This window comes from Rattus norvegicus, chromosome 1, assembly GCF_036323735.1.
Source record: "Rattus norvegicus strain BN/NHsdMcwi chromosome 1, GRCr8, whole genome shotgun sequence".
Classification (NCBI taxonomy): domain Eukaryota; kingdom Metazoa; phylum Chordata; class Mammalia; order Rodentia; family Muridae; genus Rattus; species Rattus norvegicus.
In genome coordinates this window covers 100,168,515-100,456,872 of record NC_086019.1, presented here as the reverse complement: position 1 = coordinate 100,456,872, position 288,358 = coordinate 100,168,515, and the positions used below count along the sequence as shown (strand labels likewise).

The following is a 288,358-nucleotide window of genomic DNA, read 5'->3' as shown; positions in this document are numbered from 1 at the left end:
TCTGCATCCTTGTTTATCTGCATATCACATCCCTACCTCTCTGTTCAACAGTGTAAAATAAAAACAATTTCTGGTATGCTGTGGTTTTTGTTTTTGTTTTTGTTTTTGTTTTTGTTTTCTGCTTGAGTCCAGATGCCCTGATCCCAGCTTTCTGTCTGTCTGGTTTGTCTTGTCTACATTCCCTCACTGTCCCAGTCAGGTCTGTTCCTGGAGCTGAGTTGGACACTGGCGCTTGTGCATCTTTGGCAGGTCCTCTGCCGTTGACCTATATCTTCAGCCCTTGGTATTTTGGGATAAGACCTCGCTAGATAGTCCAAGCTGATCTCGAAGATGCTCTCCTTGTGCCGCAGCCTCTTGACTGGTGGAATCACAAGCATTCACCACCACGCCTAGCTCAACAAAAGCACTTGAGTCCATAGCATTGAAATACAAAAAACAAACAAACAAAAAACTAAGGCTGATAAAGAAACAGGCTGGGAGAATCCTGGGGGTGATGTAGTGACTTCCAGATAGAAGGTATTTCCCTAGAGGAAGTAGTGTGAAAGGAAAGAAAGATTTAGTTATTGGATTAAGGAAGGACGCAGACTATATGCGGTGGTTTGAATGAAAATGTTCCCCATAGGCTCATGTGTTTGGACACTCAGTCCTCTGTTGGAGGTGCTGTTTAGGGAGATTTTGGAGATGATGGCCTCATTGCAGGAAGGGTGTCTCTGAAAATGGATTTTAAAGAGCTTAAGGATACATTTCATTTTCAATTTGTCCTTTGTGCTTTGTACTTGATGTAAGCTCTCAGCTTCCTGCTCCCACCACCACCTACCACTTACTGCCACACCTCTATACCACGATGGACTCTGACCCCTCTGGAACCATAAGACGAAATCAATTCTCCCTTTAAGTTGCTTTTTGTCACAGTGTTTTATCACAGCAACAGAGAAGTAACTAATACATAGCTACAAAGATGAGCGTCTGCTGTGTGTAGTTCTTCTTACTAACCTGCTTTAATCTCCAGGCAGACCTCCCTACCAGCCCCATCCAGATTCCCTCAGATTCGCAGACGAAAGACACACACACACACACACACACACACACACACACACACACACACACACACACGGGCTTATTTTTATATTGCTTTAGCTCAATGACCGGACTCTTCTAAGCCTTCCTCGGCTATCATGCCCTTTTTTTCACTTCCAGCTTTAGCACCCTAAATCTGCCCTCAGCTTCAGTTGCTCAGTTACCTTTAGTCCCAGCTCAACGCCCTAAATTTTCCCTCAGCTTAGATGTGTTTCTAACCTCCCTCCTGCTAACCCAGGCCCAGTGGGAAAGTGGCCAATGGCCACTCCACCTAAGATCTCACTTGGCTGGTGGCTCTCTCTCACTCCCTCCAAAGGATGGCAAATCTCTTTCTCTTCCCTCTCATCTGCTAACCTGCCTTCAGGAAAACTGGAAGTCCTGCCTATTCCACCCAGCTCATTGGCCATTATCATCTTTATTTTTTTGATCAAGAACCAATTGGGGAATAGGACCTTCAGTGTTTACATGCAGATTCCTGATCAAGGCACCGAAGCACCCTGCAAAAGTACACACAAGGCACCAGGTGGGAAAGCACACATTCTGGGCAAGGACAGGAGGTGGTATTGAGCACAGCTACTTCTGTGCATCCAGCCCCTTCTACAGGGTCTGTGGAACAATGGAACAGTCTATTTGCCTTGATTGACTCCTGTGGGTTCTCACACTATCTACAGACAGCAACCTGACAGAATGCAATTAGGATACTGAAAGACCCAGGTAACTTTAATCTTCCTGAGGTGACAGCAGAACCTCCCTGGAGCCAACAGCTCATTTTTATTCTTCACCCACTCAGCTCCCGGGATAGACTGCTGATGCTAGTGGTTTGGCAGAGGGCAATTGCACATGCCCTCTCACAGCTGGCTGCCTCCTATCTGTTTATGAATACATAAGCTCACCTGGTCTACTTCCTCTCTTACTTCATAGAGAAGACTTTTCCTCTGTCTTGGCCATAGAAGGTATTGCTTGTAAGCTTGAGCCAATACTGCATCTGAAGAAGGGCTTGGGGTTTAGGGCAAACTCCTTTCTTTTACAGCATGCTGACCTTTGGAGATATAGGTGGTGAGCTCAGTTTAGGGCTCCAGGTTCTCAAAGCAGTCAGAGCCTAAGGACCATTTGCCAAATATACACAGACATTGAAAGGGTGTAACCTTGTCAAACATGACTTCAGGGCCTTACAACTCCACAAACACAAAAATCAGAAGTGAGTATGGGAATAGGAGCTGGACAGATAGGAAAAGGGGCCAGTGAGAGATAAATAACGATGATGTGCGTCTCCCTGCTTCTTCTTCCTCCTGATCTCAAAGGCCTGGCAGGCCTGTTCTCCCACTAGCAGGGATGAACCTAGACGTCTTTACCCAAAACTGTGGGTCTGTCAGCTTCCTTTTCTATGTCTAAACTGATAAATCCTAAATTAGGGAGAAGAGATCCATCCTGCAAAACCATTTAAAACCCTCAGCCTGCCCTCCATGGGAAAATGGGCTTGTCCCTTCTCTCCCCCATAGACAATCTTTCCCTCTGTCTTTCTGACTGTCTGTGTTTCTTCATCTTTGATAAAACTTATCTGTGACTGCCTGCCAAGATTTTTTTCCCTGCCTTTTTATTCTTTTAATTGCCAGAGAAAATAAATCCATTCAAGAGCCCTAGATGGTAATGCAGGGGGATATTGGAGTAGAAAGGCTGTTAGGCATTGGGGATAGGGAACCTGAAGAGGCCACCTCCTGTAGTGATGGGGACACAAACCCACCCACAAAACTATAAGACCTGCAGGGACAGAGGATGAATCAGAGACTGAGGGAACAGCTAACCAATAACCCATCGAAATGGGCAAGCACCAATATCTGACACTATTAATGACACTGTGTTATGCTTACAGACAGGAGTCTAGCATGGCTGTCCTCTAAGAGGCTCCACCCAACAGCTAACTTAGACAGAAGCAGAGAGCCACAGCCAAACACTAGATGGAACTTGGAGACTCTTATGGAAGAATAGGAGAGAGGGTTACCAGCCCCTCAGGCACTCCAACAGAGTTGAAAGACCAACAGAATCAACTAACCTGGACACTTGTGACTCTCAGAGACTGAACCACAAACTAAAGGACATACACCTGCTGGACCTACGCCTCCCCAGACATACATAGCAGATGTACAGCTTGGTCTTCATGTGGGTCCAAAACAACTGGAGTGGAGGCTATTCCAAAAGCTGCTGCCTGTCTGTGGGATATGCGCTTCTATCTGGGCTGATGAGTATGGTATCAGTGGGAGAGTATGCACCTAGCATCACAGAGATTTATTGTGCCATGGTGAGAGGATACCCAGGGGCCCCTCACCTGCTCAGAGAAGGGGAGGGGGAGGAAGAAGGATTGTGGGAGGTGTCAGTGAGTGGGATATAAAGTGAATATGTATAACAATAATTATTATTAATTAATAATAATAATACTATTAGGTTTGGGTTCTGGGCTACTCATTCTACACTCACCAGCAGCAGCCTCCCCTAGTCTCCATCCTCACCGATGCTGTAAAACAAATGCCAGATACCCTCCTTGTTGCAATTCTCACGCTCCTAAAGGAAGCTTACCAGGCACCCCCATCTATCAATAGCTGCAAGCAGAACACCTCATATGAGGAACAGATATCAACTAAAGGCTTTTCCCTTTGCCTGCCACCCAGGAGTCAGAGTTGCTGGCTACAACAATGTACTATGGGCTACTCATCAGCCTCATGGCGTGGGATCCCTCTGAAACCTATAGGACAGGCACCCACTCTGCCTCATGGAACTCTCTTGAGAGCCTGCTTTGTGCTGTCTATGGTATTTTCAACTCTCCTAACAATTCTCTTACCCAATAGGACAATCTACCTCTGAGACCTTATAGGAAAGTAGCTGGAATGTGCAGGAGAGGAACCCAGAAGAACCAACCCAAAGAAAGTACGCATCAGAAAGCCATGATGAAACCTGTTATGTTAGATGCTGGTTTAAAGCAAACAAGATATGTGTTTTTACCAGGAAGAAAAAAGGTCTGGGGAACCTAAAAGAATTTTGGTCTGAACTCTCAGCTCTTTCTTGCTGGGGCTTCTAACATAAAGCAAATCTTTACGAGTCTCTATTTAGTGACCTTGAAAATGAAAAGTCACAAAGTCATATCCCCTGTGACATGTACTGTCAGCTCTACTTAACATGTACTGGGTTTGAAGCCCGTGGGTATGCCTGTGAGGGTGAGCCCAGAGATTAAATGGGAGGAAAAACTCGTCCTGAACGTGGATGACATAACACCGTCCCATACACTGGGGCCCCAGATGGAATAAAAGGGGAAAAGGAAAATGCCAGCTAAGTGCCAGCTCCCCACTTCTCCCTGCTCTCTGTCAACTACCACACAAGTGCTCTGTAATGCCCTGGCCACCATGATGAACTGAATTCTCTTTGAGGCATTCTGTTACAACTTTCCAGAAAGCATTAATGTCCCACCACCACCGACACTTACAGTAAGGTTTTTCATGACATCTTGGAGCAGGTAGCTGTTTGTCATGGCGTCCTAGGCATAAGATATATAATAGCATTTCTAGCCAGTAGCACTCCCTCAGTTGTAGCCCCAAGACTTGGCTTCCTCAGGTGAAACGGCAATCAGTTGGACAGCTTGTGAGTTATGTGAGGTCAAAAAATGCCAGCTCTTTGCCTTCTTGCCCTTACCCTGCTGGCCCATCTATTCCTTCATTGACATTGGAGCCAACTTCTTCAGGATTCCAGCAGATACAGAAGACCAGCCTTGTTGGGACCGAGCCACTACTAGATTCTTGGACTTCCCATTCACAGCTAGCCATTGTTGGATTAGCTGGAGTGCAGCCTATAATTCATTCCAGTAAATTCCATACACACACACACACACACACACACACACATCTATCTGGGGGATAAGGAGGAATAATCTAAAGTACTGACATGGGTCCCCCAAATGCCCACTCAAAAGATTTTTTTATTTTATTTTTTAATTGAAAATAGATTTTTTCATAAAATATATTCTGACTGTGGTTTCCCCTCCCTCTATCCTCTTGATCCTTCTCACATCTCAGACCACTAAAATCCAAACCCTTTCTTCCTCTTATTAGAATACAAACGGGCATATAAATAATAATAGAAATAGTAGTAATAGTAATAATAATAATAATAATAATAATAATAATAATAATAATGGAATAGGATACAACAAATGGGGGAAAAGTCAAAGACAGCGCAGATGAAACATATACAGACACTGATACACGTACATTAGTACACACAGAAAACACACAATGACAAAATTGAGAACCATAATATATAAGCAAAAGACCTGTAAGAAAAAAATAAAATGATGCCCAGACAGAGCATATGACACAGAGGGGAAAAAAGGACTCAAAAAAAAAAAAAAAAACCCAAACCACTGTGTGTTAGTTTTGTGTTGGCTACATACTGTTATAGTAGGTCCAGTGAGATTCTTTTGGTGAAAACTACTTTTTCCCTTGTGGGCAGTTATCCTTTCTACTAAAAGGAAATATAAGGGGAAATGTGGATGTGGAACACATGCATTTGACACTCAAAGTTCTCTTTAGCAAGGAGGATTAACTTGCTTCACTACTATGTGTTGAATTAATGTTTATTTAATAAATCCTGGTCGCAGGGTTACTACCCACCTCAATAAATCATGTTCCGAAATGAAAAGCACGCACACATACACAGTTTTTATATTTTAATATGCCTTGTGCAGCACAATGGCTGGGTGACTGAGTTACTAATTTCTATGTTCCATCTTGGATACTCCAGACCACTTTGGGTGGCCCTCTGCACCAAGCCCAGAGTCCAGGGCACTCTCCTTGCTTCTCTACCCCATGTTGACCTCTGTCTGTCATCTCACCGCACTCTCCTAAAGCACAGTGGGTCTCCTTCCTCTTCCTCAAGATCCCAAGCCCAGGAAATCCTAAATTTCTGCCACTCTCTCCTTCCCAGCTATTGGCTGCTGGCGTCTTTATTTACCAATCAGAACCAACTGGGGGCAGGGTCTTGTGCCTCTTGTGCAAACAGTTTTGTGGGGGAACATAATTAACATTTGTAATACAATCAGCTACAGCTACGAATGCCTCTGCCTCCTAAGACTTGTTCAGAGTCTCAGCAGACAAAAAAGAAATTCCTCTTATCAACCAGATCTCTGTTCAACTTCATGCAAGCTAATAGCTGTGGCGCCATTTTACCTAGAATAGTCTTGCACTGCCTGTCCCGCACTGCTGGGGACTGGGCAACTCTATGAATGCCTTGACATGTCATGCCAGTATAATTACCAAAATAACAGGCTGGACTCACAGGCTAGAATAAACAAGACGTGGGAGGAAGGACTGTAGAAACTGGAGGAACCTAAGACACCAGGAGAACACGGCCCACAAATCAAATAAGCGTGGTTCATAGAGACTCACAGAGACTGAAGTGATAAACCATGGAGCCTACACGGCTCTATGCTAGGCCCTCTACATATATATTGTGTTTTTTTAGCTTTTTTTTTTTTAGGACTCCTAATAGTGGGAGTGGGGATGTCTCTGATGATTGCCTGCTTGAGGGACCCTTTCCCTACTTCTGGGTTGTCAAATCCAACCTTGATATGAGGGTTTGTGCCTAATCCTATTGCATCTTGTTATTCTGTGTTCTGTTGATATCCCTGGGAGACGTGTTCTTTACTAAAGGGAAATGGAGAAACAGTGGATTTGAAGGAGAGAGGTGGGAGAAGCTGGAAAGAGTAGAGGAAAAGGAGGCTGCAGTTGAGATGAGAGAAGGATAAATTTTAAAAAGAATTAGACAAGACACATGTCAAGTGTTAATCAACTCCTTAGGCACTAGAACATCAAACTCAGTTAAATGGAAATTTGGGGAGAAAGAGTATCTCAGACACTAAGGGAATGTTGGGTCATGATCACTATGCTAGATTTAAAAAAGAAAAAAAAAACTAGTTAATGTTTGGATGTCCAAAATCCAAATCAGTTTGCTTCCACAGCAGCAGACAGCAGTCAACTCCCAGAGGATGCTGACCAACTCAGCACTAAGCTGCTGCCAGGCCATCCATCACCTGCCATTTCCTAATGTGTCCTGTCCTTGTCACTGATGACTCCAAGAGGCTCTTCCACTGGCTAGCAGCTGCATCGCCACTGCCTGTCCTCAAAAGAATAAAGTCCAGGAGGGCAGCAGACCACTAAGTGTAACCTCAGTAGTGTTGCAGGGACAAAAAGACTGCATGGAGCTCCTGAGAAAGGAGACAAGGCCGTCTGCTTGCGGGGCTTCCCGGAGGCTCTAGTGAGTGCACTGTATTTAGATAGGGCTCATTAGCTAAAGGAAGGTTACAATTTTGTTCATTGGAAAATTAGAGAAAAGCATTTGAGACTGAAAAACAGTCTGTTCATCAGCCCAGAGTCAGGGAAGAGCAGGATCATCAATTCTGGATAAAGGGCTAGCTAGATAGGCATAGAGACCTTTTGGGGAAGGTGACTTACCCTGCAGGTGCAGAACAAACTACACACTCAGTTAGTGCTGTTAATTATTGAAACTTGAAAATGGACATGGTCTCAGCATGAAATGTCCTTTCTTTCTTTTTCCTTTTTTTAGATAGGGTCTCTCCCTCTCCCCCTCTCCCCCTCTCCCTCTCCTCCCTCTCCCCCCTCCCTCCGTCCCCCTCACCTCTCTCTCCCCAGCACCCTCCCTCTCCCTCCCTGTTTGTGGATCAAGATGTAGGCTCTCAGGGATTTGCTCCCATGTCGTGGCCCCAAATTAAATGCTTTTTATAAGTTGCCTTGGTCATGGTGCTTTACCACAACAGTAAAAAAGCAACAGACAAAATGTCTGCCTCTTCAAGTTCCTGATTTGGCTTCCCTCCATGACCTGTAAGAGCTAACAAACTCCTTCCTCTTCAACTTGCTATTGGCATTGATGTTATCAAAGCAGCAGAAAAAAAAAAAAAACTAGAAAACATATCCTCTTTTCATATGGAGAAAACCAAGGAAGGACACGTAAAGAAAACACCCATAGGAATTTAAAATGTGGTTCCTGTTGAGATTGGGGTCTTCCTAGACCCCAGGACCTTTGTTCTGCTCACCTCTCACTTTGGATAACTGGAGACATCAATCATAGTGAGGTTAAAACAAACAAACAAACAAACAAACAAACAAACAGGACTCCGTGGTGAGAGTTCAGTAGAAGCGTAGAATTTCTGTAGGACTGAAAAATATACCTGCTGACATAGTCAATAGTTAATATTAGTAATAATAGGAATTATTCCAGAGAACAGTAGTGGCTAGTGGCAGACAAAACAACTGTGGTGTTGAAAGAGAAGTATTCTTTCTGAGTATTAGAAGTCTTAATGAGTATTAGAAGTTAGACATACGGTACCTGATTGAATAAAATGGCAATCATTTGCAAGAGATCCAAATATGGCAATGGTGCCATATGCCACAAGATCATATAGAAAGCCCTTCTCCCAAGACTGAGGCTCTGGGAAAGTACCTGGATTTGAAAACACAGCAAGTTTGTATTGATGAAAACTCTCAGTGGGGAAGGTGTTTTCAAGCTAGGGTTTAACTCCTGCTCAGTCAATCACTGAGAAGAGGTGTAACCTTTTACCATCATTCAATCCCACTGTGACTTTACTTCCCCATCCGTTAAAATAAGAATAGAGCCTCCTTTGGGAAACTGTAAAGAACTCAATAAACACATATAAAAATTGGGGTTTTTTTTTTCCCTGTGAGTTCTATGTAGGCACCATTTTCTTTCAAGCCTTCTGTGATGTTGCACAAATTCCTTCTCAGGAAAGGAACATAAATGATGTATTCCCCTTCTACTGAGTTCTCAGTGACAAACCAGACACCATTCTACCTAAGTTCACTCTGGAAACTAATGAGTTTGTTGGGCTTCCTTACAGGGCATAGGTCACCTGTAGAGGTGTGTGTGTGCTCCTCCCCCAACAGGCTACACCTGAAATGCCTTACCCAGCAGGGATGAGATCTTTTCAACAGCATAGATAGAAACCCTTGCTTCAGCCTTCCCAGATTATATGCTGTAGTCCCTCCCCAGACCATATGCAATAAGGTAAAGTCACATACAATAAGCGGTATGGAGCACGTCGATATCCTGGTGAGAGTCTTATGCCCTTTCCCCCCACCTCTAAACAGAGTGTATGTGGTGGCTGTTCTTGGTTGCCAATTGGCCATACCTGGAATTAGTTAAAAACCCAAACTGCTGGGTAGATCTGTGAAGGACTTTTTTCATGATTGGATCATTTTCGGTGGAAAGACCCACCTTATATTTGGGCCACACCTTCTCATGACAGCCTATATAAAAAGGACATGGACAAAGGAAGTTTTCTCTCTACCTGTGTGCCCTAACTCTCACTGACAAGTTCATTCTCTCACTGGGATTGGAGCATACTTTGGGGGAATTCAAGTATATACTGAAGACCGTCCACATCCAGCCTTACAGGATAAAGAGCTATTGGATTCTTGGGTTTCCCTCCAGAGCCAGCCTTTGTTGAACTCTTGAAATAGTTTGACTACAGCCTGTAAGCCACTGTAATAAATCCTGTTCTTTTATGCATAGAGATTTATTCTATCAGTTCTGTTCTCTAGAGAACCCCGACTAATACGGGGCACAATCATCCATCAACAAATCCACCTGGGATGACCTTCTGTAAGGGGCACAGCTGAATACCCCAGGACGGTGATGACTTTGCTCAGAGGACAGTCATTCACAGCAGATGGCTACTAGGCCTTATTAAGTTGCTAGTTTTCTGGACTGCATAGTAAAGCCAGCCTACCACTGTAACTAGACAATGAAGGCCCCCTGTCTTATTTGATCTTCACATAGAGAAGCAAGTTCTTATCAAAGATTAACGTTATTTGCTTCCTGTTAAACCTGATGGAGGATAAGAAGGCTATCTGGAAGGGATTAAGGCTATCTGGAAGGAATTGAGTCACTGCTAGCTCCTCAACCCAATTATTCTTATCTGATTGACTCATTGATTAATACTGGTTTTTAATTCCTAGTAATCTCTGTTCACTCAAGACTTTCTTTTAAAAGAGGCTTTCTAGGCACATGCTGCCTGTGCCCTGAGCTACTCACTGCCCGACCCTACCTGCCTTTGGGGGTTGGAGGTGAGGTGGCTCAGAATCAAGGACACCAACTCCGGGAGTAGGTGAGGCTCATCTGAACACTGCTGCAAACTCCTTTAATGCCCTCCACTTGTACCCTATTGGTCCTAAAAAAGCATCTCTTCCAAGCAGAAGTTCCCTATTGGCTGGCTTTGTCTGTGTCAACAATCCTTGGTCTCTCAGGCAGTCTTCAATTAGGTCCTCTTGAAGGAGGTGCCTAAGTTGCTGCACACATACACACACATCCCATCCCCCGGCATTGACGTAGATGTGGCCACCACTGGTCCACCTAAATATACAATCTCGATAGACTTTAAAGTTAAAATCCTCCTTCTTCCTCCTCCTCAATGCTACATCACAGGCCTCCTTAAGGGTTTTCAGTGGCCTCACAGGAATTGGCTATGTGGTCACACATTGTACCAGTGAGTTTTGTGTCACGTTGATACAAGCTGGGGTCATCTGAGAAAAGGGAATTCAACTAAGAAAACACCCCATCCTATTGGCATATAGGCAACACTGTGGGACATTTTCTTATTTGTTGATTGATGTAGATAGACCTACCCCCACTCTAAGTAGGGCTGTCCCTCATAGGTAGCCCTGGAATGCATAAAAAGATCAAACTGAGAAAGCCACGAGGAACAAGCAAGTAAACAATGTCTTTTCATGGCTTATGCTTCAGGTTTTCTCTCCAGGTTCTTACCCTCCTTGAATACCTGCCTTGGCATCATTCAGTTTATATAAGCCAAGATATGTGAGCTAAATAAACCCTTTCCTCCTCAGGTTGCCTTTGGTCATAGTGTAAAGGTAAACTAAGACACATGTCAATACTCCTGGGTTTGGCAGAATGTGCACTTGTAGAACCCTGTACTTTCTGCTGGATCTAAGTTTAAGGGGTTTTTAGCATTAACTGAGTTTAGCATTGGGCTTTATGCCAGCAGTCAGCCTTGGAAACACAGCACTGAGTGGGCTTCGTTGTTACTTCTCAGGCCAATTATAATGTGAGAATCACATGCGTCCAAATCTACACCCTCACACACGCCTGCACATGCAAATACCTGTGAGTACTACATACAACACGTACCTCCATTGGCACATGCCTCACTCCCTGTTGTCATCAGTGAGCACAAGTCCTCACAATTAAGAATTAAGGAATCCCAGCACATTGGGAAAGGTGGAAAGCATGCATAAGTTAAATGTTGCAGTAACATATAATCTAGAATGATCTTAGGATTCATTAAGCCTCAAGACTTACAGAGACATTCATTTTAAGCCTCATCTAAAATATAAGCAGTTAACACACCCTCCAGGGACTCTTATTTGTGGGACGGATGATTCAGCAGTTCATCAGCACACTTAGCGTCCCCTCTGGGGCAAATCAAATTTATCTGCAGTCATTAAAAGCTTAAGCTTTATGGCATCACTCTTGTTCTTAAAACAAGGGCCATGCCTTGCAACAGAGGACCACTGTGTGTGTTGGGAGTTGCCCCAGGAAGGCTTTTGAAGGTAAAGCATGAAAGGGACCTCAGGGGCAGTCATCAATCCCTTATGTGGTTTTAACTTACAGGGGACACCACTGGTACTTCAAATATGAAAATATACAAAATATAAAAATATTACATATGCAAATTGGATCTAGGATCCATATCCTATCAGGGCTTTGGGGGTGACAAAGGGCTTCTGCTATGGTACCTCCAAGCTGTTCACCAATTCTACTCACCCATCTATGTCTCTGATTCCCAGCTTTCTTGACCCCACCTCCTCCTTCTGCTCTTTAGCCTGTTGGTCCATTGGTGCTTTACCTCGTGTTTTTAACATGACCCAGTCATCTTCTCCTCTATTCTTTTAGTCATCCATTGGTCTTTTTAGAAGAATTGACTATAGAATTTATCTCATACTCAGGTTTAAAGGTTCTCCCTAACTGGTTACTTTCCAGACCTTTGGGAGGAGATCAGAATGTTGAATGGTTCTGTAACTGACTAAGCTCTGACTAAGGTCCTGAATGAGGCTCCTTCTTAGTAAATGCCTAACCCTGACTGCCTGAATGTGTTGGTAGCCGCCCGTACCAGCTGTTGTCAGTTAGTAGCCGCCCGTACCGCGCCCAACGTGGGGCCGATTTCCTGTGAGTGAGTCAACAGGGCACAGCTGTTGTCCACCCCGAAGGACACAGTGCGCATGAGCCAAGCATGTCACAGCCTGCTCTCGGGGCATGCAAATTGGGCATTGGGGTTTGCACCGATCGGGTATCGACATGAGTCTCCTAAGTATATATAAGCAGTGCCTTTTCCTCCCTCTGGGTCCCCTGTCCCTGTTCAAGAGAGCTGTACAATAAAGGCTTGTTCGCAGAAGAATCCTGTTGCCGCACGTGGTTCTTGCTGGCGAGACGTTGGCTGAGCGACATGAATGGGTATATGGAAGAATGATATCCTTGTCTTCTTGGATAGGGAGCATACTGTGGAGGGTCCCCCAGACATCTCTTGGGTAGCCTGTACTTCCTACGATACCCTACTAAGAGATGCAATCACTCAGGGTGTGCTGTGGAACAATGTACTTTCCTGTTGTTAGAATTTTCTCAAGCAACAGACTTGAGGAATTAAATTCTCAAACTGCAAACTCTATCTGTCCTAGGTGCTCAGAGAATAATAGAAAATATGCCAGAGGCCAGCCCCAACTGAGGTCTTCTTTCTCATGTTGGTTCTTCTTGAGGCAGTGGAGGGGGAAGAGCATCGGTGGAGTGTAAGACTTTGTCTTACGAGATATTTAGGGTTGTTGTATAATAATAAGCTTACTTATCTAAGTCTAAGTTACTATGTTACTGTAGCTGATTTACTTATCTATGTCTAAGTCACTATGCTTTGCTACTGTAACTGACCCACCTTCTGTGTTCCTCTGAGGCCAGAAACCGCAGTCTCTGGCATTTAGCACTTCATTCTAAAACAGCAGGAGATAAAGTAGAGTGTTAATTGCTAGAGCCTTTTCCCTTTTGTCCCTATGCCTCTTGCTTGTCAGGCTAGGGGGAAGTTTGGAGCAATAAACTGCTATTGAACCAAGAGAAGTGAATAGTGCTTGCAGAAAGAAAAACTTTTACATAGCCAAATATGCATAAACATATATAATTTCACACATAGATTCATAAATGTACATTTATACATTTCCACTCAAATCAGTTGGACCCAACTTACATACATTATCACAATTACATTCTTACACACACACACACACACACACACATATGCATACATTCTCACAATTACATACTTACACACACATCCATACTTACATATGCATATGGAGCAAAAGACCAAGCACCGGTGCAGAAGAACTCACTCAGTCTGGATGAAAGATGAGCTCCAATCTTTATTACATAGAGGAAGAAATTGCTTCTACCCTCTTAATGCTAAGTGAATTAAACCCAAGTTTGTAAGAGAAAAGGCTTGTTCCTTTTAATAAGACTATTAAGAAATGACCTTTCGGTCCCCAGCTCCGAAAAAAAAAGAAAAGAAAAGAAAAGAAAAAAGGAAATTCCCTGTTCTGTCCCATGGTAAGGAAAAACCTGCCTGCTCCTTCTGCTCTCTCCAGCTTCTTCTTTTTTCCTCTTTTCCTCTGCATTCTGCACATTACTCTCTTATATTACTTATAATCTCTAAGTTATTCCTCTCTGCATTTCTTCTTGACCTAGATCTTTTTAGCTCAGTTCTACTTAGTTCAGTTCTCCTTAGCTCAAACCTGACTCCAGCTCAGTTCCTCTCTAGCTCAGTCCTTCTGTGTCTCTCCTCTTTGTCCTCAGTACTTTAACATCTTTCAGAATACATAATCACATGTTACAAAGTTCATCACAAGTTCATATGAAAGATCAAAGCATAAATTGAAATAGAAGTTTACACCAGAGAATGTTTACATGACTATCCATCAGGAGTAATTATCTGGCTAACCATTCATCACAGTGTCAGCTATACAGATTCGCTGAAGGTCTAAAACCATACCTAAGTTGTTAGTGAAGTTTTGTATAAATAAACCCAGTCAATATTTTATCCTTTGTCCTTGCACCTGTAATAAATAATTTGTTCTCTTTTTATGACCCTTGATAATTGTTTTACAACCTCTTGGAATGTGTTCTGAGTAAGAGAAAGTCTGGTTACTATCTAAGAGCAATTAACTGATGACACCTGGAAGATTGGCAGAGTTCTCACTGCAGTTTTGACTATCAGAAAAAGAATTAATAGCAGTTCCACTATAAAAGAGCTTAATAATCATTGATATAATTTTAGGAATTCTTATAGGATCATAATAAGACCTAAGAAGTCCTCTATTTGTCTTTATAAGACAGTACATCTTCATAGGTCTGCAGAGATCTGCTCCAAAGGGGTGTGCTATTACTCAATGATTGTTACATATGTCTAATAATAACAACAGGAAAAGCATTTTAATATCAGGGATCTTTCCTAAAATGAATCTCTCACAGTCTTGCTTAATAAAGGTGAACCAGTCACAGGTTATATAATAATCCGAGGCTGGCCATCTCAGGATGATCACCTGCTATTTATTAGCTTGTCCTGTTATGACGCCCAACAAAAATAGAATGTAATTTAAGCTCCACCCATAAAAAGGTGATTTTTGTCTCAGGTCCCATCACCACATAGCACAGAAAGTATAAGGGGAGAATGGCCAGATACAGACTGAAATAAGAGATGAATTACTTAGTCAATTAGTACTATTAGATTTAAAAAAACAGGAAAGACAGAGACAGACAGACATACAGATAGATAAACAGAGTCAGAGGGAGGTAGTGAGAAAAGGCATCTAGGTAAGGATGTGCTGATTAAGATATATTATTCAGAATTATATTATTAGAGATATTATTATATCTAGAGTCACAGAGCTTATATAATATCTATATATTAGGGGAATTTATTGGAATGACTTACTGTCTGCAGTCCAACTAACCCAACAATGGGCAGCTATAAATGGGAAGTCCAAGAGTCTAGTAGCTGCTCAGTCCTATGAGGCTAGGGTTTTCAGATGGTCTTCTGCATAAACTGGAATCCTGAAGAAGTGGGTTCCAACAGATGTGCTGGCAAGTAAATGCAAGCACTCAAAGAAGATTAAACCCTTTCTTTTTCTATTGTCCTTATGCAGGCCTCTAGCAGAGGGTATGGCCCAGCCTAAAGGTGTGCACTGCCACACCTGGATTTGGAACTTGCTCTATCCCAGGCTGGCATTGAACTCGGAGATATGCTTACCTCAGCCTTCTGGGATTAAAGGTGTATACTACCTTGCCTAAACCTAAGCTTTTCATGGCCACTATGCCTCAAGATCTGAATCAAAAATATGTGCCATCCCATGACAAGATCCAGGTCAGAAGCCTGTGTCTTACAGCATCAAGACCTGGATCACAGGTGTACCCTACATCTCTGGGTTGTAATTCATTCCAAATGTAGTCAAGTTGACAGCACAGGAATAGCCATCACAGATATAGAGATGTATTGATACTTATTTCAGATTTAGAATAAAAGAATAGGTCCTTTTATTGCACTGACCATTACCCCATCAGTCCACATCAGAGTCAGAAACCAGGAAGAAGTCAGTCATTTGAGGTACCAGGAACAAAACAACATCAGTTGCCCTATCATTTTCTTAAGTGACTTAAAACTCTAGACACCACTGATTAAATAGTTTCATTCTTGGAGCCTCTTCTGATCAACAGGAATTTCTTTTTATATTGCTATAAAATTTTGTGGTTGAGCACTCTTTGTTTTAAATCTGCAAGCTTCATTATTCATAGACACTGAGACAGAATCCCAGGTGCAAGAAATTTAGTAATGTGTCAGTGTTGGAACACTGATCGCTGATTGCTTCATAGTTCACTTTCAATGAGTTTTCTCCAGTCACTACCACTATTACTCAAGTAAAAGATAGGATCCCCTATCTCTTCCCATCTTTCAGAGTCACAGGGTACATCTGATACTGCTTGAAAAAGAAACATCTTTATCTCAGCTGTGGAGGAAATCATCTTTTATGGATCTCCCATTGACATCTCCTACAACTAACCCAGAAGTTGTTTCAAAATGGGCTGGCATAAACTACATCTCATGCACCAAATATATTAATATGTTAATATTCTGCTATTATCACAATAATTCTGAGGCTACATCACTTTGGTAAACAGTTTTGGAAGTTAGAAAGCCCAACCATCATGGTGTAAGTTCCCCCACTCTCTGAATGACATCATGATTGATAACACCACAATAGCAAGACCAGAGGGAGATATCCCAGGAAACTGAAAGACAAGAGAGCAGCCAATAATGACTTCTGTGAGGCTCTACCTTTTGAAGGTATTATCATCCTATTAGCAACACATGTGCTTGGGATGTACAATCAAACAACATCCAAACCATAACCCCAACCCTCTATGTTATCATAAATACAGTTCACTTGGAATGAAACCACACTCCTTCCTTTAAGTATTGCCTGTGACTGCTTCTGTGAGGAAGAAACATGGGTGGGTGAGTACTTAAAACAGAGAACACATGGTTCTTAGAAGCTAAAATGTTTATCCTCAGATTCTTTGTGGATAAGACATGCCAACTCTTATTTTAAAGCAATAAGCCAAAATAACAGAAATAACACTGTAAAAACACAGGTCTAAATGGGGCTATTATCCTTTCATCTACCTGCATGACATAAAAAAAAAAACCACTCAAAGCACTTTTACATATCAGCCTTGAAAATGTTCATCGTGCCCTGGGATGTCCCCTGATCTCTCATCAGTAGATGCTAAAGCTACTTCTGGCAAACTCACTATCTAGAATTTTTGCCAAAAAAAGCCAGATCTCTGTCTTACAGTTCCTATTCCTGTGCAAAACATCATGACCAAGAAGCAAGTTGGGGAGGAAAGGTTTTATTCAATTTCCACTCCCACACTGGTGTTCTGCACCAAAGGAAGTCAGGAATGGGACTCACACGGGGCAGGAACTCTAGAGTCAGAGGTCATGGTGGGGTACTGACTGCTAGATTGCTTCCCCTGGCTTGCTCAGCTTGCTCTCTTTTAGAATTCAGAACCACCAGCACCATCCACAATGAGCCCTCCTGCCTTGATCACTAATTGAGAAAATGCCTTAGAACTGGATCTCATGAAGAAGTTTTCTCAAGGGAGGTTCCTTTCTCAATGAGAACTCCAGCTTGTGTCAAGTTGACACATAAAACCAGTCAGTACAATCTTCCTGGGGCATATATATCTTAACACATCAAGGAAGGAAGATGGGGAGAGACGATACTGTTATTCACTCTCTGGTTCCTTTCAGGACAGCAAAGACTCTCAACAAATCCCCTTCCCAATTACCCTTGTCAGTTTAAACTATACCTTATGATGACACGGCTGCAAAGTGAATAACTCCCTCCTCAACCTCATTTCAGAGAAGCAGATTCCAGACAGGAGCAGGAAACAGCTGTTCTGTTTCACCAAACTTTAGCATTGGCCACTGTGGTGGTTTGAATGAGAAATCTCCCCAGAGCCTCATATATTTGAGCATCTCACGACTGTTGGTATCACTGTTTGGAGAGGCTGTGGGGAGGTGCAAGCTCACTGGAGGAAGTATCACTGGGAGCAGGCTTTGAGAACTGACAGGCTCCTCCTCTTGCCAGCTAACTCTCTCTTGTTTCTATGTATGTGCAGGCTCCCTGTGCCTGCCACCATGCCTGTCACTCACGGCCATGTCTCATCACGATGAATTCTTATCCTTCTGGAACCATAAGCCAAAATAAACTCTTTCTTCCAGAAGTTGCTTTAGGTCGTGGTGTTTAACGGAATCAGGGACTCCTAATGCAAAGAGAGTTCACTTAATGTAATTTGTAAAAAAAAAAAAAAAAAAAAAAACAACAACAACAAACAAACAAAAACAAAAGGCAACACTTCCCAGCAGTCATAAAAACACAATCTCATTTTAACAATTTAAGATCCTTGCAATCGAGACCCGGTGAGAGAGAGACCCAACCGCCTGGTCAGGTGGGCACTCCTGAGGCTGCAGAGCGGAAGAGACCACCAACACTGCTCACCCCTGCCCACATCCCTGGCCCAAGAGGAAACTGTATAAGGCCTCTGGGCTCCCGTGGGGAAGGGCCCAGGAGCGGCAGGGCCCCTGTGCCAGAGACACCGCCGGACACTGAAGGAAACAGACCGGATAAACAGTTCTCTGCACCCAAATCCCGTGGGAGGGAGAGCTAAACCTTCAGAGAGGCAGACAGGCCTGGGAAACCAGAAGAGACTGCTCCCTGCACACACATCTCGGACGCCAGAGGAAAAAGCCAAAGACCATCTGGAACCCTGGTGCACTGAAGCTCCCGGAAGGGGCGGCACAGGTCTTCCTGGTTGCTGCCGCTGCAGAGAGCCCCTGGGCAGCACCCCACGAGCGAACTTGAGCCTCGGGACCACAGGTAAGACCAAATTTTCTGCTGCAAGAAAGCTGCCTGGTGAACTCAAGACACAGGCCCACAGGAACAGCTGAAGACCTGTAGAGAGGAAAAACTACACGCCCGAAAGCAGAACACTCTGTCCCCATAACTGACTGAAAGAGAGGAAAACAGGTCTACAGCACTTCTGACACACAGGCTTATACGACAGTCTAGCCACTGTCAGAAATAGCAGAACAAAGTAACACTAGAGATAATCTGATGGCGAGAGGCAAGCGCAGGAACCCAAGCAACAGAAACCAAGACTACATGCCATCATCGGAGCCCAATTCTCCCACCAAAACAAACATGGAATATCCAAACACACCAGAAAAGCAAGATCTAGTTTCAAAATCATATTTGATCATGATGCTGGAGGACTTCAGGAAAGACCTGAACACACTTAGGGAAGCACAGGAAAACATTAATAAACAAGTAAAAGCCTACAGAGAGGAATCGCAAAAATCCCTGAAAGAATTCCAGGAAAACACAATCAAACAGTTGAAGGAATTAAAAATGGAAATAGAAGCAATCAAGAAAGAACACATGGAAACAACCCTGGATATAGAAAACCAAAAGAAGAGACAAGAGCTGTAGATACAAGCTTCACCAACAGAATACAAGAGATGGAAGAGAGAATCTCAGGAGCAGAAGATTCCATAGAAATCATTGACTCAACTGTCAAAGATAATGTAAAGCGGAAAAAGCTACTGGTCCAAAACATACAGGAAATCCAGGACTCAATGAGAAGATCAAACCTAAGGATAATAGGTATAGAAGAGAGTGAAGACTCCCAGCTCAAAGGACCAGTAAATATCTTCAACAAAATCATAGAAGAAAACTTCCCTAACCTAAAAAAAGAGATACCCATAGACATACAGGAAGCCTACAGAACTCCAAATAGATTGGACCAGAAAAGAAACACCTCCCGTCACATAATTGTCAAAACACCAAACGCACAAAATAAAGAAAGAATATTAAAAGCAGTAAGGGAAAAAGGTCAAGTAACATATAAAGGGAGACCTATCAGAATCACACCAGACTTCTCGCCAGAAACTATGAAGGCCAGAAGATCCTGGACTGATGTTATACAGACCCTAAGAGAACACAAATGCCAGCCCAGATTACTGTATCCAGCAAAACTCTCAATTAACATTGATGGAGAAACCAAGATATTCCATGACAAAACCAAATTTACACAATATCTTTCTACAAATCCAGCACTACAAAGGATAATAAATGGTAAAGCCCAACATAAGGAGGCAAGCTATACCCTAGAAGAAGCAAGAAACTAATCGTCTTGGCAACAAAACAAAGAGAATGAAAGCACACAAACATAACCTCACATCAAATATGAATATAACGGGAAGCAATAATCACTATTCCTTAATATCTCTCAATATCAATGGCCTCAACTCCCCAATAAAAAGACATAGATTAACAAACTGGATACGCAACGAGGACCCTGCATTCTGCTGCCTACAGGAAACACACCTCAGAGACAAAGACAGACACTATCTCAGAGTGAAAGGCTGGAAAACAACTTTCCAAGCAAATGGTCAGAAGAAGCAAGCTGGAGTAGCCATTCTAATATCAAATAAAATCAATTTCCAACTAAAAGTCATAAAAAAAAAAAAAGATAAGGAAGGACACTTCATATTCATCAAAGGAAAAATCAACCAAGATGAACTCTCAATCCTAAACATCTATGCCCCAAATACAAGGGCACCTACATATGTAAAAGAAACCTTACTAAAGCTCAAAACACACATTGCACCTCACACAATAATAGTGGGAGATTTCAACACCCCACTCTCATCAATGGACAGATCATGGAAACAGAAATTAAACAGTGATGTAGACAGACTAAGAGAAGTCATGAGCCAAATGGACTTAACGGATATTTATAGAACATTCTATCCTAAAGCAAAAGGATATACCTTCTTCTCAGCTCCTCATGGTACTTTCTCCAAAATTGACTATATAATTGGTCAAAAAACGGGCCTCAACAGGTACAGAAAGATAGAAATAATCCCATGCGTGCTATCGGACCACCACGGCCTAAAACTGGTCTTCAATAACAATAAGGGAAGAATGCCCACATATACGTGGAAATTGAACAATGCTCTACTCAATGATAACCTGGTCAAGGAAGAAATAAAGAAAGAAATTAAAAACTTTTTAGAATTTAATGAAAATGAAGGTACAACATACCCAAACTTATGGGACACAATGAAAGCTGTGCTAAGAGGAAAACTCATAGCGCTGAGTGCCTGCAGAAAGAAACAGGAAAGAGCATATGTCAGCAGCTTGACAGCACACCTAAAAGCTCTAGAACAAAAAGAAGCAAATACACCCAGGAGGAGTAGAAGGCAGGAAATAATCAAACTCAGAGCTGAAATCAACCAAGTAGAAACAAAAAGGACCATAGAAAGAATCAACAGAACCAAAAGTTGGTTCTTTGAGAAAATCAACAAGATAGATAAACACTTAGCCAGACTAACGAGAGGACACAGAGAGTGTGTCCAAATTAACAAAATCAGAAATGAAAAGGGAGACATAACTACAGATTCGGAGGAAATTCAAAAAATCATCAGATCTTACTATAAAAACCTATATTCAACAAAATTTGAAAATCTTCAGGAAATGGACAATTTCCTAGACAGATACCAGGTATCGAAGTTAAATCAGGAACAGATAAACCAGTTAAACAACCCCATAACTCCTAAGGAAATAGAAGCAGTCATTAAAGGTCTCCCAACCAAAAAGAGCCCAGGTCCAGATGGGTTTAGTGCAGAATTCTATCAAACCTTCATAGAAGACCTCATACCAATATTATCCAAACTATTCCACAAAATTGAAACAGATGGAGCCCTACCGAATTCCTTCTATGAAGCCACAATTACTCTTATACCTAAACCACACAAAGACACAACAAAGAAAGAGAACTTCAGACCAATTTCCCTTATGAATATCGACGCAAAAATACTCAATAAAATTCTGGCAAACCGAATTCAAGAGCACATCAAAACAATCATCCACCATGATCAAGTAGGCTTCATCCCAGGCATGCAGGGATGGTTTAATATACGGAAAACCATCAACGTGATCCATTATATAAACAAAATGAAAGAACAGAACCACATGATCATTTCATTAGATGCTGAGAAAGCATTTGACAAAATTCAACACCCCTTCATGATAAAAGTCCTGGAAAGAATAGGAATTCAAGGCCCATACCTAAACATAGTAAAAGCCATATACAGCAAACCAGTTGCTAACATTAAAGTAAATGGAGAGAAACTTGAAGCAATCCCACTAAAATCAGGGACTAGACAAGGCTGCCCACTCTCTCCCTACTTATTCAATATAGTTCTTGAAGTTCTAGCCAGAGCAATCAGACAACAAAAGGAGATCAAAGGGATACAGATCGGAAAAGAAGAGGTCAAAATATCACTATTTGCAGATGACATGATAGTATATTTAAGTGATCCCAAAAGTTCCACCAGAGAACTACTAAAGCTGATAAACAACTTCAGCAAAGTGGCTGGGTATAAAATTAACTCAAATAAATCAGTTGCCTTCCTCTATACAAAAGAGAAACAAGCCGAGAAAGAAATTAGGGAAACGACACCCTTCATAATAGACCCAAATAATATAAAGTACCTCGGTGTGACTTTAACCAAGCAAGTAAAAGATCTGTACAATAAGAACTTCAAGACACTGAGGAAAGAAATTGAAGAAGACCTCAGAAGATGGAAAGATCTCCCATGCTCATGGATTGGCAGGATTAATATGGTAAAAATGGCCATTTTACCAAAAGCAATCTACAGATTCAATGCAATCCCCATCAAAATACCAATCCAATTCTTCAAAGAGTTAGACAGAACAATTTGCAAATTCATCTGGAATAACAAAAAACCCAGGATAGCTAAAACTATCCTCAACAATAAAAGGACATCAGGGAGAATCACTATCCCTGAACTCAAGCAGTATTACAGAGCAATAGTGATAAAAACTGCATGGTATTGGTACAGAGACAGACAGATAGACCAATGGAATAGAATTGAAGACCCAGAAATGAACCCACACACCTATGGTCACTTGATTTTTGACAAAGGAGCCAAAACCATTCAATGGAAAAAGACAGCATTTTCAGCAAATGGTGCTGGTTCAACTGGAGGTCAACATGTAGAAGAATGCAGATCGATCCATGCTTATCACCCTGTACAAAGCTTAAGTCCAAGTGGATCAAGGACCTCCACATCAAACCAGACACACTCAAACTAATAGAAGAAAAACTAGGGAAGCATCTGGAACACATGGGCACTGGAAAAAATTTCCTGAACAAAACACCAATGGCTTATGCTCTAAGATCAAGAATCGACAAATGGGATCTCATAAAACTGCAAAGCTTCTGTAAGGCAAAGGACACTGTGGTTAGGACAAAACGGCAACCAACAGATTGGGAAAAGATCTTTACCAATCCTACAACAGATAGAGGCCTTATTTCCAAAATATACAAAGAACTCAAGAAGTTAGACCGCAGGGAAACAAATAACCCTATTAAAAAATGGGGTTCAGAGCTAAACAAAGAATTCACAGCTGAGGAATGCCGAATGGCTGAGAAACACCTAAAGAAATGTTCAACATCTTTAGTCATAAGGGAAATGCAAATCAAAACAACCCTGAGATTTCACCTCACACCAGTGCGATTGGCTAAGATCAAAAACTCAGGTGACAGCAGATGCTGGCGAGGATGTGGAGAAAGAGGAACACTCCTCCATTGTTGGTGGGATTGCAGACTGGTAAAACCATTCTGGAAATCAGTCTGGAGGTTCCTCAGAAAATTGGACATTGAACTGCCTGAGGATCCAGCTATACCTCCCTTGGGCATATACCCAAAAGATGCCTCAACATATAAAAGAGACACGTGCTCCACTATGTTCATCGCAGCCTTATTTATAATAGCCAGAAAATGGAAAGAACCCAGATGCCCTTCAACAGAGGAATGGATACAGAAAATGTGGTACATCTACACAATGGAATATTACTCAGCTATCAAAAACAATGCCTTTATGAAATTCGTAGGCAAATGGTTGGAACTGGAAAATATCATCCTGAGTGAGCTAACCCAATCACAGAAAGACATACATGGTATGCACTCATTGATAAGTGGCTATTAGCCCAAATGCTTGAATTACCCTAGATCCCTAGAACAAACGAAACTCAAGACGGATGATCAAAATGTGAATGCTTCACTCCTTCTTTAAATGAGGAAAAAGAATACCCTTGGCAGGGAAGGGAGAGGCAAAGATTAAAACAGAGACTGAAGGAACACCCATTCAGAGCCTGCCCCACATGTGGCCCATACATATACAGCCACCCAATTAGACAAGATGGATGAAGCAAAGAAGTGCAGACCGACAGGAGCCGGATGTAGATCGCTCCTGAGAGACACAGCCAGAATACAGCAAATATAGAGGCGAATGCCAGCAGCAAACCACTGAACTGAGAATAGGTCCCCTATTGAAGGAATCAGAGAAAGAACTGGAAGAGCTTGAAGGGGCTCGAGACCCCAAAAGTACAACAATGCCAAGCAACCAGAGCTTCCAGGGACTAAGCCACTACCTAAAGACTATACATGGACTGACCCTGGACTCTGACCCCATAGGTAGCAATGAATATCCTAGTAAGAGCACCAGTGGAAGGGGAAGCCCTGGGTCCTGCTAAGACTGAACCCCCAGTGAACTAGTCTATGGGGGGAGGGCGGCAATGGGGGGAGGGTTGGGAGGGGAACACCCATAAGGAAGGGGAGGGGGGAGGGGGATGTTTGCCCGGAAACCGGGAAAGGGAATAACACTCGAAATGTATATAAGAAATACTCAAGTTAATAAAAAAAAAAAAAAAAAAAAAAAAGATCCTTGCAATCAAATTAAACGATATAGAATAAGAGGAGTGAGAAAATATGGCACCTTTTCTTTTTCTTCTTCTTCTTCCTTTTTTTTAAATTTTTGCTTTTTTTCCTTTTTAGATTAAAGGCCGAATAATTCACTACATGCAGTCAAGACGTTGTTACAAGCTGTTTAATTATTTTCAGACCAGGTATAAAAAAAAGTGCCCAGGAGATTTATCTGGTGTGTTAACACATTATTATTTACACCAAGGTGACATTTTAATAGCAAGGGGGAGCATGAGCCCCCTCCCAACCCCTACACATGTTTTGCCACATCCTGCTCTGAGTGCACATGACTTAGCTCTGTCAATGATGATGAAATGTAGAAAGCAGGCACCTGCTGGGGTCCTTAAACTTTTCCAGAGAAAAATATACATAATTAAGGAATTGTGGGCACTCACCTCTGATTTATTATTAAAGGGGCATACCTTGCGCACCATTTGCTCTCTGGCTTGGCATTAAGCAGACAAGTGATTAAGCACTAACATGCTGGGGGGGGGTCTCCCAACATGTTCCTCTTGCTTGCCACAATCGGGCCACCTGTTCTCAAGGAGCAAAAGAGGAACAGCACAGCACGCCAGAATAGGAAGTGGGAGCCAGGCATCTGCGAGCCTTCTGGCCGTCCACTGGCTCAGGTTTGCTTTGTTATTGGTTTTTAAGAGAGTAGAGGTCATGGTTGATCGCCTTCCGGGGCTGGCTGGATCTGGATTCAAGTTCTTTCTATACTACTTTCTGAGTTGAGGTGCCTTTGCCAAATGGGATAATGCCTTCTGTCTTCTAAGAGTATTGAGACCCTCGGGAAGTCTCCAGGGCATCTAAGCGCTTATGTTCACACTTCAGCTCAAGTATCAAATCCACATTCAAGACAGCAAGAGCTGAGAGGTGGTGATTCCAGTCTTACCTCATTAAAAAAAAAAAAAAAAAACAATCCCTCCAACAGCAATGGGACAGTATCGGCAGGGAGCTTTTCTCTCCTCGGTGACATTTAGGTTACTTCTCTTATTGCTGTGACAAAATATTCTGACCAAAGCAACTTAAAGGAAGAAGGCATTATTTTGGCTCAGAGTTCCAGGGTACAGTCCATCATGGAGAGACGTCATGGTGGCAGAGGCTGAAGGAAGCTGATCCTACTATATGCACAGGATTCAGCAACAGACAAAAACTGGCAATCAGCTGACTTTTTTTGTTAGTTTTCTATTTGTTTATCTTTGAAACCTGGTCTCATTATGTAGCTCTGGATGGCCTGCAACTTGCCATGTAGATCAGGCTACGCTTTAACCCCTACATATGAGGATAGGGGTTAAAAGCTGAACATATTAGGAAGACTCTAGACTAGACTAGACTAGACTAGACTAGACTAGACTAGACGACTAGACTAAACCAGACCAGAAAGAAACAGCTCCTGACTAGAGAATGACTAAGATCTTTCAAGTAATGGCTTCCTGGAAAACTATCAGAAATCCTCAGTGCTGGTAAGCTGGAGAAGGACTGAAAAAGGCATTGAGCTGTCACTTACTTGCAGAGGGGAACATATAGGCCAAAGGGGAGTGCCTTAGGGTTTTACTGCTGTGAACAGACACCACAACCAAGGCAACTCTTATAAGAGCAACATTTAATTGGGGCTGGCTTAAACGTTCAGAGGTTCAGTCCATTATCATCAAGGTGGGAGCATGGCAGTGTCCAGGCAGCCATGGTGCAGGAAGAGCTGAGAGTTCTACATCTTTATCTGAAGTCTTCTAGGAGAAGACTGGCTTCCAGGCAGCTAGGACTAAGGTCTTAAAGCTCATGCCCAGGTGACGCACTTCCTCCAACAAAGCCACACCTACTCTAAGAAGGCCACACCTCCAAATAGTACCACGCCCTGGGCCAAGGATATTCAAACCACCACGGGGAGCATGTTACAAGCTAGACAAGCACAAAGAGAGAATGAGGAAGAGGGGAAGAAGAAGGTGGGGGGAGTGAAGATGTAGTGCCCAAACACCCCTCCAGTGACTGTTGGTTAAGCACATGGACCTGTGGAAGGACATTCTACATCCAAACCCTGTGAGTATAGATTTGAACAGGGCTCTCATTGGTCATTCTCATGTCCACCACTGGTACAGAGTTACGTATCCTCACTGAATCTTAGAGCAAAGCCTTGGCTGGTTCTATTTTATAGAACCAAAATTCAGGAGATGAGAGGTTTGGTGGCCTACTTGAAGTCTTCTCCAGCCTTCTCTGACTGAAGTTCCTGACAAAGCTCATGCGTAGGAAGAGTCATAGGCTAAGGAAAGAAGGAAAGAGTTGCCCTGGCCAAGCCACCTTGATCACATTATTAGCTGACCACCCTCATAGCACCACGTGCCACTTGTGTTAAACTCATGTGACTGACAAGCCCTTGGTGGCCTGTGTCACCCCTCTCACTTCCATTTCACTTCCCTTGTCCGCAACTGTAGTGCCTTGACCCTCTTCCTTGGTGTCCTCCTTGTTTTTTCTTGCCTGGAGGACTGATCACTCCCACCTCTGCCTGCAAAGGCTCTTCTATCCCAGGGGTGAAGAAGGTGACTGCACCTCATTTTGCTTTGCTTTTCTTGCCAACCAGTCACAGAACTGTGGTTCTCGTTTCTTCCTTTAGGACACCCTGAGGTTACCCTTGCATGCTGTAAAGCAGGCTCCCCTTGGAAGCAGGCCTGACTTATTTACCCCATAGTTTCACTGTGTGCATTTTACGTAAATGACTAAATCTTCTCTGACACCATAAGTGGCATGCCTGACTTTAAACAAGCCAATCACCACGTCCCTCCATGAGTTAAGTTTTACATGTGCTCTCCCATTGAGCTACAGGCCTGGCATTCCTGTTTTGCTACCATTTGCTGGCTTCTCTGCAGATGCCTCATTTTCCCAGTCCCAATCCTCATTTGCTGTTTCATTACTCTTTTGCATATCCCATTGGCTTTACTATAGTTAGTGTGTACAATGGATCTACCTATCAGATTGATACAATCATGTCCTTCAGAGTTTGCCTATTAAGAAGTGTCTTTTTGTACTCCAGCCCAGCCTCTAAAGCTGTATCATTAGCTACAGAGTGTCTTCTGACTTAATCAGATAACGTGTTTAACCCACTTGGATGTTTTATTAATTCCTTAAGCTCTGGTGCCTCCAGTGCTTCGATCCCACCTACTGCATTAACAGGCTCATTGGCATTCTTCGAGCAGGACCTGTGCAATGTGAAATGGGAAGATAAGGCTCCCAACGATCTGTTCACCCGGGCACCGTGCATGTGCCCACCTCATGCACACGTCAGGAAGAGGGAAATGAGGAGTAAGAACTGCATATGCCTTCCAGTGGGAACTGTCACAGCCCGGCCCAGCAACCGGCCTAAGCAGGTATGGAGCAAAGGCCTTTCATTGGAAAGAGTCAGGAAAGCAAGGACTTTTTTTTTCCTTCTTCAGTCTGCTTCCTCTCGTCCCTGACAACAAGCACACTCTTTGTGAAGGCAAATTGGATTTTTTTTTTTAAGTTTCAAAGACATGTGCTACAAGGGGGCCCAAAGCAGAATGGAGACAGAAAGTTCAAATTCTTTAGCCAGGCATTCCCTCATGCCCTGGCCTCCACTCTGAGGTCTTTGCTGCCCGGAACCCAACTGTCACAATTAGAGAAAGAAAAGTGTGGTTTTAAAATGGGAGGCGTAAACAAGAAAACCAATATTCAAATGTAGTTTCTTGAAAATTCAGAATTACTGTTAAAAATGTTCATGTTAAATAAAATAGCACCTCCCCAGATGGGACTGGAAATAAAGATGCTGATATCTTTGAGCTCATTGGTAATTCGACCAATTCCGATAGTGTGGCAAGACGCACATGTGTTCAGATGTTTCTGAAGTATGAGCTCCCTTCTTGATATTTGACACTTTTGGCTATCAGATTCCTTAGCGTCCATGGCATGGCATGCACTCCTGAAGCTCAGGGAGCAGCCTGGGCGTCTCACTTCTTGTAGGACTTTCCAGAACCTGCCTGGACTTGGTGCAAATGCCACATCCACAACTCTAAGAACAGTGGCAATGGCCAACAGATGGAACCCACAGCCTGGTGAGGAGGCAATGAGACAGTCATAACTGGACACAGTCATTGTGAGTACCATGTCAGATGTCACTGGAAAGTAGACACAGGATCCACCCTGCCTGGCATGACCCTTTGTCATGGGCTGAAGCACAAGCCCAGCCCAGTGGATGCCTTCTAGCTTTCCAAGTATAGCGTCATGTTCTACATCCCCTACCTAACCTTTGCCTGTGCTGCTGTCTCCATGTAGTCCAGTTCTAGCTGTTCCGGGCCTGGGTGCCAGGTCACCCAAGCATGGCTTCTCTGATGCCCACATGAACTACTTTGTTAATCTCATGCCACTGGAGTTCCAGTGATGTCTGTCATAATACTCACAACGACAGGGAACCTGCACCTATGAGACATCAACAGCACAGCTGCCTAAACATGGCCTGAACAATTCCCACACCAGCTGGCATCCCAACATAGAAAGCTGATGCTCTCGAGCGTTAACAACTGCTGAGAAAGAATTAGTTTTCACCATGGATGAGTCACCCATTGGTCACCCAGTGCTGAGTGATCTATCTTAAAATTTTATAAATACAAGCAGCACTAAACAGACTCAGCCTGTTGTGTTTATATATTTATCATTTATAGTCAAATGTAATAACAATGAGTGAAGAAGTGGGGGCCGTGAATTTGGGAAGTAGGAGAGACAGGAAGGAGAAGAAGTTGTGGGAGCAGGGGTGATGTAACTATCTTCTGTTTCAACTTAAAGAGTGAATATAAGGGCTGGAGAGATGGCTCTGAGGTTAATGATTGTTCTTTCATTTTCATAGCCATCTGTCCATCTGTCCTGTTTCTCCCCACACCAGATCCTGAAAACCCCCCACTCACCTCCTCATCCTCTCTCCCACCCCGTTCCTTCCATCTATCTGCCTCCTACTACTATTTTGTTCCCCCTTCTAAGTGAGATTCAAGCATCTTTGCTTGGGGCTTTCTTCTTGTTTATTTCTTATTTTTTGATTCTGTTGATTATAGCTGGGTATCCTGGTACTTAAGTGGTTAATATCCACTTAGAAGTGTGTATATGCCTTGCATGTCCTTTTGGTCTGGGTTACCTCATTCAGGATAGTATTTTCTAGTTCCATCCATTTGCCCACAAAATTCATGATGTCCTTGGTTTTTTTTTTTTAAGAAAACATTTATTGAATCAAAATCAATACTTTCTTTTTTAATATCTACAAGCCAACAGTGAGCTCACTTTATTCAAGAATGAACACAATGTACAAAAAAAGTATGCTTAGATTATAAAAATACGTCCATCTTGTCTTCTGGGGCTGAGCACGAGTCACCGAGCAGATCAAGCAGCTGCTCTCACCAACAGCTCCGTTTCATGACCAAAGGGAAGCTAATGGACAAACACTTTCCAGGCCCACTGGAGAAGCTGCGCCCAGCACACCGCTGCGATCTGCTGTTTCTCCTGCTTACTAGTTGTTACCATGTATTTCAGAGAAATATTAGCAATATAATAAATTCTGGGTACAAAATCCTATTAGCTCCAATTTAAAAATGAGATGTGTGACTAGGGGAACAGAGGAGTTCCCAAGGTTTACGATCCCATTGGAGGAGGTGGGACGTGTCCCTGCACCTTTGCCGGCATCCTCAGGCCTCCATAACCAGCATGTACCAGGTCACGCTGTACACTCTCTCGACCTTACTGGAACCCTCCAGGGCACCAGGCGCTGCGCTGGGGACAGTGTCTCACTGTGCCGAGAGGTCAGAGGCTGCCAGGACCATCACGGGCTTCAGGAGCCTTTGGCTTATTAATGACTGGCCTTGGAGCAGCAAACAGTGATGGGGGAGGGGACAATGGCTCCCTGTGCTGTCCCATCCATCAGTGCCGATGATGCCAAGAAAACCCTGTCTGTTATACAGAAAGTCTGCACACAGCAGTGCCCTGGCAGGAACCTCACCCTGGCTAAGCAAAATGGCAGACTCTAGAGTGCAGTGTCCATCCGGTGAATGAAAGACAACGATGAAGAAAACGTTTCTCCTAGACAGAGAAATCCTCTGTGCTCAGGACTGACACCTAAGAATGGTAAGAATCACAAAATCAAAGAATCAGGTCATCCAGTGTTCCACCCTATGTAAGTTACGCTCGGAAGAAACAGAGGGAAATGCTTTTGGCTTTGCCTGCCTCAGCCTAGTGGCTCTTCAGTCAGCATTCTCAGGACGGGGACAGGTGAAGGCAGAGAAGAAAAGATCACAGCTTCTCTAGCCGAGGACCTATGTGCCTTCAGTGCTCTAATCTGAGTTAAGACCCATCTTCTGCACAAATGCTAATCGATCAATCAAAGGCAGATAGAAAGTACTGTGGACCACAGGGCCCAGCTACTTACACTCAGCAGGGAAGAGGACAGAACAGGACCTGAGCAAAGGCCTCTTACTACCCTCAGAATGTTACTGAGGGCTGGTCACTGAGGCAGCCAGGCAGCAGGCTGCTGTTGGAAGCTGCCACAGCGTCCATGGTAAGTGAACACTGGAAGGCCAAGGACCCTGCAAGTCACAGCTGGTGGCAGAGGCTGGAATCTGAACTCACAGACAGTGGGAGCAATCTGACCCCAAAAGTCGAAGTAGAAAACAGACAGGAACACAAAGAGCTAACAGGACGAAGATGCTGAGAGACTGAATGGGCTTCACACACTCAGATCCAGACTGCATCTGCTCACAATCACAGGTCCTTACTCTCAAATAAATACACTGAACATTTACAGCCAAGCCACTGCCTCTGCAACGCAGGCTTTCCTGTCACGGCTCTGTCAGACCAGAACCCACTCGGAATATGTGTAAAGAGCCTCCTCTGAGAGGGGGGCCGCCTCAGGCTGCAGCAGCTCAGGATGGAGGTCTGGTGTCCCATGGGGTCCCCTCTGAGCAGCACCATGGAGTGTGCAGACGCACTCCACGCACGTTTCCAACAGCTGCAAAGGACTATTGTGCTGTGGGTCTCATACCTTCCAAATATACATAAACGATGGCAGTAATTACAGGTCTTTGTTTACCAATAAATCATACGGCAGAGGGGCTGGAGGTGCAACGAAAAGGTTTAAAATGGAAAATTATAATACAGTGCTAGCAGTCACAAAGAAGACCATGCTAAGATCCGATCCATGTCAATTAAACATTGAAAATTCAGCTACGATCCAAAGAACTCTGTCAGAGTCCCAGGCATGCATGCCGCTGACGGCAAGGCAGGTCGGCCTGACACTGCCTTCCCTGGAGCAGGAACATCTTTGCTGGAGATCACAGGGTGAACAGATTGCCGCCACACTTCTTTTTTATAATTAAAATAAAAGAAATCCAATCACAAGACAAAAATATTATAGAACTGTGGACAGAGAAAATACGGGAGTTCACAATGACGGATGAAGGGACCAGGGCTATCCTGCCTTTGTGTCCACAAGCTGCATCTGCACATTGGCAGGCATTCCTCCTCCATAACCTCCCTTGGACTGCATCTGGTTCTGAATGGAGCTGACCGAGTTCATCCCACTAAATAGGTCTCCGGATCCTACGTGAGCTGTGTGCACAAAGTTGGTTGGTTCCCCAATCATACTTCGGTCAATCCGTCGTCGCCTCTTAGGCTGAGGCTGCTCTGCAATACAGCAGTTGAAGCACAGCCAGAATTCACTCATGCTCAGTCCAAGGCCTGAGCAAGCACCACGAAGGCTCCAAATCTTCACACAGGAAGCTCCACTATGTGCGCCCTCAAAGTGAGGATGGTCGTCAGATAACTATTTCACTGTGCCTCTGTCTCTGGAGTCAAATGTCACGAGTTGATTGAAAGGGAAGTCTGATTGCTTCTTTTCTCTGCTTCCGGTTCTACAGACTGGTTCCAAGTCAGTGGGAAGGACAGAACAGCTTTGGTCCAGAGCCGGCAGCAGGTCACTCATCAATGGGGCCACTCACTCAGCTCTGAGTGGAGACTACGCTGAAAGACACACAGTCGACTCTGCAGACTCATTAGCAGTTGTTCCTTGAAGACATCTTCTCATTTGGTTTCTGTGTTTCACTCAACACTGGCGCTATCGTCGCCTTTGTCTCCGTCGCCTGCTCCAGTCGCCCGGAGCGCAGGCTCCGAAGCTCCTAGGATCTCCACATGCCCGCAGCTGCGCTCCAGGCTTCGGGCTCCACATGCCCGCAGCTGCGCTCCAGGCTTCGGGCTCAGGAGACTACGCTGAAAGACACACAGTCGACTCTGCAGACTCATTAGCAGTTGTTCCTTGAAGACATCTTCTCATTTGGTTTCTGTGTTTCACTCAACACTGGCGCTATCGTCGCCTTTGTCTCCGCCGCCTGCTCCAGTCGCCCGGAGCGCAGGCTCCGAAGCTCCTAGGATCTCCACATGCCCGCAGCTGCGCTCCAGGCTTCGGGCTCCGCCCTCCCGCCTAGTCTCTGGCGCGCAGAGGCGGAGCCACCGATGTCCTTGGTTTTTAATAGTGCTATAATATTCCATTGTGTAGATGTACCACATTTTCTTTATCCATTCTTCAGTTGAGGGACATCTAGGTTGTTTCCAGTTTCTGACTATTAAGAATAAAGCTACTATGAACACAGTAAAGTGACCTTGTGGGGTGGTGGAGCATCTTTTGGGTACAGCTGGTTCTTGAGGTAGATCTAGTCCCAGTTTTCTGAGAAACAATTAAATTGATTTCTGAAGTGTCTGTACAAGTTTGTACTCCCACCAACAACTGATGAGTGTTTCCCTTGCTCTGCATAAGAGTATGCTTTTAATCAGTGAGCCATTTTCCTAGCTCCTCACTAGCATATTGAAATGGAAGCAAAATAAAACAGCCCTAGCCATACATAATAAAGAAGGTTTTGCCACACAAAGATCACCTGTGAAACACAACATCAATTTTCAATTTGTAAATGGGGCAGACAACAGGACAGTATTAATTGGAAGCACAGGTGACACATGGGGACACCTAAAAACAAAACCAATGTCACTGATTTTTTTTTTCTCCTTTAGCACAGGCTTCAGTATGGCTAACATAGCACTGTGTCGATCTCACCTATAAATAGCTAAGGGTCTGTTAACTGTAGATTTAAAGATAATTTTTATATATTGCTATACTATATTACTTATCTATCAATGGGTCTGTAATATATTACTTATCTATCAATGGGTCTGTAATATATTACTTATCTATCAATGGGTCTGTATTACTTATCTATCAATGGGGCTGTAATATATTACTTATCTATCAGTGGGCCTATAATATATTACTTATCTATCAATGGGTCTGTAATATATTACTTATCTATCAATGGGTCTGTATTACTTATCTATCAATGGGGCTGTAATATATTATTATCTTTCAATGGGGCTGACCCCATATTTAAGCCTCAGTTTCCCTAGCATGGAGATTATAGCTGCAAGTCATCATACCTCAATTTTTCTTTTTAAAACTTCTTAAATATTTTTGCCTTAACAGACATATTACTTTACTTACCCACCTCACCTGAGTCCCAGGCTCAGTGCTTCAGACCCTCCCAGCACCTAGAAACAGGGATATTTACATAACTGCCCAGATACCATCCAGAGTTTTGAAGTCTATTACACCATGAAAATCCAACACAGGGTTACTTACTGGTCCCTTCATGACCCATCTCACGTGTCTTATGTAACAAACAGAATGTGGGCCCACATCCTCACTCCTCTGAACATTGACACTCATCTTAAGACTGTTGTTATATATGGCTCTTTCTATGTGAAGAGAGTCTGATAAGTGACAGTAAGATAGTGATCTTATTGACAGCGCACTAAGCATATCATAGAAATCCAAATTGTCCCATCTCCCAGCAGAAAGGTAGGTAGCAGGCAGTGAAGCATGATCTTGAGAATGTAATTATTACAAAAGAAGATAGATTTAATTAAGCCATCCTAATTGTCTGTGCGATATTCATTTGTGTGTGCATGTGAGTGTGTATGAGCATGATGGTATGTGTGTGAGTATGTGTGCATGAGTACACATGTATGCACATGCATGCATGCATGCAAGTTGCTCCATAAGGATTCAAAACTCCATTTATGGTAATAAAATAAGCACCCACAGTTGTTGTCCTGTCTGGACAGGAGATATACCTCAGAGCTCTGACTCAAAGAGGTTATAGGCTCAGGGCCTGCAGAACACCAGCTTTTGCTGTTAAATAATTTAGCACATGTTTGCCCTGATCATTAGAACTGTAGCCTGACTATGAATCCATTAAGGCTCTCAAACTTCAAACAAGGAAAATGAACTCCGACACACCCAATTTCCACCATATTCCTCTCCTGATTGAGTTAGCCAAAGACTCTGGTGTACAGAAGAACACCAGAGTTAAAAAGGGAACCATGCAGGATGGGCAAGGTGATGAACTGGTGACACTCCTGTCAGAGTTCACCTATAACAAAGGGCTCTGGCTTGCATTTAATATCTAGTGCAAAGCCACCTACATGCAATCCCAAGGAAATGAGCCCAACTTTCCATGGCTAGGGATGTGTTCAATAACACTGTTCTAAAGAAATGGAGAAAGGAGACTCAGTGGGCAAGAACCAGAGAGAAGTCAAGACTTCTCAGAAGCCAAACCTACAGTCCACGATGTCTATTCACACTACCGTTCCATTGTTCAAATGCTTTCTACTTAATACTTTTCTGCTTCATGTTTTTGTGGTCTGTCTTCATGGTGTCATCTATAAGAGTTCAGTGGAAATTTCCCTTCTGTTTTCTTCCAGCAGTTATGGCTTCAGCTGCTATTTCTCAGTCTTTCACACTCTTTTGTTGACTGTTGTACATGGCATGAGATGAGAGTTCACACTCACACTTCTACATCTGAATATTGAGTTCCCCAACAACATATTTTGAAAACACTATTTTCCCCATGGTAGGTTTTCAGCCCCTTTGGAGAAAGTCAGTTGACTTGGAGTACTCACTCATGTGTGCTCTATACTTCTGTTCTGATTACTATGTCCTTTTATAATGCTAGTTCCATAAGTATTTTGGTTGAAATTATTTGATTCTGAGTCAGAGAACATGCTGCCTTTGACTTTTGATATTTAAAATTAGTTATGGAATATTAGTACCACACCATTAAGATGCTGAAACCAGACGTCATCTCCCAGCCACCTTAGTCCTGATGTGCTTAAATCGCTATGGTTCTGTTCTTGCAATCTGCTCTGAAAGTGGGGCCACAAGATAAACAACTCACAACCCAAAGCAGTGTGTATTAATAAAGGAATGTTTTCAATCCATGCTGTGGTAGAGAAGCGTCCTTTGTAGAGGTAATCTTTTATTTCTCCCTATTAAAGAAAAAATGCACTATCCAGAAACATATCTTTAATAACATGTAATTTTGAGGAATTGGGGAAATGGCTCAGTGATTAAGTAATTTGGGCTGTTCTTCCAAAAGACCCAGGTTTGACTCCCAGCATGGTTGGTGACTTGCAACCATCTGTAACTCCAGTTCTAGGGATCTGACCTTCATCTGACATCCATAAGTACCAGGCATGAAGCAGTGTGCAGACATATGTGCAGGCAAAACACACACGCACACACACACACACACACACAGAACACACACACACACACAGAACACACACACACAGAACAAACACATACACACAAACCACACACACAAACACACACACACAGAGAACACACACACAAACACACACACACAGAACACACACACACACACACAAACACACACACACACACCAAAATAAAATAACATGTAATTTCTAAACATCCAGAAATACAAGGAAAGTGATTCTTCCAAATGTGCAACGGTATCAAGAGGTGTCCTTAATCATGCCACAAACAGTACTGTAAGTCACCTTACACACGAATGCAAAGTCCCTGTGGATGAAAATTAATAAAGCAGTTTTCAATGTGTACATATGCTGTTTCACCTGGTCCAGGATGAGAAGGTCCTTGTCTTAGTTAGGGTTTTACTGTTGTGAACAGACACTAGGACCAGGGCAAGTCTTAGAAAGGACAACATTTAATTGGGATGGCTTTTAGGCTCAGAGGTTCAATCCATCATCATCAAGGCAGGAACATGGCAGTGTCCAGGCAGGCATGATTCAGGAGATGCTGAGAGTTCTACATCTTCATCTGAAGGCTGCTAGTGGAAGGCTGACTTCCAGGCAGCTAGGGTGAGGGTCTTAAGCCCATGCCCACAATGACACACCTACTCCAAAAAGGCCACACCTCCTAATAGTACCACTCCCTGAGTCAAGCATATATAAACCATCAGAGTCCTTATGTATGGACATTGAACATCTGCCTTACTGGCACTCTATTGGTAGGCTTTCTTCCTGTCAGCAGTCCAACTTTCCAAGCAGTGAGGAAGCCATGGATCCCATGGCTGAGCTTTCGTCTTGATTGGCAAGGACTGGACTCTTCAGGTTAACACTTTAATTCTTCCAACCCCTCTGCTTCTCAGTTAGATGTAGCTGCAGCTATCCTGGCACAATGCCCAGGAACCCTGGCAACAATGGGAGACTACACACAACAGAAACAGTATCACCACTACAATTACACACTCTGCAGACACAACAAACACAGACACAACAAACACAGACAGCAGGCAGTATTGCATTCAGGGTTTCTTTTTACAAGTTAAACAAAATGTTTGAAATAGTGTGCCAGTGCACAGAAAGTTGATGTGTGTACTACAGCCTGTTTGCCCAAGATGTCCTTCCATCCACTCTAGGCGACAAAGGGAGCACATTCTCAGTTAAGAGTTAGTAGGAAAGAGGCTGAGAGATGAATCAGCACCTTCTAAAAGTGCTTTCTGCTTTTGCCATGGACCTAGGCTCCCACCCCAGCACTCACGGGGCAATTCATTTGTGTCTGGTGCCTGCTGAAGCCAGAAGAGGGTGTCAGATCCCCTGGGACTGGAGTTGTAGGTGGTTAGGAGTCACCATATGGTGCTAGGAATTCAGCCAAGGTCCTCTGAAAGAGCAGCCCAGGCCCTTAGCTGCTGAGCTAATTCCCAGCCCTTAGGATTATTTCTTGAATCAGAGCTTTCATAAACTTTCAGGAAGAGGTGAGATGTTTACATGAGAACCTACTTTTCTAACATATCTTGAGCTTCTTGATGGATGGAACAAATTCTAGTTGAAATACAGCACCACTCCAAGGATAATGCCAATGATGAGCCCCCTGGGAAATCTAGGAATGTTCTGAAGAAAATGGACAGGCATAGGTGTTTCTGGGTCCAGGGAAAGAGCACCAGAAGTAGCCAACCTGTTGTTTCCTCTTTTGCTAGACATTCCTTCTGGGACAAACTTCACAATCTATAACTTCTCAGTCTTAACAGAGCTGTGTCTCTTGATAGCATACCAGAAAGGAAATGAATCAGATGAGAGTGTGCTTCATGATGAAGCGATGCCTCCAGAATAGCTTGCTTCTGGAAGAATCCTCCGTGACCACCTGGACAAAATCTTTATTGTCCACTCAGTGAGCACTGTTGGCTGACCCTGCATGGGGCTACAGAAGGTGCATAGCCAACGATGGCTTTGGTGGACTTGAGCCTCGACCATAGAAAATCACGCCTGCCTTTTGCAGCACAGACCCACACCTCTGCTATATGTGAAGAACCACACAGGCCTATCTATGGTGACTTAGTCATAACTGCATACATTAGTTTGGGGGAGGGGCATATGTTACTAATTATCTCCTTGTTTCTATGCTTTCTTAGATGAACCAATGTCTTCAAGCAGGGCTATGTTCCTGAACTCATTTTCCACCTGGGTGGCCAAATAATGTCTTACTTCTTATGATAAACAAGGCAACAGAGCATGATTAAAGGGTTCTCTCTTTGGAGGACAGAGTGGACAACTCTCAGATACTTGGTTTGCTGGGTAATTATTTATCATTAAAACTCCAGTTTTTTATTTGTTTGCTTATTTTTGTTTGTTGTTATAGGTAGTGCTTTGGTATTTGATTTTTTTTTTTTTTTGGCTCTTTTTTTCGGAGCTGAGGACCAAACCCAGGGCCTTGCGCTTCCTAGGTAAGTGCTCTACCACTGAGCTAAATCCCCAGCCCCTTTGGTATTTGTTTTTGTTTTGTTGTTGTTCTGGGGTTGTTTTTTGCATGTGGTCGATATGCAATATGTCTTTCTGTTGAAGATGACATAAGTTTCTTGAATCTGTTGAAAGGGAAGAAAACATGTCTAAGCATGGTGGGACAGCCTGTTCCCTATTCTTCCTTCCATTCTCCACTCCTTTATTCCCTCAGATTCTGCCAGCCCCTCCGGAGCACTTAGCTCTTTGCCTTCCAAGTTTGACTGTGATGAGCTTCACTATGTTGCTTTTCATCTCAGCTCTCATTGACCCCTTGTGGTAGTTCCTCTCCTGGAGAAAAGGGGCATGATTGCTCTCACAGCATGTGTGGAAAGTGCAGTCTTGCAGTTCTACACACCCCATCGTCTTCCCAAAGCCCAATTTGTAGCTCTGCTTCTTCAACTCCTGATGAAGCCAGCCTGGGTTTTCCAAGATGAAGGGGCTAATGGAACAGTATATAAGCACAAAGCAACACAGGCAGTCAAACCAACTTTTGTGTAGCAATATCCTCCTAATAGAAACATCATCTCCTGGAGGGAGCTCAAAGCCTCAGAAGACTCAAGAATTAGAGAAAATTTGGGAAGCTCCTAGAACGTTCAGGGCCCTCAAGACCTCCTCTCAAGACACAAGCAGTAAGCGATCACAAAAGAGAAAAGGAGTCCCTGGCTGTCAAGCTGTTTACAGGTGAAGACACCACCAGGAGTACAGCTTTCCTGAGTACCACCCTGCTGGAGGTGAGTCTAGGGCCTCAGGTCACCCTCCCACATGCAAGCATCGTGAAGCTAGGGCAAGGTGGTGTGCCAGGGGTGTTCAGGGCTCAGACACTCAACATAGACAGTGAAAGGGGCTTGAGAGATGACTCAGTGGTGAGTTGTACTTATTGCTCCTGCACAGAACCCAAATTCAGTTTCCAGTACTCGCATGACATCCACAGTCATCTGTAATTCCAATTCCAAGAGATGTGGTGATGCAGGCAAAACATTCAAACACACAAAATAAAATGAAATAAATCAGATAGATAGATAGATAGATAGATAGATAGATAGATAGATAGATAGATAGATAGATAGATGAATAGGTAGATAGATGATAGATAGATAGATAGATAGATAGATAGATAGATAGATAGATAGATAGATAGAAAGCAAGATTAGATATGGGATATCAAGCATGGGGTACAGATAAAAATACTGAAGACTTACTTATGAGGAACATAAGTTGGGAAGTTGGGGTAAGGGATAAATATAGTACTTTGAGTAACTATGCATTTACTGATGGCAGTTAGTAACACAGAAATTTAAGCTTTAACCACAGAGCCAGCTTCAATCTATGTGTTTAAGCACAGTGCAGGTGCTTGTCTCAATGCTGAGCCCAAAATGGATAGGGCCATTTTTCTTGGACGCCATAGTGTGCTCATCTGGATGACTTGTCATTCAGAAAAATCTATTTCCTCTGTAGTTCTACTTCACTTATAAGATGAACAAAATAATTTGATGATTTTCTTATTTAGTTTTTGTTTTATTTAATACTCTTTATTTTTGTTCATGTGTCCACGCCTGCTTGTCTGTATGTGCAGTAGTGTGTGTGCGGGTGCCTAGGGAGGCCACCAGGGAGTGCTAGGTTTCCTAGAACTGAAGTTATAGGTGACTGAATGTTTCAGTTGAATGCCAGAAGGGCAGGAAGTGTTCTTAACAATTCAGCCATCTCTCCAGCTCAACATTTTGATTTTTTTTAAGACTGAAGAGATCAGATGATCTTGTCTGTCCTTAAACGTATACGTCAAGCTAGTGATTTCAACTGTTTTACGTCTTACAGGCACCACAGAGTTGTGTATGTATGTGTGTGATGGGGAAGAAACAGAAGAAAACAAAAACAAGCAAACCAAAACACCAAAACCCCCAAAACCTAATGGACGTTTGGGGCAAGATAACCTGGTTGGGTGTGGTCTGTAGTCTCCACGAGGTGTGAGGCAGAGGAAAAGGAAGCGGGTAGAGAGCGCAAAGGGAAAAGTGACATTTATAAGGCTGATTGTTCTGATTGGAAGTACAATAGAAGCAGTCAGAAAGGCTAGTCTTGTAAAATTTTGCTTCTCCTTTGTGGGGCCATGTCTCAGAATTCACATTCAGGAGAACTGGTGCAGTGTAAAATGTAGTGAGGAGGGACGCTCACTGTAATGACAGGGAGTGGTTCAAAGCAGGCCCCCTGTATGTGTGACTCTCCCTTACTCCTTCATGGCCTAGTGGAAAGTCCACTGTGATTAGCTGACGCTCCTGATCCATGGATTGAACGTGAGTTCCTGAGTCAATGTGAGTGGAAATGGGCTTTGGTGTAAGCAGAGATAGGCAAAACTAGTAGTAATTTCTCTGTGAATCTGATCAGGAGTAGGACCGTGTTACTGTTTGACTGCACTCTAAGAGACCTCTGTGTTCCTTCTTTAGGACTCTCCTATGGACCAGAGCATAAACCACTATACACGTGACATTGGACTTGTAATATAGAGCAACAAGTTGGGTAAGAAACATATGAGATACCCACTGGGTGCTGGGGAATCCATTCACTGTCTTGTGGAGATATGCACCTCAAAGACAGGGTTATTCTGTGACAGTTTGAATAAATATGGGCCCATAGACTCATGTATTTGAAGACTTAGCCCAAAGGGAATGGCACTACTAGGAGCTGTGGCCTTGTTGGAGAAGGTGTGGACTTGTTAAAGGAAGTGTGTCACTGTGAAAGTGAGCTTTGACATCTCCCATGATCATGCTCTGCCCAGAGTGAAACACAGTCCCTTTCTGCTGCCTGCAGATCAAGATGTAGAACTCTCAGCTGCTCCAGCACCATGACTGCTCATGCTTCCCGCCATGACAGTAATGAACTAAGCCTCTGAAACTGTAAGCCAGCCCCAATTAAATGTTGTCCTTTGTAAGAGTTGTTTTGGTCATGGTGTCTCTTCACAGCAATAAAACCTTAAGACAGTCCCTCTCTGTATTTCTCTTTCATCTCCAACTGTTCCAGAAATTCTAGTCTTACCCATGAAGGATATTTTCTCACCTGAAATCATCAAGAATCCATTAAGACCCCCCCCCCCCGTGCTGCCTCCATGTTAATAGTGATAAATGGTCTCATTCTTTTTTTATTAACTTGAGTATTTCTTATATACATTTCGAGTGTTATTCCCTTTCCCGGTTTCCGGGCAAACATCCCCCTCCCTTTCCTTATGGGTGTTCCCCTCCCCATCCTCCCCCCATTGCCGCCCTCCCCCCATAGTCTAGTTCACTGGGGGTTCAGTCTTAGCAGGACCCAGGGCTTCCCCTTCCACTGGTGCTCTTACTAGGATATTCATTGCTACCTATGGGGTCAGAGTCCAGGGTCAGTCCATGTATAGTCTTTAGGTAGTGGCTTAGTCCCTGGAAGCTCTGGTTGCTTGGCATTGTTGTACTTTTGGGGTCTCGAGCCCCTTCAAGCTCTTCCAGTTCTTTCTCTGATTCCTTCAACGGGGGTCCTATTCTCAGTCCAGTGGTTTGCTGCTGGCATTCGCCTCTGTATTTGCTGTATTCTGGCTGTGTCTCTCAGGAGCGATCTACATCCAGCTCCTGTCGGTCTGCACTTCTTTGCTTCATCCATCTTGTCTAATTGGATGGCTGTATATGTATGGGCCACATGTGGGGCAGGCTCTGAATGGGTGTTCCTTCTGTGTCTGTTTTAATCTTTGCCTCTCTATTCCCTGCCAAGGGTATTCTTGTTCCCCTTTTAAAGAAGGAGTGAAGCATTCACATTTTGATCATCTGTCTTGAGTTTCATTTGTTCTAGGCATCTAGGGTAATTCAAGCATTTGGGCTAATAGCCACTTATCAATGAGTGCATACCATGTATGTCTTTCTGTGATTGGGTTAGCTCACTCAGGATGATATTTTCCAGTTCCGACCATTTGCCTACGTATTTCATAAAGTCATTGTTTTTGATAGCTGAGTAATATTCCATTGTGTAGATGTACCACATTTTCTGTATCCATTCCTCTGTTGAAGGGCATCTGGGTTCTTTCCAGCTTCTGGCTATTATAAATAAGGCTGTGGCTGGGGATTTAGCTCAGTGGTAGAGCGCTTACCTAGGAAGCGCAAAGCCCTGGGTTCGGTCCCCAGCTCAAAAATAAATAAATAAATAAATAAATAAATAAATAAATAAATAAATAAATAAATAAGGCTGCGATGAACATAGTGGAGCACATGTCTTTGTTATATGTTGGGGCATCTTTTGGGTATATGCCCAAGAGAGGTATAGCTGGATCCTCAGGCAGTTCAATGTCCAATTTTCTGAGGAACCTCCAGACTGATTTCCAGAATGGTTGTACCAGTCTGCAATCCCACCAACAATGGAGGAGTGTTCCTCTTTCTCCGCATCCACGCCAGCATCTGCTGTCACCTGAGTTTTTGAAATGGTCTCATTCTTATTCCTGCTCTTATAAAACAAAACCCCAAACCCTAAAGTGATCCTCCTTACCCACATGTGATGTCCAAACTGGGCTTAAACGCGTCTTATCTTTGCTTTTACTTAATGAAATCTCACAGGTCCCAATTTCTTCCCTTGCTGGAATCTCAGCCTCCCCTTAAGGTTGTGTGGACTTAAAACATCTTCAGAAGATGCATGTAGGAATGTGCACCTGTAGTTCTGAAACAGGATGGACAGATGGAACATTATCAAAACAGAGAAAGGAAAATGAGGCTCTCGAGTCAAGTCAGGTTAGAGCTTCCCACCAGTCAAGAGTTGGGAATTCCAGCACAATTAACAGTAACTGCAAAGATTGCCTACAGAGAGACAATATTCCTTCCACTGAGTGGGAACTGAATTCCAAACTAACAAACAAACATAACAGATTCTATAAGGCAGGTTGACTGATTAGAACTTCTGTAAATATGAAGAGCTGAGATGTTGCGATGTTAAAGACACACTACTTTGGCCAAAATTCTGGCCTCTACCTCCTGCTGCCCAGTTCCACCTGGTGAAGAGGCGGGCAGAAGGATCAAATGATCCAAGAGTCCGAGTATTACTTGTGGCTAACCTGAACAACATAGCAAGACCATGCCTTAAAATAAAACCAGCAACCAGAAACAAACAATGCACAAACAAAAAACAAACAAACAACAAAAGCAACCACTCTTCCCTGGAGACATGTGGTGTCAACATGGCTCGAAGAGCCAAAACAAAGTCAAGGAGTTACATACTCTCAAATAACAGTTTCCAAAATGTTTATATTTAAGGACATATTATGCAAAGTTTTCTAAATAGGATAAAATGGATTTTTAGCTATCAAAATCCCCCAGAAGAAGAAGAAAGCCAAAGGTGAAAATAACCTGTCCACGATAATCAGAAATAATGAGAAATCAGAAAACCCTTCAACACCGCTGGTGGGAATTTAAAATGCAATTAACACTTTGGAAAATAGGGTGGCCAACACTCAAAAGGTTAAACATAGAATTCTATGTGACCACAGGAACTATGTTCCCAGACACTAGAGCAGTGAAACATACACAAATGAACACTATATCCCTAGATGTAGAGAAAAATGCCTACTCTGTAATGCCCTGAGCCACACTATAAAAACAGTTTCTCTTGGTCTTTAATGTAGGATCCATGGTCAAAGCTTAAAGCTGTTCTCCAGAAATTTTGCTTATATGGTATTCTAATACAATGGTTCTCACCTGAAGGGAACATTTAGCCATATCACATTTGGTTGTCATAGTTACTACTCTCATCTAGTAAATAGGGCCTGGGGTTTTTTGTATACATTCTACCACACACAGGATATCTACTTACACCAAGGTACTAACCATCTCAAAGCATCCATAGTGACAAAAATTAAGAAAATCGCCCTGAGGAAATAATCAGACAAATATGGGTTTAAAAAAAAGCCTTTTGTTATACACAAAATAGTGAAATTTGCCTGAATGCTCACCAAACAGATCAGGTTTTCAAGTATTATTAGTAAATGTAGTTGCTAGGCCACATCAAAGTAACACTGTATTTTTATCATCAATGGACAAGGCCAACATTCAGTTGCTTTCTGTCCCAGACTTGTTTATAAAGCTTTGTTCACACGCCTGCAGCTCCCAGGACAGCCTTGCACATAAAGACACCTCAGAAAATCTTTGCTGGAGGAGCGCCTATGGATTATCAAAAACATTAAGGTTTGTTTTGTTTTGTTTTGTTTAATGTGTATGGGTGTTTTGTCTACATGTGTGTCTGTGTACCGTGTGCGTATGGTGCCCATGGAGACCAGGAAAGGGAGGCAGATCTTCAGGAACTGGAGCACAGAGCTTCTGAGCTGCTTAAAATCCAGTTCCGAAGACTGACACATTAGCTACTTTCACCAAACTGCTTTAGCTGGTCTGAAGGTCTGAACCCATTTATGCCTCTGACATCAAAGACTCTTCCAAAGAAATCTAAATCTTCCTGGTATTGCCCAGTCACAAGCACAGGAGTCAGTAGGTGGCCGCGAACCCAGTTACCAACGCTCTGCCCGGGCTCAGGTATAAGATGTGACAGGCTTTAGTACCAGTGGTTCTCCTGCTGTTAAATGACCCTGCTGTGTGATGTTTGTGTCACTCACTCGTAATCCAAAGGTTAAGGACGGCAGTACCCTGTACTGGGCTAGTCCCCAAACCCAACAAGGCTGTTAATGCCTTAAAGCAATGGTTCTCTGTTCTGGTAAATATTTAAAAACTGGTGGAACCCTTTATCGACGTGGACAGCCATGGGGCCGCATGGCACTGAGGGGTGTCTTTAACTCAGAGGTTCCATGCTGTCCCCAAGTACTCTCTGACCCAGGCAGTTCGTGGGCCGTTCCAGTGTGGCACTTTGTCATGCTGGTCTCTAGTGTTAGTGAGGCCCAATGGGACTAACCATAAGTTGTCTCTGAGTAGTATCTCTTCCAGCAGCTCTCTGCTAGCCTCGAATTCTCTTGTTCCAGCTACCCAGTAAAAGCAAGACTCCACAAACTGCAATCCAACAATCAGACTTATATGTTAAATTCTCAGTCTACAATACGTCCACACAATAAACTCACAACCAATTGATAAGGCTATAAACCGCCCACCTAGATAAGATAAATTTGCCTACAGAAATCCATCCCTTAAGAAATAAACATAATTACCTTGGTAATTCAAGACGAGCCGGATCTGGTTCCTTCTTCTCCATCTCTATCTTGATTCTTTTTCTCCTTCCCCTTCTCTCCCGCCTTACAAAAGCTTTGTCCCCACCTTATTTTTTTACTGTCCAGTCATGGCCTTGACCTAACTTGTGCCAGCCCTCACCTGCATATAAACACCAACCTACAGCTCTCAACCTTCCTAATACTGCAACTCTTTAATACAGTTCCTCATTTGTGGTGACCCCAATTATCCCATTGTTACTTCATGATTGTACTTTTGCAACTGCCATGAATCATAATGCAAATGTCTGATATGCAGGATATCTGATATATGACTCCCTAAAGGGGTTGCCACCCACAGGTTGACACCCACTGTCTTTTTTTTTCTTTTATTTTTTTTCCATCTTTATTAACTTGGGTATTTCTTACTTACATTTCAATTGCTATTCCCTTTCCCGGTTTCTGGGCCAACATCCCCTTAACCCCTCCATCTCCTCTTCTATATGGGTGTTCCCCTCCTCATTCTCCCCCCATTACCGCCCTCCCCCCAACAAACCCGTTCACTGGGGGTTCAGTCTTAGCAGGACCCAGGGCTTCTCCTTACACTGGTGCTCTTACTAGGCTATTCATTGCTACCTATGAGGTTGGAGCCCAGGGTCAGTCCATGTTTAGTCTTTGGGTAGTGACTTAGTCCCTGGAAGCTCTGGTTGGTTGGCATTGTTGTTCATATGGGGTCTCAAGCCCCTTCAAGCTCTTTCAGTCCTTTCTCTGATTCCTTCAACGGGGTCCCATTCTCAGTTCAGTGGTTTGCTGCTGGCATTTGCCTATGTATTTGCTGTATTCTGGCTGTGTCTCTCAGGAGAGATCTACATCCGGTTCCTGTCAGCCTGCACTTCTTTGCTTCATCCATCTTATCTAGTTTGGTGGCTGTATATGTATGGGCCACATGTGGGGCAGGCTCTGAATGGGTGTTCCTTCTGCCTCTGTTCTAAACTTTGTCTCCCTATTCCCTGCCAAGGGTATTCTTGTTCCCCTTTTAAAGAAGGAGTGAAGCATTCGCATTTTGGTCATCCCTCTTGAGTTTCATGTGTTCTGTGCATCTAGGGTAATTCAAGCATTTGGGCTAGTAGCCACTTATCAATGAGTACATACCATGTGTGTTTTTCTGTGATTGGGTTACCTCATTCAGGATGATATTTTCCAGTTCCATCCATTTGCCTATGAATTTCATAAAGTCGTTGATTTTGATAGCTGAGTAATATTCCATTGTGTAGAGGTACCACATTTTCTGTATCCATTCCTCTGTTGAAGGGCATCTGGGTTCTTTCCAGCTTCTGGCTATTATAAATAAGGCTGCTGTGAACATAGTGGAGCACGTGTCTTTTTTATATGTTGGGGCATCTTTTGGGTATATGCCCAAGAGAGGTATAGCTGGGACCTCAGGTAGTTCAATGTCCAATTTTCTGAGGAACCTCCAGACTGATTTCCACCAACAATGGAGGAGTGTTCCTCTTTCTCCACATCCTCGCCAGCATCTGCTGTCACCTGAGTTTTTGATCTTAGCCATTCTCACTGGACACCCACTGTCTTGATGGTCCGTGGTCCTTTAAAATGACACTAACATTTTCTTGTTCTGTCTTTTGGAGAGCAAAGAAGAAATGTATTGACATACATTATTTTTCTTTTGGTCTGAGAGCAGTTTCTTTGGTATTATTTCATTCCCTGTGTCATTTTTTTCTTCCACATCCACTACTTTAGGAGTGAGCATTGACTTGCTTCCAAAGCTTAGCTTTGGGTTGCTTCTATGTCACATCTACCTGACAAAACTTGATGGGCAGCGATAGCTTAAAGTAAGGTAAGTCTGTTGCGATTCCTACGGGACAATCCCAACTTGGGCATCTCATTTCTGCTTGATGTATGAGTCATTAAGGGCCTGCCTTTCAGTTTTTTAGAAGACAATGCAAATTTTATGTAAATTTCTATGGGCTTAATTTCTTTTGGTCACACACACACACACACACACACACACACACACACACACACACACACACAAATTACATATGCCAAACCAAGTATATCTGTCGGGTCACCAGTTTCCACTGTTTGAACACCCAACCTTAAGTTTCATACTGACTCCAAACCTCTGTGCCCCTGGAGAACACAGAGTCTAGGTAAACAGAAGGACAAACCACTGCATTCAAATGTGCTCACCTTGATCTCAGGCCTTTCCTCATGCACTCCAGAAGCAAAGATTGCTCTAAAACTAAATTGCCATTTTCTCTATATCATGTCTGCTTAGAAGTCACATTAATTACACTCTCAAATTCATTTTCTCCTCTAGTCAACTGGATAATAGGAGTGCAGGCCCTATTCCTAGGAAGGATGCTTTAAAATTTCAAAGTTTGCCAGGACCTAGATTCCCTAACTCTTCATTGCCCTAGACTCTAACAAAGATGTGCAGCCAAGGTCACTCTGACCATAGTACTGCCACAGAAGACTGCCTTCCAGGAACAGTGGAATGAAGCACTGGCCTTAAAGTCATTGCAGATGCCATGGTTGCCCTACCAGGCACCCTAGAGCCCCTGCCCAAAATTCCTACCCTCAGCCTGCAACTTTCTGCCCCATGCATCTATTTCTCTCACCCTAAAACTTTCCGTATCAGATTTCTAGCACATCTCTCCAGACTGCCAGGGCCAACACCTGCTCTACCAACAAGAAAAGGCAAAGCACTCTTCAAGGTGGAAGGATCTGACATGGTGGAGACACATGCCACTGTACAGTGTTTCATAGAAATAAAGTCTTCAGGTCAAGGCCATTGTTCAGCCCTAAAAGAAATTTTACACAAAAACTCTACAAGTCTTATCTCTTTTGTGCAGAGGGGGAAGCAGAAGTATAGAAAGGTCACTGTCGGGGCTGGGGATTTAGCTCAGTGGTAGAGCGCTTACCTAGGAAGCGCAAGGCCCGGGGTTCGGTCCCCAGCTCCGAAAAAAAGAACCAAAAAAAAAAAAAAAAAAAGAAAGGTCACTGTCCTCATTTGCTCTGTGTTTGCTGTGATAAAACACTATGACCAAAAGTAACTGTCTTAGAGTTTCCACTGCTGTGGAGAGACACCAGGTCCATGGCAACTCTTACAAAGGACAACGTTTAGTTGGGGCTGGCTTACAGGTTAAGAGGTTCAGTCCATCCTTGTAATGGCGGGAAGTGTGGTGGGAAGCATAGCGGTGTGCAGGCAGATGTGGTGCTAGAGAAGGAGCTGAGAGTTCTGCATCTGAATCTGCAGCCACTGGGAAGAGTGTGAGATACTGGTTTGAGCATTTGAAACCTCAAAGTCCACCCCAAGTAGCGCACTTCCTTCAATAAGGCCAAAACTACTCCAACAAGGCCACGCCTACTCCAACAAGGCCACACCTCCTAATAGTGCCACCCCCTGGAGACCAGGCATTCAAGTCTATGAGTTTTGGGGGTTCATTCCCATTCAAACCACCACAACAACTCAGGGAAGAAAGGATTTATCCGAATTACAGGTTTATCAGCAGAAGTCAAGGCAGGAAATCAAAGCAGGAGCCTAGAGGCAGGAACTAAAGCAGAGACCATGGAGGAACACAGCTTATTGACTTGCTCTTCACCACTGGGTCAATATGATTTTTTTATACAGTATAAGGCCTATTTAGGGGTGGCCTTTATCCTCCAACATCAGTCATCAATCTGGAAAACACCCCTCAGGCAATCTCTTGAAGGCATTTTCTCAGTTGCAGTTCCCTCTTCCCAAATGACCCTGGCCTGTATCGAGTTGACAAAAACCCAGATAATTACTAAGCAGAAAACAAAGAAACAAACATTTCTATTTTTGAACTTCTGTCTTGGTAGAACAATCTAGGCACTGGACCTAATCCTACCTTCCCAAACTCTCCCATCAAATGCTGCTAGGCCCAGCACTAGAAGACTCTGGCAAGCATCATCCCAGAGAATGAGCGTCTCACGTGGCAAGATTTAGAGCAAAATGAAATGTGTGCGGAGAACACTGGGCAGCCGTGAAACAGTGGATAGGAGGTAGCAGTCCACAGACAAACAAGCCTGCCTACAGAGAATTCACCAGCTACAGTTTCTCAAAGCCTGTCCCTGCTTACTGCAGGTTACCGTACAGATATGGCCGGCCTGTCCCTTAGGGAGGATGCACTAGGAGGGTTGAATGCCCTGGAGGTGCGATGGCACGTACCTGTTCTCCCATCTACTCAGAAGGCTGAGGCAGGACCATCAAGCATTCCAGCTCTGCCTTTGTTACAGAATGAGTTCAAGGCCAGGCTTGGCAACTTAGAGAGGCGCAGTCTCAAAAAGGATCCTGAAATCTCACTGGTAAACAGCACTTGCCAAGCATATGCAAAGTCTTGGGTTTTATCCTCAGTGCTGAAAAGAAAACCAATGAACCACCTGATAAAAGAAGCCTGAAGTGAAATAAAGGATGTGCGTTTTCAAAAAGAATACAGGGATTTAGCAATCCATAGGTCAAGGATGAAGACAGGGTGGCTTGGGAATAATACACTAAACTTGCTCGGGAAATAGATTTCCCGGAGTAGAATTTCACTAATAGAGCACTCAAGGACGAAAAGTGTAACGAACTGACTTGTAGCTGTAGAAAGAAAAATGTGTACTTTCAGCATAATTAAAGTTTAGGTTTGCTAAGCCTATGTTTCTGCTAAGTTCTGTTCACTGAGATTGCTGCCAATTAGACCTTATCCCCATAAGAAAGGGAGATGCCCTTGGCTCCCAATTGGCCATGATGCCTACTCTCATATCAAAGAACATGCCTAGTGGGCAGTTCAGTGGAGGGGCACTGAGTCAGGGCTGCTATTACTGAGTTCTTATTCTCTTATCAGAAATGGTGTAATTCTACCAGTCATCAGGATAGTCTTGGTTAAACATCTACCTGAAAAAAACAGCCGTCCATATTGGAATAACTATAACAGTGTTTTTCCTTGGTGAAACTCCCATTTGTCCAAAACAGCCCAAACATGGGGATTTTGTCTCTGTGATTCGTGTTTAATTGCTTGTAGTATAACTTGGGGCTGTGAAAGCTGATGAGAATCCCTGATCAGGGTTGATTTCCTTTTGGACATTAGCTAGAACCAGTGATGTACTATTTTTAAAGGGTTTCTTCTTTTTGTTAAGTGCTGGAGTGATTTCTCCCCTGGAAGGTATATTAATTCTATAAGAGAATTCACAAGTGAAGTCACAAGTGGCCACTCATATGAAGATGTGTTTTCAGGAGATGAGAGCAGATGAGACTATTTTTTTTTTGCCCCCTCTTCTCAAATCTATGTAGACAGTGGAGATATGAAATGTAGAACAGACACTTAGGGGGAAATCTAGGGATGTGCTCAGATTTCGTGCAATCCCCAGACAGCACATTATGATTGCCAAGCAGATACTCAAGCAAGAAACTAAAAAGTTCCCTTAAAGTATCCTTCTTTAGAAGTAATTAATAAAAACCAAATGATAAACATGAGGTTCAAGAACCCTACCACCACAGCACAACAGCTTGGGTCATATTGGTGGATGGTGATCTTCACTGTGGTGGCGTGAATGGGAATGGCCACCAGAGGATTGCATGCTTCAATCAAGAGTCGCCAGGGAGTGGAACTTCTTGGGAAGGATAAAGGATGTGGTCTTGTAGGAGGAGATGTGTCACTGGGAGTCAACTGTGGAGTTTCAAAAGCCCATACCAGGCCCAGCCCCTGTCTTTCTGTCTGTCTGTCTGTCTGTCTGTCTCTCTCTCTCTCTCTCTCTCTCTCTCTCTCTCCTCTCTCTCTCCTCTCTCTCTCTCCTCTCTCTCTTCTCTCTCTCTTCTCTCTCTCTTCTCTCTCTCTTCTCTCTTCTCTCTCTTCTCTCTCTTCTCTCTCTCTCCTCTCTCTTCTCTCTCTCTCTGCCTTTCTCTCTTCTCTCTCTCTGCCTTTCTCTCTTCTCTCTCTCTTCTCTCTCTCTTCTCTCTCTCTTCTCTCTCTCTTCTCTCTCCTCTCTCTCTTCTCTCTCTCTCTGCCTTTCTCTCTTCTCTCTCTCTTCTCTCTCTCCTCTCTCTCTCTCTCTCTCTCTCTCTCTCTCTCTCTCTCTGCCTTTCTCTCTCTCTGCCTGTTACCTGCAGATCAAGATGTAAAGCACTCAGCTGTGGCCCCAGCGCCATGCCTGTCTGCTTCCCACCATGATGATCATGAACTAACCTCTGAAAGGTAAGCAAGCATCTAATTAAATACTTTCTTTTGTAAGAGTTGTATTGGACATGGTGTTTACTCATAGCAATAGAACAGTAAGGCACCAATGTTGCATATCAAGCCTAGAAGGTCCTTGGGGAGAAGTTGCCCCTTAACAAGAGCACAGAGGCTTAAGGAGTTAACATTTTTGAAGTCCCCTGAGTATTTTGATGGGAACTGCTACACCACTATGAAGTAATTATTTGCGCCTATGTGGAAGTAGGCCTTTTTCTCTCTGATAACTCCCATCTATCCAGCTGGTGCTAAGAAACCCACCAAGAAGGTCTCTTCGAGAGGTCAGGAGAGAAGGCAGCTCGTGCAGTCTATGCACTGTGAGATCCTTTCCTTCTTTGCCTAATGCCCCTTGGCTAATTTTGCCCACACAACATCACTGGTGACACAGGTAATTCTGCTGTGATGATGGATGCCATCTGAAGCTAAAACCCTTCTCCCAGGAAATGAATGCAAATAGATTCCCCATCCACAGAAAGAGGTCAATTAGTGTTGAGTGCAGCTTGCTTCCGCTTCCATAGTCCTCCAGGCTTATTCCATTCAGCTGCTGTGGAAGGAACTCTGGCTTTGGAGTGAAACTGGTAACAAGAGCTGGCAACCCTGGAGGCCAGCAAGCCTCCTACTTGTTCTGTACACTTCAAACCCAACGAGGGGAAGTATCCTTGTTATTAAAGATGCTACCAAAGTCTCTTATCCTACAGACTCAACTCCATCAAGACTCTGAGGCACCACTATACAGACCTTTCCACAGCCCTTAATCCTGTGGCCAATTGAAAAACAGGAGTGTGGGTCTCCCTTTCCCCGGGGTCATTGACCACAAGTCCATGAGGACAAGGGGAGCTGAGTGGTTTCAGATGGTTTGTGAGTATGAATGGAAATGGCGACATTCTGGGATCAGTTACAGGACGACAGATCAACTTTATTTGGGGTGAATCAAGGGTTATATAGTTTTGGGGTTGGGGATAGGAATACGCAGGGTAGGCAAAGGTCATTGGTTGAAGACTAACATACGAGATGCCTCAGTGCATAGGAAGGCATTCTAGGAGCCTCAAGGGTTTGCTGAATGGGTTTCTTATTGGAAGAAAAGAAGCTGAACCTGTAATCTCACCAAGGATGTGTGACATTCTGAAGGTTGAGGGTGTGGGGGTTTCAAGCTCCCCAGACAAAGTCAGAGAAGGAGTAGTCCCACTGACAAAGGGAGTCCGCCATTTTGCACTGAACCCAGGGCTTTTCATTAATGTCCGACTTCTACCTTAGCAGGGCTCAATACGGTAGCTGCTCTTTCAAGCTATAAGAACCCAGCCCTGAACCAAGTGACCCCAAGCAATGAAGAATTAACAAAATGGTAGCTGAGAGAAAAGATGGACAGGAAAGATATGGTCAGCCTTGATGTGGGCACTTGTACTGTCTTGTTTTCTGTGTCAACCTCAGTTGAGAAATGCCTTCATGATATCCAGCTGTCGGGCATTTTCTAAAACCTAGTGATCAACAGAGGAGGGCCCAGCTCATTCTAGGTGATGCCATTCCTTGACTGGCTGTTCTAAGTTCTGTAAGAAAGTAGGCTAACTGGGCAGCAGAAGCCACCTAAGAAGTATCACCCCTCCTTGGCCTCCAGGAACCTGCCCTGTGTGAGTTCCTGTACTGACTTCTTTTGGTGATGAACAGCAATGTGAAAGTATAAGCTGAATATAAACTTTTTCCTCCCCAACTTGCTTTTTGCTCATTTTATTTTGTTGCAATAGAAGCCCTAACTAACAGCATTCTTGCAAGGCTGAGAGGTAGGAAGAACTTGTGGGCTGTACACAGATCACTTAACAGTCCTACAGGAAAATGTTACTGTCTCCAGTTTGGAAAGGAAATAACCCTTCGCTGATATCTCAAAAGTGGAAGAAGAAGAAGAAGAAGAAGAAGAAGAAGAAGAAGAAGAAGAAGGAGGAGGAGGAGGAGGAGGAGGAGGAGGAGGAGGAGGAGGAGGAGGAGGAGGAGGAAGAGGAGGAGGAGGAGGAGGAAGAGGAGGAGGAGGAGGAGGAGGAGGAAGAGGAGGAGGAGGAGGAGGAGGAAGAGGTGGAGGAGGAAGAGGAGGAGGAGGAGGAGGAGGAGAGGGGGGGGAGCCATACATGATAATTTCCTTTAAAACATGTAATTAAATTACTTTAGGAGAAAGAAAATCGAATTACTTTAGGGGAAAGAAGCCACCATTTGCTAAACAGCAACAATAAATTATATAATGTTTTACATTTAAAAAAAAGATTTGGGACTGCTGATTCTACTCATTATATTGAGGAATATCTATGTAATATGGAAATTTTACAGTGACTTGGCTTAACAAAGTGGTTATTTAAAAAATAAATAAATGGACTTACAGGAGTGCTCTGTCACCAAGATAATATGAGTTTCCAAAAATAAGAAGTAGAAAATCATGTTAGCCTTTCTAAATCCCTAAAATGGGAAAACCCCAGGGCTCTGTAAAGTCTAACCTAATATCAGTACTACGTAGAAGGGCCAAAATGTTAATTTGCTCCACCAGTAGAAAGGATTTGTCTCACTATCAAATTCTAGATATAAATACCAAGCTATAAAAATAACTCTCTAATGACTCTAAACATTTTACCAATGACAATGGATTTGAAATGCATTTTAGAATGGCAGGGAAATAAATGGATTTCAAGTGCTGAAGGCTTAATATTACTTTAAAAACAGCTTAACTGCTGTCTATGGCTGCATTGCCTTGAATGTACCTGATCTCCTCAGAGAGTGTCAAACTGTCAGCCTGTCTTCTCTGCAGTGTATGCGGCACCGTGCAAGCACTTAAAAGGTGAGGAGAGGGATGCTTTCTTACCAGAGACCACGTCAGTGCTGATATGCATAACACCACAAGAAAATGTTTAAGGTCTCCAAACTAGGTCAGTTTGCAAAAGCCTTGATGGAAAATAACACGAATCCCAGGGCCCCAGTGTTAGTGGGACCTAAACTGATCCATTACCCACTGTGTTGGTGGGAATTTTGGGAACCTGCTATGGCAGTTTGACCCAATTAAAAGCAGAAGCCTTGGCCCTCTCGGTCTGGAATCGGGTTGCATGGCAGAAAATATATCTCAAGTAATGCCGGTGATCAGAGCACTGGGGTCCCCTGTGTAGGTGGATGAGAATACAGGAAGATGAAAAGGAGAAAAGACAAGGCACACTAAGGAGGCTGGGATGGGCACATGAGTGCTTGTGGCACCGAGAAAGCCTGTGGGTCTCTAGTAGCTTTGTGGATCCCATGCAAACATGAATGGTGCCATTTTGCCTCTTCTCTGTTCCCCTGCCTGTAGGACTCCTGGACAGCAATTGTACCCATCTTGCTCTCTGTTATCAGAGTTTCTGCCAAATTGTGCCTGTATCTGAGTCAGTGGGTTCAGTGTGAACAACCCAGAATACATGTGTCACCCTAGGCAGCTGCTTCCTAGATTTTCTTTTTAGTTTTCTCTCTCTCTCTCTCTCTCTCTCTCCCTTCCTCCCTCCCTCCCTTCCTTTCTTTTCTTTTTCTTCCTTTTCTTTTCTTTCCTTTTCTTTCTATAGATGTTTCTTCTTTTTTAAGCATTCATTTATTTATTTTATGTATATGAGTACACTGTAATTACCTTCAGACACACCAGAAGAGGGCATCGGATCCCATTACAGATGGCTGTGAGACACCATGTGATTCCGGGAATTGTACTCAGGACCTCTGGAAGAGCAGTCAGTGCTCTTAACTGCTGAGCCATCTCTCCAGCCCCCAATTTTTCTTTTTTTCAATTTTTCTTTTATTGCATGTGTATGGGTGTTTTGCCTTTGTCTGCGTATCACATCTGTTCCTGGTGCACACATGAAGAGATCAGAAGCAGATGTGGAATCCTGTGGAAATGGAGTTATAGCCAACTCCTAACCACCCCACTCCCTACCTCCCCACCATGATAGGTTTCAAATTGGCACTCTAGGAGACTAGGCCTAAGAACTGGGCAAGTCGGTTAAAAAACCCCACGCTTTAGGCAACTAATCAGAAACTAGAAGGTTCCCAGCCACCTAGCCTAAAGCAAGAACAATGGGTCGGCAAGTCTCCAGACCTCCCAGGTAACAAGATTCAGCCCCCATGCTCTCGTAATGGAATGCTCTTAGACATGAAGTAAGATGGAGGTCACGGAGCCGAGGATCCCCTGAACGTGCTCTAACTCTTGTTTGCCAGTTCATTCGGTTGTCTCTCTCTATCTTGGTAATGGGGAGACCCCAGCATGCTGGACTCCTCCAGAATAAAACCCTCTTTGAGGTTACATACTGTCTGAGTCTGCGGTGTTACTCTTCCGTGAATCATGGACCCTTACAATAGGATAGATTTGTGGCAGTCCTCTGTCTCAAGTTTGTACACTGCTAGTGTTCTCACTCACCTTCTATCCATTGAGCTTCCTTTCTTTTTCAGCAAATTGGCTTGGGCATGTTCCATGTGCTACACAACGCTGGGGTTGGGGGTGGGGGACTAGCGGTCCTCTTGATGCCAACTGGCTCTTTTTGTGTTCATCCTGCATCTTTTTGTCAGCCCCTTAGCTCCTCTCACAAGTGCTCTCACAGGTCCTCTCACAGATGCTCTCACAGGTCCTCTCACAAGTCCTCTCACAGGTCCTCTCACAGATGCTCTCACAGGTCCTCTCACAGGTCCTCTCACAAGTCCTCTCACAGGTCCTCTCACAGGTCCTCTCACAGGTGCTCCCACAGGTCCTCTCACAGGTCCTCTCACAGATGCTCTCACAGGTGCTCCCACAGGTCCTCTCACAGCTCCTCTCACAGCTCCTCTCACAGCTCCTCTCACAGCTCCTCTCACAGCTCCTCTCACAAGTGCTCTCACAGGTCCTCTCACAGCTCCTCTCACAGCTCCTCTCACAGGTCCTCTCACAAGTGCTCTCACAGATGCTCTCACAAGTCCTCTCACAAGTCCTCTCACAGGTCCTCTCACAAGTCCTCTCACAGGTCCTCTCACAAGTCCTCTCACAGGTCCTCTCACAGGTCCTCGCACAGGTCCTCTCACAGGTCCTCTCACAAGTCCTTTCACAAGTCCTCTCACAGGTCCTCTCACAAGTCCTCTCACAGGTCCTCTCACAGGTCCTCTCACAGGTCCTTTTGGGTGTTATTCTAGAAAAGCCCAACGACCATGGCAGGAAGCAGATCAGTGGTTGCCGTTTCCTACTTAGAAGCACAAGACTAAATGTAAACACAGAGAAGGAAACTTCTGGAAGCAGGGACATCCTATTGTAATGGCACTCGGGCAAATGGATGTGTTGTCAAGGCTCAAAGAAATGTACACTTTAGCATTTAAGTCTTACTTCAAGGCCATTAAGGTGACCGATATAATTTTTTTTACATTTATATAATTACATTATAATTTTCCATACATGTTCCTTATATGTTTGGTGAGATATTCTATAGATGTATTAAAAACAGTGGATTTGTGGTATAATTTGCCTCTGGAGTTTGTTGGTGGTTTTTAGTTTGAATAACCTCCTTAGATGTAGTAAGGAGCTGCAGAGAGAGTCATTCAGTCAAGTGCTAGCTGAGCAAACGTAAGGACCTACATTTGGTTCCCCAGACCCCTCTAAAAATCTGGGTGCCAGGGAGCATGCAAGAGATGAACCCCGTCCCCCTACACTTTTATAGCAAACGGGCAGCTTGACCTTCATGTGGGTCTCCTAGGAGGGGAGCAGGGGCTGTCCTGGTCTGTGTTTTCTACCATTGGATCTCCTTCCCCCTCTCTGGACAGTGGGAGAGGATGTGCCTATTCCTACTGGGACTGGATGCCCCAGGGTTGGGTAGCACCCAAAGGGGGCTCCCTTTCTAGTGAATCAGAAAGAAAGAAAGAAAGAAAGAAAGAAAGAAAGAAAGAAAGAAAGAAAGAAAGAAAGAAGGGAGGGAGGGAGGGAGGGAGGGAGGGAGGGAAGGGAAGGGAAGGGAAGGGAAGGGAAGGGAAGGGAAGGGAAGGGAAGGGAAGGGAAGGGAAGGGAAGGGAAGGGAAGGGAAGGGAAGAGAAGAGAAGAGAAGAGAAGAGAAGAGAAGAGAAGAGAAGAGAAGAGAAGAGAAGAGAAGAGAAGAGAAGAGAAGAGAAGAGAAGAAGAATAAAGAAAGGAAATCTGTTTGCCCTGGTGCTCACCTGGAATCCCAAGACTGAGGAAGTGGAGACAGAAAAATCCATGGAGTTTGCTGGAGACCCAGCATTACTAGTCAGTGAGCTCCAGGGTCAGCAAAACCCTGTCTCAAAAACATAAGACAGAGAATAATTGAAGATACACAACGCTATACCCAAACCTGCACACACATGTGTGCATGCATGAATATCTGCGCGCGTGCGCGCACGCGCGCACACACACACACACACACACACACACACACACACACACACACACAGGCTAATCTAGACATAAGGTAGAGTGTTGAAGTTTCCCACTGTTACAGAGTCAGAAAATATGTAGCCACCTATTTCTTTTTACGTTTATTTTACAAAACTAAAGAGTCAGTGTATAAATATAACTGTAATAACTTCCTAATAGTGTTCCCCTGTTAATGTGAGTCATTGTGCTGGTTTGTTTGTGGCTTTCATTTTGTTTGCTAAATAGATTGATTTTCATCCTTTGACTCCCTCCCCCTCCCCTATTTTTTTGGTGCTTTTTTTTACTTACTTGAGTTTCTTTGAGACAACATGCATTTGTGTCTTGTTTTGTAATCCCATTAGTCTGCATCTTTAAACCTGTGAGTTAGGGCCATTTGTATTCTAAGTTATCATTGAGAAGGTTTGCTATTAATGATGGTGTCTAGCTGGTTTGTTTGGGATGCTCTTTTCTTCTGTTTTCATATTGGATGCTCAATGGTTCACTGCATTGGTTACAATTGACTCCCTCTCAATTCTCCTGTGTTCATCTGTGGCTTTCATGAAAATGCCTCTTTACTGTGGATGGACATGACTGCATGTGCAATCTTCCTTTAAGAATTTTCTGCAGTGCTGGCTTAGCTGTCATGAATTACCTCAGCTTGGGCCTGTACAGAAACATTCTTATTTTTCTGTAAATTTTAACTTCGCTGGGCACAGCAGTAAGAATGAACTGTATCATGTGGTGCTTCCCTGCCTCTTAATGTTACTGGTAACAGGGGTGATGCCGTTCTGGTGTTAAAGGGGAAGGATAACAGTGAAGAAGAGAGCTCGTATGTTAGAGGAAGGCATGACAGTGCAGAAAACACTGTGTATTGTGTCTAGAGGAAAGAAGAACAGGCCTAGAGTCCTTTCCAATGAGATACTACTTATAACATACTAACTGGACACATACAGTATGAAGACATACACGCTAGGTTTTTAATTTAAAAAAAAAACAAAACTTCAAATAAAGTAGAATGCAGTGGAAGCAGAGGCGTGGTGCTGAAGGCCGGCACTTCCTCCTGACTGAAGGAAGGCCCGCTCCTGTTTACTCTAGCTCTGTTTCCCCCATCACAAAAGGTCTGTGATCGATACAGCTCCTCTGAGTTGTGGCTAGAGTACGGTATGTTGAGGGTCATTCAGCTTCTGACCCCCTTCCCAAACTTCTGCAGCCGCTGCCACTGCCTTGCAGCTTGGGTCCGTGGCCTCCATCTCTGTGGCACCGCTCACTGAGCTCCACCTCACGCTTCCAGGCTCCAGGCTAACCTTCTCCTGGCAGCTGGCATACTTGGTGAGGGGAGGTGATAAGTGCAATTCTCAGTCTTAGCTCCCTAACCTTACCCTGTCTCTGAGGCTGTGTGGCTGGGAGTTGCTGATCTCATTTTCTTCTCCTGGGTTCAGGCTGGAGATCCAGCCTCTCTCTGCTGAGCTATCCCACCTGACCAATAACTGAAGCACATCGGTTTATTTACTGTTTACACAAATTAAAAACTAAATTTGTTAAGATATAAAATAAAGAAGTGCTGACAAAATCAGCAGAATGACCATGCTAAAAAGAAACAAAGCATTAACATTTGTTAGCATTTTTCTAGGCTCCGCCCCCTAGTTACCTGGCAACAGCCAGGTGCACCTGACTCCCTTTGAAAGGGGCTGCTTGTCCCCTCCTCTCTCTCTCTCTCTTGCTCTCTTGCTCTTCTTTCTCTCTTCCTCTCTTGCTCTTCTTTCTCTCTTCCTCTCTTCCCCCTCTGTCCCTTTTCTCCTTTTCTCCTCCTCTGTCTCTCTCCATGTGCTCATAGCTGGCCTCTTCTCTCCCTCCCTCCCTCCCTCCGTCCCTCCCTCCCTCCCTCTGTCTCTACTACCCCCTCAACTCCCTTCCCTATGCCCTGAATAAACTCTATTCTATACTATATACCACCTGTGGCTGGTACCTCAGGAGAAGGAATAGCATGGGCCTGCAGAAACAACCCTTCCCCTGCACCATACCGCGCCTCCACCAAATATATCCCCGGCTTCTTTTTCTTTTTCATAAAACCCGAACAGTCGCTACACAGTCTCTTGATCCTCTAGCAAGTTGTAAAAGAATACACATATTCCAAAATAAAGTAGAAATTCAGATGGAAAATAAAGTTAGGTAAAATAAGTTGTGTAAAAAGGCAGTCTTTGTCTGAAGTTTTGCAGATTCAATCATTGTTTTGGGATAAATATCTTTTAAGGATAAAATATTTAAGAAAAACAATTATGTGTATGTTACTAGGGATTGAACCTAGGGTCTTGGCCATACCAGAGCAGCAATTTAGCACTGAGCTCCTTTTTTCCCATCCCTTTTACACTTTGTGTTTTGAAACAAGGTCTTAGGAAACTACCTACACTGGCATTGAATTTAATCATTAATCTGCAGCCCAAGCTGGTCTTGAACTTGTGATCCCCCAGCCTTTGCCTCCTAAGTAGCTGGAATAACAGGCCTGTGCTATCACACTTGGCAGAAAAAATGTCTTCTAATGGTCAAACAGTAAATCTAATACTTCCTTATTTAGTAGTATCTGAAAAAACAATACTTAATATTTATCCACATTTAAGAAAGAAACGTATTCTGATAACACACGAGGTGAAAAATGTATTCTTTCCAAGGCAGTACCAAGTTTCTGAAATCCTGTGTGCTACATGCACCTCTTCTGAAGTGCACTCATAATGTATCTGGGGAAATGTGATAATATTCTGTGTGGTGGTTTGGATGAAATGTCTCCCACAGTCTCGGGTATCATCATTTGGTGGCACTGTTTGGGGAAGCTTATCAGGTATGTCCTTATTGGAGAAAGGATGTCATGGGGAGTAGGCTTTGGAAGTTTAAGGATGTGCCATTTTGAGGATTCTTTCCTTGTTTTGTGCTTCCGGTTCAGGATGTGAGGCCTCTGCTTCCTTCTGCTGCTTTACCTTCTTCACCCCATAATCCTGGACTCTAACCATCTGTTATTGTAAGCTCAAATATTCCCTTCTATAAGTTTCCCTGGCCATAGAGTTCTATCCCAGCAATAAAAAAATTCCTAATAAATTCCTTTTTTATTATTTCATTACTGTATTTTAATCAGTAGACATATTAAAGGCACGTTTTTTTTTTCAGTGTGAACATGTTTAAAAGATGTAGTTCGCCATGAATGCACAAGTGGTATTCGTACCGTAAGCTAATCATTTCAGCGGTGCAAGAAATATGATCAGAACACGGTGAAAGAAAAGCCCGTTCTTTTCAGTGATTCACAGTAGTAATCATTAAAATATTCTGTGTACACATTGACTCCAAACAAAACATTCCCTATCTGCTTCAAACCAGCACTGTTATCTACTGCTCTTACAGTGATTGCAGAATTTAACATAAAAATCCAGCCCACTCCGGTTCTTGAAAAATGAGTCTGATTAAACAGATAACTTTCCAATCATAAAACCTTTTCTTTTAAGACAGGTAATATGCAAATACAGCGGGGAAATCAGAATCACTATAATTGAGATATGATGACAGCCCTAAAAGAGCACTGCATATGTAACATGTATTGAAATTTTTGTGTGCCTCTTGCCCTCCAGACTCTCTTCATCCTCTTTGAAGTACTTACGTGTATTTGTTGGCATATTTTAGAGAAAAAAAAAAGAAACAAAAACCTGTGTAAAAAAGTAAAAATGTGTCCAATTACTCCCTACTGTTGAAGCTTTTGTGGCTCAACTTACAAAGGACTGCTTGAAGCATACAAATAGAAACAAAGTGATATTTCACTCAAGCTCAGTTAAATATACAAAATGCAAAATAGGCACGCAGTTGTTGACTTAAAAAACAACAGCTCTTTCCTCAAAGGGCATAAGAGACGATGTATTTTGTGCCAAAAATTAATAACAACATCTCAGGAACAGAGATCTCAGTTACCCCAAATTTCCTGTTCTAATGTAGAAATAGCTTTGTGAAGCTTTTATAGAAACAGGGAAAAAAGAGGAAAGTTATAAACCAAGAGCCTTTTTAAAATAGGTGAGAGACAGGCACCACTTTCTTGGCCATCCATACCCTTCAATGATGCTACCTGTCTTAGCTTTTGATTGGTAGAGTTAGTGGGTCGATAAGAGTACATTTTAAAGTTGTTCTGGCTTTTTTTATTTCAAGATGTTAAGTCAGAAATAGGGATGAACCACCCTCTCCTTCTTCTCTTCTCTACGACCATGTGCCCTTTCTCCCTTCCTCTCCCCTTCCCACCACAGTCATCTCCCCTGACCTCAATCCTTGGTGGCCAATGAACTCACCCTAGAGCAGCTTCCCAATAAACCTGCCTGTAATGTAATCTAATCTGGCTCAAATTGATTCATTTCATTGATATGAAAAATAACCTTACAGATGGTGCTGAAACCCTGCAGAAATTGAGTTCCCACCCTGGTGGGCCAGGCCAGCTATGCCAAAACCATAAGGAGATCAACTTTGAGCCCAGGCAGTGACACCCCTAATATCTCCAAGAAGATAGGGACACACCAAGAAAGGACTCCTCCTGGATTGTGATATAACCACTGAGGAAGACTGCTCCATTGCCAAGCCTGAACTGTGGACAAACCAGACACCAGACATGCCTACTATTGCCTAAGTCGAACCAGGGGGGTAGTTGCAAGTTGTTAATGGTCTTGATTAGAAAAGAAAATGGAGCTAGCTTAGACTAGGGGACTTCTCTTTTTCCCTTCCTTCTATCTATCCTTTCTTTCTTGGATAAAAGGAAGGGACTTGAGAAGAAAAAGACGTAGACATGGAAATGCCATATAGGAATAATAGGACAAAAGGCTAAATTATTGAATCTACTCATCAATTTAAAGCTATTGCTAGTATCAAATAAGGCTATTTTTGTTTACACTGATATGGGTTATTGTGTAGTGATACAGGTTTAAGGTTTTTGTTGGTACAAATCTTTGTATATCGATACAAAATTTAAGTTTAATTTTGTTAGAACATAATGTATGTTTCAACTCATATAAGGTACTGTACCTATGTAAGTCATTTAAAAATACAAGGTTTAGTCCCAGTCCTTTTAATAGCTGCTATTGCAAACTGTTTAGGATAATTGAGTAATAGTCAATCAATCAAACTCATTGTCATGTCAGATATTAAATTATATTATCATACAAATATACATCCTAGGTTAAACAGATAGTAAATATTTAGAAACAAGTAATGTTTGCCTACTCAGGTGTGCAAAAAATTGAGAGATAGGTGATAGATAGAAGATAGATAGATAGATAGATAGATAGATAGATAGATAGATAGATAGTCAGACAGATAAGTAATACCTCAGAGACCTACAAAAATGGCATTTAAAGTTATTTTTATTAATCTAAAGCTTTTTCAACATGAGATATGTCAGCTCCTGACAGCACCCCATTCAACTTGGGAAAAGAATAGCATTGAAGAATTTCCATTAGGAGATAGCTTCTAATGTGACAAAGGAAATGCCCTATTTCTTCCACAGACGAAATACTGACCTAAATGGGAAAATGTGAATGCAGGCAAGGTCATCTTCTGAACTCTGCCAAGACAGGGTAAGCAGAGCCTTCCTATTTCCTGCTTTACAAATATGTCTGTCAGGTAATCTGGGCCAGAGGCTGACTATGATGCCCCAGGGTTATAGAAATGTTGGATTCTGTTTAGGAAATCAGATCTCTGTCATTTCTATAGTTTTAGAAGCTGCTTGCTCTGCACTTCCTGTATACTCAGGTAATAATTTTCCTTTTCAAGTTTCTGGTGGGATTGAAGATGGGATTAGTTTTTAAATTAAGCTTAAGTTGTAAAGGATCTAGGAAGATATTTTAGGATCTAGAAGATGTTTTAAGGATATTAAATGGAAGGTATGAAGGTTAGAGGAAGTTGTAAATGGGTGTTTTAAGTTGGTGATACAAATTAGGATAAAAATTGAGTTAGATAAAACATTCTGAACTCACCAAGATAGGATACATAGCAGAGTTCCTTCTCTGAATAGTGCCAAATACAAATGGATAGAACACTGTGAATGTAATTCATATCCGGTAGTTCTTGTAATTATTCGTTTTGTATATAGTCTTTTATTGTAAGAGAAAGAGACTTGGGGTTGGGGCTTTAGCTCAGTGGTAGAGCGCTTGCCTAGCAAGCACAAGGCCCTGGGTTTGGTCCCCAGCTCCGAAAAAAAAAAGGAAAGAAAAAAAAAGAAAGAAAAAGAGAAAGAGACTTTATTGAACTAAAAGGAGGAGGCGTCGGAATATAATGTGTGTCTCTGTCCTTCCATACCTACTACCTAAGGCATTCTCTGATTGCCTTTAAATAAAAATCTGATGGCCATTTAGCTGGGCTGGATTAAAATCTGGAAGGGAGAAAGGAACACAGGTAGAAGAAATACAAATGTCCTTTTGCTAGGAGACATAAGGGGAGGCAGACATGACTATGGGCCTGGAAGATATAGTTAGCCTCGTGGACAGATGGGGTAGGTGGATAGGTTAGCTTAGACGAGCTAGTTGAGGGTCTTCTCAGCTAAAGCCTAAGCTTTCAAATATTATGAGGTCTGTGTGTGGTTATTTGGGGAACAACTAGTTAAGGAATAACTGCCACCATACTAATTTCCAACATTAATTAATATATATAGAATATTAATAACCATTTTACAATTTCACCTAAGTGAATAGGCTTTTTAAGTAAGAAAAAAATCACAATATAAAATACTATCAATATTTTTGTACATAGTAGATATTCAATGTGTATCATTTTTTTATATATGTTAGTTATGGGTCACTACCTGGTAAGCTTTTGTCTTACTTTTGAGCAAGACCCCATATATTCACACTAAAGACATCATAAAATTCCAAAATCATAGAAATGTTTCCACCTAGTAGATTTATGGCCAATTTTAACACTTAGCTTCCAGAATTCGGCATGGTTATTTATGACATCTGGCAATTGCAATATACTTTATCACCAGTGTAGAATGAACCCATTCCACTACACTCTCTAATGGCGGTTCTGTTTTCAGCCCCAAATTGATTTTTTTTTGCAGTGATTTACCCGTAGTTGTTATTTAAACACAAATAGCCATTATACATCATGCGTTAGAGAGGAAGATGAATGAAAATCATATAGGTAAAACTAAAAAAAGGAATGAGGCAATGTATGAGTGAACCACAGGAAATTAAACTTCCATATTTGCCTCTATTAAGAAGTTTCAAGAAGATAAAAATCACAACACGAGTTGTTTATGAACAGAAGCACAGGTCCAAGCATGATATGTCATTTTTTTTTTTTTATGCATCATACAGTTTACTACTAAGAAGCTATTCCGGTAGGTAGTTGCACTTAAGTTTTAAACATAAATATACATGACTAAAATGAACATTTGCAAACTAAAGTGAATTTGTAAATCACTCCAAATGAGAAACAAGACTGTTAAAAGCAATTTTTCATCTGGGTATAGTGGTGCACACCTTTCATTCTAGCACTCTAGAAACAGAGGTAGGTGCTCTGTCTCGGTTGCTTTTCTAGTTTGTTGTGCTAAGTCACCACGGGCAAAGCAACTTTCAGAAGGAAGGGTTGGCTTGGAGCTTATGATTCCAGACGGTTAGAATCTGTGATCGTCATGGAGGGGAGCACGGCAGCACATCTACGGCCATGCTGCTGCAGCATGAGCTGAGAGCTTCCGTCTGATCCACAAACAGAAAGAGAGCACACTGTGGATTTCAAGGGTCTTTTAAAACCTCCAAGGCTGCCCCTGGTAGCCACCACCAACAAGGTCACACTTCCTAATCCTTCTTAAACAACTGGGAATCAAATCTTCAAATACGTGAGTCTCTAGGGGTGTCATTCTCCCCTGCACCACCACAAAGTTCTCTGTGAGTTCAAAGCAGCCTGGTCTACATAAGTTACAAGTCAGCAATGTGGATGTAATAAGACCATGTCTCAAAAAAAAAATAGCAACTTATTTATTTATTCATTAGAGAGGGACTGCTTTGTAACCCAGGATGCCCAAACGTTCTACCTTCCAGTCTCCATCTCCTGAGTTCCAGAATATCAGGTGTGTACCAGGATGCCTAAATTCAATGTAATCTCAAATATAATCTTCTAATATTAATACACTCTGATCAGTACTTAAAAATTTAGCATTTGCAACCTTAAATAAGTTTTCCAAGAATGAAGGTGACTTTTGTGCTAATTCAAAGGTAATTTTACTACACAAAAAATAAGTTTGACAAAATAGGTTAAGTTTAAAACAAAAAATTACCAAGAGAGGATACTGGAGAGATGGCTCAGAGGTTAAAAGCAATGCACTCTTCCAGAGAAGCCAGCACCCATGCGGTACCTCACAGCTATCTGTACTAACAGTTCCAGGAGATCTGACGTCTTCTTCTTGCAGGTACTTTGTGCCTATGTTACATAGGCAGAACAGTCATATACACAAAACACTCGGCACAAAGACATCTACAACATATAAAAAAGCAGGCAATAAATTTAAAAATGCTAAATGTATATATCTATTATTAGAATTAATATGGGGTGTCAGAAGGATGAAGAAGGGCAATGAAATAGGTGAGAATAAAACAATGTCAGATGATCTGTGCAGATGAAAATGCTAAATGAAACCCATTACTTTTTTCTGACTGTATTTTCTTTTGAAATTTTTTTATTAACCATTCCATTTGTTTACATCTTCACAGGAAAATGCAAGTAGCTGAACTCGGAGCTTTGAGCTCTGAAGTATAATAAGTTAAAAGTTAAAGTTTAAATAATGGTAAGTTTACAATTATTATTATTTTGGCCACAGGCCTGGGAATAGGGGAAGCTTGAAACTTTGGGGAACAATCGTAATTCTTAGTTTTTTGTGGGATGTGGTTATTCTTTTGAATTTGATTTGGCAATGATTATACAATGTCTTTTTTCTACCTACTTTTGAATTATTAATAAAAGACTGGGGCGGGCTGGAGCGATGGCTCAGCAATTAAGAGCACTGACTGCTCTTCCAGAGGTCCTGAGTTCCAATCCCAGCAACCACATGGTGGCTCACAATCATCTGTAATGGGATCTGATGTCCTCTTCTGGTGTGTCTGAAGACAGTGACAGTGTAGTCATCATATATAAAATGAATAAATAAAATCTTTAAAAAATAAAGAAGACTGGAACAAGAGAAAGAGGCTGAAGAGCATGAGAGAGAGAATGAGAAGAGAATGTAAAGAGTGAGTGGAGAGAGAATGTGAGGTGTTTATGAAGATTGTGTGTGTGTGTGAAAGGAGAGTGCATGTGGCATGTGTGAGATAGATGTGTGAGGTATGTATGAAAGGTGTGTGTGAGAATGAAAGGGTAATGAACAGAGGTGTGCATGAGTGTGGGAGTTTGAGAAAAGAAAACTGTAATGAAAAAAAAGAGCAAAGTACACAAGAGAATGCAGAGAAGCTTGGGGTGTGCAGCCCCAAGCTTCGAGACAGAGAGAGAGAGAGACTTTAAGCCTTGAAGTTGCCTGTCAGTTTGTACCCAAAGAGTAGTCTGTGTATATTTATTATGCGCCTTCCAGATATCCCTGCTTCCAGTTGAGAACTACGATCCTGTGTCAAGGCTGGACCCCGGCATGGGTGGGTGCTGGGAATTGAACTCAGGTCCTCTAGGAGAGCAGTCAATGCTATTAGTCACTAAGCCATCTATCCTGTTATTTTTTTCTTTGCATCCAGGAACATCTCTCTAAAAAATATACTGCTACAAAGACTTTTAACTGTGGTCAATCATCCCTATTAATCTATAAATACCCTTCGTGTTTTAAGGCAACTCACTTAAATAGCATGAATTAAAACTACATTCTTAGAGCCATTAACAAAGTCAGTGCTTACTTAAATGCAGCGTGTGAGTATTTGGTTATGCGACTGTCCATGCTTAGATTCAGGTTCACTGGAGTCAGCAAAGGAGATATACCACGCACCACATAATGGCCACAACAACCAAATACCTTACAAGCATTTATAGGCATTTATACTGCCAGGGAGCTAGAGAAAGCACGGATGCCTGCACATATCCTACTCCAGCAAGTTAAGTATTACTCTCGGCGCCTTCATTTCTCACTCGAAAATAGAGCCCAACTGCATATTTAAAGGAGCTTCTGCGGGCCAGATGTGAGAAGATGGATTCTCACTTAATAAGATGTTCCCATAAGACCTGGTTGTCGTCAAGCCTGTAGGGCATTTTTTTAAGTTAGTGATGTTGTTAGTACTAATTAAGTAAGATGATGGGAGAGGGTCTAGCATATTGTGAGAGGTGCCATCCCTGGGCTGGTGGTTCTGGGTTTTATAAGAAACCAGGTTGAGCAAGTCATGAGGAACAAGCCAGTGAGCAGCACCCCTCCATGCTCCTGGCTGCAGCTTCTGCCTCCTGGTTCCTACCCTGTATGGGTTCCTGTCCTCACTGCTTTTGATGATGAACTGTGAGAAAAATAAACCCTTTCCTACCCAAGTTGCTTTTTCTGGTCATGGTGTTTCATCATATCAATAGTAACCTAACTAAAACACACATACAATAAGTAAGTAGGTAAGTAAATAATCAATCATCCAGGCATGGTGGTGCATGCTTCCAATCTCAGCACTCAGGATGTAAAAGGAAGATGGATCTCTGTCAATTAGAGGCAAACCTGGTCTACTTAGTGAGTTCCAGGCCAACCAGGGTAATATAAATAGTCTAACTAGAAAAAGCCTAGGACCAGATAGACTCACCTCAGAATTGTAACATACCTTCAAAGAATAAACAATATCAATTCTACTAAACTATTCCATCAAGTAGAAAATGAAAGAATTTTTCTAAACTTTCTTTAGGAAAACAATATTACCCTGATTCTTAAGCCAGGTAAAGACACAGACATACAAAAAAAAGTCATAAAAAATCTTTGACAAAATTCCATATCCTTTGTGCCAAAATTCATAGAGAGGATGGAATCCTAAGTCAACATAATAAAGGCTATAAATGACAAACCTATACCCAACATAAAACTAACTAGGGAGAAATTTAAAGCATTCCACATTAGGTCAGGAACAAGATAAAAGTGTACGCCTTCCCTATTCTATTCAATATAATACAGATGTGGTTGATAAAGCAATGATACAAGAGAAATAGTTAAATGGAAACTGAAGTAGTCAAAGTAACCCTGCTTGAAAATGGTTTGATTCTGTACATAGGAGCCACTAAGGACTACCAAAAAAAAATTATTAAAGCTGAAAACACTTTCAGCATTGTGGCCAGATTGAACAAAATAACACACACACACACACACACACACACACACACACACAGAGAGAGAGAGAGAGAGAGAGAGAGAGAGAGAGGGAGGGAGGGAGGGAGAGAGAGAGAGAGAGAGAGAGAGAGAGAGAGAGAGAGAGAGACAAGGACAACAAAAATCAATACCCTTACTATAACTCCAATGACAAACAATGCTGAGAAAGAAACTGGAAGATTGGGGAGTCCCAAACCCAAGGATCCTGGCCCGCAGCAGCTCTCTGCTCCCAGACCCCGTGGGAGAGAGACCTCACCGCCTGGTCAGGTGGGCACTCCTGAGGCTGCAGAGCGGAAGAGACCACCAACACTGCCCACCCCTGCCCACATCCCTGGCCCAAGAGGAAACTGTATACGTCCTCTGGGTTCCCGTGGGGGAGGGCCCAGGAACGGCAGGACCCCTGCGCCTGAGACACCGCCAGAACCTGAAAGGACAGACCGAAAAAACAGTTCTCTGCACCCAAATCCCGTGGGAGGGAGAGCTAAACCTACAGAGAGGCAGACACGCCTGGGAAACCAGAAGAGACGGCACTCTGCACACATCTCTGACACCAGAGGAAAACACCCCACGAGCAAACTTGAGCCTCGGGACCACAGGTAAGACCAACTTTTCTGCTGCAAGTGAGCTGCCTGGTGAACTCCAGACACAGGCCCACAGGAACAGCTGAAGACCTGTACATAGGAAAAACTACATGCCCGAAAGCAGAACACTCTGTCCCCATAACTGGCTGAAAGAAAACAGGAAAACAGGTCTACAGCACTCCTGACACACAGGCTTATAGGACAGTCTAGCCACTGTCAGAAATAGCAGAACAAAGTAACACTAGAGATAATCTGATGGCGAGAGGCAAGCGCAGGAACCCAAGCAACAGAAACCAAGACTACATGGCATCATCAGAGCCCAATTCTCCCACCAAAGCGAACACGGAATATCCAAACACACCAGAAAAGCAAGATCTAGTTTAAAAATCATATTTGATCATAATGCTGGAGGACTTCAAGAAAGACATGAAGAACTCCCTTAGAGAACAAGTAGAAGCCTACAGAGAGGAATCGCAAAAATCCCTGAATGAATTCCAGGAAAACACAATCAAACAGTTGAAGAAATTAAAAATGGAAATAGAAGCAATCAAGAAAGAACACATGGAAACCACCCTGGATATAGAAAACCAAAAGAAGAGACAAGGAGCTGTAGATACGAGCTTCACCAACAGAATACAAGAGATGGAAGAGAGAATTTCAGGAGCAGAAGATTCCATAGAAATCATTGACTCAACTGTCAAAGATAATGTAAAGCAGAAAAAGCTACTGGTCCAAAACATACAGGAAATACAGGACACAATGAAAAGATCAAACCTAAGGATAATAGGTATAGAAGAGAGTGAAGACTCCCAGCTCAAAGGACCAGTAAATATCTTCAACAAAATCATAGAAGAAAACTTCCCTAACCTAAAAAAAGAGATACCCATAGGCATACAAGAAGCCTACAGAACTCCAAATAGATTGGACCAGAAAAAAAACACCTCCCGTCACATAATAGTCAAAACACCAAACGCACAAAATAAAGAAAGAATATTAAAAGCAGTAAGGGAAAAAGGTCAAGTAACATATAAAGGCAGACCTATCAGAATTACACCAGACTTTTCGCCAGAAACTATGAAAGCCAGAAGATCCTGGACTGATGTCATACAGATCCTAAGAGAACACAACGGCCAGCCCAGGTTACTGTATCCTGCAAAACTCTCAATTAACATAGATGGAAAAAGCAAGATATTCCATGACAAAACCAAATTTACACAATATCTTTCTACAAATCCAGCACTACAAAGGACAATAAATGGTAAAGCCCAACATAAGGAGGCAAGCTATACCCTAGAAGAAACAAGAAACTAATCGTCTTGGCAACAAAACAAAGAGAAGAAAAGCACACAAACATAACCTCACATCCAAATATGAATATAACAGGAAGCAATAATCACTATTCCTTAATATCTTTCAACATCAATGGCCTCAACTCCCCAATAAAAAGACATAGATTAACAAACTGGATACGCAACGAGAACCCTGCATTCTGCTGCGTACAGAAAACACACCTCAGAGACAAAGACAGACACTACCTCAGAGTGAAAGGCTGAAAAACAACTTTCCAAGCAAATGGTCGGAAGAAGCAAGCTGGAGTAGCCATTCTAATATCAAATAAAATCAATTTTCAACTAAAATTCATCAAAAAAGATAAGGAAGGACACTTCATATTCATCAAAGGAAAAATCCACCAAGATGGACTCTCAATCCTAAATATCTATGCCCCAAATACAAGGGCACCTACATACGTAAAAGAAACCTTACTAAAGCACAAAACACACATTGCACCTCACACAATAATAGTAGGAGACTTCAACACCCCACTCTCATCAATGGACAGATCATGGAAACAGAAATTAAACAGAGACGTAGACAGACTAAGAGAAGTCATGAGCCAAATGGACTTAACAGATATTTATAGAACATTCTACCCTAAAGCAAAAGGATATACCTTCTTCTCAGCTCCTCATGGTACTTTCTCCAAAATTGACCATATAATTGGTCAAAAAACGGGCCTCAACAGGTACAGAAAGATAGAAATAATCCCATGCGTGCTATCGGACCACCACGGCCTAAAACTGGTCTTCAATAACAATAAGGGAAGAATGCCCACATATACGTGGAAATTGAACAATGCTCTACTCCATGATAACCTGGTCAAGGAAGAAATAAAGAAAGAAATTAAAAACTTTTTAGAATTTAATGAAAATGAAGATAAAACATACCCAAACTTATGGGACACAATGAAAGCTGTGCTAAGAGGAAAACTCATAGCGCTGAGTGCCTGCAGAAAGAAACAGGAAAGAGCATATGTCAGCAGCTTGACAGCACACCTAAAAGCTCTAGAACAAAAAGAAGCAAATACACCCAGGAGGAGTAGAAGGCAGGAAATAATCAAACTCAGAGCTGAAATCAACCAAGTAGAAACAAAAAGAACCATAGAAAGAATCAACAGAACCAAAAGTTGGTTCTTTGAGAAAATCAACAAGATAGATAAACCCTTAGCCAGACTAACAAGAGGACACAGAGAGTGTGTCCAAATTAACAAAATCAGAAATGAAAAGGGAGACATAACTACAGATTCAGAGGAAATTCAAAAAATCATCAGATCTTACTATAAAAGCCTATATTCAACAAAACTTGAAAATCTGCAGGAAATGGACAATTTCCTAGACAGATACCAGGTACCGAAGTTAAATCAGGAACAGATAAACAAGTTAAACAACCCCATAACTCCTAAGGAAATAGAAACAGTCGTTAAAGGTCTCCCAACCAAAAAGAGCCCAGGTCCAGACGGGTTTAGTTCAGAATTCTATCAGACCTTCATAGAAGACCTCATACCAATATTATCCAAACTATTCCACAAAATTGAAACAGATGGAGCACTACCGAATTCCTTCTATGAAGCCACAATTACTCTTATACCTAAACCACACAAAGACCTAACAAAGAAAGAGAACTTCAGACCAATTTCCCTTATGAATATCGACGCAAAAATACTCAATAAAATTCTGGCAAATCGAATCCAAGAGCACATCAAAACAATCATCCACCAAGATCAAGTAGGCTTCATCCCAGGCATGCAGGGATGATTTAATATACGGAAAACCATCAACGTGATCCATTATATAAACAAAATGAAAGAACAAAACCACATGATCATTTCATTAGATGCTGAGAAAGCATTTGACAAAATTCAACCCCCCTTCATGATAAAAGTCCTGGAAAGAATAGGAATTCAAGGCCCATACCTAAACATAGTGAAAGCCATATACAGCAAACCAGTTGCTAACATTAAAGTAAATGGAGAGAAACTTGAAGCAATCCCACTAAAATCAGGGACTAGACAAGGCTGCCCACTCTCTCCCTACTTATTCAATATAGTTCTTGAAGTTCTAGCCAGAGCAATCAGACAACAAAAGGAGGTCAAGGGGATACAGATCGGAAAAGAAGTCAAAATATCACTATTTGCAGATGATATGATAGTTTATTTAAGTGATCCCAAAAGTTCCACCAGAGAACTACGAAAGCTGATAAACAACTTCAGCAAAGTGGCTGGGTATAAAATTAACTCAAATAAATCAGTAGCCTTCCTCTACACAAAAGAGAAACAAGCCGAGAAAGAAATTAGGGAAACGACACCCTTCATAATAGACCCAAATAATATAAAGTACCTCCGTGTGACTTTAACCAAGCAAGTAAAAGATTTGTACAATAAGAACTTCAAGACTCTGAAGAAAGAAATTGAAGAAGTCCTCAGAAGATGGAAAGATCTCCCATGCTCGTGGATTGGCAGAATTAATATAGTAAAAATGGCCATTTTACCAAAAGCGATCTACAGATTCAATGCAATCCCCATCAAAATACCAATCCAATTCTTCAAAGAGTTAGACAGAACAATTTGCAAATTCATCTGGAATAACAAAAAACCCAGGATAGCTAAAACTATCCTCAACAATAAAAGGACATCAGGGAGAATCACTATCCCTGAACTCAAGCAGTATTACAGAGCAATAGTGATACCTGCATGGTATTGGTACAGAGACAGACAGATAGACCAATGGAATAGAATTGAAGACCCAGAAATGAACCCACACACCTATGGGCACTTGATTTTTGACAAAGGAGCCAAAACCATGAAATGGAAAACAGACAGCATTTTCAGCAAATGGTGCTGGTTCAACTGGAGGTCAACATGTAGAAGAATGCAGATCGATCCATGCTTATCACCCTGTACAAAGCTTAAGTCCAAGTGGATCAAGGACCTCCACGTCAAACCAGATACACTCAAACTAATAGAAGAAAAACTAGGGCAGCATCTGGAACACATGGGCACTGGAAAAAATTTCCTGAACAAAACACCAATGGCTTATGCTCTAAGATCAAGAATCGACAAATGGGATCTCATGAAACTGCAAAGCTTCTGTAAGGCAAAGGACACTGTGGTTAGGACAAAACGGCAACCAACAGATTGGGAAAAGATCTTTACCAATCCTACAACAGATAGAGGCCTTATATCCAAAATATACAAAGAACTCAAGAAGTTAGACCGCAGGGAGACAAATAACCCTATTAAAAAATGAGGTTCAGAGCTAAACAAAGAATTCACAGCTGAGGAATGCCGAATGGCTGAGAAACACCTAAAGAAATGTTCAACATCTTTAGTCATAAGGGAAATGCAAATCAAAACAACCCTGAGATTTCACCTCACACCAGTGAGAATGGCTAAGATCAAAAACTCAGGTGACAGCAGATGCTGGCGAGGATGCGGAGAAAGAGGAACACTCCTCCATTGTTGGTGGGATTGCAGACTGGTAAAACCATTCTGGAAATCATTCTGGAGGTTCCTCAGAAAATTGGACATTGAACTGCCTGAGGATCCAGCTATACTTCTCTTGGGCATATACCCAAAAGATGCCCCAACATATAAAAAAGACACGTGCTCCACTATGTTCATCGCAGCCTTATTTATAATAGCCAGAAGCTGGAAAAAACCCAGATGCCCTTCAACAGAGGAATGGATACAGAAAATGTGGTACATCTACACAATGGAATATTACTCAGCCCTCAAAAACAATGACTTTATGAAATTCATAGGCAAATGGTTGGAACTGGAAAATATCATCCTGAGTGAGGTAACCCAATCACAGAAAAACATACATGGTATGCACTCATTGATAAGTGGCTATTAGCCCAAATGCTTGAATTACCCTAGATGCCTAGAACAAATGAAACTCAAGACGGATGATCAAAATGTGAATGCTTCACTCCTTCTTTAAAAGGGGAACAAGAATACCCTTGGCAGGGAATAGAGAGGCAAAGATTAAAACAGACACAGAAGGAACACCCATTCAGAGCCTGCACATGTGGCCCATGCATATACAGCCATCCAATTAGACAAGATGGATGAAGTAAAGAAGTGCAGACCGACAGGAGCCGGATGTAGATCGCTCCTGAGAGACACAGCCAGAATACAGCAAATACAGAGGCGAATGCCAGCAGCAAACCACTGAACTGAGAATAGGACCCCCGTTGAAGGAATCAGAGAAAGAACTGGAAGAGCTTGAAGGGGCTCGAGACCCCATATGTACAACAATGCCAAGCAACCAGAGCTTCCAGGGACTAAGCCACTACCTAAAGACTATACATGGACTGACCCTGGACTCTGACCTCATAGGTAGCAATGAATATCCTAGTAAGAGCACCAGTGGAAGGGGAAGCCCTGGGTCCTGCCAAGACTGAACCCCCAGTGAACTAGTCTATGGGGGGAGGGCGACAAGGGGGGGAGGATGGGGAGGGGAACACCCATAAAGAAGGGGAGGGGGAGGGGGATGTTTGCCCGGAAACCGGGAAAGGGAATAACACTCGAAATGTATATAAGAAATACTCAAGTTAATAAAAAAAAAAAAAAGAAACTGGAAGATTTATCGTATTCATGTATCAGAAGACATAATATTGTTTAAACAATGGCCTTTCTACCAAAAGCAATCTACAAATTAAAATGTAAGTTTAATCAAAATTCCAGGACAATTCTTCATATACATAGGAAAAAGTCTTTAAAATGTATATGGAAATACAGGAGACTCTGGATTGCCAAAGCAATCTTGAACGAATCAAAGATTGCAGAACTAAAGTAGTTTTTAAAAAGCAAGGTGCTGGCTCAAATAGGCATGCAGATAGAAGGAGTAGAACAGATGACGTAGGATAGGTTCACACAACTGTGGATGCCTGACCTCTTTGAAGACGCCAAATACATGCTGAAGGAAAAACACATCCACACACAGTACAGGTGACGAACGGGGCTCTGGGATCTACAGATGAGATCTCATGAAACTGAAAACCTTCTACAGAGCAAAGGAAGCTTTCCCTCTTTCTTTGTTTCTTCTTCCCCTTCCTTTCCTTTCTTTTCCTCTCTTTCTTTCTTCCTTCCTTCCTTTCTTCTTTCTTTCCTTTTCTTTTTTTAAACTGAGTCTCACTATGTAACTCTGTCTGTCCTGAAACTCGCTATGTAGAATAGGCTATCCCTGAATTCACAGAGATCTAACTACGTCTGCCTCTCAACCTGTGTCTAGAATATAGAGAAGAAAAAAAAAAAAAAACTAAGAAAGTAGACATTGAAAACAAACCAACAAAAACCAGCTCAGTCAAAAAAAAAAAAATGAGATATTGAACCAAACAGAAATTTCTCAAAAGGGAAATACACATCACTAGTGTACCCTTAAATATGTGTTCATCATCCTTATTTACTGGGGAAGTGCAGATTAAAATAGTTAAGATGACTATCATCAGAACTACGAACGGTATACATGACAGATTGGATGTGGAAAAGGAGAATCCTAATAAGTTGTTGGAAAACTGAAAACTAATGCAGCTAGAATAAAAATCAGTTTGAGACTTTCTCAAAAGCCTAAAAATAGAATTACCAATAACCTCAATATATGCCTCCTAGTCATGCATGTACCCAAAGGAATTTGTCTGTCACTACAGAGCTGTTTACATATCCGTGCTCACTGCTGCTGTATCCACAGTAATTAGAAATGAGATCCGCAGATGCCTATCCACGGATGGATGAATAATGAAAGTGTGGTAAATACACACAATGAGATTTTGTTCAGTTAAAATAAAAACGGTATTATAAAATCTATAAGCAAATTGATGGGGATTGGAGAACCGTAAACTGAGGGATGTAACCTAGACTCTCCTAAAGGTAAATTCTGTGTGTTCTAGCTCATCTCTAAACAATGTCTTTGGATTTTTTTTTTTTTTTTTAGGATTTGTTTGTAGAACTTGGAATGTCTGTAGAGATCTGGAAGAGAAAAAAAATGGCCATGTCATGAAGGAAGAGGGGGTAGACGGTGGGGGTGGTTGTAAAACTCATTAAATACAGAACAGAAGGAGAAAATGCTGAGTGGGCAAGGTTTGAACAGGGATGGGAGTGTAAGATGTGGAAAAAATGAGGTGCAGGGAAGCCTTAACAAAAACTAAAAATGTATTATTACACATAAATGCACTACTTTATAAGCTAATTTTAAAATATAATTTTAAAAAGAATTTGAATGGAGTTACCATGCATGGATGAGTAACTCCAGTTCCAGAAACCATGGTGGCGCCAGATGTGGAATATCTCCCCAGGAATATTAACCCAGAGATACCCAAAACCACACAGATTATAGTCATGCTCTTGTTGCCTACCAGAGCTGTTGGCCAAGACCATATTGCTTAAGACAGCACACACATTAGCTGCAAAATGCAGAGAAGCCATAATGGAACTGAGCTGGAAGCATCCTCGCTACTGGCTAGATTTCATAGTGATGAGAGTTGCTGTGCTGGTACCTGGAGGAGAAATGCCAGTCATGGTGATACCAGCTTTGTGCTTTGTATACTGTGATATCACCTTGCCAAGCAGGACATCCCTCCTAGTGCACTATGGAGTAACCCACTGATTTCTGATTGTCTCTGAGGTCTATGGCACAAGAGGCAATTCATGCTTGGTAGACTGTAGATTGAGACGCACAGGTAGTTGGGTCTCTGTGAATTCAAGAACAGTCTGTTCTACATAGTGAGTTTCAGGAAAACCAGAGTTACGTAGTGTAACCCTGTTTCAAAAAAAAGAAGGAAGGAAGAAAAAAAAGGAAGGAAGGAAGAAAGGGAGGAAGGAAGGAAGGGAGGGAGGGAGGGAGGGAGGGAGGGAGAGAGAGAGAGAGAGAGAGAGAGAGAGAGAGAGAAAGAAAGAAAGAAAGAAAGAAAGAAAGAAAGAAAGAAAGAGTCAAAAGCCAGTGGCTGAGAAAGTCATAGGCATTATGGGTGAACTTATTCCTTTTGTTTTGCTACATAGACATGTTGTTAAACAGTCTCCTAAACATTTATATTTATATCCATAGACTAGGGCTGCCTTGATCCTCAATTAAAGAAGCTTCTTTTTGTAACAAATCGAAGTTAGTGTAGACTAGAGGCTGGCATGGTGCTGAGAACAAGTGACTGCAGAGGGACCAGGCTTAAAGAAGACATCCATAGCATCCCATCCAAGGCTGGACATCATGGTTGAGAAGGGAGAAAGAGCGGAAGAGTCATATGTTGAGGAATAGGACCATTGAATGCTGCCTCGTGAGTGCTACATGGCTGTGGGACTGATATGCCCACAGCTACTGCAGTTATCAGCATGTGCTTGAACAAAACAAAGCTTGTAAACTTTCAATCACAGAGGGGGGTGCAAAACTCTCTGTACTCAGATCCCGAGGGGAGAGAACTGGTTGCCCAGGAGTGCTGACACACAGGCTTACAGGAGAGTCAAGCCACTGTCAGAGCCAGCAAGACCAGCTAACACCAGAGATAAGCAGATGGCAAGAGGAAAGGGCAAGAACCTAAGCCACAGAAACCAAGGCCACTTGGCATCATCAGTTCCCCCACCACAGCAAGCCCTGGATACCCCCAACACACCGGAAAAGCAAGATTTTGATTTAAAATCACAACTCATGATGATGTTAGAGGACTTTAAGAAGGACATAAATAACTTCCTTAAAGAAATACAGGCAACACAGGTAAACAGGTAGAAGCCCTTAAAGAGGAAACACAAAAATCAACCAAACAGGTGAAGGAATTGAACAAAACCATCCAAGATCTAAAAACGGAAATAGGAACAATAAAGAAAGTACAAAGGGAAACAACCCTGGAGATAGAAAACCTAGGAAAGAGATCAGAGCCATAGATGTAAGCATTATCAATAGAATACAAGAGCTAGAAGAGAGACTCTCGGGGGGGGGCAGAAGATACCATAGAAAACATTGACACAACCATCAAAGAAAATGCAAAAAGCAAAAAGTTCCTAACCCAAAGCATTCAGGAAATCCCGGACACAATAAGAAAATCAAACCTAAGGATAACAGGTATAAAAGAGACCGAAGATTCCCAACTCAAAGGGCCAGTAAATATCTTCAACAAAATTACAGAAGAAAACGTCCCTAACCTAAAGAAAGAGATGCCCATAAACATACAAGAAACCTACAGAACTCCAAATAGATGGGACCAGAAAAGAAATTCCTCCTGTCACATAATAGTTACAATACCAAATGCACAAAACAAAGAAAGAATGTCAATCATAGAGGGGAGTAGATCATGGAACCCAGCCTTGGTCAGGACGCTCTTGGCATTAGATAGTTTTTATGTGTGTGTTAGTTATGGTTTCTATTGCTGTGATAAAACATTACTACCAAAAGCAACTTGGGGAAGAAAAAGTTTATTTGCTCTTATAGCTTGTAGTCCAGATGTGAGGGCAGGAACCTAGAAGCAGGAACCAACACAGAGTCCATGAAGGAGTACTTCTCTCCATGGATTATCAAGCCTGCTGTCTTATACCACCCAGGACCATCTGCCTAGGGGTAGTACCACCCACGATGTACTGAACTCTTCATATCAATCATCAAGAAAATGCTCCACAACCTGGTGGGGCATTTCCTGAACTGAGGTTCTCACTTCCCAACACCTCTGGCTCGTGTCACGTTGACATACAACCAACCAAAATAGTAAATAATTCGGAACTGTATAACTCCTCAAATATCAAGAAAATACTTCTTTCTTTTTATTTTATTGGTTATATTATCTATTCACATTTCAAATGTAATCCCCCTTCCCAGTTTCCCTTCCACAAACTCCTTATCCCCTCCCCTGCTCCCCTGTTTCTATGAGGGTACTCCCCCAGCCACCCACCCACCCCCCTCCCATATCCGTGTCCTGGCATTCTCCTATGCTGGGTCATCAAGGGCCTACCCTTATCTGATGCCAGATAAGGTCATCCTCTGCTACATATGCAACTGGAGCCACGGGTTCCTCCATGTGAACGCTTTGGTTAGTGGTTTTAGTCCCTGGGAGCTCTGGGGGGGTCTGGTTGATATTGCTGTTCTTCCTGTGGGGTTGTTGTTAGGCTCTTCAGCTCCTTCAGTCCTTGCCCTAACTCCTCCACTGGGGCCCTCGTGCTTAGTCCGATGGCTGTCTGCTTTCATCTGTATCTGTATTGGTCAGGCTCTGGCAAAGCCTCTCAGGGGACAGCATACCAGGCTCCTGTCAGTAAGCGCTTCTTGGTATCAGCAATAGTGTTTGTGCTTGGTGTCTGCAGATGGGATGGATCACTAGGTGGGCAGCCTCTGGATGGCCTTTCCTTCAGTCTCTGCTCCATTCTTTGTCCCTGCGTTTCCTTTTGACAAGGGCAATTCTGGATTAATATTTTTGAGATGGGTGGGTGGTCCCATCCCTCAACGAGGGGTCATGCCTATCCACCGAATATGGTCTCTACAGTTTCTTTCTCCTCTTTGTTTGGTATTTCAGCTAATGCCACTCCTGGTGGATCCTCGGAACCCCTTTGGTCCCTGGCATCTGGGACATTCTAGTTGCTACCCCCAGTTCCCCATCCCCTACTGCTACACACCTCCATTCAATTTCCTGACCCTTTGTACTTCTCCCTGTCTCCCCCCACACCTGATCCTGACTCCATTTCCCCCCCCCCTCCTCTTTCCCTCCGAGATGCCCCCCCCTCTCTCTACTTCCTGAGATTATTTTCTTCTCCCTTCTGAGTAGGACTGAAGCATCCACCCTTTGGCTTTCCTTCTTCTTGGCTTTCATATGGTCTGTGAGTTATAGTGGAGGTATTCTGAGATTTTATTTTTTGACTATTTTCCTTATCACTATTTGCAGATGATATGTTAGTATACATAAGCAACCCAAAAAAATCCACAAGAGGGGGCTGGGGATTTAGCTCAGTGGTAGAGCGCTTGCCTAGCAAGCGCAAGGCCCTGGGTTCGGTCCCCAGCTCTGAAAAAAAGAAAAAGGAAAAAAAAATCCACCAGAGAACTCCTATAGCTGATAAACAATGTAAGCAAAGTGGCTGGGTTTAAAATTAACTCAAACAAATCAGTAGCCTTCCTCTACTCAAAGGATAAACAGGCTGAGAAAGAAATTAGGGAAATGACACCCTTCACAATAGTCACAAATAACATAAAATACCTCGGTGTGACTCTAACCAAGCAAGTGAAAGATCTGTATGACAAGATTTTCAAGTCTCTGAAGGAAGACATTGAAGAAGACCTCAGAAGATGGAAAGACCTCCCATGCTCATGGATTGGCAGGATTAATATAGTAAAAATGGCCATCTTAGTGGAAGCAATCTACAGATTCAATGCAATATCTATCAAAATCCCAACTCAATTCTTCACAGAGATAGAAAGAGCAATTCTCAAATTCATCTGGAATAACAACTACAAAAAAAAAAAGGATAGTTAAAAACAATCACAAAAATAAAAGAACTTCTGGAGGTATCACCATCCCTGACCTCAAGCTGTATTACAGAGCAATCATGATAAAAAAAAAAAAACAAAGCAGCTCTCTGCTCCCAAACCCCGTGGGAGGGAGAGCTGAACCTTCAGAGAGGCGGACACGCCTGGGAAACCAGAAGAGACTGCACTCTGTGCACATCCAGGCGCCAGAGGAAAACACCAAACGCCATCTGGAACCCTGGTGCACGGAGGCTCCCGGAAAGAGCGGCGCAGATCTTCCCGGTTGCTGCCACAGCGGAGAGGAATTAGGCAGTACCCCACGAGCAAACGTGAGCCTTGGAACTGCAGGTAGGACCAACTTTTCCCCTGCAAGAAACCTGCCTGGTGAACTCAGGACACACAGAGGCAAGGTTCCTCTAGGGCCGGGCACTTCCTGTGTTTACCGGAAGTCCCACACCGGCGGATCCCGGACCGCAGCAGCTCTCTGCTCCCAAACCCCGTGGGAGAGAGACCTCACCGCCTGATCAGGTGGGCACTCCTGAGGCTGCAGAGCAGAGGAGACCACCAACACTGCCCACCCCTGCCCACATCCCTGGCCCAAGAGGCAACTGTATAAGGCCTCTGGGTTCCCGTAGGGGAAGGCCCGGGAGCGGCAGGACCCCTGCGCCTGAGACACTGCCGGAACCTGAAGGAAACAGACCGGATAAACAGTTCTCTGCACCCAAATCCCGTGGGAGGGAGAGCTGAACCTTCAGAGAGGCGGACACGCCTGGGAAACCAGAAGAGACTGCACTCTGTGCACATCCAGGCGCCAGAGGAAAACACCAAACGCCATCTGGAACCCTGGTGCACGGAGGCTCCCGGAAAGAGCGGCGCAGATCTTCCCGGTCGCTGCCACAGCGGAGAGGACTTAGGCAGTACCCCACGAGCAAACTTGAGCCTTGGAACTGCAGGTAGGACCAACTTTTCCCCTGCAAGAAACCTGCCTGGTGAACTCAAGACACAGGCCCACAGGAACAGCTGAAGACCTGTAGAGAGGAAAAACTACACGCCCGAAAGCAGAACACTCTGTCCCCATAACTGGCTGAAAGAAAACAGGAAAACAGGTCTACAGCACTCCTGACACACAGGTTATAGGACAGTCTAGCCACTGTCAGAAATAGCAGAACAAAGTAACACTAGAGATAATCTGATGGCGAGAGGCAAGCACAGGAACCCAAGCAACAGAAACCAAGACTACATGGCATCATCAGAGCCCAATTCTCCCACCAAAGCAAACACGGAATATCCAAACACACCAGAAAAGCAAGATCTAGTTTCAAAATCATATTTGATCATGATGCTGGAGGACTTCAAGAAAGACATAAAGAACTCCCTTAGAGAACAAGTAGAAGCCTACAGAGAGGAATCGCAAAAATCCCTGAAAGAATTCCAGGAAACACAATCAAACAGTTGAAGGAATTAAAAATGGAAATAGAAGCAATCAAGAAAGAACACATGGAAACAACCCTGGACATAGAAAATCAAAAGAAAAGACAAGGAGCTGTAGATACAAGCTTCACCAACAGAATTCAAGAGATGGAAGAGAGAATCTCGGGAGCAGAAGATTCCATAGAAATCATTGACTCAACTGTCAAAGATAATGTAAAGCTGAAAAAGCTACTGGTCCAAAACATTCAGGAAATCCAGGACTCAATGAGAAGATCAAACCTAAGGATAATAGGTATAGAAGAGAGTGAAGACTCCCAGCTCAAAGGACCAGTAAATATCTTCAACAAAATCATAGAAGAAAACTTCCCTAACCTAAAAAAAGAGATACCCATAGGCATACAAGAAGCCTACAGAACTCCAAATAGATTGGACCAGAAAAGAAACACCTCCCGTCACATAATTGTCAAAACACCAAACGCACAAAATAAAGAAAGAATATTAAAAGCAGTAAGGGAAAAAGGTCAAGTAACATATAAAGGCAGACCTATCAGAATCACACCAGACTTTTCGCCAGAAACTATGAAGGCCAGAAGATCCTGGACAGATGTCATACAGACCCTAAGAGAACACAAATGCCAGCCCAGGTTACTGTATCCTGCAAAACTCTCAATTAACATAGATGGAGAAACCAAGATATTCCATGACAAAACCAAATTTACACAATATCTTTCTACAAGTCCAGCACTACAAAGGATAATAAAGGGTAAAGCCCAACATTAGGAGGCAAGCTATACCCTAGAAGCAAGAAACTAATCATCTTGGCAACAAAACAAAGAGAATGAAAGCACACAAACATAACCTCACTTCCAAATATGAATATAACGGGAAGCAATAATCACTATTCCTTAATATCTCTCAATATCAATGGCCTCAACTCCCCAATAAAAAGACATAGATTAACAAACTGGATACGCAACGAGGACCCTACATTCTGCTGCCTACAGGAAACACACCTCAGAGACAAAGACAGACATTACCTCAGAGTGAAAGGCTGGAAAACAATTTTCCAAGCAAATGGTCAGAAGAAGCAAGCTGGAGTAGCCATTCTAATATCAAATAAAATCAATTTTCAACTAAAAGTCATCAAAAAAGATAAGGAAGGACACTTCATATTCATCAAAGGAAAAATCCACCAAGATGAAGTCTCAATCCTAAATATCTATGCCCCAAATACAAGGGCACCTACATATGTAAAAGAAACCTTACTAAAGCTCAAAACACACATTGCACCTCACACAATAATAGTGGGAGATTTCAACACCCCACTCTCATCAATGGACAGATCATGGAAACAGAAATTAAACAGAGATGTAGACAGACTAAGAGAAGTCATGAGCCAAATGGACTTAACGGATATTTATAGAACATTCTATCCTAAAGCAAAAGAATATACCTTCTTCTCAGCTCCTCATGGTACTTTCTCCAAAATTGACCATATAATTGGTCAAAAAACAGGCCTCAACAGGTACAGAAAGATAGAAATAATCCCATGCGTGCTATCGGACCACCACGGCCTAAAACTGGTCTTCAATAACAATAAGGGAAGAATGCCCACATATACGTGGAAATTGAACAATGCTCTACTCAATGATAACCTGGTCAAGGAAGAAATAAAGAAAGAAATTGAAAACTTTTTAGAATTTAATGAAAATGAAGGTACAACATACCCAAACTTATGGGACACAATGAAAGCTGTGCTAAGAGGAAAACTCATAGCGCTGAGTGCCTGCAGAAAGAAACAGGAAAGAGCATATGTCAGCAGCTTGACAGCACACCTAAAAGCTCTAGAACAAAAAGAAGCAAATACACCCAGGAGGAGTAGAAGGCAGGAAATAATCAAACTCAGAGCTGAAATCAACCAAGTAGAAACAAAAAGGACCATAGAAAGAATCAACAGAACCAAAAGTTGGTTCTTTGAGAAAATCAACAAGATAGATAAACCCTTAGCCAGACTAACGAGAGGACACAGAGAGTGCGTCCAAATTAACAAAATCAAAAATGAAAAGGGAGACATAACTACAGATTCAGAGGAAATTCAAGAAATCATCAGATCTTACTATAAAAACCTATATTCAACAAAACTTGAAAATCTTCAGGAAATGGACAATTTCCTAGACAGATACCAGGTATCGAAGTTAAATCAGGAACAGATAAACCAGTTAAACAACCCCATAACTCCTAAGGAAATAGAAGCAGTCATTAAAGGTCTCCCAACCAAAAAGAGCCCAGGTCCAGACGGGTTTAGTGCAGAATTCTATCAAACCTTCATAGAAGACCTTATACCAATATTATCCAAACTATTCCACAAAATTGAAACAGATGGAGCCCTACCGAATTCCTTCTATGAAGCCACAATTACTCTTATACCTAAACCACACAAAGACCCAACAAAGAAAGAGAACTTCAGACCAATTTCCCTTATGAATATCGACGCAAAAATACTCAATAAAATTCTGGCAAACCGAATTCAAGAGCACATCAAAACAATCATCCACCATGATCAAGTAGGCTTCATCCCAGGCATGCAGGGATGGTTTAATATAAGGAAAACCATCAACGTGATCCATCATATAAACAAACTGAAAGAACAGAACCACATGATCATTTCATTAGATGCTGAGAAAGCATTTGACAAAATTCAACACCCCTTCATGATAAAAGTCCTGGAAAGAATAGGTATTCAAGGCCCATACCTAAACATAGTAAAAGCCATATACAGCAAACCAGTTGCTAACATTAAAGTAAATGGAGAGAAACTTGAAGCAATCCCACTAAAATCAGGGACTAGACAAGGCTGCCCACTCTCTCCCTACTTATTCAATATAGTTCTTGAAGTTCTAGCCAGAGCAATCAGACAACAAAAGGAGATCAAGGGGATACAGATCGGAAAAGAAGAGGTCAAAATATCACTATTTGCAGACGACATGATAGTATATTTAAGTGATCCCAAAAGTTCCACCAGAGAACTACTAAAGCTGATAAACAACTTCAGCAAAGTGGCTGGGTATAAAATTAACTCAAATAAATCAGTTGCCTTCCTCTATACAAAAGAGAAACAAGCCGAGAAAGAAATTAGGGAAACGACACCCTTCATAATAGACCCAAATAATATAAAGTACCTCGGTGTGACTTTAACCAAGCAAGTAAAAGATCTGTACAATAAGAACGTCAAGACACTGAGGAAAGAAATTGAAGAAGACCTCAGAAGATGGAAAGATCTCCCATGCTCATGGATTGGCAGGATTAATATAGTAAAAATGGCCATTTTACCAAAAGCAATCTACAGATTCAATGCAATCCCCATCAAAATACCAATCCAATTCTTCAAAGAGTTAGACAGAACAATTTGCAAATTCATCTGGAATAACAAAAAACCCAGGATAGCTAAAGCTATCCTCAACAATAAGAGGACTTCAGGGGGAATCACTATCCCTGAACTCAAGCAGTATTACAGAGCAATAGTGATAAAAACTGCATGGTATTGGTACAGAGACAGACAGATAGACCAATGGAATAGAATTGAAGACCCAGAAATGAACCCACACACCTATGGTCACTTGATTTTTGACAAAGGAGCCAAAACCATCCAATGGAAAAAAGATAGCATTTTCAGCAAATGGTGCTGGTTCAACTGGAGGTCAACATGTAGAAGAATGCAGATCGATCCATGCTTATCACCCTGTACAAAGCTTAAGTCCAAGTGGATCAAGGACCTCCACATCAAACCAGACACACTCAAACTAATAGAAGAAAAACTAGGGAAGCATCTGGAACACATGGGCACTGGAAAAAATTTCCTGAACAAAACACCAATGGCTTATGCTCTAAGATCAAGAATCGACAAATGGGATCTCATAAAACTGCAAAGCTTCTGTAAGGCAAAGGACACTGTGGTTAGGACAAAACGGCAACCAACAGATTGGGAAAAGATCTTTACCAATCCTACAACAGATAGAGGCCTTATATCCAAAATATACAAAGAACTCAAGAAGTTAGACCGCAGGGAAACAAATAACCCTATTAAAAAATGGGGTTCAGAGCTAAACAAAGAATTCACAGCTGAGGAATGCCGAATGGCTGAGAAACACCTAAAGAAATGTTCAACATCTTTAGTCATAAGGGAAATGCAAATCAAAACAACCCTGAGATTTCACCTCACACCAGTGAGAATGGCTAAGATCAAAAACTCAGGTGACAGCAGATGCTGGCGAGGATGTGGAGAAAGAGGAACACTCCTCCATTGTTGGTGGGATTGCAGACTGGTAAAACCATTCTGGAAATCAGTCTGGAGGTTCCTCAGAAAATTGGACATTGAACTGCCTGAGGATCCAGCCATACCTCTCTTGGGCATATACCCAAAAGATGCCTCAACATATAAAAGAGACACGTGCTCCACTTTGTTCATCGCAGCCTTATTTATAATAGCCAGAAACTGGAAAGAACCCAGATGCCCTTCAACAGAGGAATGGATACAGAAAATGTGGTACATCTACACAATGGAATATTACTCAGCTATCAAAAACAACGAGTTTATGAAATTCGTAGGCAAATGGTTGGAACTGAAAAATATCATCCTGAGTGAGCTAACCCACTCACAGAAAGACATACATGGTATGCACTCATTGATAAGTGGCTATTAGCCCAAATGCTTGAATTACCCTAGATCCCTAGAACAAAGGAAACTCAAGACGGATGATCAAAATGTGAATGCTTCACTCCTTCTTTAAATGAGGAAAAAGAATACCCTTGGCAGGGAAGGGAGAGGCAAAGATTAAAACAGAGACTGAAGGAACACCCATTCAGAGCCTGCCCCACAGGTGGCCCATACATATACAGCCACCCAAATAGACAAGATGGATGAAGCAAAGAAGTGCAGACCGACAGGAGCCGGATGTAGATCGCTCCTGAGAGACACAGCCAGAATACAGCAAATACAGAGGCGAATGCCAGCAGCAAACCACTGAACTGAGAATAGGTCCCCCGTTGAAGGAATCAGAGAAAGAACTGGAAGAGCTTGAAGGTGCTCGAGACCCCAAAAGTACAACAATGTCAAGCAACCAGAGCTTCCAGGGACTAAGCCACTACCTAAAGACTATACATGGACTGACCCTGGACTCTGTCCCCATAGGTAGCAATGAATATCCTAGTAAGAGCACCAGTGGAAGGGGAAGCCCTGGGTCCTGCTAAGACTGAACCCCCAGTGAACTAGACTATGCGGGGAGGGTGGCAATGGGGGGAGGTTTGGGAGGGGAACACCCATAAGGAAGGGGAGGGGGGAGGGTGATGTTTGTCCGGAAACCGGGAAAGGGAATAACACTTGAAATGTATATAAGAAATACTCAAGTTAATAATAAAAAAAAAAAACTGCATAGTATTGGTATATTGGTACAGAGACAGGCAGTTAGATCAGTAGAATAGAATTGAAAACCCAGAAATGAACCCACATGGCTATGGTCACTTGATCTTTGAAAAAAGAACTAAAAACATCCCGTGGAAAAAAAGACAGAATTTTCAACAAGTGGTACTGGTACAACTGGCAGTCAGCATGTAGAAGAATGCAAATCTTATGACCTTGTACAAAGCTCAAGTCCGAATGGATCAAGGACTCCACATAAAGCCAGATATGCTGAATCTAATAGAAGAGAAAGTGGGAAAGAACCTCAATACATTGGCACAGGGGAAAAAGAAAAATCTCTAAATATAACAAAAATATCTATAAACATATAATCAGATAAATGGATACAAAGTTAATGGAAAAGAATTTAAATGGATTTGCAAACAGAGTACACTAATTTTTGCCATTACCTACAGTTTTAAATAATTGCTTTCTTTCTCAGATAAAGGAATAATAACTACCTATGCCTCCTGCCAGAGATTTTTGACTCTGGCTCAATATCAGACTTATTCAAAGAACTTTAAAAAAAAATACAGGTACTTAGGCCCCACAGTTAGGTCTATTTAAATAGCCTCTGTAAATAAATATTTTTATAACTTCATGGAGATGTTAATGTGTAGCCAATGTTGATAATTATTGCTTTAGCTGATGTTTTGCTTAGTTATATTTTAAATAAAATTAGTACAAAACAGGACTATGTTCTAAACAAATTTATATCAAATTATGGTAAATACTTATGTTTATTTATTTTATGTATTTGATTGTTTGCCTGTATGTATGTATATATGCCACATACATGTCTGGTGCCCTCAGAGGTTAGAAGAGGGAATCATATCCTCTAGAACTAGAGTTATAAATTGTTATGAATTATAATATGAGTGCCTGAAATTGAACCAGTCTTCTTAACCACAAGTGCTCTTAACCACTGAGCCATTTCTCTAGTCCCTCAAAAAGTATTTGAACCAACAACAACAAAAATGTTTTCCTTCCTCCATTTTAAGTCAAGTACGTGACAAGAGGTTTTGTCTGCTTTGGTAATCTATTCTCATTTAAGAATACCCCTCTGCTCCAAATAGATTGGACCAGAAAAGAAACACCTCCCGTCACATAATAGTCAAAACACCAAACGCACAAAATAAAGAAAGAATATTAAAAGCAGTAAGGGAAAAAGGTCAAGTAACATATAAAGGCAGACCTATCAGAATCACACCAGACTTTTCGCCAGAAACTATGAAAGCCAGAAGATCCTGGACTGATGTCATACAGACCCTAAGAGAACACAACGGCCAGCCCAGGTTACTGTATCCTGCAAAACTCTCAATTAACATAGATGGAGAAACCAAGATATTCCATGACAAAACCAAATTTACACAATATCTTTCTACAAATCCAGCACTACAAAGGATAATAAAGGGTAAAGCCCAACATAAGGAAGCAAGCTATACCCTAGAAGAAGCAAGAAACTAATCGTCTTGGCAACAAAACAAAGAGAAGAAAAGCACACAAACATAACCTCACATCCAAATATGAATATAACAGGAAGCAATAATCACTATTCCTTAATATCTCTCAACATCAATGGCCTCAACTCCCCAATAAAAAGACATAGATTAACAAACTGGATACGCAATGAGGACCCTGCATTCTGCTGCCTACAGGAAACACACCTCAGAGACAAAGACAGACACTACCTCAGAGTGAAAGGCTGGAAAACAACTTTCCAAGCAAAGGGTCAGAAGAAACAAGCTGGAGTAGCCATTCTAATACCAAATAAAATCAATTTTCAATTAAAAGTCATCAAAAAAGATAAGGAAGGACACTTCATATTCATCAAAGGAAAAATCCACCAAGATGAACTCTCAATCCTCATCTTCGGTTGGTTTATATACAACTGTGCAATTTCTAGGCTTGAAAGTAAAATGATGCTATCTGGTGCTGGATAGAGGAGCCTTATTTTTTATTATGGCAGCTTGCTATTTTTGTAACATGGTGATTTGGTTGAACACAATAAAGTACAGTAGTAACTGATCTCCCCTTCTTCCTGGATGAGTGAGGAGATGATTAAATGTTGATGTCAGCATCCTTGAGCATATTCAGATGAGCTTCTGCTTCTGTTGAAAAGGATGCTGTGTTTGACTGTGGTCCGAAGCTTTGAAGCACTACTTGGCATCTCCTTCCTTGGAGGTCTCACTGTTTAAACATAACAGATTTGATAGCTTGTTGGTAAGGTGAGGTCCAGCTTGTCTCCACTAGGTCATCTTCATGTGAATCCGGTGGTTATACGGTTTTGTTTTAGGGATATTTCATTTTTTTTAATAACAGTTTTAGCTGACATTCATGGAGAGAATGAATCCTTAGAACTGTGCCACTAGTGAAAGGAAATCCTGTCTAGAGTATGTTTCTTTACAAAGCTGTGTCACACCATCCTTTGGGCCCTCTGCTGGAAAAGTAGAATCAAGTCTCAAATAATGCCTTTTAAATTGTATCCTCTAGTATTATAGATGTAGGACAGTACTGTATCATACCTCTGTGGATGTAAAATAGCTTGTACCTGCTTTATGATACGTAGTAGTGACCGTGCTTTATCAGAGCTGTTTTTAATGATGTTGCTCAGAATGTTTTCTTTCCAGATGATGATTGAGAAGCTAATTTAAAAAAAAATGGTGCCAGGTACCACAAGAGTAACAGAACTGTACTGTTTTCTCGGGTTTTGTTTTTTTACTTTTTTTTTTTTTTTAATGGAGTGTGCTGGATGTCTCTACAGTTTTGTTCAGATGACTGCAGAACCTGGAAAAGCTGTTGCTGCTGTTGATGCATAACACACTGCTATTATTGGTCTTTTTATATAAATATAAATATATATATACAGATATATAATTTGCATTTTTGGAAACTTTAGCTGTGCTGTCAACTTTGGAAAAAAGTATCCCTGTTTACTGTGTTGAGTTGGCACTGTACAGAAATTAACAGCCGTATTGGTCTAGAAATGTTGAACTTAAGTTTTTTCCATTTGTACAGGGGTAACGCACTGTATTAAATATGTAAGGTCTTAAAAAAAAAAAGAATACCCCTCTGTTGGCTGGTCTTATGTCAACTTGACACAAGCTAGAGATATCTGAAAGGAGGGAAAATTCAATTGAGAAAATGCCTCTATAAGATCCAATTGTAAGCCTTCCGGTCAGCACCTATGCTGGGAGAAAAGCCTCTGCTATGCATCCCAAAAACTCAGCCCACACTTCAGTCGCAGCTAGACTCCCCATGTATTCTGACACATCCAGGATCACAGGTGAGACCACAACCCCTTGCCCCAATACCTGGTGGAACGAGAAAGGTAGACCAAAGGACCCAAGTACCCCACCAAGCCAGAGACCTGCACTCCTTCTGATTTGAACCTGTACCTGGAGCAGAGCATCTGCTCTGGATCCCAACCCACTTAGCCCTCCCCAGTAGCAGCTCAACCCCCAGGCATTCTTACACACCCAGGATCAGAGGATCACAGGATCACAGGAGAAACAGGCTCTAGTCAGAGACAGTATGGCCAGATAACACCAGAGACAACCAGGAAGCAAGAGGCAAGAACATAAGCAATGGAACCAATACTACTTGGTAATATCAGAACCCAGTTCTCCAACCAAAGAAGTCCCTGGACACCCCAACACACCTATAAAGCAAGATTCAGAACAAAATTTTTATTTCATGAAGATGATAGAGAATTTTAAGAAGGATATAAATAACTCCCTTAAAGAATTACAAGAGAACACGGGTAAACAAGTAGAAGTCTTTAAAGGGAAAAATATATAAATCCCTTAAAATAATACAGGAAAACACAAACAGGTGAAGGAATTGAACAAAACTATCTAAAAGTGTAAATAGAAACATTAAAGAAAATACAGGGGGAGACAACCCTGGAGAATGGAAAATGTAAGAAAGAGAGCAGGATCACAGATGCAACCATCAACAACACAATACAAGAGATAGAAGAGAGAATCTTGGGTGTAGAAGATATTATAGAAGACATTGACACAACAGTCAATGACAATACAATAAGCAAAAAGTTCCTGACTGAAAGGACAGAATGCAAAGACCAAACCTGAGAATAATAGGTATAGAAAAGAGTGAAGACTCCCAACTCAAAGCAAACGTCTTCAACAAAATTATAAAAGAAAATTTCCCTAACCTAAATAAAGAGATGCCCATAAACATACAAAAAGCTTACAGAACACCAAATAGATGGGACCAGAAAAGAAATTTCAACCATCACATAATAATTAAAACACCAAAATGCACAAAACAAACAAAAAATATTGAAAGCAGTAAGGGAAAAAGGTCAAGTAACATATAAGAGCAGACCTATTAGGGGGCTGGGGATTTAGCTCAGTGGTAGAGCGCTTACCTAGGAAGCGCAGGCCCTGGGTTCGGTCCCCAGCTCCAAAAAAAAAGAACCAAAAAAAAAAAAAAAAAAAAAAAGAGCAGACCTATCAGAACTATACCAGACATCGCAACAGAGACTCTAAAAGCCAGAAGATCTTGGGCTGATGTCATACAGACCCTAAGAGAATAAAAATGCCAACACAGGGTAATATATCCAGCAAAACTCTCAATTATCATAGATAGGAAAAACAAGGTATTCTAAGAAATAACTAAATTTTAAAAATATCTTTCCACTAATCTAGCCTTACAAAGGATAATGGAAGGAAAAAACCTACACAAAGAGGGAAACTACACCCAAGAAAAAACAAGAAATTAATCTTTTCACAACAAACCCAAAAGAAGAGAAATACACAAACATAATTCTACCTCTAACAATAAAAATAACAGGAAGCAACAATCATTGGTCACTAATATCTCTCAACATCAATGGACTCAATTCCCCAATAAAAAGACAGAGGCTAACAGATTGGATACTTAAACAGGACCCAGCAATTTGCTGCATAAAGGAAATATATCTCAGTAACAAATACAGACAGACACTACTTCAAAGTAAAAGGCTAGCAAATTTTTTTCCCAAGGAAGTAGTCCCAAGAAATAAGCTGGGATAATATCAAATAAAATCTATTTTCAACCAAAACTTGTCAAAAGAGGAACAATCTACCAGGATGAACTCTCAAATATGAACATCTATGCTCTAAATGCAAGGGCACCCACATTCATAAAAGAAAGTTTACTAAAGTTCAAAGTACACAAAGCACCTCACACAATAATAGTGGGAGACATCAACACCCCACTCTTATCAAGGGACACATCATAGAAACAGAAATTAAACAGAGACACAGTGAAACTAACAGAAGTTGTTAACCAAATGAATTTAACAAATATCTATAGAACATTTCATCCTAAACAAAAGCATATACCTTCTTCTCAGCACCCCATGGTACCTTCTCCAAAATTGACCATATAAACAATCACAAAACAGACCTAAAAAGATAGAAGAAGATTGAAATAATCCCATGCATCCTATCAGATCACCTCGGACTAAGGCTGGTCTTCAATAACAACAATAATGACAGAAAGCCCACATACTCATGGAAGCTGAACAACACTCTACTCAATGATAACTTGGTCAAGAAAAAAATAAAGAAATTAAAGACTTTTTACAATTTAATGAAAATGAAGATACAATATACCCAAACTTATGAAACACAATGAAAGCGGTGCTAAGAGGAAAACTCATAGCTCTGAGTGCCTTCAAAAAGAAATTGGAGAAAGCATACAGTAGTAGCTTGACAGCACACCTAAAAACTCTAGAACAAAAAGAAGCAAGTACACCCAAGAGGAGTAGACAGCAGGAAATAATCAAACCCAGGGCTGAAGTCAACCAAGTAGAAACAAAAAGGACTATACAACAAATCAACAAAACCAGGGGCTAGTTCTTTGAGAAAATCAACAAGATAGATAAACCCTTAGCTAGACTAACCAGAGGGCACAGAGAGCATATCCAAATTAATGAAATCAGCAATGAAAAGGGAGACATAATAACTGAAACTGAAGAAATTCAAAAAATCATCAGATCCTACTATAAAAGCCTATACTCAACAAACCTGGAAAATCTGGATGAAATGGACAATTTCCTAGACAGATACCAGGTACCAAAGTTAAATCGGGATCAGATAAACCATCTAAACAGTACCATAACCTCTAAAGAAATAGAAGCAGTCTTTAAAAGTCTCCCAACTAAAAAAAGCCCAGGACCAGATGGGTGTAGTGCAGAAGTCTATCAGACCTTCAAAGAAGACCTAATACCAATACTCTTCAAACTATTCCACAAAATAAAAACAGAAGAAATACTACCCAATTCCTTCTTTGAAGCCACAATTATGCTTATACTTAAACCACACAAAGACCCTGCAAAGAAAGAGAACTTCAGACTAATTTCCCTGATGAATATCAGTACAAAACTACTCAATAAAATTCTCACAAACCAAATCCAAGAGCACATCAAAATCATCATTCACCATGATCAAGCAGGCTTCATCCCTGGGATGCAATGAGGGTTCAATATATGGAAACCCATCAATGTAATTCACTATATAAACAAACTCAAGGGAAAAAAGCACATGATCATCTCATTAGATGCTGAGAAAGCATTTGACAAAATTCAACACCCCTTCTTGTTAAAAGTCTTGGAAAGATCAGGAATTCAAGGTCCATACCTAAACATAGTAAAAGCAATATACATCAAACCAGTAGCCAATATCAAACTAAATGGAGAGAAACTTAAAGCAATCCCACTAAAATCAGGCACTAGACAAGGCTGCCCACTCTCTCCCTACTTATTCAATATAGTACTTGAAGTCCTAGCCACAACAATCAGACAACAAAAAGAGGTCAAAGAGATACAAATTGGAAAGGAAGAAGTCAAAATATCACTATTTGCAGATGACATGATAGTATACATAAGCAACCCCAAAAATTCTACTAGAGAACTACAACAGATAAACAACTTCAGCAAAATGTCTGGATACAAAATTAACTGAAACAAATCAGTAGCCTTCCTCTACTCAAAGGATAAACAGGCTGAGAAAGAAATTAGGGAAATGACACCCTTGACAATAGTCACAAATAATATGATAAAAATAGCTTGGTGTGACTCTAACCAAACAAGCAAAAGATCTGCATGACAAGAACTTCAAGTCTCTGAAGAAAGAAATCAAAGAAGATCTCAGAAGTGGAAAGGTCTCCCATGGTCATGGATTGGCAGGATAAATATATTAAAGATGGCCATCTTGCCAAAAGCAATCTACAGATTCAATGCAATCCACATTAAAATTCCAACTCAATTCTTCATAGAGTTAGAAAAAGCAATTTGCAAATTCATTTGAAATAACAAAAAACCCCAGACAGTGAAAACTATTCTCAACAATAAAAGGATTTCTGGGGAAATCATCATCCCTGACCTCAAGCTGTATTACAGAGCAATAGTGATAAAAACTGCATGGTATTGGCACAGAGACAGGCAAGGAGATTAATTGAATAGAACTGAAGACCCAGAAATGAACCCACACACCAATGTCACTTGATCTTTGACAATGGAGCTAAAACTATCCAATGGAAAAAACATAGCACTTTCAACAAATGGTACTGGTTCAACTGGCAGTTGGTACAAAACTCAAGTCCAAATGGATCACGGACCTGCACATAAAACAACAGATTGAGAAAAGATGTTTACCAACCCTATATCCAGTAGAGGGCTAATATCCAAAATATACAAAGAACTCAAAAAGTTAGACTCTAGAGAACCCAATAACCCTATTAAAAATGGAGTACAGAGCAGAGCAAAAAAGGGAAATCTCTACTGAGGAATCTCACATGGCTCAGAAATATCTAAAGAAATGTTCAGCATCCTTAGTCATCAAGGAAATGCAAATCAAAACAACCCTGAGATTCCACCTCACACCAGTCAGAATGGCTAAGATCAAAGAGTTGGGTGACAGTGGATGCTGGGGAGGATGTGGAGAAAGAGGAACACTCCTCCATTGCTGGTAGGATTGCAAGTTGGTACAACCACTCTAGAAATCAGTCTGGAGGTTCCTCAGAAAATTGGAAATAGTTCTACCTGAAGACCCGGCTATACCACTACTGGGCATACACCCAAAAGATGCTCTAATATATAACATGGACACATGCTCCACTATGTTTATAGCAGCCTTATTTATAATAACCAGAAGCTGGAAACAACCCAGATGCCCTTCAACAGAGGAATGGATACAGAAAATGTGATACATTTAACACAATGGAGTACTACTCAGCTATTAAAAACAATGACTTCATGAAATTCGCAGGCAAATGGATTGAACTAGAAAATGTCCTGAGTGAGGTAACCTAGACACAAAAGAAGACACATGGTATGTATTCACTGATAAGTGGATATTAGCCCAAAAGCTCACAATGCCCATGATACAATCCACAGACCATATGGAGCACAGAAGGAAGACCAGGGTGTTGATGATGCATTGAGAGGAGAACAGGATGATTGGGGGAGGTAGATGGAGGGGTAACCCAGGAAGGAGAAAGGAGGGGGAGGAAAAAGGGGGGGCAGTATCCCGGTACTGTAGGGAACAGGAGATTGAATAAAAATAGGTAGCAGGGGGGTGGGTGGGATAAGGAAATGGGAGTAAAGAGAATCTCCCAGGACCCAAATGGGATGATTTTAGCAGAGAAGGGCAGATAGAACCTGTAGAGACCACCTATAGTAGATTGGCATGGCCCCCCAGTTGAGGGACAGGGCCACACCCATCTCAAAAGTTTTTAACCCAGAATTTTCCTGTCCAAAGGAAGAACGGGGGAAAAATTAAGCCAAGACTGAAGAGTCATCCGGGAACTGCTCCACCTGGGGATCTGTCCGGTCTGCAGACAAGAAACCTGACATGGTTGCTGAAGGAACCTGGTATGGCTGTTCCTTGGGAGGTTCAACCAGCAACTGACTAATGCAAACATGGCTTGGAGCCAACCATCAGACTGAGCTCAGGGACCTTGGTGGGAGAGCTGACAGAAGGACTTGGAGGAGCTGGGGGCAGGGGTTGCAACCCCATAGGAAGAACATCACCTGGGCGGACCACCCAGTACTCCCAGGGACTAGACCACCAACCAGGGAGTGTACAGGGAGGAATCCATGGCTCCGGATATATAGGCAGCAGAGGATGAGCTTGTCTGACAATGGGAGGGGAGGCCCTTGGTCCTGTGGAGGTTTGATGCCCCAGCTTAGGAGGATGCTGGAGGAGTGGGGTGGTAGAGGGTAGGTGGGGGGGGGGGGCGGTACTCTCATAGAGGCAAAGGGAAGGGAGGAGATTGTTGGATGGGGAATTGTGGAGGGGTAACTAGGAAGTGGAATATCACATGAGATGTAAACGAATGGAATGATTAAGAAAAACAACAAAAAATAAAATATATTTTTTTAAAAAAAATTCAATCGTAAGACATTTTCTTAACGAGTGATTGAAGGGGGAGGGCCCAGCTCATGTGGGCGGTGCCATCCCTGGTCTGGTGGTGCCGGGTTCTACAAGAAAGCAGGCTGAGCAAACCATGAGAAGCAAGCCAGCAAGCAGCCTCTGTGTCAGCTCCTGCCTCCAATGTCTTACCTCATTTGAGTTCCTGTCATGACTTCCTCTGGTGATGAACAGCAATGTACAAGGTCAAGCCAAATAAACCGGTTCCTAAACCTGTTCCTCCCGTCTTGCTTTTCGGTCACGGTGTTTCGCTGCAGCGATAGAAACCTAAGACAATCCTGGAAGTCTACTTTGCGAACAGGAAACTAAAGACTGTATGATTTTTGTATGTTTGGTTGGCTGGGGTGTTTGTTTTTTGTTGTTTGGTAGGTTTTGTTTTTGTTTCGTCTATTAAGTTGTGGAGATTAACTCTCAATTTTAAAAAAGGAGTTTCTTATTATCTAGATATTCCACGGTCTAGAAGAAAGGCACATCTGTGTCTCGGATCCCTAAGTTTTCAAACTGTACATTTTGGATTAGAAAGGAAAACTATTTTCCTCTAAATAGAAAATCAAGACAGCATTGCCTTACATTTGATACCATTCTTGTTTCTCCATCAACTATTGTCATCGTTAGGATGGGTCTGGGGTTCCAAGAAAACAACCACACAATCCAAGGTATTTGGGAAACGTCGAACATTTCCTGTGTAGAATGGTGCTAGGCAGGCAAGCCCGGCTGGCCCTGCTGGGCGTTTATTCATGTACCTCACTCTGATTGGTCAGAGCATGGCCTCACATTCCCATTCACCCTGATCTCAGGAAAATGCTCGGTGGGGAAGTACTTGCCACATGGTGTCTTTACAAGTTTCTTCCTTTGTTTTATTTAATGCTTTGATAGAAAAAGAGTACATTTCCTTTACCATCCCCACACCAATCAGAATACTGAAGGGCATTGTTACTGGTTCCCTGGAGATGCCAATAAGCAGAGACAGCCATCGAATCTTTATACTGTGTTTTATTTTAAGAGGCAGCTATCTGAGAAGACAGTGAATTAGAACCCTAAGAAATCTGCCTTTCCTTTCATCTTTAAGCAGTGACTACAGCAGGAAGGAAAACAAAGGCAGTCAATCATGTGAAGACTTAATCCGGCCCCTCTGGGCAGGTGGCCAGCCATGTTTCTAAGCCTTAGGAAATCAGGACTTTCTCCCTATCATCTCTTCTGTACGTGTAGTGGGAGTGGGTTCTACTTCTCCTCCTTGTCATCTCTGTGTAGCAGGGAGAGTTCACCTAAAACAAAGCCACTGAGTTTGGCATTCTCCCGAGCCTTTGTCTGAGTGATAAGTAGAATGAAGTTTCACTCAGAACATTAACAGTGCAAGTACTGAGCTACTTGAAATGTGCACATACAGATTTCCTCCTACAGAATGAAGTAGAAATGTGGTTTTGCAATGTAGAGTACAAGGAGTGCTACGCCATAGTGAAACCCTCTCCTGTGGTCCTCTCCTCCGGTCTCCCACCTGTCAGTAGTGTAAAAGGCATATACACAGCTTATGTCTTACTTGTATAGCCAAGGTTATTGGATGAGAGTACATTTTTTTTTCTCCAAGTGACTCTGCCAGACACATTCCATGAAAGTCAAAATGAATCACTGGTGTTTAAGACCAAAGGTGTCAAACATGGAAGAAAAAAAAAAAACGGCAAAGCTTATCAAAATTCTAGCATGTAAATGACTATTCTTCTGCAAAATAGGACGCTCACAATGGGAGAAGTGGAAAAGCTAAGTAGAAATCACAGATAATTTATGAACAAGGCATACACCATTCTAAACCAGGTAGATATATTAACTAGACTTAAGCATTTTTTTTTCATTGTATTTTACTTTTTAAAATGAGGATACTTAGTCAAACTTGGCTCCACAAAAATATAAAGCCTTACTATTTTATATTATATCATTATATCAAATCTTCTCACACCGGGAAGAAAAAAATATCTCCTACAGAACTCCTCTGCATGTAAATTCTAATTTTACACTTATTTTCAGCACAGCCTCCTGCTCATGAATACATCAAAACATTACTTCTCTTAGACCACCATCTAGTGGAAAGATAAACACCGCACTAAGGTAATACCAAAGAGCTATTACAAGGTACAGACCATATTCATCTTCCTGAATTACCTCACTCAGGATGATTTTTTTTTCTAGTTCTATACATTTCCTGTTGTTTCCTTTTTTTTTCTTTGTTCTTTTTTTCAGAGCTGGGGACCGAACACAGGCTCTACCACTGAGCTAAATCCCCAACCCCTCCTATTGTTTTCTAATGTGTAAATGAACCGCATTTTCTTTATCCATTCTTCATGAATAGAACAGCAATGAGCATATTTAAGCAAGTGTCCTTGTGGTAGAATGAGGTGTCTTTTAAGTATATGACAAAGAGTGGTATAGGAGGACATTGAGGTACTACCGTATTGATTTCCACAGTGGCTGTACACATATGCACTCCCACCAGCAACAGTAACCTTGCCACTAAGGGCCACCTCTTGTGTTCCTGGCCTTAGCCATTCTGGCATGTATAGGATGAAAGAGTAAGGAAGCTTTTATTTGCATTTCCCTGATGGCTAAGAACATTGAATGTTGCTTTATATGTTTCTCAGCCATTTGAGTTTGCTATACTGTGAATTCCCTACATAGATCTGTACCTGTTTTTTTTTTAATTGTATTATTTCATTTTTTACAGTATCTAATTTCTTGATATATATATGTATATATATATATGTATATACATTGTGTGGGTGGTGGTGGTGGTGTGGGTGGTGGTGGTGGTGTGCGTGCGCGTGTGCGTGTGCGTGTGCGTGTGCGTGTGCGTGTGCGTGTGTGTGTGTGTGTTCTTCCTTCCCTTTGATTTTGCTGATCTGAGATTTTTATTTCCTGTGTTTTCATGGATGCAGTTCACCTCCTTAGGTTGTTTTCTTTTTAGCGCCTTCTCTAGGGCTGGATTTATAGATTAACCTAGTTTAAGTTTGGTTTCATTGTGGAATACCTCATTTTCTCCATCTATAGTGATTTAAATTTTTGCTGAGTATAACAGTCTGGGCTGGCATCTGCGGTCACTTAGAGTCGGCCACACACCTCCTGGGGCCCTTTTGGCTTTTAGAGTCTCCATTGAGAAGTCAGGTGTAATTTAATAGGGTCTGTCTTTATAAGTTACTTGGTCTTTTGCACATGCAGCTTTTAACGTTCTTTCTTTCTTCTGTATGCCCAGGTTTTTGATTATTAGGTTCTTAGAGGATTCTCTTTTCTGTCCTGCATGATGTTTCATATGATTCTTGTACCTTTATATTGCATCTTCTTCAAGTTAAGAAGTGTTCATTCTATGATTTTTCTTGACGATAGTTTCTGGGCCTTTGAGCTGCATTTCTTCTTTTTCCTCTGTTTCGCTATTCTTAGATTTGATCTTTTCATAATGTCCCAGAGTCCTGCGATGTTTTGTGTTGGGAGTTTTTAGATTTAACATTTTCTTGACCAATGGATCTATCTGTTTCTTGTCTTATATTTTCAGCACCTGAGATTATGTCTTCTGTCATATGATTGAAAAACCCAGAGGCCACTCAGCATGACCAATGTTCAAACTGAGAGTCAGTATTAAGCTAGCCAGCTAGCAACTGTCCAGGGAGAAACACTTCTCACAGAGTATCTTAGAGTTTCCATTGCTGTGCAGAGACACCATGACCAAGGCAGCTCTTAAAAGAACAACTTTTAATTGGGGCTGGCTTATACCTTCAGAGGTTCAGTCCATTATCATCATGGCAGGAAACATGCAGCACCCAGGCAGACATAGTGGTGCTGGAGAAGGAGCTGAGTTCTGCGTCTTGATCCGACTCCAGCCAGGAGAGACTGTCTCATGGGCAACTAGAAGGAAGCTCTCTTCTGCACTGGACAGAGGCTGAACATAGGATTTCAAAGCCCACCTACACAGTGACACACTCTCTCTCTCCAAGGCCACACCTAGTAAACAAGGTCACACCTCCTAATAGTGCTGTTTCTCATGGGCCAAGATTATTCAAACCACCACACATAGCAACCCTGAATGCACATTATTTTTGTTTGTTTGTTTCTTACGGAAAAAAACATAGAAAAGGCCACATTTTGGTCATCAGTTGTAATGGGAAGCAAGGAGCAGTTTAACATGAGCCAAGAATGTGCAGTTAGCTGGGTCCTGAGTTTCTAGAACAGGATTGGGTGGTTTTCTATGGGCCTTTTTAGGGCAGGGGTTAGATAGCAAGGATGGCTTCAGCTGAGATAAGAGGAGAACTTTGCCCTGTTACGCTTCTGTCCCTTATGTTACTTTGGTAAAGCTTGCCCCCTCCGTACTTCCTGTTGAATTTCTAAATCTGTCATTTCCAGAATTTCCTCAGGTTTAGTTTTCTTAATTGATTCTATTTTTCTTTCTCAGTTTTCAGTTGTTTCATTTGATAGGGCTTTCCTGGATTTCTTTAAGGGATTTATTCATTTTCTCCCAATGTTTCTTTATATTCTCCTGGATTTCTTTAAGGGATTTATTAATTTCCTCTTTAAGGACTTCAATCATCTTGATACAATTGGCAATTTTGAGGTCTTTTTCTTGTGCTTCTGCTATGTTGGTATATCCAGAGCTTTCTGTGGTAGTGTTACTGTGCTGTCATGGAGACATATGCCCCTGGCTGTTACTGTTTTTTTGTTTTTGTTTTCATTTTTGTTTTTGTTTTTGTTTTTACACTGGTATCTAGGCATCTAGGATTGGGATCATTGAAAGTTTAGATGTTGATTTCTGGTTTTGTCTTTATTGGGTGGGTGTTTTGTTCCTTGGTTTCTATTGCCTCTGTGAATTTTAGGAGAGTGTGATGGCTGTTTGTTACCTGGTAGGAAATTATCTGTGGTCGAGATCTCTGTATTCACTGGGGGTACCAGATAAAACATGTTTCTGAGTATTGGGAGCTGACACTGAGCAATGGGAATCGGCCAAGTAGTCTAAAGGCTTCACGGGAGGGAGAAGAATACAGCGTTAACTCGGGATCTGCTTATTTAGTCTCCTTGGGGTGGGGGTAGATAGTGAAAAGAAGTCACCTCCAGGAGGTCTGCTATCGCATTAGAGATTGCTATACTAAGGAAGTGTTCATGAATCCTGAAACACCAGTCAGGAGCCGATCCAATGCCAACATCCCCAGGATCTTTATTTGAGCTAACTCAGGCTTAATTCACTGCCAGGCTGTAGAATGGTTCAGGAGGAGGAAAGTCCTGGAAATTCATTGAGACAAAGTTGTATAGAAAGCAGCAAGCAAGAGATGAGTGTTTCTAGCCTGTCAAGCATCGAATCAGTGTGCTACTGTGGTCTTTAGCATGATTGGCTGATGCTGGGACCCAAGCCATAAACTTAACTTTCGATTTCATTCTAATTTGTGGTTGTTAGGTTGAGGAGTGGATTTCTTGGGGATTAGCCTGGAAACTAGTGCTAAACACTGGATTTGTTGGGAGAGATTAACCTGGAAACCCAGGTTTTGTTGAGATTAGTCTAGAAACTGGATCTAGGCTTGGGTCTTGTTGGGGGGTAACTTGGACACTGATGCTAGGTACTGGCCTGTTGGCTTACTTGAGTTCAAACTTATGTTCTCTAAGACAGAGTTTGAACCCAAAAATTTGGTCTCTCAGGATAAGCCTGGAAATTGGTTCTGGAAGAACAGAAAGGGGAAAAGATCTAATCAACCTACTTGCTTCCCTGTCAGGAGTGACCTGTGGGTTAGCAAGGGGAGCCTGCACGAGTTGGGTGCTGGGATAATGCAACAGTGGTGAGAGGGAGGATAGGAGTGGAAGGTTTGTGGATCCACAGGAGATATGGCTGGGAGCAAGGAGGAAGGCCTCGGCAGGTTTCTGTTGCAGAACTAGGAAGGAGACAGAAGGGCTGGGTTTAGAAGAGAAGGAGCGGTAACGGTCTTCAGTTAGCCTGCCTGCTCGCCTGATCGTCCTGGCTGATGTCCTCACAGGGAATGCCTGCTGGGATTGGAGCTTGGATAATGGGATGAGTTGGGGGAAGGGAGACTGGAGGAGATCTTTGTGATCCTTTGGGGATGGGATCAAAGGGAAAGACAGACTGTCCACATCTTCTGCTACAGAGGTGGGGATGGGCTGGGGATTGAGACTGAAGGAGCAAAAGGAGAGATGAAGAGCTGCAATCAGTCTTTGTGTTTCCTTCCCTGGAGGGAGTGGCCTTTGGGTTAGCAAGAGGGGCCATGCTGGACTAGAAAAGAGCAATGAGTGAGGGAAAAGAATTTGGGAGGGGAATATCTGTGGGATCCACAGATAGGCCAGGTTAGGCAAGGAATTCTGTATCAGGTATTCTATTGCAGAGCTGAGGTGAGACTGAAGGATTGAGTTTGGGAAAACAGAGGGACTCAGCCTATCTCTCATCTACATAAAAAGGCAAGAGTGTGACCGAACATGTTAAGTCAGTTAGCTTGGCTTATGTCCTAACTATAAGACTTTGGGATAAAATTGGATATTATTCATGTTTTTTAATTAAACAGTCATCTTTCATACTTCAATTAATTTTGCTATCTTCCCAATCATTAAGTTAATCAAGGGCTTTTAACTCTAGTTCAAGTAAATTTCATTCAGATTTACAAGTAGCAATTGAGTTAGATATTCTTCAATTATATTTTAAATTTTTCTTTATAAGACTGGGCATGGTGGTGTACACTTTTAATCCTAACACTTGGGAAGTAGAGGCAGATGGATTTCCGTGAATTCAAGGCCATCCTGGTCTTCTTAGAAAGTTCTAGAAAGTCAGAACTACATAGAAATACCCTGTCTCAATAAAGTCTTTATAATTTATTTTGTTTAGAAACAAAATTTAGTTGCCTCTGAACTTTGTGCAAATTTCATTCCATAAGTTGGCCAATATAATCCATGGATTGTTTTTCCAATATGTATATTAGTATACAATAAACACCTATAATCTCAGGTGAGAATCTACACATTTAACACAACAATCACACTTCCCCATTTCCTTATCTCTAACTCTAAAAAAGTGGGGGGGGGAGCTAAAAAAGGAGATGGGATTTAAAGTCAGTCACTGACTCAAAATGGTGAGAATTGAGAGGAATAAAAGCTAGAGAATACATCAGACTCCTGAGGTTCTTTCATCCGCTAGGATGGCTATGGACATCACCGTCTTGAAACAAAGTCATTTCGATGATTCCACGGGAGACTCCCCAAGGAGGAGCACATTAAGCTTCTCTCAAAGAGGGGGAGTGAAGGAAATGAGACTAAGAAAGAAGAGCCATTTCCAGAGATTCCAATCATCATTATCTAAGAGAAAAGTTGGGGCTAGAGAGATGGCTCAACTGTTAAGAGCACCGACAGCTCTTCCAAAGGACCCAGGTTCAATTCTCAGCTTCCAAATAGAAAGTCACAAGAGTCTGGAACTACAGTTTCAAGGATCTGACATCCTCACACAGATATACACGCAGGCAAAACACCAATGAATATTAAATAAACAAATAATAAATAATTTTTAGATAGAAGTAAATGGTTGACTGACATGGGACTTCTCCGTTGTTTCTGCCCTTCTAAGTCACCCAGGGAACATGCCACTTGTGGGTGTAAGTAATAAACTAAGTCAGCTAGGAAACATAGCAATTTTGGCGGGGGAGGGGCTGGCAATGCTCTGTTATACAGAGTAAATAGCTGTTTGTCTCTCCAGGAAAAATCACGATACAAACAAAATAAATGACATGCTCTGTTCTCAAAGGTACATGAAGGTTGAACATTTCCTATAGTTGGCAGTAATGAATCACAGCAAATGCTTTCTTCAGATCATCTAGAGTCTTCCCACGTTCCTTTAGTTAGAACTACCTTTTTAATTGAGAATTTTGCATATATGTATAATGTGATCAAATCCACCACCTCCCATGTTCTCCTCTCCAATTCCTCTCTTATCCCCTAACCATTCTCTCTCCAAACTTCATGTTTTGTTTTCAAACTCTCTAGGTCTATTCAGCACTGTCTGTATGTGCATGAGTGTAGAGCCAGCCACTGGAGCATGGGTAGTCTCTCAAGGCTACATAGCTGACAGAACTGTCTCACCCACCCACCAAAGCAATCAACTGTCAGTAGCTATTCAGACAGGGGTGGATCTTATTCAGAACTTCTGTTTGTAATCCAGGTTACTGTGGGTTCATGTGTGCAATGTACTATCATGTCCAGCAAATACTGTGCTTAGAGAACAATCTATTACTATCATTTTGCTAGATGGACTGTGCTGGTTAGTTTTATTGTCAACTTGACATAACCTACTGCCCCAAACCTGCAGGAATAAGGATCCTTAATGACAAGTGGAGGAAGCTGGGCTTAAAAATAAAGAAGGTAAGAAATAAAGAAGCCAAAGTAATAGTTGAGAGCAAGAGGTCTTGTATCAGCTGATGACGTATGCCAAGCAAGTTTATTAAGAAGAACAGCAACAGATATACCATCTGCAGGGAGGAAAATGGCTAAGGTCAGAAGAGAGCTAAGTCACACAATGTTGGAAAAAAAAACACAGATCTCAGGCACATTTGCCTTATCCCTGATAACCACAGGCCAGGGGAACGGTCAGGTCCCCAGAAACCACAGCCTTGACTCCTTCAAGGCAATGCCTCTAGCCCTAGACTGGCCTTGCCAAGTCCCCTCTTAAACAAGAACACAGATCTAAAGACACAGAAAATGAAGTTATTTATTAAGCCTTACAAGTTGGATGGTTGAATCAGCCATCAATTTCTGGGGTATATTTTTTAAAATAAAACACATTGAAGGACTGGAAAGACAGCTTAACGATCAGGTCACTCACTGTTTGTATTAGTTAGAATTCTCTAAAGGAACAAAAATTATATATCTATGGATTTGATAGAATGGCTTTTTTATTAGAATAGTATTAGGGGAGCTTACAAGCTGCAATCCAGTAGCTGTTCAGTCCATAAGGCTGGATGTCTCAGCTGGCCTGCTATTCCAAAGAAGTCGGCTCTGATACAAGCGAAGAAGAAGGGAGGGCAATGAGGCAGAGAACAACACTTCCTTCTTCTGTGCCATTATATAGGCTGCCACCAGAATGTATGGCCCGGATTAGGGAGGGCCTTCCCACTTCAGATAGTTCAATCAGGGAAATTCCCTCACAGAGATGTCTGCTGCCAGTGTTTTAGTTAATTCCAGATGTATTCAAGTTGACATCGAAGAATAGTCATCACCCTGCTCTGCCAGAGGATCTGAGTTCGGTCCCCAGAAACCACGCAGGCAGCTCACAATAGCCTGTATCTCCAGCTCTAAGGGGCATGGCACCCTCTCCTGGCCTTCATAGGCACCAACAGAGAGATGACTCACGGTGACACATAAACCATGACAGGACAAAGATTCCCCCCTCCCCATCTTGTCTCAGCTGGAGCCATCCTTAGTTTAATATGAAACTGACTCCCTTTCCTACCACCATGAAGAAAGGTCACATGGGAAAGTACCCAATCCTGTTCTAGAAACTCAGGTTGAACATCCCGCTGACTGCATGTTTTTGGCTTCAGTTAAAATGCTTGCTTGCTCCCCACCACATATCCCCACGACTGCCAACAAAAATGTAGTTTTTCTCTGTGCTTCGTATTCAAAGGCTCCCTATAATGTGCACTCAGAGAAGAGTTTCTCTTCAGGCAGTCACTGCCAGGCTTAATACAAACTCTGGACTTTGGTCGGGCTAAGTGGTCTTTGGGCTTCTACCCTGCAACAATACAAGAAATACTTTAAAAAATTTAAATACATCGAACCTGATAAAGGTGTTTGATAACCTCAGATTAAATTTTTGACCATTGTAATCTAACCTGGACTAACACTGGTCCTGCCCCTGAGCCGTTACATATAAGTTATCACCCTCACAGACTTCCGAACTTTCATAGATTATGATTTATGAAAAGCCTTCGACATCTCCATCTCTGTAGTGGTTTGAGTGAAAATGTGTACAATAGGCTCATAGGGAGTAGCACTATTAGGAGGTGTGTACTTGTTGGAATAGGTGTAGCCTTGTTGAAGGAAGTGTGTCACAGAGGGTGAGCTTTGAGGTTTCAAGTGCTCAAGCCAGGCCCAGGGTCTCTCTCATCCTGCCTGTCAGTTTAGCTGTAGAATTCTCAGCTACCTCTCCAATATCACGTCTGCCTATATACCATCATGTTCCCTGCCATGATGATAATGAAATATCTGAAATGTAAACCAGTCCTAGTTAAATGCTTTCCTTTATAAGAGTTTCCATGGCCATGGTGTCTCTTCACAGCAAAAGAAACCCTAAGACAACATGAAAAACTTTATATTAACATTTCATAACCACCTTAGCTATGATCATCAGTATAATGCTAGATATTTCTATATTATTCCCATCTGCACTTCCCATATTCTATATTGTTGATTCTATGAAAGTAGAAACTTAGGAGGTCTTACTTTCGCCCATGTCTAATGGTATCTCTTTAGTCTGTCTTTGTGTCTCTCTCTGTCTCTCTGCTCTGTCTGTCTCTCTCTCTGTCTCTCTCTGTCTCTGTCTGTCTGTCTGTCTCTGTCTGTCTGTCTGTCTCTCTCTCTCTCTCTCTCTCTGTGTGTGTGTGTGTGTGTGTGTGTGTGTGTGTGTGTGTAGCTTTGCCTTGTCTGGAACTCACTCTATAGACCAGGCTGACCTCTAACTCAGACATCTACCTGATCTACACGGTGAGTAATAGATAATCTCCTCCAGTGCTATGAATAAAGGCGTATGCCAGCATTACTGGCTTTCCTTATATCTACTTGGTCACAAAATCCCAGCTACTTCACTGCTCCATAGAAGTCCATATTTCTTCTCCATGCTACGGTTCTTTCTGTTTTACCTCTTAACTGATCTCCCTTTTTCTTCCTGGCAGAAGCCAAAAGTACCCTTTTCAACATAAAGTTGGTCCTATTTTCCTAATAATGATATCTCAATGACTTCCCACTACTCTAGGGCAAAATTGGCCTCTATCTGGACTCCTGGGTCTGTCTCTCTAAGCTCTGTGTTCTCATCACATTGGCCTCTCAGGCCCTTAAACTTTGCACCTTTTACTTCTTCGGATAGCTCACCCTCCAAACCCAAGTTCAAGCTCACATAAGTTCATTTTCTCAGAAGACAACAATAGAACATCAATCTGACTCATTCTCAGGATACTCTGGAATCCTTCGTGGGCTTACTTGCCTTTGTCGATCACATAAATCTTGGCTAATTACGCCATCAAGACTCATAACCTACAGCTCCCTGATGACAGTAACTGTATATGTTTCATGCACTAGTCACTTGGGACCCAGAACTCAAATATTTATTGAACAAATAAAAACCCCCATTATTTGAACTTTTCCGGTCACTGGCCAGAATGTGTGCCCTCAAAATGAAGCACAGATTTATCTCGATTACTCTTCTTTGCTGGCTTACTTTTGTTTCTGGGTGCTGTGGAAAAATACTCAGACAAAAGCAAGTCAAGGGGAAAGGGTTTATTTCAGCTCACAGATCAAGGGTATAGGCCATTAGAGCAGAGAATTCAAGGCAACGTAGCTTGAAGCAGCTAGTCATAATCAGGAAGAAGAGAGCAATGGATGCTGTGTTCAGCTCACTAACTCCATTTACAGTCCAGGATCCTATCCCAGAGTACTGTCACCCACAGTGGGTGGGTTTTTCAATTAACATCAAAATAATCCCCCAGGGCAGAGTTAGAGACTGGTCCTAGGAAATCCCAGATTCTGTGAAGTTGACAATTAACATTGTCTTACATGTCATCCAAGTTGCTTTCCTCAGGGGACATTATTGTAGGAGCACTAATTTTTGGAGAAGACATTTTGTCTTAGCCAACTATGTTATGATAGAACCTAGATAATCAGAATTAGGTTGTTAGACAGTGTTTCTTAGTAAGGCTGTCTGGTCTTAACTTTGCTGAATAGTTAACTGAATCACTTTTTGCTGTCATCCCAACTTGGGTTAGGTGAATGGTAGAGTTCAGATTATAGAATCCAGAGGTGGCAGATATCTGTAATAAAATTGTGTTTTCTAGACATAACAGGGCAATTATACATGAACCTACAGTGGTCATGCCAGCATGCATAGGGTCTGAACATGATCAAGCCAGACAAAATCCCAACATGGAAGCAGGTAGTTGTCCCAATGTCCCATCACTAGCACTCATTGGCAGTTCAGGGTCTGGTAGGCAAGAGAGAGTCAGCTCTCTTTAGGATTGCACCACCTGAGAGGCTGTTCATGCTACATTAGATGGCCTCACACAAAGATTCAGTGTCTCTTTTAAAAAGAAAACACAGATACAAACACACACACACACACACACACACACACACACACACACACACACACACCAGCTGGTGGTGGCAAACAACTTTAATCCTAGCCCTCGGGAGGCAGAGGCAGATGGATCTGAGTTCAAGGCCAGCCTGGTCTACATTCTGACTTTCAGGAAAGCCTGAGCTACACCGAGAAACCCTGCCTTGATGAAACAAACAAGCAAGCAAGCAAAACCACCACTGATTTAGGGTCACAGTGCAATAGCAGAATGTCATCCTGGTCCATTGTACTATCACAATGAAGCATCAACATATCCTAATAAGGCAGTGATGGCACAAGGTAGCATTTTATTCGTGTTTACACTGTTGAAGTGAAGCATTGTGACATCCATGGACATTAAAATATTAGAATTGAGCATTGTGCTGTCACAGTAAAACACTATGAAGACATAATAGGTTTTGTAATGTTAGAATGACACAGGGATGTCACCTTAGAAAGCTGTAATGTCCTAATGGACAATGATAATGTCACAAAGGAGCATTGTAACGTTCTGTACCACATTATGTTGGCACAATGTGGGTAATGTGCTGTCCCAGTGGGGTATTTTATGTAAAAATGGAGCTCTGTAATACCATAATTCATATTCTGATGGTACAAGTGGACACTGACACTATAATAGCATTTGGGCGGCATATTGAAGTATAGCTAGCATACAAAACCATTAAATTATCAGAATTCTCCTTTGTGGTGTCACATTAGAATATTTTGTTAGCATATTGGAGAATTGTAATGTCACTATGGGGGCATTAACATATCAAAATTAAGCATTAACATACCATAATTTGTCTTATGACGGCACACATGGGCACAATGTCAGGATGAAATATTCTGGTAGCACAATGAAGCTCTGTGATGGCATAATGAAACATTGTAATGTTACAGGTTATCATTATTTGTAAACAGATTTTTATAATTATGATGCACAATTTAAAAATTGTGATTTGGGTCCAAATGATTACTTTTAATTAATAAATAAACTCAAATAAAAAAATTATTTAGCATTTTGATGGCATGTTTTAGCTTTCTGATGTCACAGGTTCTTAATAAACAAAACTAGTTGCAAGGTGACATAAAACAGAATTGTAATGACATAATATATTATTGTGGTGGCAGAAGGAAGTATTGTGGTGTGAAAATTAAACAATGTGATGTCTCATTTTTACATTATGATGACAAATTGGAGCAGTGTGATATCACAATTCAGTACTGGGATGGCAAAATGGAACTTGCTAACATTGTAATTCATCATTCTGATGTCACGATTTAGTATTGTGGTGTTAAAGTCAGCATTGAAATGCATGTGAAGCATTGTCGTCTTACAACGCAGCCTTAGGATGCCACAGTACTGTACTTTGATGTCACGGTGTAGCATTGAGATGGCAAACTGATCTTTATGATGATACAGTATACTATTGTGAGACACAATACAGAATTGTAACATCCCAGTGTAGCATTGTTCTAGGATTATGGATCTTTGTGATGGAGAGCTTTGTTGACAAATTATACTATTGTGATGGCAAAATGTAACATTGTTTCACAACAATAGAATATTGTGACATCATAATTTGGCAATACAATGGCACATGAAACACTTGTTAATACCCGAATTCAGTATTGTGATTGCAAAGTAGATAGTTTGATTATGCAATGTGGTTATGGCAGAAAAAAAGCATTGTGATAACACATTTCTGCATTGTGGTGACAAAATGAACCATTGTGACGCTGTTCTATACTGCTGTGATGGCCAGATGCAGTGAATTTTTGTAGTGGCATAATGCAATATCATAATGTGATAAATCAGCATCGTGATGACATTACCCAGGACAGTGATGGCACAGTGGCGTTCTTTGATGTCATAAGACCACATTATGATACCAAAATTGAGAAGTGTGTTGTTATTAATCCAACATAGAGACGGCACAGTGGAGCTTTTTGATGTCACGAGACCACATTACAATACCAAAACTCAGAAGAAGTGTGTGGTTACAGCTTACCATTTCCATAGCACAGTGGAGCATTGTGTTGGTGCATTATTCTATTACATTGCCCTAACGGAGCCTTGTGATGTCAAAACTGACCGTTAGGAGGGTTCAAAAGAGAACATTTGTTGTAATTTAGGAGTGTGGTGACACAATGGAGCATTCTCACATCACAACAGAGTGATGTGGCGTCGCATTGAAGCCGTGCGATGGCACACTGGGGCACTATGAATGCACACTATGTTGAGGAGATGCTGGTGTCTTGTAAGCTGATGGAGGATTGGGACGATGGCGAACGCTGTGTTGACTTACACAGTTGTGCTGCCACAATGTACCGTTGTTATGACATTGTGGACTGTTGTCTTTATGCAGGTGAGGGCTGGCATAGGCAAGGCCCATGATTGGACAGTAAAAAGTAAAGCGGGGACAGAGTTTTGGTAAAGGGAGAGAGAGGGAAAAGGAGAGAACCAAGATGGAGGCAGAGAAGGATCACCCAGATCCGTGTAGCCTTACATGGCCACAGGTAGTTGTGAATATTTCTTAAGGGCTAGATTTCTATAGGTCAATCTATCTTATCTAGGTGGCTGGTTTATATCATTATCTATTGGTTGTGAGTTTACTGTGTGGATGTTTTGTGGAATGAGAATTTAAGTTATAGATCCGATTGCTAAATTACAAGCATCTGGAGTTTTGATCTTGGGTTGCTGGGAGTTAATACTATAACCATTAGGGATGGGTGCTGGGAATGTAAACAGAGCAGTGGCAGAGAGCTGCGAAAGGGTAGCCACTGCTGGGGCCAGGGGATGGTTGCTGGGAATGTGAGCAGAGTTCGAAGAGAGCCACGAGGTAGGCAGTCTGTGTATGAAACTGGCATGGCAGAGACCCACCTTGGGACTAGATGGATAGAACGGTTGGTGCCAGGCTCAGACAGTAGCTGGCGGCAACATGGGATAGAGACTGGAAGCTTAGCAGATGAGACACTTTGCTGACCGAGATGAAAATACCCTACTAATGCCGTAAGGCTTGACAATGCGGGCAAGTGAGGGTATTTTTAGTATTTACCGCAACATGACATAATACAGCATTGTGCTAACAACTGTTAAAATTCAGTAGACACAATGGAACTTTGTGATATTACAAGGCCACATTGTCATACAATGTGCCATACCACAAACTTTAACTTTAGCCATTGCAATAACTAGCCTCGGCCTAGTCCTATCTCTAAACAAAACAATAACTGTATTAACAAACCCTCACACGATCTCAGACCTAATGGTAACCCTTTACTATCTGTACTGGTTTGAATATGCTTGGCCCAGGGAATGACACTAATAGGATGTGTAGCCTTGTTGGAGAAAGTGTGTTACTATGGGGGAGGACAATGAGACCCTCCTCCTAACCACATGGGAGCCAATCATTTCCTGGTGGCCTTCAGATGAAGATGCAGAACTCTCAGCTCCTCCTGACCCATGCCTGTCTAGACGATACCCTCCCACCTTAATGATAATGGACCGAACCTCTGACCCTGTAAGCCTACCCCAATTAAATGTTGCCCTTATAAGAGTTGCCTTGGTCATGGTGTCTGTTCTCAGCAGTAAAACCCTAAGAAACCTTCCCAAGTTAGTTTTCATCATAATACTCTAGGACAGAAACAGAAAAATGAACAAGACTACCATTCTAGTTTCAACCTTAAACAAACTTAACATTAAACTCTAGACCTAACCATAAGCAATTACTCAAACCAACCCCCTAACACCAACCTTACCACTAAGCATAAGCATAAACTCTACCCCTAACTCTAATATTAGTCCTAACTCAAACTCTAACCCTAAACCAAGTACTATCATCAGATCAAGCCCTAATGTAAATTGTAGATTTAGCTTGCACCTTAACCAAGTCCCTAATGTACCCAACACTGACAATAAATAGCCTTAGACTTACACTAAAGTTTAACCCTAAACCACCCAAACTGTAGATATACTAATATGTAGATCCTAATATGAACTCTACTTCTTGCCCTAACCCTAACTTTTCCCTATACTTGTTAAAGCCTAGTCTTAATCGAACCATAAACATGCTATATACATTAATAACCTTAATCCAAACCCAAACTTAACCCCTAACATTCACCTTCTCCCCAACTTTAACCTTAATTCTAGCCTATCCCCAATCCTAAACCTTACTATATGTAATCTTAGCTCTAAACCATCTAATCCATAGCTCTATTACCCTAACACTAATATTAACATTTAATATAACTACAGTCATTACTCTATCACTAACCCAATAACCCTAATTTTGAATTCTAGCCCTCATGATAACTATGATTCTCTCAATCTAATTTAACCATGGTACTAAATTCTACCTGTCACACTAGATGAACCCTGTATCTAACCCAATTTCAAAAACTCATCTTAACTAAAATCCTAATGGTAACATTGGCCCTAACACTAACCTCAAACAGAAAGCTAAGCTTTCTTACCCTAGTTCTAACACACACTTACCCTAAATCTAATTCTAGCTACCAGGCAAACCCTAACACTAAGCCTACCACTAAGCCTAGCTTTATCCCTAGCCCCAATCACAGATGTAACTTTAAAACTAACCCCTCATATCCTGACTCTAAACTCAACCCTAACCCCAAACTAAATCTAACCTCATCTCTAACCTTAATCCTGACCCTAATCCTAACCTTTACTCTGTTACATCTAACCCTAACCCTAAACTTAATCCTAGCCTTTCTCAAACTTTAATCCTAAACAGTAACTCCATGATCATTCATTAATACTAACATTAACACTGGCTGTGGTGGTTTGAATATGCTTGGCCCATGAGAAGTAACACTAGCAGGAGGTGTGGCCTTGTCAAAGTTAAGTGTGATGTTCTTGGAGGAAGTGAGTCACTATAGAAGTAGACTTTGAGGTCCTATGCTCAAGCTCCACCCAGTGCAGAAAAGCCATGAACCTAAGATTTACCCTAACCCTAATCATAACCCTAGCTCTCACACTAAACCTCATTCCATTCCTAACAGAATCTTGAATGTCAACTTAAACCTAGCCTATAGTCTAGCATTAACACTATCCTAACTCTAACCCTAACAATGGCTTAATCTTTGCCCTGACCTAATCCTACACTAGTCACGACAATAGCACTATACATAACTCTAACTTTCAGCCTAACCCTAACAGTAATTGCCTAAACCCTCACCCTACCCTTTACCCTGGCATTAACCTAACCCTATCTAACCACAATTCTAATACTACCCTACCCCTAACACCAATTCCTAATTCTAAACATAACCTTAAAAGTATTCCTGACTTTAACCATAATCACAAACCCAAAATTAACCCTATAGCTACCTTTCTAATTGTATTCCTAATATAACTTAACCTCTCATCCTAAACTAGCCTCTAAAATTATCTTTTATTTGCCTCAGTCTTCTAACCTAGGAGTAGTCCTGGAAGCTTCTGGCCTCTGTACAATCTTATCTAGGCCTAGAATGTTTGGCCAAGCTCACCCTTTCTACCTTTTTCTGAACTCTTGCTAGCTAGCTCAACTCAGCTATTCTGGTTTGAACTCCTCTCCTAGCTGACTTACTCAATCTGGCTTTTCTCTCAGCTTCTGAATTGCTCTGCTGTCCTCAAACTAACTTAAGTAATCTTTTCTAATCTTCTGGATCCTTCTCATTCTCTGGCCCGTTCTGTCTTCACCTTTGTCTAGCTTGTTCTCTCTTCAACCTGTCTCTACAAAACTCTCCTGGTAATGCTGCTTCCTTTTTCTCTCCCTGTGCTGCTCTACTCTCCCTCTCAGTTCTACTGTTCCTCTCCACATACATTTCTGTACTGCACTCTCTTTTTCCTGGGCTGTCTGTCTCTCCCTTAAGTACCTTCTTTTTTTCCCACTCTTCTTGTGAGAGTTGGGCATATCCTGTTCTGTCAAATCTTTCTCTGATTCTTCACATTGCCACTCAATTAGACATCAATTTCAAATATGGGTAATTCCTTCTGAAAACTAATTTTACCTACCTGTACTCAATCCAGAGGGATTAAAGGTGTGTGTTAAGGGCTGAGCCACATTCTAACTAGAAACAGGTTCAAATATCCTGTGATACTAACCTATAAACTAACCCTAACTCCAATACTCACCTAGATCTTAGCCTAGATCTAACCTTAGCCCCAACACAATGCCAACTCAATACTTAACATGAACCCCAAACCTTAACCCTAATATTAACCAGGCCTTAACCCAAGCTATGTCCAAACTCTAATACTAACCTTAACCCTAAAACTATTCCTAACCTCAGCCCTAAACCTATGCCAAACCCTCACCCTAACAGTAAGTCCTAACCCTAATCCTAGTACAATTACTAAACTTACCGCTAAACTTAACCTCATTCCTAACCAAAAACATGACTCTAACCAGGACCCTTACAATGAAGCTATATCTAGCTTATCAATCAATAATTCTCACCTTACAACTATTCACAAAAATCCTAAACATATCACCAAACTTAACACTAACTCTAACACAAACAGTCCTCTAGCCCAAATCATAACTCTAATGATCAATTAAGTTCTAGTACTCTTGCCAACAATAACCTTATCCCTATCCATACCACGAACCCCAACTCTAAAGCTCATCTTGTTCTTAACTCTAACACTATCCTAATCTACTTCTACCCCTTATTCTAACTCAGAACTAACACTAACTTAACCTTGGCATTTTCCAGACAGCACTGAGTGAGGGATATCTCTCAGGACAAATGGCACAAGCGCTGCCCTACCAAAAGAAACAGAGCTGGGATGGCCTGCTGTCAACACTAAGATTGGCCTTTGGTGTATACACAAAGTCTGAGTTTAAGGAGGCAGTAAGGAGTATTGTGCCCTAGGATGGCGTGTAAGGGAATTTTACTGGAGCTCTAGGGGTTTTACTTGCTAAACAAGTGTGTACTGTGTGGATCATCACCTGTCAAATAGAAAGGCCTAGAAAGTGAGCTGAGGCAGGATTAGAGGTGGGAAAGAGCTAGGATTCTGGGAAAGAGTCAGGTACAGGAGATTTGTCATGAACACTGATGAAAACAGACCTGTGAACCTGAGAGTAGTTTAAACAGGATAACTAAGTTATGAGCTAGTGGAAACAAGCCAAAGCTGATGACCTAGGCCTTTGTTCATAGAAACGAAGTCAGTCATTATTTTGGGAACTTGTGCTAGGTGGAAATGCCCACAATTACAAGTATTTAGCATGACTACAAATATCGTTCCCACCATCTAAAAGATTTGATCATTTTTTTTAATTATCCCTAACACTTTACAATGAAATGAGTTATTGAATTAAAGCTCTTTCACTACCAAGATAAGGCTTTAAAACACAGACTTACTTTTCTCTTTGATCCTTACATGGTTTTTACACAACAATCTTTTATGATTCAGTTTACCAAAATAGGTATAGCTTAACAATGCTAGTAAAAACAAGGTTAGTAATATATCTTTAAATCAGTTTCTGCTAGGCTGAATAGACTAATAGACATATTTTTAAGACAGTGATTCTCAATTTTTTAAAAATATTAACATTTTAATATTCAAGTTCTTTGTCAGACTGCATAAGGTCAACATTTTATTGCATTATAAAATAGGAATTTTTCAGTCTCTGGCGTTCAGTTGTGGTCCTAATTTTTAGTTTTTTATTTATCCATTCATCCACTGTAGAGAGCGGCACGGCGAAACAAAGATGGCGCCGACATCCAGCCTTGTCTGGATGTCGACAACTTACTGCACATGTGCAGGCTTGTCCCCTTGCTAGGGCAGCCATACGATGAGATGTAGGGCGCCCTCCAGTGGTGCACAACGGTACTGCACATGTGCGGTTTTTGCACCAGGTGTCAGTTGACCGTTAATATGCTAATGGGGTGATTCATTCTCCGCCAATCCCTGGAGGACAAGTAGTGGGGTGATCCATGCCCCACCAATCCCTGAGAGATAATTAGCATACTGTTGTGTATATAAGTCGAGCGACTTTGCTGCTCGGGGTCCCCTGTCCCTGTTCAAGAGAGCTGTAACACTAAGAAGAGCTGTAACACTAAGAAGAGCTGTAACACAGTAAAGGCTTGCTCGCAGAAGAATCCTGTTGCCACGCGTTGTTCTTGCTGGCGGGACATTGGGTGCGAGACAATCCACTACAATAAAACATCTGATAAATTTTAAAATGTCCCAATGGCTTTATAAATTAAAGCATTTTAAAAAGCTGTTTATAAAATATAGTTTTAAAACTTTCTGCAAAATTTTACTTTCTTTAAAGAAGTTTAAAACCTATCAATTGTTTTTGTAATGTCAAAACAAAATACCACTTTTAAGAGGAAAGACAGAACACAACCATAACGTTTAGTATGCAAAACTAAGTCTTACCAGTGTTAACACAGTGTTTCTAAAATCAATACCAACTAGGTTACTTTTTTTGTTACAAAGTTTGGCTGCCAGCAAGACGAGTTCTTGCATAAGATTGCATCTTTAATATCCCCTCTTTCTGTTCCTTCTCCTCCCCCTTCTCTTCTCCTTCTTCATCTTCCTCTTTTCTTTTTTTGGTTTTTAAGAGGACAGAAATTATATACAAATCTTATCCCAATGTAAAAGTGTCTTCAGAGACCCGTTTCCTTGGCTGGCTTCTCACATGTGCTGCTGTCCAGAATGGCTCCAACCTTGAGTTACCAGTTTTAACTTTTGTTACAGATGAAAGATTTTTAACCATACCTGAGCCCATAATAACCATAACCACAAGCCAATAGTCTATAACGAAGACGTACGGAACACTAGAAACTCATCAATTATGACCAGAAACATGTTGTGGCCACACACATTTATATATTTAAAATAGAGACAAAACTTTGCTTATGTCCTCCAGCTATAATTTCAAGGGAGCAGCATCTTGCTACCTGCCGAATTAAATTCTCATGGGCACAGTGATTTTGTAACAGGAATAACCTCCAGCTTCCTTACAGGAAAAAGCTGAGGGGCTGCTGGTGCTCCTTTAAAGAGTAGCACCAGCAGGAAGCAGGGATTCACTAGTGGTGATCAGCTCCTAGCTGCAGATGCAGGGCTCCAAGGTAGTCCCAATTCAGCCCTTTTTTTTTTTCCTGAACATCCTTGAGATTCATTAAGACTAAGTCAAAGGGTGAATGGCCAACAGTTTGGTCCATTTTTCCAAATATGAAAAAGATTAACAATGAAACTAAACTATAGACACATTAGACATAGCAAGTGTTCCCCAGTGGAAACCAGTGAGGTGCCAAGACATCTCCTGTCCACCTCTGACACCTATTGAAAATGGAAGTTTTATGCAAAAGGGCTTCATTTTGGTTCCTTCTTATAAAATGTTTTCCTTTGTAAGAGTTGCCATGGTTGTGGTGTCCCTTCAGAGCAATGAATCCCTAAGACAGAGTAACGACTTAAACTACACCTAATACTAACTATAAGCATAACCCTAGTCCTACTCTGTAGCCCAAGACCCCTAACCCAGACTCCTAACTCTATCCCTCACGCCAACCTAATCCCTAAACCCACAGAATTCAAGAGACTTTGTTTTTTCAAATGTGTATTTTGAGCGTTCTTGTAAATAAAACAGACCACGTAGTTGTAATTTTATTAGCTTATACATTGGTCCTCAACTCTATTTCATGGATCTATGGATCTATTTTTGTGCCCAAATTATGCTGCCCTTATTACTACAGAATACTACAGCATTATTACTCTGTAGTATCACTTAAAATCGGACATGAGAAAATCTCAAAGTGTATCCTTTTTAAGATTTATAAGTGCATAGCATTCATGCATGTGTATGCGCCATGTATGCCCAGTACCCCTGAAGGCAGAAAAAATGGTGTCACTTCCTCTGGAGTTAGAGTTGGCTAGAAGCCACTATATGGGTGCTAAGAACTGGACTTGATCTCTGCGAAGTGCTCTTAACTGCTAAGCCATATCTCAATTATCCATTATTATTGTTCATGACTTCTTTGGCTATTGAGGTATTGTGAGTGTGCTTCCACATTAATTTTAGGATTATTTCTGCAAAGAGGCGTTTTTAATTTTATTGAGATTACTTTGAATCCATATTGTTTTGGTAGGATAGCCATTTTTACAATAGTGATTCTTTTGATCCATGAACACAGAAAATCTTTTCATCTTCTAGTACCTTCTTTAATCAATTTGGTTTAAACTTTGATTATTTTCACTGTAAAGATCTTTTACAACCTTAGTTTTATTCCAAGGTGTGTTTTGGTTTTGTTTTGTTTCACCTTAAAGATTATAGTGAGTGGGGTAGCTTCCTTGATTTCTTTCCCAGTATATTTGCTATTGGTGTATATGGAAGACTCATTTTTTATATATTATTTTTGTACTCTCCCAATTTGCTGAAAGTGTTGTCAGAGTTTTCTGATGGTTTAAGGTTTATATTCATCACCTGCAAACTGTACTTTGTCTTCTTCCTTTTTCATCCTGTGCTTCTCTTGTCTTAGGTCTAGTTAAGACTCAAGGATCATATTGAGTGGAGAAACTGGACACCCTTCTCTTGTTCCTGATTTTCACGGAAATGCTTTGTTCTCTAATATTTGTTATAGGTTTGTGACAGACAGACATTATTTTGATGTATATTCCTTCTACTGAGTTTCTTCAGGACTTTTAGTAAGACAGTGGATCTTCTCAGAAAGCCTCTTCTGCATCTATTGAAATGACCCATGTGATTTCTGTCCTTGAACCCATTTATGTAATTTATAACATTAAATTACTGACTTATACTGAACCATGCCCGCATTTATCCCATTTTGGTTTAATTTTAAGTCAAGTGTGTCTAGAAATACAGACATTTCTTTAGATTTTCCAGTTTTATAGAATATGTCTTTAAGGTATTAACTAATGACTTTCTCAATTTCATTGGTATCGATCATAATGGCTCTCTGTTCACCTCTAATTTTATTAATTTGGTTTCTGTATGCCATCCAGATTCATCTAAGGAGTTGACAACATTGTTTAACTTTATGAAAAACTTATACTAATTTCATTCTCTTGTAATAAAATACTGTCCAAAAGCAACTTGAGAAGAAAAGGATTTATTTCATCTTGCACTTCTAGATCACAATCCATCACTTTGGACAGTCAGGATAGGAACTCAAGCAGAAACCACGGAGGAGTCCTGACGGCTCGGAGGAGTCCTGATGGCTCGTCTGTTCTCTGGCTTGCTCTTTTGGTCATGTTCAGCTAGCTTCTTCTGAGATAGCCCAGGCTCACCGGCCTAAGGATGCAGTGGGCTGGGTTACCCCACATTACATTTTGGTAACTAAGATCAGGTATGGGAGGGAAGCAGGATTGGTGAGATGTGAAAAGTGGCAGGGAAAGAAACCTTGGGGTGCTACAGGCTGACAGATACAGTTAATGAAGAATAAGTATATACTTACTATAAGTTAGTTAAATATAAGTTAACCAAGTATGTAAGTTAACTATGGAAAGTTATACAGATTGTTATGTGTGTTTGCCTGTGTGAGTTCATGTGCACCACAAGGACAGGTGTCCATGAAGTCCACATAAGTACAGCCCTGGAAAGTTATAAACAAAGTACAAAGGTGGCAGTAGAGGTGTCTTTACAAGACCTGGATTGGTTAACCACTAATCACCATCTCTAACTCCTGTTCTAGAGAACAGGATGCCCTCTTCTGACCTCTGTAGATGTGATATCAGGAAAAACACAGACATAGGGTTTTTGCACAAAAGAAGGGATGTAAGTATGAGATAAGACAAGACATACAATGTGCTCGCTTCAGCAACACGTATACTAAAATTGGAACAATACAGAGAAGATTAGCCTGGCCCCTGTGCAAGGATGACATGCGAATTCATGAAGCATTCTGTATTTTTTTTTTAAAAAATACATAAATAAAAGGGGATGGAATGTAGGTGAAGAGAGCCCTTGGGTGAAAAAATATACAGAATAATCCTAGAACCTAACAACACAACACAAAGTGTAAGCAAGCACTGCTATGAGGGATATGCATTAGAGGTTGCATAAGAAGAACTTAAATATTCACAGAATGAGACTGGTGACACAGCTGCACTGAGTTGAAAGGTGCTTCTCAGATATTTTTTTTTTCCTAGCAAGTTGTACATGGTACAGTAGTCTGTGTTCCGGGTGTCTCTGTCATGTGGGGGAACACTTGTAAATTCTTTCCTAGTATATCCCCCAGAATCCATTTTGACCCCTTCCAATCCTGCAAGCTCCATGTACACAGAGCATCACTTCTCACAGTTTCTACTGCTCTCTCAGAAGGCTTGTTTGGAAGACAGAATATGCTGCTGCTCCACAGTAACCTTTAATCTTATCCTAAACCTAATTTCAATCTCTTACTCCAATACTAAACACACCTAACATCCCAAATGCTAACACTAGTCCTAACCTGACTCACTGAATTAATTCTACCCCTAATCCTACTGTAACCACAGCTAATACTATCACTACTCCAAACTCAACCAATCCCCTCTGATCCCAACCCAAACCAATGATACACAACACAGCAGCTCATATTCGACCACACTTATCATTATCTCTTAGCCATACACCATTAATCCCTAATGCAAAATCTAAATGTAAATCTAAAACTTTAACCCCTAACCCTAGTGCCCAACCGCAAGCCTTACCACCATTATTTACCATAACCCTTAACGGTAAAAATCCTAAACCCTATGCGAACTCAATTTCTCCTCCTCTAATTCTAAACCTGATCTTTAATCTTAACTCTATCTCTCGCTATACTCTGGCCTCCAAATAGAAGAAAATAGACCCTCCCAGTATCAACGTGACAGTGGCAAACTTTTATTTGGCCACTCTTCACACCGAACAAATCAGCTTCTGGTTATATTGCTTCTCTTTATACACACACAGACATAAAATGACTGTAAGTTAAAACATCCTTAAAAATAAATCCATTTTAAAAATTCTTGAGTAAACATAATTTTACTATTTATTAAAGATGAAAGCAAATTTTCACACTAATCAGATGAGGCTTATTTTTACAAACAAATTTTTTTTCTTTTTTTTCCGGAGCTGAGGACTGAACCCAGGGCCTTGCACTTGCTCTACCACTGAGCTAAATCCCCAACCCCTTTTACATACAAATCTTACCTGAATGTGGCACTTGCCTTTAATCCTAGCAAGTACTCACGAGGCCAAGGCAGGTGAATCGCTAAATTCAAGGTCAGCCTGGTCTACATACTGAGTTCTGGGTCAGAGCTACTTTGTCTCAAAAAGAAAAAAAAAAAAAAAAAAAACAAAACCCGTAATATTTTAGAATGCAAAATATAGAAACCCAAGTTGTCCAGAGTTGAAATCATCAATGCTGAGTGCCCAATACATAAATGAGTACAAAATGGCAAAAGTACATTTAGAACCATTTTAGAAACTATGGTATAATCCCAAACCAAATAATCCTAAACTAAAATTCACTACAACTTTATAAAATACATATTGGTAAGTTACAGAGAAAATTCTAAAATCAAGCTTTCTAATACAATATAGTCTAAGTTATACTAAATTCTTACTTGCATACTGATGAGTGTCTAGAAAAGTACAAAATTTTTTTAATTTTGCAAAGTGAAAAAGTTTTGAACTAATGTACTGAGCCAAATTTTTTACAGACAAAATCTAAGTCTAAAGTGTTTATAAAGTTACTAGTAATGATCTTAGCGTACAGTACTGTCCTTAACATCGACTAAACAATAACTCACTCAGAGCAGCACCTAGTCCAGAAGACTCCAAGTATAGCACTCGCCTTTCTAACCATTATCCTTTCACATATATACACCAAATACTTTCAGTTTCCTAAATATGTAGTTGTCCTCGCCTAAAATCAGCAGTAAAATGCACTACCCATGTTTGGAGCAGTATGTAATATATTTGTGATCGCTGATATCATCTTTAAAAGATCTAGAATCCCCTGGGAGATGAGCCTCAGGGTTTGCCTGTAAGGGATTTAAACTGAGACAGGAAGACCCACCCCGAAGGAGGTAGCATTATTCCATGGGTTTGGGTTCCAGACTGTATAAAAGAGAGAAAGCTAGGTAATCATGGTCACACATTGCTTTTTTTTGACTATAGATACAGTGTGGCAAACGGTCACTAGTTACTCCTGGACTAACTTCTGTGACATGTCAAACTGTGACAGCTTAACTTCTTGGCCAAAAGAAACCCTTCCTAGCTTGTTTTTCTTGGAACATTTTATCACAGCACCAGGAAAAGGAACAGAAGACACAATGATCTTCACTTATAAAATTGTCCAAAAATGTATCTTATCACAAACTATCTCTACTGTTGAACACTTAATGTCTGCCTCTCTAAAAGAAATGGCAACTCATTCTCTTGGGATTCTTATTCTTTTGAGTACTGAGGACTGAACTTACAGTCTCATGCTTGCCAGCTAAGTATTCTACCTAATTAGCAACACACCCAGTACTCTTCAACTTTTGATTGAAAAATAGGGCTTATGTTGCTTGGGCAGGTCCTGAACTTGCGATTCTCCTCCATCAGCCACCTGAGTAACTAGCACTATAGGGCTGCACCACCATTCCTTCTGTGATCACTAGTAATTGCAAATCAAACACAACCTACTCCTAACCTATATAATATTCATATTACAAAAATCTGAGCATTATAGGCTAATTTGCATGAGGATTTTAAGATACATATGGTTTACACCAATAGTCTTCATGACTTTTAGTGTAGTTAAAATTTTTACAAACTTTACTTTCCAAACTATTTTCAATCCAACATTTATTCTTATACGAGCTACCTCTATTTGCACTATCATGTGTGTATTCCAGATGATACATGAAAAATCAGGTATCCTTACATTATATTCATTCCAAAGGTATTCCACCAGAGATGTTCAAGTCTTCAAATGGAACCAAACATCTTTTGTTTTTTGAGGCCGGGTTTCTCTGTGTAGCCCCAGTTGTTTTGTAACTCACTCTACCCAGTAGGCTGGGCCTGAACAAGAGATCTGCCTACCTTTGCCGCCCCAGTGCTGGGATTAAAGTCATTCACCACCATGTCAAGCTTGGAACTGAACATCTTAATTCACTATTATTGATAGGTCCTTCTTCAGTAGTCTATGATTAAAAACGCCACCACCACCACTTGTTTTATACCACCAGAATTTCTTCCCAGGAGTTACTTTTAAACACTACAAAAAAAATTGGAAAGTCTAAAAATTTTTGCTCACTGTCAACATTCATGGGGCCTTTTCTCCAGCATGAGTTTTTCCATGTCTTTGAAGGGATCGGTGACATCTAAAGGTCTTACCACACTGTGTACATTCATACGGTTTTTCATGACTATGAGTTCTTTCATGTCTTTGAAGGGAACTGTGACACCTGAAGGTTTTATCACATTGTTTACACTCAAAGGGTTTTTCTCCTGTATGGATCCTTTCGTGTACTTGAAGAGAAGGGAGCCGCCAGAAGGCTTTACCACAGTCTTTACATTCATAAGGTTTTTCCTCAGAATGAGTTCTTTCATGTAATCGAAGGGAGCTCTGAACTCTGAAGGCCTTACCACACTGTTTGCATCCATAAGGTTTTTCTCCAGTGTGCGTCCTTTCATGTCTTTGAAGAAATGACGGATAAATGAAGCTTTTACCGCATACCTTACACTCATAGCGTCTCTCTGCAGAATGAGACCTTTCATGCATTTGAAGTAAGTATCGAGAAACAAAGGACTTACCACACTGTTTACAGTCACAGAGATTTGTTTCAGCTTTCTTTCTTTCCTGTATAGGATTACTAAGACTGAAAACTTTATCATGCAGGTTACATTCATCAGGCTTTTCATGAGTGTGAGATAGTTCATGTACTTGAAGACTGCTGAGGACTGTGAAGGCTTCACCACATTGTTTACATTCATGTGGCTTCTCTCCAGTGTGGGTTCTTTCATGTAGCTGAAGGGAACTTGAACAACTGAGAATTTTATCACACTGCTTACATTGGTAAGCTTTTTCTTCAGTATGAGCCCTTTCATGTACTTGGAAATAATTGAATCTTCTGACGGTTTTATCAAATTGCTGACATTCGTAAAGTTTTTCTCCAGTATGAGTTAGTTCGTGTAACTGAAGAGCACCAGGACAACTGAGACTTTTACCACACTGTTTCCATGCATACTGCCTTTCTTCAGTGTGAGTTCTTTTATGTATGTGAACATAAGTGAGACTCCTAAATGTTTTACCACACTGTTCACACTCATAGGGTTTTTCATTAGTGTGAGCTCTTAAATGCTTCTCAAGTAAGCAGGGAAAACTGAAGGACTGACCACACCATTTACATGCAAATTTACATGGATAGCTCTTTTTTCTAGTGTGAATCTTTTTATGTCTTTCCAAGGAAGAGGAATAAAAAAAGGCTTTACTACATAGCTTACATTTATAGGGCTTTTCTACAGTATGAGATCTTTCATGCACTTGGAAGGTGCTCCAATCTCTGAAGATTTTACTACATTGCTTACATTCAAAGGGCTTTTCCTCTGTGTGCATTTTCTCGTGTCTTTGAAGGAAAGGAGGACATAGAAAGGCTTTATTGCATATCTTACACGTGTAAGACTCTTCCACAGGATGAGCCCTTGCATGCAAGCGAAGGGAGCTATGGCTTCCAAAGGCATTACCACACTGTTTACATTTATAGGGTCTTTCCCAAGCATGAGTTCTTTTGTGTCTTTGAAGAAAGGGGGAACAAAGAAAGGCTTTACTACATAGCCTACATTTATATGGTTTCTCTCCAGTGTGAAATCTATCGTGTGTCTGAAGTAAATATGGATAAGTGAAGGACTTACCACATTGTTTACAAGCATAAGGTTTTTCCCTCGGATGAGCTATTTTATGTCTCTGAAGAGAAGAGTGACTTCTGAAAGCTTTACCACACTGTTTACAATCATAGTAATTCTCTCCAGTGTGGCCTCTTTCGTGTATTCGCAGGAAACTCTGACATTTGAAGGCTTTATCACACTGTTTACATGCATAAAGTTTTTCTCCATTGTGAATCCTTTCGTGAACTCGAAGGGAACTGGAAGAACAGAGGGTTTTCCCACATTGCTTACACTCGTAGGGTTTCCCTCCAATGTGAGTTAATTGGTGTAACAGAAGTGAACTCTCGTGTCTAAAGGACTTTCCACACTGTTCACACTCATAGCTTCTTCCTCCAGGATAAACTGGCTTTTGACTCGGAAGGGAACTGGAAGAACTCAGAGCTTTTCTGGACTGTTCACATTTATAACATTTGTCTTTACTGTCGGTTCTTCCATCTACAGAAAGAGAACAATGGCAAACGACGGCCACTCCACATGGTTCATAGGATGTTTCGGCGCTCTGACTTTGGGGCTGTATTCCCCATGAACCTGGAAAATAAAAAGATTTTGAAAACATTTCGTTTTCATAAGGTATCATTACATATTTGTGAGTTTAAGATTTTTTTTTACATTATTTACACTTATATTGCCTCTTACCGTATTTGTGTTCAGATGGTTTGTCCCCTAAGTGAGACATGATGTGCTCACTAAAGGATAAATGACACGTGAAAACTTTGCCACACACACCACATTCAAGTTGTTTTACTCCAGTAGAAATGTTAGTACTCCTACGGAAATTTGGTATCCAGGTAAAGGTTTCTTGAAACTGACCACCTTCTTTATGCTCGCAAATTGCATCTATCATGTAACTTCTGTAAAAAAGAATAAACATGTTAGCAATGGCTGCTTCACTAACAACTGCCTGCTTACTAGTAGGTGTTGTACTTACTCTAGTCAGAAAAGGAAACCGGATGCTTTTGCCACCTGAATAGTCTCACAGAAAGAACTAATGATCTACACTATCTGCACAAAGAGCTACTATCAAAACAGCCCCATCCAGGCCAGAGAGATGGCTCAGCCATTAAGAGCACTGGCTTCTTCTCTTCCAATTCCCAGCATCCACATGGTGGCTCACAACCACCTATGACTCTAGGCCCATGGAATCCAATGCTGTCTTCTCGTGTGTAGATGTGTCTGCAGACCCATATACCCATGTATGAGAAATACATAAGTAAATAAATCAAATATATATATATCAATCATTGCTCTGAGGTATTTCTATCCTGTGAAACTGGTGATACTGCTGAATGCTTTACCATCCTTCCAGCTCCTTTTGTTTTACTTTTCATAACATGTTTAAGAGTTTCTCAAGGAAAACTTTCTTCTACATGTATATGAAAATTACCTTAGGTATCTCCAAGAATGTCTGTACTGCTCTTCAATGTTCTGGTCTTCCCATTTGATGCCTAAAATCAAGATTATACCCCCACATCACAAATTATTAGAAATAACAGAAAAATGAGTTTCTTGGTTTGACATACACTGGGCCCATTCCTGTTCATTGATTTCTTCCCTTTCCAAATCAAACAACCAAGGAACACTTGTTCCTGTTCAAAATAAACAGTGGCTTTCTTACCTATCGAAGCAAGGTTATTGCAGGTTTCCAGCATCACATCTCTGTATAGTTTCCTCTGAGAAGGATCCAGCAAAACCCATTCTTCCTGGCTGAACTCCACAGCCACATCTTCAAAGGCCAAAAACTCCTAAACATCCCGAATGTATACAGAAGAGAACACATGAGACTAACAGATCTAGAGGTTTTATACTCAATTGATAAGATGTCCATATAACTTTTTAGTATTCAGGAATTTATTCAATGAAATTGAAATTCTAATGCTAGCCCTGAGATATTTTTTTTTAAAAAAAGACAACAAAGAGGTCTAGATCAGCCAGGACTACACAGTGAGACCTTGACTCCATGGAAAGGAAAAGGAAAAAGGCAGGAAGACAGGAAGGAATCAAGGAGAGCACAGTAGGAATACTCTTCATGACTATGCCTAGGATATAAATGTGCTGGTAGGCCATCTCATTTTTTCCTTCTAGAGGGATTTCTAATGCCTATAATAACAGGATTCTGCTGAATGCTATACAGGAAAGAGCCAGCATTAGGAGTCAAGAGGTTGCTTTTACTTACATATTTCTACACACAGAGTGAACTTTTTCTGGTATTAAGGAACCTAAGATTTTGGGAGACGTCCCACTAACATAAATGGTAAGAGCAGTTCTCTTATCCTAAATGACTACATGAACACTGCAATTTTCTGAGCTGTTAGTTTTCTTAATGTTCTATACATTTAGAGGTAGCAAGAAAATTCCCCACCGCCCCCAATGATGTGAGCAATGAGTCTACTGAGTTTCTCTGAAAGATAACACTTCATGCATATTGTCACTTATTAAATGGAGAACTGATTACACCAAGAAAATACATTTAGAAATCTCAAAAGGAATTCATACCATGCAGAATTTACCACAACAAGAATGATTGATGATCCTAACTACAATAAAATCAACATCCATTAAGTAAACAGAAATGCAGAATGAAACAATTAGATGATATGTGTTTTTATAAAGAATGCAATGGTGTCAGGAGTGTTGGCATGTACTTATAGTCCCAGCTACTTGGGAGACCAGTATATAAAATCACTTGCATTCAGGAGTTCAAAGCCAAGCTGTACTCTATTGCAAGGCTTCCACTTCAGGAAGGAAAAAGGTAGTGAATAAATGGGAGGGGGAAGAAAAGAGTGATCAAATGTCATCTCTTCCGGATTATACCTTTATAAAATCACATGAAATTAAAAAAGAAATAAAATAAAGAACAGACTTATAACAAGAGAGAGGCCCAGAGGGCAATGAATGGAAATCTTCAGCTGCAGGGAGTGGGGTGTTGGGGGGAGTCTCTAGGAAGTCCCAGAGACCTGGGGTGGAAGAGGCTCTCAGAAGTCAAAGTGTATGACCTTAGCAGAAATGCCTTACAGTGGGGACATGGAACCCAAAGAGGTCACCTCCTGTAGCAAGGCAGGACCAGCAAGAGAGGGATAAGGACACCAACACATCCACAAAAGCTTCAACCCAAAATCTATCCTGACTAAGAGAAATGCAGGGACAAAGATGGAGGAAAAGACTGAAAGAATGGCTGACCAATAAGCGGTCCAACCCATGGGCAAGCACCAATCCCTGATAATATTAGTGATACTCTGTCATGCTTGCAGGCAGGAGTCTAGCATACCTAATCTCTGAGAGGCTTTACCCAGCAGCTAACAGAAACAGACACAGATACCCATAGTCAAACATGGACTGAGGTCAGGAACTCTTATGGAAGAGTTGGAGGAAGGACTGAAAGCCCTGAAGGGGATGGGAACCCCACAGGAAGACCAACAAAGTCAACTAATCTGAACCCCTGGGAGCTCTGGGAGACTGAGCCACCAACCAAAGAACATACATGGGCTGGAATGAGGCCCTCAGCACATATGTAGCAGACGTGCAGCTCGGTCTCCATTTGAGTCCCCCAACAAAACAGAGGCTCTCCCTAAAACTGTAGCCTTACTGTGGTATCCCAACAGAGCTGCTTTGTGTAGCCTAAGGGGGAGGGATGTGCCTCATCTAGCACTCCTCTTAGAGAAGGGGGAGGAGGATAGCGGGGAGGGAGTATGGGAGGAGAAGGTGGGACGTAAATAAATAAATTTAAATTTAAAAGCTGCAACTTATCAGTAACTTAACTTTCTACTAATCCAAATGCTTAGAAACTGTCAGTCTTCTAAACAATAAAGTGATGGTTTGCCTAGCACACAGTAAAGACTTTCATACCATGCAGACACAAAGGGACAAAATAAAAGCAAATCTCCACATTTTGAAGATTTCATGGCACTTTATTTAGTGGCACTAAAAAAACGGCCAGCTTTATTTTAAAAATGCAAAATTTACTACTCTACAAGATAGGGTATTCATATATCTACCTTGATATCAGATATGGACCACACCATAAGGAACCAAGTCATCCTTCACCCTCTGATCTATGCAGCTCCCTCTGTGGGCTGACTGCCTCCTTGAAGTATTTCAATAACCTCTGTCTGTACGTGTCTTTGAGAATCCTTTTGACTGTCATCGGCCTTCCAGGTGTTGTTTTGTCCAGCATTTTGATGGCTTACAAAGGGACTCTCTTCTTACCTCTGGTGTTTATGGTAATCAGCTAAAGGTTGCTTTAAGTGACTCTAAAGCTTTTGTCTCCCTTAAGAGAATACGCGAAGGAAGTCCTTTTGGGTTCTTACAGAAAGATATGTTTCCCATTCAAAACTGATGGACACGGGCCAAAGCAATCTTTGTTGGTATTTTAAGGTTATGGGGGGGGGGGGGGACCACTAACTGTTGTAACCTACAATTTTAAGGGACTTCGTTTCTCCTGTTCTCTAGACTCCTTCGCTTTCTACCTGCAAGTCTCTTCCCCCTTATCCAGATAAATTCTACTTTCACATACATGTTCACCCAGGAGTTTGACGCAGAGAATTCAGAAGTAAATAAAAGCTATACTCTGACCTTCAGAAAATATTCCTCATGCTGGATGTGATGGTGCATGCCTTTAATCCTGGTATTCAGTAGAAAGAATCAGGCCCATCTCTGAATCTGAGGCCAACCTGGTCAACATAGCAAGTTCTAGGCAAGAACTAAGTGGTGAGACCCTGTCTCAAAAACAAAACAAACAACAAAAAACACAAATCCATATACATGTATGAGGTGGCCAGTAGGGACCAGCACTAGCCAGATACATGTGTCTTTTCCTATCTAAACTGTTCCAAATCTCAACTGTGATCCCAAGAATCCCCTCTCCCTGAATTAAGGAATTCAAAGGTCTAATTGTAGTCTTTTGACCTAAGCTGGCCAATACATTTATGTAATTTTATTTTTAAAATATTTCTGTGTGTTTGCCTGCACTTACGTCTGTGTACCATATGCATACTTGGTGCTCATGGTGATCACAATTGGCCATCAGATCCCCTTGGACTAGAGGTATAGACAGTTATGAGCCTCCATGTGGGTGCTGGCAATAGAACCTAGGTCCTTTGGAAGAGTAGCTACTGTTCTAGCCAATGAGCCATCTCTCCAGTACCTATCTATAGCATTCTAACCACTTGCTATATGCATACAAAGAGGTTCCATACCTAGTCTTCGGTGGGGATCTGAGCCAATGAGAGCCACAGTCATAGCCGGGATAACAGAGATACAACATTCACAGGAAACCCAAATAATCATATCAAGACCCCTACATGGGAGACAATTGGGAAAGAACCCTCAGGAATATGACTTCTGTTTCTTAGAAAGAAAAAGGCTGCTCAACGCCTTTAACAATGCTGTGTTATGAACATAACAAAGGATCCTTCCAAGAACCTCATTCTTCTTCATTTAGCATGGGTTGGCTGATCATGAAACAATACTTTAACTCGGCTAAAGGAAAACTACCTGTGTATTTTATAAAAACCTCTTCAGATATTAAACAAAAGTTTCAAAAATCAGAACAGGGACCCTAAACTCCTTTTCTCCTACTTTCTAGATAGAGCCTTTAAGACTGTATTTAATAATTAAGAAGAGGACTAGAAAAGCCCTGTGGTCCATCATAGTACTTCAGCTGTGAGAGCACAAAGCAACCCAACTATCATAAACCTCCCGTGAGACCAATCTAAATTGCAAACTGAGGGCCACTAGAATCCACCTCCTGCCATCTTCTATCTAAAAATCTCACACTGGGGCCAACCATGAAAACTGACCAATACCCTAACTTTGGTCCCGTACAATAAGGGATTACTTCCCTTTTGAAGACATGACGCTGGGGTTATTCAGGCTCAAGTTTTCCTTGGTACTCCATGAATAAGCCTCAGATGATCCAAGAAATACCAAGGGCTATGACTATACTGCATTCTCCTCCCGGTGACCTTTCTAATTTAACATCTGGGTCCTTAGTCTTCCTCCCTAGCACTAATGGAAAACTCCAACCAGCACACTATACACCTCTTCAACACATGGGATAAACATCATTCATTCATTCCTTTTGGTTCTCCCCAGCTGCCCAATTCCCTTCCTAAGTAGGACATTTCAACCAACCTCCAGGCCATTCATCACATCAGACACCCTAAGCCCCTACCCTAAAAAGGCCCAAGAATGTCTAGGGCCCCAAACATTCTCCCCTATCTCTACTATGCACCCCTACATCTTATAACAAGTTCCCCTTCAAGTGTGAGGCATCTCTAATCCCAGATGCTAACAGCCCCTTCTGCCACAATTGTCATTAAAGACAACTTTCTTCAAAGGCACAATTAAAAACCTAAGACTTAGAAGGGGTTACCACTTTTTGTTGACACATCCTTAACTGTGATCCAACCTTTCCACGGGTCTTAATCTTTACATTGTAGGAAGAAATACACTCTTGTTGAGACTTTAAGGATGCTTTATCTCTGTATTTGAACCCACCCAGACTCAGTTCCTATTTGGCTTTAAATGGCAGAACCCCTTATCCCAGATAGTCAATCATTCACCTGAAGTGTCTGGCCTCAAGACATGTTGGACACCCCTACCCTTTTGCCATGGAAGAAAACCTTTCTTCCTTGAAATTAACAGATACCTCTTAGTACACAGGTGATTTATTAACCTCTATTAACAAACTTCTTACCTCACAGCAGAACACCACTATTGCTCATCAGACTAGTCTCACAGAACACTTAGATTTCCCATTCTAAGGCAGTAATCCCCCTACTAAGGATTTTATATCAATAGGCACAAGGAGCCTTCCCAGACACAAAAGACATCCTACAAGATATCTAACCACAAAAAAATTAACAAATAACCTATGACCATGACTTATCTGCCAACAGTTAAAGCTTTTTCACCCCAGAAACTCAAGAAGCCTACCCACGTGAACCTCTTGGAGATTTTCATTTCTTCCCATGAGACCAAAGTAAAACGCACCCCACACACCTGCAACTCCAAGTGCTTTTTGCTTTCACCTGAGTTCTATGACTGTACGAGCCCTACCTTCTTATTCCCTTGATGTCACTTCAGGGAATGTATCCCAAACCTGTTTCTTAAGCTTTAAATCATGCCACAAACAAGGATATCGCCTACGTCAGGTTCTGATGACCATGTTATTCCTTTACCCCGAGACAGCAGAGCTAGATACCTCCCATTCGTCCATCTTTCCAGCTGCTACTGTCATGCTCCTTATCTCTCTTTGTAAAAGTTGTGCTATGGTGCCACATTCAACCATTATGGCTTTTGTTAAAGATAGATGAAAGGATAAAAACATACATGTCACCACTAAATTTTGGAGGGATGACTCTTTTAGAGACTTAAAATCTAACTTTTCTAACTCTTGCTTATTGGTTATGATTGGTGTTATGGGTAGGGAGGCCCTTGCTTAACCTTTTGGTGCTATAGACGCCTTCCAGATCACAGGTTATTAAGTTGCAGATGCTACTATCTCAGAGATATACACATTAACATAGCATGGATGTAGGCATCAAGACAACACTCAACGGTGGACCTTGCTTTCCAACTTGAGGCAGATCCCTCACTTCTGCTACTGCACTACATATTCCCCAGTTTCCAGGGGATCCTCCCATCTCTTTCTACCATCTCACCATGTGACTACAGACATGCACTATGCATCTGCTTTTTATGTGGGTTCCTGGGGATAGAACTCAGGTCATCGGTTGAAGCAGCACATGTGTTTTACCACTGAGCAGTCTCATATTTTAATGTTTGGAGTATTTGAAATAATTCACTCTCCTCTAATTTTAATTTTCCTTCTGGCCAGTTTCACTCAATCCCATAGCTATAACCTCATGTAGCCTGGTCAATTCTGAATTTAGGAAAGACTGGCCTTTGATGTCTAAAATACTGTAACTCATTTGTGACTAACAGTTTCATTTAGTGTTAGTTTAGTACTGCACTGGGTTTTGGCTGGGGAAAGTAAATGTTTCATCAGTGGGATAGTTAAGTTTTAGGAGACAATTTGACAAAGCACCTCATTAGAGTCTCAAGGAGGGGACAATCTAGATCAGGCTCTCATTTGGGTGAGCCTATGGAGAACTGTCTTGACTATATTAACTGAGGCAGGAAGAACCAGCCACCGGAGGTAGCACGATCTCCTAGGCAGGACCTGGACGACATAAATGGGGCAGGAGGGGGTGCTGAGCACAAGTAAGCACGAATATATCCACCCTCCCTCCCTCCGCTCTAAGTTCTTGTCCTGCTTCCCCCTCGATGGACTGTAACCTGGGACTGTTAGCAGAATAAGCCTTTCATCCCTTAATGCTGCTTTTATCAGACCATTTTACCACAGCATCAGAAAGGAAACTAAGACTTTAGCAACAATCCTCTAGTTTCCAAAACTGGTTAAGCCCTTTCATTTCTTTCCTTAAATGAGTTAAAATCCAATTAAAACAGACTGCCCATCTGTCGCTAGTTTTGTCTAGGGCTCCCAATTTAGCATGTTAAGGAAAAGGAAAAAAAAAAAAATCCAGGCACAGTGCAAAGGCAGGCAAATCTAAGTTCAAATCCAGCACAGTTTACAGAGACCCTGTCTTAACACCCCACCACCACCATTAAAAAAAAAAAGACTCTCAAATGTTCCTTACTGAAGAAACCATGACAAGCTCAGCAGCCAGAATTAAACATAACACCAGCCGGAAAACCAGATGATAGCTTTTCTCAAACATTTATGACTTTGCTGATTTCTTGATCCTCAAAAATCAAAGTATCTCTACTTTAAGTAGGGAAACTGCTTTGGATCAGATTTATATGCTGGCAAAGGGAGGAGCTCTCTGCGCTTATTTTCTCCTGCTGTATATCATCAGGTTTGTCCTGGACATTTATGATAATGTGAGGATGCTCAAGATACTAAGTGATCAACCCTTTCTATGTCTTCCTGACTGAGCCAATAAAGGTTCTTGCAGCCCAGAAACAGGATCTATTTTGAGGTATCAGTATAAACTGATTAAAAATCCTGAAACTAGAAAGACAGCTAAGCGGTTAGGAGCACTAGCTGCTCTTCCCCAGGACCTAGGATCAATTCCTAACGCCCACATGGCAGCTTACAACTGTTTGTAACTCCACCTCCAGGGGGATCTGACACCCTCACAGGAATATACATAGGCAAACCACCAATGCACTTAAAGCAAAAATAAATAACAAAACCATTTAAAGTGTTATTATAAATCCTGGAGTAGTCACCCTGACACTTCTATCCTGGAGAAAGGGGTGCGGGGGAGATGGAGAGGAAGAGAGGAAGAGAGGGAGAGAGGGAGGGAAAGGGAGGAGACAGACAGACACACACACACACACACACACACACACACACACACACACACACACACACAGACTCAGAGAGACTAATTTTGGCACCTTTATGATTAGGTACTAAGAATTCCTAAACTACAGGCAGCACACTGGAAAATGTGGATATTAAATCAAAGTTTTACATAACACATAATAAAGAAGAGGTCTCAAGAAAAATTAAGTTATTTCAACAGAATCAAAAGGACATCTTACAATAACGTATGCCACAAAGCACAAGCCATATTTGGGAGAGATTAAAACAATAAATGCCAGTACTACAAAAAAAAAAAAAAAAAAAAAAAGGAGAGACAGCTGAAAGTAAATCATTCCGTAATAGGCTAGGGGAAGAACTAAATCAAGCAATCAGGAGACAATCAATCACTCTAACACTTGGCTTTTCAAAACTACTGTTAGAACTGTTTCGTCTACAGCTGCTCTGCGAAACCAAGCAGGATTTGGCCTGCTCAGTACTGGGATGAGGAAATTATACGGTGCCATCATTAGCACGAACATTAAAGGAACCACAAAGGCACACGATGAACAACCCCAGACCACAAATTTAGTAATTTAGAAGAAATGAACAAATTTTCTGAAAGGCAAACAGGGAGATGGCCAGTATGAGTATGCCTATATGTCCTGAAAAAATGAAATCACTACTTCAAAATTAAAAAAAAAAAAAACGAGCTGCAAATTATCTCAATCGTCAACAACTAAGATATGGCAGTAATTTAGTAAAACACCCTCTAAAGAAAGCAAGCAAATCCTGGTTCAAAATTCGAGATCGACATTACCACAACACCAAAAACAACACAGGAGAAAGAAAAAAAAAAAAAAAGCTAAAGAATGCCCAACGCGAAACCTCTCAACAAACATTAATAATCCAAGTTTTCAAGTGTATTTCTAAAATAACTAAAATCAGGCAGTGTGCACACACGTGTCTGTAACGCTAGCATTTGGCATGCTGAAACGGAACTGATATGTGTTTGAAGCCTAGCCTGGTCTGCAGGATAAAAGCCCACCTGAAAACAGAGTCCATCCCAAACCATGCCGGAAATCACCGCGGTTCCAGGAAAGTCCGTTCAAGCCTCAAACTTCAGACTGTGAACAAGGTTCCATGGGAGAACACATGCCCAGCGTTATGCAAATGGCTGCTTTAATCTCCATCAGTAAAAACTTAAAAACGTGATCCACCAAACTGAACAAGTTAAATGGCAAAACCATGTCATCATACTAGTAACTGCCTACAAAAACCTGTACTGCCCGAAAAGGCAGCGCACCAGTCAAACTGTTAAAATGAAAGAATCCAAGAACCAGCAAGACTTTAGGACACCAGGAACTTGTAAGACTTGCCAGATTAATATACAAACTGTACATCAGACGAAAGAACACTGGGATGTAAAATTAAAACCACCACAGAGCTGATATAGGAAAGTTAAAAGTGAGACACGTTTGCATGTTAATGTAATCGACGTCTGAACACAAAAAATTATTCATTTCTAATACAAAAACAATCAAAAGAACTTAGTAAGTGGAGGGGTTTACATGATTTTGGAAAGAAGCCTCAAAATTGTGACAGTTATCATTTTGATCTACAGATTCAACAAATCCCAAAGTAAATCCTCACAATTTATGCTGAAATTAACAGAAAGTTGATCTAAACATTATCTGGCAAGAGATACTCAGAATCGGGAGAAAAGCTTGACTTCTACCATGTGGCCCTTAATTCCTTCCCCAGAAACACACACACACACACACACACACACACACACACACACACACACACACTCTCACAAAAAAGGGGCCATATAGACACACACCCTTAATCCCAGCACTCTGGAGGTGGGTTTAGGTAGCGGGATCAGAAGTTCAAGGTCTTCCTCGGCTAAGAGAAAGTTTGAGGCCAGCCTGGGAAACACGAGATCCTGTCTCAAAAAAAGAAAAAGAAAAAAGTTAACGCAATACCGAAACATTAACAGTACACTACCTGACTTTACGACTTCCAATAAAACTGCGATAATCAAAGAAGTATGGTATTTCGAAATTAAGAAATATCGATTTAAAAAGTCAGAAGCAAGCCCAAAATACAGTAAGCGATTTGACAAACCAGTGAACCAAACACACACGTATATAAACAAAATATTGGGTAGACTTTACCACTTTGGCAAAACTAACTTGAAGTGGATCCAACATAAACAGGAAACGTAAACATCAAAACTTCTATAACTCGAAGAAACTAAGACTACCTTGACTTAGCAACAAGCCCTCCGGACAAAAAGAGCATAGGCTCTGAGCGCCTGCACACCTGCGACGTCACCAACCCCAGCGTCCCCAGCGCAGGGCGGAGCCTTTTGCTACTTCCTTGCTCTGCGCAGAAGCAGCCGAGAGGCGGAGCTGCCCAGAGGCCACCGGCCCACGGCCTAGGTTGCTTCGCGGGTTGTCGGCCCCGCCCCAGTCCCGAAAAGCACCCATCACAACGGCTCCGATGGCTCAGCCACCGCCCCTCACCCTCTGGGGACAGCGGCCCCTCGCTCACCATGGCGCAGCTTCCGAGCTCGCCCACGTTCTCCTCAGAGCTCCTGATACCAGCGATAAAAGCAGGGCCCACTCGTACCCTTGTCGGCCACGGAGAACCCACACACACCCGCGACCCAAAATAAAACCCGCCTGCCGGAGATCCTGATTGGACGGAACGCTCCAATACTCTGATTGGCTAGCGAGACCAGCGATGGAAAGAGCTCCTTTAGGGAGGAAGCCCAATTCAAAAGGACAGGGACCATGCGTTTTAGAAGTTGCTCTTGCCTCTTGCACTCAGTAGGCACTCTTTACCTTTCCTCCGGGTCACAGGGTTGCTAGTATTAGTATAACTCGTTACACAACGTCCAACGAGTGATCCCCGCCCCAGCTGGAAGGGTGCCACCTTAGAACAGGTCCTGAGGTCCTCTAAGGATCATCAATCTCAGTAAAGCACACCTAGGATTGCTCACATCTTCTCTCTCAGGCTGCATATTTTCAGCCAGAACAATAGTAACAATACTTAGCCTGGTATTGTGGGCGAAGCCTTCATCCTAGCACAAAAGAGGAAGAGCTAGGAGGATCAGCAGCAGTTCAAGGCTGGCCCGGGTTACATCGGACTGTCAATAAATGACACTAGGCAAGAGATTCTTTTAAAAAGGGAAAAAAGGAGTTTAGAAAAAATAGTAGAGATTAGATCAGCAGTCTGTGAAATGGGTAATCCAATAATAACAAACCCCTAAAAAAAAAAAAAATCCAGAAACAGCACTAATGGTGTTTAAAACTCAAAAGCTGAGTTTTTAAAAAAGATTTTTGTCTTCTGTTTGTGTGTGTAGAGTAACATATCCCCTGGAAGCTAGAGTTACAGGCTGTTTTGAGTGCCAAGAACCAAACACCCCAGCAACCTCTGAGTGACCTCTCTGAGCCCCTAAAGTTGATCTTTTTAAAGCTAAACATGACTGATAAATTGACTTATGCAGGGAGAGGAGACGAAACTAAATCCAGACGTGAAAGAACAGCTACTGACGATTTAGTCCTGTAATCCCAGCACAGAGAGGCTGTATTGAGAAGATTGAAAGTTCAAGGAATGGGGCGAGAGCCATTCTCCGGGGTTAAGAGTACTGGCTGTTCTTCCAGAGGACCAGACACGAGGCAGCTCACAACTGTCTAAATCCAATCCCACGGAATTCAAGACACGAGGCAGCTCACAACTGTCTAAATCCAATCCCACGGAATTCAAACATCTGTTCTGCTGTCCAAGAATACTGTGCGTGCGTGCGTGCGTGCGTGCGTGCGTGCGTGCGTGCGTGCGTGCGTGCGTGCGTGCGTAAGACCCACAGATGGAGGAGGCTCTCGCTCCGATCCTGAGGACAACGCCACCCCATGAACACTTAGGGACTCAAGTCTCAATGCAAAAGCAAGTGGTTTATTCGGGATACCAGTGCACTAGGGCTCGACACGGTCCTCACGCAGGAGGGATGTGAAGAGTCCCGGACAGCAGAAATATAGTTTATATAGACGATACAAGGTCACAGCTATATCTATTTAGCACAGCTATTTCGGTACCAAGGATATCTGACTTGGCAGATGTTTCCCGCCCTGTAGTTCCCAGAATGACACAATCTATACCATCTGTTCTTATGGTCAGCTGACTTCCTGGAAAGTAGGTGGGAATGTACTGTACTTTCTGGTCTAACGTCTGGGGGCTAAGAGGCCAACTTAAAAATTTTTTATTCTTAAGAGATGGTTCCTAAGAGATGGCTGCACTGATGTCAAGCGGGGATCTTTCGTGTATGTGTGTGTGTGTGTGTGTGTGTGTGTGTGTGTGTGTTACACAGATATAAACAGCCAAGGCACTCATACACATAAAAGTAACAATAATAATTTTTTTTTAAAGTTCAAGGCACAACTGGGCAACTTGAGCAAGACTGGGTTTCAAGGCCACCCTGGACAAATTTATGAGATCATGTTTCAAAATTAAGACGTTTTAAAAATTAGAAGGCTTGGAGACTGACAATGGCTCTGGGATTTAGAGTGGCTGCCACATTTCTATTCATAAGCATCCATAACTCCAGTTATGGGATCCTACACACTCTTTCACCTCCCTGGCATCAGGTATGCACATGGCCCACAGATGAAATAAATACACATAAAAAAAAATTTAAAACAGAACCAAAGCAAAGCTAGACTTAGCAGCACAAAACTGAAATCCCAGAATTCTGGAAAGCAGATATTGGAATTCTAGACAGATCAAGTTCCAGGAAAGACAGAGAAACCCCAGCTTTAAAAATAAGGGTGGGGGGATGGGGAGAAAGAAGAAAGGGCTTAGTCTAACATATGAGAAACTCTAACTGACTCCCGGTGTCTCACTAAAACAAAAATGAAAGATATTATCACCAATTACAGAAACAGAATGGACTAGAAGAGAATAGAACTGTGGAGCATTCAATAACCTAGATGTGACCGACAGATTTCTACCATAACTCAATCAAGAAAAACTAAAAAAAATCTGACTAGAAAAATGTACCCAATGAAAAGATGAAATCTATCATCAAAACTCTCAACAACTAACTATATCACATATTTTCGGAGGACATAAGAGACCCTCTACAAGCTTTTTTTTTTTTTTTTCCTTTTTCGGAGCTGGGGACCGAACACAGGGCTTTGCGGTTGCTAGGCAAGCGCTCTACCACTGAGCTAAATCCCCAACCCCTACAAGCTTTTAAAAACAAGTGAAAGTACCTTTCAATTCATTCCTCGAGACTACTATCAGGCTCAAAGCCAGGCAATGGCATTACAGGAAAAGAAAGCTACAGAGAAGCCCTGAAATCTTTAACAAAATACTAACAAAGGAATGTTCAGCATGTAAAACAATTCTAAATGAAGTCTTTATTTCTAGGGTGGAATAATGGCTTACCATAAAGGCATTTGCTATGCTGTACCGAGTTAGTGGAGGGAAGAACACAATGTGGGATGGACTCTTGACATACAGTGATAATAAGTCTTGCTTTCATGATACAAATGGGCACAGACTCTCCATTTGAAATGAGATATGTTAGGGTACATTAGGACACACCTATACTCAGTTCTTGAATTAGGGAGGTTGAGCCAGAAGGATCAAAAGTTCCAGGTGACTCTGGGCCACACAGTGAGACCCTATCTCAAAGGAGCAAAAGCATAAAAACATTATTGGGGCCCAGGGATCTCTAGGGAAACCAAGAATGTTAACCATGCAGTGTTTCCTCAATGGAGGTGATAAAATAAAATACATGCATTCCACCCAGAAAGCTGATAGTGGAGGTTGTTTAATGACCTTTTTGCTTTCTGTAGACACAGATCTCAGCCAAAATGTTTGTCAGATGGAGCCAAACTGAAGCCATTTTGAATAAAATGTCCATTATAAATAAGGGTCAAATAAAGCTTAAGTTCCCAAGACCTCCCTGGGAAACTGACATCCTGTTTGGCAGAAAGAGACCTGAACCTGGGTAACAGACATTCTGGCTGGCAAGTTTAAACAAATGCTAATGCTGTGCCTGAGCCCCAAAAGACCACCAAGGAGCTAGTTCTGATGCAATCACATTAGGCTGTCTTCATTACAAGCTCCAGCTCTGGCTTCCTGCCAACCCTGACACAGCAGGATGGGAAGATTGAGCTCTGAGCCTAGTTTCAGGCAAGCATTTACATTAGCAAGCAAACAAGCAAGGGGGTTTCTAGCCAGAAACACATTTGATTGGGGTGGTGGGGGGGACGGGCATTAAGGCCTTTTACATAATTGGCTGGTTCTGGGAGCCAAACCATAAACTTAACTTCTGCTTTTCTCCCTCCGCTTTGGTGGTTGTTAGGAGGTGAAGTGCCCAGAGGCAGGCTTGTTACCTGGAGGTGTAGATTTGCTGGGGAGTAACCTGGAAACCAGTGCTAGGTGCCAGTTTGTTAGTTAACTCAGTTCAACCTTAGGTCAGGTTCTCGAAGATGGAGTCTGAACCCAAAAGATCTGGTCTCTCACTAGACAAGTCAATCTGTCACAGTTGAATAACTCAACCAACGGCAACAGGATAAGTATACCACAAAGACATGTTCCTAAGGAAGTTCCCTATCCCTAAATCGGGATTGGTGGGAGTATTTACCCGTGACCTGGCACAGATGTTTGTGGGTTTCTAGAGTGATTTTAATCCAGCAACCTGGCTACTCTGGCTGGAATACAGGCACACCCTCAGTCCACACCTGTGGGGCAGTGAAAGACCCTGAGGAGGTTTGAAACCCTGGTGACCCTTTGGGACAGTAGGCATTTCACCTGACTCCCAGGAAACCAGGATCCTGTCACTAGCCTGCAGCCCTCCATAGATTTGTGGCCATCAGTCACATAAGGGCAACGCCCCAATCCCCTTCACAAGTAGAGGATGTGACCACAGGTCACGTAGGCTCAAGACAGATCTCCATTATAATGAGGTACCTAAAGGCCTGGAGGCTTAGCTAATCACCTTTTCTTCCTCCCAGCAAAAGGTATTTAATCGCAGGCCCACTCCAAGAAGTGTACTGCTTCACTCATCCACCTTCTGCCATGACAATAAACGCCTTGAAATGCACCACTAAACTCAAGCCTACCTCCTTTCAGCCAAGGACTACCCCACCCCCACCCCACCCCCGGCCCCAGCCATCTCTGGCTGTATCCTGTGCCTCAGACCCCACTTCCCCAGCCCCGGAGCGGAGCGGTGTCCTGCAGCTTCCCACAGTGGCTGTGTGGGGTTAGCACGGGTCAAACTTTCCACAGCTAGCCTCCCGAGTGCCTGAGCCCTGTGGCAGAGCGGACTTGGGACCCCCGCCATTAATCCTACACACACCTTAAATCCCAAACAAGAAGGTAAAGTTAGTTAGAAGGGAGCAGTGAGTTTGTTTGTGAGTTTAGTGTAAGTCAGCAGAGGCAGTTAAAGCCCAAGAATGAGAAGAAACCAGATTAGAACATGTTGCCAAACTTAGTATGAGGCCAAGGAGAGCAATTCAATCGGAACTGAGAGAAGCACGTTTGAGTCACTCAGCTTGGAGAGGCGTTTAAGACAGAACAGCTGAGCATTCAGAACCAGCCAGTGAGAGTTCAGAAAGAGCTAAAAAGGGTGAAAACAGTAAGTCAGCAGTAAGTCTCAAAGGCTGAAAACACTCTAGACCTAGATAAGCTCGTACAGAGGCTAGAAGGTTCCAGGGCTAGGCCTAGCTTAGCAGATTTCGGGCTTAAAAACTCAATGATATTCTGTCTCCTGGTAGCACTTCAGCTCCCCAGTCTGTTCTGTGCCCCTGATCGATCAGTAGCAACCAGAGTACGATAAATTTTTCTCATCTGCTTAAATACTTACTAAGATAAATGTTCAATGATGCAGTCAGCTCCAGGGTCAATGCTATGATCAGTTTTTGCTACCTAATTCAAATAAAGATATAGCTTTGCCAGACTCTTGTGCCCACTTGGGCTGTTTTGAGGTTTTTTTGACCCTAGCAGTTTACCAGAATCTCTTTCCCTGGACATATATCTTTAGCTCTGAGTAACAGACCCCATTCTCAGGGGAGGTGTCATATGTACTTTATGACTTGCTGAGCTCCATGCTCTCTGTCAGAGACCACACTAGATTCTAGGTTTTCAGCTATAGGGTCTATGGTCTTAGCTGCCTAGAAGCCAGTCTTCCACTAACAGCCTTCAGATGAAGATGTAGAACTCTTAGTTCTGCCTGCACCATGCCTGCTTAGATGCTGCCCTTCTCCCACGTTGATAATGACAGACTGAACCCCTGACCCTGTAAGCCAGCCCAATTAAATGCTGTCCTTTCTAAGACTTGTCTTGGTCATGGTGTCTGGTCACAGCAATAAAACCCTAAGACGCTACTCTATAATTATAACCACCTGGCATCGGACTCCCTGAAGTTGGATCCAGGCTGACAAAGTTAACTTGAATTGAGTTTTCATTCTCATCTCTTCGAGGTTAGCTTCCCTACAGGGATCTCCTCAAATGGTAACATGACATTATGAATGTACTGACTTAGTGTCCTTAAAAATGTTGAAATAGTAAATCAAGGTATGCATGTATTACCATAAAATGCTTCAAGACCAAAACAGAAAAACAGAAATCAACCGGGATGTAATGTAGTTGTCTTGGATTTTTTAAAAAATAAATAAATAAATAAAACCAGATAAATAAGAACAAACTACTGAAAAGTTCTATTAACAGAAAGAAAAGACCCTGAGAAAATGAACAGAACATCAGTGAGCTGTATAATAAGAAGCCAACAGCAACTGGTAACTGGATTTCTTGAACGGCAGTAAAGATAGAAAAGAACTAAATAATGTTGCTGAATTTTTCAAATCAAGTTGAAAGTATAAACCCAGTGATCTCAATTTCTATCTACCTATCTATTTATGTCTTGCTTGCTTGAATTCACTAGAAGACCATAAAAAAATAAATAAATAAAAAATAAAAAAAACTATACCAAAGCCCTCCATCATCAATTTATCTTAAAGCAAAGGAAAAGAAAACTTTAGACTGAGTCGAGGAAAAAAACAGAGGCACCTACTTCAGAGACTGCAACTGTGAACATAATTATCAAAAACAATTTGGGCTGGAGAGATGCTCTGCAGTTAAGAGCACTTGATGGCTCTCCCAAAGGACATGGGTTTGAGTTCCCAGCACCCACATAGCAGCTGACAACCTTCTGTGACTTCAGCCCTAGGGGATCCAGTGCCTCCTTCTTATCTCCTCAGTCACAAGGTATATACACGGATGCAGACAAAATATTGATACACCTAAAATAAATAAATCTAAAACTACAAACCAGAAGACCGTGAAACATCATCCTTACAGATATGAAAGAACAAAAGTATCAACTGAGAAATCAACTCCCCTGAAGGAAAATTGGAGATTTTATTCAGACACACTCTATAAGCCAGGATTCTCTAAAGAGATATAAAACTAATAAAACGAAAATATATACATATATAAAGGGAATTTATCAGAGTGGTTTACAGGCTGTAACGGATCTGGCTACTCCAACAATGGCCATCTCCCAAAGGAACGGCCAAGAATCTGGTAGTTATCCAGTCCATGGGGCAGGATGTCTCAGCTGGTCTTGAGTCTACACTGGAATTCCAGAATGACTGAAAGTTAACACTCTTGGGTGTGCCTGATAGGTAGGCAGTATTTTAAGAACACATCACATAGCTGGGTGTGCTACTATATACCTTTAGTCCCAACCCCGACTCTACCTCGGGAAGAAGCAGAAGGATCTCTCTGAGTTCAAGGTCAGCCTGGTCTGCACAGCAGGTTCAAGAGCAGCCAAAGAGGTAAGAACACCTCCTACCAAACAAAACAAAACAAAACACAAAACAAAAACAAAACGCACCCACATCACAGTTTCTACTCAACTCTCTGAGAACTCAGGTGCTGCTTATAGCTTAACTGAAAATCCTCACGAAACTGTTAGAAACAAATAACTCTACAGCCCAGAATGGTGGTGCCTGCCTTTAATCACGGCAAGGCAAACGTAAGTGAGTCTCTGTGAGTTCCACCCTCAAAGCCAAAAACAAGAGTCTATTGGTAGCTCTAATTAGAGTGGACTCATAAGAGGTGGAATGTGGATCTGGGAAGGGACAGGTGAGGGGGATGAGTACGACCAAAAATATATGAAATTCTCAAAGAATAAAAATAGATAAATAAAAATCAGACAAAGCATTACAGAACATTTCTGAGAAGTTTCCACTGCGCCACCGTCAAAGTAAGCCAGGATGAGCTCCTTCGCTGTCGAGACGCTGAGTTTTGCCACATTTAGAAAACCCGTAAAGTAACACTGCAGAGTACCAAATATCTACTCGCCAAGGCCTTGACAACAATCTCAAAATTTAGAGGCATGAGGGAGCCTGAGGGAAACTGATTTAAAAGAAAGAGAGGAGGGGAAGGGAGGGAGGGGAAGGGAGGGGAGGGGAGGGGAGGGGAGGGGAAGAGAAGAAAAGTGATTTTTTTCCCCAGAAGTTGTAAAAGTCTGGAAAAGTGTCCCCCTTTCCCCCTTCTCAACCCTTTCCCGCCAGCCACAGAGTAAAAGTTTGAGTAAACAAGTCACACTTTTTACAGAATTCCCCACTGGAGAGCGCACGCATATCCTACACAAATGCAGAAAACCTGATATCCTGAGGAGAAGCCACTTGTTCCCTGTATCAAATAGGTCACTAGCCCCAAACTGTCTTAATGTTGAAGCCAAAACCACTCGCTACTAAGTAGACTTTTGCAGAGCTGTGGCCACCACTCGCTATCTTTGTGCAGGGCCTGACACAGGCTGCAATTGCACAAAAGGCGTAGAACTTAGTCAGCAATTTCTCCACGCCCCGCTACAGAGAGGGCCAAAGACAACAATCTCTTCTTTACTGGACCTACGACAGCCTTCCTGAGGTTCAGGCCAGGAAAGTGGCCGACCTGGCCATACTGCTAAAACTGGGGACAAATGGGGACCGCATAGTTGTAAGAAAGGAGGCTTCAGGAGATCCTATTAACTCGGGACTGGAAATCTTTCGGAAGGGACCCCCCAGGGACAGAAACGACGCCAGGGGACCCAAAGAGAAAGGAGACCGGAGAGGAAAGGAGTCCGAGTGGACAGCAGAGGGAGCTGCGGGCGAGTGTCGGGATGGCAGTGTCCCCGCGCTGAAGACACAGTCGCCCCGATCGCTCCGGCGGCTACACTACGCGCAGCCGCAGACAAGGACCCCAGCAAGGACCTGGCAGCTCACGGGGCCAGTACCCAGACTCCCAGCTCCTCACCGAATCACGAGGGCTCCTCCACTCGCCAGCGCCTTCACCGCCTGCCTGAGAACGCAACTACCGACAACGCAGTCGGGCGCAAGGCGGAGCCGAGGCGCGGTAGGAAGATTTAAGAGTAGGAGGACCTTCCGGAGCCTACGCCTTATCACTGGCTCTCCAACCGAGTCCCGGGAGGGTTTCAATTCTCTCGCGGAATCACCGCTCCCCCAGCCACTAGGAGGCTCGAGAAGTGGGCGGGGAGACCGCAATCTGAGTCCAGCGCGAGTGCACACCACTTTCCTGTACATCTCGTTGAATCCTCGTTAACCTGCCTCAACCTTCCAAGTGATTACAGGCCTGTGTCACCTTGCCTGGCTTGGGTGGCTTTATTTTCAACTTTAATGAATTTCTAGAATGGAGGGATAAAAAAAGCGGTTACACATAATTGTAGTAGGAAATCTCTTACTCTGTGAGCCTGGGTCCCCCATCGATAAAATGCTGCTCCCTTACTCCTTCAATGGGGTTATAACAGAGTCAATCAATCATCATCATCAAATGTAGTTCATAGTGGGAAGTCAGGGGCATTTAAGGCATGAGATATGCATTTGATAGAAGCCATCTTCTGTCACTGGAGTTAGGACCAGAGCCTGTGTCCTGACTACTCTAATGAAAAAGCCTCCACCTCTCATCCTTCTATTAAACAAGAGTTAAATTAAGAGTGTAAATAAGCCAGCCATGGTGGCCCATGCCTTGCCTAAATCCTGGCTCTCAGGAGGCAAAGACAGGTGCAGCTCTGATTCCAGAGCCAGCCTGGTCTACCTAGAACGTTCCAGGACAGCCAGAGCTACAGAATAGAGATACCCTGCCTCAAAATTAAACAGATAAATACATATATAGCAATATGTACAGTAAAGCCTCTATGTGTGGCTCTAAGTGAAATGTATATAGACGTCTCCCTCTGTGTCTGGCTTTGAGTGATATGTTCCAGCAAAGCCTTTGCTAGGTTTGGATTAGTCAGTAGAGAGGCTGAGAAATTGATGTCTCTCTGGATGGGCTGCACTCATTACCACATGAGAGCTCACCGCTGCACAAACTTTGCTCCGAAGACACTGACAAGCTTGGAGTTCTTCCTGTTGATTATGTTTAATCATTGTCAAAACAAATTGATATTTGTGTGGGTTGTCTGCTCTCTGGGGCAGCAAGGGCGAGATAACATTGGTAGTTGGAACCTCTCCCAGCCCAATTAATGCTCTCTAAGGATTGACTAAGAGTCACCAGAATGAGCTAGTCGGGGTCGGTCTTTTCCAAGAAGGCTTGAACCTGTGCTCCTTCAGAAAATGAAGGCTTTGCATCTCAGTGAGCTTCTCTCTAAATCTACTGTGACACCTAGAATCAACCATCAATCAATATAAATAAGTGAAAGGCAGTATAAGATTTATTTTATCCCCCGTTGAAGGAATCAGAGAAAGAACTGGAAGAGCTTGAAGGTGCTCGAGACCCCAAAAGTACAACAATGTCAAGCAACCAGAGCTTCCAGGGACTAAGCCACTACCTAAAGACTATACATGGACTGACCCTGGACTCTGACCTCATAGGTAGCAATGAATATCCTAGTAAGAGCACCAGTGGAAGGGGAAGCCCTGGGTCCTGCTAAGACTGAACCCCCAGTGAACTAGACTGGTGGGGGGAGGGCGGCAATGGGGGGAGGGTTGGGAGGGGAACACCCATAAGGAAGGGGAGGGGGGAGGGGGATGTTTGCCCGGATATCGGGAAAGGGAATAACACTCGAAATGTATATAAGAAATACTCAAGTTAATAAAAAAAAAATATATTTATTTTATGTGGTTACATTCGGAAGAGACATGACCACATCCCTTAGTCCATCTTCAGGGTCCTACAACCGGATGAAGTTTCAGTAGAAGCCAGCAAAAAGCTTAACTAAGCAGTCCAGCCAAGGTATGAGGCGAGGCGTAACCCACCCACCTCCCTACCTTCAGCTCTAGTCTCGACAGCCTGGTGGAAATACAGACCTAGAAAAGTTTCTCCCATAGACAAGATCCTCCCCTGGTTTTCCTCAACCTTTATTTCTAGAATGAGATGCCTGAGAAGAATCTAATTTGTTTCAAGAGTCTGTTGGCCAAAGAGATACAAAGATGCCTCTTTAGAGTAGCATTCCTACCAGGCAGGCTGAGTCACATAGACAACGGGGTGGCATGAAGATCTAAGTGGGGATGGAAGAATTCAGGACCAAACCGTCTCTAACAGCTAAGCTGTCTCTAACAGCTAAACTGCCTCTAACAGCTAAGCTGCTGCTTCGGGAACTGTGGAAAGAGTTTACCTTATTAGATCATAATCCCATCCACAGCACCTGAGGAAACAACCCATGACCTCAGTTACTTAAAGGAAAGTAAGAGAGTCTTTCATGAACTGTTGGGGATGTAACCTCAAACATCTTGAAAGTTGTATGTATGGCTGTGGTAACACTTACGGGTGGCTCTCCCTTGACAAGTCCACACTTCCCTGAAGTGCCTTTCTTGTTAATAACTACGCTTAAATTCTCTTCTCAATACACTCCGGGGCGGAAAAGATGGCTTAGTGGGTAAAGTGCTTGCCCTCTAACTGAGGACCCAAGTTCCCATCCCCAGAGTACAAGTAAAATCAAATACGACTGGGATGCCCGTGCACCTGTGACAGATAGGCGGCGTAGACAGGAGAATCTCTAGATAATCCCAGGCATTCATAGACGGCAAACAAGACACCTGCCTCAAGTTCAGTGGAAGGTACCTTTGGACTCTAACCTTCACCTGGATGCCATAGCTCACAAGCGCACACACGCGCACGCACGTGCGCACACACACACACACACACACACACACACACACACACACACACACACACCAGTAGACAAACATAAAATAAAACCCCACCTCCGCTCTGTACTGACTCAAGAATTCTGGCTTCAGTAAAGTAGAGGTCCCTGAAGAGAACCGTATCACGACAGAAAGCAGCGTAAAGCTGTGTTTCTCTTTCTCTCCCTCCAATACAGTTGCTCTCTCCGTCCGACCACTCTAATGTGCCACCTGAGCTGGGCTGTGGAAGAGCATGCTGGCAATCTAGCACACGTGAGGTCGAGGTAGGAAGACCATTGTGGGTGTGAGGAAAGCCTGGGCTACACAGTGAGACACTGTGCTGCCAAGTAAGAGACTAAAGGTTAAACCTGAGGGGCAGAGGAGGGGAGCCCTGCTGGGCTGCAGCTGTGTCTTTTAAAATGACTTCAGGTGTCAGTCATCGGTTTCTATAGCATCATCTTCTTCTTCATGAGGTGATTGTTGTTTAAAGTGGGTACTCCTACTTCCGTTAACCTAGTCAAACGACCCCTGACAGACATGCCAGAGGAATCCGTTTCCATGACTACTCTCAATTCCAGTAAGACAACAATGGACATTAACTATCACGTTGATCTTAACCCAACTCTGTAACTCAAACCCCTAATTCCTAACCCTAACATGGCCAAAATCTAAACCTAACCTTTTCATGGCTCTGGTTCACAGATCACTAGAGGAAACTTAAATTTCCAGAAAATTTTATGTGGGGAGAGCTGCACACTGCACTTAAATCAGTTCCTGGTGGATTCCCTCCCTCCTCTCTCTCTCCCTATCCTACACTGCCCCTACTGTCATAATATACTACACTAATGGAATCTGGAAGTCTTTTTTGATGTGATTCAGGTGATACAGCCTATCGTGCCATGAAAACAAGGGGACAATGTTTCCACAGTAGCCAGACTATACACTAAACTTCTCACCTTGATAGTATGAGGACAGAGGAAGAAATCCAAGAACTGAGTCATGGTTCCCATGAATCTACTTCCTCCAGGGTCGCCATACCTGCCAAAGGTCTGCCAAGGCCCCAGACAGCGCCATAAGCTGGAAACACTGGCGTAACTCAGTTTTGGTTTCGGTTTATTTTTGACTCCCTTTGTGTGAGAAATTGTGATGCATCCCTCAGTAGACAGGTCTTATGAAGAAGCGGGAGCTCAAATGAAACATCTACTCCTTAGAAGTCAAAGAAGTCTACTTAAAAGCAATTTGGTGACTAGACAATTTTATCATTTATTATGAAGGTTAAGTCTGTATATTAATAAGATGGGCATACTTATTTTTTACATAAAAGAGTAAATCTCAGCTGAGTATTTGATAATGCAGCACACAGAGACTCAATGATGTTTTTCAGAGCCAATACTTTGGTTTTATACTTGGCAAATACAGAGAACATCACATAGAACAGTCAGCAGAAATACAGTTAGGACCATTTTGTAAGTTGTTGAAATATTTTTTTTTCTTTATTGAAACCCGATAATCATTGAATGACTTTTTTTTTCCAATAAAGTACAAGTCAGTAACTCGGACAACTTCTAAAGTTAAACTATACTATACAGTACAATACAGAGATAAATTAATTTAGTACCTACGTGCTGAGGCATGGCACTGGGAAAACAAAGAGGTCTGTTTCCCACAATGAAATCACTATATTTAGTAAAAGTACTTCGGTTGGCAACATTCGGCAAGCCTTGTGTGTGAGCTGGTGCCTCGGGAGCTGCTAATAGGCACTGTGTGGCATAATATCGCATGCAGTGCCCAGGCTGTATGATCAGAACAAAGTAAGGTGCAGTTAATCACAGGATGCAACATGGGGGAGTGACGTGGGAAGCACACGAGAATCAGTGCACATATAAATCTGAACGCCACGGACACCAACCTCCTGCCTCTATTCTAAGGGAGAGCTGTTTTCACAGACAATTTAAAAAAAAATCTACAATGCAAAAATTATAGAATAAGCATACAAAGAAATAGTTTTAAACAATAGCAAAATGGTTACATTTTAAGCAGTGTTTTCGCAGAAATCAAAAATAATAAAACTGTACACGCTGTAAGAAGCTTTAAGTCAATTTATTATTGGGGAAAACAGCAATATACTGGAAATTAAGTCTAGAGTGTTGATATTTTATGGTAGATTAATGTGTCCTAGGAGTTTATTGATATTCACCTAAATCTCTGATTGAACAAAATCCAGTCTGGAAGACTCTAGTCGTTATAAGTAGCTTCATAGGTAGAGCAGTTACTTTTTTGCCAAATCTTTTGTTTGATACATATTTGTTGGTACCAGGCCTAAAATATACAATGAAGCAACATTGCAAAGACTAGCAGGGTCTTTCATACCATGGAGCATAAGCGACTGGTGGGCTACACTGTGTGGTGCATAGATGGTAATTAGGAAATTGTCTGGCAATCTGCACCAGCCACTACTGCTCACGTCTACACTCAGAACACTTTCACCTCAGTGTTTTCCTGTCAAAGAGATGGGTATTCACCAATGAGAAACCTTCTCATTTCTCCTGAAGCTAGGACTAGAAATTAAACCGGGAAGACCAGAGCTAAATGAATGCGTTGCTTTATTTTTTTTTTTTTCCAATTTTTATTGCGTTGTATGGGCTGGCCCTGAACTTGCTATCAGTTGCAGCAAAACCCGAGTACCTAAGCCTGATCTACCAGGTGCAGCTGGCAATGTCTTCAAATGCCAATCCCTGGAAAACACCATACATTCATAAACCGCATAGCTCCTCGTTCACGTACATTGTAACATGATTCGCTTCGACATTTCAACACACGTACATTGGTAGGATCTTCTAATTGGAGTTATCGCAGGATTTTTTTTTTTTTTTTTTTAGTGTCATTAAGATACAAGCTTTACTTCCCAAAAGGCAGCAGTTTCAAATCCCATATCTCTTTCTATAGGACTACCCTCGTTGGCTTATGTGTTTGAGTAGACCTAAGAAATGAAATATCATATTCTATTCTGGGTTTTCCCACTAGGTAGTTTCATATCTTCAAATGGAACTGAAGGTCTTAGCACATCTCTTAGATACATGGGTTTGTTTTTTGCTTCCAGTGAACCCTTCCAAACTTACCATAACAAACAGCAGCAGCAGCAGCAGCAGCAGCAGCAGCGACAACAACAACAAGAACAACAAAAGCTTCCCCGTTTGTTCTATACTCGTTAGCTCTTTTCCCAGCACTTCTATACATTTAAGAGAACTAGAAACCCTAAACGTTCTTGCACATTCGCTTGCATTTACTGAGATTTTCCCCTCAGGTGTGTGTCTTTCCATGTCTCTGAAGGGAACGGGAACACGTAAAGGCTTTCCTACAGTCTTTGCACTCATAGGGCTTCTCTCCAGTGTGAGATCGTTCGTGAATTTGAAGTAAATACGGATAAGGGAAGGACTTACCACACTGTTTACATTCACAACGTCTTCCCCCAGCATGAGCTATTTTATGCCTCTGAAGAGAACTATGACTTATCAAAACCTTACCACACTGTTTACATTCGTAGGGTTTTTCTCCTGTGTGGGTTTTCTCGTGCATTTGAAGGGAACTGTGACTTCGGAAGGCTTTCTCGCACTGCTTACATTTATAAGGCTTTTCGCCCGTGTGAGTTCTTTCGTGCATTTGAAGGAAACAGGGATAAAGAAAGGCTTTACTGCACATGTTACATTTGTAGAGTTTCTCTCCGGTGTGGGATCTCTCGTGCATTTGAAGGTAGCACGGATAAATGAAGGACTTACCACACTGTTTACATTCGTAGGGTTTCTCTCCGGCATGGATCCTTTCGTGTCTTCTAAGGGAACTTTGACCTCTGAAGGCCTTACCGCATTGCTTACACTCGTAGGGTTTCTCTCCAGTGTGGGTTCTTTCATGTAGCTGAAGGGAACTCGAACAGCTGAGGATCTTGCCGCACTGCTTACACTCATAGAAGCCACTGTGGGTTTTTTCGTGTATGCGAAGGTAACCAGCGCTTTTGAAGGTTTTGCCACACTCCGCGCACTCATACGGCTTTTCACCCGTATGGGTTCTTTCGTGCGCCCGGAGGAGACTGTGACATCGGAAGGTTTTACCGCACTGCGTACAGTCATAGTGCTTTTCTCTAGCGTGGGCTCTCTCGTGTAACTGAAGGGAACTGAGGCCTTTGAATGCTTTACCACACTGCACACACTCGTGGGGTCTCGCGGCACTATGAATCCTTTCATGTCGTTGGAGGAAAGAAGGGCAAACGAAGGCCTTACTGCAGATCGCGCATTTGTAGGGCTTCTCCGCAGAGTGAGACTTCTCATGCTTTTCAAGTAAATACCGATAAATGAAGGACTTACCACACTGCTTACACTCATAGGGCTTTCCCTCGGCGTGAGTTTTCTCGTGTACCTGAAGATTGCTGGGCCGGCGGAAGGTTTTGCCGCACTGCTTGCACTCGTACGAGTTTTCTCCGCTGTGGACTCTCTCGTGTACTTGGAGGGAGTTGGAAGAACTGAGGGTTTTGCCACACTGTTTACACTCATAGAAGCCACTGTGGGTCTTTTCATGTATTCGAAGGTTACTGAGGCTTTTGAAGGCTTTACTGCATTGCTTACAAGCATACGGCTTTTCGCCAATGTGGGTCCTTTCGTGGACTTGAAGTAAACTATGATACTTGAAAGCTTTACCGCACAGTTTACACTCGTGGGGTTTTTCCCCAGTGTGAATTATCTCGTGCACTCGAAGACGACTGAGACCCCTGAAGGCTTTCCCGCACTGTTTGCACTCGTAAGGTTTCTCCCCGGTGTGGGTCCTTTCGTGCAGCTGAAGGGAACTTGAGCAACTGAGAATTTTCCCACACTGCCTACACTCATAGGGTTTGTCTTCGGTGTGGGTTCTTTGGTGGACTCGAAGGTAACTGAAACCCCTGAAGGCTTTCCCACACTGCTGACACGCATAGGGCTTCTCTCCAGTGTGTGTCCGTTTATGTAACTGCAGGGCGCTGGAACAGCTGAGGGTTTTACCACACTCTTTACATTCATAAGGCTTCTCTTCAGTGTGACTTCCTTCATGTATACGAAGGTAACTGAGACTTCTGAAGGCTTTGTCACACTGCTGACACTCATAGGGCTTCTCCCCGGTGTGGGTTCTGAGGTGAACTTGGAGTAAGCATGGGTAAATGAAGGACTTACCACACTGTTTACATTCGTAAGGTTTTTCCCCAGCCTGAGAAACTTTCTGTCTCTGAAAGGAGCTCGTGTCTTTAGAGTCCTGACCAGATTGTTTACATGCATAGGGCCTTTCCTCACAGTGAATCCGGCCGTGTCTTTGGAGCAAAGAGGAACACAGGAAGGTTTTACTACAGATCTCACATTTATAGGGTTTCTCCCCGGTGTGAGCTCGTTCATGCAACTGAAGGGAACTCTGACCTCGGAAGGTCTTGTTGCACTTTCTGCATTTATAGGGCTTTTCCCTAGTGTGAGTTCTTTCATGTCTTCGGAGGAAAGAGGGGCACAGGAAGGCCTTACTACATATATTACACTTATGGGGTTTCTCCCCACTGTGAGACCTGGCATGCAATCGAAGGGAACTGCGACCTTTGAAAGCTTTACCACACTGCTTACACGCATAGGGTTTTCCCCCGGTGTGAGTCCTTTCATGTCTTTGCAGGAAAGAGGAGCAACGGAAGGCTTTACTGCAGAGGCTGCATGTGTAGGGTTTCTCTCCGGTGTGAGATCTTTCGTGGGTTTGAAGTAAATAGGGGTAAATGAAGGACTTACCACACAGTTTACATTCATAGGGTTTCTTCCCAGCATGGAGTATCTTATGTCTCTGAAGGGAACTGTGGCTTCTCAGAGCTTTTCCACACTGTTTACATTCGTAGGGTTTTTCTCCAGTATGAGTCCTTTCGTGGACTTGTAGATTACTGAGACGTCTGAAGGGCTTAGCGCACTGCTTACATTTATAGGGTTTCTCTCCCGTATGAGTTCTTTTATGTCTTTGCAGGAAAGAGGAACACAGAAAGGCCTTACCACATGCCTTACACTGATGAGGCTTCTCTCCAGTGTGATACCTTTCATGCATCTTAAGTAAGTAGGGATAAATGAAGGACTTACCACACTGCTTGCATTCATGGGGTTTTTCCCCAGCACAAATTCTTTCATGTCTTTGAAGGGAACCGTGATATCCGAAAGCTTTGACACGCTGTGCACAGTCAAAATGCTTTTCTTCATTATGAGTTCCACTGGGAAGTGGCAGGTAATTGAGCGAACCCGGAGTTGGACCACATGGTTTACATTCAGAAGAGTTTTCTTCAGTGGGAGGTCCTCCACGGATGCAAAATGAGCTGGGACAAATGAAGGCTGTTTCACATATACTGTCCTCATGGGGCTGCTCTCCACTTTGAATTTGCTTATGAGTGTCACAAGAACGTGGGACACCAACGGGTTTTGCACAGAGCTCACATCCATCGGTTCTGCTCACAGGGGGGGTTCGCATGTATATGTGAATAGTTGTGAGAGAGCTGGAGGGATATTGCTTCTTCCCATGGTCCTCAAGATCGTATGGTGTATATTCGGAGCACGTTATGATGTTCCTATTAAAGGATGAATGAGACATGAAAACTTCCCCATACACACTCCATTCACATAGCTCCCCGTGGGCAGCAGTCTCTAGACTTCTATTGGCATTTGATTCCTTGGAGGTTCTTCCAAATGCATCAACCTCCTTTATCCTCACAGGCCAAATCTAGCATTTGACGGCTGTAAACGCCGGCAGGCACGTTCCTAATGGTTGATGGACTGATGACTGTTTAGCTATTAGTAGGTCTCAGTCTCCCACTATGGCCTAAGTCAGAGAAAGCGTACGCCTTCCGCAATATTTAAATGTTCTCTAGCTGAATGGATGGGTGATACTGCAACATGGCTCTTAAAGCCAGTCCTAAAACAACAAGGATCATAACTGCATTTTTCTCAGTACTTTTTCCAAGTGAACAGTTTTCAAATCGGGACCTTTCTTACATGGAATCACATATTTTTGTAAAATTTTTATAATGGTAAATAATTTAAATTTTTGTCTGCCTTGCTAACTTGTTCATATATTTTTCATAACATATTAAGATTCTCTCAAAAGATATTTTTTCCCAACGAATACATGCAATTTACCTTATATTTTTCCCAGGTTGTTTATACAGGTCTTCAATGGTCTGGTATTCTGATTTGATTCCTAAAATGCAGACCCAGAAAAACATATTACAAATTACCAGAAACTACAAAAAACCCCTCTAAGTTCCTAGGGTTAATGCACATTGTGCACATACCTGACTTATTTACACAATTCTTCACCTTCCCATTTTCCATTTTACAGAACGAAGGGACACTGACAAAGTAAAGGAATTTGATCAACACTCTTACCCACAGAAGCAAGGTTACTGCAGGTTTCCAGCATCACACTAACGTACAGCTTCTTCTGAGGAGGATCCAACAAAGTCCACTCTTCCTGGGTGAAGCTCACAGCCACATCCTCAAAGGTCACTGAGTCCTAAAATATCCCATATGTATACATAAGAAAATGGGTGAAACTAACAGTCCTGTGTATGACTGGTAGGATGTTCATATAATTCTGCAGTCTTCACTTGTATCTAATGACAGGTAAGTTCTAATGCTAGGACTGACGTACTCAGGGAGGAAACTGCCAAAGGAGTGGACTAACGCTCTCCTCTCGTTACCGCAGCCAGGGGCTGCAGGGCTCTACAGGGCAGAGTCAGTTTGTCTAGGATGGATTATCTCGTAGCTGTGATAACAAACTCCTACTAAGTGACGGACGACAGTCACGCGGCTGCATTTTCTCTCTTTTTTTTTTTTTTTTCCGGAGCTGGGGACCGAACCCAGGGCCTTGCACTTGCTAGGCAAGTGCTCTACCACTGAGCTAAATCCCCAACCCCAAGGCTGCATTTTCTTAGAGCTCCCTAGGCCCAAAGAGAAGCTTTACTCAGGTATGTGCACCTGAGATTATAGGAGACATTCCCGACATAAATGGTGATAGTACTCACTTAGTCTAAATGATTCTGGGAAACATTTGGCATCTTCTGAGCCTTTGTTCCATTTCTGGAAAGTTCCACACACGGCAATAAGGAAAGAATCCATCCCCACAGTACATGTAGGACAATAAACCTAATGAATTTCACACACGTTGTCACAACTTGTTGTATGGGGCACTAAGCCTGTGCTATGTGACGGTGGCAAGGGAAACATTAAAGTCCTGAAAGCCGTTTACAATCACCCAAATTTAATAAATGCTCCATTCAACTATCAGCCTGGCTCTGCAGCAGGCCTAAAGGATTTAGGGGCATGACATCAGACCATTGTTTTCCAGCAAGGGACATACAAACTAAAATATTTGTTTGGCCTACTACCGAAAACTTTACTTACATGGTCACTGACCAAAGCAGTTCTCTGGTGGGAACATAAGGTGAAGGGGGAGAAGACAGCTAGCTAGAGCCCATGATTAAATGGCTACTTTTAATGTTTCTGAAAACACCTGACTCTCCCACCTCTGGTATTTTCTCCAATCACTCTATTCCTTTACCCACATACATTCTCCTTCACATATTCATGAAAGAGTTTCACGTAGGGAACTCAGTGAGCAACTAAAAGTCATAAAATAATATTCCTCTCCTTCATACAGCAGTCAATGAAGACCCTGGCACCACCCAGACACGTGACTCATTTCTCACTTCTGATCTGTCCTCGTCACATAGCAATTTCTTCCAAACTAAAATAGGCCATCCTGGAGGGAGACGCCTTAAGTCTTGGGAGTTAAAACAAAGTGCCATAAACTAACCAGATACATAGCAACTGGTGTAGTCCTGAGAATGAGGTGATTGTGGCTGACACAGTGGCCCTGTACTTTGTCTTACATAGATAATCTGTATGCCACCTCCTCTGAGTTCAGGGAACAACCCCAGAAGAGGAGGCAGGCAGACTCTCAGAGCTGCCTAGAAGAAAGCATAAAGTATTGTATAGCATTTTCCTCCGAGCTGATGATTCCATGCTGAAGAGAGTCTCAGGACCAAGACACGCTAACTCTTGTAATTGCTTCTGAATCGGGTTTGTGGCCTATCCCACAGAAATTCAGATCTTATCCCACAGAAATTCAGATTCAAATGTAAACCTGGTCAAATGCTGTTAGCTCAGGATATTACAGGCCCCAAGAGGAAGTTATCATTGTTTTGCTAAGAACCGTGTTGTCAGATTGCCTTTAAATATTCATAATACACCTATAAATTAACTCTGCTGCAACCTTGGCCAGAGGTAGCTTCCCTCAGCAGCGGTCATTACTTAAGCAAAAAAGTCAGAACTTGTTGTGATGGTTTGCATATGCTTGGTCCAGGGAGTGGCACTATTAGAAGGTGTGGCCTTGTCCGAGGAAGTGTATCACTGTGGGGTGGGCTTGGAGACCCTCCTCCTAGCTGCCTGAGGATGCTCAGTCTGTTCCTGGCTTCCTTTGGGTGAAGACGTAGAACTCAGCTCCTCCTGCACCATGCCTGCCTGGAGGCTGTGAGGCTGCCATGTTCCCACCTTGATGATAATGGACTGAACCTCTGAACCTGTAAGCCAGCCCCAATTAAATGTGGTCCTTTATAAAACTTACATTGGTCATGGTGTCTGTTCACAGCAATAAGACCCTAAATAAGACACTTGTCAAAGTGCCTAAACCTAAACAGGACTCCTATGTCAACTTCCCCCAAGTTCACAGAGCATCACAGAGGGAGGGAAAGAACACAGAAGCTGGAAGGGTGCTGAAGAGAACTGTCAAAAGCTATCTCTGGTACATGACATGGCCACTGCACCCATGAATTCACTGCAGTTATAACGGCAATACTCATTGGATTCAGTAGGCTGTTAACAGAGAGAGACAGAGACAGAGACAGAGACAGAGACAGAGACAGAGACAGAGAGACGCAGAGAGAGAACACACAGGAGGAAGTGCAACACACTGATGGTTTCCGTGAGAAATGGCAGGGGTGCCTGGAGGGAGTAGGGAAGACTTGGGGTGCATATAATGTTTTACACTTACGAAGTTGTAAAAATAAATAAATGATATCCCACTTAAAATATAGAAAATGAGAAAAAATTCATTTAAACATTCCATTCTAGAAGGAGGTTCATTAAATGGTCACAGCATTAGGAAGGTTGAGAATCACTGCTCTGGAGGATCAGAATTTTAAGAAAAAAATGTATGTATGTATGTATACACATATACGCATATATTCCAACAGTGGCTATCAACCAGCAGAAAGTCCACTAATCCAGTAGTTGTTCGGTCGGTCCACGAGGCTGGACGTCTCAGCTGCTCTACAACACATACTTGAATCCCAAAGTAGGCTCTAATGCGAGTAAAGCAGTGAGGGTACAGACTTGCTAGCAGGACTGAGAGCAGGCAGGCAGAGAGGAAGCAAGCGTCCTTCGTCCGTGTTCTTTTTCATAGGCTACACGCCGAAAAATGAGACTGGAAAAATGAGGTGGATCTTCCCGCCTCAAAGAAACAAAATGTGCTCAGCCATTTTGGGTTTTAGTTAATTCCAGATGCAGATGCACTAGGCTGATGACAGAGAATCAACGAATCTAAAAAGGTGCCTCCTTTTCTCATGAGTTTCTGAGAAAAGGAACAAGAGCTAAAGAGTCTCCAGGCAATGCTCTAGCAAAGGCGACCGGGAAGACCTGGAAGACAGTCACTGTGTCTTCTTTTGTCTTAGAGAAGGAGAGTTTTCAGCAAAAGCTCCTACGGCTGTGTCCTTACCTAGTGGGATTCCTTCCACTTAGAGCCTATATGTAAATGGAGATAAAACGTGCTCTCTATTAAAAAAAAAACTAAGTATTAGATTGCCCTACAATTCGATCTCTTTATTAGAGGAAATGTATTTAATATGTATGCTGGCAAGCTTTATGACAACTTGATATAAGCTAGACTCATCAGAGGAAGCTTCAGTTGAGAAAATACCTCAATAATGATGATGGTGATGATGGTGATGATGGTGATGATGGTGATGATGGTGGTGATGGTGGTGGTGGTGGTGGTGGTGGTGATGGTGATGATGATGGAGGTGGTGATGATGGTGGTGGTGGTGGTGATGGTGTTGATGATGTAGTACACAAGCCTGTATTTGTTTTCTTAGCGATGTGAGAGGGACCCAGCCCATTGTGGGTGATGCCATCCCTGGACTAGTGGTCCCAGGTTCTATAAGAAAGCAGGCTGACCAAGCCAAGAAGAACAAGATAGAAAGGAGCACCCTTCTACCACCTCTGCATCAGCTCCTGCCTCCTGCATCAGGTTCCTGCGTGGACTTCCTTAGATGGTGAATAGTGATAGGGAAGTGTAAGCCAAAGAAACCCTTTCCTCCCCCAGTTGTTTTGGTCACAGTGTTTCGTCACGGCAAAGGTAATCTGAATAAGACATTGAGTTTTTCACATTGTCTGTAGACATATTTAAAAGAATGATGCTGTGCAATCACACCTTAGTAAAAGAAAAAAGGTTTCCAAACAGTTAATCACGCCAATTCTAGCTAGAGAGTGTCTCAGGTTAACCATTAGTAAAAGTAAATACTTCTTTTGGTCTGACCTCCTCAATCATGTGTTCTGCCATGTACTCATGATGACCCTTTAAAATTCAAGTATTTTTGTTTAAGTTTCATGTGCATTTAAATCTGTGTGTTCAGTGCTCAATGAGACCAGAAGAGGGCATCAGACCTCCTGGGACTGGAGTTACCTTGTTGTGAAACATCAAGGAGGTGCATGGAACTGAACCTGAGTCCTGGAAGAGCAGTCATCGCTCTTAACCACTGAGTCATCTCTCCAGTCCCATGCATTACCCAGTAGATGACAAAGGTCATGTAGACAAAGCTACATCAGTTAGAGGACAGTCAGGTGCTCTGGGTCCAGCCAGTTGCCACTGACCTCAACAGCAAGTCTCCTACCCTCTGTAAACCATGGGGCTTTTCACAGAGAAACAAATGCCTTGTATGTATTCACTGAGTGGTAAATCACCATTTGTGGTTGAGCGCTCAGAAGCTGGCTCTAGAGGTGATAGTTGGTCTTCACGCTTCAGACCCAAGCATGTTTGTTTCAAGGTGTCATCCAAAGCCTCTTCCCTAAGTCAGGCTGTCCCTGATTCTGCCGCAGGGAGAAAGAACAACGAAAGAGCCCAAGAATAAAAACTCTGTGCTCTTGAGAATACCGAAGGAAGAAACTCTTTCCAACAGAGATTATTATTAATCTCATAATAGAACTCTATCGATAATAAAAACAGCTAATAAAGTAGTTATTCAAGGAGAGAACAGAGAGGACCCTCTATCTAAAGTTAGAAGCTCTCAACAGTATCGTAGTTTTAATTGGGCTTCCCAGGATGAGTTTTGCAGGATGTTGTAAGTAAACATTAATTTAATGATTTTGATATATCCGCTGCTTCTCTATCTGCTACCTAGAGTCATTTCAAAACCAAAATCACAGTACTAGCAAATTCTATAAATTTACAAAGACTTACCTTGTTTTCTGTTTTCTTTAGAACTTACCTGGGGATTTACATAGTATTACAGCATATGCACAGATAATGCTAATTTTTTACATTTAATGGAATACACCCTAAGTATGTGGTTTTGACTCAACTTTCTTTTTTTTTTTTTTCTTTTTTTTCTTTTTTTTTTCGGAGCTGGGGACCGAACCCCGGGCCTTGCACTTGCTAGGCAAGCGCTCTACCACTGAGCTAAATCCCCAACCCCCAACTTTCTTTTACTAAGGTGTGATTACACCAGCACTGTTCTTGGTTTTCATGACTTCACCTGTGCTGATCAAAAGATCACGACAGCTGGTTTTACTGACTGTTTTTTTCACAAAAGGACGGGCGAGGCAAGGCCACTGGACCCTAAGTAACCTTCCATCCCTTCTCGACAATTGTATATAACGCTATTCTAATTGCACGTGGATCCATGGACTGGAGGAGAAGTTAAAGTATAGAAGCTTAGGAAGGCTAGGGGAAGGGGCACCACCATGTCTATGAAAAACCCACACTGCATTGAGAGTGCCTACAATTGAAAATGCATGCTAAATCAAGTTTAGTCCTGCCCACGCTTTATTTGTATAGGAACAGTAGTGACAAGTACCAGAGTGGAATAACCGATCTTCTGTGTGTTTAATAATCGGAAATAGAGGCTATACTGATATGGGGTCAGAGAAATAGACAAGAATATTGTCCCATTCCTCTCCAAGGTCAATGAGTTCCGAGGGGACTGTGGGACTTCTCAAACTGTTCTGTATCTGTCGGAAGTCACTTATTCTCCTCTTCAGGGAGGCCCCAGAGACCCCAGTTTGTAGACTCTAACACTATACAAAGAAGAAGGTCAACACAGAGGAAATTTTCCTCTATGCTTCCAAGCAAAGCCACGGTCAAGCAAGGCTTATCCTCACACAAGGGGACAACTAGTCAAAGGAAGGCTCCCAGCCCACGTGACCACCCAAGGACCAGATCCTCAAGTGGACTTGGCAGTTAAAAAAATAATTAGCGGATCATGGTGGTACATGCCTTTAATCCCAATACAGTAGGAGGCAGAAGCAAGTACATCTCTAAGTTTGGGCCTGCCTGGGCCACACAGCAAGATCTAGAACAGGGAAGTCTCAATTAAAGGAAAAAGGTGCATTTAATCTTAGTCACCTACAAGGCCTTAAATATCTGGCAGAAAAGTCTCACCAAGGACTACGATGTTGGTCTTCTAACTGGCTAATGAGTTATACTGCCCAGACATAAGACATAAGTCTAAATAAATTCCCATTTAGACTTCTAACTAATAATTTTCTTTTTGATAAGAAAAAAAGTGAGCCTTCATACCTGGGCCCAATTCAACACAGTAGTGTCTACCTGCAGCTGTAAGAGATAAGCTGACTATTTAACAACATAAAAATCAAATGGTGGTTAAATGTCCTCTCTCTCTCTCTCCCTCCCTTCCTCTCTCTACCCCTTCCCTCCCTCCTCCCTCTCTCTCTTTCCCCTCCCCCATCCCCTCCCCCTCCCTCCACCCCCTCAAAGCCATCTGGGTGAGAGCATGCACTACAATTCTAGCCACTCTCACAGCGATCAACAAGACTAGAAACAGATCCTGGGAGCATCACTGCCAAGTCCAGCCTTGGAGGAAGAAAGAATGACAAGACCAAGTAGATGAATGGTGACTGGGAGTCCACCAAGAGTCTAGTACACTTTGGCTTAGATATATCTTAGTTCTGGCTTCTGATTCCAGGCTGCTGGTTAAGTGCCTTAACTTGAGACAAGCTGGAGTCTTCAGAGAAGAGGGAACCCCAATTGAGAAGATGCTCCCATCAGAGTAGCTTGTAGGGAAGCTCTGTGGAGCATTTTCTTAACGGATCATTGACACGGTGCGGTCCAGCACACTGTGAGATATATACCCATACTGTGGCCTCTATAAGAAAGCAAACCAATGGGGTTGGGGATTTAGCTCAGTGGTAGAGCGCTTGCCTAGGAAGCGCAAGGCCCTGGGTTCGATCCCCAGCTCCGAAAAAAAAAAAAAAAAAAAGAAAGCAAACCAATAAGCAGCATTCCTCAGTGGTCTCAGCTTCAGCTCCTACCTCCAGGTCCCTGCTTTGAGTACCTGCTCTGGCTTTCCTTCATGACCGACTGTAAGCGGTAAGGTAAAACAAACATTTTTCTCCCCGCAAAAGTTGATGTTGGTCATGTCTGTCACACCAATAGAAACCAAACTAAGCCACCTGCCTAGGCTTTTAAGTCTTGGCTTTCCTCCCCACTCACGTCTCTAGCCAGACAACAATCGACGACTTTAAAACCCTACATCTAGCCGAGTATGGTGGCCCCACACCAATGATCCCAGTTCTTGGGAGGTAGGGGCAGGCAGATCTCTGAGTTGGAGGCTAGCCTAGTCTACAGAGTGAGATCCAGGAGAGCCAGAGCAACACAGAAAAACCCTGTCTCAATAAAATAAAATAAATCCTACACCATACAGTTGGGATCCTTTTAATTGACAACCCCCCCAACCCATCACATTCAATGGGACGAGATCAGCTTAAAGCTAGACGGGTCTCCACTCCCATTCCTACCAACAGTTAGGGAACAACTCATAACCCAGGTTGATGGAGAATACCACACAGAAAGATCAATCTCCTAGAAATAACCAGCAGGACTCCAGTAACTGACGTTCACCAGGCTACTAGCCAATGTTTATAGATACCTTTTGGGGCTGTGCAGAATCATTCCCCCACCCAACTGTTCAAATAGTGGCTTCAAAGCTCCTCCAGGAACTGGTCCTCGGATTTGGCCTCCTCCTAGCAATGAGGTCCAATAATACCGCAGCTCTCATAAGCCTGCACCATTCAATTAATAGTAAAAGCTTTAGGGACAGACTGGAAACTTCATTGTACATATAGACCTTAAAGTTCTGGGCATGTTAAAAGCGAACAACAATCGTGGTGGTCGGAATATGCTTGGTCCATAGGGAGTGGAACTGTTAGGAAGTGGAGGCTTGTAGGAGGAGTGTGTCACTGTGGGGGTGGTCTTTTTGACCCTCTTCCTAGCTGCCTGAAAGCTAGTCTCACCTGGTTGCCTTCAAATCAAGATGCAGAACTCTCAGCTCCTTCTAGAGCACCATGTCTGCCTGCATGCCGTCAGGCTTCCTGCTGTGATGATAACGGACTGAACCTTGAAACTGTAAGCCAGCCCCAAATAAATGTTTGGTTGCCTTGGTCATGGTGTCTCTTCATAGACATGGAAACCCTAAGACAATAATAAACAGGACAATAAGAAAAAACTAACAAGAATCTCAGGAGAGATCAGCAAAGGGTAGACAGACCTCCTTCCTTTGCTTAGCTCTGGGGCCACTGTATCTCATATAGGGAGGGATTTATCCCTGTGAGATTAGGTTTCGAAGACCTCCCCCCACTGCTTCCCTGGCTTAGCGACCAGCAACTCTCAGATTCTATAACCATTCCTTTCTCAAGTCACTACAGGCCCTCCCTCCGCTTCTCCATGCAGGCTACTCATTAGACTATCTGAGAGACACAGCTAACCTTCAAGTCTATCCTCCCCACCTCCGGTTCCCCCCTGAAGTCCAGTGATACCGTCTGAGTCAAACAGTACTGAAAGCAGTGTTGGGACTGCTTTTCCAACTTGGAAAGGACTACACAAGGTGATTCTCTCCATTCCCATGGCTGCGAAGGTTGCTGGCATTACACCATGGATCCACCACACCCAGCACACTAAGGCAGAAGCCACAGACACCTCTGCCAAATGCACGGTCTCCCAAACTATGAATCTGTTAAAATTAAGGTCTTTCCACTTCCTCCACCTCTTCCTGAGTTGTATGTTTGGTATGAGTACAGGATAATGGTGCAATACCCAGTGACCTCAAGCCTGCACCTGGAAACTAAGAAAGACAGACACAGGGAAAGGTATCAACTAGCCTGACTACAGACCAGCAACACATATTCATCCTGACCTCTGCCCATTGATGTTGACTTTAAGTGTTGTTTCGCTGTAGTGGAGAAAGGAAAGATGCGGGAGTTGTATCTTTCGAGATAGGAATACAGAGTTTACAATTCTACGCATGTCCTATAGCTCTGGGCCCCCTAATTGCCAAACACAAGGGAGTTTCCACTCCAAAGACTGAAAACACACAGATGACTGCATAGGAAGCTTCCTTCCAAGAAATACAAAATAGGAAAATACAATCCAATGGCCATAAAATTACAAATCTGGAAATTCCTTAAGAACAATCCTAGCCTTTGGAAAATAGGGAAAACCTGGAGAATCAGACTATGCCATGCCTCACTGTGACTGGGGACAGCCCAGATTAATGTTAGAGGACTTACGAAGGACTGAAACTTGTCCAACATCCAATACCTTTTTTTTTCTTTGTTTCAGAGCTGGGGACTGAACCCAGGGCCTTGCACTTGCTAGGCAAGCACTCTACCACTGAGCCAAATCCCCAACCCCAATATCCAATACCTTTAACCTAGGCATGTCCCCTTATTCTGATGCCTGCTATTCTGCCTTGTGGGTTAATTGGTCTAGATGACAACATTACTGAGTCCCTGAGACTACTTGGTGGGCCTGTTCTAATGGTTTGACTACACGTGCCTCTTCTGATGCTTTCCAAAGTAAGCAGACAGGTTGGTCAGGACCTAAATGTATTAAAAGTTTCCATTTCTTGATTAAAACAACGCTTAAGATTCCCTTGCAGAATTGGTGCTAGACCATGGCTCCAGCTGCATATGTAGCAGAGGATGGCCTTGCTGGGCACCAATGGAAGGAAAAGCCCTTGGTCCTGCCAAGGCTGGACCTCCAGTGTAGGGGAATGTTGGGGGAGGGGGAGAGGTGGTAAGAGGGGGTAGATGGGGAGGGGAACACCCTTATCAAAGGGGAGGGGGACGAGTTAGGTGGCTTATGGACAGGAAACCGGGAAAAGGAATAACATTTGAAATGTAAATAAGAAATACCCAATTTAAAGAAAAAAATAATTGGTCCTAGAGAACTGAAGATGTTTAAACTTCTCATGAGATAAAGGAAACTTCTTATACATGGCTTTGGAAGATACCTGTTATTTTTGCACTACTTGACCAAGAATAACTAGAAAACATCTTGCCACAGTTGAGGGAAATCTCAAAACAAAACAAAACGAAAGATAAAAATAGATGCCAGTCTCTTTCCTCTTGGTTCCCCAGGCTGACTACTCTGCTATGGGTATTGTCTAGACCTTTAATTCTCATTCTGACTGGATTCACAGCAGGGATCTGCATCTTAATCTCCACGGCTAATTATGCATCAGTTCAGTAGCTGGGATCAACTATGCCTCCTTAAAGTGGGATAAGCCCACCACTGGGCTCATTGACATGCTAGGGTCAATGGGCAATGTGACAGGCTCCCAGATCTTAGTAGGCCCAAGATCTTAGCACAACTAACTCCATGATTCTCTACCAATCAGATCACAAAACTCAGCCCACGGACAAAATGAAAACAAACCTTTAGCCTATCGGAGTCCATAATTGTGGAAAAGTCTCTAAATGTATTAACTTCATTTTTTGGCTTCTGTAGATCCACTGCTGGGTAACTGTTCTTGTTAACTTAAGTCATCAACCCAGAATGATGATTCTTATACTTAAAATCTCACATGGAGAAAGGTTCAGTGGTATACTGGGATCCTGAGTAAGCACTGTAGAAAAATAGAACGTTGTCTTTGACCACAGAAAATCCCTAGACCCAACAAAAATTCAAGGAAAAAAATCACAGCAACCAGTAGCCTAGCACTTGGAAGGCAAAGGCAAATCTAAAAAGGGCCAGAACAGCCAGAGGTACAGGCTGAGACCCTGTCTCAATGAAAGAAAGAAAGAAAGAAAGAAAGAAAGAAAGAAAGAAAGAAAGAAAGAAAGAAGGAAGGAAGGGAAGGAAGGAAGGAAGGAAGGAGAGAGAGAGAGAGAGAGAGAGAGAGAGAGAGAGAGAGAGAGAACCTGGAGAGATGGCTCAATGGTTAAAGGCACTGACTGCTCTTCCAGAGGTCCTGAGTTCAAATCCCACCAACTACACGGTGGCTCACAACCATCTGTAATGGGATCCACAACCTCTTCTGGTGTGTCTGAAGAGAGCAACAGTGTACTCACATGCATAAAAATGAATCTTTTTTAAAAAAAAATTTAAAAATAGATAAAAAAGAAAAAAAGCAAATTTGCAAAATTACTGAATTAATGACCTATCATTTTCCTGCGTATCAGCACTGAAGATCTGAGTTAATAATTTAAAAGCATCATTTATGTAGCACCAAAGATAAAAGGAGTTAGAAATACATATGCCTTTAATAAAGATCTATAAACACAAACTTTATATCCTTAATTGAAAAGTTAAATGAACAGAAAGATTCCAATTGTGGACCGAAAGCCTTAAAATTATGTCGCTTCTCAATTTGAGCTACAAATTCAACCCAGAGCTCAAGAGATCTCAAGATATGGTTCAGCATATTAAAGGTGTTTGCTGCCCAATCTGAATTCCTGAGTTTGACCGCTGGGATCCATACATTATAAGGAAAAAAACTGACTCCTAAAAGTTGTCTTCTGATGTTCACACATGCTTGGTAGTGTGCCCACCAGTCTACACACACACACACACACACACACACACACACACACAGGATTTTTGAGAGATTTGTAGACTCAACACAACCTCAAAAAAAAAAAAAAGTCCTAACTACTTAATAACAAATCTGACTCTACAGGTTATATGGGAAGGCTAAGGCAGAGTTTTCAACCTTCCTAATGCTGTGACCCTTCAATATAGTTCTTCATGTTATGGCAACCCCCAACTGTAAAATTATTTCCTTGCTGCTTCATAAGTGTAATGTTGCTACTCATATGAATCATAATGTAAATATCTGATGTACAGCATATTTGATATAAGACCCCTGGAATAGAGTCGTTCCACCTCCCAAAGTGGTTTTGACCCCCACAGGATGAGAACTGCTGGGTTCAAGAGATGCCTATGTGGTTAAGAGATCTTGTTCTGGCAGAGGTTAAGCACTGGGTTCCCAGCACTCATGGTGGTTCACAAACGTCCAACTCAAGCTCAAAGGGACATAAGACCATCTTCTATCAGAGGGAACCAGGCATTATGTAATGTAAACGCGTAAAATAAATAAATCTTAAAAATAAAGGTTGTGCAGGAAGGTAAAAGCACATGGACTGGTATGTAGCACAGTTGGTATAAAGCTTCCCTGGTAGCGGGAGCCTTGGGCTCCGTTTGAAGCGCCACATAAAACCAGACGCGGTTGACTCGTACCTTTAGTCTTTAGACGGGTAGTGTTGCCGGTCTAGTTTCTCTGAGTTATCTGTAAGAGGTTCTGTATTTTGCATTTCTTTTACTCTTCGCAAGAGTGAGTGAAGGAAGAAAGATCAGAAGTTTAAAATCACCCTCAGTTCACAGCGAGTTTGAGGCTAGACTGAGTCATCAGTGTACTATCTCTTAAAAAAAAAAAAGTCAGCACACTCGAATAGTACACACACAAACACACACGAACTACCATCATCTGACTTTAAAACTCTGAATAAACTACAATAATAAAAGCAGTCTACTTCTGGCGGATGTTCTCCCCCCAAAACCTTTAATCAAAGCATTCGGGAGGCAGAAGCAGGGTATCTTTGAGTGCAAGGCCAGACTGGTCTACAGAGAGCTCCAGGAATCAGGACTTCGTAGAGAGATCGTATCTCAAAAACCAAAATAAATGTTCTATTTCACAAGAAACAGATTAAAATTTGGAAATAAAGGTAAAAGAATACAGCTAAATGTTTTGGACCAAGAAGCAAAGAAAACTTAAGTAATTTCCTTCATTAACAAATATTGATGAGCCACCATAACATCTATATGTAAGAAATTAATAAAAGACTTTATAACTGCCACGAAAATTAACTCTAAGTGTATTCTAAACCTAAATAATGAAATGCGAAGTACAGAACCTCTAGAGATAATGCAGAGAAACTAGACCTCATACCATTACCCAAGGTCCCGCACCGAAGTGACGTCACCAGCAAAAGCGAGAGGGGCGGAGCCTCCCGCCACCTTGCTCTGAGCTCTGCGCAAACGCGGTCGGAGGGGCGGAGCTGACCAGAGTTGGGCCCCAGAACACCGCTCCCGCTCCAGCCACAAGGAGGCTCTACCAGACGGGTTCCGGGGGCTCAGCCCGCCTCTCTTCCCGGTCTAAGGACAGCAGCCTTCTGCTCACCATGGCGCGGCTTCCGATCTCGACTGCACTCTTCCCACTGACCCAGGCAGCGGAGCTCACGCACCTCGGTCAGCCTTAAACGGGAGCCCGGAGCATGGCGGCGAAGAACCCGCCTCTCGCCGATCCGCAGCGCCCTTTATTGGGCAGCTAATCTGGGTGCTCTGAATGGCTAGCGAGGCCTGAGTGACAGGGACTGTTATGTCTCAGAGAAAACAGGGAGCCGTTGGCTTGTCCCGGAGTACACACATACAGTAGATCTGGGTAGGTTTCCTTTTAAGAATTTGCTCCTGCCCTCCAGAGCTGGCTCTGCTGTCTCATACTCCCTTGTCACAGAGTCGCGCATGTGCACTGTCCACTCACACAATGGCCAATGTAGGTAGGGATCGCCTTGCCCTCACAGGAATTTTGAGTGAGGTAACCCAATCACAAAAAAACACATATGGTATGCACTCGCTGATAAGTAGACATTAGCCCAAAAGCTCAAATTACCCAAGATACAATCCACAGACCACATGAAGCTCAAGAGGAAGGATGACCAAAGTGCAGGCACTTCAGTCCTTCTTAAAAGGGAGAACAAGAATATTCATAGGAGGAGATATGGAGACAAAGTTTGAAGCAGAGACTGAAGGAAAGGCCATTCAGAGCCTGCTCAACCTGGGGATCCAGCCCATATATATACAGCCACCAAAACTAGACAATAGTGATGAAGCCAAGAAGTACATGGTGACAGGAGCCTGATATGGCTGTCTCCTGAGAAGCTCTGCCAGAGCATGATAAATACAGAGGTGAACGCTAGCAACCAACCATGGAACTGAGAACAGGGTCCCCATCGGAGGAGTTAGAGAAAGGACTGAAGGATTGAAGGGCTTGCAACCCCATAAGAACAACACCAACCAGCTCTGGTTGAGCTCCCAGGAACTAAACCACCATCCAAAGAGTACACATGGACAGACCCATGGCTCCAGCTGCATATGTAGCAGAGGATGGCCTTGTTGGGCACCAATGGAAGGAGAAGTCCTTGGTCCTGCAAAAGTCTGGACCCCCAGTGTAGGGGAATGTCAGGGTGTGGGGGCCGGAAGAAGTGGGTGGTTGGGTGGGGGAACACTCTCATTGAAGAATCGGGGAATGGAATAGGATAGGGAGTTTATGGACGGGAAACCAGGAAAGGGGATAACATTTGAAATGGAAATTTAAAAATTCAATGAAAAAGTTTTAATTACATATATTTAGTTAAAACGTGGGAGAAGCACATGTGTACCCCAGTGCATGAGTGGACGTGAGAGGGCGATTGGCTAGAGTTGCTCCCTTACACCAGATGGGTCCTGGGAATTGAACTCAATTCATAGCACTTAGCAGCAAGCACCTTTAGTAGCTAAGCCATTTCGCTTTCCCAAAAGTTGATTTTTAAAAAGAAAAAAATGTAAGCATACCTATTATTTACTTTAAAAAAGGTGGCGGGGGTGGGTACAGAAACTGCCAAATTTAGAAACCAGTCTAGCGAGGTCCTGTAATCCCAATACTTGGGTGGCTAAGGTGAGAAAATCAAATGTTCAGGGTTTGACAAGGCTACAGGCTGGATTCAAGGTCAGTCTCAGAACAGAAACAACACAGAAACAACACAGAAACACTCGGTAATGCAGTGCTTCCATAGATAACATGGTTGAAACCAGAGGTTGAATCTCAGGTACCCACCTGGAAACTGAAAGCAAACTAATTACAGAAATAGAGTTTCTTACACAGAAGATCGGAACAGGTTGCTAGAGTTAGTTTGAGGCCAAGCAGAGCAACTCAGTCAGAGGCCAAGAAAGAAGCCAGTTGGAATCAGTCAGCTTGGAGAGGTGTTTGAGCAAGAACAGCTGAGTTGAACCAACCAGCCAGAACTCAGAACTAGAAAGGGTGAGCTTATTCAGCAGGAAGTCTCAGAGACCGAAAGCATTCTAGGCCTAGGTTAGACTGTACAGAAGCTAGAGACTTCCAGGACTAGGCCTAAGTTAGCAGACAGAGGCAGTCAGCCTCTGAGATGACGATCACTACAGGTGAATATGTTACATTAACACCGTGGCAATCTAATCATGCATTTGTTATGACTAAATTTAGTGTACGTTAGAAAATTAGACTATAAAATAATTTAGGGTATGCTAGAAGATAAGACCACTTTTGTGCTATTTTAAATAGTACCTGTAAGGTTTTGGCAAGACATGCCCGTAATTCCAGGTACTCAAGAAGCTGAGGCAGAGACAGCCACTGTGAAGCACGTGTTGTTCTATTTTACATGTTGCAAAAAAAAAAATCAGTGTGCATCTTTGTGTACGCATAGACACATGCACATAATTAAAAATAATAAAATATTTGGGGGAAATGACTATCATCATAGCCTTACTAATCAGGGAAAAGTGGGCAAGGGAAGATTTACCTTCGTTAATGATAATGTTCGTCTCTTTCCAAGCAAAGTGGCCCATGGATATAACATCCTGGCAATATAGAGAGTGAGGCAGGAGAGTCCCCAGGGAGATCTACACCAGCCTGGACTACAGAGCAAGACCCTGTCTCAGAAAACAAAATAATAAAGCACTCTTCGTTTCACAGCTTAAACCCTCTCTAGTTTTTCAATGGATTTCCACTCTCCTTGTACTGAGAGCAACAGCTTACTGATTTTGACTTCTTAGTCGCTGTATAGTTTACTATCAATGAATATTAATTAATTTCATAATTCAGGGTATTTCTATTTTTTCTATTTTTTTTCTATTTTTCGGAGCTGGGGACCGAACCCAGGGCCTTGCAGTTGCTAGGCAAGCACTCTACCACTGAGCTAAATCCCCAACCCCATAATTCAGGGTATTAATACCAGTGCTATTAATACCAGTAAGGAGTATTCCTTTGCCATCATCCCCTGTCCTCGCTGAGTGCAACTTCTTAGGGTAAAGCTGGTTGCTTTCTTGGACACTACAGAACACTCAACACATTGATACATTGACTGAATTAAAGACTGGGGACCATGGCCTTATCAAGCACCATTTCTGCTAATTGGGCCGGGCCATCAGGGGCCTGGGGACACAGTGAACATCCTTCTGTTCTCTGTGTCTGGGACAGGAGGGTCCTCCTCAGGCTTAGGACAGAAAAGGAGGCAAACCTGACAGCCCACTTGAAAACTCAGTTCAAGTCAACGCCGAGGTGCCCACGGAGAACCCAGAAAGAAAGGAGAGCTCCTCTACCTTCTCACCACTTGGTTGAGGACAGAGAAAACCACAGGTCCTCACCAGCAGGGTTGCTTTGGGGCCGTTCTCAGTTCCAGAGACCTGAAACTGATCCAGGGGATGACATGGAACCCGAGGGGACAGGAAGAGTTAATCCGTAGAGAGTGTGGCAGGCAGGAGTCACCACGCTGCTGCGCTGCTGCGGATGCTGCACTTTACAAAGGCGCTGTGCTGTGTATGAGAGTGGAGTTGGTTGCAGGTGTTGAGCTTTGGACAGAGTACGGAGACTGGGACTCATACCTCCCACAGGGTTCACTGTTCACAGGGAGGGGATGCCAAGGGCCTGGAAGGTAGAACCCTCTAGAGACCACGTGCTCCTGGGCCCTCAAGTCCACTTGTCACCCTCCAACCCTGCCAAGGCAACACACCTGAAACTAGAGTAACTGAAATCCTGAAAGTCCTGCCTCCTCCTCCCAGTTACCATGATTACACCTTGTACCATGTCTGGCTTAGGTAGCTTTTTTTTTTTTCCAGCTTCTGTGAACCTTTAGAATGGCGGGATAAAAAAAAAAAAAGCAGTTACCGCAATGGAAAATGTAAAGCCTGCTTTTTGTCATCTATAAAATAAGCAAAACCCAAAATCTTGTTATTTGGTTATTGCTATAAAGAGAAAAGTAGGTTTATAAAAAAATTAATAAACGTGTGGGCTAAGGTTCACAAGCAGAACAACTAGAAAAAAGGGGCTAGCAGGGAGGGGCGTGTGTGGTGGTTTGAATATGCTTGGTCCCTGGGAAGTAGCGCCATTGGGTGTGGCCTTGTTGGAGGAAGTACGTCACTGTGGGGTGGGCTTTGAGGTCCTATGCTCTGGTACCACCCGGTACAGAGGAGGCCCTCCTTCCTGCTGGCTGCCTCTAGATGGCAGTCTCTTCCTTGCTGCCTTTAGACCGCTCAGCTCCTTTTCCAGCGCCAAGTCTGTCCGGATGCTGCCATGCTTCTCACTGTGACGATAATGGACTGAACTTCTGAACCTGTAAGCCAGTCCAATTAAATGCCCTTTCTAAGAATTGTTTTAGTCACAGTGTCGCTTCACAGCAACGAAGCACAAACTGAGACAGAGTAGGAATGCAAACCTTTACTCCCAGCACCAGGGAAGTAGAGGCAGAGGATCTCTGGGAGTTTGAGGCCAGCCTGGTTTATGTAGCAGGTTCCAGGAAAAGTAGGACCCTGTCTCAGGAAAGTAAAATGCCAGTGGGCAGGACCAGAAATGAACTACCTTACAGGTAAGCTTTAGAGGACAGTTACAGTATTGCACTGTAGACCATACCGTAAGGCCTCAAGGGCTTGTAGTAGGCTGGAGCACAGGAAACATGGCAAAGGCGGGTCTCGCCCTTTCCCCTTCCCTCTCCCTTTCTAAACCGTTAGATTGCATTCCTAAAACTAGACACCAAGGTCTATTCCCTTAATTGGCCTCTGACTCATTCCTGAGGCGTAAAGGTTCAACTGTCAAAACATCAAAATGCAGTTATCAAAATTTCCTATTTTGACTAACCTCATTGAAATACCCAATCATAACTTGGCAACGTGTCCTAGCTCATTCTAACACAGGCCGCCCCTCCCCCTTAAAATTAACACTTGCAAAGCTATTTGTTGCTGTTTCTGGATTCAGATTCGGCTACCTTATCACAAAAAAAAAAAAAAAAGTTTTGCTTTTTTTGTGATTGGTTTGTGTGTGGAACTTAATGCTGGTATGTATTCTGTTCCTAATCCCGAGGTCCAGAGGAGAGCACCCCACAGTGCTCCTTCAAGGCCCTAAATTGTGGAAGAGCGTGTCTTCAGCTCTGAAAAGCCGATTTGTCAGTATAAATATCATGGCTGGGATCTTGAAGATGGAAGAGCCTTCAGTTCAAGAAAAAGGTTTCTGATTCACAGGGATTTCCGCACCCCCTCAGGGGGTGAGAGGGAGCTGAGGAGGAGAGCAGTATTCTACACAATCTAGCCAACCACCAGAGAGTCATAACACGAATACCAAATAAAGCTAAAGCTATAATCCATAGTCGTTTTGGGTCTGGACATCATGGGGCCTGGGCTTTCCTTTCTTGTCCTATCTGAGGCCTGGGGCCTGGGGCTCTCGAAGTCGCTGAGGAACGAATGTACTTTGGTCACCCTCTATGGGCCTTGATCCTGTTCATTTTCTCTGCCACTTAAAGAATTAAAACACAGGAAGAATTTCAGACACAGCAGGCCGTAACAGGTAGGAAAACTTGATGACAACTGAAGAAGCATGTGTGTGCACATTCAAAATACACACACACAAACACACACACACACACACACACACACACACACACACACACACACACACAGAGAGATTAAGGGATTCTGGGTCTCTGCATAGGCCGGTTTATCTCAACTCCTTTGTCCTGGTTGGTGCCTTGCCTTAGGCAAATTGAAACATTGGTTGCTAGGGTGAGGGGTTCCAGCCTTCCTGTGTGATCACAGAGGTCCACAGGTCTGGAAACCAGGTACCAGGAAAGGCCAACTTTGAGGCGGAGTTGTTGGCTCTAGCAGTGTTGTCTACTGTCCATGTAAGGTTGACTGGATAGAACACGTATTCTGTGGGAAGGGAGTCAGCATCTTAGTTATATACCCACCAGTTCCTAGAGACCTATTAGAACACTACTGCCAAGTGTTCATGTTTTTATGCCATACTTTAGTTGGGAATGGCTACCTATGAAGAAAGCCTTGTTTTTCATCTTATGTAGATAGATTTTGTTGGCATGGAACTAACTATACAGCTGGGGGACGACCTTACATTCTTCTTCCTGTCCCTATCTCTGATTGCTTATATTACAGGATTCAACTTTTTCTAGCTTTTCATATATTCTTTTACATGTGTGGGGGCGGTGAGAGGGAAAGGGAGAGAGAAATAGTATCTCATTCATGTTGGCCTTGTACTTACTCTATAGCCCACACTGGCTTTCAAATTGTGAACCTACTGCCTTACCCAACAGAGTAGCTAAGGGCACAAATGTGTGTCACCACACACATCTTCTCCTTTGTTTCCTAATTAGGATAGTAAAGTTTGATTTTAGGGCTCATATGAAGAACCCATGATAGCATTATTCATATCCTAGTCCTTAGCTTAATTACATCTGCAAAAACGCTTATTCCTAAAGGGTTACATTTGCAGGTGCTAAGGAAGCTGCCCTCCAATCTATACATGTACATGGTGGAGCATGCACGCACGCACACACACACACACACGCACACTAAATATAAGAATCCCATTAGCATTTCACTTTTAAATTAATTTATTCATTTACTTTACATCATATCAGCCTCACTCTCCCCCTTCTCCTATGAGAAGGGGAGCCCTCTCATGTTTATGATGTTATTTACTGTGCATATTTTATTCTGATTAAAATGTGCTCCTTATTCCTAAAGGCTTTGGATATCTTGTTTATCAGTTTTAATTGCATTTGCCTTATTAATAGTCTCCCACGCTTCCTTAAATAATTGATTAACCTATTTGGAAACACAATCACTATGTGCACATGGAATTTCTACCACATTTATGTACTAAGTGTTTGATCTTGAAATTGTGGCACTATTTGGAGAAATATTTTAGACTTCTGATGGTGCAGCTCAGATGGTTAAGGGCATGGCTCTGAATAAAGCTGGTACCTTCTCTTTGAATTATGCTTTCTGACCAAGTTTTTCTATATTATTTGTGGGTGTTGGGGATTACAATTATAAAGTACACTCGCAAAGGCAGATGCCATGTTGCGAGGTGTACTCTAACCTTCAACTGCTATATTTTTAGGCAAACTTCACATATTCTTTGTGGTTATGATGAAGACACTCAAGTAAATGAAGTCTACTATCTATAAAGCACATCAACTTAATAGTATGTGTGGCCTTTAGTCAATTAATTTCAACTATGAAGCTCTGGTAATGACAAAAAATTCATCAAAACCTTGCCTAAAATGCTATGGTAGAGCATTTGCCTAGCACGCATGAGTCTGTGGGTTCCATCCAATGCATTATAAAGAATAAAAATCTGAAAAAAAATTGCCAAGTATATATTGGTAAGGAATATCACTATGTTTATTTGGGTACAGTTTAACATTTTAATCTCCAATAGCACATTTAAATACAATTCTACTTGAAAATTAAGATGAAAATCACATATGCTGATGTTATGATGTACAATGTCTTAATGTATAAAGAATGTCTTGTACTTCTATTGGGTGTGAATGTTCTGTACATGTGTGTATGTGTGTGTGTGTGTGTATAGATATATACCAATGAGGATGCAGAAGCCTGAGGACACATAGGCTACACATCAAGTGCTTGTCTCAAAGGTTAACAAGTATAAAAATGTAAACATATTTAAAATTCTCATGCCTGAGGAGGCATTCAATCTTGTGTACAGTTTGAACTGATTTACAAATGAACATGAACAAAAATATCCTAAATCAAGATGACACGTGAAAAGTTCTGTGGGCAGACACACAGCACAAGACTGATGAGCACACGGCCACTGAGCCACGTTTAAGACAAGTTAATGTGTGAGCTTCAAATGTGCTCTCATGTTCATGAGCTCTCTGAGGGCTGGTACTGTGGGAAGCATGGCTGAGTGCTGTTTCTGGAGTCTTTATACTATAAATAGTTGGTGAATCCTTGTAAAAAGAGCCACCTGGACTACGGAGGCAAGAATGTTTTCATTTCAAGAATGTTACTGGAATCTTCTGTGTTGGGTTTCTGATGCCAGATAAATTTCAAGTTTTGGCACTCTTTAGATTCTGAGGGTTTTAAAGACATGGGTCACAATGTCATCGTCTGACAGGGGAGAACGTCAAGAAGTCTTTTCTGCTTTATATCAAATGGAACCTGCCTATGTTGCTAAGTTCAAGAATGTCTTCATACTGGAATCTTATGTTTAATCCTGTGTATTGGTTTAATGATTCTAGGTTAAATTTTAAGTTCATTTCAAAAGTATTGGTACTCCTTATACTCTTCATATCTGGGAATTTATATGGGTTTTTAACACAGGGGCTGCAATGTCATAACTTGACATGGGCACTTCAACAAGGCTTTTCTACTTTATATCAAACGGAACCTGCCTATGATGCTAAGTTCAATCTTCAATCGCTGAGTCCTAGTAAACCTGCAGTATCAGGACCTAGAATTGAAAGCATGAAATAATACATCTCGCTTTGCTTTTTGCTCTATGTGACATATCACATAACAAGTTCCTAAATGTCCAATTTCTATCTCAAAATGTGTCTATTTTCATTAATGTCACTGGGCCTGCACCTGTAAAAGCTTTCAGGTGTGAACTGATGGGGTTTAATGTTCGAACACCTTCCTCTGTCCTTTATGTTCTGTGTTACCCCACCTACAATACACTGAAGTAATGGGAAGAATGAGAAAGCTATGGTATAGTTTTTAACTCCATAGGAGACAGCCCCATGCATGAACTCTCTTACACACAGTATGAGGAACATGCCTTCCAACAGTGTTTGCAGATAGACCCCAGTATAGGCTCATTGGTTGAGTGACCTGACTTACACTAGAAAATGTCCACAGGTTTTACATTAATCATTCCTGATGATACACTTCAGCAGGAGTTCATACATTCTTTACTCTCTTAGGCTTTCTCATCTGACTTGGAGTAAGGGATGCATGAGGGACAAAAATGTCTGTATCTGCAACACTCACCACAGGGCTTCTCTCTTATTTCTTTCATACAGAGAGGTGGCATTCGCCAGTGTTATTTATACCTCATGACTCCTCGTGTGTATGAGTTCTTTGATGTCGAGTGAGTTGTCTCTTAAAGTAGTAAGTCTTCCTACACTGTTCACATGCATAAGGCTTCTCACCCGTATGAATTCTCTGATGCTGAGTGAGGTGTGACATCCAGGAGAAAGCTTTCCCACACTCTGCACAATAAAATGACTTCTCACTTGCGTGAGTTTTCTGATGGAGAGAAAGATGTTTCTTGGAGAAAAATGCTTTCCTGCATTCTGTACATTGATAGGGCTTCTCGCCCGTATGGACTCTATGATGCTCAATGAGCAGGTACTTGTTATAGAACGCCTTCCCACACTCTTTACATGCGTAGGGCTTCTCGCCCGTATGCGTTTTCTGATGTGCAGTGAGCCCAGACTTGCTGTAGAATGTTTTGCCACACTGTTTACACTCATAGGGCTTCTCATCAGTGTGAATTCTCTGATGTAGAGCAAGCTGTGCCTGAGAGTAGAATGCCTTCCTGCACTGTGAGCACGGATAAAGCTTTTTATTTACATGAGTTCTCTGATGCACGGTGAGGTGGGACTTGCAGTAAAAGGCTTTACCACATTGTTTACATTCAAAGGGCTTCTCCCCACTGTGGATTTTCTGATGCACAGCCAGGTTGGACCTCCAGTTGAAAGCTTTACCACACTGTTTACATTTAAAGTGCTTTTCAGGACTATGAGTTTTCTGATGATGGGTAAGTTGTTTCTTAAAGTAGAAAGCTTCAGGGCACTGCGTACATTCATAGCGCTTCTCCCCCGTATGGCTTTTTTGGTGCTGTGTGAGTTGGGACTTATAGTAAAAATCTTTTCTACATTCTGTACATTCATGACGCTTCTCACCCGTATGACTTCTGTGATGGACAGTGAGGTGTGATTTATAGCTGAAAGACTTTCCACATTCTGTACACTCATAAGGCTTCTCACCTGTGTGACTTCTTTGGTGCTCAATGATTTGTGACTTGTAGTAGAAATATTTCCCACATTCGAGACATTTGTAGGGCTTCTCGTCTCTGGGAGTGCTCTGATGCTGAGACTTGGTGTGGGAGGCTTTCCCACATCCTGAGTTTTCATATGGCTTCTCCCCTTCGTGACTTCTCTGTCCCGTCACCTGTGACTTCCTGTGCTGTCTGTGTGTACACAGCGTCTCCTCATTAAGAGGCCTCTGACAGTGACTGAGAGGTGACTTATGACGACCGCTTTTCTTACGTGTGTGACTCCTCCGACCCCTCGTGTGCTGAGGCTGCTGGATCAATGCCCTCACACATCCTTTATCTTCCTGGGATGCTGTCCCGGGTTGGAGTTTCCGGGACACCTTCAGGTCTGCCTTGAACGAGAGGAATCAGTTATATTTCATAGAGCAACAGGGCTTTTTCCTAGAATGTGCTTTCTGATTTTGGTTTGAAATATATAAGGATTTCACATATTTACTCAGTTTACCGGAGATCTCTTTAATGTGAAAATATATTTACAAATAATATTAGTTGCCTTTATGTAAAACAATATACAAAAATATTGAAAATATCACTCTGAACTTTGACTGAGGTTTTGGCAAATCAGTTTGATCATGGTGTCAGGATAATTTTCCACTATCGTTAACCTTATCACATTCTTCTACTGCTGCCTCTTAACAGCTACACAATAGAGAACGACACTAAGCTATGGGTTCCTTTCTAACTGTGTGTGAGGGTACATTTGTGCATGCACGAGTTTAAATGTATCTCTGTGCACATGTGTGTCTGGGTGTGCATGTGTGAGGTCCCTGGAGGCTGATGGCCAATGTCTTTGTAAGTCACTATTCAGCCTTGTTTTTGAGATCAGGTCTCTCACTAGACCCGACAGCAAACCCCAGTGAACCTAAGCTCTCCTAATTTTCATGGCACTGGTTAAAGACACATGTTGTCCAAACCAGCTTTAGACACGGGGAATGAGGATCCAAACTGAAGACCTCATGCTTCTCTACAACGAGCATCTCACCGAGTTAGCCATCTTCCCATGCCCGAGTTACTGTCTTCTATTTTTCAAATGACATTTCTGTTTGTGTATGTATCCATACTCACACAGGGCACACACGCGAAGCTCAGAGAACAAGCTTCAGGGCTTCTCTTCATTAGCCACCGGAAGGAGCACGGGTCCCATCACACCCTGAGCCATCTCCTTGCTCTGGGTTAAGTTCTTGAAACAGTGCTAAGTAATTTCCAACATACATGCTCAGATCTGAAATACGATAAGAGCTCATGTTAAATATTTTACTTACTTTAACACTTTTGTCATTCGGCGTCTGGGTGTTGGCAATTTCAACTTGCCACAAATGTCCTTTGTGGTTTTCCTGGTCATTTGCATTCTGGGCAGGCATTTTATGAATACCTAAAATGATATTAAAAAATACCACTGTCCATGAATAATTCTGAAATCTGTTTCATGTAACTCAAATACGAAAGTGTGTCTTCTCATCCTTATGGAAAGCATAAAATAATACTGCCTTGTGATAACAGTACACATTTTCAGTTCTTTTGGAGAATATAATAAATTTCATTTATTTTGCGTTGCATGTATGACACCACGGCCAGCACAATCTGATTCTTTTCAGTTAGGTAATGCATCTGAAATTATCATCATCTTTTTTAATGGGTCCAATGATGAGTGCTGAGGATGACATCATATCTTTGTATTGTGAACATGGGACTCAAAGGTTGGCCATGGCACCCATGACTTCATCATGTATATATGCAGGACAGCATGCTTGCCTCATATGGCTGTTCTATGTCTCACGTCTGAAAACCCCACAGTAGGTGGGTAATTCTCTATTATCACCAACTATGTGTATGGGTTCTTTTTTCATATATTCATAAAATAGTACTCCTATACTGGCAAACATATTTTTTTATCTATATGATGCGGGTCCATTCTGAGTACTGCTGCTTAGAAAATTTAAATTTAAAACACAGGCATTCATTTTCTGTTGTACTCCTAGGTGGCTTAGGGTTATTTGGAGGCAATTTTTTTTTTTTTTGGTTCTTTTTTTTGGAGCTGGGGACCAAACCCAGGGCCTTGCGCTTCCTAGGCAAGCACTCTACCACTGAGCTAAATCCCCAACCCCGAAGAGGCAATTTTAAATTACATTGTTTTCTTCGGTTCCTTCTCACCGTGTCCATTATTTGTATGTAGAAAAGATGCTGAAATCTAAGGATGAAATCCAGCTGGTAACACGTTTGCACAGCACACATACAGCCCTGGTTTCAATCCCCAGCACCACATAAAGGACCCATGGTGGTACCCATTTCAGAAATTCAAGGTGATCCTCCCCAAGATAGTAAAGTTGAGGTCGTCACGGGCTGCATGAGATGCTGCTGGGAGAGCTATCTCAGGACTACTGAGCTTGGCTGGCACATGTGAGACGTAGAAGTTATTCTTACCATAAAGGGAGGGAGGAAAAGCTGCAGACTTGCTCTATCGATTGTATAACCCGTTGCTTGCAGGTAATGTTTAGGAGCCTGTATGGACAGCTGAGCCTCCTAGGGCACGCCTTTAGTCCCAGCACGTGGGGTGCAGAGGCAGGAGGATCTCTCAGTTCACTGCCAACCTGGTCTACAGACAGTGCCAGGACAGTCAGAGCAATACAATCACTGTCTTGAAAGACCAACCAACCAAAAAAGAAGAAATGTATAAGAGAAAATAAAAATGAAACAGGGACAGATAAGGAAAGCGGAAAAGAGGGTTAGGTAACAGGAAAATAAAAACAAAAATAAAGTGGAATGGAATCCATGAAAGAGGAACAGAAAACCTCAGAAGAAGTGCATCTGGTGGAAAAATAAAAAATACAAAGTTATATAAGCCTGAAAGGAAGGGGGAAAAAAAGCAGAAGAACTGAATCAAAAAAGAATTAAAGGGGTTGGGGATTTAGCTCAGTGGTAGAGCGCTTGCCTAGCAAGCGCAAGGCCCTGGGTTTGGTCCCCAGCTCCGAAAAAAAGAAAAAAGAAAAAAAAAGAATTAAAAACACTAACCATAAATTAAAGAAGGGGGGCATTTTTATCTGTCTTCTCTGAGAGTACTGTCTATTAGGAGCTGATGAAGTGTGGCAGCTTTGGGCGTGTGACTAGGCTCTAATCTAAGTCCTCTGTTCTCACCTTACCACGTGGTACTGTTCTGGCCTCATTGATGGTCTGTGTCAGCAATGGGGCATCATTCAGCTAAAAACTTGCATGTTTTCATGTGAGGAAAACACACCAGAAACAACCAAAAGCTAGGCGATGGGCTGATCCAGCTAATTCTTTCCAGAAACTACAAAAATGAAGTGTCTGGTCAGGAAGGTGGTAAGAAGCCTTCAACATGACCACCCTGGTAACTGTCCTCTTCTTGCTGCCCTCCTTTGCTCAGGATTCACTCACTGACCTGGAAGGCTGCGGACAGAGGAGTCTACCACAGGCCATGGCCCAAATCCATGCTCCAACTTGAAGATCACCTCAGGTTTGGTCATGCACCGTCCTGTAAGTGGTGAAGAATAAACAAGTTTTGCAAAGGTGTTGGGTGCAGTCCACTGATGAAAGACAAAATTCAGGACCTGTGCTTCGATCAGTGAAATTCCTCAGAGGGTTTACACTTACATTCTTCACTGACTGGAATATCACCTTCAAGCAGCATCATGATTTCCAGAAATTTTAAGAAATCAAGTGAATAGGAAACATAAAAGAATATTTAATACAAATTCTACAATGGACTGAAGAGATGTTTCAGTGGTTAAGTAAATTTGCTAATCACACAGATGACCTCGGTTCTGCTCTCGGCAACCATATTAGGTGGCACACAGCGCCTGTAAGTCTAGTTCCAGGAAATCTGACACTCTCTCTTCTGTCTGTTCAAAACGAATGCACATGGTATAAATAAAAATAAATTTTAAAAAAGGTTTTAAAGAAAATAAATTACTATATATGGTGGAACACGTACTTAATCCAAGCACTTGGAAAGAAGAGGCAGACAGATCACTTTGAGTTAAAGGTCAGCCTGGTCTATGTAATGAGTTCAAGGCCAGCCAGGGCTATGTAGCAAGATGCTTTTTCAAAAATAAATAAACTAAATAACCCAGGCAGAGTTTAAAAATCAATAGAAGGTAAGGATCACTCAATATACATGTATCATATGGAAAAGAAAACATCTTCCCTGTGTTTCCTAGAAGACAAGGCAACAAAACAAAACAAACTGGAGAGATGAGTCACACACCAGCAAATGACTGTCACATTATAGTCAAACATATACAGCAGGCACACACCAGCAAATGACTGCCACAGTATAGTCAAACACAGTGTCACACACCAGCAAGTCACTGTCACAGTATAGTCAGATGCAGCAGTCACACAGCAGCAAGTGACTGTCACAGTATAGTCAAACAGGCACAACTAAGAGAATTTCAACACTCTAGAGGAAAGCCTAAACTGGGATGTAATGGCACAGGCCTTCAATCCAAGTTCTCAGGCAGAAGCAGACACAGACGGATCTCTGAGTTGGATTGAGGCCAGCCTGGTTTTCAGAATGTGTTCCAGGACAGCTAAGGCTCCAAAGAGAACCCTTGTCTCAAAAAATCAAAAAGGAGGAGAAAGGGGGAGTGAGGGGGAGAGGGGAAGGGAGGGGAGGAAAGGGGTAAGGTGAAGAGGAAGAAGAGGAGAGGGAGTCAGCCTATTGCTGCACATAGAAGAACACCCCTTAGCTGTGTGCTTAGCTGTCACCACACTCCCCAGCATTACAATGACTTCAAAGCTTCACATGGACACAGCAACCAAACTGCAGGTACAAAAACCCCAGTGAACACAGGCACAAAAATTCTCAACAAAATAGAAATCGACCAGCTCATAAAACAGCTAGAAGCTACGGTCATGTGAGATTCATACTAGGACTGCAGCACTCACCATATGGAAATGGGAAACATCTATGCACTAAATAATAAACAGCCACATTTCTACATCAGTGGCGCCTGCCTTTAATCCCAGAGGAGTCAGGGCAAGTCCATCTCTGAGTTCCAAGCTAGTTAGGTTTGCATGGGGAGACCCTGTCTCAAAACCCACAACCAACACAACAGAAATAGCCATGTGCATACAATGGATGCATTAAAGGCACTGTTCCGTTCAGAGACAAATCTCAGTAAACTATAACATGGCTGTCTACACACACCAAGGCCACAGCCCACAGCCTGGGGAGTACAGCAAGCCTGAGATGATGTCCTCTAGGAACACAGCAGGATGTGGACTTTCACCAATCTCGGGTTTTAGTAATAAGGTCTATAGACATATATACCTGGTATATATAAGGTAAGGAAACAAAAACACCTAAAGCAGAAAGAGGAACGTAAAGTTGAGCTTACCTATAAATCAGGCTGTAAAGAGAAAGAAAACCTTAGACTCCAAACAGACATTGAAGGCTACAGTGGAAAAAACACCCCTCCACCCCCAACCTCCCATAAAGAAAAAGTCTCGGCAGGAAGCCACTGAAAAGAGCCTTTAAAAGTTGTGATAAGGATTTTGATGGGTAGCTCTTCACGGCTGATGACTTCTGGTGGGGGTGGCATTGGAGTTACAGATGACTGTCAACCGCCACGTGTGTGCTGGGAATCAACTTGAAGCCTTAGTGAGAGCAACAACAATTTAGGCTCAACAAGTCACTTTTAAAATGTTTGCTACATGTATGTATTTGTGTGTGTGTGTATGTGTGTGTGTGTGTGTGTGTGTGTGTGTGTCTGAGCATGAACATGCCATGTCATACATGTGGAGGATGGAGAACTACTAGCAGGTACTTCGCTCATTCCACACGGTGGTCCTGGGGATTGAACCTGGGTGGTCAGGCTTGGCAGCAAGCACCTGTACACACAGAGCCAGCTCACCAGCCCCACAACTCTGTTTTATACAAACAAAGGGGTCAAGATGCATACATTCATTGTCTAGTCCCAAACAGTCAGCCCTGAAGGCACACATATAAATAACACTACATGATCCAACAGGAGGCAGAGGTAGGTGGATCTGAAGTCTACCCAGTCTGCTCTCTAGAGTCCCAGGATTCCCAGGGCTACACAGAGAATCCTTGTCTCAACAAACAAACTTAAATGGGAGGGGCGGAGTAGATGGCTCAGTGGTAGACAGCACTAACTGCTCCTGCAGAGAACTGGAATTCAGTTTGCCCAACCCGTAGGACAGCTCACAACCATGTGTAACTCCAGTTCCAGATCTGATGCCCCTTTCTGACCCTTGCCCCACAGGCTCCTGGACACACAGACACACACTCAGACACACAACGCATAAAGTAAATATTTAAAAAGTATATTTAAAGGCCAACCTCAGTTATGTAGTATACAAACTGAGATAAACTAGACACAGGATTAGACTTTCATACGATAGTGATTACGCCCAATAGTAAAACCTTGTTTCAGGACCCCACTTCCCCAGGGGATTAAACATGAATCACATTCCATTAGGGGCTATAGGAAAATACTTTAAATAGCAACACTTTAAATAATAACTTTCCATTTCAATATAATCCTAATTTTAATACCAACGATATTCTTCAGAAATAGAAAAACAACCCAAGATTACAACTAACACATTCAAGGAACAATATTGCCAGTGTCAGAGCGACCCCAAGGAACAACCCTGAAGTCCCTGTAATAGCAACACAATCATAGACAGAAACAAAAACACCAAGGCACTGGCATAAAGACTCACATGCACGCACAATATAACAATTAGAACCAAAGTATAAAAGCCTGCATGTTCAGTGCTATCCTCTGGATCTAAAATGTCCTCCAAAGGTGAGATGCTCAATTCTTGTACACCAGCCTGTGGTGACGTTAGTAGAGAACATATCTACTATGCCACAGAGACTAGCACTACTCACTGAAGTGAATGAGGTCTCATGGTGACGTGCACACAGGAGTGGGTTATTAGAAGCTACAGTGTTGTTATTTCCTCTGAGCTTAAAGTCCAGTAGCTGTGGTGACCTGCAGGAGACTCCTATCCACAGTCATGGCAACACTGGAACATAGAGTGCATACCTGGCTCTGGGATGATGATGTATCGTGGGTCTCTGGAAATTTCCACACAGAGCTGTCACAAACTCGACCAACATTCCATTCAGGACCGGCTTTTAGAGACAACTATGTGACAGGTGTAACCTGAGTAGGGTGGCAACCTCTTAGTGCTACGGTTGTCTGAATGCCCTTGTTCTCCAAGGATCCCAGCAAATTCACTTATTGTCTAAGCTGGAATTGATGGACCTTTCTTTTGGCTTATCTATTCACTTCATAGTTGTGAACAGAAGTTTCCTTATGTCTGCCCAGGAAAAGGAAAAACATAACCTAAATGTCATAATCTATATGTCATAAAATATCCTACTCCTGACACCAAAAACGAACAAAACACACCCCCAAACAAACAAAACAAACAAACAAACCCCAGACAGTGCTTATCTGATTTGCAAGTGACGTTTAGTGTGCTGCAGTAGTGAGAAAAGTAAAGAGCAAAAACAAAACAACAACAAGAAACCAGCAATACTTAGAATACTAAAAACATCCAGGGGAGAGGAATGGACAGAAGACAGGGAATTCTTACTGAGATACACATGGGAGTAATGAGTAAGCCCAGCCTCCCAACACAGGGTTTCTTTCTGTAGACCTAGCTGCTCAGATACTCGCTCTGTAGCACAGGCTGTCTTGAATACTCCGTCCCCCCACAAAGCCAACAATAATACCTAAAATTACCATCTAAAAATGCAATTGGTACTGAGGGTTACGGCCAGCCTTACCCAAGAACAGGAGGCTGCTGTAGTTCTCCAGCATCACGTCCCTGTAGAGTCTCCTCTGTGCCACATCCAGATGCTGCCATTCATCCCAGGTGAAGTCCACAGCAATGTCTTCAAATGACACGGAACCCTGCAATGACGCATTTCTTTTGAACCACAGGTACTCGGCGTTGGGAACCTAAATTCTCTCGATGTGGCTTCACTATCCTCTGTGTGGTTTTTCCTGAAGGCTTGACAGGATGTGGAATCACAGAAGGGAACCTCAACGACAAATTGTCCAGCTTATGTGGGCATGAGTTAGCATGTTTTAAAAAGTAGTTTAACTGAGGTGAAAGGATCCATCCATTGTGGATGCTACGGTCTCAAGTGCTGAGTCCTGAGTGTTAAGAAATGGAGAGAAAGAGAGCTAAACGTCAAATATTCCTTGTTCCCTGTGCTTTGACTATGGATCCAGGAGCTAGCTCAATCTCCTGACACTATGATTTGTACAAATGTGTGGAAGAAAAAGAGTGTGACTAGAGGGAAACCCTAGCACTTGTTGTAAAGATTGTTAAATGATGTAGCCCTAATCTCAGTCCTGGTCAGAGAAGCTTGCTTATAGTAGGGAACAGTTAATACAGAGACTTGTGACTGGGCAGAATGACAAGAATAAGTGACCACTGACTGTTCAGCCATACGTGAACAGTCTATTCTCACCCTCTCCAAGGTTCAGGGACCAGCACTGAGCGGCCATGGAGAGTGTAAGACTCAGCCTCTGGGGAGGAGTCCTGGGAAACACTGTCAGGAATAACCCAGCTATTGCACCCAGGAAGTCACATCTGCAGTGCCTACTTCACAAGACAAGGCCCACCGACATTCAGTCATGGATGGAGAAGGGCACACAAGGCCCCACTTCCCTCTCTAGAGCACTAGGTACTCAACAGACACTGGAGGGGGTATCATATTTTCATTGGTGCGGTCAGTGGGAAGGTGCCTTTGCTCCAGTAAATAAACCCTCCCTATGCAAAAATATCCTAGAAAATGTAGTGGGACACACACACACACACACACACACACACACACACACACACGTAGTAGAGAGGTTTGTTGTGAAGAGACAATTGGGTGTGTCGAAGTACATCATATACGTGTATACTTTTTAAAGCGGGAGAGTATAAGATCAGCACGGCTATTTTATCATGTAATATATTGGTCATTTCATAAAAATAATTGAACAGGGTTAGAATTCAACAACTAAAAGTACTGTCTGCTGGTGCAGGGGACCAGGTTCAGTTCACAGCATCCACACGGTGGCTCACAACATCTGTAACTGTAGTCCAGTGGAGCTGATGTCCTCCTCTGGTCTCCAAAGCTACTTGGTACTCATGTGGTGGGCAAACAAACATACATGTAAAAATAAAATAAAATAAAATTTTAAAATAAAAAATTAAATTAAACAACGATGACGTGACAGTAGAGATAAAACAGAGTCCGGTCACAGGCCTAGGTCCAGCCAGCCCTGGACCCACCTCCCCAGGTATGGTGAGTAAGAGGAGGGGCTAGAGATTCAATCAGCCACTGTCTGCTCCTGAACAAGCATTTCCTTAAGTGAGAAACTAAAGACAAGTCCGCGACAGCAAAGCCACAGTACTGGCCGGCGATCGTGCACCTGGATTTAGAGAGTCGGGTTCAAAAACCATAACGACACGGAGAAAGACACGGAGACAGACACACAACCACAGACGCGCACTCAGAACCCAGGGCAGAAAACACAGCGCGAGTCCGGGAACGCACTGGCCTAGATGCTGGGACGACTGCATTTTCCGCAGCGCGGCTTTCTCGGCTGCCCTGACCCAGGTGCCAGAAAAGCCATCAGCCCTGGCAGGACACCAGTGCGGAGCTGGACAGGACAGTCCGGAGGGGCCAGGCAGGAAGGTGCTGTGCGCCAAAACTGAGCCCAGGTCAGGACGCTGTGCGCTTACCATTTCCGGTTCCTGAACACCAGTGCCCTAATTATGGAGCTTCCCTCAGCAGGGAGCAGCCAGACACTGGCGACAGGACGAGGCAGAGAATCCCAGAGACGGAGAGGGAGAAGAAGCACCTGACAGAGGTTAGCTTGGGTCAGGGTGGGTAGGAGAAGTGGGAGAAGAAAAAAAGATCCATAGTTCTGAACAAAGCCAGCTCCCTATCTGTCAGGGAATCTGATTGGATGCTCTTTTAAAATTGCTTTTGATTGGACAGGGCTTCAGACCTTAGACTCCGGAGTGGAGGGCTAGAGGAGCAAGGGAGTGTATGGGCATTGCCCCCAAAAGCCAGAGACGTTGTAGGATGCATCCTGGTCAAGCCCTGGCCTCATGGAAAGATTGACTAGTTTTTGTTAAAGGATATTTTAAGGCAGAAGCCTTTCCACAACTAATTGAATATTCCAGGTTAACCTTCTACGTAAGGTTATATCAGACTCAACAAAAATCAGACACAGAGGCTGAGATTTTTTTGGGGGGGGGGTTAATATGTAAAAACTCCCAGGTTTTTTTTTCTTTTCTTTCATATTCAAATAAGAAGCAGGATTTTTTTTCTCTCTCTCTCTCATACCTGTTGGTGGTATCAAAGGTAAAAAACCCTTGGGTGATAAAGGAGATGGCTTTTAGAGGCAAACGTTAGGTATGTTAATTGCTTCCTTTATGTGTAAAAGTTTAATTACAAAGCAAAATTGGACTTTCAAGTGTTGAAGGTTGTTTTGGTAAATTCTGGTCTTGTACAGCTTTAACAAAACTATTGCTTACACAAGATGGTCCCAAGGTTAACCACCGCTTCTGCTTCTGTAAACAAAGCTTGTTTAAAGCTGGAGATAACCAGGACACCTACCTGCAAGATATCTGCACAAGATATCTGTACAAGGTATCTGTGCAAGGTCAGTGGCCGGAAGAAGAGAGAGTTGTTGAATGTAACTTTATGCTCTCTTTTTTTCCTTTATAAACTCCTGACCTAATGTGGCTATGGGCTACAATTGGGAATCTTGAGTACCAGGTGAAGCCTTTGCATCAGGAGCTGCATAAAAGCCTCTTCTTTGCTCAAATAGCTTCATGCTCACCTTGGTGAGTCTCTGAATACCCACACACCCGTTACAGGTTCAGCGGTTAACACCGTGTCCTGCTGTTGCAGAGGTTGAAGGAGTTTCTACTTACTGTCAACTACCTGTGACTCCAGCTCCAAGGGACTCAACACTCTCTTCTGGCTTCTAGGGACACTGCAATCCCATGCTTGTACTGATACAAGAAGAACTTAAATAAATCGATACTATAAAGGATTGATGAGTAAACTTGATTAGGACATGCTAAGTCACACAGAACTGAATTCAGATACAGGAGCTCTGTCTCCAATAGGACTGGAAGATAGTGTGTGTGCTAACCAGGCTTGCAAGAGACTGTCAGAAAGAAAATTTTGCGCCAGGATTGAAGTGTAGGGTTGCTGAGAGAGTTTATGTTACTGCCTGTTGTTTATGTTAAAGTTTGTTCACTAAGAGTACCCTCCAGATGGGCCCCATTCCTACAAGAGGAAGAAACCTTGACTCAGGCTCAGGCTCTATCAAAGAACACAGCTCTAAGAGGCAGCTAAAGGGGGCGGCTGAAGGAGACAGCTCGGATTCACAGATAGCATTAAGTCCCCTGTGGTTATCAGGAAAAGCATAATTCTGCCAGGGGGTCAAGATGAACCTGGGTAACAACTACTCTAAAAGAATGACGCGGGCACACAAAGAGACCCTCTCTCAATAAACAAACAGCTGGCAAGCAGCTGGGCATTAGGCACACACTTTTATCCCAGAGCTCTGGAGGAAGAGGAAGGCAGATCTGTGTGTGTGTGTGTGAGGCCAGCCTGGTCTACACAGTGTGTTCATGACAGTTAGGGCTATGCAATGGGAGATCCTGTCTCAACAACAACAACAACAACAACAACAACAACAAAATGAGTCACTTGTATAAAGTCCAAATGAAACTACTGGCAACAATTCCCATTGCTGTTTTCTCTCTTTGGTTTTTACCTGTTCAAAGATTACGTTATGGATGCTGGTCTATTTTCCCATTCTGAGTGAGATTCGAGAATCCTCCCTTGTGGGGCTGGAGAGATGGCTCAGTGGTTAAGAGCACTGACTACTCTTCCAGAGGTCCTGAGTTCAATTCCCAGCAACCACATGGTGGTTCACAACCACCTGTAATGGGATCCATTGCCATCTGGTGTATCTGAAGAGAGCAGCAGTGTACTCATATAAATAAAATTTTAAAACCTTAAAAAATCTTCCTTCAGGCACTACTTGTTACTTAGCTCCTTTGGGTATTATGGCTAATATCCACTTATAAGTGAGTACATACCACGCATGTCCTTTTGGGTCTGGGTTACCTCATTCAGAATGAAATTTTCTAGTTTCATTCACTTGCCTGCAAAATTCTTGATGTACTTGTTTTTCCTAGCTGAGTAGTATTCCGTTATGCAAATGAACCACATTTTCTTTATTCGTTCTTCAGTTGAGTAACATGTGGGTTGCTTCCAGCTTCTGGCTATAATGAATAAAGTACCTATGAACATAGTTGAGCAAGTGGTTTTTTCGTAGGGTGGACCATGTTTTGGGTATATACCCAGGAGTAAAATAGAACTATTCTCAGATTTCTAAGAACCCACCAAAATGATTTCCAAAGGGTTGTACAAGTTTGCACTCACACCAGAAGAGGAAGGGTGTTCCCCTTGTTCCACAATCTTGCCAGTATGTGCTCTCATGTGAGTTTTGATGAATCTTAGCAATTCTGAGGGGTGTAAAATGAAATGTTACTGTTGTTCTTATTTATGTTTTTCTGGTGACTAAAGATGTTGAACATTTCTTTAAGTGCTTCTTGCACATTAGAGATAGCTCTCTAGAGAATTCTCTACTAAGCTCTGTGTCCCATTTTTAAATTTGGTTATTTGGTTTTATATATATCTTTGGCTATAAACCCTCTGTCAGATGTAGGGTTGGTAAAGATCTTTTTCCATCATGTAACCTGCTTTTTGTTTGTTTGTTTGATGGTATTCTTTTCCTTACAGAAGCTTTCTGGTTTCATGAAGTCCCGTTTATTTATTATTAATCTTAGTGTCTGTGCTACTGGTGTTCTGTTTAGGATGTCATCTCCTGTTTCAACCAATTCAAGGTTATTCCTTACTTTCTCTTCTATCAGATTTAGTGTATCTGGTATTATGTTCAGGTCTTTGATCCACATGGACTCCAGTTTTATGCAGGGCGATAGATATAGATCGATTTGAATTCTTCTACAGACAGGTGTCCAGTTAGACTAGCACCATTTGTTTCTTTCTTTCATGCTTTCTTTCTTCCATTGTATGGTTTTGCCTTCTTTGTCAGAGATCAAGTGTCTATAGGCATATGGGTTTATTTCAGCATCTTCAGTTTGATACCATTGGTCAACCTGTTCATTCCACGCAGTTTTTATTACTATTGTTCTGGAGTACAGTTTGAGGTCAGGGATGGTGATTCTGCCAGAAATTCTTTTATTGTTCAAGATTGTCTTCTCTATCCTGTTTTTTGTTTTTGTTTTTCCATATGAAGCTGAGAATTCCTCTTCCAAGGTCTGTAAAGAACTGTGTTGGAATCTTGATGGAAATTGCATTGAATGTGTATGACTGCTTTTGGTAAGATGGTCATGTTCACTATGTTAATCCTACCGATCCATGAGAATGGGGGATCTTTCCATCTTCTAGTATTTTCCTCAATTTCTTTCTTCAGCGAATTGAAGTTTTTGTCATATAGGTCTTTTGCTTATTTGGTTATGGTTACACCAAGTTATCTTATATTATTCTTGGATATTGTAAAATTTTGGTGTTGTTTTCCTAATTTCTTTCTCAGTCCATTTATCATTTGTATAAAGGAGGGCTATTGACTTTTGTTTTTAATTAACTTTGTATCCAACCACTTTGTTGAAAGTGTTTGTGAGCTATAAGGAGTTCTCTGGTAGAATTTTGGGGGTCACTTATGTATATCATATCATCCAAAAGTAAAAATAATTTGACTTCTTCCTTTCTAAGTTTTATCTCCTTAATCTCCTTTAGTTTTCTTATTTCTCTAGCTAGGACTTCATGCACTACATTGAATAGATAAGGAGAGAGTGGGCAGCCTCCTCCTGTCCCTGACTGTAGTAGAATTGCTTCAAGTTTCTCTCCATTTAATTTGATGTTGGTTATTGCTTGTTGCATATTGCTTTTACTATATTTAGGTATGTGCCTTATAACCCTGATCTCTGTGGGACTGAAGGGAAAACGTTAAGGGTTCTTTGAAGAGTCAGTTGCATTAGACGGTGTTGTGCTGGGGCAAACACGTGAAGGGACATTTAGCTGAAGTGGACATGGGTCTGAAAGGCTCAGGCAGACTTGTGAAGGAACAATTTGCTGAAGCAGACACAGGAGAGAGGATGTTCTGCTGAGGCAAGCAAACGAAAGGAGATGTGATAAAGGATTCTTTGCTAACAACATGCATGTATTGGTCTGCCTTGCATTGCGCAGTTGAGCTGCATTTTTTTGGGACTCCGCAGAGAGAAACACACCAAAAAACTTCTGATGGTGTGCTGCAGTTTCTTGTCACTTCCGAGAACTTGGGCTGATTGGCAGAGTGATGTCAGCTGAGCCAGACACTCATGTTGAGGCAAGATATGTGCTAAGGCAAGGCACATGGAGGACACATGATGTTTAGAGGGTATAAATAGGACTCCACGGAGTACGGAGACAGAGCTTGGCTTGCTAGTACAACTAGCTGTGCAAAACTTGAGGGTCTCGAATCTTCGCTGATCTTCACTGATCTTTGCTTCCCTGAGAGATGCACAGCTGAGAACTTCTCCTGGTGTTCCTGTTGGTCCCTCCTGCTGACTTGAGCCAAGGCTGAGGACTGGCTGTCTCTGCTAGGTCATGTCACTGCCGTTGCTATGCTGACTCTATAGAACTGAACTGCTGCTGTATCCCTGAAGTGTTTGTGACCTGTCACTGCCTGCTAACCTATGAACCGAACTGCCAATTTCCAGACAACACAGACAGGAATGCTCCAAAGAACCTTGCTAAACAGGTCCAGTTCCCCCATATCCTTTCTTTTCCACTATATCTGGTGGGTTTTGGGTTAAAAGGTCATTAAAAATAGGTTTTGAAAAAATTAAAGTTATATACAATTTTTAACATGAAAGGGTGTTCGATTTTGTCAAAGGGATTTTCAGCATCTAATGGAATGATGATGTGGTTATTTTCTTTCATTTTGATCATATGATGGGTTAGGTTGATAGATTTTCATATACTGAATCATCCTTGCATCCCTGGGATGAAGCCTACTTGATCATGTTAGATTATTATGTCTTTGATATGCTCTTGAATTCAGTGTGTGAGTATTTTATTGAGTATTTTTGCATCAATGTTCATAAGAGAAATCGGTCTGAAATTCTCTTTGTTGAGTCTTTGTGTGGCTTAGGTATCAGGGTGACTGCGACTTCATAGAATGAGTATGGCGGCATACTATCTGTTTATGTTTTGTGGAATAGTTTAATGAGTATTGTTAGCTCTTCTTTGAAATTCTGGTAGAAGTCTGCATTAAAACCATCTGGCCCTGGGCTTTTTTTTTTTTTTTTTTTTTTGGTTGGGAGACCTTTTTTGACTGCTTCTATTTCCTTAGGGGTTATAGTGCTGTTTAAATAGTTTATCTGATGTTTGTTTAACTATGGTAAGTGATATCTGTGTAGAAAACCAACCATTTCATTAAGATTTTTCAATTCTGTGAATTTCAGGCGTTTGAAGTAAGGCTCAATGATTCTTTGAATTTACTTAGCATCTGTTGTTGTGTCTTTTTATTTCCTATTTTTGTTTCTTTGGATACTTGTCTGTCGGTTAGCTTGGCTAAGGGTTTGCCTACCTTGTTAATATTCTCAAAGAACCACCTCTTGGTTTTTACTGATTCTCTGTATTGCTTTCTTTGATCCTAATTGATTGATTTCAGCCCTCATTTTGATTTCCGTCCTGCCTCACATTCCTCTTCTGTATGCTTGCATCTTTTTTTTTTTTTCTAGAGCTTTCCGGTGCACTTATAAACTGCCAGTATAAGAACTTTCTAATTTCTTTCAGGAGGCGCTTAGTGCTATGGACTTCCTTCTGAGCACTGCTTTCCTTGTGTTCCATAAATCTGGGTATGCCGTGCCTTCATTTTCACTTGATTCTAGAAACTCTTCCATTTCTTCCCTGACCCAGGGATCACTGAGTTCAGTTCCCATGAGTGGACAGGCTTTCTTGGGTGTCTGCTGCTGTTGAAGTCCAGCTTTAGTCCATGGTTGTCTGATCAGATACAAGGCATTATTTGGATTTTCCTGTATCTGTTGGGGATTGCGATGTGGTCGGTTTTGGAGAAGGATCCATGAGGTGGTGAGATGAAGGGATAATCTTTTGTGTTTGGGTGAAACATTCTGTAGATGGGTCAGGTCCATGTGATTCATGATGTCAGTCGGTTTCATTATTTCTCTGCTTAGTTTTTGTCTCATGACCTGTCAGTTGGTGAGAGTGTGGCATTTTGAAGTTTCACACCATTAATGGGTGGGGTTCATTGTGCTGTTTACACTTTGGCAATGTTTCTTTTATAAATATGGGAATGCGTGTTGATGTTCAGAATTGAGATGTCATCTTGGTAGATATTTCCTTTGACGAGTACAAAGCGTCCTTCCCTGCCTCTTTTAATTTTTGTTGAAAGTCTATTTCATATGGTATTGGAATGGCTACTCCAGCTTGCTTTTGGGGTTTGCTTGGAAAATGTTTACTCTGAGTTAATGTCTGTCCTTATAGTTCATGTGTGTTTCTTGTATGCATCAGAATAATGGGTGCTGTTTTTGCATCCATTCTGTTAGCTTGCAGCTTTTTATTGGGGAATTGAATCCATTAATGTTGAGAGATATTAATGACCAGTGATTGTTAATTCCTGTTATTTTGATGGTGGTGGTGGTGGTGGTGGTGGTGGTGGTGGTGGTGTGTGTGTGTGTGTGTGTGTGTGTGTGTGTGTGTGTGTGTGGCCTGCATTTGCTTGGGTGTAGTTATGGAGTTTTCCTTCTATTATTTCTGTAGGGCTGGGTTTGTGGATAGATGTTGTTTGAATTTGAATTAGTCTTAACAATCTTGTTTCCTCCATCTATGGTTATTCAGAGTTTTGCTGGGTATAGTAGTCCAGGTTGGCATCTCTTATTCTTTTTAAAGCTTGTAAGATCTGCCCAGGCCCTTCTAGCTTTTAGAGTCTCCATTGAGAATTCGGGTGTAATTCTGATAGGTCTGCCTTCGTATGTTACCTGGCATTGTTCCCTTGCTGTTTTTAATATTCTTTGTTCTGTAGGTTTTATGTTTTGTTTAGCATGTGGTGGGATGATTTTCTTTTCTGGTCCAACCTAATTAGTGTTCTATAAGTTTCTTGTATGTTTATAGACATCTCCTTCTTTAAGTTGAGAAAGTTTTCTATAATTTTGTTGAAAATATTTCCTGGTCCTTGGAGCAGTGGCTCTTTTCCTTATCTTTCTATTATTGAGTTAGGTCTTTTCATGGTATCCTGGATTTCCTGGTTGTTTTGTGTCAGGAATTTTTTAGATTCAACATTTCCTTTGAGTGATAAATCACTTCTATGGTATTTTCTTTGTCTGAGGTTTTCTCTCCCATCTTCTGTATTCTGTGGGTGATAATTGCATCTGTTGTTCCTGTTCTCTAAGTTTTCCATGTCCAGGACTCCAGCAGTCTGTGTTTTCTTTACTGCTCCTATTTCCATTTTCAGGTCTTGAATAGTTTTATCTCCTTTACGTGTTTAGTTGAATGTTCCTCTATTTCTTTGAAGGCTTTGTTTCCTCTTCAAAGACCTCTACCTGTTTCAATATATTTCCCTGTATTTCTTTAATGGATTTATTCATTTTCTCTTTAAAGGCCCCTATCATCTTTCTAACAATGGATTTAAGGTCATTTTCTTGTGCTTTGGTGGTATTAGATATCCAGACCTTGCTGTAGGATGGGAGCTGTGCTCTGAGGGTGTCATATTGTCCTGGCTTTTGTTGATTGTCTCTTTCGAGGGCCTTTAGCCATCTGGATGGCTTTAATCCCTGGGTGTTCCTGTTGTAGTAGATATTGGGAGGCTGCCAATCCTCGTATGGCAGGCCTCAGATGGGTGTCCTTGTGCTCCAGGACTCCGGATCAACAGGTCTGCTGAAAGAGGGTAGAGAGGTGACAGAAGAAAGTGGGTTCAGTGGAGAGAGCAGGCTGATCAGGGCAGCTGGGGGTGCTCCAGAGGACTCAGCGGGCAAGGAATATGGGTGTGGGAAGGGGAAGGGAATCTTACCTGTATGTTTCAGGATCAGTAGTAGGTCTGATGAACGTGGGCATAGAGGTGGCAGGATGGATTTTCTGTATATTGAACTATCCCTAAGTCACTGATACGAACCCTACCTGGTCATGGTGGATAATGTCTTTTATGTGTTCTTGAATTCATTTTGGGAGTATTTTAGCACCAATGTTCATAAGGGAAATTGGTCTAAAAATTTATTTCTTTATTGAGTCTTTGTTTATGTATCAGGGTGACTATAGCCTCATAGAATAAATTTGGCAATGTTTCTTTTGTTTCTATTTTGTGGAATAGTTTGAGGAGTATTAGTATCAGCTCTTCTTTAAGTCTGGAAGAATTTTGCACTAAAACCTTCTGGCCTTGGGCTATTTTGAGTCAGACCTTTGGAAGTAATTCTTTGGAATTCCTCAGTGTCTGCCGTTATGCTCCCCATTCCTTTGAGATTTTGTTAATTTGGATATTTTCTCTCCGTCTTTCATTTAGTTTGTCTAAGGGTTTGCCTCCCTTTTCCTTTTGTATCCTTCTTTTTATTCTAGAACTTCTAGTTGTGCAGTTAAGTTGCATAAGATCTCTCCAGTTTCTTTATGAGAGCACTTAGTGCTATGAACTTTCCTCTTAGTACTGTTTTCATTGTGTCCCATAAGTTTGGATATGTTATTGAAAGATCCCATGCAGAGAGACCCTTACTCAAGTCTTGGGAAATCGCGGACCCCAGACACAGAGAGACCATTTTGGATGTAATAAGCAAAGGTGAGGTTTATTACGGAGACCTATTACAGAGATCTCTGGGCCGACACGTATCCCATGCAGGAGACAGAGGTGTCGACCACGAAACTCAAAAGTCAGAGGTTTATATAGAGAAGGCTAGGGGGTTTTGGCGTGGTTACATACAATTGGCTCATTCAAACATAGCAGTGAGAACAAAGCAGAAAGAGTACGTGCTAGAAGTCAGGGGCTTATCAGGGGCCGGAGGACACCTAGTTGAAATATGGCCCTGAGTGAGCTGGGGGGAGATGTCTTCCTGCCAGACGTCCCATGAATCAGTCCCATTAACTCAGGCTGGTTCCTGCATTCCTTTTCCTTATCTTTATGGCTTGCCAGTCCTGCCTGGACAGTGTTTCCTGTGCTCCTTTATCTTTATGGCCTGCTAGTCCTGGCTGCAGGGCTTAGCCCTGGGTCTGTGGCCTTTTGGGGTTTATTCTTTTAATTTTGTATCTCCAAACCTAGAATTCATATAATTCTCCTTTCATTATGGCTTCATATTCATTGAATTATGAAAAGTCTTTCTTTGTTTCTTCCCGACCCATGGGCTATTGTATAGACAGTTCTTCAGTATCTATGAGTTTGTAGGCTTTCTTTTGTATTGTTGAATTCCAGCTTTAATCCATGGTAGTCTGGTAAGATACAAGGGATTACTTCAGTCTTCTTGTGTCTATTGAGGCTTGCTTTGTGACCAATTATGGGGTCAGCTTTGGAGAAGGTTTCATGAGGTGCTGGGAAGAAGGTATAGTCTTTTGTGTTTGAATGAAATGTTCTGCAGATATGTTCAGTCCATTTGATTTATAATGTCAGTTAGTTTCATTATTTCTCCGCTAAGTTTATGTCTTGCTGAGCTATCCATTGGTAAGTGTATGATGTTTAATTTTCCCAATACTAATGTGTAGGGTTTAAGATTTAGTAATGTTTCTATTTTGAATCTGTGTACCCTAGAACTTGGAGAATAGATGTTCAGAATTGATTTGTAATTTTGGTGGATTTTCCTTTGATGAATATGAAATGTCCTTCCCCGTTTCTTTTGGCTGTAAGTCTATTTTTATTAGGTATTAGAATGGCTACTCCGGCTAGCTTCTTGTCTCAGTTTACTTGGAAAGTCTTTTTCAGCCCTTTACTCTAAGGTAATGTCCATTTCCTTGCTGAGTTGTGTTTCTTTAATGCAGGAGAATGAGGAATTCTTTTTTCACATCCATTCTGTTAGACTATTCCTTTTTATTGGCAAATTGAATCCTTTGATGTTAAGAGATATTAATGTCCAATGACTGTTTATTCCTGTTATTTTGATTTTAGTGATGGTGGTGGTGGTGGTGGTGGTGGTGGTGTGTGTGTGTCTGTCTGTCTGTCTGTCTGTCTGTGTGGTGGGATTTTTTTATTTCTTATATTGCTTTGGGTGTAGTTGACCTCCTTTGGTTAGAGTTTTCCTTGTATTATCTTCTGTAGGGATGGATTTGTGGATAGATATTGTTCAAGTTTGGTTTTGTAATGGAGTGTCTTGTTTTCTCCATTTATAGTGATTAAAAGTTTTGCTGGGTATAGTAGTTTGGACTGACAGGTGTGGTCTTTTAGAGTCTAGAAGACATCTGCTCAGGAGCCTCTCTCTGGCTTTTAAAGTCTTTGTTGAGAAGTCAGGTGTAAGATAGATCTGCCTTTATATATTACATGGCTTTTTCCCTTGCAGTTTTTAATATTTTTCCTTTGTTTTATAATGTTTGTATTGTTATACAGAGTTTTCTTATCTAATGTATTTGGTGTTCTGTCAGCTTCTTATATGTTTATAAGCATCTCTTTCTCTAGATTAGGGAGATTTTCTTTTATGATTTTTGTTGAAAATATTTTCTGGGGCTTGGGGCTGAGAATCTTCTTCCTCTGTTCCTATTATTCTTTTTTTCTTTTTTCTTTTTTTTTCAGAGCTGGGGACCGAACCCAGGGCCTTGCGCTTGCTAGGCAAGCGCTCTACCACTGAGCTAAATCCCCAACCCCTTGTTCCTATTATTCTTAGGGTTGGTGTTTTGATAGTCTCCCAGATTCCTTTGGTGTTTTGTATCAGGAATTTATTTTTAACACTGCCTTTGACTGATGTATCAATATCTTCTATTGTGTCTTCTACATCAGAGATTCTCTCTTTCCTCTCCTATGTTTTGTTGGTGATGCTTGTATCTGTAGTTCCTGTTCTCTTCCTTACGTTATTTTTCTCTAGAATTCCTTCTGTATGTGTTTTCTTTATTGCTTCTATTTCCGTTTTCAGATGTTGACCCACTTTCTATATTACCTTCATGCGTTTGTATTCTTCTGTATTTACTTAAGGGATTTATTCATTTCCTCTTTAAAGGCCTCTATCATCTTTATAAGATTGGATTTAAGGTCATCTTCTTCGGCTTAGACTGTTAGGCTATCCCGAGCTCACTGTAGCAGGATAGCTGGGCTCTGGCATTGCCATATTGCTCTGTTCTGTGGATGGTGTTCTTGAGTTGGCTCCTGGTCATTGTTCTCACCTGGTGTTGGCTAGATATTCCTGGTACCTAGAAGTCTCCTCAGGAAGGCAGACACAACCATGGGTCTGATGACAGAGATCAGGGAAGAGCATGCCGCTCACCTCTTCTGGGCATGCCTCAGGTAGACCCAGCAGGCGGGGGATTGGTGGGGAGGGGTCTAACCTCTATGTTCCTGGGACCTTGCAAGTCTCCTCTGGAAGGCAGGCCCAGCTGTGACCTTGACAGCTCAGAGGACAGTGCTCACCTCTGCTGGCTGTGCCCAATATGGGCCAGGCGGGCATGGGTATCTCATCCTTTTTCAAAACTACACTTTCTCATACATTAGTAATTTTTTTGTTTGTTTTTAACACATTTTTTTTTCTGTATGAAGTTGTTTAGAGTTCGTTTTGTGTTACAAATGTTTTATTGTTTAAAACCAAAAAACAAGTTCTGTAGCCCAGGATGGGCTCATGGGCTTCCTGTCTCTTCGTCCTGAGTGATGCGATTGCAAGCTTGAGGCTCCACTTGACGTTTTTGTTGTTACTGAGTTGTTTGTTTGGTGGATGAAATTCTGGAGCCTGAGAGATAAGGTGTGAACAGTTCTTGGCATGAATTCTTAATCCCTGGAAATCTTGTGAGGTTCCATAGAAAGCTAGTATGTGCAGGGCTCCTTTCCTGTGGTGAAGCAAGGGATTTCATTCCTTTGGATATGTAATGGCATTACTCCTAACCAAGAAGGAATAACAAAAAGTCCCTACTGAATGGAAAATCGCCTTAACTCCAGGTGGCAGGAAAGCTTTCTGCTAGCCTGCAAATCTACCTATAGCTGGGCCAGGTTCAAGCCTACCATTTCTGCTCCGTTCCCTCCCTAAGGATTCTGCTCCAGTCACTGTGTTTCTATAGCCAATCAGGATATAAGGCTGTGTCGTTCAAGCACAAACTCCTGGGAATGGCAGGAGGCAGGCTCATCTCAACGGCCAAGGCTTGGGTTTGTCTCTGAGAGTGAGGCAGGGCACCAGTGGACTGTGCTTTGAATGCTGCTGCTAAGGAGCTGTAGGGAGCACTCAGGAGAGATCAGGAGTCAGCATGGTGAGCAAGGAAGGAGCAGGCAAGTGAGTCGCTAAAGCTAGTCAGTGTAGATCCTCCCCCAGAGTTGAGCCAGGACTTAGCAACCAGACAAGGCATCCGGTGCCATCTCTGTATTGTGTTAGTGGCTGAAAACTGGGTCTGACTGACGGCCACTGGACAGCTTCGCCTCAGAGCAGCAACGGTGCAGCTCTGCCCCACCTGGATAAGCTTCCCTGTAGGTGACATCTCTGTTCAGAGTATGCACATACATCTTGCATTAGAAAAAACAGCTAGAATGGCTTGGTAGCTTAGTAGAGTGGCTTCCTAGCAGGCTCAGTTGCCTTGGAGTTGTGGACCATGCCTGTTTCCAGCCCCTACTTGCTCTGGGTTCTCTTGCACAACTTCTGCACTCTGCAGTTCATGTTTAGGTTTAGGATCCACTCTGAGTTAGTTTTGTGAACGATGTGCGTGTGCAACTGTTTTGTATGGGTGGATGCTCGTGTATTCTAGTAAGATTTATTGGGAAGCCTTGTTTCCCCACTGGATCTTCTCTAATGTTTCTATCAAAAGTAAATGCACCACATATTTGAAGTACCCCCTCCCCCTGGAGAATAACCCCTTGCTGCAGCTCTCCCCCAAATCTGGCCACCCCTCACTATATCCTCTCCCTCTTCAGAGGCTTAACAACCCCTGCTGACCTTGCAGCTCTCACAGAAAGTTGAGTTCTCTCCCTCCCCTTTGCTGATGCGGCAAGTCCAATTCCCTCTGGTGCATTTAAGAGGGAATCCAGTTTTGGATTCTAAGTTGGCCCTTGTGTAATGCCTTCCTCCTCAACTCCTGGCACATGGGTTAAATCGCATGATGGGAATGTACCCATTCTTTTAAAACAAACCTGAAGTCAGAAACCCTTTTGCTGTTTAAACTGAAGGCTTGTCTCCCCTCCTGAACCCCACTAGCCTGTAGTGTGATGCTATAATCCTCCCAATAAAACATTGAAGGGCCCTGTGTCTCAACAGTCTTTGTTCCAAACCTGTAACCCTCTTTTTTATCTAATATATTTGGTTTTCAGTTCATGCACCTCACAATGGAGATGGTCTCCACAGGGCTTAACAAAAATCCTTTACCTGGGCATTTGGTCTCGCCATTCCAGCACCAAGAGACTGAGACAGGACCATTTCTATGACTTGGAGAGAGGCTTGGGCTACACACATAGAGATATAGGGCAGCCTGAATTTGAGTGACACCTTGTTTCAAAAATAAAACAAAAGAGAATGGCATATGGCTTTAATCCCAGCACTCAAGAGACAGAAGCAACGGCAAAGGCAGGTAGATCTCTATGAGTTGGAGGCCTACTTGGTCTAAAAAGCAAGTTTCAGATCAGCCAGTGTTACACAGTGAGACTCTGTCTCAAAATCAAAACCCAGTTCATTAGCATTCAAATGGCTGGCTTCTGACATATATTAGCTGAATCTGAGAAAGAAGGTGCAATAATAGTTTTACCTTAAGTTCGAGGCCACCTGGTCTACATGGTGAGCTCAAGGCCAGCCAGGGCTCCATAGTGAGAACTTGATTCAAAATAACTGGATGGATAGATAGCTGTTCACTGGGTTGATATGAAGAAATGTATGTTATAAACAAATTATTAAATGAATTGTCTTGGAATAAAGGGAGAATTTTCAACAATTTCTGAAATGCCCCTAAACATACTTAAAACCTTTAATGGAGTCTTTGTAACTTTCACATCATACTCCTCAATCCCATGATCTTCCTGCCGCTTGATATCCATCCTCAGGAGGCCCTTGCAGTTGCCCCTCCAAAAGAAAATAAAATGAACCAAACAAGTGAAAAATATATATTGTCATGAGTCTGCACTGTGTCACACAGAGTACCCTTTTATCCACAGGTCTTTACTTGCAAATGTTCATTGAATTGAGTCATTGTTTGGTAAGAGGCCTCTGAACTTTCCTGCTATCAATACTGGATCCTCACTGGGACTCCTCTCAGATATCCTGCTGTATAGGATGGCAGGCTGTGAAAGGTACCCTGATTCCTGGGCGAGATAGGTTGAATCCCAGGAGGGAGAGGGATGGGGGAGGGCAGCTAAAAGGGAAGGCAGGTGCATTCCCAGTCTCCCAGGAGATCAGGGCCTTCTCAGGCCCCACAGACAGCTGTACAAAGGTTTGAGTCAGATCAGTCACAGAGGCAATGCTCCAAGCCCTGCCCCTACAGGTGAGGATGTGACCACAGGTCACATAGGCTCAAGACCTGACAGATCAGTCAGGACCACACTCCCAAATATGTAGATGAGGTCTTCCCAAGCTCTCAGGCCAAACCAATAGGAAGTACCTGCTATCAGACACTGTCCCATCCAAAAACTGTATTTAAGTGTTGTGTTCAGAAGGATTAAGGGTGTACAGGAATTATTCCATCATCTGAGAGCTTCTGTCATAAGAGCTGTAACACCGCTGCTTGGGGAAGAGATCTGCTCTCCTGAAATCACCTCCAGAAACTCCCCTGCAACCCTCACCAGCTAGTCAGTCTCCTGAGTTCAGTCCGGCCTGAGCAACTGAAGAAGCAGCAGCAGAAAGGAGCAGAGCCAGCAGCGGAGGCACTGGAAGCAGTCCTCCCTCCCTGCCTGAGTTCTCTCCCCCTTACCCGAACCCAAGCACCTAGCAGGGCCAGAGATTGCCATGGGAAAGCCCCCAGCACACAGTCCCACACCGTTGTTGCCCTGTGACATGGAGATCCTCAAGCTTTGGATCTGCAGGGCCAGCCCCTTCACATCCTCTAACACTTCAGAGATGGGGTAGAGGTGGAGGTGACCCAAATCAAAGCCCTGGATCTGGGCCTAGGAAGTAGCTGGGTTTGTCAGAATGTCAGCTCTTACACAGCTACACCACTAGGGCAAGCTCTCCATAACTGCTCTGACTGGTTCAGCCAATGCTGCAGGTGGAAGGGACAGCTCTCATGACCTCCGGGCCCAGTGCTATTATGCTGCCCAGATGAGGTATAAGGCCAGCTCTCCCCAGTGCTACAGCTGCTGTCCATGAGAGAAGACGCCCAGAGCCCAGCTTGCAATAGCTACTACAGTGTGCAAGTATGCAAGTGTGCATGACATGGGAGAGGAAGAGAAGTGGAAAAGGTGGCCATATTACCATCATAGGTGATACAGCCATGCGGACATTCCTCGTCTGTGCTATGGCCTGGGACCATGCTTATATCTACAGGCTGCTCAGAGATGGCCTCGGCCCTCACTGGCCGGGCACCTAGCCTGGGTAACATACTAGAGCTGTCCTTGTGGTACAGAAAAGCCTGCCCAGAGGGCATGAGTATGAGAGAGCTGGCCCCACCCCTAATCTGCAGTGGGATTGAGGGGAGATGCCCGAGCCGCCTCACTCCTACACATTTCTGCAGCTTTAAAAACAAACTGGTAGGAGCTGGGGATTTAGCTCAGTGGTAGAGCGCTTACCTAGGAAGCGCAAGGCCCTGGGTTCGGTCCCCAGCTCCGAAAAAAAAGAACCAAAAAAAAAAAAAAAAAACCCAAACTGGTTTTTTTTTTAATGTAGATGTAAGCTACATCAAATGCCCACCAAATGTTTAAATTCTGAGTGTTTGATCTTGAAAACATGACACTAGTTGGAGAAATATTTTAGACTTTGTAAGGTGCAGCTTAGTTGGTCAAGGGCGCAAGGATATGACTCTGAAGAATGTATCTGGTACCCTCTCGTTGAATTATACTTACTCTCTTGAAGTTTATTTGTGTCCTGGGGATTACTTGCAAAGGCCTATGCCATGTCATTAAGGTCTACTCAAACTTCAATTGCTAAATTCTTAGACAAACTTCACATATTCTATTTGGTTTTGCTTGTTGAAACCATTCAAGAAAACAAAGTACTATCCACAAAGCATATACATTTAACAATATGTATGTATGGCCTTTAATAGATTAGTTTCATCTACAAAACTCTGGTAATGACGACAGATTCATTAAAACATTGTCTAGGGACCTATACCTCATGGTAGAGCATTTGCCTAGCATGCCTGAGTCTGGAGGTTTGATCCAAAGGATTGCAATAAAGAAGAGGAATCTAAGTAAAGAAATCGCCTAGTAGATATTGGCAAGAAATATTAAGTTTCTTACTTCCCTAATTGGTTCTTGATTTGACAACAAAGAAGGCCAGGAGCCAATTGCTGGGCGGAAGGTACATGTGGGACTTCCAGGTCCCAAGAGGAGGAAGAGATAAAGGGAAAGAGAGAGGGCCTTTCCGCCATACTTGGGAGGAAAGAGGATGCTACAATCATATAAGGCCTCAGGGCAGCTAGAGCCAGCAGCCTCCACTACAGGTAGGGAGCCAAGGAGGGTGGCGGGGGCTAGCTGATACAAACCACAGAGTTTAGGGCAGGAGGAGAAAAGGAAATAATTGATGAGGGCATGCCTTTCCAGGCGGGAGATTCTGTGCCCAGGAATTGTGCCTAGCTGGCAAGTTCTACAATAAGGCTGTCTGTGTGTCCTTTGTCTGCGGACTCTAGGGTCATGAGAGTGAGCTGGTGGAGCATGGGGTGGGTAGAGAGAGGCCAGGTTGGGGCTGACAGCAGCCAATCTCGGAGACAAGCCCAAGCAAAGGGGCTTAGAAAAGGAAGCCAGGGTGGGGATGGTTGCAATAGATCCCAGAGCTAAGTGGGTAATGCAATCTCACCTCCCGGGTTAAGGTGCACGCAACATATTTAAGCAAAATTCCTTATGAAGGTTAACATGAAAATTACATATACCAATGTTTTACAATTTCCCACTGTGTTAAAAATTTGGTGTTTTTCTATTATTGGTAAATGTTCTTTCTGTATGCCTGTGGGGGGTGGGGGGAACATACCTGTGTACAAGTGGAGGCCAGAGGACAGACTGGCTACAGATCAAGAGTTGGTCTCAAAACTACATAATTATAAGAATGAAAACACATTAAAATTTTCATACCTGATAAGGCATTCAATCTTGTGGACAGTTTGAACTGATTTACAAATGAACATGAACAAAAATATTCTAAATCAAGATGACACGTGGAAAGTTCTATGTGCAGACACACAGCACAGGACTGATGAGCACACAGCCACTGAGCCGCGTTTAAGACAAGTTACTGTGTGAGCTTCAAATATGCTCTCATGTTCGTGAGCTGTCTGAGGGCTGGTACTGTGAATGCTCTTACACTATGAATAGTTGAACTTTTGCAATGAAGTCACTGGAATGACAGAAGCAAGAATGTCTTCATACTGGAATCTTATGTTTAATCCTGTGTATTGGTTTAATGATTCTAGGTTAAATTTTAAGTTCATTTCAAAAGTATTGGTACTCCTTATACTCTTCATATCTGGGAATTTATATGGGTTTTCAACACCGGGGCTGCAATGTCATAACTTGACATGGGCACTTCAACAAGGCTTTTCTACTTTATATCAAACGGAACCTGCCTATGATGCTAAGTTCAATCTTCAATCGCTGAGTCCCAGTAAACCTGCAGTATCAGGACCTAGAATTGAAAGCATGAAATAATTCATCTCGCTTTGCTTTTTGCTCTATGTGACATATCACATAACAAGTTCCTAAATGTCCAATTTCTATCTCAAAATGTGTCTATTTTCATTAATGTCACTGGGCCTGCACCTGTAAAAGCTTTCAGGTGTGAACTGATGGGGTTTAATGTTCGAACACCTTCCTCTGTCCTTTATGTTCTGTGTTACCCCACCTACAATACACTGAAGTAATGGGAAGAATGAGAAAGCTATGGTATAGTGTTTAACTCCATAGGAGACAGCCCCATGCATGAACTCTCTTACACACAGTATGAGGAACATGCCTTCCAACAGTGTTTGCAGATAGACCCCAGTATAGGCTCATTGGTTGAGTGACCTGACTTACACTAGAAAATGTCCACAGGTTTTACATTAATCATTCCTGATGATACACTTCAGCAGGAGTTCATCTGACTTGGAGTAAGGGATGCATGAGGGACAAAAATGTCTGTATCTGCTACACTCACCACAGGGTTTCTCCCTTGCTTGAGTTCTTTCATGCACAGAGAGGTTCCATTTGCAGTGAAATGGTCTCTTGCATTATTTACACCTCATGGCCTCTCATGTGTTCTTTGATGTCGAGTGAGCTGTTTCTTGAAGTAGAAAGTCTTCTTACAGTGTTCACATGCATAAGGCTTCTCACCTGTATGAATTCTCTGATGCTGAGTGAGGTGTGACATCCAGGAGAAAGCTTTCCCACACTCTGCACAATAAAATGACTTCTCACTTGCGTGAGTTTTCTGATGGAGAGAAAGATATTTTTTGCAGTAGAATGCTTTCGGGCATTCTGTACATTGATAGGGCTTCTCGCCCGTATGGACTCTATGATGCTCAATGAGCAGGTACTTGTTATAGAACGCCTTCCCACACTCTTTACATGCGTAGGGCTTCTCCCCCGTATGCGTTTTCTGATGTGCAGTGAGCCCAGACTTGCTGTAGAATGTTTTGCCACACTGTTTACACTCATAGGGCTTCTCATCAGTGTGAATTCTCTGATGTACAACAAGCTGTGCCTGAGAGTAGAATGCCTTCCTGCACTGTGAGCATTGATAGAGCTTTTCACTTATATGAGTTCTCTGGTGCACAGTGAGGTGGGACTTGCAGTAAAAGGCTTTACCACATTGTTTACATTCAAAGGGCTTCTCCCCGCCATGAGTTTTCTGGTGCACAGTGAGGTTGGCCCTCCAGTAAAATGCTTTACCACACTGTTTACATTCAAAGCGCTTCTCTGTAGTATGTGTTTTCTCATGATGAGTAAGTTGTTTCTTAAAGTAGAAAGCTTTGGGGCAGTGTGTACATTCATAAGGCTTTTCATTTGTATGAATCCTCTGGTGTCTAGTGAGGCATGCACTGAAAGAGAAGGTTTTCCCACATTCTGTACATGCATAGGGTTTGACATTTACATGAATTCTCTGGTGCAGAGTTAGGTGTGTGTTACAGTAGAAAGATTTCCCACATTCCATACATTCATAGGGCTTCTCCCCTGTATGACTCCTCTGGTGTCGAGTAAGTTGAGACTTATAGTAAAACACTTTTCTACATTCTGTACATTCATGACGCTTCTCACCCGTATGACTTCTGTGATGGACAGTGAGGTGTGATTTATAGCTGAAAGACTTTCCACATTCCGTACACTCATAAGGCTTCTCACCTGTGTGACTTCTTTGATGCTCAATGATTTGTGACTTGTAGTAGAAATATTTCCCACATTCGAGACATTTGTAGGGCTTCTCGTCTCTGGGAGTGCTCTGATGCTGAGATTTGGTGTGGGAGGCTTTCCCACATCCTGAGTTTTCATATGGCTTCTCCCCTCCGTGACTTCTCTGTCCCGTCACCTGTGACTTCCTGTGCTGTCTGTGTGTACACAGTGTCTCCTCATTAAGAGGCCTCTGACAGTGACTGAGAGGTGACTTATGACGACCACTTTTCTTACGTGCGTGACTCCTCCGACCCCTCGTGTGCTGAGGCTGCTGGATCAATGCCCTCACACATCCTTTATCTTCCTGGGATGCTGTCCCGGGTTGGAGTTTCCGGGCCACCTTCAGGTCTGCCTTGAACGAGAAGAATCAGTTATATTTCATAGGGCAACAGAGCTTTTTCCTAGAATGTGCTTTCTGATTTTGGTTTAGAATATATAAAAAAGTTCAACTATTTGAGTTTACCTGAGATCTCTTTAGTATGAAATTTTATTTGTAAATAATATTTATTGCCTTTACTTAAAACAATGTCCATGCTCAAATATATTGAAAACACCATTTTCAACTTTGAGGTTTTGGCAAATTAATCTGAGCATGATGTCAGAATAATTTTCTATTATCATTAAAATTATCATGTTCTTCTCCAGTTGGCAACTGAATAGCCACATAATAGTGTCCATGTGTGAGGTTACCACAGGCTGATGTTCAGTGTCTTCGTAAGTCACTATTCACCCTTTTTTCTTTTTGAGAACAGGTCTCTCATTAGACCTGAAGTTTCCTAACTTCAAGGGAATGATAGCCAGCGAAGCCCAGTGACCCTAATCTTTCTGTTTTCATAGCACTGGTTAAAGACACATGTTGTAGACACCAGCTTTCTATATGGGGGATAAGGATCCAAACTCATGTCCTCATGAACTTGACTCCATCAGACATTTCATTGACTACCCAATCTTCCCAGGCCCGAGTTACTTTCTTTTATTTTTCAAATTACATTTGTGTTTGTGTGTATACACATACACAGCAGGGCACACATATGAAGAACAAGTTTTGGAGTTTTTTTTTCATTATCCACCACATGGGACATGGGTTTCAAACTCAGATGGTCAAGCTTAGTAGGAAGTCCTTTTACACACTGATTCATCTTGTTGACTTAGGTTAAGCTCTTAAAGAAAGATTACTAAGTAATTTCCAATCTTTTTTTTAAAGATGTGTTTATTTATAATGCACTGTAGCTGCCTTCAGACCCACCAGAAGAGGGTATCAGATCTCATTAAGATGGTTGTGAGCCACCATGTGGGTGCTGGGATTTGAACTCAGGACCTCTGGAAGAGCAGTCAGTGCTCTTAACCTCTGAGCCATCTCTCCAGCCCAGTAATTTCCAATCTTTATGTTCAGATCTGAATTTTGTTAAGAACACATGTTAAATGTTTTTCTTCAATAATTTCCTCATTTGAAGTCTGGCTGTTGGTGAATTCAACTTGCCATAAATCTCCCTTGTGATTTTCCCTGGTGGGTCTCAATTGGGGCAGTCACTTTCTTTCTGAATACCCGAAATGATATTAAAAATATCCCTCTCTGTGAATAACTCTGTATTTTTTCACGTTATTCAAACATAAAAGAGTATATTCCTATCCTCATGGAAAATATAAAATTAAATTGGACTATGATAATAGTATACATTTTAGTTCTTCTTGAAGAATAATAAACTGGTTTACTTCACCTTGCATGTGTGTCACTATGTGTAGCATAATCTGATTCTTTTCAGTTAAATAATACACCTGAAATTTGCATCATGAGCACTGAGAAGGACTTTGTATCTTGGTTATTATGCGCATGGGTCTTGAAGGGCGGCCACGGCACCCGTGGTGTCGTCATACATTTACCCAGTATGGGATACTTGCATCATACTGTTCTATTTCTAATATGTGAAAAAAAAACCCTCCACAGGAGCTGTATAATTCTATATCATCAGCATCTGGGTATATGGGTTCTTCTTTAATATATTCACAATAGTAACCCTATATTGAGTGAATACTAGCAAATATTTTTTATCTATATGATGCATTCTGAATATTGCTGGTTAGAATGTTTAAGTTTAAAACACAGGCCTTCATTTTCTGTTGTGGTTGTTTTTGTTTCAGGCACGTCTCAGCCAACACATTCTGGTCTTGAGCTGCCTTGCTTCCCACCGTGATACTAATGGACTGGACCTCTGAACCTGTAAGCCAGCTCCAATTAAATGTTGTCCTTGTTAAGTGTTGCCTTGGTCATGGTGTCTCTTCACAGCAATGGAGAACCTAAAACATAAGTTAGCACCATGGACTGGAGTATGGCTGTTATAGGTAACCATGCTTTTGCTTGAAAGAATGTGGATTTTGTGACTTTGGAAAGCAGTGGGATGCTTTAAGAGAGCCTTAATGGGCTATCCTAGTAGGAATGTAGAAGACTTTCCTGCTGCGGAAATTTGAACTCTGAGACCCTGGCTCTAGAGGTTTCAGAGAAGAGGGATTTTAACAGGTTGCTTGAAGATGGCTGTGATATTTCAGTGAAGAACGTGGCTGCTTTTTGACCTTATCTAAAGAGTCTATCTCAGGCTAAGATAAAGAGATTTCAATTAATTGCATTCATAGAGGAAGTCTCAGAAAAGCCCAGCATAGACTTTGTCCTCTGGTTTACTCTCATGAAAAGGTGTTTTGATCAAGTATAGCAAGGTTAGAAAGAAAAAAGTACAAAATGTATGGTTCAAATAATAAAGGGACACCAAGAAGTACAATGGAGCTAAATCCTGAGTCTAAGGAAATAAACAGACTAAGGGGGGTGGTGACATTGGGTAAGATCCCACAGAACTAAGCTTATTGTCTATGTGTTTACCAGTGAACAAGGAATAATCATTTGCTTATTGTTTTCATTTGGAGTTTTAACCTGGAATGACCTACAATCCAGAAATGGACCACACAGGCTTTTGATCCATATTTTGAGAAATAATGGCCATGAAAAACTTAGATCCAGGCATGGTAGTACAAGCCTTTAATCCCAGAATCCAGGAGACAGCCATGCAGACCTCACTTAGGTCTAGGACAGTCAAGCAGAACTCAGCAGCTTCAGCCATGTGGATCTGCTTCAGAATCGAGACCAAAAGGGACTACTGGGACAACTGATGCTAGTTAGCTGCAGCTAAAAAGTTAGAGGTAGTTAAGAAGAGACCTCTTAACTAGATCACTGAGGTGAAATCTTCTGCAGGTGTGTTCTTAGAGCACCAGGAAGCTGTTCCAGAGATAACCAAGGTTGTAGCTCGTGCTGCAGCTGAACTTGGTAATTCATGTGTAACTGAAGGGCCTAGTCAGTTAAGTCTATCTTATGTTCAAACTCTATCTTATGTCTAGCTTGTCCTCAGTTTGAACTTGGCAAAAGGGAAAAACCAGTTTGTTCCAGGAACCAGAACATACCCAAGTAACCCCTATTGCACCCTTGATACTCACTCCACTCTTTTTTTTTTCATCTTTATTAAATTGGGTATTTCTTACTTACATTTCAAATGTTATTCCCTTTCCTGGTTTTCATGCCAACATCTCCATAACCCCCCTCCCCTTCTATATGGGTGTTCTCCTCCCAATCTTACCCCCATTACTGCCCTCTCCCCAGCAATCAGGTTCACTGGGGGGGGGGGGGTGTTCAGTCTTAGCAGGACCCAGGGCTTCCCCTTCCACTGGTGCTCTTACTAGGATATTCATTGCTACCTATGAGGTCAGAGTCCAGGGTCAGTCCATGTATAGTCTTTAGGTAGTGGCTTAGTCCCTGGAAGCTCTGGTTGCTTGGCATTGTTGTACATATGGGGTCTCGAGCCCCTTCAAGCTCTTCCAGTTCTTTCTCTGATTCCTTCAACGGGGGTCCTATTCTCAGTTCAGTGGTTTGCTGCTGGCATTCGCCTCTGTGTTTGCTGTATTCTGGCTGTGTCTCTCGGGAGAGATCTACATCCGGCTCCTGTCGGCCTGCACTTCTTTGCTTCATCCATCTTGTCTAGTTTAAGGGGAAATGCTGATTGTCATGTTCGGGGCAAATGACTCAAGTTATAGCAAAGCTCATGTTGTTAGCTAAAATGTTATGCAAGCTACGCTTTCTAAAATGTCAACCAGTCACGTGATTGCCCAATTGGAAAGCCCTTAGCCGGCTTACCCTGTATAAGAAGGAAGGCTGACACACCAGCTCAGTACCTTCCATACCCATCCACTGAGCTGGAGAGGTTGAAAGTCCAAGCTCCAGCTTGAATAAAGACTCTTTGCTGTTCATGTGAGTTGAATCTCTGATGGTATTTGCTAGTCTGTGGGGGACCCCGAGTAAGAAGCAACCAGGTGGTACTGGTTTTGAAGGCATAAAGGGGTCATGGATAGCAGCTGAGGTCTGGCACCGTGTGAGGCCAGGGAAGATCACTGGTGAAGGTGCAGCCTCAGTGGTAGATAATGTCCCAGGACTGAAGGGGTCATGCAAAGCAGTTGAGGCTCAGCACCGTGAAGGGAACCTACGAGTGGCTCTTGGTGATGCCTAGTTGCAGCACAAGACCCAAGCATGTTAGAAGTGCCAGTACCGTGGAATGATCACCAAGAACGGCATCATTAGTGGAGTAGGTTCGACCAGAGCCAAGAGTGCTACAGAGGGCAGAGCTGGGGAAGTGATCCAAACCCTTTGGGGGAGCCTAGAAAATAATGTGTGGACCCCAGACATTGGAAGAGGATGAAGTGGAAGGTACCTTGGAGACCTTAAGATATTAAAGGTGCCAGAGCCACTGGATGCCTGCCAAGGAAAGTTGCTTATAGGGACTGGAACCAGCCCAGGAGAAACAAGTTTGCTGCGTTCAAACATCCCTGGGGAGGGATGGAGATCTGAAGACGGCTTTGACATCAGACCTGGAGATGCAGTTTGGACTTTGCCCAGCTGGCTTCCTGTTTTTCTTTGGGGGTTATAGTTAAAGTGATTGGGTGAATCTCAGGAGAGACTTTGAACTTTGAACTTTTAACATTGTTGACGCTGCTATAGACTATGGGACTTTTGAAGTTGAACTAAATGTACTTTATATTGTGTTATGGCTATGTATGGCCCCCACAGACTCATGGGGTTGAACAAGCCTGTGGGAGGCAGGGAGTGGAATGCAGTGGTTTAAATATGCTTGGCCCAGGGAATGGAACTATTAGGAGGTGTGGCCTTGTTGGAGAAAGTGTGTCACTATGGGGGTGGGCAATGAGACCCTCTTCCTAAACATGTGGGAGGCATGGGAACTTTGTGATATTACAAGGCCACATTGTCATACGATGTGCCATACCACAAACTTTAGCCTTAGCCATTGCAATAACTAGCCTCAGCCTAGTCCTATCTCTAAACAAAACAATAACCGTATTAACAAACCCTCACACGATCTCAGACCTAATGGTAACCCTTTACTATCTGTACTGGTTTGAATATGCTTGGCCCAGGGAATGACACTAATAGGATGTGTAGCCTTGTTGGAGAAAGTGTGTTACTGTGGGGGAGGGCAATGAGACCCTCCTCCTAACCACATGGGAGCCAATCATCTCCTGGTGGCCTTCAGATGAAGATGCAGAACTCTCAGCTCCTCCTGACCCATGCCTGCCTGGATGCTGCCATGTTCCTGCCTTGATGATAAGGGACTGAACCTCTGAACCTGTAAGCCAGACCTGATTAAATGTTGTCCTTATAAGAGTTGCCTTCATCATAGTGTCTCTCTACAGCAATGCAAACCCTAAGACAGTGTCTCTTTGTAGTAATGGGAACCTTAAGTAGGACAGTGGCAGTTACTGGTGTGTGAGTAGGGTCTAATCTCAGTCCTCTGTTCACACCGTACCACATAGTGCCATGTATTGGCTGACAGCTGGCCTCATTATTGTCACCTGTTATGAACAGGGCAGCATTCAATTAAAAACTTGGATGCTTTCATAAAAAAAAATACATCAGAAAGAACCAAAAACTAGTAGATAGATTAATATGGGTAATCCTTTCCAGAAACTACAAAAATGAAGTGTCTGGTCAGGTAAGTTGGTAAGAAGCCTTCAACATGACCACCCTGGTAACTGTCCTCTTCTTGCTGCCCTCCTTTGCTCAGGATTCACTCACTGACCTGGAAGGCTGCGGACAGAGGAGTCTACCACAGGCCGTGGCCCAAATCCATGCTCCAACTTGAAGATTACCTCAGGTTTGGTCATGCACCGTCCTGTAAGTGGTGAAGAATAAACAAGTTTTACAAAGGTGTTAGGTGCAGTCCACTAACACTAATGAAAGACGACATCTAATTCAGAACCTTTACTTAGATCAGTGAATCAGAAACTTTCCTTAGAGGGTTTACACTTACATTCCTCACTGGCTGCAGTATCATCTTCAAATAGCATAATGATTTCCAGACAATTTAAGAAAACAGAAGTGAATAGAAGAGAAAACACAATAAAAGAAAGACTATTTAAAACAAATTCTACAGGAAAGGGTAATCATAAAACAATCAACCAAGGACCCAACCAGATGCCTCAGTGGTTAAGAACACTTGTTACTCATACAGATAACCTGGGTTCAATTCCCAGCAACCCTATCAGGTTGCATACACCATCTGGAAGTTTAGTTCCGGCAAATCTGACACTTTTTGGTCTCTCCACATTGCAAACACGCTATAGATAAAAATAAATTAAAAAAAAATTTTTTTTTGGTTCTTTTTTTCGGAGCTGGGGACCGAACCCAGGGCCTTGCACTTCCTAGGTAAGCGCTCTACCACTGAGCTAAATCCCCAGCCCCTAAAAATTTTTTAAATAAGCTAAATTACTAGGAATGGCGGAGCGTGTATTTAATCCCAGTACTTGGAAGGAAGAGGCAGACATATCAGCTTGAGTTAAAGGTCAGTCTGATCTATTTAACAACTTCCAGGCCAGCAGAGCCATATAGTAAGACTCGTTTTTCAAAAATAAGTTAAATAACCCAGGCAGAGTTTAAAAATCAATAGAACATAAGGATCATTCAATATATACACATGATCACTGAAAAGAACATGTCTTCCCTGTGTTTTCTAGAAGACAAGAAACAAAACAAAACTGGAGAGATGAGTTATTCACCAGCAAATGACTGTCACATTATAAGCAGACACAGTAGTCGCACACCAGCAAGTGACTGTCACATTATAATCAGACACAGTAGTCACACACCAGCAAGTGACTGTCACATTATAGTCAAACAGGCACAGTAGCAAAACTAAGAATTCCAAACACTCTAAAGCCTGGCCCTTCAGTCTGCACCTGTACCCTTTGGCAGATCAGCATACCTGTCACCAGACCCACAGCCTGCCTGTCTCCCAGGAGGTCTGCCCTACCCAGGGACGAAGGTGAGACCCCTGCCACAATACCCATGCCAACTGGGACCACCACAGAGCCCAGCAGACGTGGGATCTATCCCACTCACTGGAGCCCCATCACCTTACATTCTGGACCTCCACCTGCACCCGTGGCAGATTGGCATGTCTGTGCCCTGATGCCACAGCCTGCCTGTCTCCCAGGGATCTCCCCTAAGCAGGACACAGGACAACTGCTCTAACCAGAGACACAGGAAGCTTGCTCTAACTAGAGATAGCACTGCCTGCCTCCCAGGAGGCCTGCTCTAACCCAGGTCCCACAGCTCTACCTGACACCTAGGAGACCTGCTCCAATCCAAGATACCCGGGACAGTTGACAGCAGATATAACCAGATGGTGAAAGGCAAGCACAAGAACATAAGCAATGGAATCTGTGGTGGTTTGAATATGCTTGGCACAGGGAATAGCACCATTTGGAGGTGAGGCCTTGCTGGGGGAGGTGTGGCCTTGCTGGAGGAGGTGAGGGCTTGCTGGAGGAGGTGTGGCCTTGCTGGAGGAGGTGTGGCCTTGTTAGAGGAGATGTGGCCTGGCTGGAGGAGGTGTGTCACTGTGGGCATGGGCTTTAAGACCCTCCTAGCTGCTTAGAGGCCAGTTTCTCCTGTTTGCCTTCAGAACAAGATGTTGAACTCTCAGCTCCTCCAATGCCATGCCTTCCTGGAAGGGAGGACAAGCGGGGGGGGGGGGGGGGGTTCAGGAGGGCAACATTTGAGATATAAATAAATAAAATAATTAATTAAAAACAAATAAAGCCTAAGCTGCCCCATGGTAGCACATGCCTTTAATCCCAGCACTTGGAAGGCAGAGGCAGAATCAGACAGATCTCTGAGTTCAAGGCCGGTCTGGTTTACAGAATGAGTTTCAGAACGGCCAAGGCTACACAGAGAAACCCTGTCTAGAAAAAGGAGGAGGAAGAGGAGGAAGAGGAGGAGGGGGAGGAGGAGGAGGAGGAGGAGGAGGAGGAGGAGGAGGAAGAGGGAGGAACAATGACAATGATGAAAAGTAAGAGGTGGTGGTGAAGAAGGAGGAGGAAGGGGAGAGGGAGAAGTGGAAGAGAAGGAGGCCTATTGCCGCACATAGAAGAACACCCCTTAGCTGTGTGCTTAGCTGTCACCACACTCCCCAGCATTACAATGACTTCAAAGCTTCACATGGACACAGCAACCAAACTGCAGGTACAAAAACCCCAGTGAACACAGGCACAAAAATTCTCAACAAAATAGAAAATCGACCAGCTCATAAAACAGCTAGGAGCTACGGTCATGTGCGATTCATACTAGGACTGCAGCACTCACCATATGGAAACGGGAAACATCCATGCACTAAATAATGAACAGCCACATTTCTACATCAGTGGTGCCTGCCTTAAATCCCAGAGGAGTCAGGGCAAGTCCATCTCTGAGTTCCAAGCTAGTTAGGTTTGCATGGGGAGACCCTGTCTCAAAACCCACAACCAACACAACAGAAATAGCCATGTGCATACAATGGATGCATTAAAGGCACTGTTCCGTTCAGAGACAAATCTCAGTAAACTATAACATGGCTGTCTACACACACCAAGGCCACAGCCCACAGCCTGGGGAGTACAGCAAGCCTGAGATGATGTCCTCTAGGAACACAGCAGGATGTGGACTCTCACCAATCTCACGTTTAGTAATAAGGTCTACAGACATATATACCTGTATTGATATATGGAAAAAAGAACACTCAAAGCAGAAAGAGGAACATAAAGTTGAACTTACCTATAAACCACACTGTAAAGAGAAAACCTTAGACTCTAAATAAGGGAGAATTGATACAGCATAACAAAAGCAGAAGTCACAAGTCAAACTTAATACCTTTTATGAGAAATTGCTAAAAAGTCAGAACACAACCCTCTTTTAAAAAAAAAAAAGGCTACTCATGGCCAAGAGTGGTGGTGCATGCATTTAATTCCAGCACCCAGGAGCCAGGGGAAGCCAGATCTCTGTGAATTTGAGACCAGCCTAGTACAGTTTCAGTACTGCCGATTGCAACAATGCTAATTAAATAAGTAACCAGAAAACAAAGAAACCCAGTCAAAAAAAAAAAAAAAAAAGAATTGTCAGTACTGGTGCTGAAGAGACGTTTCAGTGGTTAACAGCATTTATTGCTCTTTCAGAGGATCCGGGCTCAATTCCCAGTGCAGTGACTCACAACCATTGTTAGCTTCAGGTTTGGAGAATACCGGACCCACTTCTGGCCTCCCGGGAAACCAGGAAGGTATGTGATATATAGATATGCATGCACACAAAACCCATACTCATTAAATACCTACTTTTTATAGACCTTTTTATAGACTTGTGGAGCGGCGCTGAGGAGCAGAGAGACCTCTGAAGGCTCTGAAGGGAGATAGGAGGTGGAGGAGGACTCTGCAGAGACCACAGTATCCCCAGAACAACCCCAAAAAGGCAGGTCTCGTGCAGAGACGCTTCCGAAGATTTGCCTCGTGAGGTTAGAAGGAAAGATGGCAGGGCAGAGGCGTGCGCAAAGTGGAGAAAGGTGAAGCTAGAGACTCCACAGCGACGAGTATGGGAGCGGGATGGGACGAGTATGGGAGCGGGATGGGAGTATGGCTCCGGCATGGGAGTATGGCTCCAGCAGACGAAGAACATGTTCTCGACCAGTAGGGCTGGTCCTCAGCCCACCAGAACGAGCGAGGGACAGCCTGCAGCGTGGAGCCACTACTGTTACAGCCGGGGCGGCCTGCCCTCCTGGGAGGAGGCGAGAGAGAGGCTATGGTGCTGCCCACAGGCTGCAAGAGCAAAAGTAGACCATACCTGTTGAGCCTTGAGGGCAGAACGACGTGCTCGCACAGACCTTGCGTGAAGATGCCCTGCCCAGCCGCAAGATCTCCCTGGCCTAACTCTGGGCACACAACAGTAGACTATCCAAGATGAGCGTGAGCAATCGCCCAGTATTTATGGTGCTTTGTTACTGTGAGTATTTGCATGTAAAAGTGTTGTGGGAAAAGAAAATACTGTGGCACACTGCATTTTGCAGTGCTGATTACATATATAAAAAAAAGTGTGTGATGCATGCTCCACTATGTTCATCGCAGCCTTATTTATAATAGCCAGAAGCTGGAAAGAACCCAGATGCCCTTCAACAGAGGAATGGATACAGAAAATGTGGTACATCTACACAATGGAATATTACTCAGCTATCAAAAACAATGACTTTATGAAATTCGTAGGCAAATGGTTGGAACTGGAAAATATCATCCTGAGTGAGCTAACCCAATCACAGAAAAACACACATGGTATGCACTCATTGATAAGTGACTATTAGCCCAAATGCTCGAATTACCCTAAATGCACAGAACACATGAAACTCAAGAAGGATGACCAAAATGCGAATGCTTCACTCCTTCTTTAAAAGGGGAACAAGAATACCCGTGGCAGGGAATAGAGAGGCAAAGATTAAAACAGACACAGAAGGAACACCCATTCAGAGCCTGCCCCACATGTGGCCCATGCATATACAGCCACCCAATTAGACAAGATGGATGAAGCAAAGAAGTGCAGGCCGACAGGAGCCGGATGTAGATCGCTCCTGAGAGACACAGCCAGAATACAGCAAACACAGAGGCGAATGCCAGCAGCTAACCACTGAACTGAGAATAGGACCCCCGTTGAAGGAATCAGAGAAAGAACTGGAAGAGCTTGAAGGGGCTCGAGACCCCATATGTACAACAATGCCAAGCAACCAGAGCTTCCAGAGACTAAGCCACTACCTAAAGTCTATACATGGACTGACCCTGGACTCTGACCTCATAGGTAGCAATGAATAGCCTAGTAAGAGCACCAGTGGAAGGGGAAGCCCTGGGTCCTGCTAAGACTGAACCCCCAGTGAACGTGATTGTTGTGGGGAGGGCGACAATGGGGGGAGGGTTGGGAGGGGAAGGCAGTAGAGAAGGGGAGGGGGATGTTTGCCTGGAAACCGGGAAGGGGAATAACAATTGAAATGTAAATAAGAAATACCCAATTTAATAAAATGGAGGGAAAAAAGTATGTGATGAAGAGGTGAGAAAGATGGTGGAGTAGGCAGAGTGCCCTGGCGGGGGAAGGCAGAAATGGACTCAGTGGTGGTAATGTGTGTGGGAGCACGGCTGTGGTGGAGGGGGAGCATGTCATTACTAAGTCAAGCTGACAGGGTCGTGTGGCACATCTGGGGTTCATCAGGCCCTGCCCCCTAGCATGCTGCCCAGCTACTCAATAGCTCTGACTTAGAGCAACAACAGGATGTCCTCTGTGATCAGGGGTGCCTCCGCAGGCGAAGTTGGTGGCCAAACTGTCAGTGCTATATCCTGGAGATGTGCTGGTGCCTGTGGTCTACGCTGCTGCCTGACACCATGTTGATGTTTGTGGTCCATGTTCCCACTGGTGCAAGGTCCAGCCTGCAGCCAGAGGACTTTCAGATGTCTGTGGTTCATGCTGCTGCCAAGGGCCATTTTGGTGTCCGTGATCCATGCTCCTGCAGGGAGTCATGATGATGTCCATTGTCAGTTCCCCCACTGGAGACGGTATCCATGATCCACGTTACCTCCTGAAGTCATATGATATCTGCAGTCTGTACTGCAGTCTGTACTGTGGCTCAGGGCCAGGTTGATGTCTGTGGTCTGTGCTATCCCCAGAAACCATGTAGAAGTACATGGTCCGGGCTGCCACTGGCTATTAAGGGCGAGGATGTTTCCTTTTACAGTAGTATCAAGGAAAGCTGCAGAGGGACAGTCATTAAGGCTTCTGTGGCAATCCTCCCCAACAATCCTACAGCAAACTCCCATGTTAAAAAAAAAAAAAAGACTTGGCAGGAAGCTACTGACAAAAGCCTTTCACGTTTTTAATACGGAGTCTGAAGTATAGTTCTTCACAGTTGGCCTCTGCTGGGGTTGGGGTGGGGAAAGTCAGCAGCTATCTTTAAGGGGCTGACCACGGGGAGTTTGACCCTGCTCCATTGAGAATATAGGCAGCATGGTTTAGATGTGGTGCATTTTTTTCTCTTCTTTTTTTTCTTTTTTATAGGGCGGGCACAAGAGTGTGTGGGGACAGACCTAGGAAGACTGAGGGGCAAGTATGATCAGCGGGGTGCACTATGCAAAATTTCCAAATAATAACAATATTATGTTGGAATAAATTTAATAAAGGTTCAATACTTTTATTTTTTGCTTATTTGTTTTTCTTTTAGGCAGTACTGAAAATTACATGTAGACTCTATCATACTACATAAGTCCCGTAGCAATTAGCCATAATAACAAATCAACTTTTCTTTTATATTTGGTTCATTTTCTGTGTGTGAGGATTTTCCCTGCATGTATGTATATTTACACCAAATGCATGCCTGGTGCCTACAGAGGTCAGAAGGAGTCATCAGAGGCAATGGAACTGGAGTTACTGTAAACCGCCACGTGTGTGCTGGAAATCAAATTGAAGCCTTAGTGAGAACAACAACGATTTAGGCTCGACAAGTCACTTTTAAAATGTTTGCTACGTGTATGTATTTGTGTGTGTGTGTATGTGTGTGTGTGTGTGTGTGTGTGTGTCTGAGCATGAACATGCCATGTCATACATGTGGAAGATGGAGAACTACTAGCAGGTACTTCGCTCATTCCACACGGTGGTCCTGGGGATTGAACCTGGGTGGTCAGGCTTGGCAGCAAGCACCTGTACATACTGAGCTAGCTCACCGGCCCCACAACTCTGTTTTATACAAACAAAGGGGTCAAGATGTGTATATTCATTGACTAGTCCCAAACAGTCAGCCCTGAAGGCACACATATAAATAACACTACATGATCCAACAGGAGGCAGAGGTAGGTGGATCTGAAGTCTACCCAGTCTGCTCTCTAGAGTCCCAGGATTCCCAGGGCTACACAGAGAATCCTTGTCTCAACAAACAAACTTAAATGGGAGGGGCTGAGTAGATGGCTTAGTGGTAGACAGCACTAACTGCTCCTGCAGAGAACTGGAGTTCAGTTTGCCCAACCCATAGGACAGCTCACAACCATGTGTAACTCCAGTTCCAGATCTGATGCCCTTTTCTGACCACCACCACCCCCACTCCCCCAACCTCCTCGCAGGAGCACACACATAAAATAAATATTCAAAAATATATTGGCTATATGGTATATAGTGGGCAGGCTAAGATAAACTAGACACAGGATTATATTTCCATATAATAGTGATTGCTGATTGCGCCCAATAGTAAAACCTTGTTTCAGGACCCCGCTTCCCCGGGTGGTGGTGGGACAATCATAAATCATATTCCATTAGGGCTTATAGAAAAATACTTTAAATAGAAACACTTCAAATAGGGACTTTCCATTTCAATATAATCCTAATTTTAATACTAACATATTCTTCAGAAATAGAAAAACAGCCCAAGATTACAACTAACACATTCAAGGAACGATATTGCCAGTGTCAGAGCGACCCCAAGGAACAACCCTGAAGTCCCTGTAATAGCAACACAATCATAGACAGAAACAAAAACACCAAGGCACTGGCATAAAGACACATGCGCATACACAATATAACAATTAGAACCAAAGTATAAAAGCCTGCATGTTCAGTGCTATCCTCTGGATCTAAAAATGTCCTCCAAAGGCGAGATGCTCGATTCTTCAGTACCAGCCTGTGGTGACGTTAGTAGATAATAGATAGAACCCAGGAGAGAAAACGGGATCCTGTCTGGGATCTCAGCACCCTTTCTTTCTTCCCTGACTGCAGTGAGGCAAACAGCTTTGTAACAGTTTGTATTACCTAGTAAGATGTTTCTCTCACCACAGGATCCATAGCCAAGTATGTTTTGAATGAGATGTCCTCCATAGTCTTAGGCATTTGAACACTTTGCTCCTGGTGGGTGGCACTATGCAGGGAAAACGTAGAATATGAGTCTTTACTAGAAGTATGTCGCTGGGGAGGGGCTTTGGGAATTCAAAGAATTTTCAATCCCATTCTTCTTTCCGCTTCCTGTTCATGGTTAGAGATACGAGCTCTCAGCTGTTCCTTCTGCCATGCAGCCCTACCAGGATAGTAATAGATTCTTAGCCCTCTTGGACCACAAACCCCAAGCAAACCCTTCTATATGTTCCCTTGGTCATGGTGTTTTTATCACAGCAGTAGGGAGGTAGATAAAACACCAAGTATTTAATTGCTGATCGAAACTTTTCAAAGCCACAAGCTAATATAAAGCTTTCCTCCTGCTAAGTTTACTTGCAGTCATGTTGAGAAACATGAATATTTACCAGCTGAGGAAGGGTAATAGACCTTCTTTCTGCCTGACCAGAAATCGGTTAAAACTGGATCAAAATTGAAGCACCAGACAACCTATAAAGTTGTTAGCCTACACAGAAAACACTTTAGAACAATCATACAATGTTTTAATAGACGTGTAAAAGAGCAAACAGAAGCAGAAGTCAAATTGATCATGATCCTCAAAACCATCTCTATAGAGAGGTAAGCAACGGATGGACGAAACCATCCTACGTGGGGAAAAGACGTGGGCAAAGGATGCATCCAGCACAGTCACCCACAGAACGAGTAATGACTGTGAGGCCCTAAAGAGAAGGAACACAGCCAGCCTTCTCTTAAATCTGGGTGAAAGGCCTGAAGAGATGTTTCTTAAACACAGACAGCCCACGAAAATATAAAATGAAAGCTCACTGCTCCCAGTCATCATGAAGACACCAATCACAACAACAGGAGGTGACAATTCTGCCATCTTGGCATGGTCACTTAAGATTCGCAATGACAAACGTTGAAAAGTCCCAAAAGATGACGGTGCTAATACAAACCGGTACAGCGAACATGTAACACAGCATGAAACATTCTCAAAAAACTAAACAGAACCACTGCATGATGTTGCTACTGTTCTGCTGACTGAAGTCAAGAAGAGTACTATGTAGAGAAATCGGCAGCTCCCTGGGTATTACGGTGTTGTTCACGAAAGCTAAAGGAAGTGTCCATCAACAGGGGACAGCGAAGACCATGTGACACAGAGACTAGCACTACTCACTGACGTGAATGAAGTCTAACGGTGACGTGCACACACTGGAGGGGGTTATGGGAAGCTATGGTGCTGTTATTTCCTCTTAAAGTCCAGTAGCTGTGGGGACCTGACTCCTATCCACAGTCATGGCAACACTGGACCATAGAGTGGATGCCTAGCTCTGGGATGATGATATATCGTAGGTCTCTGGAAATTTCCACACAGGGCTGTCACAAACACGACCAACAATCCATTCAGGACCGGCTTTTAGAGACAACTATGCAACATAAGTAGGTATAACCTGAATAGGGTGGTGACCCTTGGTGCTATGAGTGTCTGAATGCCCTTGTTCTCCGAGGATCCCAGTAAATTCACTAATCGTCCAAGCTGGAATTGATGGAATCTTTCTTTTGGCTTATCTATACTCACTTCAACGTTGTGAACAGAAGTTTCTTTATGTCTGCCCAGGAAAATGAAAAAAAAATATAATCTAAATGTCATAATCTATATGTCAAAAAACATCCTACTCCCGACACCAAAAAAACAAAACAAACAAACAAACAAAAAAAAAAACAGGGGAAAATATACAGGGTAGAGGAAAAAGGTAAAACACTGGGAGTATTTACAGAGATGCATATGGAAATAATGGTTAACCCCTGTCCCAAGATGGCCAGTGTGGCCTTAGCTGTTCAGAAGCTTGCTCTCTAGAATAGGCAATTTTAGTTTTTTCTTGAAAATAAATAAATAAATAAATAAATAAATAAATAAATAAATAAATAAATAAATAAATAAATGTATGTACGTATGTCAGTGATAATTCCTAAAATTACCATCTAAAAATGCAATTGGTACTGAGGGTTACGGCCAGCCTTACCCAAGAACAGGAGGCTGCTGTAGTTCTCCAGCATCACGTCCCTGTAGAGTCTCCTCTGTGCCACATCCAGATGCTGCCATTCATCCCAGGAGAAGTCCACAGCAACGTCTTCAAATGACACGGAACCCTGCAATGACGCATTTCTTTTAAACCACAGGTACTCGGCGTTAGGAACCTAAATTCTCTCGATGTGGCTTTGAAGAGTTAAATTTCAAAAAGTTAGTCTCAAACAAAGTCCAGACATGCCTGAGAGATTTTGAGATAGGGCTCACCGGCCCGACTATCAGCTCCCAAGGACACTGGCCATCTGGAGCCACCCCCTCCCCTTCCTTCACTCCCTGAGGATGGGTCATCCCCCTGCTGCAGTGAGATGAGTTGCCCTGCCCACATTGCTGAGATGCTAGATTACACTTATGCTTTGTTGATGTAACTCGTGCCAAAAGTAACTGTGCACCCTTTGTATTAGCCAATTATGTGTATCCACACGAAACCCCTGGTTTTCCCTATATAAGCTCCTGCCTAGAGAGGCTCGGGGCTTGACTCAATCTCCTGTGTGGGATACGTGTCAGCCCGAGATCTCGTAAATAAAACTGCCTCTTGCTGATTACATCAAGACCGCTACTCGTGTTTCCTGGGGGTACCCCAACCCGTGACTGGAGCGAGAGTCTCCCCAAGTTTGGGGGTCTTTCAGCTTCACTATCCTCTGTGTGGTTTTCCCTGAAGGCTTGACAGGATGTGGAATCACAGAAGGGAACCTCAACGACAAATTGTGACTGGGCCGAATGACAAGAATAAGTGACCGCTGACTGTTCAGCCGTACGTGGGCGTCTATTCTCATCCTCTCCAAGGTTCAGGGACCAGCACTGAGCGGCCATGGAGAGTGTAACAGTCGGCCTCTGGGGAGGAGTCCTGGGAAACACTGTCAGGAATGACCCAGCTATTGCACCCAGGAAGTCACATCTGCGGTGTCTACTTCACAAGACAAGGCCCACCGACATTCAGTTTCAGCCGCGGTGGGAAACGGAACAGGGATGCAGCTTTTCCTGTGCTCCTTGCAGCAGCCACCTGAGGAGTCGGTTTCAGAACTGCCACTCAGGTAAGAACAGCATTTTTAAAAATTATTTTGATTGTTCGTATTTGTAATTGTGGAGCACACACGCAGGTGCCCACAGAAACCAGAATTGGTTCTCCCTGAAGCTGAGGTTACGGGAGAGCCGCCTGAGGAGCGAGCGTGGTGCAGTTCCTGGGCTCGCACCACAAGTCGCTGGGCCACAAAAGCCTTCAAAGCATTGGCAGGCTTCTCCTTCCCGCCCCAGCCTGTGGCCACCCCAGTAAACTGTCCCAATGCAGCTGTCCGAAACGCACCCCCAACCCCACACACCTCCCACTCCACCCCCTAACCACCCCCCTCCCGCCCCCACACCGCAACCTCCGGCTGTCAAGGGAGCTGTCCAAGGTGGCGCACCTCCTTTTCTGCCTTGTGGGGGCTGCCCCTCAGGAGTGGTCCACAATGGAGACACCCTTCCAGCGTCAGATTACTGCCAACATGAGGGACTGTCCATGGTGGCAAAGCCTTCTTTCCTGCCTCAGTCTACAGCTTTTGGGAAACAGCACTGCAGTAGCTGGACTTCAGATTTCCAACTTCTTTTTCATCTTTGTTGACTGCAACAAACTTCTGGGCTTGTTCCATTCCCTGCTAGCAGCTTTCCTCAGCAGATACCACATGGCTCTGGCATCTCAAACATCTTGGAGTCTTCAAGGCAACGTCAACTTCACAGCTTCTTGTTCCAGTGTCTGGGATCAGCGCATGATCTTCTGGGCTCCTCCAAAGGAGTTGGGTCACATCTCCAGCCCTGTCCTCTAGGCTCTGGTTGATCCACTCCACTGATGTTGCTACTGCTCTTGGTGATCATCCCATGATACTGGCATCTCCAATATGCTGGGGTCTCCCGCTGCAACTAGGCTTCACCAATAGCCTCTCATAGGCTCTCTTCATGGTTACAAGCCTCAACTCCTTTGCATGACCCCTTCAGTCCTGGGCCATCAACTGCAACTGAGGCTGCACCTTCACCAATGGCCTTCCATGGCCTCTCACAGTGCCCGGCCTCAGCTGCTTTTCTTTTCTTTCTTTTTTTTTTTTTTTAGATTTTATTTATTTTATCTATGTGAGTAGCTGTCTTCAGATACACCAGAAGAGGGCATCAGATCTCTTTACAGATGGTTGTGAGCCACCATGTGGTTGCTGGGAATTGAACTCATGACCTCTGGAAGAGCAGTCGGGTGCTCTTAACCGCTGAGCCATCTCTCCAGCCCTCAGCTGCTTTTCATGACCCCTTCATGCCTTCAAAACCAGTATCACATGGGTGACTCTTATACATCACCAAGTCTAGCCACAGCACAAGCTGTAACCTTGGCTATCTCTGGAAAACAGCTTCTTTGTGCTCTCAGAAAATACTTTCCAGAAGATTCCACCTCAGGGATGCTGGTCTCTTCTTAATCACCACTAATTTCTTAGCTCCAGCTAACCAACATGAAGTGTCCCAGTTGTTTCCTCCTCTTGACAATAAAGCCAGAATCACGTGGCTGAAGCTGCCAAATTTCTGCTGGTTGCTGGGGCTGGAACATGGCTCCCGTGTTCTAGTACATTATCACCAGCATTCTGTTTTCCAAGTCCTTCACTGCCTAGCCTGGCTGTCCTAGAACTTGCTCTGTAGATTAGCCTTGAACTCAGAGATCTGCATGGCTCTTCCTCCTGGGATTAAAAGTGTGTACCTCCATGTCTGGATTTAAGCTTTTCTTCACCTAGAAACTTGCTCTGTCCCAGGCTGGCCCTGAACTCAAGAGATCTGCTTTTCTTTGCCTTCTGTGATTAAGGGCTTGCACTATCGTGCCTGGACCTAAATTTAGCTGGATTGGGATCTTGCCCCAAGGTCACCACTCCCTTAATTTAATACCTTTGAACACGGATTTCAGCTCCGTTTCACTTCCTGGTGCCCCTTTAATACTCAAACCATATGTTTTATATTTTTCCTTTCTCAGCTTGCTATACTTGTTTAAAATGCTCTTCATGAGACTTAACCAGAGAACACAGTCTATGGTGGGCGTTTCTGAGACTTCCTTTGTCAATGCAATTAATCTGAGTCTCTTTACCTTAGCCTCAGGCAGACTCTTCAGACAAGGGCAAAAAAGCAGCCAAGTCTTCACCAAAATACCACAAAAACAGTCTCTAGGCCAAAGTTCTTCTCCACGGAAACCTCTTCGGTCAGATTTCCACAGTTCAAATCACTCTCAGCAATAAACTCTTCCATATTCCTACTAGGATAGTTCATTAAGCCCCACTTAAAGCATCCCACCACTTTCCAAATCCAAAGTCCCCAAATCTATTCTTCCAAACAAAAGCACGTTCAGGCCTATCACAGCAATACTCCAGCCCTTGGTACCAACTTCTGTCTTAGTTAGGGTTTTACTTCTGTATGAGCATAGACAAACCATCACACGCACTGTCCCCCACACTCAGCATGAGCAGAGGCAGGGGAGACAGAAAAGCAGCTAATGTCCAAATGCCTGCCAAATGACTGTCCCTCCCCTAGGTTCCTCTTTACTTCTGCACAAAAAGGACCCACTCTGAACCCTGATGGTGCAGGTCTCTAAACCCAGATACTTCAGAAGCCAATCCAGGAGGATAACAAGTCCAAGGCTACACTGGTCTACACTGGGACCCTGTCTCTATCATGGCATAGAATTTGTCTACTATGCATAAATCCTCAGGTATTCAATTCTCAATAATACACACACACACACACACACACACACACACACACAGAGGGAGAGAGAGAGAGAGAGAGAGAGAGAGAGAGAGAGAGAGAGAGAGAAATACCTCAAAAAAAAGAGTCTAATAAAAGTTACCCAGGAATGAAGCAGGAGTCAGTACTTGAACCCATGTCCCAGAACTCCAGAGTCCCAGAAAATTCGTTCCTATTGAACAGATGGTAAGACATCCTAATACTGAACAATGAAGTGATAGCAGAGGTAAAGTGTCCGTTCACAACCCTAGGTCTGACAGTCAAAGCCAGTCACACATTCAGAGAGATCACGTCTCACAGATTCAGATCAACACCCAGACACATAAAGGCAGAGGCATACAAAGTGCTGTGATAGGGTAAACAAGCTAGCCCTGGACTCCCCCACCTCCCCACCCGGGTGCCTACAGATGAGTAGCGGAGAGGCAGAGAGGCAACCAGCCTCTGCCTTCTCGATAATGGTAGAAGACGCACACAGTCCTTGTCCTACAGACCCCAAAAGTCTTAAGGAAATTCTTCCTGAGGAACGGGTGGTAAGAAACTAAAGGCAAGTAAGTCCGCGACAGCAAAGCCACAGTACTGGCCGGCGATCGTGCACCTGGATTTAGAGAGTCAGGTTCAAAAACCATAAAGACACGGACACTGACACGGAGACAGACACACAACCACAGACGCGCACTCAGAACCCAGGGCAGAAAACACAATGCGAGTCCGGGAACGCACTGGCCTAGATGCTGGGACGACTGCATTTTCCGCAGCGCGGCTTTCTCGGCTGCCCTGACCCAGGTGCCAGAAAAGCCATCAGCCCTGGCAGGACACCAGTGCGGAGCTGGACAGGACAGTCCGGAGGGGCCAGGCAGGAAGGTGCTGTGCGCCAAAACTGAGCCCAGGTCAGGACGCTGTGCGCTTACCATTTCCGGTTCCTGAACACCAGTGTCCTAATTATGGAGCTTCCCTCAGCAGGGAGCAGCCAGACACTGGCGACAGGACGAGGCAGAGAATCCCAGAGACGGAGAAAAGCCTGACAGATCGCAAACCCGATGGTGGTGGGTGGGTAGGTAGTGGTAAGTGGGCGGGGAAAAAAGAACCTTAGTTCAAAGCCCGCCCTCCTATACTTTCTCAGGGAATCCGATTGGGTCCTCCTATAACAGTGCTTTTGATTGGACAGGGGTTCAGGCCTTGCCTTTCTGTGACGGGAGGAAGGGGCTGAGGTGTCTTTCCAGTAGCCAACAAATGCTAGGCAGGCTCTCTGAGCCAGCAGCATTCCAGCCCTTGGGAAGGCTGACCAGTTCTTGCTGAGGGGTATTTTAAGACCTATGCTTAGACGCAATTAATTGAATACTCGAGGGTAACCTTCTATATAAGGGTATATAGCTCATGATTGTTATACAAATGTTTATTGAACAATGTGGAAATAGTATCGGCCTTCTCAAAAACCAGACACAGAGGCTGAGATTTTGAGGTTCATATGTAAAAACCCCCAGATTTTGTTTTTCTTTCTCCTGGACAGTTGCACTGCCTTATTCAAAGCAGGATTCTTTATATTTTCTCATAGCCACTGCTGTCAAATGTAAAATGCTTTACTTCCATTGGCCGGGTGAGGGGGGTGGGGGGGTGGCTTTTGATCACAAATGTTAGATATGTCCATAGCTAGGTTTATGTTTAAAAGTTTAACTACAAAGTACAAAGCCTTGGACTTTCAAAGTGTTAAGGGTTGTCTTGACAATTGTACACTACCAACACTGATGGTCCGGGGTTAACAGCTGTTTCTGCTTCTGCAAGCCAAAGCATATGCTGGAGATAACCAGGGCACCTACCTGCAAGATATCATCTGTCCAAGCATGTACTAGCAATGTCACCAGAAGCCAGAAGAAGAGGGTGTTGTTGAATGTAAATATGTTTTTGTTTTGTCTGTTCCGTTTTTGTTTCTTTCTTTCTTTCTTTTTTTCCCCCCTTTATAAACTCCTGACCTAATATGGCTCTGGGCTACATATGGGAATGCCGAGTCCCGGGTGATGCCTTAGCACCAGTATCTGCAGAAAAGCCTCTTTGTTGTTAAAATATATTCGTGCTCACGTTGGTGACTCAATGAAAGATGACAGACCCACAACATGTTCAACAGTTAATATTGTGCATTGCAGAGGTTGGCGTTGGGTTCCTGGCTACTGTCTAACTGCTCACAACTACCTGTCAGCTTGAGCTCTGAGGGATTTAAGACACTCTTCTGGCTTCTAGGGACACTGAAATCACATGATTGCACTTTTAAAGGAGAAGCTTGAATAAAATCGGTATCATAAAGGGTGCACTAGTAAACTTGCTTAGGAAGTGCTAAGTTACACAAACTTCCGTTCAGATAAGGGAGCACTGTTCATCCTAAGACTGGAAGATAAGAAGTGTACTAGCCAGAAACTATGAGGAAGAAAACTTTGCACCTCAATTGAAGTTTAGGTCTCCAGAGAAATATCTGTTCTTGAGACTGCCCGCCAGTTACAAAAGGAAGAAAACCTGACATAACCAGCTGTTGGGCTCATCTTCTATAAAGGCCATACCTCTAAGAGGGGTAGCTGAAGGAGACAGCTTGGGTTCACAGATCTCATTAAGTCCCCTACACTTATCAGGAAAATTGTTATTGTGCCAGGGGGGTCAAGGTGAACCTGGGTAACAACTACTCTAAAAGAACGACGCTGGCATGCTTAGAAATCATTCTGGGAATATGTTTGCTGTATGAACCTCCCATATGCACAAGTGGCCAGACTTGCTTCTCTGTTTAAATTGGTCAGTGTTACCTGGGGACAAGATTTGAAAGAGATTTAAGCATCTGTAGAATTCATGAGCCGAATGTGTATTTAAGTTAACAAGATCTTCTATCCCCGCCCAGCCCCTCCTGCATTAGCCAGAGCCTCATTATCACTAAGGAGCTCTTGCTCTTATTTTTCCTGCGTGTCGGGAGTGGATTCTCACTGGGCTGAGAAAGGGAGCACACTTCTGCGTCAGTTCCACACATAGATACTCCAGTATTCACACTTTACATAAAAATATAAAAACAAAAACTCTGTATGCTAGGGATAGTGACTCAGGCCTGCAGTTCTGGTGTACAGAAGATTGGAAGCCAGCCTGAACTATGAACTCTGTAGTCATCACCAAGGATTACATACTAAGACTTTATCTAAATCACTTGCAAGGGGGAGGGGACACTAGAACACGTGAAGATGCGTGCTGATACGTGACTATAATGAATTTCAGCTAACTACTTGAGAGTAAAGCAGGGGAATCGTGACTATAATGAATTTCAGCTAACTACTTGAGAGTAAAGCAGGGGAGTCGCTTGTACCCAGAAGTCAGAGGCCAGCCTTGGACACAGAAAGAGACCCTCTCTCAATAAACAAACAGCTGGCAAACAGCTGGGCATTATGGTACACACTTTTAATCCCAACACTCTGGAGGACGAGGAAGGCGGATCTCTCTGTATGTTTGAGGCCAGCCTGGTCTACATGGTGTATTCCAGGACAGCTAAGACTATGCAATGAGAGACCCTGTCTCAAACAACAGACAGATAACAAGAACAACACGAATCACTTGTGTGAAGTACAAATGAATCGACTGGCAACCATACTCAGAGCTGTTTTGTCTTTTGTTTTTTTTTATTTCTTTTCTATATGTGTTTCTGCCTGAGAATTTGCATACGTGGGCACACTTATGCATACAGAAATCTGTGGAGGCCAGAAGAGGGCATCAGTTTCCTTAAAACTACAGACACATAGTGATATGGGTGCTGGGGTTCAATCTCCAATTCTCTGCAAGAGCAGCAAGCTTTCTGAACTGCTAAGCCTCCCAGGCGTTTTGTTGGTAATCACTAAGTATGAGCCTCATGAGGTAACCTGGCTTTCTCTGCACTTAGAATACAGAATACTTCGTAATGGATCCTGTGTCACTGCCTCAATTGCTCTTCATGAAAGGACCCTCGGTTTTGTCTTAGGACTTGGAGCATTAACAGTGCTGAAGATGACCTAGTAATGTCCGTTTAAGACTGACTTTAACGGAAAGAAGTCATTGCACGGGACAGAGGTGAAGAATGTGTTGTTTAAGAAAATGCTTTACGGGGGGCTGGAGAGATGGCTCGCAGATTAAGAGCACTGGTGGTTCTTCCAGAGGTCCTGAGTTCAAATCCCAGCAACCACATGGTGGCTCACAACCATCTGTAATGAGATCTGGTGCCCTCTTCTGGCTTGTATGCATACATGCAGGCAGAACACTGTATACATAATAAATAATCAGAAAAAAGAAAAAAGAAAAAAAGAAAAAGAAAATGCTTTACGAGGGGCCCTGCTTGAGAAAACTATGGAATATCCACATCTGCCTTGGCCTGTTCTACAGTGGCTGAAGGGAAAGTCACTTCTTTGCACTCATGTGGAAAGGAGTTTCTTTGTCACTGGCTAACAAACCGATAGCAACTGTGATTTTCGCTTTCATTTTGCCCTTTCCTTTTAATGAGCGGATTTTTTTTTCTTGCCTTATTCTCTTCGTTGTTTTTACGGTCTACTTGCTTACTGGGTTTTGTGGGACTTCACCTACCTTGGGACACCTGTCGTGTTGAGAACAGCTTGAGAGAGTCCCACAGATCACCTCATTGGTTTGTGTAGGAGCCTTTACTCACTGAGCCATCTCATTGGCCACATTTGTCTCCTTTAAAAAGTTTTATTTAGGGCTGGAGAGATGGCTCAGTGGTTGAGAACACTGTTCTTCCAGAGTTCAAATCCCAGCAACCACATGGTGGCTCACAACCATCTGTACTGGGATCCGATGCCCTGTTCTGGTGTGTCTGAAGATAGTAACAGTGTACATAAAATAAATAAATGAATCTTTTTTAAAAAGGTTTTATTTAGGGGTTGGGGATTTAGCTCAGTGGTAGGGCGCTTGCCTAGAAGCGCAAGGCCCTGGGTTTGGTCCCCAGCTCCGAAAAATAGAAAAAAGAAAAAAAAAGTTTTATTTAATGTGCATATGTGTGTGGCCAGAGAAGGAGGTTGAATATCTTATTCTATGACACGTGGGCTTTATTCCCCCAGACAAAGTTTCTTGCTTAACCTGGAGGAAAGCTGGCAGCCCGCCCACCCCGGTGACCCCCTGTCATCCCCATCACCCTCAACCTTCTTATGTAGGAGTTAGAGATTCAGACTCGGGGTCTCACACCGGGAAGTTCACCATTACGCTTTAAACCATCCCTCCAGCTCCTTTTTGGCTCAGTATGTAATCCTGACTTGCTGGGAACTCATTACAAAGCCCGATAGGACCTTGAACTTGTGGTAGTCTCTGTAATGCCTGAACACTTCTGTGATTAGAGTTAATTTACAGTTATGTGTTACTCTGCCTGGTGTTGATTCTGTTCAATCAACACTTGAGGGCAGCAATAAAATTACATCACACAGACTAGGTAACTTCATTATCTGAAAATACGAGCGGTGTGATTTGGCCAGGTTGTTCATGGATAATAAACAGTTTTGTTTATTATTTAAAAAGTAAAGCCATAAAGACGCCTCGTTGGGTAAAGGAGTTTGCCACCAAGTTGGATAACCTGAGTTCTATTCCTGGAACCCAGATACTGTAAGGAAAGAATCAACTCTCAGAAGTTGACCTCTGACCTCCACGTGTGCTCTGTGACAGCCATACCGTTTGCTCTTCCTGGTGCTGCGTTTAAAACGCTGACCAAAAGCAATTCAGAGAGGAAAGGTTTTATCTGGCTTATAGCTTAAAGTCTGTCTTTGAGGGAAGTCAGGGCATGTTGGGAACACAAAGGTTCTTGTGCCCAAAGAGCATTAGGGAGCCAGGGTTGTTAAACACACAGGGTTCTCTCCTCAGTGGAGGAGATAAAATGCCTGTTTTCCCACACAGAAGACTAGAAGTAGCTATTGTTAATGACCTGTTGACATTTGTGCTGTCCGTGGAGTCAGACCAAACTCACCTTTTGCTATATAGGCAGAGCTTACCCAAATCCTACAAGATGTTTATTCCATAACATCTCTCCCTCCACTGCTTCTAAAAAAAACCCATCCTTAGTGGAGATGCCACATGTATTTTATGTCCCGCTAATCTCTATGCTATTGGTCAGAGACCACACTAGATTCTAGGATGTTCAGCTGTAAAGCTCTCCCTCATCTCATGGTCACGTGTACTTTGTAAAGGAGTTTCTATATAATAAAACCTTAAGGTTTATTATTCACTTAGAATTGGATTGATTGGGCTGGAGAGGTTGCTCAGTGGTTAAGAGCACTGACTGCTCTTCCAGAGGTCCTGAGTTCAAATCCCAGCAACCACATGGTGGCTCACAACCATCTGTAATGGGATCCGATGCCCTCTTCTGGTGTCTGAAGACAGCTACAGCATACTTATATATAATAAGTAAATAAATATTTTTTTAAAAAATAATTGGATTGATTGTTCCCTGGAAGCTTTTTCCCCAAACTGTACTGTGTTCAAAATATGCTGACAGTGAACCCCCTGACATTGGACTCCCTGAGTCTGATCCAGGTTGGTGATTAAGTGTGAACCACTTTCATTCTCCTCTCTCCATGGGTTCCTTTCCTGCTTGGATGACTGCAGGAATGCTTCCCTCAAGGGTGGTGTAAAGGCTATTCCTAGTTGTCAACCTGACTGTATCTGGAATGAACTACAATCCAGAATTGGAGGGCTCGCCTGTGATCCAGATCTTGAGGCTAGAAGACACACATTTCTGACCTGGATCTTGGCCTGGAGATCTTGAGTCATAGTGGCCATGAAAAGCTTAGGCCCACACACCTTTAATCCCAGGAGACTGAGTCAAGGAGATCTCTGAGTTCAAAGTCAACCTGGGACAAAACAAGTCCCAGATCCAGGGGTAGTGGCACACACCTTTAATCCGGGCCACACCTTCTGCTGGGGACTACATAAGGACGTTGGAAGAAGGAAGATTCACTCTTCTTGCCTGCTTGCATCCACTTGCCAGCACCTCTGTTGGAACCCACTGAACAGAAGAGCGGCTGAAACAACTAGCCTCGTGGGACTGAGTAACTACTGGATTCTTGGACTTCCCATCCACAATAGCCATTGTTGGGGAGTCGGACTACAGACTGTAAGTCATCACAGCAAACTCCCTTAATATATAGAGACATTCCATAAGTTCTGTTGAAAGAATAAAGATTTTAAACTATCCCCCACTGAACCTGCTGTGAGGACAAGTGCACCTCACAGCAAAGAATAACATAACATGTTTTGGGGATGTAGCCTGGCTATAGCCACCACAAACCATCTGGTCTCAATAAGGCCTGACTCAACAGTCCTGAGAAAAATGAGAATTAGGGTCAGCTTGCCCCAGAAGGAGGGTGGCCTAGAGTTAAACTGAGCCCAAGTTACAAACCAATGAAATTGCCTTGTGTGACTGTTGCCAACTACCTATGTAATTTTCCCTATAAATTCCTTCCCCTAATTGGGCTCGGGGTCGACTCCTCTGTCTCCTGTGTGAGATACGTGTCGTCCCCAGAGCTCTGGTTCTTCAAATACACCTCTTGTTTATTACATCAAGACTGGTTTCTCGTGAGTTCTTGGGGGTTGCGTTGTCTCAAGATTTGAGTGGGGGTCTTCCCCACCCCGGTGGTCTTTCATTGTGACTCTAGAGAAGCCTGACTAATACAGATGGGAACTCCAATGGGGCAGGAGCTTGAAGCAGAAACCATGGAGTAATGATGCTTACTGGATTGCTGACCCAATCCCAGTCAGCTACCTTTCTTATACAGTGCAGGCCCACCTGCCTCGGGACAGTAGTACCTGTGTTGGGCTGGGTACTTCTAAATCAATCATTTTTTTAAAAATGCCCCACAAACAAGCTCTCAGGCTAATTGCCTGGGTGCCATTGTGTAATCGTTCCCCTTCCCAAATGTGTAAAGCCAACAGCCAAGATTAGCCATTACACACCTTATACTCACATGCATACACAAGTTACATAAAATGAGAGAAGGCAGAGAAAGCTATAAGTTCAATGGAAATCGGGGGTGGGGTGGGGCGGGGGAGGGGGACGACGGCTATTTCTACATGTAAGAACCAGAGAATGCTATCTCCTTTCTGGTATAATAAATACTCGTACACTGAAGCCTCCGTGCAGACTTAAGAGGACCTAGAGTTGTTGGTTCACTCCCAAATCATGGGTCACAGCAGAACTCTAGTGAGCTGCTGGAAGTCTCCCGGTCTGGAGTGAGTTGAAACTGGACACAGAAGTAGGACTATGGTGTGGCTTTAAAGACTGATGGTCTCCCGACATTCTAGCTCTCTAACTATAATGAAATGCTGATGATAACTTCTAAAAAGTCCTAAAAACTTTCTTGCTCTTTCTGAGGGGAAAAAGCCGCTGACTTAGGCGATCGATGCCTGTAGCCTAACAGCGTGGGGTTAAGTAATGTGGTCTTCGTTCTATCTCAGCAGGAATTGTGTGCCTCTAACTTTCAGCCTGCTAGAAGAAGTCACTGGGGGAAAAAAGGGGACGGTTTAAAAAGTGATTATGGCGGCGAGCACTATGGAGGCATACGAGCAGGTACAGAAGGGCCCCCTGAAGCTGAAAGGTGTGGCAGAGCTTGGCGTGACGAAGCGGAGGAAGAAGAAGGACAAAGACAAGGCCAAGATGCTGGAGACCATGGGGATGAGAAAGAAGAGCGAGGAGGAGAAGCAGCACTGTCTGGACAAGCGCACGCCGGCGCAGGCTGCCTTTGAAAAGATGCAGGAGAAGCGGCAAACGGAAAGGATCCTGAAGAAGGCGTCGAAAACCCACAAGCAGAGAGTGGAGGACTTCAACCGACACCTGGACACACTCACCGAGCACTATGACATTCCCAAGGTCAGCTGGACCAAGTAACCTGCCCCAGGCGCAAAAGGCAGAGGGCCAGGCTGACCGTGTGGCTTCCCTGGTTGCCGTTCTTGGTTTAAGGACACCAAAGCGCCTGCAGACGTGCTGTAGTGGTGCAGATGCTACAGCGCTGTGTCACCCGAGGGTCTAGGTGGACCACACGCTTTCAGAGAGATGCAGCTTCTGTTGCCATGGAGACTGAACGAATGACAAATGGGGGTGGGGGGAACTGACATGTATGGAATAAAGGGAATATGAGTCATGGAGTGTGAACCTTGTCTGTACCGGCTGTCTGTCACGGGGATACTTTTCCATTCTGCCCGTGTCCCTGAATGATGAAGAATGCACGGTGATAAACCAGTTCAGTGTGGGAGAAATTAGATGCTTTTGTATTTTAAAGGTGTAAATGTGTGTGCATACATATGTGTGTTACATAACGTGCGTTGTGTGAGTGCACGCGTACAGGCGCACACGTGTAGAGGACAACTTGAAGGACTGACCCCGTCCACCATGTGGATCTTGGGAATCGGATCCAAGTCAGGCTGTGAAACTTGGCTGCCAGTGACTTTACCCACTGTGCTATGTCACAGTCGAGAGGACACATTTATTCCACTGTGTTCACACCTGAGGGAGACGCTGTATGCATACCTTGTCTCAAGTGTTTAGGACCATTTTGGATTTGGAGATTTTTTCCAGATTTGGGGAACACAATGATTTTTGTAATGTGTAATGAGATGTTTCAGTGACTGTCACGAGTTTGCACACATTTGATTGCTGTTTGACTTGCCCTGGGCATATAGTCTAAAGTCATTTTATATTAATTTTTTCTGTCTTTGAACATAGTATACAAAATACACAATTTTTGAAGAATTTTGTGCGTGAAAAAAAGAAAAGCAACTATAGTGATTTACTAAGTTGTAAAGTTTCCATGAGAGGTGAAAAATCAGAATGAATGAAAAGGGGAGATAAGAGAAAATTCTTCGAACTCTTCTCTTTGTCCTCAGTACTTTTACACCTTTCAGAACATATCACGTGGTAAAAGTTCATCACACGCTCACACACAAAGTTCAAATCATTAATTGGAACAGAAGTTTACGACAGAGAATGTTTACATGCCTACCCATTAGCGGTAATTATGTGGCTAAACATCCATCACCTGTCACAGCCCCACAGGTTCACTGAAGGTTTAAAACCACAACTAAGTTATTAGTGAAGTTTTGTATAAACCCAGTCAAAATTTTGTCTTTTGTCCTAGCACCTATAATAAAGTGTTCCCTTTTTATGACCTTTGTTTAATGGTTTCACAATCTCTTGGAATGTGCTCTGAGTAGGAGAAAGTCTGATTACTATTTAGGAGCAATTAACTGGTGACACGTGGGAGAGTGGCAGAGTTCTCATTGCAGTTCTGACTGTCAGAAAAGGGCCTGATGGCAGTCCCACTATAAAAGAGCTTAATAAATACTGATAGGATTTTAGGAATTCTTATAGGATCATCATTAAGAATTAAGAAGTCATCTATTTGTCTATATGGCATCACTACTAGACAGTACATCTTCATGGATCTGCAGAGATCTGCTCCAAAGGGTGGCCTAATGCCTAGTGACTGTCACATATGTTTAATAATAACAGGAGAAGCATATTAATAGCAGGGATCTTTCCTAAAATGATTTTCTTCTGGGCCTTGCCTATCAGAGTTCTGTCGTAGATTTTAATCTCAGGAAGATGTCCTGCTAGTCACTAGCTTGCCCCATGATGGCTCCTGACAGTCAGTGGGTTCTGCTAAAGGTATGTTGTTTTTTTGTTTCATTGGAATAACTCCTCACTCTGGAATTTAGAATATCGCCAGATCGACATCCAACTCTTGGCAATCCTCCTGCCTCAGCCTCTTAAAAGTTGGGCTGAGGGCTGGGGATTTAGCTCAGTGGTAGAGCGCTTGCCTAGCAAGCGCAAGGCCCTGGGTTCGGTCCCCAGCTCTGAAAAAAAAAAAAAAAGAAAAGAAAAAAAAAAGTTGGGCTGAGAGGAATAGACTAGTACCGCTACTGGCTTGAACTGTGAATTCCTCTGTACTACAGCACAGTGATAATTTGTGACGAGGCACTACACACGGCGATCTGCACTAACACAGCATGAGCTGCTCAGGGTGCTTTCCCCTTCGGTGCTTAGGTTCCACCGAAGGCATGGTAAGGAGGAGATTTCATTTTAGATATGAGGGAGAGTGTAGCCAGAGGCATGGACGAATCCAGCCTGAGCTGTAACATGGGGCAGGGTGAATGAAGAGGAGAGAGTAAATGGCCTAAGAGAGCAGCCAAGAACCAAGAGGCCAAGGGAGTGCATACCTGAGATGGCTGAATTATACAGGAAACAGAAGCTGGGGTGGGGGAACCAGCCCCTGGCCTGGAGAAGTTTAGGGTAGTGGGCCGGGTGGGAAGTGCTGGGAGGAGCCCCAGGTAAAGAATGAGGTTTGTTCCAGGTTTCTTTAGAACCCGACAGTCACCACATCCAATTCTATGTTTGATTCTGAAATTAACAATATGTGTGTCCTTCTAAAAGAATTCGATATAGCAGGGCTATGTTGATGATATTTATCTTTAAAATATTATCAAAAGTCTGGTATGTTCTCTGTTCTACAAAACCACCACCTATTTGACGGATATCTCCCCTAATCTTTTAACCTTCACTTTTTTTTGTAAATTAATAATTTTGTTGTTTTGGCATGAGTTAAGGTGTGTGTGTGTGTGTGTGTGTGTGTGTGTGTGTGTGTGTGTGTGCAAGATTTTGTTGGTTGGCTAGTTGTTGATTTATTGTTAGTTTTGTGTCAGGCATGTGTTTTTCACTTAGAAAAACGAAAACGAAAACCACATTCTTCTGTAGCCTGGGATGGGCTTAACTCATGAGCTTTCTGTCCATTCCTCCTGAGTGCTGTAATTGCAAGCTTGGGACTCTAGCTTGATGATGATGATGATGATGATGGTGCTTCTTCTTCTTCTTCTTCTTCTTCTTCTTCTTCTTCTTCTTCTTCTTCTTCTTCTTCTCCTCCTCCTCCTCCTCCTCCTCCTCCTCCTCCTCCTCCTCCTTCTTCTTCTATTTTATTTTATTTTTGTTTGTTTTAGCTGACGCTGTATCCTGAGAGATAAGATGTAAGCAGTTCATGGTGTGACTTCCTGACTCCTAGAAATCTTGTGGGGTTCAAATGAAAGCTGGCATGGGCTGGGCTCCTTTCCCTGGTGAGGCAAGGGTTATCACACCTTTCGACTTTGGAACCATAATGTCATTACTTGTTAGCAACCCTGTGCAAAGTGGAATCAACAAAAGTGCCTACTGAATGGAAAATTGCCCTGAGCACTGGGTAGCGGGACAACTTTCCGCAAACCTGCAAATCTACCTATAGCTAGGCCAGGTTTGAGCCCCCCCTGCCAAACACACTGACTCAAAAATTTACCCTCCACTTCCTCCCTGAGAATGCTGCTCCAGTCACCCTGATTTCTATAAGCCATTCGGGATATACAGCCATGTGGTCCAATCACAAACGCCAGGAAACAGTGGAAGGCAGGCTCATCCTGTCTGCCAAGGTGTCCGTTTGGCTCTGAGAGTGAGGCAGGGAGAGAGCAAACTGTGCTTTGAACACAGTTGCCCTGACCTGTAAGGAGAGCACAGGAGATATCAGAAGCCTGTGGTAGTGAGCAAGGGCCCTCTAACCCAGACAGAAAGGAACAGACAGCTGAGCCGCTGGACCCAGCCGATGTAGACAGATCCTCCACAGGGGCAGGACTGAGTCAGCAGCCAACTTGGCATTTGGTGTGGTCTCTCTATCCACTTGGTGGCTGCAAACTGAGCCCCAGCCAGAGATCACTGAAGCTCTGTCCCACAAGCAGCTCTCCCCACCCTGGGTAAGCTTCCCTGTAGGTACCGTCTGTGTTCAGAATATGCACATATATCTTGCCTTTGGAAAGGACAGGTAGAATGGCTTTGTAGCTTAGTAGAGTGGTTTCCTAGCAGGCTTGCTTGCCTTGGAGTTGTGGACCATGCCTGTTATCCAGCCCCCACTTTCTCCTGGTCCTCTTGCACAACTTCTGCAAATATGAACTTTGCAGTTCATATTTAGGTTTTGGATCCGCTCTGAGTTAGTTTTGTGAACGATATAAAGTCTGCGTGCTGCTTGTTTTTTGTGTGCGTGGGTGCTTGTATATTCTAGAAAGATTTCGTGAGAAGGCCTTAGTTTCTACACTCAATCTTCTCTAATGCTTTTGTCAGTCAATACACTAAATGCACAGAACAAAGAAAGAATACTAAAAGCTTTGAGGAAAACAATGCCATGTAACATAGAAAGGCAGACCTATCACAATTACAACAGACTTCTCAACAGAGACCCTAAAAGCCAGAAGGTCCTGGACAGATGTCATGCAGACCCTAAGAGAACACAGATGCTAGCCCAGGCTCTTATACCCAGGAAAACACTCAATCATCATAGATGAAGAAACTAAAATATTCACGATAAAACCTAACATATAAATATATCATATATATTTATATTTATATATATTATATATATATATATCCAGACCTACAGAGGATTCTAGAAGGAAAATCCAACACAAGGAAGATAACTACACCATAGAAAACACAAGAAATTAATCATCTCACAGCAAACCCAAAAGGAGAGAACCACACACGCATAATACCACCTCCAACAACAAACATAACAGGTACTAACAATCATCTGTCTTCAATATTTCTCAACATCCATGGACTCAGTCCCCTAATGAAAGGACATAAGCTAACAGATGGAATACGCAAGCAGGAATCAATATCCCTGAACTCAAGCAGTGTTACAGAGCAATAGTGATAAAAACTGCATGGTATTGGTACAGAGACAGACAGATAGACCAGTGGAACAGAATTGAAGACCCAGAAATGAACCCACACACCTATGGTCACTTGATTTTTGACAAAGGAGCCAAAACCATCCAATGGAAAAAAGATAACATTTTCAGCAAATGGTGCTGGTTCAACTGGAGGTCAGCATGTAGAAGAATGCAGATCGATCCATGCTTATCACCCTGTACAAAGCTTAAGTCCAAGTGGATCAAGGACCTCCACGTCAAACCAGATACACTCAAACTAATAGAAGAAAAACTAGGGAAGCATCTGGAACACATGGGCACTGGAAAAAATTTCCTGAACAAAACACCAATGGCTTATGCTCTAAGATCAAGAATCGACAAATGGGATCTCATAAAACTGCAAAGCTTCTGTAAGGCAAAGGACACTGTGGTTAGGACAAAACGGCAACCAACAGATTGGGAAAAGATCTTTACCAATCCTACAACAGATAGAGGCCTTATATCCAAAATATACAAAGAACTCAAGAAGTTAGACCGCAGGGAGACAAATAACCCTATTAAAAAATGGGGTTCAGAGCTAAACAAAGAATTCACAGCTGAGGAATGCCGAATGGCTGAGAAACACCTAAAGAAATGTTCAACATCTTTAGTCATAAGGGAAATGCAAATCAAAACAACCCTGAGATTTCACCTCACACCAGTGAGAATGGCTATGGTCAAAAACTCAGGTGACAGCAAATGCTGGCGAGGATGCGGAGAAAGAGGAACACTCCTCCATTGTTGGTGGGATTGCAGACTGGTAAAACCATTCTGGAAATCAGTCTGGAGGTTCCTCAGAAAATTGGACATTGAACTGCCTGAGGATCCAGCTATACCTCTCTTGGGCATATACCCAAATAATGCCCCAACATATAAAAAAGACACATGCTCCACTATGTTCATAGCAGCCTTATTTATAATAGCCAGAAGCTGGAAAGAACCCAAATGCCCTTCAACAGAGGAATGGATACAGAAAATGTGGTACATCTACACAATGGAATATTACTCAGCTATCAAAAACAATGCCTTTATGAAATTCGTAGGCAAATGGTTGGAACTGGAAAATATCATCCTGAGTGAGGTAACCCAATCACAGAAAAACACGCATGGTATGCACTCATTGATAAGTGGCTATTAGCCTAAAAGCTTGAATTACCCTAGATGCCTAGAACAAATGAAACTCAAGACGGATGATCAAAATGTGAATGCTTCACTCCTTCTTTAAAAGGGGAACAAGAATACCCTTGGCAGGGAATAGAGAGGCAAAGATTAAAACAGAGACAGAAGGAACACCCATTCAGAGCCTGCCCCACATGTGGCCCATACATATACAGCCATCCAATTAGACAAGATGGATAAAGCAAAGAAGTGCAGGCCGACAGGAGCTGGATGTAGATCTCTCCCGAGAGACACAGCCAGAATACAGCAAACACAGAGGCGTATGCCAGCAGCAAACCACTGAATTGAGAATAGGACCCCCGTTGAAGGAATCAGAGAAAGAACTGGAAGAGCTTGAAGGGGCTCAAGACCCCATATGTACAACAATGCCAAGCAACCAGAGCTTCCAGGGACTAAGCCACTACCTAAAGACTATACATGGACTGACCCTGGACTCTGACTTCATAGGTAGCAATAAATATCCTAGTAAGAGTACCAGTGGAAGGGGAAGCCCTGGGTCCTGCTAAGACTGAACCCCCAGTGAACGTGATTGTTGGGGGGAGGGCGGCAATGGGGGGAGGATGGGAAGGGGAACACCCATAAGGAAGGGGAGGGGGGAGGGGGATGTTTGCCCGGAAACCGGGAAAGGGAATAACACTCAAAATGTAAATAAGAAATATTCAAGTTAATTTAAAAAAAAAGAAAAAGAAACATACCTCAGTGGCAAGAAATTGGGGGGATCCCATACAAACAGCTTCACAGCACACCTGAAAGCTCTAGAACAGAAAGAAGCAAATAAACCCAAGAGGAGTAGATGGCAGGAAATAGTCAAACTCAGAATGAAATCAACTGGTTAAAACCAAAGATAACCATACAAAGAATCAACAAAAGCAAGAGCTGGTTCTTTGAGGAAATCAACAAGAGAGATAAACCCTTAGCCAGACTAACTAAAGGGCACAGAGTTAGTATCCAAATGAACAAATCGGAAATGAAAAGAGAAACATAACAACAGAAACTGAAGAAATTCAAAAAGTCATCAGAACCTACTACAAAAGCCTATACTCAACCAAACTGGAAAATCTAGATGAAGCATGATTTTCTAGACAGATACCATGTACCAAAGTTAAATCAAGGACAGGTAAATTATCTATACAGTCCCATAACCCCTAAGCAAATAGAAATAATCATAAAAACCTCCTAATCAAAAAAATAAAGCCCAGAGCCAGATGGTTTTAGTTCAGAATTCTACCAGCCCTTCAAAGAATAGCTAATACCAATACTCATTAAACTATTCCTCAAAATAAAAGGAGATAAAACACTACATAATCCATTCTATGAAGCCATGGTTACTGTAATACCTACATCACATAAAAGACCCAACAAAGAGAGAGAGGCCAATTTCACTCATGAATATGAATGCAAAAATACGCAATAAAATTCTCACAAATCAAATCCAAGAACACATCAAAACCATCATTCACCATGATCAAGTAGGCTTCATCCCAAGGATGTAGGGATGGTTCAATATACGGAAATCCATCAATGTAATCCACTATATAAACAAATTCAAGGGGAAAAAAAAAGCACACGATCATCATATCAGATGCTGAAAAAGCCTTCGACAAAATACAACACCCCTTCATGTTAAAAGTCCTGGAGAGAACAGGAATTCATGGCTTATACCTAAACATAACAAAAGCAATATACAGATGGTTGTAGCTCGAGGACCATAGGACCACAATAGGGAAGAAGTATTCTGGGGCGGGAGAGGGGGGCGGAGAAACAGCGCAAGCAGAGCGGCCAGGAGGCAGCAGCCGCACTAGCGCCCCGGATCTGGTACGGGTGCTGAGCAGGAGCATGGGTGGATGCGAGAGAGTTGGCTGGCAGCGGGCGGTACGAATGTGGCAGCGGAGGAGCACCGATTTTCCTCCAGCGTCTCGGGCTCCGTGCAGCAGGAAACCAAGTCTTTTTTACCAAGTCTGGGAAAAGAATTATTCTTGGCAGAGCCCCGTGATCTTGAAGAAGGTGGACTGGATCTGACTGTCTCGTTAAAACCCGTTAGTTTCTATATATCAGACAAAAAAGATATGCTGCAGCAGTGTATAACAGGAGAACAGAAGTTACAGAAGATGCCCCCTGATGTGCTGAAGGCAAGGTACCAGTGTGGATTCTACTTCAACCCTGAGAGAGAGCAAACAACCAGAAGGTTTGGAATCAAAGCAAGGAAAGGGGAAGATAGTGATGTACTCAGTATAAGCGCAAATGCTTATAACAGCGATATAGAAGACCCAAGCAATGAAGAAGCTGCCGCCTCGGCCACCGCCGCCCCTGCTGCTACTGCTGCTTCTGCTTCTGAGGTCCCAGAAAATACAGTCCAGAGTGAAGCTGCTCAGATAGATGATGACCTGGAGCGAGATATTGAAAAAAGTGTGAACGAGATTTTGGGACTGGTAGAGTCTAGCCCAAAGGAACCCAAAGCGGCCGTCCTGACGATTCCTCCACCAGAAGACGTTCAGCCTTCTGCGAAGCAACTGGGACTTCTAGAACTTGAAATGAGGGCAAGAGCGATTAAGGCTCTCATGAAAGCTGGCGATATAAAAAGGCCAGGCTAGTTTTCTGACTTGAATATTACCTGTGTTTGAATGAAGCCATGTCAAATAATTTTGTATCTGATGTTTATCTGGGTATCTTGTGATATTTCTCATGTAAAACTTATTAGGTAAACTCATCTTAGGCTGAAATAAATTTTTTACTTTTATATTATAGATTATAGATGAATATTTAAATTCATGACAAATATAGTTGGATACCCTGGATATTTCTTTTAGTTAATGTCTGTATCTTAAAGGCCAACAAGAAGGAGACAATATTTTTTAGCCTTTGTTTTTAAAAGTTTGGGCAACAAACTCAAAAGCTTTAAGAAAGATTGATGAAGCATGTTTCTCTTAAGGCTACCTGTATTTCTCAATAGAATATTAAATTATTGCTCTTAGATTTGTGAGCAGTTTAAGAACTTTATTTAGTTTTGTGTACATATACTTTTAACATATGAACTGATGGAGGATGACTTTTTGTGGATGTGAGTTTCCTAGTTAAAACTTACGAACTGTTCTGTTGTAAGGCTCAAAGATCAAACTCACTTTAAAAGCTTTTTTAATAAAGAAAAAAATCAACTTAAGGCTATTTCTTTAACAATGTATAGTTAATTTGTTCATGTTAAATTCCAACAACAAGCCATTCTGACATATGTTTGGTTTTTTGTTCACATTTTTTCCTTCAATAAAACAAACAAACAAACAAAAAAAATCCAAATTTTCATTTACACTCCAAGCTATCAGAAAAGGGATGATAGGATACACGGTTTCGTTTCATGTCATTGTTAGATGATCTGATATATAGTTCCATAAATCAAGATAATAAAAGGCTGTTATTCTAGATATGAAGACTTGATGCTTTTTCAGAATTGACTTTAAGAACCTTTGATAAAATGGATGGAACTTGAAAATATCATCCTGAGTGAGGTAACCCAATCACAGGAAAACACACATGGTATGCACTCATTGATAAGTGGATATTAGCCCAAATGCTCAAATTACCCTAGATGCACAGAACACATGAAACTCAAGAAGGATGACCAAAATGCAAATGCTTCACTCCTTCTTTAAAAGGGGAACAAGAATACCCTTGGCAGGGAATAGGGAGACAAAGTTTAAAACAGAGGCAGAAGGAATACCCATTCAGAGCCTGCCCCACATGTGGCCCATACATATACAGCCACCAAACTAGATAAGATGGATGAAGCAAAGAAGTGCAGGCTGACAGAAACCAGATGTAGATCTCTCCTGAGAGACACACCCAGAATACAGCAAATACATAGGCCAGCAGCAAACCACTGAACTGAGATGGGACCCCCGTTGAAGGAATCAGAGAAAGAACTAGAAGAGCTTGAAGGGGCTCGAGACTCCATATGAACAACAATGCCAACCAACCAGAGCTTCCAGGGACTAAGCCACTACCCAAAGACTATACATGAACTGACCCTGGGCTCCAACCTCATAGGTAGCAATGAATAGCCTAGTAAGAGCACCAGTGGCAGGGGAAGCCCTTGGTCCTGCCAAGGCTGGACCACCAGTGAATGGGATTGTTGGGGGGAGGGCGGTAATGGGGGGAGGATGGGGAGGGGAACACCCATAGAGAAGGGGAGGGAGAGGGGTTAGGGGGATGTTGGCCCAGAAACCGGGAAAGGGAATAACAATCAAAATGTAAATAAGAAATACCCAAGTTAATAAAGATGAAAAAAAAGAACCTTTGATAAGTTGATGTTGTAATTAAGCTAATTTTGTATACGTTTTAATAAACAAATTAGCACCTTGCCACAAAAAAAAAGCAATATACAGCAAACCAACAGTCAATGTCAAATTAAATGAAGAGAAACTAGAAGCAATTCCACTAAAATCAGGGGCAAAACAAGGTTTCCCACTCTCTCCCTATCTATTCAATATAGTACTTAAAGTTCTAGCCAGGACAATTAGACAACAAAAGGAGGTCAAAGGGATACAAATTGGAAAGGAAGAAGTCAAAGATTCACTATTTGTAGATGATATGATAGTATACTTAAGTGACCCCAAAATTCTACCAGAGAACTACTAAACCTGATAAACAACTCCAGCAAAGTGGTGAGATATAAAGTTAATTCAAACAAATCAGTAGCCTTCCTTTATACAAACGATAAGCAGGTTGAGAAAGAAAAATTAGGGAAGCAACACCATTCACAATAGCTACAAGTAATATAAAATATCTTGGTGTAACATTTGACAAGCAAGAAAAAGAGCTGTATGACAAGTACTTCCAATCCCTGAAGAAAGAAATCAAAGTAGACCTCAGAAGATGGAAAGATCTCCCATGCTCATAGATTGGTAGGATTAACATAGTGAAAAATGGCCACCTTACCAAAAGCAATCAACAGATTCAATGCAATCCCATCAAGATTCCAAAATGGTTCTTCACAGGCTTGGAGAGAGTAATTCTCAACTTCATAGGGAAAAACAAAAAAACCCAGGATAGCCAAAAACATTTCTCAACCAAAAAAAAGGATCTTCTGGGGGGAATCAACATCCCTGAGTTCAAACTGTACTACAAAGCGATAGTGATAAACGCAACGTGGTATTGGTGCAGAGACAGACGGGTCAATCAGAAGAATAGGATCAATGACCCAGAGATAAACCCACACCTATGGACACTTCAACTTTGACAAAGAAGTCAAAACTACACAGTGACAAAGAGAAAGCATCTTCAATAAATGGTACTGGTCTAACTGGCTGTCTGCTTATAGAAGAATGGAAATAGATCCATATTTATCACTTAGAACAAAGCTCAAGTCCAAGTGGATCAAGGACCTCAACATATAACAATATACTGATCTAATAGAAGAGAATGTGAGGAATAGCCTCGAACTCATCGGCACATGGGAAATTTCCTGAACAGGACAGCGATGGCTCAGGCTCTGAGATCAACAATGAACACATGGGACCTCATGAAACTTAAAAGCTTCTGTAAGGCCAAAGACACTGTCAATTGGACAAATCGGAAACCTACACACAGATTGGAAAAAAAATATTCACTAACCTTACATCGGATAGAGGACTAATATCCAAAATATATTTTAAAAACTCAAGAAGTTAACCTCCAAAAAACAAATAACCCAGTTTAAAAATGGGGTGCAGAGCTAAACAGAGAACTCGCAATGGAAGCAACTCTAATGGCCGAGAAGCACTAAAGAAATGTTCAAAGTCCTTCGTCGTCAGGGAAACGCAAATCAAAATGACCCTGAGATTCCACTCCCCACCTGTCAGAATGGCTAAGACCAAAAACTCAAGTAACAGCACATACTGGCTGGAAAAACAGGGACACTCCTCCACTGCTGGCGGGATAGCAAACTGGTACAACCACTCTGGAAATCAATCTGGTGGTTTGTCAGAAAATTGGATATAGTTCTTCTTCTTTGTTCTTTTTTTTTTTTCCTTTTTTTTTTTCTTCCGGAGCTGAGGACCGAACCCAGGGCCTTGCGCTTGCTAGGCAGGTGCTCTCTACCACTGAGCTAAATCCCCAACCCAGAAAATTGGATATAGTTCTAAAGACCTAGCTATACCATTCTTAGGCATATATCCAAAAATGCCCCACATACCACAAGGACACATGCTCCACTATGTTCATAGCAGCCTTGTTTGTGATAGCCAGAAGCTAGACACAACCCAGAGGTCCCACGATGGAGAACGGATACAGAGAATGTGGTTCATTTACACAATGGAATGCTACTCAACTATTAAAAACAAGGATATCATGAGTTTTGCAGGCAAATGGATGAAAGTAGAAAATACCATCCTGAGTGAGTTAAACCAGGCTCCAAAGGAGCCTGCAAGGTATGCATGATATGTACTCACTGATAAGTCGTTATTAGCCAAAAAGTACAGAATACCCAGGATACAACCCACAGACCATAAGAAATATAGCAAGCAGAGATACTCAAGTGAGGATACTTCAGTTGAACTTAGAAGGGGGAAGGAAATAATCTCAGGAGGCAGAGGGAGGGAGGGGCTTGGATGGGAGATGGGGGAAACAGGATCAGGTATGGGGGTGTGGACAGGAGAGGAGCCCAGAGGGCCAGGAGAATGCATAGAAATATACAGCCTGTGGGGGCGGGCTCTAGAAAGTACCAGAGACCTGGGAGGTGAGAGACTCTCAGGCCTCAATGTGGGTGATCTTTGCCAAAATGCCCAACAATGAAATGGGGAGAGAGAACTCAAAGAATCCACCTCCAGCAGGTAGACAAGGCCTCAAGTGGAGGGACAGGTTTACTAACCCACAGACAAAACTTCTGTCTGTTCTTGTCTGAAAGAACTGTAGAGACAAAAATGGAGACCGAAGGCAAGAGTCTATCATGGCTGTCCTTTGAGAGGCTCAACCAGCAGCTGACTGAGACAGCCATCAGGGGCCCGTATGGTTGAATTAGGGGAAGGATTGAAGAGGCTGAATGGGAGGTAACACCACAGGAAGACCATCAGTCTCAACTAACCCAGACCCCAGGGAGCTTCCAGAGACTGAGCCACCAACTAGGTAGCATGCACGGGCTGGGCTGACCTCCACCACCCTGACCCCTGCACATATATATCAGAGGTCTGCTCGGCCTGGCCTCAGTGGGAGAAGATGCACCTAACCCTCAAGAGACTTGAGACAGGAAGGGGGAGTGAAGCACGCTTTCAGAGGCAAAGGGGAGGAGGAGTGGGGTGAGAAACAGTGGGTGAGGGGGACTGGGAGGTGGGGCAATGACTAGAATGTAAATACATAAAACAAAAGAACAGGTGTTTGAAAAAATTAAAGTTACAGAAAACACTTCTACATTGCTGGTGGGAATGTGAACTTGAACAGCCACTCTGAAAAACAATCTACCCGAAAACCCAGCTATATCACTCCTGTGTATATAACTAAAAGAATCTCCACCGTACCCCAGGGGCATGTGCTCCACCATGTTCATAGCAGCTTTATTCATAATAGCCAGAAACCAAACACAACTGACATACCCTTCAACTGAAGAATGGTTCGTATACACGACAGAATACCACTAAGCTATGAAAAACAAGGACATCAGGAATTTTGCTGACAAATGAAACTAGAAATTATCTTCCTGAATGAGGTAACCCAGGCCCAAAAAGACATCCATGAGAGATATTCACTTACAAATGGATATTAGCCATAGAATACAAGATGCCCACACTACATTCCACAGACCCAAAGAAGATAAACAAGAAGGAAGGCCCAAGTGAGGATGCTCAAAACACACTTAGAGGAATAAAATAGTCATAAGAGGCAACAGGAGATGGAGAACTGGGTAGGAGAGGTAAGGAGTGTGGGACTGGTGTGGAGTCCTGGGTCCAAAACTGACCATATACTTGGTCGTAAAGCAAACCTCACCAGATACAAGGTGTTTGAAACAACTCTTGGGTCTTATCAGATCACCGTTGATTAAAACTGAGCTTCAACAGCAGAGGGGACGGAAAGCCCACAAACTCTTGGAAAGCCAACAATTGGCTACTCGATGACCACTGAGCCAGGAAGGATTAAAGAAAAAAAACTAAAGACTTTCTAATATTCAAGGAGAATGAAGGCACAACCTACCCAAATGTAGTGGAAACAATGAACATACTGCCAGGAGGAAAGAGCATAGCTTGAGTGCATTCATAAAGAAACTAGAGAGCCTGGTAGCCAGAAAGGATTCAACAAAGAAAGAATTTCGGACCAATTTCCCTTATGAACATTGATGCAAAAATGTTCAACAAATTATTGCAAACCAAATCCAGTAGCAAATAAAAACATAATTCCACCATGGTCAAGTAGACTTCATCTCAGGGATGCAGGGGTGGCTCAATATACAAAAATCTATCCATGTAATCCACCATATAAACAAACTGATATAAAAACATATTCGATCATCTCAGTAGATGCCTTAAAAAAGCCTTTGACTTAGGAATCTTTTCCTCCCATCAGTTAACCATGTTCAACTTGGAGATGAGAGATTTGCTTCATCTCAGTATATTTTCTTTGTAATTGTTTGGTTGTTGTCTCTTAGAAGCATGTTCTTTTCTACTAAAAGACAGAAAGGGCATGGATACTGATGACAGGGAGGCAGGGGATGCACGAGACAGAGTAGAGAGAGAGGAAACTAAAATCAGGACATATTCTATGAGAACATAATCTATTTTCAATAAAAGGAAATGTAAATAAATGACTGTGAAAAATATTAAAATACACAGAAATTACAGGATTATGAAATAAAATATAAATAAGTCTACTCCCCTCCTCCTTCTCCTTCTCCCTTTCCCACTCATCACAGACTTATCCATCTCACCGTACCGGTGATGGTCTACTCATCTTGGGTCTACAGTATTGTGGTAAGACAATATTGGTTCCTGAAACACAAGCAGCTTACTTTCAGACATAGCCTTGGCAAATGTGTCCCATTGTCTGACAAGCGGTGTGTCAGGAAGGAATCTCATTTTGGGCGTCGTGTGGAAAAGGACATCCTTCCAGCAGAGATTTGCCCAGAACTACACATCGCACTGTCTGCATGGAGGGACATTTCTATGGAGCTGGCCATGCAGTTACAAGCTACAGCACTGGCTCAGTGGGAAAGCCCCATGGTGATTGTTGTAATGACTCGTACGATGGCTGGAAAACAGCTTACATGGCTCTAGTGTCATTTGTAATAACGACTTCTAGATACAGTCACATGAGCTAGTGCTTTAAGACATACTTGGAATACAGTTGGCACATGAATGTGTACTAGACCCAGGCCATGATCCATACATAGTCTATGAACCTACCAGGGAGTCACAGGAATTGGAGATACAACAAAATAAGGAAAGACACAAGATTTGGGTATATGTCTACAAAATGCCCAAAACATTCAGGTTTGTGAAGATACACTGAGAAGGGGGAGAGGCTGGTCCTTTATTCACAAATAAACGGAAGTACTTACGTTGCTTTTTTTCATGTAACCCAACACCCTGTACCGACTAAGGACTTCTTTCTCCATCTCTTTCTTTCCTTATCCACTCCCTCTCTATGTAGGTGGGTGGCAGAGAATGGGAGAAGCCCAGAATTCTACAGAGGCTGTTGCAAGAAGGAAGAAGCTAGAGTAACTGTCAAACTCCTTTCAGTTGGGGGCAAAGAGAGAAGGCAGCCAGCTTACAACCATGAAACTAAAAACAGGGAGGCAAAGACAAGAAGAATGTCCCCGAGTCTGAGACCGTATGGTGATATCAGCACGGTGAGATCCAGAACGTAAGCCACAGAGAAAAGCCTATCTCAGGTAAATTAAAAAGAATGAAAGCAAAATACAGGCGGAAGAGCAAGAAAGTCTGAATCAGGGAATGCATGCTGCCAGTCTTATCTTTGACTCCTCTGTTCTTTGCTTATAAGGGAAGAACCCTTCACAAGCATCTGCCTGATTAAATGAAGACCACTGCTTCTGGAAGTTCAGTGATATCACCAACTATATAAGAACGCAGGGTCAAGCTGGCCCAAGGATCAAAGCCTACACAGAGAGGAGAGAAGAGAGATGTAAGGTCAACTGGGGTCAGAACAACTGAAAAAAAGGACTCTTGGAGAAGGAACTGAAAGAGGAGTCTTAGCATTCATAATCTCCACAACCCTGCCCTTTATACAATCAAAATGGAGCCCCTGATCTCTTCCTTTGGTCATAGACAGATGCTGACAGCTCGCAACGCAGATCAACTGAGATGGTTTCTCAACTACATTGCCCCAACCCATATGCCGCTCTCCTTCCTTCTAAAGAGTTATCTGGGTATACAATGGACACTGAAGGGATATAATCTTTTGGAATGTTACACATCATATGCACATTATAAACACCTCCATCAATGAACCTTATGAAAAAGACTGCCATGATCTCAAAAGCTTAAAGTCATGGCAAGTCCTGTCAAGCCAAGATTAACTCTTTGACCATCACAGGCCTCAGGCTTCATGGATGAAGCTGGTCTTCTCAATTCTTCTCCACTCAATCCTGTCTTGTAGCTCAGAATCTGACCTTCCAATTGGCTACTTATTGATTTATGACATCATTCTCCCACCCAGCCTATCAGTACCTGGTAGAATCCAGGTTTCCATGGAGCTGCCTGTAAACAAATTTGGATCATCACGGTTTACCTGTGACCAGTGACCAGTTGACTCTGTTTAATGCTGGACACACTCGCGGGTTTGGTCAACGATCAGACAAAAACAACCATTTATCCTGCTCTGTTCTGGTGTGGATTACTGTTACTTCTCCCCGTACCACACAATCATGTCAGGTAAGTAACAAAACTTTGACATTGGTTTTGATAACACCGTTCCTGATTTGTAATATACATTTAAAATCCATACGGGACTAGGGATACCATAGGTACAGATAGCGCAAATTAAATGTCACATTTAGCTTTGGTTCTTACTAGGAATGTGACCCTGGGCAGACACTTTACTCTCTCAGTGTTTCTTCATCCATGTCAGGGGGATTAGAATGTAACTATGCTATGGGCTTTGAACTATTGAGTCTTAAGAGGCAATTAAGGAGGGAATGTGGGAGAGACTAAGAGGGGACTTGACTCTGAGGAGGCAGTTACTATAGAAATGTTGAGGCTGTTACATGAAATATGGAAACTAGAAAGAGGGAGAAACCCAAAGTATAAAGACGAGGGGCTAGAAAACAAAGAAATAAAAGAGTCAAAAGTGTACAGAGGGTCCTAAGGGAACACATGGGGAGTTTAGGACCGAATGCTGCAGGGAGCCACAGACTTCAAATCAAAGGGCTCAAGGAATTGCCATTCCCTGAGCCTTATTTAGGCAACTACACTGTTGAGATTTGTCTGGGTCCATGTTCCCAGTCATAAATATAGGGCACTACCCCACTCCGAACCCTGACTTTTTTTTTCTCCATCTTTATTAACTTGGGTATTTCTTATTTACATCTCAATTGTTATTCTCTTTCCCAGTTTCTGGGCCAACATCCCCGTAACCCCCCTTCTCCCCTTCTATATGGGTGTTCCCCTCTCCCCATTACCACCCTCCCCCTAACAGTCCCATTCACTGGGGGTTCAGTCTTGGCAGGACCCAGGGCTTCCCCTTCCACTGGTGCTCTTACTAGGATATTCATTGCTACCTATGAGGTCAGAGTCCAGGGTCAGTCCATGTATAGTCTTTAGGTAGTGGCTTAGTCCCTGGAAGCTCTGGTTGGTTGGCATTGTTGTACATATGGGGTCTCGAGCCCCTTCAAGCTCTTCCAGTCCTTTCTAAGATTCCTTCAACGGGGGTCCCGTTCTCAGTTCAGTGGTTTGCTGCTGGCATTCGCCTATGTATTTGCTGTATTCTGGGTGTGTCTCTCAGGAGAGATCTACATCTGGTTCCTGTCAGCCTGCGCTTCTTTGCTTCATTCATCTTATCTAAAAATATGGAACGCTTCATGAATTTGCGTGTTATCCTTGAGCAGGGGCCAAGCTAATCTTCTCTGTATCGGTCCAGTTTTAGTATATGTGCTGCCTAAGCGAGCACCATCTCTTAAAATCCGTCATATTCCTCTTGTGCAGAGTCCCTTGATTCTTGTATACACTGGTTGTATTGGCTATTCTCAAGGCTTCCACTCTGTAAGAATTACAATTAATGGGAAGAAGGGAAGAAACAATCTTACTCATGGAAAAACCTTCTAATAGCTTTGCAATTCCTAACACATCGGCATAAATATGTACAAGCCCCATGAAAATTTATCACCAGGTAGTATTTATAAAGTGATATACACATAGTAATTACGACTTATCCTTAAATCATAAGAAGCAGGGCTGGAGAAATGGCTCAGTGGTTAAGAGCACCGAATGCTCTTCCTGAGGTCCTGAGTTCAAATCCCAGCAACCACATGGTGGCTCACAACCATCTGTAATGTGATCTGATTCCCTCTTCTGCTGTGTCTGAAGACAGCTACAGTGTACTCAGATATAATAAATAAATAAAATATTAAAAAAACTGCTCGCCCCTTTCTCTCTCTTCCTCTCTTGCTCTTAAAAAAAAATCATAAGAAGCCATTAATTATAAAAGGAGTGGGAGGGGCACAGGAGGAGTTAGAAGGGGAAAGAAGTAATTAGGTAAATATAGTATTCATATACAAAATCCTGTATGCATCATAATTTAAAAGAAAAAACATAGAATAAAGACAATCCTGGTAGGTCTGGGACTCACTTAGGACAGTAGCACTCCAGAGGCAGGGGCAGGCCCGTTTCTGTGATTCCAAGGCCAGCCTGATACTGTGTCTTCCCATAGAGTGAGATCTGCACAGGACGGGGCAAAGCAAGAGACTTAGGCTGTCTTTGGCCCTCCTACCTCTAAAAATTTCTGCTGTGGGGCGTGGTAATGTGGTAGTATCATAGGAGATATGAGAGCAAGACAAACCAGGCCAAAGAAGGGCTGTGCCTAGACTGGAGCAAACGTTGAATGAGATCCATTAAGAATGTCATGCCCCCAGAAGACGAACAGGCAGGTGTGTCATCCTGACTAGTGCCAAGAATCAATTTGAACACATGCAATCGGGATGTGAGAGAGAACATCAGTCCTAGTCAATCCCAGCCAGTACAAACTGGAGTAGCACTGCCCCTCACAGAAACCTAGAAAGCATCAACCTCACCATTTTCCCATTGTCCTCTTCCTCCCTACAGAAAATGTCCAAAGTTTTCCTTTCTTTGGAACAGAAAGTGCTCCTCAGCCGCTGAACAACTTCACACCCTCAGGAAGGGTGTGCAACATCTCTAGGGTTTCCACCCCTGCTGTGAGTTTAGCCTGGGTCCTGCCGCCAACCACCAGCACTTCTCTCCAGCTGATTGCGGGCAGAGCCTACCTCAACCCACAGGCCAGCACGACCATGCTGGTGGAGCTGACTGACCAGAGACAGAACTCAACCTCTGCACTCTTCTATCCAGGTGCTCTCAAGTGGGATCTCACAGAAAGTAAAGGCAATACGACTATCACTGACCAGGACACTACACTCTCCTCCCTGTCTGTGACAGCCCAATGGGATGAAAGTTTAGTTCCCAATACCACACTCCCTTTCTCTCCAACACTTTTCACCAACTTTGTCCAGGTCACACCACCTCAGGTGGCAAATCGGGAATACAGCCTGGCACTTCCCTACCAGGAGGGCAGCCAGACGTACTACTACAACTACAATAGCCTGGGCCCTCTGATGCCCGGAGAGCTAGGACAGTGTCTGCAGCCCTACGGCTCTGTGTCCTACCCTGCGAGTGAGGAGTGTGCCCCTCAACCAGAGGTGGGGGTGGTGGAAAAGGAGATTCAGCCACGGAATCTCCAAATACCACTCTCCACCTCTGACCTCTCCCGTTCCACATCTGTGCAAAATACGCCAGACACCAGTCTTCTGGGTGAGTACAAAGGCTGCATGATCACCAGGGCAAGGATACTCAGCTCTGACTCTCAGTAGTGGACCCTCCACACAGCTGGAGATTATCAGTCTTTCCAGGTTAAATAGAGCTCTGGCTTCCCATCCCCATCTTCGGACTGAATGGCGAGAGAATGCAAAGCCATGGCGAGTGGTATCCATCCTGCCTTCGGTGGTGTCCTGGCACACATTACACTCAAACATAGAGCAAGCGTTAATCAATACCAGGCACCAATACACAGCAACTGACTCCTTCCTCAACTACTGCTCTGGGGTATAGAAGACAAGGAGGACTTTTTGTCTGAGTAACATGGGATTTTTCTGTCAGGTGAAATCCCTCCCCAGAGCAATGGAGCTGAGACTCTGTCCTGGAGGAAGTCCACCCAGATCCCAGCACCTGTCCTGGCATTTGCTTACACCTAAACTTACAGAGGGAGTAGAGTGCAGACCACGTACCATTGCTAAGGCAGCCAAAGCTGCTTTTCCTTTTTCTTTCTTTTTTTTTTTTTTTTTTTGATGCTGTGCTTCAGAGGTCACCCATTGCCAACAATATAAGATCGTGTATATGATTTCTCTAGTACAGAGTCATAGCCCAGCCCACATATTTCATTTTCTTAGATCATTTTGCATATAGGTTATAGGAAGTCTGTAAAACATGGGGCTGTGGGGGAAAGCTTCAGATGTTCAAATGCTTGTCTTGAGGGAGGGTCCAGCTGGGTTTGGATACCCAAACCCTCATAAAAAGCCAGGCTCTGGGGGCTCGAGTAACACTTTAAACTGAAAGAAGTTGACGGAGTCAGGTAATTTCTGAAAATTATGGGCCAGACAACCTACCTAATAGCAAAACCCCAAGGATGAGAATCACTTGTATCATGGGGGGAAGGGAAGGCAAGTGAGGAGCATATATCAAGGAAATTTTGTAGCCTAACCAAAGACTCTAAGCCTCAAAGTACCACACAAACCCAAAGAAACGCAAAAGTATCTGAGGAAACATGACATGGCGTGGCCGGCAGAAACAGAGCAGTCACCACCTGCCTTTCCGCAGAGTCTGTGATGCTCAAGCCCAGCTCACAGGACTACCCTACCTCCTGCAGGGGCTGAGTGCTATGGTGCTATGAAATGGGGCTGGCGGGTAGGGAGCATCTCACTCACCAGGCACTGACTTCTTCCCTCACTCTTTTCCAGTGGTGGACACGGAGACGTTCCCAGGATTGCCGCCTTCAGGCCAGACACTCTGTCTGTTGGAGAGTCCAGAACTCTGCACTATTTCCACCGAAGTTTTCCAGATGAGGACACCACCTGTCCATGGGCACGGGTCATTGGCAGGCCCCATCTGCTGTCCTTCAGAAATCCTGGCCTTGCCTCCCGCTCCAGGACCGGAACAAAGAGAGAACGGAAACATGCATGAGGTGAAAGCTGAACTGTCAAAGCCTCCGGATGCCTATGTGGGCACTAAAGAAAACCAAGACCCATCACACCTTCCTTTAGTGGACTACACTGATACAAGAAGACTGAGACAGAAGTCTGCTTCTGACAGTGCCAGCTTGGGAGGCATCGGCATGGGTCTGGAAGAGAGAGGGGAGCTGGAAAATGAGAGTGGATCCAGCATCAACTTTGAAGACATCGCTACACTCGAGGAAGATAATGACTTTCCCCAACTTTTCAAAACCCTCAACGACATAGACCAGGACCCTCTCCTTCAGAACTGGGGAGTCATGAGCAGCCCCTCTGAAAAGGTGAGGAAGAATGACCTAAACGCCTCAGACCAGCTTGATGGAGCTCCTCAGGCCAAAATCCAGTACCAGGACCTGGTAGAGGGAGAGAGGGCTATGGGCAGTACGGGGGACAAGGACGGGACTATTGACAAAATCACAAAGCATCTGGAGGGCAAAGCTCCCAAAGTGGCCCCTAGCAGGCACAGCAAAGGTAGAAAACTGGGGCAAGAAGGACCAAGTGGACCAGAGAACAACTCTAAGAAAACAGACGAGCTTAAGCAGTCCAGGAAAAGAGTCAAAGCAGAAGAGAAGCCCACCGTCCCCAAGACCAAGAGGAAGAGGAATCCACCTGAACTCAGTCAAACCAGCTTTAAGAAGCCTCGAACCCACCTTGGCATGCACATGCTGGAGTCCGTGCAGATCTTTCACCCACTGGGGAAGAAGAATGAGAAGAAAACTGGCATCTCCTCCTTCCGGGGTCTGCAAACCTTCACTAGCAACAAGCCAGGCCCAGCCACTCCAACACTGCTGGATATGCCACATGGGGGCCAGGGCTTTGACAGAAGCCCAGGCAAAGTTCCAAGATCAGAGACCAGTGCTCACAAGGAGTGTCCATCTCCATCCAAGAACAAGATGCCCACAGCTGGGAAGGTCAGATTAGTACCTCTGCCATTCCCAACCCTGGACCAGCCTCAAGCCAGACCTGTTTCTAGAAAGCCCCTCCCTCTGGCTTCGCACAGGCCCACTGCAGCTTACCCTGTGCAGCCTCACTCCCACTCAGCTCATCCATGCCAACTAGCTCCTGTTAACACATCTCTGATGTCCTCTGCCAAGCCAGCTCTGCCAATTTCCTCCAGTGCCACACGACCTAATGTAGGCAAAACCGTCCAGTCTAGGTCTGTGCCTCCGTTGGCCTACATGAGGCCTGTGCCTTACAGAGTACCATCTCATGCTTCCTTCCAGAGAGAGCTCGTTTCTGCTGCCAGGAACAAGGCACCATCACCACCCAAACCTCAGACCCAGTATCAACTGCAAGACTTCAGCTGCCAATCGATTCCATGGAGGGAAGTTGATATTCTGGGACCAGTCATCTCACAGCCCATCACGAAAGAGCAGAGGCCAGAGAGGGAGGCCATGAAGAGGCGGGCCCAACAGGAGCGTGAGAATGCTGCCAAGTACAGCTGTTCTGGGAAACTGCAGCTTTTCCTTCACAGGGAGAAGGATATGGAAATTTCTCAATATTATGGGTACGCAGTGTAAGAGCTGGCCATTGTAACATAGTGCTTTTGATGTGCACAGTAAGAGGTACAAACACAGATACAGATATAAACATAGGACTTTAAGGATCATATGAATGTGTAGATGCATAAGTAAATGTGTAGCTAAGTAGATGAATATGTAGGTGTTTAATATAAATGAACATATTCTTATAATACGTGTAAATATTCGAAGCCAGGAAAATTAACTGGAGTAACTGAAGTCAATTCTTTAATCCATAGCATATGCAGAGGCCTTTGTTGTTGTTCTTGTAACTTTGATATTGTTAATTTTGACTGACAACGTGTAGTATATGTTACATAACTACATCATATGATATAAAACTGATAATATATATTTACTATTAAAATAATTCATCCTTCATGCTGTTTGTATTAAAACTTTTGAGGACTGTCTTTTCTTTGCCCTTTACAAACGGGGTTGCCTTGTTACACGTGACTTAGATATTCTGTTTAATTAAAAATAATCTACATATTAATCTTCCTTCTGCCATAATAAAAGCAAAGACTGGCTCTTGTTCTCTACCACACCCTCACGTAACTGCTTCCTTTGCTGGGAAGGATCCCTGTGCTTACCTGAGAAACGGTTTGTCAACCTCTGCCAGGATGCCTTGCGTGGCGGTAGGTCCTTCTACATCTTTGTCTACCCCTGTACCTTGAACTCTGGCTCCCCGGTTCTCTGACAGCTTCAGGTTTGTGGACATATGGCATAGGTAAACCAAAATATACATTGTTTGCTTGAGTGTGTGTGTGTGTGTGTGTGTGTGTGTGTGTCCCTTAGTGTTTTGACACAGGGTTTCACGACATAACCCTGGCTATCCTGGATCTAACACTGTAGACTGCAATATCCTTGAACTCACAGGAATCTGCCTCCCTCTGCCTGCCTCCCTCTGCCCTCACCTCTGCCTCTGTGCCTCTCTCCCTCTCTGTTTCTGCCTCCCTGCCCCTCAGTCCCTCTGTCCCTCTGCTCCTCTGCCTCTCTGAGTACTGCCTCTGACTGTGCTTGTGCCTCTATCCCCAACAACCACCACCACCACCACCACCACCACCACCACCACCACCACCACCACTGCCACCACCACCGCCACCGTCTCCACCCCAGCCTCTGCCTGAGTTATGGGAGAACAAGCATATTCCACTACCCCAGGGGGAATCAGGTGTCTTTCTTACAGAGAGCTAGCTATCCAGGTTTCCCAGTATCATTTGATGAAGAGGCTGTGTTTTAGTGAGGATGCATTTTTGTTATCTTTCTAAAACCCAGTGGGATTTAACTGCATTTATTTTTAACTGGAACTCAACTCAGATTCAATTATCTAAAAGCCTGTTTAGTGACAGAAGTAGGCTATCCTAGGCTATACTAGGTTATATGGCTGTGAATCGCTGACCTCATATGAGGTGTGTTCAAGCTATCCAAAGTATTTGTGCCTCTTTTGTAATGGTAAGAGGTCTTCCCACAGACTGCCACACCTGGGGATCCATCCATATGCAGCCACCAAACCCAGTCACTATTGCTGATGCCAAGAAGTGCTTGAGGACAGGAGCCTGATATGGGTGTCTCTGAGAGGCTCCGCCAGAGCCTTACTGATACACATCCGGATGGTTGCAGCTAACCATTGAACTTTACAAAGGGACCCCAATGGAGGATTTAGAGAAAAGACTGAAGGAGCAGAAGGGGTTTGCAATACCATAGGAAGAACAACAATGTCAACCAACCAGACCTCACCAAAGCTCCCACCAAACCATGGACCCATGGTTCCAGCCACGTATATAGCAGAGGATGGCATTGTCTGGCATCAATATGAGCCAGACATCAATAGGAGGAAAAGCCCTTGGTCCTGTGAAGGCTCAATGTAAGGGAATGTCAGGGCGTTGAGGTGGGAGTGGGTGGGCGGGAGTGGGAGCATCCTCATAGAAGCAGGGGGGAGGGGATAACATTTGAAATGCAAATACATAAGATAGCCAAGGAAAATAAAATTTTAAAAAAGATGCCTCTCTACTTCTAAAAGGAATAAAAACGGGGTTTTATTGGGTGATTGAATCCAACATGCGGGAAGATATTCATGGCGCAGCTATTTTCAAAATATATTTCCGACGTCTGTCAAGAGTCAATAATCTCCAATCTAACATGGGCTATTTGCTGCCCAGGGTCACCCATGTAGGCAAAGTTAACAAGGCCAGCATGAGATATCCCACTGCCTGCATCAAATGAACCACACGAGGATGAGACCGGGCGTGAGGAAATGCTGTGAAGCAGCAGCTGACGGAGCTCTCTGGTCCATTGCTTACCACGCACTGCATTAACTCCTACTAGAAGCATGGGAACGGGACCACTGCATCACTTCATCCCGGGAGTGAAATGAAAGGGATGGATGCATAGCTTTTCATTTTGATATTCTTTTTTTAAGATTTATTTATTATATATAGGTACACTGTAGCTGTCTTCAGACACACCAGAAGAGGGCATCAGACCCCATTACAGATGGCTGTGAGCCACCATGTGGTTGCTGGGATTTGAACTCAGGACCTCAGGAAGAGCAGTCAGTGCTCTTAACTATCTCTCCAGCCCTCGTTTTGATATTCTTAATTTAATCTTTATGCTTCCGAATTAAGAACTAGGCACTGATATAAAATAAAGCTTAGGAAAAGAATTTTCAGTATTAAAGCAATTAACAAAATGTCATGCTTGTATTGAAATTATTCTCATATTAATTCTCATGGAACCATTCACTGAACTTGTTCTTTCTTCCTTGAAGGGTATATTGGATACTGACACACTAACTCTGTTGCCAAGGCCTGCCCATTCCTCACCTCTCACCACAACCCTGAGTCATCCTTTTTCTTCTACACAGTTGCCTACCATTCATGAATAGCTCTATATGTGTTATCGAGGCTCAACATATGAGAAAAAAACATAAGAGGCCTTTTTTTCTGGGCCTGCATACATTTGTCACACTATGATTGTCTCCAACATCCCGCGAACAGTGTGACTTCCTTCACCCTTTTAGCGGAAAATAACTCCCATGTTTGCAGACATCACATCTTCTTTTTCCATTCTTCTCTTGTTGGACACCAACGTCTGGCCCTAACAAGGATATTACTGACAATGTTACAGTCTACACTGGTGTGCCAATCACTAATTCACTCAATTAGAAAAGAATAGACGGGGGGTTGGGGATTTAGCTCAGTGGTAGAGCGCTTGCCTAGGAAGCTCAAGGCCCTGGGTTCGGTCCCTAGCTCCGAAAAAAAGAACCAAAAAAAAAAAAAAAGAAAAAAAAAAGAAAAGAAAAGAATAGACGGGATATATGATAGACATGGTTTTCTTATTTAAAGAAATTCCATGCTGAAGTACAGAGAGGGCCAAGTACTTCACCACCGTATAAAAGTGATACTTGGGAGTCCCTTACTTTCAGTTAAAGCTCCACTTGTATTCCCTAGCATCTAGAAAGATCATGTACTACGAGGGTCTAGAGTTCCATAGTGAGTAAAGGCTGGGTGCAAAGTCAAAGTATCAGGACTTTCCATGACTCCTTTGACTCCAAACTGTTCTAGCCACTGCCATAGACCTAGCTCTCACTGCACAGATCTGTTCAGTTACTTCTTACCGTCTCCATCCATCGGAGGTAACTGCTACTAAAATACGTCAGTGGGATGGCCATTGTATTATGGAGTAGGAAAGCTAGGCTACACTACTGTACCCCTTCTCTCCAACTCTCACACTCTTTGGCTCACTAGCTTGCCTGACAATCCCTGAGTCTTGCAAGAAGTGATCTGTGCATGATCTGTTTCTGGGTAGTGGGCTGCCTTCTCATCACCACAACAGCCACTGAGTCTTAGCAGCCCGAGCAATTGCAACTCTCTCCATCAGCAAAGAATACCATGTGGGAGGAGATATCCAGCAAATAGGCAGACTGTAGCAGTTACAGCAGCACTAACAACTGCACTAACATGGGCACAAACACATGTTTAGGTGGGAAATGGAAAGGCCCATTCCTTTCATTCCAAGAAGTTCGTTCTATGACATCTAAGTCTGTGGTATCCATTTCCCAACAGGACTGTCTTGTCTGCCTTCAGTGGGAGGGGATGCACCTAATTTGGTAGAGACTTGATGCACCAAGGTGGGGGGAAGCCTGGGGGACCACACCCTTTCTGAGGAGAAGTGGAATATTAATTTAAATTTAAATACATGACCATACCAGATCGATAGAATCAGCACAGACACGAAAGCCCCACGCCATTCCCAGGGTCCCTGTTGAATTAACTTCTTTTGTAAGAGTATTGTGAATACAGGACATCATAGACCACCTACAATGCACTCCTCCATCAATATCTCTAGCCTCTATTATTTTTCCAGTCCATGGAACTAATAAAAACTCCAAACATGAAGCATGGAAAATGAACAAGACCAGAAAACACCTTGCCAACCATGTTACTTTGAATCCTGCTGAGATACAACAAAGGAACCACTGACAGCTGCAGGAAAAAAAAAAAAAAAAAAACACCCATGCACACTGTGCTCTTATCAACATGGCAAAAACTAGTCCTGAACAAAGAGGGAACCTCAATGCAATCATTGCCTCCCTGGGATTAGCCTTTGCTGCTGTGTAGGAAACAACCCTTACTAATAATTTGACCCGTCCAGCGGGTCCAGTTATTCAGGGTTCCGAAGGGGCGCTACCCTTGGGCCAATGGGGGGCAAGAGAAGAAGGAGACCAAGCAAGATTCTATTGTCAAGGTCTCGTTTATTGAGAGAAATGTACAGCATTTAAAGCTCTGAGGCAGGAATAGAAGTGGGAACTGAAGCTTAGGGTGGGGGAGTATTGGGAAGTGCCCAAGGATATAAGGTGAATCACTAAACTGCAAGATATCCTCTTTAAACAAAGAGGCAACAGTCTTCCGGGGACATGTTCTTTGAAAAGGTGGAACCCTTCTCAGGAATCTGCTCAGGGACATTCGGTGTTTGCTCAGGCTGAAACATCCTGTGATTGCTCCCGGGGTCTTCCTGGGAGAGGCTTTTGTCCAACAATCTCATAATCTTACAGCAGCCACCTGAGCTTCTGTGGCCATGCAGCCCAGAGTCACGTAGCCACCTCGAACTATGCAGTCACAAAGCAGCCAGGCCCAAATCCAATACAGCTCCCTACAATAATTGATAGAGAAGGGCCCAGTCTACTCTGAGCAGTACTAGTCATAGGCCGGTGGACCTGGACTACACAAGAATGTTAGTTGAGCAAGGCACGGTAAGTACACTCTAAACAATATTCCTCTGTGGTCGCTGCTTCAGTTCTTCCCTTCCCTAGACAATGAGCTATAAAATATAAGATGAAAGATGGCGGGGTTGGGGATTTAGCTCAGTGGTAGAGCGCTTGCCTAGGAAGCGCAAGGCCCTGGGTTCGGTCCCCAGCTCCAAAAAAAAGAACCAAAAAAAAAAAAAAAAAAAAAAGAAAGATGGCATGCCGTAGCCTCAGCTCCATCATCCAGCCCACGAATCTGCCTGTCTTCCTGAGGAGGTGTGTCAGGCCCCAGGATATCCTGGTTAGACCACTCACTGGCAATCCCCTGCCTTTCAGGTATCCCTGGGTCACAGCCAGCAACAATGAACTTCAGTCTCTTCACTTGAGTTCCGTTATCAGGTCCGTGGCTCTGACCAATGGAGCAGGCCTGCAGGGTCCCAGAATCATTCGGGTCCACCTGGGGAGAAGAACGGAGGAGAGCAATGTGCCACCCCCCTGAGCTACATTGTCAAGCCCATGGCTCTACCTGCATCCCCAAGGAGTCCTGCCAGTACCAGCACCATGCAGCCAACCCCAGGAACAACCATACGGCTAATGTAAAAACACAATCAAATAGAGCCAGTACAGCATGGCACCACCGGAGCCCAGCTATCTTCCTACAGCAAGCCCTGGATATTCCAGCATAAAGGAATCATAAGAAAATGACCTCAAGTCCAATCTTATAAAGGACGATAGAGGCCTTTAAAGAGGAAATGAACAAAACCCTTAAAGAAAAACAGGTAATCCAACCAAAAAGGTGACAGAAATGTATATAACTAATCATTATGAAAATAAAAATAGCAGCAATAAAGGAAACGCAAACAAGAAAATCCTGGAGGTTGAAAACCTAGGGACAAGAGCAGGACCAACAGAAGCAAGCATCACCAACAGAAGATATGGTTGAAGAAACCGATATATGGATCAAAGAAAATGTTAAGCCTAAAAAGTTCCTGACATAAAAACATCCAAGGCATCTAGGACTCAATGAGAAGACCAAACAAAAGAATACTAGACATAGACGGGGAAGACTGTCATCTCCAAGGCCCAGAAAATATTTTCAACAAAATCAGAAGAATATTTTCCCAACATAAAGAAAGAGATGCCTATAAATACACAAGACGTTTACAGAACACCAACTAGATTAAACCAGTAAAGAGACTCCTCCCAGTAATAATCGAATAAGTAAATGTACAGGACAGAGAAAGACTATTAAAAGCTGCATGGGGAGGGGGCTGGAGAGAGAGCTCAATGGACAAACGTAGAGACGGCTCTTCTGGAGCTCCTGGGCAACCACATGGTGGCTCACAACCGTCTGTAAAGGCATCTGATGCCCTCTTCTGGTGTGTCTGAAGACAGCTCTAGTATATTCTATGACATACATAGAATAAATAGTTCTTTAAAAAGACAAAAAAAGCTGAAAGGGGGAAAGGCCAAGTAACAAAGGCAGACCTAGCAGAACTACATCCAAAATCTTAACAGTCTAAAAGCCAGAAGGGATATTGCTTGCGGACTCTGAGAGCACACAGAGGTCAGCTAGCCCACACTATTACATCAAGCAAAACTTACCATAGGTGGAGAAACCAAGATATTCTATGACAAAACCAAACTTGATACCTACTCACAAAGCAAGCCCTAATGAAGATACTAAAAGGAAAACTGGAATCCAAGGAGGTTAACTAAACGCTTGAAAACACAGGAAATAACTCTACACCAGCAAAGCAAAAAGAAATCTCTCTCTCTCTCTCTCTCTCTCTCTCTCTCTCTCTCTCTCTCTCTCTCTCCCTCTCTCCCTCTCTCCCTCTCTCCCTCTCCCTCTCTCCCTCTCTCCCCCTCCCTCTCCCTCCCCTTCCTCTCTCCCTCCCGTTTCCCGCCCCGTCTCTCCCTCTCCCTCCCCCTCCCCCTCTCCCTCCTTCTGTCTGTGTCTTTCCTTTGAGTCCCCTACATCTCCTCTCTCTTCTGCATGGAAGTCCTGCCCCTGTACCACCTGTCCCAGGTCCTGCTGTCAGATCTTTATTACAAAAAACAAAACAAAACAAAACAAAACCATATTTCAGTCTGAACCAATCAGCAGCAAGACTATCTCTTAGGGTTGCCTTTAGGCAATGAGGGTTGTCTGACCTGCATTGTTTGCACAGGTGAGGAAGGTCAAATATTTACACATAGAAAACCAGTGGTGAACCATAGAATGACAATATCCTGCCAACACTTAGCTATCTGCCAGTACAGAATTAACAATTAAAAACACAGAGACATACTTTCAAACAATGTAAAGACCCCAATATCTCCCCCCTTATAGTTCAAGATATGGCTTTATCGCCAACATCAGTAAGCTTTATGTAATAAGAACAATTATGAGAACTATCAGAGAAGAATTATATTGCTGGCGGATGCTGACCTGTTACTGAGTCCGGAGGAAAGAGCTGCGGCTACTGCGCTAGTCCTTCCCTCTCCGCCCCAATGCTGGCTCCCAGATAAAAATGGTGAAATAGAGGGTAGCTAGTGGGGAACCTGACCGGATGGGGCACAGCACTGTCGTGGGAGCCTGCTGAGTACAGTTGACCTGGCGACCTCTGGCCAGAGCCTGACAACGGACACTGACTCCGAGGGTTGCTTAGGGCCCCCGCCCAGAGCCAGAGGCAATGGATGAGCAGAGTGTGGGGAGCATTGCTGAGGTTTTCCGATGCCCGACCGCGTCCTCACTGCTCCAAGCTTTGTTGTTTCAGCTGTATTAGGCGCTGGCTGACAGAGCAGAGAGCTCAGTGTCCTTCCTCATTGTTGTGCTCCACTCCAGCTACTGGAACTCCTAAATTATTGTTGGGCGGAAGAAAATGAGAAAGACAAATGTGAATATCACCATGAAAAAACTTACTGTATTTTGCTGGACTTGTAAGAAGTGTATCTGCCATCGGTGTGCACTTTGGGGAGGAGTGCGTGGTTTAAACCGTTTGGCAGAAATTTATGAACAGCATGTCACTAAAGTGAACGAAGAGGTAGCCAAACTTCGTCAGCGGTCTCATGGAACGGATCAGCTTAGTTCAAGAAGTGGACAGAAATGCAGAAGCAGTGAGAAATGCAAAAGGACGAGTGTGTTCGCGAAATTAGGAACGCGATGGAGATGATGACTGCATGGTTGGACACACAGCTGAAAAACAAGCTCATAACCCTCATGGGTCAGAAGACGTCTCTTACTCACGAAACAGAGCTGTTGGAATCTTTAGTTCAGGAGGTCGAACATCAGGTGATAAAAATACATCCGTTTATGTGCTGCTGAGTGAGTATTAGTTACTAAATAGTATGAAATAGCCTTTTCTGGGAGGAAAAAAAAGAATTGCATTGACAATGGCCAGTTCATTTGTATGTGGTAACCTTGAAGAAAGTACTCCACTGTCTATCCTATCTTGGTGAGTTCAAAGTTCTGTATCTAAGTTATTTTCTTATACCCTAAACCACTTTCTTAGATCCTAAACAACTTAAGCTTCTATGTCTTTAATCTTCAAAAACTTTACCCCTCTTTTGTTAGATTTGTTTTTAAATCTGATAATAAGGAAAACTATCAAGTCTTCAAATCCCATCAGAGACCTGAGAAGGATAAGTTTTACCTCAGTAAATAGGAAGTGCAAGGCAAGCAACTTCCAAATCTAATAAAATGACAGAGACTGCTTGTCACCTGGACAGCCACCCAAGGTTCCTCTGTGTCGGTCGGATATCCACCTTTGGCCACCAGGCCCAGAAGATCTGACAGACTTTTCTGTGAAGCAGGAATTTTGAAGGACTATTTCACCATGTCTCAACCAAGTGGGAAAATTGATTTCCCAGTGTCCTGCTTGTCTACAGTTTGAGCAGCATGCTGTCAGCAGCTGAGGTAAACGGTAGGCTTTTCTTTTGTCCACTGTCCACACTTGACACATTTGAAGCAAACTCCAGGTGGAGGTTCTTGGGTGCCCATCGTCTTCTCCAAAGGCAAATGGGTGTTCTACAAGGAGCTGATGTGCCTCTCTGTCATGAAATGCCTTTTATTACTAAAACATCATAAATGCCACAGTCTGTAGATCTCTGAAGCATTTGAGGACCACCTATCTGAGTATATCTGAATAGACAAACATGGCTTGTTTTTAGCTATTAACTTTTTTGCTTGACCTTGAAAATATATAGAGGAAGCTAAGTAAAGCTTATTTCTATAATTAATTAAACTAGTATCTAACATGACTACAAATATAATTATTTATAGGTTACTGGCTTCTAACTGGTTGACAATAATAGCTTCGGTGGGATTAAAACCGTTCATTACATTGTAAATGAGTCGCATACACCCTTAAGTTTCTACCATCATACAAAAGTCCATACCAACCGTTCTGAAATATTTGAGAATCATTGTTGCTTTCTTAGTCTAAAGAAGATTGTCTTTTCATCCTTTTCCCCCTCACTGCTAACAATAGATAGTAGAAAAAGAAGACTAGAGGAGAGAAAGGAAAGAGAGGTCCCTGAATCTAACCCCCTTTCGAGTTTTGTGTTCCCTGACCATGACTGGTAATAACTTGGAACCAAATCCAATAAAAAACAACAAACATCCATAATCCACCAAATGACCAACACCCACCCATCCCTCCTCTAAGGAGTGAGGGCACCATATAATTTAAATTGCTTCCTTCTGTCTGAAGTGATATCATCTTTTGGGGACCATAAGAAAACTGGGATATTGGTTAAGTCCTGGCAAAGCTGACTGTCTCCCTCATGGTCCAGGCTCTGTGGGGTAAGAAAGTGTAGGGCTTAGCTGAGATATTGGCTAAGGTTACTTGTGAGACTGGACCACCTGAGGCTAACTGCTCTGAAGCTATCCCGGATGCAACTTTTTTTTTTTTTTTTTTTGGTTCTTTTTTTCGGAGCTGGGGACCGAACCCAGGGCCTTGTGCTTCCTAGGTAAGCGCTCTACCACTGAGCTAAATCCCCAGCCCCCTGGATGCAACTTTTAAGGAAACAGCAGCTGAGACAGTCTGTCAGACTGGATCGTTTTTGTCTTCATTGCTTTGTCTTCTTTGATGTCTGGCATCTTTGTTCCAAAAACACGCAAGCTTTTAAAGGTAACATCACAGGGACATTTCTGCTTTAACACGTGTATGGAATGTATGGTGTGCGCAAGTCATCGGAAGATGATTCTCCGTTCTATGTTAGAGCCGGTGAAAGGCTCTTATAAGTCTTATTAGTCTCTTTGGACCGGAAACCAGACTGCAATGGGGCACTACAAATCCCATCTGCCATCTGAAAGGATGGCACAGAATAAGTCATGAGTGCCGTGTGGCCAAAAGGATTCACTGGCTTCCAAGCAGAGATTCACGTCTCAGCAGTCTCTGAGCTGTTCCCACGTAGGAGGCCAGCCCCGCACCACCCGTTTTGTTGTCCTCTTCTTCCTCACTTTCCCTGTCAGCAGCCAAGATTTTCCGGAGGTCCTCCAAGATCAAATCTCTTTATTGTAAGGAATTCACAGCCTTTCATTTCCTGTAAGGGGTAAAACCATACCCTCTTCCCCAACACAACACATTTCCTGACTTCCATTCTGAGATTAACACATCCTTAAAGTAGGCAGACTGATTTAATTCAGCAGTCCTTTCTAAAGCCCAGTGTCTTTCATCAGCTGTGCTACCTGTCCCATTGACATTTTTAAAAAGGCAAGTTAATAAAGAATTATGTAATCTATCTCTGGGAGACTTCATAGCCCCCTTTTATTTTAGGAACGTTTACAGTACAGCTAAATCTTTCTGCAATTGCTTGGCCTTGAAAACGTAACACACTTTACGTTCAATATTTTTAAAAAATTGTTGCACTGTACTGGAGACATATGATGGACTATTATCAGTATTAATCTGTAGGGGTATCCTTAAGATGGCATCACTTTTTAAAATTTATTTATTTATTATGTATACATCATACAGCTTTCTGTCTGCATGTGTGCCTGCAGGCCAGAATATGACCTCAGGTCTCATTATAGATGGTTGTGAGCCACCATGTGGTTACTGGGAATTGAACTCAGGACCTTTGGAAGAGCAGTCAGTGCTCTTAACCACTGAGCCATCCCTCCAGCCCGATGGCATCACTTTTAATGAGTGTATAATTACAGGATCAGCCTTTTCAGAACTCGAGGCAAAAGTCCATTGAATTCCGAATAGATAACCAATTGGATGGTGGACATACTTTAATTCCAAACTCTGCAAAGTGAAACACTTCCATCTACCAGATCTCATCTCTTTGGAAACCATTAGGGGTTACTTCTAGCAGTAATGGTGCTTGATGATATAATGAGCCAGTAGGAAAACTCTCGTTGCCAGGTTATAGAAATTTTTTTCTTTAAATTTCTACTATTTACGTGGAACCTTTTATGAAAACTTGAAGCCTTTAATCTATTTCCTATTAATAATCAATCCATCTCCTCATTTATTAGTGCCAATGGTCCTAGAAAACCAGGAATATGGTTCATCTCTATTAGATGATCGCTGCTTCAAATTACATGTTGTAGTTGTATAAATATCAAAATTAGCTTTGCATCATCTGAAATAAGTTCAGCGGTTTCTATATGTAACATTACTCTTTCGCATATTGAGAGTTGGTAACTATATTAAGAGGTCCTGAAAAATCTAATAGAACTAGGAAAATGACATATAGTTCTGATTATTTTGACTGAAGCAGATGGACTTTGTTATTATTTTACTTAAACTTTCTGGCTAAGAACCCGCCATTTTCTTGGCAATAGAATCTCTTGGTCCAACTGTTCTAGAGCTTGTAGCTTTTATTTATTTAAGGGCCACTGATCTACTCAAACAGGCTTGTCAATTTACCATTTTAACAGTAGTGCAGTTGGTACTCTAACAGCAGCGGTCCCTCTGTATGAACTTGAAAAGCTAATTTCTGCTGTGTCCTGACTATGGACAGTCTGTAACTGTTTTTGATGTTTTTAAATACCTTTATCATGAACATCTCCTATTATATGGCTTGGCTCTGAAGTTAAAGGAATGCTAATCTGTGCTTCCCACCATTGCAATCTGCTCTCTTCTTCACAAATTCTGGTTATGTGTGATTTTGGGCATGTGGGGCCTAGCTAGCTGTGAGGGCAGGACTCAAGGGTTCTACATGCCAGGTTCCTGCCCAAGCACTCTTTCTTGGTTTGGACTGTATAAAAACACCAGCCAGACTCCCATAGCTACAGAGCTGCCTGCCTCCCTGCCTCCTTTCCAATGGTGGGCTGTAGTCCCCAGAACTGTGAGCCCAAACAACTCCTTTTCCCCCTTAAGTTACTTCTTTGTCACAACTGGTCCCCTGGTCACCCAGGCCTCCCTTAACCCAGGCAGGGTCACATTAAAGCCGTCAACAAGTGCAAGATGGTACCCACTTTCATCAGCCTCCTGTGTTTAAATAAGGCTAGTGTTGGGGGTATGTTCTACTGAGGTAACTTATTGTGTAGGGTCTTGTCCCCACAGGATGGATGACATTCAACTCTGCAAGGACATTGTGGACCTGAAGTAGGAGCTTCAGAACTTGGTAGCCATCCCAAGTAACACGTGTGATCACACCCTCTGTTAGCCACTGCCAGGGTTCTGTATCTGCCCTCTGTGCCTCTGGGGTTAGGAAGAGAGGCTTTGCCTCACTTCCTAGTGGGAATTCAGTCTTGCAACAAAGGCTCATACAGGGGGTGTGACCTGTACTTATAATCTAGACACTTGGCAAGCAGAGTCAGGAAAGTGACCCACACATTTGAAATCAGCCTCGGAGAGCATATCTCAGACCAACAACAAGGTAAGCACACATGTAGGTCAGGCAGGGCTACCTTGGAGCCTCAGGCGAGCCTCTTTATATCACAAGACCGAGTTTCTCTTTCTTTGAGAACGGAAGAGTAATAGACCTAACTTCAATCTCAGGATGGCCTGAGGGGAACGGTTGAGTGGCAGAACACTTTCCTAGTACGTGCAGAGACCTGGCTCTGAACCACAGCACCGCAAAGGTATGACAGAGCTGCCCAAGTATGATTAGTTCTGCAGTAAACGTACACTTTGGGTCAAGCATCACTTTGACTCAGAGTCCATTATTGCCATTTTTATCATGTGTGGAAACAGGGAGAGTAGACCAGTCACAGGCCATAATATTGGGGTCAAACCTACATCTATCAGTTATCAATGGTACTGATTATCTGACTCCTTTCCCCTTAAATGACTTTCCTCCCCAAACACTCTGAGTTACCTGTCCTATGGGCCTTGTGCTTATCAAAGGGCTAACCAGTCACGTGCCTGTTGTGTAAGTCAGGGCTTTCAGAGGAACAGAACCCATAGAATTTAAAGGGAATTTATTAAACTGACTTACTCTCAGGAGTCAAACAGTGGCCTCTGCATACTGGAGAGGCTAAGGACCCAGTGACTGCTCAGTCTATGAGGTTAGACACCTCGGCAGTCTCAGCCTGTCCTGAGGGCCTGGCAGATTCCTGTAGAACAGTTCATATTGGAAAACCAAAGAATGCTGCTCTAACATCTGCACAGGAATGCAACAGCCACAGAAGTAGCAACAAGGTAGCTAAAGTCACAAACGGTTGATAATAATAGGCCAAAACCAAAGCTTTACTCTTACATCTTTTACGTGTGCTGCAACCAGAAGGTGACAGTCACATTTGAGGTCAGTCTTCCCACTTCAGCTAGCCTGAGTAAGAAAAGCCCTCACATTGAGAAGTGGCTATTAGCCTAAGTGCTTGAATTACCCTAGATGCACAGAACACATGAAACTCAAGAAGGACGACCAAAATGCGGATGCTTCACTCCTTCTTTAAAAGGGGAACAAGAATACCCTTGGGAGGGAATAGGGAGGCAAAGTTTAGAACAGAGGCTGAAGGATCGCCCATTCAGAGCGTGCCCCACATGTGGCCCATACATATACAGCCATCCAATTAGACAAGATGGATGAAGCAAAGAAGTGCAGGGCGACAGGAACCGGATGTAGATCTCTCCTGAGAGACACATCCAGAATATAGCAAATACATAGGCGAATGCCAGCAGCAAACCACTGAACTGAGAACGGGACCCCCGTTGAAGGAATCAGAGAAAGAACTGGAAGAGCTTGAAGGGGCTCGAGACCCCATGTGAACAACAATGCCAAGCAACCAGAGCTTCCAGGGACTAAGCCACTACCCAAAGACTATTCCTGGACTGACTCTGGACTCTGACCTCATAGGTAGCAATGAATAGCCTAGTAAGAGCACCAGTGGAAGGGGAAGCCCTTGGTTCTGCTAAGACTGAACCCCCAGTGCACATGATTGTTGGGGGGAGGGTGGTAGTGGGGGGGAGGATCAGGAGGGGAAGCTCATACAGAAGGGGAGGAGGAGGGGTTAGGGGGATATTGGCCTGGAAACCGGGAAAGGGAATAACAGTCTAAATGTAAATAAGAAATACTCAAGTTAATAAAGATAAGAGAGAGAGAGAGAGAGAGAGAGAGAGAGAGAGAGAGAGAGAGAGAGAGATCCTTAAAACCTAGAGAATCAAGAGAGCATGCATGGACAAGATGGCTGAGTTATATAGGAAAAAGAGAATCTAGGAGAAGGGAAGCAGAGTCCACACCCTGGGCTCGAGAGGTTTAGGGTAGGGGTTGAGGTGGCACGGGCTAAGAGGAGCCAGGACTCTGTAATAGGTCCTTGTGCTGCTGGAAAGACCTGGCAGCCAGCATCTGCTTTGATCTCAGTTAGCCCTTCATCCTGAGTTTCTTTGGGACCTGACCCTGGGTAGGTGAGGCAACATTGCCGAGCTGAGGGTTGCAGCAGCGAATAGGCACAAGGTGCTAGGAGGTTGGTGGGAAATGTTAGTAAGAAGGGTATGCTTGATGGGTGAGGAACATTGGCCTCAGCTTGGAGACTTGAGGAGGTGCTGGTTAGTAAGGTTCCACAGAGTAAGTTTGAAGAGGTAGCTCCTCCCTTGGCCTGAAGTGCTGTGGCCGAGACTCCAGTAGAGCCCGGGGAGTGCTCAGCTAAAGGAGAACTGGAATAGGTAGGTCAGCAACCCCAGACAGCTATTCGTCAGAAACCTAGCACACCTAGAAACATCTGGTGGCTCTAGCTAAGGGCTGCAAAGGCCTCTTAAGAACATCAGAGTCCTGGGGGTGGGAAAGGAACTGCCAGACTCCTTGTGAGAGTCCGTGGGGGCCAGTGCTCCCCTGGAGAATAAGGCAGAGAGGACTCTGTAGTGCAGTCTGAAGTCTAGGGAGTCACGCCTGGGCTCCACCCACAGAAGCCATGTACCCTCACCCAATGGGTGACAGTCAGTGCCCAAGAGCTGCAGACCATCCATGCTTGACACACACAGTGGTGGCATTTCTGTCAGTGGGAAAGCTTTACCTTGCCTTCCCTTCCAGGAAGTTCCATGTGTCTTGTGGGTTATACATCCATAGATTCAGCCCCCTGGGAAAATAATATCCCCACTGAAATTTATACTGACCTTCTCTTGTCAAGACCCCTGGAAGATACCGATGACAACTGTCTACTTGGTATTTGTGTCCTGTTCCATTTAGGCGACCTTGAAGGGATTTAATGTATACAAGAGGATATGCAGGGCCACAGGTTGTACTGGCTGGTTTGTGCCAACCTTACATAAGCTAGAGTCAACCCGGAGGAAGGAGCGCCAGTTGAGGAAATGCCTCCACAAGATCCAGCTGTAAGACATTTCCTCAATAAGTGATCAATGAGGGAGGGCCCAGCCCATTGTGGGTGGGGCCATCCCTGGGCAGTTGGTCCTGGGTTCTGTAAGAAAGCAGGCTGAGCAAGCCCTGAGGAAGCCAGTAAGTAGCACCTTTCTATGGCCTCTGCATCAGCTCCTGCCTCCAGGATCCTGTCCCGTTTGAGTTCCTGTCCTGACTTCCTTTGGTAATAAACAGCAATGTGGAATTATAAGCTGAATAAACCCTTTCCTACCCAACTTGCTTTTTTGTTCATGGTGTTTTATCACAGCAATAGAAACCCTATGGAAGACATATGTAAACATGGTGTTGTGTGTGCCCATCTAATGTGTCAGATCTCCATGAACACTGTCTACCTTCCTTGACACAGGGTCTCTCAGTTGCCCATTAATTAGACCAGACTAGATGGCCATTGAAATCCAAGGATATGCTTGTCTCCACTTTACCAGCACAAAGATTTTAAGTAGGTACAACTATGCCTGGTTTTTTTTTTTTTTCTTCTGTGAGTCCTGGGGATTGAACTCAGGCCCTCAGACTCTAAAGGCAAGCAGCTTACCAACTGAGCCATCCCTTAGATCCTATATCATGACTATTCCAAACCTCTGTTCCTACACCTGTAAAATACATACAAGAAGGAGCACAGTGCAGTCACATTAGCAAAAGAAGACACCAACAGAACTGAATCCATACAATCTAGATTGCAGCTTAGTCTCAAGGCTCCCAAAGCATGACCCCAGCTTTTGTTGGCACAGGAAGTTGGAAGGACATTGCACTTACTGAATACCTATCAGATGTCTCTGTTGCAAACCTTGGAGCTTAGCCTTGGAGATAACTCAGAAAACAGTGATGACTCAGAAGAGGGTGTCCTAAGGTAGGAGGTGGCCAGGGTCTCAGGTTGTAAGAGATAATGGGGAGCTGTTCTATGTTGAGGGTTTATGGACTTATCTGCTAATGACAGCTTGTTGAAGATGGGGGGTGTAGAGAAAGGGACACACACACACACACACACACACACACACACACACACACAATTTCATTTTTATAGGGATTATACCTGGCTGTTGCTAGGTAACTTATGGGCAGAGCCTAGAGGAAATGCTAACAATGGTGGCCTTTAATACCAGCACTTAGGAGGCAGAGGCAGGTGGATATTTGTGAGTTCAAGGCCATCTTAGTCTTATATAGTAAGTTCCATGACAGCCAGGACCTTGTAGAGAAACCCTGTCTCTAAAATCAACAACAATAACGCCTACACCAAACAACAACAAGAGCAAACAAACAAAAGCTAGTAGATAGAACCTGAGGAACAAATCCTGCCCTAGCAAGCGTTACTATTGCTATAATGAAACACCATGAGCAAAGAAGCTTGAGGAGGAAAATGGCTTACACTTCCAAATCATCGTTCATCATCGAAGGAAGGCAGGACATGAACTCAAATAGGGCAGGAACCTGGAAGCAGGAGGTGATGCAGAGGCCACAGAGGAGTGCTGCTTACAGCCCTGCTCCTCGTGGCTTGCTCGACTTACTTTCTTATAGAACCGAGGACCACCAGCCTAGGGATGCCACCACCCACAGTGGGCTAGAAGGTCTTCCCTAGGCCTTCCCCCATCAATAATTAATTAAGAGGATGCCTTCCAGGCTTACCTACAGCCAGATCTTCTGGAGGCATATTCTTAACAGAGGCTTCCTCCTCTCGGTGACTTTCTTTCTTATCAATTTAATATGGAACTACCTAACACAACACCCAGAGTTGGCCACTAACCTCCACCTGCATCCACAGACATGAATGAGCACACAGACAAATATGTATTCTCATTTACACGCATAAACACACAAGAGGTCGTGTGCCTCTTCAAGCATACCCAGAGGATGAAGTAGTGTCCAATCTTGTCCCCTCGACTCCCTGTTTCCACTACTCACACTCTCCTGCCTCAACATCCTGAGTTCTGGGATTGCAAGCACGCACCAGCATAGCTGCCTCACTGTGTTCTCCCTCCCAGGAAAAGAAAAAACCAAGCTGCAGAAGCGGAGAGAGGATGAGCTAATCCAGAAGCTCCACAGACTGGTACAGAAGAGAGACTTCCTGGTGGATGATGCTGAGATGGAAGGTGGGCTCTAGGCCATCAGATCCCAAGCCGCTACTCCCTGTATGACCCCGCAAAACCACTGTCTGTTCCTGGGATTTACGGCTTTGCCTCTACCATTGCTCTGCATACACCGAACCCTTCTGACCTGAGAACCCATTTCATAGTCAAGAGAACAACAGTTTCATCCTCCAAAGTCTTGCCAAGTCCTGTATGTCTTAGCTGATTGCCATTTATGCAGGTGGGCAGGAAGGAATTCTATCGTGTGATAGAGAACAAAGTTACACATCATCTGGATGCATCAAAGCAACTCTCAAAACTTGTCAATATGTATAGAAACCTGTCCCCATGGCAACCTCCCCCACGTACCCAGGATTGGGCTTTCCTTCCCCTCTTGTAGTTTCCTGTCTTCTGTACCTGCCACTCTTGGGCTGGGAGCCCCTGGTCCTGGAGCTGCACCACAACTAGAGGCCCCCAGGATGCCAGGCCTGGGTGCAGCTGTGTCTTGGATATTTTCATCTCAGGACAAAGTCTTTGGAGTCTCTCTCCATGCAGGGGGCAACTTCCTCTTCATCACGTTTTCTCCGAGGACCTCACCAGAGTTAGCTGGGCTGCACAAAACCCATCTTATTCCTGGCAACCTTGAAGGCAGAGATGACTTTTTTGAGATGAACCCTGAATCTTGTGGGAGTCACAGTGTCTTGGCCAGCTTGAAGGCACAGAAATGCTTCCCAGTTCACTGAACCCCAGTAGGGAGCCTCGGTCCTAGAATATCCCTATTTCTGCCTTGAGGTGTCACTCTATGTCTGGGCCAACATTTATTTATACAGTGATGTGTGACTTCATTTAGACATAGGGTTCACCTAACACAGAATCATATACATGTATATGTGTATATATATATATATGTATGTATATATATATGCGTTGTGTGTGTGTGTGTGTGTGTGTGTGTGTGTGTGTGTGTGTGTGTGAGAGAGAGACATAATAACATTCACATCACTGTAAAAGCTCAACACAACTTTGAATAGGCCCGTGGTCCTGGACGCTATTCCCACATGTGGATTTCTGGTTGCAGCAAGATAACAAGCAAATCCTAGAGAAATTTCCTACTTCTCCTCTGGCTGAGCCCCACCCCCCATACACACACACACTTACACTTTGTTGAACATATTAGATCTACCTTGATTTTTTTTTTAAATTCCCATCTCCAAAGACTATACTGTTTCCTGGAAATTCAGAAAAAAATAAAGATGGCTTATGGGAAAAGATCTCTTTAGGGAACTAACATCAGATCAGGGTTACCGAAGAATTCAACTTTTTGGCCTGATAAAGACCAGTCCTGGTTTGGAATCTACACCTGCACACTTCTACTTCCTCCGTCCTTACCGCCTTCCAAAATAAAACCTTATTTTAGCAAAGGCAAAAAAGGAGATCTTCCCACAAGAGATGGCTCAGCGGTTAAGAGCACTGACTGCTCTTCCAAAGTCCTGAGTTCAATTCCCAGCAACCACATGGTGGCTCACAACCATCTGTAATGGGATCTGATGCCCACTTCTGGTGTGTCTGAAGATAGAAACAGTGTACTTATAACATAAAAAGAATAAATAAATAAATAAATAAATAAATAAATAAATAAATAAATGGGGAAAAAAACCAACAACAACCCTCGCTTCCCCAGGCGGCTGCTGAAGATGTCAGAGGGGCAGGTATTGGAGGTATTGGAGGGTGAGGCCATCTTCTGGGCCGCCTGGTGGCCTTTGTGGCAAGCAGGTACTGCTGGGCAAGAAGGTGGTGGTTGTACGCTGTGAAGGCATCAACATTTCTAGAAATTTCTACAGAAACCGCTACCACTTCCAAGCCCCGAGCTGCATTTTTTGGTGCACTGTGCAAGGCATGCTGCCCCACAAGACCAAGAGAGACCGGGCTGCCCTGGAATGCCTCAAGGTGCTGGATGGGATCCTTCCACCTATTATGACATAAAAAACAGATGGTGGTCCCTGCTGCCCTCAAGGTTGTGAGACTGAAGCCTACCAGAAAGTTTGCTTACCTGAGACAGCTGACTCTTGAGGTTGGGGGAGTGGGGAGGGGGTACCAGACAGTGACAGCCACTCCAGAGGAGAAACAGAAGGAGAAGGCCAAGATCCACTATTGGAAGAAGAAGCAGCTCTTGAGGCTACAGAAACAGGCATAAAAGAATGTAGAGAAGAAAATCTGCAACTTCACAGAGGTCCTCAAGACCACTGGCCTCATGGTGTGAACCCAATAAAGATCTTTGACCCTCAGGAAAAAAAGAAAGAAAAAGAAAAGAAGAAGAAGAAGAAGAAGAAGAAGAAGAAGAAGAAGAAGAAGAAGAAGAAGAAGAAGAAGAAGAAGAAGAAGAAGAAGAAGAAGAAGAAGAAGAAGAAGCAGCAGAAGCAGAAGCAGAAGCAGAAGAAGCAGCAGCAGCCTCACAGTTTGGGTTTTAGTTAATTCCAGATGTAGTCAAGTTGACATCCAAGAATAGCCATCACGCCTTGTGCCTAAATACATACATTTCAGGTGTAGACTGATCCTTTAGATTTTTTTTAATCTTGGGACTCCATTATCATCAAATCAGTGGTGGAAATCAGGCCACATATCAGGTCCCTTGCAAGAGGAGTACATTTGGTGTTTTGATTTTTTGTTAAAATAGTTACTTTATCCATGATGCTACGTAGAAGGAACACGTTTCTGCCCTCTCACTATGCTGCTAGGCAGAATCTTTCTACTTGACATTTTATAGAAGAGGCAGGCCTGTGAAGAAACTGACTTTAGGTGGGCTGTGTGCCATGTGGTTTTAGTGATAAGTAAGGAGAAGGAAGCCCTTCTGTATTCTCCACACTTAATATCCTTGTTTGCACAGGTCATTAAAAAACTGGATTTGCCGAAATTCTCAAAGGGGTGATCACATCTCATGCATACTGCAGCCTTCAATAGATATCAACCTCCAAGAAGATTATCTCACAGTAAAATTTTGAAACCCATGAAAACATGAATCACCGTGGTTGGAATCAATGAATACAACAAAGAAATGACTTTCTAAGAACCTGATATGAACTGTCAGGGGCCAGCGACATGGCTCAGAAAATAAAGATACTTGCTGGGCAAGCCAGACATCCTGAATTTGATCTCCAGAATCCATATAAATGTAAAGGGAGAGAACTCCACAGCTGTCCTCTGCCCTCCACAGACACTTGGTCCCCCACTCACATGTATGCACACATGGGCTTAGCACCACAGAAATCCAGCCCAATGGGGTCTCTACGGCTTTCACTGCTAAGGCTATGTATGTGCAGAAGCCCCTTTTCCTTCCTCTAGTTCCTAGAAATCCTGGACCTTGGTTGACTTCAATGTGCCCATCCCTACCTCTATCTCCAGGGATTCTCCTCTGTACGTCCCCTCTCATCATGTGAGACACCAGTGATGGAGTTTAGGGCCCCCTAACTAAGTCCGACCTTAGGATCTTATGTAAAGATCCTACGTCAGTTAAGACCATATTCTAAAATCTAGACTGCTTCAGTTAGACTTTATTGCTGTGACAGGATACCTGATACAAACAGCTTAGAGGAGGAAGACTTTGGGCTCATGGTTTCAGAGGGATCTGTTCGTCGTTTAGCTCCGTACACTTGAGCAGGACAGGATGGCAGTGTCAGCATGTTGGAAGAACACCACATTTCACAGTGGGTAGCAATGTCTGTCTCACCTCACTTCCCACTTCTAGTTCATTTGGGATCCCACAACTGTAAGTTGGGGGTTCTGCCACATTCAGGGTATGTCTCCTCTCTGAGAATACCTTGATAGACACACTTAGAGGTATGTCTTATTGGTCCCCCAGGTGCCTCTTCATCCAATCAAGCTGATATGATAAACCATCACAGGTAGACATGAAATTGGAGCAGATTTCTTATCCAACTTCTTAAACTCTTTCATACTCTAATTCAAAACACTAAGACCACACGGCGGGCTCTGTTGTCTCTTCCCCATGGAAAACATACTTACCCCACTAAGTTCCCAGCATCCAGTACTCCCACTGAGTTCCTAGCAGACCTGTATTATATTCCTGCAGTTGCTTTCTTTATTGGTTTTGAAAATGGGTATCTAGGACCAGCAGGATGGTTCCATGGGTAAAAGTACTTGTCACATAAGCCTAATAATCTAAAAGTTTCATGCCCATAGCCCACTGTATTAGTGACTTTCATAGTGTTGTGATAAAACACCTTGATCAAGGAAACTTTTTTTTTAAAACATTTAATTGGGCTTATGGTTCTAGAGTCCATGGTGGTGCAGTGATGCATTGTGACAGGAACAGATGAGAGCTCCTATCTTGAACCACAAGAGGGAACAAAAGACACACTAGGAATGGTAGGGGTCTTTTGGAACCTCAAAGCCCACGTCCAGTGACTTCCTCCAGCAAAGCCACACCTCCCAACCCTTTTCCCCCAAATGGCCACCAAATAGGAGCCAAGTATTCAAAGGCACAAGACTTATGGAGGACATCTCATTCAAACCACCACACCCACCTTAAAAAGTCAGATGAAATAGAAGGCATTTGCAATCCCAGCAGTCCTACAGGAGAGGAGAAGAAGGAACCAGATATCACCCAGAAGCTCGATGGTCAGCTGGCCTGAAATACACAGCACAGCAGACAAAAAAGAGAGAATTGCCTCTTGAAAGTTGTCCTTTGACCTCCAGTGGGCACCTTTGTATATGTGCATCCACACACACAGTGTATCTCATATAAAAAAACTACAAAGGCTGTAACACTAACATGTACTTGGGTTATCAGTGGGACAGGATCAGATGAAATTAAGAGATGATGGTCTCCAATCACCAGGGCTACCACAAAGCTGGGGGATCTTGAAGACCATGGGACTCTCCACAGCCAGACTTGATCCTTCTGGAAGGCATGTTTCTAGTTTCTTATTACATGGCCTCTTGTCATGTATCTCTGGTCAGTTGAACTGAGTTCCTAGACAAGCTTGACCAAGGGTTGTTTCAGACTTGTAACTGTTCTGTTCTCTCCCCTTTAATGCCAGGGTTATAGACTTTCTAGTCTCTGCTAAGCCTTCCTGATGCTTGGGGATCCTCCCCAGTCTGGTCTTTTCTCTCTTTCACTTTTCAAACATCTTAGATGGCCAACTACACTCCTAGACTTGTTTTTCAACCTGGATATCCCTCCAAAACTCAGATTTGCCCTGAATGAACACTGGAATACAATGTGCACATTAAAATAACATATCCTAAGACAAGGATTGGCAAGTTGCCATCTAAGGCCTGCCTGCCTTCTATCTTTGTAAATGAAGTTTTTTTAAACCTTTATTTTGATTTTATGTGTATGGATGTTTGTCCTGCATGTATATTTGTGCATGGTCTGCATGCAGTGCCAACAGAGACCAAAAGAAGGTATTAGATTTCTTCCCTGGGACTGGAGTTATGACAGCTGTTACCGCCATTTGAATTGATCCCAGGTCCTCTGGAAGAGCAGCCAGTGTTCCTCCTGACTATTGCAAAACCTTGCCCTCATAAAGTTTATTGGAAAAAAGTCAATTTCACTCAGTCACAGAACACCTTTGGGTGCTTCTTTGCTAAATGGTAGAGCTGATTGCTAAAGAGTACATGGTCCCCAAGTCCTGAAATAATTACTGTCTTGGTCTTAAGGTGAAATTAATCAGCTTCAGGCTGACAGGATGGCTCAGCAGGCCAAGTGCTTGCCACATAATCCTGATGACCTGAGTGGATCCTCCATAGAAGGAGAGAACTGATTTCTGAAAATGCTCCTTTGATCTTCACACCCACACTGCGTCATGAGGAGATTCCCAACTGTTCCCCTACACAGTAATAAATCTTTGGAAAAATGAACCAAGTTTTTAACTTGGTGTAACTTGGTACTAGGTGTCTTCAAAGTGTTTCCATGTTGGGGAAGAGCATCCTCTGTTCCCATCTGCCCAAGGACAAGTCCTCTTGTCCTTGACCTATTACTCATTTCTATTCAACTGCTATGTCTCTAACACCTACCTCATGAGTTACCTGTAGAGTGTGACCTCTCCTATGATAGCCACTGTCGCTGCTTTATCAACTTTTATCAACTACAACCACTCATTAAACCTTCATTACTCCTCATTCCACATCAGCCTTCAGATTCTTCCTAAGCTATTTTCATGGTAGAAAGAAACATCAGTAGCTTTCTGCAGCTTACCCCTCTTCCTGTGCCAGAGCCTTACCTCCGGATACCGAGACCACAGACTCCCTTCAGTTCCTTGGCTCCTCTTGCCACCCTCTCTGTTGTCATGTCTCCTAGCTCTTCACACACCATTTCCCCCATCAAGGACATCTCGAGTTCCTCACCAGCCAGCCCTTCTTCCCACATCTCTGCCTCTAGACAAATCATGCTGTGTTCTACAGCTGAAATGATCTTTGAAAAGCACCGATGTAACCAGGTCTGCTGTTTGATACCCTCCTATGCCTTCCCACAAGCGCAGTGGGAAAGTCCAGGGACCCAGGCTAGCTTTCTCACAATCTAATCCTTTTCCGCACCCTCTTCCCAGTCCTAGGTTCATGTCTTGGTTCATTCTGACTTAAGGGAATAGATATAAACTGAGCAGGAACTACCAGAGAAGGAAGAATGTGCAGAGTGAAGCCTAGGAGGGGACGCTGTACCACGCCCAGTAAAGCACTAGCCTGGA

The 288,358-nt window shown here is 43.0% G+C and overlaps 6 protein-coding genes, 3 long non-coding RNA genes, 2 other non-coding genes and 3 pseudogenes across 36 annotated transcripts; 8 read left to right on the top strand and 6 right to left on the bottom strand.

Moving 5' to 3' along the window:
• On the bottom strand, window positions 29,815-32,802 carry Cdc42se2-ps1 (CDC42 small effector 2, pseudogene 1; annotated as a pseudogene).
• On the bottom strand, window positions 121,906-149,445 carry Zfp619l1 (zinc finger protein 619 like 1). 15 transcript variants are annotated; one of them, XM_063280931.1, is made up of 7 exons: window positions 139,314-139,580; window positions 138,888-138,992; window positions 132,280-132,422; window positions 129,326-129,452; window positions 129,095-129,155; window positions 128,347-128,561; window positions 121,906-128,238 (listed from the first exon to the last, which is right to left on the bottom strand). In XM_063280931.1, exons 3-7 carry the CDS (start codon window positions 132,316-132,318, stop codon window positions 126,089-126,091), a joined length of 2,592 nt encoding a protein of 863 aa, XP_063137001.1. In that variant the 5' UTR covers window positions 132,319-132,422; window positions 138,888-138,992; window positions 139,314-139,580; the 3' UTR covers window positions 121,906-126,088. The 15 variants fall into 15 exon arrangements, with proteins under 15 accessions (XP_063137001.1, XP_063136997.1, XP_063137004.1 ...); XM_063280927.1 differs by lacking the exons at window positions 132,280-132,422; window positions 139,314-139,580 and adding an exon at window positions 148,364-148,665 and having other exon boundaries at window positions 138,888-138,996; XM_063280934.1 differs by lacking the exons at window positions 132,280-132,422; window positions 139,314-139,580 and adding an exon at window positions 148,364-148,495.
• Rnu6-856 (RNA, U6 small nuclear 856) lies at window positions 122,617-122,723 on the top strand. The gene has a single exon (XR_005499950.1). It is a non-coding gene; the product is annotated as a U6 spliceosomal RNA (small nuclear RNA).
• Window positions 149,446-152,429: 2,984 nt separating the features above from the next.
• Window positions 152,430-172,071, bottom strand: Zfp619 (zinc finger protein 619). Of its 2 annotated transcripts, none has more exons than XM_039100876.2 (4): window positions 171,737-172,071; window positions 158,604-158,730; window positions 158,355-158,415; window positions 152,430-157,786 (listed from the first exon to the last, which is right to left on the bottom strand). In XM_039100876.2, exons 1-4 carry the CDS (start codon window positions 171,737-171,739, stop codon window positions 154,492-154,494), a joined length of 3,486 nt encoding a protein of 1,161 aa, XP_038956804.1. In that variant the 5' UTR covers window positions 171,740-172,071; the 3' UTR covers window positions 152,430-154,491.
• Window positions 172,072-172,092: 21 nt separating this feature from the next.
• On the top strand, window positions 172,093-174,559 carry LOC134485115 (uncharacterized). Its single transcript, XR_010062997.1, has 2 exons — window positions 172,093-172,228; window positions 174,414-174,559. It is a non-coding gene; the product is annotated as an uncharacterized LOC134485115 (long non-coding RNA).
• Window positions 174,560-175,899: 1,340 nt separating this feature from the next.
• On the top strand, window positions 175,900-177,212 carry LOC134485114 (uncharacterized). The gene is made up of 2 exons (XR_010062996.1): window positions 175,900-176,191; window positions 176,933-177,212. It is a non-coding gene; the product is annotated as an uncharacterized LOC134485114 (long non-coding RNA).
• A 1,242-nt stretch (window positions 177,213-178,454) lies between these two features.
• Zfp939 (zinc finger protein 939) lies at window positions 178,455-202,846 on the bottom strand. Of its 4 annotated transcripts, none has more exons than XM_006228931.5 (5): window positions 191,699-202,846; window positions 189,741-189,867; window positions 185,352-185,444; window positions 183,217-183,326; window positions 178,455-182,286 (listed from the first exon to the last, which is right to left on the bottom strand). In XM_006228931.5, exons 1-5 carry the CDS (start codon window positions 191,699-191,701, stop codon window positions 180,949-180,951), a joined length of 1,671 nt encoding a protein of 556 aa, XP_006228993.1. In that variant the 5' UTR covers window positions 191,702-202,846; the 3' UTR covers window positions 178,455-180,948. The 4 variants fall into 4 exon arrangements, 3 of the variants coding, with proteins under 3 accessions (XP_006228993.1, XP_017445565.1, XP_038956807.1); XM_017590076.3 differs by lacking the exon at window positions 191,699-202,846 and adding an exon at window positions 191,511-191,648; XM_039100879.2 differs by lacking the exon at window positions 183,217-183,326 and having other exon boundaries at window positions 178,455-182,282.
• LOC102548014 (uncharacterized) lies at window positions 191,545-224,225 on the top strand. Of its 3 annotated transcripts, none has more exons than XR_010062994.1 (3): window positions 191,545-191,677; window positions 191,751-191,826; window positions 213,796-224,225. It is a non-coding gene; the product is annotated as an uncharacterized LOC102548014 (long non-coding RNA). The 3 variants fall into 3 exon arrangements; XR_010062995.1 differs by lacking the exon at window positions 191,545-191,677 and having other exon boundaries at window positions 191,687-191,826; window positions 213,796-221,288; window positions 221,365-224,225; XR_001835735.3 differs by lacking the exon at window positions 191,545-191,677 and having other exon boundaries at window positions 191,687-191,826.
• Zfp470 (zinc finger protein 470) lies at window positions 208,306-256,272 on the bottom strand. Of its 5 annotated transcripts, none has more exons than XM_039100877.2 (4): window positions 256,162-256,258; window positions 227,929-228,055; window positions 217,782-217,874; window positions 208,306-212,004 (listed from the first exon to the last, which is right to left on the bottom strand). In XM_039100877.2, the coding sequence occupies exons 1-4, from the start codon at window positions 256,216-256,218 to the stop codon at window positions 210,509-210,511; spliced, it is 1,773 nt and encodes a 590-aa protein (XP_038956805.1). In that variant the 5' UTR covers window positions 256,219-256,258; the 3' UTR covers window positions 208,306-210,508. The 5 variants fall into 5 exon arrangements, with proteins under 5 accessions (XP_038956805.1, XP_063137007.1, XP_008757500.1 ...); XM_063280937.1 differs by lacking the exon at window positions 256,162-256,258 and adding an exon at window positions 240,561-240,695; XM_008759278.4 differs by lacking the exon at window positions 256,162-256,258 and adding an exon at window positions 232,640-238,028.
• Fam32al1 (family with sequence similarity 32, member A like 1) lies at window positions 236,799-240,600 on the top strand. The gene is made up of 2 exons (NM_001108913.1): window positions 236,799-238,830; window positions 240,171-240,600. Exon 2 carries the CDS (start codon window positions 240,250-240,252, stop codon window positions 240,598-240,600), a length of 351 nt encoding a protein of 116 aa, NP_001102383.1. The 5' UTR covers window positions 236,799-238,830; window positions 240,171-240,249.
• Caap1-ps1 (caspase activity and apoptosis inhibitor 1, pseudogene 1) lies at window positions 242,344-249,921 on the top strand (annotated as a pseudogene).
• A 42-nt stretch (window positions 256,273-256,314) lies between the features above and the next one.
• Window positions 256,315-263,989, top strand: C1h2orf78l1 (similar to human chromosome 2 open reading frame 78 like 1). Of its 2 annotated transcripts, XM_008759277.4 has the most exons (4): window positions 256,315-256,494; window positions 256,605-257,494; window positions 259,880-260,599; window positions 261,802-263,989. In XM_008759277.4, exons 2-4 carry the CDS (start codon window positions 257,488-257,490, stop codon window positions 263,589-263,591), a joined length of 2,517 nt encoding a protein of 838 aa, XP_008757499.1. In that variant the 5' UTR covers window positions 256,315-256,494; window positions 256,605-257,487; the 3' UTR covers window positions 263,592-263,989. The 2 variants fall into 2 exon arrangements, with proteins under 2 accessions (XP_008757499.1, XP_006228980.1); XM_006228918.5 differs by having other exon boundaries at window positions 256,319-257,494; window positions 259,880-260,140.
• LOC120100155 (U6 spliceosomal RNA) lies at window positions 258,622-258,728 on the bottom strand. The gene has a single exon (XR_005499948.1). It is a non-coding gene; the product is annotated as a U6 spliceosomal RNA (small nuclear RNA).
• A 19,359-nt stretch (window positions 263,990-283,348) lies between the features above and the next one.
• Rpl13a-ps3 (ribosomal protein L13A, pseudogene 3) lies at window positions 283,349-283,914 on the top strand (annotated as a pseudogene).
• The last annotated feature ends 4,444 nt before the right edge of the window (window positions 283,915-288,358 follow it).

Excerpts from the sequence above, each read along its gene's own strand:
- Zfp619 (XM_039100876.2), bottom strand. Across the intron at positions 158,416-158,603 it reads CAGTAACCTTGCTTCTGTGG|GAATCAAATCAGAATACCAG; the intron begins GTAAGAGTGTTG and ends TCTGCATTTTAG. Across the intron at positions 157,787-158,354 it reads CAACCTGGGAAAAATATAAG|GAACATCATAACGTGCTCCG; the intron begins GTAAATTGCATG and ends ATCCTTTAATAG.
- Zfp470 (XM_039100877.2), bottom strand. The coding sequence starts at position 256,218 with ATGGAGAAAGAAGTCCTTAGTCGGTACAGGGTGTTGGGTTACATGAAA. Across the intron at positions 228,056-256,161 it reads GTTACATGAAAAAAAGCAAC|GGTTCCGTGTCATTTGAAGA; the intron begins GTAAGTACTTCC and ends GCGTCATTGCAG. Across the intron at positions 212,005-217,781 it reads CTCTGTCCGCAGCCTTCCAG|ACCTGAAGGTGGCCCGGAAA; the intron begins GTCAGTGAGTGA and ends CGTTCAAGGCAG.
- Zfp939 (XM_006228931.5), bottom strand. Across the intron at positions 185,445-189,740 it reads CAGCAGCCTCCTGTTCTTGG|GACGGTGCATGACCAAACCT; the intron begins GTAAGGCTGGCC and ends CACCACTTACAG. Across the intron at positions 182,287-183,216 it reads CGAATGACAAAAGTGTTAAA|GCAGACCTGAAGGTGTCCCG; the intron begins GTAAGTAAAATA and ends CTCTCGTTCAAG.
- C1h2orf78l1 (XM_008759277.4), top strand. Across the intron at positions 260,600-261,801 it reads GCCAGACACCAGTCTTCTGG|TGGTGGACACGGAGACGTTC; the intron begins GTGAGTACAAAG and ends ACTCTTTTCCAG.
- Fam32al1 (NM_001108913.1), top strand. The coding sequence starts at position 240,250 with ATGGCGGCGAGCACTATGGAGGCATACGAGCAGGTACAGAAGGGCCCC.
- Zfp619l1 (XM_063280927.1), bottom strand. The coding sequence starts at position 148,650 with ATGTACAGGAAAGTGGTGTGCACTCGCGCTGGACTCAGATTGCGGTCT. Across the intron at positions 138,997-148,363 it reads GGAGGAGCCCTCGTGATTCG|ACAGGATCTCGTGTTTCCCA; the intron begins GTGAGGAGCTGG and ends TCTTTTTTTGAG. Across the intron at positions 128,562-129,094 it reads CATTCTTGGAGATACCTAAG|AAGTTACATGATAGATGCAA; the intron begins GTAATTTTCATA and ends TCTTTTTTACAG.